We start from the raw sequence: 264,069 nt of genomic DNA, 5'->3' as shown, positions 1-264,069 counted from the left end.
TTCCCCCAGGGGTATGGGGTCCGATTATATCCCAAGCATGGCCCTCCTACTTTCCTGCTGTAGTTCCCTGTTTTCAGTTGAAGCATATCTCTTCTTCTAGGCTCTATTTTCTTTTCTCAATGGCTATTTAGCATTCAGTTGTGGTTTTGTTGTAGTCTTGAGGAGAGGCGAGCTTGTGGTCCTACTACTCTGCCATCTTGATAGGAAATTGCCATAATATGTTAATATATTTTAACACATTGTATAGGTATAATATGCATAACAAAAATGGGAAAAAAGAAGGAAGTGGGAATAGAACTCTATAGGAGTAACATTTGTATATCTCAAAAGAACTAAATTAGTATAAAGGTGAACTATATTCTATTGGCATATATAGTCAGTGCTAGACGAACCACTAAGAAAATAAGTTTTAAAAAGAAAAAATTTTAAAATTAAAAAGATCAAACAAATGAAAAAAAAAAGTTTAAGTTCCACTAGGAACTATTTATTTAATGTAAAAAAGAAAAAAGCAAAATAGGAAGAATATGATAAAAAAGACATGAGACATATAGAAAACAAAATTAAAATTATGTACATAAATCCAATGACATCAATAATAACATTACATGTAAATGGATAAGTTTCACTTCTGACATGGCAGCATGAAAAGCTTTGTAGACCAGCTCCCCAGTTAAACTAGTAAAAATGATAAAATATGAACAGTCATTTAAAGTCTCTGGAAATGGTCCTAATGGCATAAAACAAATTCAAAAATTCAAGAAAATCTATCAAAACTTTAAAAACAGTGAAAGTCTATGGTATTTGAACCAAGACCCACACCCTTCCTCCCCTTACCCAAGCTTATCAAGACAGAAACTCTACTGCAGAGTAGAACAGCCAAGAATACAGGGCTCCCTCTCCCCCTACTTATCTGTTGAAGGGTTATATTCTTGGGTGGGACAGGACATAAATGTTTCTCATACTTCCCCCCACTATCTTTTGCTTAGGCTAATCTCTGAGCAGCCATGAGGTGGGGGCTTCCTTCTTTCACCCAGCCCCCACTCATGGGTCAAGACTAGATCTGGGACATGGTGGCACTGAGAATACTGGGGCCTTGATCACCCTAGCAACCAGACTGAAGCACAGGAGATACATGTTAAGAGAGACAAGACAAAGAGTCCTAGCCCTGCTACCTCCTCCTACACTGAGCACTCATCTCCAAAAGCAGAGATGTCGGAAGTGTGCCACTATCCTGGCCCTCAGTACCAGAGCTGTAGCTTAGAAATTTTGCCCTAGGTGAGAAGCAGGGTTTAGGAGAGAGCGAGCTCTGAATCTTCCCCAAGAGGAACTGACTTTATGTGCAACAGAATGTAGATAAATTCAAGACTAAGGGCACTGTAAAAAACAGTGAAGGTGTGATAAAAGGAAATTGGAAGTAAATTGGTAGATTTATTGGAATTATAGGCTAAACTGTAGGCTGGTTGATTTACGGAAGAGAATCAAATGAAATAGACAACAGATAAGAGCTCTCCTGAGATCAGAGCAAATCTCAAGCACTGGCTTAAGGAAATATCTCTTCAAGGAGCCCAAATTTGACTGGATCAGACTATAAAGCATTAATATCTCAGGGAATTGTTAAAAACAGTAGAACAAACAGCAGGCAATTTAAGAACTGGGAGTGGTCAAGGAAAGAGACAAAGAGAGCCCTGCCAAAATAAGTGTCATCCCAGGGTAATTGTGTGCATGCTCAAGGCTGAAACCTCCTCTGAGGGGCAACATTTGGAGCTTCACACAGTGAAGTAAACAAGCACATAACAATAACAAGACCTAGAGGTGGGGGAGAAACCTGTAGCCAGGGTTGCTACAATATATTCTCTCAAATGTCCAGTTTCCAACAAAAAAATAGGAGATGGGCAAAGAAATAGGAAAGTATGAACCATACGCTAGAAAAAAAGTGGGCAACAGAAACTGCTTGTGAAAATGACCAGATGTTAGATTTAATAGACAAAGCCTTCAAAGTAACCGTTATAAAGATGTTCAAAGAACTAAAGAAAACTGTGATTAAAGAAGTAAAGGAAAGTATGGCATCAATGTCACATCAAATAGAAATAAATTATGTTTAAAAAAGAACAAAATGGAGATTTTGGGGTTCAAAAGAAGCATAGCTAAAATTTAAAAGTCATTAGAGGGAATAAGAGTAGATTTAAACTGGCAGAATAAAAAATTAACAAAGTAAAAATAAACAAATATGACTACGTTAAACTAAAAAGCCTCTGCACAGCAAAGGAAACCATCGACAAAATGAAAAGTCAACATACTAAATGGGAGAAAATATTTGCAAATCATATATCTGATAAGGGGTTAATATCCAAAATATATAAAGAACTCATATAATTCAAAAACAACAACAACAACAAAAACCCAAACAATTTGATTTGAAACTGTGCAGAGAATCTGAATAGACATTTTTCCAAAAAAGACACACAGATTGCTAACTGGTACCTGAAAATGTGCTCAACATTACTAATCATCAGGGAACTGCAAATCAAAATCAGAATGAGATATCACTTCACACCTGTTAGAATGGCTATTATCAAAAAGATAAGAAATAAGTGTTGGCAAGGATGTAGAGCAGAGGGAGCCCTTGTGCATTTTTGGTGGGAATGTGAGTTGGTGCAGATACTTTGGAAAATAATATGGGGGTTCCTAAAAAAGTTGAAAATAGAACTACTATATGACGCAGAAATTCCACTTCTGGGTAGTTATCTGAAGAAAATAAAAACACTAATCTGAGAAGAAATATGTACCTCCATGTTCATTGCAGCATTATATACAATAGCTGACACATGGAAACAACCTAAGTCTCCACAGACAGATGAATGGATAAAGAAAATTTGGTGTGTGTATATATATATATATATATATATATATATATATATGTAAAATGGGATATTTAGCCGTAGAGAAGAATTAAATCTTGCCATTTGTGACCACATGTCTGAACTTTGAGGTCATTATGCTAAGTAAAATGAGACAGAGAAAAGTAAATGCTGTATGATCTCACATGTGGAATCAATAAAAAAAAACCTCATAGATACAGAGAACAGATTGGTGGGATTGCCACAGGCGGGGTGAGTGAAGAGGTAGGTGAAATGGGTTTATGGGGTCAAAAGGTACAAATTTCCAGTTACACAATAAATAAATAAGCACAGGAATGTAATATACAGCATGATGACTATATTTAATAATACTGTATTGCATATTCGAAAATTGCTAAGAGAGTAGATCTTAAACATTCTCATGGCAGGAAAAAAATGTGTAACTATGTATGATGACAGATGTTAACGAGACTTACTGTGGTGTTCATTTCACAATATATACAAATATCAAATAACTACATTGTATACCTGAAACTAATATAATGTTGTATGTCAATTATACCTCAATCAAAATTGAACAAATGATGAAAAATTGATAGAAATTATAAACTCTGAAGAATAGAGAGAAAAAGAATGAAGAAAATCAAGAAATCTTTAAAGATATATGGGTCAATATTAAAGGTACTAACATGTGGAATGGGAGTATTAGAAAGAAGAGTGAGAAAGAGAGTAGAAAAAATATTAGAAGAAATGATGGCTGAAACCTTTCCAAATTTATTAAAACACATTAAACATGCAGGAATCTCAGTGAAGTGCAAGTATGAAAAAAATTCAAAGAGATCCAAGTCATATTACAGTAAAAATTCTGAAGGATAGTTTTTTCCCCTTTTTTTTCTGTGTGTATATATATATGTAATTGAAGTATAGTCAGTTTACAATGTTGTGTCAAATTCTGGTGTACAGCATAATACTTCAGTCATACATGAACATGCATATATTTGTTTTCATATTTTTTTCACCATAAGTTATTACAAGATACTGAATATAGTTCCCCACGCTATAGGCATGAACTTGTTGCTTATCTATTTGAAAGACAAAGTCTTGAAAGCAGCAAAAGAAAAATAATTGCTACCTTACAAAGGAAGATTAAAAGCTGATTTATCATTAGGAACAATGGAAGCCAGAAAGCACTAGGACAAAATATTCAATGTGCTCAAAGGGAAAAAAAAATCAAAGGAGGATACTGTATCCAAGAAATCTCTTTTAAAATGAAGGTGAAATAAGGACATTTCCAGATAAACAAAAAGTGAGAGAATTTGTTGCTAGCAAACCCACATTACAAGAAATGTCAAAGAAAGTTATTCAGGTGGAAAGCAATTGGATCCAGACAAAAACTCAAATTATTCAAGTCCACATGAAAAACAAAATGCAATGGTAAAGATAACTATGTAATTATAAAAGACAGTAAAAATACATAGTTCTCCTATATTCTTAAATTATTTTTAATTATATAAAATAAAATAATGTGTATAAAATCTATTGTTTGGTGTACAACATATAGAAATATGATATATTTGCCAATAACTGCAAAAAGAAGATGAGTGGAAACAAAGCTGTATTGGGCCAAGGATATGATACCATATAGTAACTCAAATCTGTAGGAACAAATGCAGAGAAAGAAATGACAAATAGTCAGGTTAATATTGTAAAAGCTATAAATATATGCTAGTTCTTCTCTCTTCTCTTAGCTTATTTAAAATATATTAAATTATATAAAGTAATGATTATAACAATATATAGTTTAGATTGAAACATTTATAAATTTACTCTATTTAACATTAACACCACAAAGGGGGGAGGGCAGAGTGGAGTAGAGTTATATAGGAGTAACATTCTATATCTCAGCAGAATTAATTTAGTATAAATCTAAAGCTGATTCTGATGAGTTATGATGTACATAGTAAGCTCCAGAACAATCACTATGGAAATAACTTTTAAAATATAGTGAAAATATCGTTAAAGAAATGTAAATGCTGCATTAGAAAATATTCACTTTAATGCAAAAGCAGTAAAGAAGGAATAGAGGAACAAAAAGGGCAACATACATCTAGGAAACAAAAAGTAAAATGATACAACTGTTGGTGGGAATGTAAATTGTGCAATCATCATGGAAAACAGTATCGAGGTTCCTCAAAAAATTAAAAATTAGAACTACCATATGATCCAGCAATCCAACTTCTGGGTATATATCTGAAAGAAATGAAATATGCAGAATAGATAAACAAGATTATACTTTATAGCACAGGGAAATATATACAAGATCTTGTGGTAGCTCACAACGAAAAAAACGTGACAATGAATGTTCATGTATAACTGAAAAATTGTGCTCTACACTGGAATTTGACACAACATTGTAAAATGACTATAACTCAATAAAAAATGTTAAAAAAAAGAAATTACTATATTGTACAGATACCTGCACTCCCATTTTATAGCAGCATTATCCCCAATAGCCAAGACATGGAAACATCCTAAGAGTTCATCAACAGATGAATGGATAAAGAAAATGTTGTGTATATATATACACAATGGAATATTATTCGTCCATACAAAAGGAAATCCTGCCATTTGCAACCACATGGATGAAAGGAGGGCATTTTGCTAAATGAAATATGTAAGACAGAGAAACAAAAAATACTGTATAATCTCATTTATATGTGTGATCTAAAAAGCCAAACTCATAAAAACAGAGAGTAGAATGGTGGTTGCCAGGAGCAGGGGAGTGGGGGATATAAGAAGATATTGGTTAAAGGGTACAAACTTCTAGTTATAAGATAAAGAAGTGTTGGGAATTGAGTTGTTGTTACTTCCTTAATTTATCTTTTTTTAAGTTATCATTTTTAAGTAGAGCCCCAGAGTGTTGGATGGTGAGCCTCAGTTCAACAAAAGACCACAAGGAAATTGAAATAGAGAAGTTTATTACTCACAGATCCTGGAAGAGGTATGCAGCATGTCTCAAGGCAGGATTCAGGCTGAGAGACAACAACAAGACCTAATATACATGCATTTATTAAGGTCTGAGGGTGGAATACTTTGAAATTCCCAGGCTAGAGCCATATTAATCAATTCAAACCAGAAAGAATGGGTGTCTAGTAAACTTTGCAGGGGTTTATCTAAGGGGCACACAAAGGGAAGGCTCTGAGAGGTGGTTGGGACTTTATCACAAGGACCTTTTGGGGAGTCATATCAGGAACATATATTTATTTGTGAATTTGCAAGTTGTTTTCAGTGCACGTCTCAGGAGGAGCTAGCTTCAGTTCAAGGGCCCCACAGGCCACTTGGCCATACAAAATGAGTACCAAGGCAGCAATATGGTGGAGCAGTTTAGCTAAACTCTAAACACTAATGTACAACATGGTGATTGTAGTTAGCAATACTGTCTTATAGACTTGAAAGTTGCTGAGAGTAAATCTTAAATGTTCTTTCCAGTTATGAGTTTCTCATTTTTGTAGCATCCTGCTTCTTTTCTATTTAGAGTAGACCTGCCAATATTTCTTTTATCATGGGTTTAGTGTTGCTAAACTCTTTTAGTTTTGGCTTACCTGTGAAGTTCTTTAATCTCTCCTTCTTTTCTGAAGGATAGCCTTGCTGGATAGAGTATCCTAGGCTGCATATTTTTTTCGTGTATGACTTTGAATATATCTTGCCACTCCCTTCTGGCCTGTAAGTGTTTGTGTAGAGAAATCAGCTGAGAGCCTTATGGGGGTTCCCTTGTAACTCACTCTTTGTTTTTCTCTTGCTGCCTTTAGGATCATTTCTTTATCCTTGACTATGGCCATCTTGATTATGATATGTCTTGGTGTGTGTCTGTTTGGGTTCTTCCTGGTTGGGACCCTCTGAGCCTCCTGTACTTGGATATCTGATTCCTTCTTTAGGTTTGGGAAGTTTTCAGTCATGATGTCTTCAAATACCTTTTCAATCCCCTTTGTTCTTTCTTCCCCTTCTGGAACCCCTATTATGTGTAGATTGGCACGCTTTATATTATCCCATAGGTCCCTTATATTGTTTTCATTGTTTTTTATTTGTTTTTCTCTCAGCTGTTCTGCTTGGGTGCTTTTTGTTGTCCTGTCTTCTAGGTTGCTTATTTGTTCCTCTGCATTATCTAGCCTGCTTTGTACAGCCTTTAGGTCAGCTCTCATCTCAGCAAATGGATTTACTAATTCTACTTGGTTCTTCTTTATAGCTTCTATTTCATTTTTGACCTATTTTATATCTATAAACACTGTTTCCTTTAGTTCCTTCAGTACTTGGATCACTACTTTTTTGAAATCTTGATCTAGTAGGTCATCAATGTCTATTTCCTTTATCGTGCTTTCAGGGAATTTCTCTTGCTCTTTTAATTGGGAGTGGTTCCTCTGCTTCTTCATATTGCTCACATCTCTCTGGCACTGTGGCTTAAGGAGTATCAGTTATCTAATTCTTCCGGAGATGGTGTGCTCTTCATGATTTTATCGAGAGGTCTTTGTGTCTTTTCCCTGTTTCGTGAACTCAGCTTGCTGTTTCCAGAGGCCCTTGTTGTGCCCTCGTCTGTGCTGCTCCCAGTGGCTGTTGGCTAGCAGATCAGGCTCCCTCCTAACACTGCGTCAGGAGCTGAGCTCTTACCCGGTGAGCAGGCGGGTCACTCCCCCTCCCGATGCCGCAGTCAGATGCTGTACTGGGGGGAGGCAGGTGGGCGGATGGCGCCCCCTCCCAGCACCGTGGTCAGGTACTGCGTTCCTGCCAGGAATGGGGGTGGCCGCCCGCCCTCTCCTGGCTCCAGTCGCTCCACTGCTCTGTGCAGCTGCCCTCTCCACCTCGGGTCGAGGATCCAAAGGCGGGCTTGGGGAATACCGCGGAATGGCCCCACCCCTGCTCCATGCCAAATCTCAGCTCCTTATTTGTCTTGGCGGTGCAAGCTCTGTGAGGTGCCAGGGCAGAAAGATACTACCTGCCTCCAGCTGTTAACAAGTCTCAGCCCTGCCTAGGAAGTTTTGGAGCCCCCGGGTGCGGATTCAAGTCTCGGCCCTACCCCCGCCCGGGTGCTGCACACAGGAGGAGATGGCAGCTGTGGCTGTGCCCCACCTCTCTTCTTGTGAGAAGCGCCAGTAATGGTGGCACAGGTCTGAGGAGACAAAGGCTACATCGCCCCTCCACCCAGGGCACACCAGCCATGTTGCTTTGCTTTTTTCGCAATTTATGGGGGACCGAGGTTGTTCTGCTCCGTATCCCCTCCCAGCCACGGTGCGCAGCCCCCTGTAGTCCCCCAGGGCCGCCTCAGTGCAGCCGTCCCCATCCTCCACTCGGCTCGGGTGCCCTTTCCTGGCCCCAGCTGCCGGCTCACGTCTCAGGCTGGGTGTCGTGGGGACCCTTTGTGCCCCTTTAACTCAGTTCTGTTGGTCAAGGGGTTCTTGGGGCAGATCTGAGCCTCAGAGGCTCCCCCTCCGTGCTGCTGGCCTCTCTGTTGGAGAGAGGAGACCTAGCGAACGAGTGCCAGTCCTCCTATGCCGCTCCCTCCCTGTGGGACATGTGCCGCAATGTTTTGCTTTTTCTTCTTTCTTTTTTCCTTTTCTTCTGCCAGATTTTTGGCGTCTTTGTCTTTCGAAGAGGGCAATGTTCTGTCGGAGTTCGGCAGGTGCTCTGGTTAGCTGAGTGGGTCCGTAGATTTGAGTTTTGGTGTATCTGTGGGAGTGGGTGAGCTACAATTGTCCTTCTACTCTGCTATCTTGCTTCTCCCCACTGAACAGCACACTCTTGAATTGAAAAATGATTTTAGACGAATGACAATGAAGACAAAATGTATGAAATGTATCTAAAACAGTGCTTAGAGGGAAATTTAAAGTTATAAATGCCTCTATTAAAAAAGAAAAAAGATCCGAAATTAATAACCTAAACTTCCACCTTAATACACTGGAAAAAGAAAAGCAAATGAAATGCAAAACACACATAAGGAAAGAAATAATGATAATTAAAGAAAAAATAATGAAATAGAGAATGGAATGATGGTAGAAAAAAATCAGGGAAAACAAAAGTTGGTGATACGAAACAGTCAACAAAACTGACAAACTAGATGGGCTGACCAAGAAAAAAAATTAGGACTCACATTACTAAAATCAGAAATGAAAGATGAGATATTATTGCCACATTCACAGAAAGAAAAAGTAGTCAAAATACTTTCAACAAATAAAGCCCAGATCCAGGTAACTTCACTCATGTATTCTAGCAAACATTTAAAGAAGAATTAATGGCAATTTTTCACAGACTCCTCCAAAAAATAGAAAAGGAAACAATGCTTTTTTAACTCATTCTATGAGTATTACTCTGATAGCAAAAGCAAGTAAACACATCATAAGAAAACTGTAGGCAATATCTTTTATGAATATCATGACAGTTAATTTAATGTGTCAACTTGACTGTTACGTGTGTCCAGATTAAACACTATTTCTACCTTCAAAAGGCAGCCCTTCTGAAAATTTCTCCCAAGAAAGCACTTGCTGCTACGGGTGCAGCTGCAGCAGCTGACACAAAATTTCCAGTGAAAAAGACAACTGCTACAGGCAAGAAGGCTCCAGCCCAGAAGGTTTCTGCCCAGAAAGCTGCAGGTCAGAAGGCAGCACCTCATCCAAAATCTCAGAAGGGTCTGAAAGCTCCAGTCCAGAAAGCACCTCTCCAAAGGCATCTGGCAAGAAAGCATGAGACTATAAAATGCTAGTGTAAATGTAATTAAGGTTAAAAAAAAAAAACACTGTTTATAGATGTGTTTTATAGTGTTTCTGGATGAGATTAACATTTGAATTGATGGATTCAGTAAAGTAGATTGCTCTTCCCAATGTGAGTAGGCATCATCTAATCCATTCAGGGCCTGAAAAGAAAAAAGACAGAGGGAAGAGGAAATTGCCCATTGTTTTCCACTTTACTCCTTGATTTGTGGGGACATCTCATCTCATCTCATCTCTTGCTTTCAGACTGCAATTTACACCTTTGGCTCCCCTGGTTCTCAGGTCTTCAGACTTAGAGTGAATTACACCACTGTCTCCAAGCTGGACACAACAGATGATGAGGCTTATTGAGCCTTTGTAATCATGTGAGCCAATTCCTAGAGGAACAGAATTATATGGATGTCTGTTCTGAAGTGGTTCTGGAGTTTGGGGAATTAACTCTTTAATAGATTAGAGTTAAAGGTGCTAATGAACAAGAAGTTAGGTAACACTGTATAAGATACTTTCTACTATTTTTTGAAAATCAGTAAGTATAATGATGTTGGTTGATTGCTCCTAAAGTCTCTTGACAACATGGTGAAACAAAAGGATGAGTTCAGGGATTCAACAAGTTCACAAATTCAAGAGGCACAAAAATTACCTAAGAACATCTATGTGTGCCAGCAAGGAGTCCTTATCTCTTATAGCTGCAGAGCTGAAATTGCTGAAAGTGAAATGCAAAACCTCATCCTGTGACTGACTGAATTACAGTGCAAGTTGAACTCCCAGCCTTGCAGGGTATCTACTGTTAAAACGAGGGCATGGATTGTGAAAGAATGAAATCCTATAAACTGGGATGGTGATATGTGGAAAGACCTGATAAATCTGAGGACACTGGTCCCCTAAATTCTGATTAATCTTCTTTACCATCTGAAGAGATTCCCTCCACCACCAGTGGAAAGTGTCCTTCTCAACCCCAGCAGTACTGACTTTCCAACCCCCAGAAAAGCCACCTTTCACCTCCAGTGGCAGCAGCATCTCCACTCTGATGGGTATCAGCTTGTCCACTCACAGCTGTATCAGACTTTCCACCTCCACCTCAGGGGATTAACCATGCATTTCCCAAGAAAACTGTAAAGACCTCAATCCAAGGTAGTTACCATGCAAAACAGTGGTGATTGTCCTCAAGACCCACCCCCACCAGTGGTCTGCTTCTAAACCTATAACTAGACTCAAGTCCTTGCAGACCCCTAAAGAAGAGGTACAATGTGTGACCCATGAGGAGGTGTATGTATTCCATAGAACGACTTGAGTTTTCTAATTTATACAAACAAAAATCCTGGGAACATGAGTGGGAACGGATATGAAGAATGTGGATAATGGTGGAAGGAACATAACATGTCAGGTCAAACTTATTTATATGGGTTCACTAAACAGAAATCCTGTGTTAATGTTGCAGCTCAGAGAGTTAGAAAGGGCTCTGATTTGTTGTCTGGTAAGACTAAAACATAGCCATCATGAGCAAATTGGAAATGCTGGACAAGCCTTGGTTTAACATAAAGGAAAGTCTACAAAGGTTTAGGGCTCAGGGAGATTGGATTGGTGGAGTGGATTTGTCATTTAAGACCAACTCACCCAAACTGGGAGGGTCCAAAGACACTTTTCACCAATAGTGTAAAGCATAAATTTTGGGGGTTTTTTGTTTGTTTTTGTTTTGTTTGTTTGTTTGTTTGTTTGTTTAGGTTGAGGTAATTGGGTTTGTTGGTTTGTTTATTTTAATAGAGGTACTGGGGGTTGAACCCAGGAGCTCATGCATGCTAACCCAGGACTTCATGCATGATCTACCACTGAGCTATACCCTCCCCCGAGAAGCATAAATTTGTGATGAGAGCCACAGCATCCTTGAAGAGCTCTGTGATCACTCTGTAGGCCATACCTCACAGTGGGAACTATGGTCACTGAAACCTAAATGCAATGGGAATAATTGGATCCCCAGGTGACAGAAGCCAAGTGGCTGCACTCAACCATAAAGACAATGTGGGCATGGTTACTATAATGAACAGCAGAGTTAAAGCTGTAATTACAAAAGTATGACTTGCCCAGATCTATGGTATTGGCTAACTGATCATGGTGTTCTTAGAAGTGAAAGAGATAGGAAGCCTACTAAAACCTTATTTGATCTATATGAGCTGAAAAGTTCTAAGTAAACCAAAGTCTAACCTAAATCATAAAAACAGAGAATCACAAAAGAAAACAAAACATACAAAACAACAGAGAGTCACAGTCACTCAATCAATTCCCAAACTGGAGCCAGTTTACAGACCCTTAAGCTCTTGAATAAAGGGGAGGGCACATTCCTTCAAGGAAGGGCCTGGTACACTATTGAAAACTTTACTATTAATATTTCTTTCAGCCTTCCTCAAAGGGACCTGTGGCCTTTTACCAAGGTAACTGTATATTGAGGAAAAGGAAGTAATCAGAAATTTTGGGGATGGCTGAACTCTGGCTTTGAACTGGCATTGATTCCAAGAAATCCAAAATGTCACTCTGGCCCTCTAGTCAAGGTAGGGGCTTATGGAGGTCAGGTGATCAATGGAGTTTTAGCTCATATCCATCTCACAGAGGGTCCCCAAAGCCATCCTGTGGTTATTTCCCCAGTTACAGAATGCATAATTGGAATGGATATATTTAGCAGCTGTAAGAATCCCTACAGTGGTCCTCTGATCTGTGGAGTGAGGAATATTATGATGTGAAAGTCCAAATGGGAGCCATTATAACTGCTTCTACCTAGGAAAATAGTAAATCTAAAGCAGTACTGCATTCCTGGAAGTATGGCAGAGATTTGTGCTACCATCAAGGAATTGAAAGCTGTAGGGGTGGTAATTCTCACCATATCCCCATTCAGCTCTTCTATTTGGCTTATGCAGATGACAAATGGACTTTGGAGAATGGCAACGCATTATTGTAAGCTTAATTAGGTGGTGACTCTAATTCCAGCTGCTATACCAAATGCAGTTTTATTGCTTGAGTAAGTTAGAACATCCCCTGGTCCCTGATATGCAGCTATTGATCTGGCAAATGTCATTTTCTACATCTCATCCATAAAATCTACCAAAAGCAGTTTGCTTTTAGCCGACAAGGCCAGCAATACACTTTCACTGTCCTACCTCAGAGGTATATGGACTCTCTGGCCCTATGTCATAATTAACTTCTCAAAGATATCTCAAGATATCACACTATTCCATTACATTGGTGACATTATATTGATTAAGCCTAGTGAGTAAGAGGAAACAACTACTCTAGACTTGTTGGTAAGACATTTATGTGTCAGAGGATGGGCAAAAAAGTTCAAGTGATTCTACCTCAGTGAAATTTCTAGGGGTCCTGTGATGTGGGGCATATTAAGAAATCCTTTCTAAAGTGAAGGGCAAATTGTAGAATCTGGCCCCTCCTACAATCAAGAAAGAGATGCAGCACCTAGTGGGCCTCTTTGGATTATGGAGGCAATATATTCCTATTTGGGTGTGTTTCTCTGGCCCATTTACCAAGTAACCTAAAAAGCTGCTACTTTCAGTGGGGCCAAGATCAAGAGAAGACTCTGCAACAGGTCCTGGTTGCTGTCAAAACTGCTCCACCACTTGGACCATATGATCCTGCATTTTCTGTGGTACTTAAAGCAGGTAGGGATACTTTTTTCTTCTTATCCTTTATTCCTTTTTCTTTTTGTTTTTTTTTTCTTTGTTTGTTTTTTTAATTTTTCTTTTGTATTTAGGGATACCTTTTAAAGCCCTTTTGGAGGCCTGTCTAGGTGAATTGCAGCTTTAAGATTTGGGAATAAGACCCTGCCATCATCTGCAGATATCTACTCTCCTTTTGAGAAATAGTTCTTGGTCTGCTACTGGGCCTTAGCAGAGACTAAATGCTTCACCATGGGCCACCAAGTTATCATGTGCCCTGAGCTGGCCATCATGAACTGGGTGTTATCTGATCCACTAAGCCATAAAGTTAGGCATGCACAACAACACACCATTATCAAGACAAAGTGGTATGCATAAGATTGGGCCAAAGCAGTCTTTGAAGGCACACATAAGTGACATGAAGAAATGGCCAAAATGCCCATGGTCTCCACTCCTCTTACACTACCTTCTCTCCTCAAGCCTGGTGCTTATGGCCTCTTGGGGAGTTCTATAGGATCAGCTGGCAGAAAAAGAGAAGACTCCAACCTGGTTTACAGATGGTTCTGCACAACATAAAGGCACCACCCAAAGTGGACAAATGCAGCACTATAGGCCCTTTCTGAGATATCTGAAAGACAGGGAGTGAAACTCTCCCAGTGTGCAGAATTTTGAGCAGTACACCTGGTTATTCACTTGACTTGGAAGGAGTAATGGTCAAATGTGTTATTATGTACCAATTGATGAGCCAGTGATTTTTCTGGATGGTCTGAAACTTGAAAGGAACATGATTGGGAAATTGGTGATGAAGGCATTTAGGGAAGAAGGTATGTGGATAGATCTCTCTGAATGAGCAAAAAAACATGAAGATATTTGTGTCTCATGTGAATGCTCATTAAAGGGTAACCTCGGCACAGCGGGATTTTAGTAATCTAGTGGACAGGGTAGTGTATTCCCTGGGTACCAGTCAGCCCTTTCATTGCTCATGAACAAAATGGCCATGGCTGCAGGGATGGAAGGTAAACGTGTGTTCAGTAGCCTAGATTTCTACTCACCAAAGCCAATCTGACTATGGGCACCACTGAGTTGTCCAATCTGCCAGCAACAGAGCCCAACATTAAGCCCCTGATATGAAACTATTCCCACCCCTAGGGTGATCAGCCAGCTACTGGGTAGTAGGGCGATTACATTAAAACACTTCTATCATGGGAAGGAAAGCATTTTGTTCTTACTGGAATAGCTTACTCTGGATATGGACTTGCCACTCCTGCATGCAATGTTTCTGTCAATACTACCATCCCTAAACTTAAAGAAGGCTTTATCCACATCATAGTATACTGCACAGCATTGCTTCTGTTAAAGAAACTCACTTCACAGCAAAATAAGTGTGGCAGTAAGCCCATGTTCATGGAATTCACTGATCTTATTGTGTTCCCTGATATCCTGAAGCAGTTGGCTTGCTAGAACTGTGGAATGGCTTAAGACTCAGTTACCATGCCAGTTAGATGGCAATATCTTTCAGAGTTAGAGTAATATTCTCCAGAAGCCTGTATGTGATCTGAATCAACATCTAATATGTGGTGCTATTCCTCCCATAGGCAGGATTCATGGATCCAGGAATCAAGGGGTAAAAATGGGAGTGACACTACTCACTATTACCCCTAGTGATCCATTAGCAAGATTTTTTATTCTTGTTACCATGATATTTATGCTCTGTTGGCCTAGAGGTCTTAGTTCCAGATGGAAGAATGCTTCCACCAGTAAACACAATGATAGCATTGAACAGAAAGTTAAGACTGTCATTGAGCCACCTTGGACTCCTTTTGCCTCTAAATCAACAAGCAAAAAAGGGAATTGACTTGGGCATCTGATCCAGAATACCAAAGGGAAATTAGACTGCAACTCCACAATGCAGGTAAAAAGGAGTTTGTCTGGAACACAGGAAATCCCTTAGGGCCTCTCTGGTTTACCATGCTCTGTGACTGAGATCAATGGAAAACTACAACAGCTCATTCCAGGCAAGATTAGTTAATGGCCTAGACCTTTCAGGAATGAAGGTCTGACTCACCCTATCAGGTAAAGAACCATGATCAGCTGAGGTACTTACTAAAGACAAATGGAGTATAGAATGGATAGTAGCAGAAGGTAGTTATAAATATCAGCTATGACCACTGACCAGTGACAGGAACAAGGATTGTAATTGTCATGACTTTCTCCTTACTTTGCTATGAATGCGGGAGTGTGAGTGTGTGTGTGTGTGTGTGCGTGTGTATGTGTGCGTGTGTATGTGTGTGTGTGTGTGTATTGATTTTCTATCGCAGTATTTAAGTATTGTTAATTTTACATTATAGTATTTAAATTATGGGGTTATCAAGAAGAGTGAATCACTCAAGGATTTTACCTCTTCTTCAGGGAGAGGTCAGTGTGTTTTTGGTTACATGCAGCATAGTTTTGTCACACTATAAACTCATGACCTTGTTATTGTTTTTATTTGGTGAATAAATATGATTTAAAGAGGTGGGTATGAGTGCCAGATTGACAAGGGGTGGACTTCTGATAGTTAATTTTATGTGTCAACTTGAGTGGGTCAAAGGGAACCCAGATTAAACACTATATCTGAGTGTGTCTATGAGGATATTTCTGGATGAGTTTCACATTTGAGTGAACTCAGTAAAGTAGATTGCTCTCCCAGATATGAATGGGAATTATCTAATCCCTTGAGGGCCTAAATAGAACAAAAGACAGAGGAAAGAGGAATTTGTCCTTCTTAATCCAATCTTTTAGCATTTAAGCTGGGACATCTTATCTCTTCTTCTCCTGCCCTTGGACTGGAATTTACAGTATTGATAAGGATGTGGAGAAATCGGAACCCTCATACACTGCTGATGAGAATGTAAAATGTTGCATCTGTTTTGGAACTGATTTAACAGTTCCTCAATAATCTAAACATAGAGTTACCCAACAATTCCATTCCTAGATATGTACTCCAGAGAATTGAAAATGTATATCTACTCAAAAAATTGTATTTCAATGTTTATATCAGCATTAATCATAATAGCCTCAAAGTGGAAACAACCCAAATGTCCATCACCTGATGAATGGATAAAAATGTGGTATATTCACACAGTGAAATATTATTCCACAATTAAAAAGAGAAGTACAGATACTACAACATGGGTAAAACTTGAAAACACTATGCTAAGTGGAAGAATCCATTCACAAAATACTACATGTATGATTCCATTGATATGAGACAGAAAGTAGATTAGTGGTTGCCTAGGACTAGGGGACTTGAGAGAAACTAATGAGTGACCAATAATGAGTGCAGAGTTTTGGAGGAATTATGAAATGCTTTAAAATTGATTGTGGTTATGATTGCATAACTCTGTGAATATACTGAAAAACACTGACTTGTATATTTTAAATAGGTGAAATGTATGGTATTGAATTATATCTTAATAAAAATTAAAAATATATATTTGAATAAATATTTATATAAGGAATATATTTGCTGCAGTATATGAGGGAAAGTGGCTAATAAAGTAAATAGGCTATGACAAACCCTTGGAAAGGGAAAGATATTTTTACTAGCTTTAACATACAAAATAATGACTAACTTGGGAACTAATAATACCCTCTTTACAGAAATAGCAAAATTATGTTTAAAGAGATATTGATATCACCCTGTTATTCCCTGTTCTCTAGAGCCCATTTTCTTGTAATTCTTTTCTAGTTTGTTCCAACAGTACAAACATATTTGATCAGATCATTCATAATTGTAGATTATATAATGCAAGAAGGGAACTAGATGCAAGTGTTTTAAGTAAGGAGATAATAGCATTTAAAAATTGGTTAACTTGGATATTGCTTTTTGTATTGTAGCATCAATTATCTTAACCCTGTAAAATCATAAGCAAGTCTTAAATAAAGTAGCCACAGCAGTATTTTATAATCCCAATCTTGTACCAGGAGTTGCTCAAACGGTAAATTATTATAGTTATCTCCTCAAAAATTATTTGTGTGAAACAGTTACTGACACCTTTTATAGATAATCCAGCTGATCAATTGTAGGGAGAAAACTAAATCTCTAATTTAAAAGCAGAAGACTTTCACCTCCTTGGTCAGATTATTCCTAGGTATTTTATTGCTTTGGGTGCAATTTTAAAAAAGTTTGTTTTTTTTTACTTTCTTTTCCTATTGACTTATAGTTAGCATAAATAAATGCAACTGATTTTTGTACATTAATCTTGTATCCTGCTACCATGCCAAATTCTTTTATTAGCTCTAGTAGTTTTTGTATGGGGCTTTTAGGGTTTTCTACATATATTATCATGTTGTCTGCATATAGTGACAATTTTACTTCTTCTTTTCCAATTTGGATCCCTTTTATTTCTTTTTCTTGCCTTATTTCTGTGGCTAGGACTTTCAAGACTATGTTGAATAGAAGTGGTGAAAGTGGACAACCTTGTCTTGTCCCAGATTTTAGTGGGAAGGATTTCAGTTTTTCACTGTTGAATACTATGCTAGCTATAGGTTTGTTAGAAATACCTTTTATTATGTTCAGATATGTTCCCTCTATACCCACTTTGGTAAGGGTTTTTATCATAAATCGGTGTTGAATTTTATCAAATGTCTTTTCTGCATCTATTGAGATGATCATGTAGTTTTTTGGCCTGTAAATTTCTCTTTTAGTAACGTCTCTGTCTGGTTTTGGTATCAGGGTGATGGTGGATTCATAGAAGTACTCCCTCCTTTTAAATCTTTTGGAAGAGTTTGAGAGGAATGGTATGTGTTCTTCCTTGTACGTTTTGTAGAATTCCCCAGTGAAGCCATCTGGCCCTGGACTTTCGTTTGCAGGGAGGTGTTTTATTGTTAATTTGATTTCATTTCTAGTGATCGGTTTATTCAAGTGGTCAATTTCTTCTCGATTCAGTATTAGTGGACTGTATGTTTCTAGAAACTTGCCCATTTCTTCTAGGTTATCTGGTTTGTTTCCATATAGTTGTTCATAGTATTCTCGCATGATATTTTGTATTTCTGTGATATTGGTTATAATTTCTCCATTTTCCTTTCTTACTTTGTTTATTTGTTCTTTCTCCTTTCTCTTCTTGCTGAGCCTGGCCCGAGGGTTGTCAATTTTGTTTACTATTTCAAAAAACCAGCTCTTGGCTTGATGGATTTTTTAATTGTTTTTTAATCTCTATTTTATTTATTTCCTCCCTGATCTTTATTATTTCCTTCCTTCTGCTGACTTTTGATTTTTGTTTCTCCTTCTTTTTCTAATTCTTTTAGATGGTAGGTTAGATTGTTTGAGATTGTTCTTTTTTCAATAAGGCATATATCACTGTGAACTTCTCACTTAGGACTGCTTTTGCTGCATCCCATAGATTTTGTGTGGTTGTGTTTTCATTGTCATTTGTCTCAAAGTATTTTTTAATTTCTAAACAGCTCATGTGACTTAATAAGAAAAAAAACAAACAACCCAATCAAAAATGGGCAGAAGACCTAAACAAGCATTTCTCCAGTGAAGACATGAATCACCAATAGACACATGAAAATTGCTCAATAGGGCTAATTATCAGAGAAATGCAAATCAAACCTACAATGAGGTATCACCTCACATCAGTCAAAATGGCCATCATTCAAAAGTCCATGAATGATAAATGCTGGAGAGGCTGTGGAGAAAAGGGAACCCTCTTACACTGTTGGGAATGCAGTTTGGTGCAACCATTGTGAAAAATAGTATAGAGATTCCTCAAAAGACTAAAAATAGACTTACCATATGATCCAGCAATCCTATTCTTGGGCATATATCCAAAAGGAACCCTACTTCCAAAAGACACTTGCACCCCAATGTTCATAGCAACACTATTTACAATAGCCAAGACATGGAAACAACCTAAATGTCCATCAACAGATGCCTGGATAAAGAAGATGTGGTATATTTCTACCATGGAATACTATTCAGCCATAGAAATGACAACATGCCATTTGCAGCAACACAGATGGCCCTAGAGAATGCCAGAGTAAGCCAGAAAGAGAAAGAAAAATACCATATGATATCACTCATATGTCGAATCAAAAAAAAAAAAAGACATGAATTTATTTATAAAACAGAAACAGACTCACAGACATAGAAAACAAATTTAGGCTTACCAGTGGAGAAGGGGATGCAAAGGGATAAATTGGGAGTTCAAGATTTGCAGATACTGACTGGCATATATAAAATAGATAAACAAGTTTATACTGTATAGCACAGGGACCTATATTCAATATCTTGTAGTAGCTTAAGATGAAAAAGAATATGAAAATAAATGTGTATATTCACATATTACTGAAGCATTGTGCTCTACACCAGAAATTGACACAACATCATAAACTGACTATACTTCAATTAAAAAAAAAAGAAAAAAAAGAAAAAAGGAAAAAAATTTAAAAAAGGAAATATGACAAAAATTTAAAAAAATAAAAGCACAAGATTTATCAGTTTGTATGGTAATTGGTGTTTGTTCATGGGTGCTGGTTTCTCAACAAACCTATGAAGATTTGCCAAGAATTTCTGTGGACTTAGAATAAATTGAAGGGGATACAGTTAATTATATGAATTCAATGCAATAAAAACAAGAAAAAAGTAACTGACTGTTGGGTAGGGAATTATATAAAGAGAAATAATATAAATTAAATATATTATATTTGTTAGCTGATGTACTGAATAGATTAAATTCACCTAATATATACTGCCAGTAAATTTATTTTAATGGGCAAGCAGGAGGTATGTTTGTTGATCTTCAAAAATAGGTAAGCTATTGTACAGAGTCTAAAGACAAAATTATTCCCAAAGTCATAAACTAATCTTATTTTTATCATATGTTGAATGTTTCCAATTTTGATCTGTTTTACTGGTTGCATTTCAGGGTGTCTACAGCAGTCTCCAAATTCATGTACACAATAGAAAGCATGCAAGTTATATGGGAAAATTTTAAATTCCAGCTGTTTCTTATCAGTGCAGCACATAGTTAATGTAATGTTCTCTATCAACAACTTAAAAAAAAAAAAGCACATTTCACATTACATCTGATTGTCTGTAATTACTATAATTCATAATACAGCACAAATTAACTTCAAGGGAATCATTTCCAAAATAAATTGCCTTTTTAATAGCTTAATCTTTAAATCAGTTTACTTTTAATGGTATTTGGCTTTGCTTTTTCATTTACTTTCTTGTAAAAGGACAATTTTTTTAATACAAACTACATTTTGCAAACTTTATTAGTGACTGTATTCCATCTTTATACTTTTGCTCTAACATACAACCTTTGTTTATATCAGAAATTGGAAGAATTTTTAAAGATACTTTTTTGATATTTTTGTTTGCCATATTGTTTCTCTTCTTTTGATATGGTATATACATTCAATCTATGATGTACTCTGTTTCTACATAATTTTCCACAATGTAGAAGAGTAGTCAAACTAAACTAGTAGGCATGTAAAGGAAGAAGGTATTTAAATTCTCAGTTAATTGAATAGGTACTTCGGTTCAAAACCCTCTAGCTAATGTGGAGATAGGAACATCGCCCATTTATATTTCTAAAAAATAGAATATTAGTAAACTAGTGCCATAAACTATATTTTCTGGAACAAGTTGGAGAATGAATTTATAAATGAATAAATGTGTAATGCAAGTTTTAGAATTAGATGATATTAAAAGGTAATATTAAATTTACATTCAGTTTGAAAGTAGATTACTGATATTTCAGACTTGAATGATAGTGATTATAAAAATGCAAGTTTAAACATGGGAAGTAATTGTAAATTTTGTGATAAGAGGGCAATTTGTGAATCAATCTTAAAAGGAAGACCCAAATTTAGGAGTAAATTACTGTATATTAAGCCAGGCCTAGCTTAACGAAAATGCCCTTTAAAACTAACAAAGTGAAAAAACCTATTGTACTCTTTATGCTCCCATACATTGTCATTAATAGGTATCACTCAGAAGTCTAAAATACTAGGGAGAATCTAAGTTTCAAAATTGAATGTAATACAGAAATTATTTATTTTGGGTTTTGTGATTCAGTCATAGACAGTTAGCTAATGTATGTATATGCTCACAGCGACATATATTTTCTCTGTGACCTTTATTCTCTCTCACTTTTGCCCTGTCCTACTAATGTTGCTTTGTGCAGCAAATGTATAATGAAAGATATAAGGCAAGAAGAAAAACACAGTGTGGATAAGCAATGCAAAGTTAACCACAATTGGATTATTTTTAAAGATTAATGTACTGAATCTCCATGTTCAAGGAAAACAGACAAACTATTGCTAACTTGTGATTCATTAAGTCAAGGAAATATAAAGCTAGAAGTAACAGTAGAAATCATATAACTGAAACCTCTTACAGTTTTATAGAAAACTGGCTCCAAATTCTTAAGTGCTCCAAATCACACATATAATTATTAATAGTAACAGAACCTAGACAAAACAAGTCTTCTGGCTATGTAAATTTTTTCTTTTTTTTTTTTCTCTCTTTGAATTATAGTTAGTTCACAATGTTCTGTCAATTTCTGGTGTAAAGCACAATTTTTCAGTCATACATGAATATACATATATTCATCTTCATGTACTTTTTTTACCATGAGCTACTACAAGATCTTGAATATATTTTCCTGTGCTATACAGTGTAAACTTGTTTATCTATTCTATATATACCTATCAGTATCTATAAGTCTAAAACTCCCAGTCTGTCCCTATCCATCCCTGTCCCCCCTGGCAACCACAAGTTTGTGTTCTATGTTTGTGAGTCAGTTTCTGTTTTATATTTAAGTACATTTGTCTTCTTCTTTTTTATTTTTAAGATTCCATAAAAGAGTGATATCATATGGTATTTTTCTTTCTCTTTCTGGCTTCCTTCACTTAGAATGACATTTTCAGGGACATCCATGTGGCTACAAATGGCATTATGTTGTCATTTTTATGGCTGAATAATATTCCATGGTATAAATATACCATTCTTCTTTATCCAATCATCTGTTGATGGACATTTAAGATTTTTCCATGACTTGGCTATTGTAAACAATGCTGCTATGAACATTGGGGTGCAAGTGTCTTTTTGAAGTAGGGTTCCTTTTGGATATATGCCCAAGAGTGAGATTGCTGGGTCATATGGTAAGTCTATTTGAGGAATATCCATACCGTTTTCCACAGTGGCTGCACCAAACTGCATTCCCACCAGCAGTGTAGGAGGGTTCCCTTTTCTCCACAGCCTCTCCAGCATTTATCATTTGTGGACTTTGAATGATGGCCATTTTGACTGATGTGAGGTGATGCCTCATTGTAGTTTTGATTTACATTTCTCTGATAATTAGTAATATTGAGCATTTTTCATGTGCCTATTGGTGATTTGTATGTCTTCACTGGAGAATTGCTTGTTTAGGTCTTCTGCCCATTTTTGGATTGGGTTGTGTTGGTTTTTTTTTTTTTTTTGTATTAAGTCATATGAGCTGTTTATATATTCTGGAGATCAAGCTTCTGACAGTTTCATCTTTTGCAAATATTTTCTCCCATTCCGCAGGTTTTCATTTTGTTTGGCTTATGGTTCCCTTTGCTGTGAAAAAGCTTGCAAGTTTAACTAGGTCCTAATTTTTAATTTTTGCCTTTATTTCTATTTCTTGTGTAGACTGCCCTAGGAGAACATTGCTGAGGTATAAGTGAGAAAATGTTTTACCTATGTTTTCTTCTAGGAGTTTTATTGTGTCTTATCTTACGTTTAAGTCTTTGATCCATTTTGAGTTTATTTTTGTGTATGGTGTGAGGGAGTATTCTAGCTTCATTGATTTACAAGCTGCTGCCCAGTTTTCCCAACACCATTTGCTGAAGAGTGTGTCTTTTCTCCATTGTATGTTCTTGCCTCCTTTGGCAAAGATGGCTTCTCCAGTGCTTAGGTCCCACAGCTTCCCTTGATCCCTTCCCCCTTGGCTATTTTTCTAGCTGATACTGCCACATGATCAGCTTTCCTAGGTACTCTAGAGCTTGGGGGAGGGTCTCTGGTAAGCCTTGGAGGGAAAATTGCCAGCAAGCTCCACCATCATGACACCACATAACTTCTCTCTCATGGTAATTCTGACTCCAGAAAGGTCTGGATCTCAGCCTTTGGCAGGGGATTGGGTGGAGATGCTCTACTTTGTGTGGTCTATATCAGCCCTAAGAGTAGTAGTTATTCCTCATTTATGCCATTCTTTCATCCTTTAAAGTTCTTCTTACTAGCCAATCCCTTGTTTTCCCATCCAATGTTATAGTTAATTTTTTACCTTAAACTTTCCTTATTCAAATTACTGTGTGTTTTCTCTCTCCCCACTTGGCCCAGACTGATACAGATAATTCTATTTATTTGTATGTTAATTCACTCTATTTCTTTGCAATCAGGCTTCTATTCCTAGTGCTACTGAAAAATTGTAAAATCCAATCACCTTTCTCTATCCTGCCTTTTTGCTGCTTGTGGCAGAAACCTCTTGAAATTCCTACTTAGACTTCCATGGTATATTATTACAATTGTCTTTCCAAATTTCCAATTTTTCCTTCTGTGTTTTCTTTGTTAACTCTAATTTCTCCTCCCACTTCTTAACCGTCACTACCAAAATCTGACAATTTAGCCTTTGGTTACTTTCTGTTTATTTTTCTTCTTTAGATAACTCATATTATCATGGTTTCAGCTACCGTCTCTGATCTAATTACTTCCAATCTATGTTTGTAGTCCTCTTAATTCTCCTAACTTCAATTCTATATCATTCATTCTTTTATTCAACAAGTATTTACTACGTGCTTACTGTGTGCTAGACAGTGGTAGAACTGGACATACAAAAGTGAACAAGGCACATTTCTTGCATGCAACAGGTTTATTGACTGATGGTGAACACTAACAGTAAATAGAATATTACTATACAGTGTGATATGTGCTGCAGTTGAAGTACAGAGTACTATGGGAGCATAAAAGGACACCTAATCTAATATTGGAGGACATTAGAGAAGACTTCCCAGAGAAAAGATGTAATCAGAGACCTGAGGGATGAGTAGCAGTTAACCAAGTGAAGGAGCTTCAAAGGGAGTAAGAGGTTGGAAAGACGGTTCCAGGCACATCAAACAACATATGCAACAGTCTGTTATAGAGAGCGTAGTGTTTTGGAGGGTCTTCAATTAGTTCAGATCATAGAATTGCAGATTGAGGTGGGAAGCCCCATAAAAAGACCAGCAGGACCCCCAGGCAGGGCAACTTCTCTCCTGCCAGCACCATCCGTTTCCCTGGCCCAGAGGCTCTATCTCACTTTTTGCCTCTGAAATGGCTTACTTACCCCTAAAATTCTATTGGTTCTCTGAGCTCACTCCTGATTGGTTATTTCCCTCCCTCCTGATTGGTCCATTTCTACAAAGCTTGTTCCTAATTAGTCAACTTTTGTTATACCTTATTTACATATGATATTGCAAAGTGTAAACTGGCAGCCTATAAAAGCCTGTGTAAACCAACAGACGGGGTCCAGAGCTTGGAGTGTTAACTCCTCTGGGCCCGCTGGCATAATAAACCTGAGTTCTCCAACTCTCTGAGTGCTGCTTGTTCTCTCGCCTGGATCCAGGTTGCTGTCACAACTGAGCTGTAACACCGAGCTGTAACACTGAGCTATAACACTGAGCTGTAACACATTTTTCCTGCAACAAGATCAATTAGAGTTTAAGGGATGAGTGGCTAAAATTAAGCAGAAGTCAGATATTCAAATTGTCTACTTCTTAGTCTTCTGTGATATTTTGCCAACATCAAACTTGCTATGTACAGGGTGGAGGGTATAGCTCAAGTGGTAGAGTGCATGCTTAGCATGCATAAGGTCCTAGGTTCAATCCCTAACACCTCCTCTAAAAATAAATGAATAAATAAATAAACCTAATTACCTCCCCACTCCTAAAAAAAAAAAAAAGGGAACAAAAAACTTGCTATGTACAAGTGGTAAAAAAAAAAGCCACATTTCAACATCTTATTTTTCCTTAGAAGTTCATCTTCTTAACTTCTAACCTCTAATTTTTCTATTTTTCTACAGATATCATACACTTTATGCCGATTTTTCTACTATCATGATCATTACTATTCCTTTGCCTTTGACTATATTGCCTCCACTCTGAAACATTCACTTTCATCCTCTCTAGCAACTCAATTTTATCTTTATTTAATATCTATCTCTTTAAAGGAAATCCTCCTGATCTATTTTCAGTACTAAATTATACTGATATACTGATTTTTCCTTTCTCTCAGTCCTGTATCATTAATTATTTGTTCCATGTGACCATGAACTGTTGTGCCTTGTTCACTGATATATTTACATATTACCAAGTGCTGTGCTGGGCACAAGAGACCCAGGAGTAAACAAGATAGACAGGACTCTTGCCCCCATGGAGCTTATAATATAATGGAGCTTTCTGAATACATGTCTTACCTCTTTGGCTATACTGTCAGTTCCTTGAAGTCAGGGGTTATGATCTAAACTTTGTGATAAATGTGAGCACAGAATAATAGAAATTGAAAAAATAATCAAGATGAACAGAAGAAAAGCTTAAACCTAATAGCATTCTTAAAAATATCCATAGGTGGTGTGGACACATTTTCTAGAAAATGGGACATTTGTATAGGACATAATATATTCTGATTTTTTAATACTTTACAAAGGAACACTCATTTTTTTCAAGTGCTTCTCACAGCAAATACTTTAAACATTTATAATGTAAACACATATTCACCTATTAATTTCTGACAAACCATAATTTCATTACATTAATCCAGGGTTTCTACAAACAACCTTATTACTATTGACATTTTGCACCAGATAAAACTTTGTTTTGTGTATGATGTTGGGTGGGGACTGCCTGTGTGTTGTAGAATGTTTGACAGCATCTCTGGCCTCTTCCCACTAGATGTATGTACCGTCCTCCCTACTTCAGTTGTGACAATCAAAACTGTCTCCCAATATTGTCAAATGTCCCCTGGGGAGCAAAATCATCCTGGTTCAGAGACATTGCAACCTTATTCTGAGATTCATGGTAAACAATTGTATGATGACCTTTACTACAATATTCGAAATAAGACCCTTACATTTGTATTTTAAAAGAGGCCTAAGGATTTCCCACGCAAAAGTCAAAGTTGCTTTTTATACAGAGTATATTATGCTCAAGAAATCTTTATATTTTTATAAATAAAGGTGGAATTTACTCTTCCTTTGGCATTACTTATCTTTCATTTAAAAACTATTAGCTATGCATTGTGTAAGTGCTCTACATGCATTATCTCACTTTAATTCCTGTAACAACTCTGAGAAGTTGGTATTATATCTGCAGATGAGATAACTGAGGTTCAGGACACTGAAATAATTTGTCTACATTTATGCAGCTCATGGTGTAAATGGGTTTCAAATCCAGAACTCTGACAACAAAACCAGTTTACTTTCACACTGACTGTGACCTTTCTTTCATCTGAGTAATTCACCAGTAAGAAGGAATTATAGAGTAAATTTTACTATCAGCAGAGGGTGGTGGATCAAAATGTTCCCACTCTTACTTTGGGGAAGCAGTTATTAACTTTCTTAGTTTATGCCCCACCATCTCAGTTTTCATAATATTTAATGATATAACCTACCAAAACCTCATCAGTTTCTCATAACAAATAGGTTTCTAAACTAGAAGGGAAAGAGATTGATCTGCATTACATATAAATAAGTCAATGGTGTTAGAAGGATAAAGATATAGTCACTCTGTGTACACCAGAAACTAATACAATTTTGTAAATCAAATATACTTCAATAAAAAATAAAACAAGCAAAAACATAAAAAAAGATATAGTCACTCATGGTAAACAATTCAGTAGGACTACAGAGGTTTCAGTGGTTTTGTTGATCTTTTTTTGTCTACTTAAAAGTAGCATAGGTTTACTTATAATTTAAAGGATATTGTGCTAGAATGAGAAAGTACTATTCTGGGAATCAGTAGATTTCAGAGATTTTAGTCCTGGTCCTATTATTAATGTATTTAAGAACTTGTGTAAGTTATTTTTCTACTCTGGACCTCAAGTTCCTCACTTGTAAAAGGAGGGGGAGTAGTCCAAAGGGTTTCTAAGGTTCTTTTCCACTCTGACATTCTAAAAATACGTGTGTTGTAGAAAATTCCTCTGAAAGAAATAGAAATCATAAATATCATATATAACACTATTAAGGCTTCACTGTTTAAGTAAAAAGTAATTGGTATTTGGATGATAACAGAACTTCAAAATTATATACAATCCTAAAGTTGTCAGTTCCTTAGGGTTTTTTTTTTTTTTTTTTAATTGGATTGCTTTAGATTTGAATGTCATTGAACTCAATTCTTGATTAAGGACTTTTTTTCTCACGTTTCCTCTAGATGGTGCTCCATAGCCAAAAATCACTCTTTTTAGCTGAAGTTATTAAGAAATATTCTTAGTCAAGAAGACACTCCCCTTTGTCTCCAAATTCTCTGCTATATTTTTATCAATGTCACAATTTATAGGATACTAGCCCTATAAAGTATAAGTATATTTTTCTAAGTTTTACAAATGTATTTAATATAGCACAAAGCACCATCTGTATGGAATAATACCATCTGTTACACGGTGTACTGTTCTCATTTCTCATATCTGTGTCATAGCAGCCAGCCATTAATTGGTGTTAGATGTTCAGTATTCTGTTGATCTGCTAGGCAATATATATATCATTTGTAAAATGAACGTTTAAAAACAGGACACCTTGAGGTAAATTTTCCTTAAACATATTCTACAGATACATAAAAACATTTTAAAGACAATGTTTTACTTATATGTTATACATTTTCTTATTATAAAATTTATAATTTCACAAAACTATTAAAACTTTATACATAGGAAAGATCTGAGGCCAAACATTTATGGCTTGTATTTTTAAAAATGTCATAAAAGTCTTTAAATTTTTAAAAATTTACTGTCACATTTACTTTCTTTATTCCTAAGTATTCTACTGTTCTTTAGTTCACTAGTCTTTTTAAGGAACTAATTATCTCTGTAACTCTAATCCCTTACTATCACTTTGCTTCTCACTTTAACCCTGTCAGTGATGCCAGTTCCTTGGCATATTGAGAGTTCCAACTTGAAAGATGAGCTGTCTCTGAAAATTTTGTGTGTGATTTTTAGGAGATAGGATTTTTTATTACTTGCCATTTTAAAAGAATTACTCACTCAGTTTGAAAGTAACCAACATTTAATATTTTATTTTTTGTGTGTACTGATTGCTAGGACTGAGAATTTTAAATATTAATTACTTTCTTAAAAGTAAACCATATAATATCTATTTTAAAGCATTTTAATTTTTTAATTTTTATTTTTTAATTAAAGTATAGTAGATCAAGTGTACAACTTAGTAATTCAATATTTTTATATTTTATACAATACTCCATTTAAAGTTATTGCAAAATAATGGGTATATTTCCCTGTTCTGTACAATATATCCTTGTTATTTATATATTTTACACATAGTAGTTTGTATTTCTTAATCCCATACCTCTATCTTGCCACTGCACCCTTCCCTCTTTTTCTGGTAACCACTAGTTTGTTCTTATACCTGTAAGTCTGTTTCTGTTATGTTAGACAAATTTGTTTATTTTAATATTTAGATTCCACATATAACTGATAACAGAGTATTTGCATTTCTCTGTCTCACTTATTTCACTTAGCATAATACTTTTTAGATCTATCCATCTTGTTGGAAATGGCAGAATTTCATTATTTTTAATGGCTCAGTAATATTATGCTGTATATAGAAATATCACAACTTCTTTATCTATTCATCTGTTGATGGATACTTAGGTAGCTTACATATCTTAGCAATCGTAAGTAATGCTCCTATAAACATTGGGGTCCATGTATTTTTTAACATTTTTTATTGATTTATAATCATTTTACAATGTTGTGTCAAATTCCAGTGTAGAGCACAATTTTTCAGTTATACATGAACATATATATATTCATTGTCACATTTTTTTATCTGTGAGCTACCATAAGAACTTGTATATATTTCCCTGTGCTATAAAGTATAATCTTGTTTATCTATACTAAAATTTTGAAACCCCAGTCTATTACTTCCCACCCCCCGCCCCCTTGGCAACCACAAGATTGTATTCTATGTCTATGAGTTTATTTCTGTTTTGTATTTATGCTTTGTTTTTTGTTTTTTGTTTTTTTTACATTCCACATATGAGCGATCTCATATGGTATTTTACTTTCTCTTTCTGGCTTACTTCACTTAGAATGACATTCCTCAGGAACAACCATGTTGCTGCAAATGGTGTTATGTTTGGTTTTTATGCCTGAGTAGTATTCCATTGTATTAATATACCACCTCTTCTTTATCCAGTCATCTGTTGATAGATGTTTATGCTGTTTCCATGTCTTGCCTATTGTATATAATGCTGCTATGAAAATTGGGGTCCAGGTGTCATATTGAAGTAGGGTTACTTCTGGATATATGCCCAGGAGTGAGATTCCTGGGTCATATGGTAAGTCTATTCCTACTCTTTTGAGGAATATCCATACCATTTTCCACAGTGGCTTTACCAAACTGCATTCCCACCAGCAGTGAAGGAGGGTTCACTTTTTCCCACAGCCTCTCCAGCAATTGTCATTTGTGGATTTTTGAATGATGGCCATTCTGACTGGTGTGAGGTGATACCTCATTGTAGTTTTGAATTGCATTTCTCTGATAATTAGTGATATTGAGCATTTTTTCATGTGCCTAGTGATCATTTGTATGTCTTCCTTGGAGAATTGCTTGTTTAGGTTTTCTGCCCATTTTTGGATTGGGTTGTTTATTTTTTTCATATTAAGTCGTATGAGCTGCTTATATATTTTGGAGATCAAGATTTGTCGGTTTCATTTGCAAAAATTTTTTCCCATTCCATAGACTTTTTGTTTTACTTATTGTTTCCTTTGCTGTGCAGAAGCTTGTAAGTTTCATTAGGTCCCATTGGTTTATTCTTGCTTTTATTTCTATTGCTTGAGTAGAAAGTTCTAGGAGAACATTTTTGAGATACATGTCAGATAATGTTTTGCATACATTTTCTTCAAGGAGGTTTATTGTATCTTGTCTTATGTTTAAGTGTTTGAACCATTTTGAGTTGATATTTGTGTATGGTGTAAGGGAGTGTTCTAGCTTCATTGCTTTACATGCTGCTGTCCAGTTTTCCCAATCCCGTTTTCTGAAAGAGACTCTCTTTATTCCATTGTATATTCTTGCTTCCTTTGTCGAAGATTAGTTAACCAAAAGTTTGTGGGTTCATTTCTGGACTCTCTATTCTTTTCCCCTGGTCTATGTGTCTGTTTTTGTACCAATACCATGCTGTCTTGATGACTATAGCTCTATAGTATTGTCTGAAGTTTGGGAGAGTTATTCCTCCAGCCTCTTTCTTTCTCTTCAGTAATGCTTTGGCAATTCTAGGTCTTTGATGGTTCCATATAAATTTTATTATGAATTGTTCTAGTACACTGAAATATGTCCTAGGTAATTTGATAGGGATTGCATTAAATCTGTAGCTTGCTTTGGGCAGTATGATCATTTTAACAATATTGATTCTTCCAATCCAAGAGCATGGGATATCTTTCCATTTTTTAAAGTATTTTTTAATTTCCTTCATCAATGATTTATAGTTTTCTGTGTATAATTCTTTCACCTCCTTGGTTAGATTTATTCCAAGGTATTTTATTACTTTGGGTGCTATTTTAAAGGGGATTGTTTCTTTACTTTCTTTTTCTGTTGATTCATCATTAGTGTAAAAAAATGCAACTGATTTTTTGAACGTTAATCTTGTAACCTGCTACCTTGCTGAATTCTTCAATTAGATCTAGTAGTTTTTGTGAGGACCTTTTAGGGTCTTCTATGTATAGTATCATGTCGTTGGCATATAGTGACTCTTTAACCTCTTCTTTTCCAATTTGGATCCCTTTTATTTCTCTCTCTTGCCTGATTGCTGTGGCTAGAACTTCCAGGACTATGTTGAATAGAAGTGGTGATAGTGGGCATCCTTGTCTTGTCCCAGATTTTAGTGGGAAGATTTTGAGTTTTTCACCATTGAGTACCATGCTGGCTGTATGTTTATCATATATTGCTTAGATTATGTTGAGATATGTTCCCTCCATACCCACTCTGGCGAGAGTTTTTATCATAAATGGGTGTTGAATTTTATCAAATGCTTTTTCTGCATTGATTGAGATGATCATGTGGTTTTTGTCCTTTCTCTTGTTGATGTGATGTATTACATTGATTGATTTGCATATGTTGAACCACTCTTGTGTCCCTGGGATGAATCCCACTTGGTCATGATGTATAATCTTTTTTATGTGTTGTGGATTCTATTTGCTAATATTTTGCTGAGGATTTTGGCGTCAATGTTCATCAGTGATATTGGCCTATAATTCTCTTTTTTGGTAGCGTCTTTGCCTGGTTTTGGTATCAGGGTGATGGTGGCTTCATAGAATGAATTTGGGAGTACTCCCTCTTTCTCAAACTTCTGGAAGAGTTTTAGAAGGACTGGTATGAGTTCTTTGTACGTTTGGTAGAATTCCCCGGTGAAGCCCTCTGGTCCTGGACTTTTATTTGTAGGGAGGTTTTTTATTGCTATTTCGATTTCATTCCTAGTGATCAGTTTGTTCAAGTGGTCAGCTTCTTCTTGATTCAGTCTTGATGTACAGTATGTTTCCAGAAACTTGTCCATATCCTCTAGGTTATCAAGTCTGGTTCCATATAGTTTTTCATAATATTCTCGTATGATATTCTGTATTTCTGTGTTATTTGTTGTAATTTTTCCATTTTCCTTTCTTATTTTGCTAATGTGTGCTCTCTCCTTTTACTTCTTTGTGAGTTTGGCCAGCAGTTTGTCAACTTTATTTACTTTTTCAAAAAACCAACTTTTGGTTTGATTGAATTTTTCTATGGTTTCTTTAATCTGTATTTTATTTATTTCCTCCCAAATCTTTATAATTTCCTTCCTTCTGCTGCCTTTTGAGGTTTTTTGTTCTTCTTTTTCTAGTTCTCTCAGCTGGTGGGTTAAATTATCTATTTGAGTTTGTTCTTCTTTTTTGAGGAAGGCCTGTATCGCTATAAACTTCGCTCTTAGCACTGCCTCTGCTGTGTCCCATAAATTTTGTGTGGTTGTGTTTTCATTTTCATTTGTCTGAAGGTATTTTTTAATTTCAGCTTTGGTATCCTTAATGACCCATTGGTTTTTTAATAGCATATTATTTAATCTCCATACTTTCCTTATTTTTCTCCTTTGTTTCTCTGTTGTTGATTTCTAGTTTCATGGCATTGTGGTCAGTAGAGACGCTTGAGATAAATTCTATCTTCTTAAAATTGTTGAGGCTCCTTTTGTGCCCAAGTACATGATCAATCCCAGAAAATGTTCCATGTGCACTTGGAAAGAATGTATATCCCATTTTTGGGGGTGTAGCTTAGAAAAAAAAAAAAGAGAAAGAGAAAGAATTTTAAGAGAAGGGAGAAAAAAGATTTGAAAACAGTGTATAATGTATAATAGAAGAGCAAGTTGAAGCAGAATAGCAATCAGGTTGAGACGTCCTATAAAAGTCTTTAAAAGAGGAAAACATGTACTTGTAACCTTTGTATAATCAATAACAGGACAGCAAAAAAAAAGAGAAATAAAAATGAAACGGTATGGATTTTTAAAAATTATAATAATGAAAACATTTTTAAAAAATTTAAAAGGGATTAAAACTGGGGGTATATATAATTATTTAAGAAGTAAAAATTAAATGTGTAGTAGAAAATAGAACAGGTAAAATCAGATTAAAAAATGTGGGGTGTCGGTGTTCTTCTGGAGATTTTGCGCTTTTAATGCAAAGTCTTTCTGTCTTCATCCTGTTTTGGAAGCTCAGCTTGTTGTTTCCAGAGGCCCTCCACTGGAGCCCTCGTCTGTGCTGCTCCCATTGCCTCTTGGCAAGCAGATCGCTCCCCCTCCCAACACTGGTTCAGGTGCAGCTCTCCTTTGCTGTGAGGGGGCGGGTCACTGACCCTCCCGATGCCGCAGTCAGATGTTGCAGACTGGCCAGGTAGGAGGGCGGATCGTGCCCCCTCCCAGCACCTCGGTCAGGGGCTGTATTCCTTCCCGAAAGGCAGGGGGCCGCTCTCCCTCTACCTGCACTACCGGTAGCTCCGCTGCTCTGTGTGGCTGCGCGCTCTGCCCTGGTTGGCGCTCAGCCCTGGTCGGTGCTCCGCAGGTGGGCTTGGGGAAGACCCAGGGACAGCCTTGTGCCTGCTCTGAGCCAAAACCCAGCTCCTTGTTTGTCTTTGTGGAGCAAGTTTTCTGAGGGACCAGAATGGAAGGATCCTATCTGTCTTGGGCTGTAGGCAAGTCTCTGTCTGGCCTTTGAGGCTGCTAAGCCCTTAGGTATGGATTCAAGTTTTGCCCCCACCCCTGCCTGGGTGCTAAGCACAGGAGGATATGGCAGCTGTGCCTGAGCCCCGCATCTCTTCACCTGAAAACTTTCCGAGGGTTTTCAAAGATTAGGGTATGTACCCTTCCCCCCAGGGCACATCACCCATTTTGTTTTATGGAGGGCCCAAGTTGTTCTCCCCTGTGCACCCACAGCCATGGCACGCAGCCCCCTGCAGTCTCCTGGGGCTGCCTCAGTTCAGCCGTCCCCATCCTCTGCCTGGCTTGGGCAGCCTGGCCCAGGCCCCAGCTGCCAGCCTGCGTCTCGGGCTGTGTGTCGCAGGGACCTTCTGTGCCCATTTAACTTAGTTCTGTCTGTCAAGGGCTGCTCCGTAAATATCCAAGTCTCGGAGGCTCCCCCTTCGTCCCGCTGGCCTCTCAGTTGGAGAGGGGAGACCCAGAGAATGAGCCCTTGTCCTCCTTTGCCTCTCCCTCCCTGCAGGACCGGTCCCACACTGTTTTGCTTTTTCTTCTTTCTTTTTTCCTTTTCTCCTACCAGATTTTCTGCGTCTCTATCTTTTGAAGAGGATGATGTTCTTTCGAGTTCCGCAGGTGCTCTGGTTGGCTGAGTGGGTCTGTGGATGTGAGTCCTGGTGTATTTGTGGGAGAGGGTGAGCTACAAGCGTCCTTCTACTCTGCCATCTTGGACTCTTCCGGGCTACATGTATCTTTCTGGAATAGTGTTTTCATTTTCTTTGGATATATACCCAAAAGGTGGATTGAAGGATCGAATGGTAGGTCTATTTTTATATTTTTGAGGGACCTCCATATTGTTTTTCATACTGGCTGCACCAATTTACATTCCCACCAACAGTGCACAAGTCTTCCCTTTTCTCCACATCCTCACCAACATTGATTATTTGGTTTCTTTTTGATGCTAGCTATTCTGAAAAGTGTGATGTGATATTTCATTGATTTGCATTTCTCTGATGATTAGTGATGTTGAGCATTTATCTCATTTGCCTGGTGGTCTTCAGTATGTATTCTTTGGAAAAATGTCTATTCAGGTATTCTTCCCAATTTTTTAACCTAGTTTTTGTTGTTGTTGTTGTTTGTTTGCTTTGTTTCTTTTTTGTTTTTGGTTTTGAGTTGTATGGGTTGTTCATATTTTGAATATTAAACACTAATCCATCATATCATTTGCAAGTATTTTCTCCCATTCAGTAGGTTGTCCTTTCATTTTGTTGATGGTTTACTTTCCTATGCAAAAACTTTTAAGGTTAATTAAGACCCATTTGTTCACTTTCACTTTCATTTCCTTTGATTTTAGGAAACAGATCCAAAAAAATATTGCTATGATTTATGTCAAAGACTGTTCTGCTTTTGTTCTCTTTTAGGAATTGTATGGTTTCAGGTCTTATATTTAGGTCTTGAGTTCATTTTGAGTTTATTTTTCTGTGTGGTATGAGAAAATGTTCTAATCCCATTCTTTTACATGGAGCTGTTCAGTTTTCACAACATCACTTATTGAAGAGATTGTCTTTTCTCCATTGTATATTCTTGCATTCTTTGTCATAGATTAATTGACCATAAGTATGTCAGTTTATTTCTGGGCTCTGAATTTTATTCCATTGATCTATGTGTCCATTTTTGTGGCAGCACCATGCTGTTTTGATTACTATAGCTTTGTAGTATAGTTTAATGTCAGAGAGTGTGATACTTTCAGATTTTTTATTTTTTCTCAAGATTACTTTGTCATTTTGGGGTCTTTTGTGGTTCCATATACATTTTAGGATTGTTTTTTCTACTTCTGTGAAAAATGTAATGGCTATTTTGATAGGGATTGCACTAAAATTGTAGATTCTTTTGGATAGTATGGATATTTTAACAATATAAGTACTTCCAATCTGAGAACACAGGATATCTTTCCATTTCTTTGAACATTTTCAAATTCTTTCATCACTGTTTTATAGCTTTCAGGCTATAGAACTTTCACCTCTCTTGTTAAGTTTATTCCTAGGTATTTTATACTTTTTGATGTGATTTTATTCAGGACTGTACTCTTGCTTTCTCTTTCTGATATTTCATTATTAGAGTATAGAAAAGCAACAGATTTATGTATATCAATCTTGTATCCTGAAACATTATGGGTCTTATTAAATAAGAGTTTTTATTTGGCTGCCACTTAAGAATAATTACTCATTCAGCAAATGTTTAAATGTAAAGAACATTAGAAGAGCAAAAAAAAAGCATTGTATATCCTTACACCATACACAAAAATAAACTCAAAATGGATCAAAAACTTAAACATAAGACAAGATACAATAAAACTCCTAGAAGAAAATATAGGCAAAACATTATCTGACATGCATCTCAAAAATGTTCTCTTAGAACAGTCCACTCAATCAATAGAAATAAAAGCAAGAATAAACAAATAGGACCTAATGAAACTTACAAGCTTCTGCACAGCAAAAGAAACAATAAGTAAAACAAAACGACAACCTATGGAATGCGAAAAAAAATTTTGCAAATGAAACTGACAAAGGCTTGAGCTCCAGAATATATAAGCAGCACATATGACTTAATAAGAAAAAAACATACCCAATCCAAAATGGGCAGAAGACCTAAACACGCAATTCTCCAAGGAAGACATATAAATGATCACTAGGCACATGAAAAAATGCTCAATATCACTAATTATCAGAGAAATGCAGTTCAAAACTACAATGAGGTATCACCTCACACCAGTCAGAATGGCCATCATTCAAAAATCCACAAATGACAAATGCTGGAGAGGCTGTGGAAAAAAGGGATCTCTCCTACACTGTTGGTGGGAATGTAGTCTGGTACAGCCACTGTGGAAAACAGTATGAATATTCCTCAAAAGACTAGGAATAGGCTTACCATATGAACCAGGAATCCTGCTCCTGGGCATATATCCAGAAGGAACCCTACTTCAAAATGACACCTGCAATCTAATCTTTATAGCAGCACTATTTACAATAGTCAAGACATGGAAATAGCATAAATGTCCATCAATAGATGATTGGATAAAGAAGAGGTGATATATTTATACAATGGAATACTATTCAGCCATAAAAACCAACAACATAATGGCATTTGCAGCAACATGGATGTTCCTGGAGAATGTCATTCTAAGTGAAGTAAGCCAGAAAGAGAAAGAAAAATACCATATGAGATCGCTCATATGTGGAATCTAAAAAAAAAAAAAAAGAAAAGAAAACCAACAAAACATAAATACAAATCAGAAACAGACTCATAGATAAAGAATACAAATTTGTGGTTGCCAAGGGGGCAGCAGGTGGGAAACGACACACTGGGATTTCAAAATGTAGTATAGATAAACAAGATTGTACTGTATAGCACAGGGAAATATATACAAGATTTTATGGTAGCTCATGGAGAAGAAAATGTGACAATGAACATACAGATGTTCATGTATAATTGAAAAAGTGTGCTCTTCACTGGAATTTGACACAACATTGTAAAATGATTATAAATCAATAAAAAATATTTTAATAAAAGTCATCTTGTGTAATCACTCTTTATTTTACACTAGTTCTTCTGGACCTAAGGAGACTTCCCCTCACATTTTATAAATTGCATGTAAACACAAAAGAAAGCCTATGTATGTTTAGTTATCAGTGCAAAAAATACTATGTATGGGCTTCCTAAGATGTATAGTCATATCATAAATTAAAGCTAGAAGTTTAAAATATAAATGGCGTTATAGTTCATGAAACAAAAGGGTAAATATAGAAGTTGATGAGGAAAATGAAATAAACTTTGCACCCCAAGGAATCACATCAGTTACTGTATTCTTGACTTTAGTAGCTATATTATTATCTATAGCTTTGTAATAAACACCCTGAAATTTAGAGGCTTAAACAACAAACACTTGTCTCACAGTTTTTGTGGTTATGGATTCTGGGCACAGTTTAGCTGGGTACTTCTGGCTCAGGGATTTTTACAGAACTGCATTCAAAATCTTGGCTGTGGAGGCTGTTATCTTAAGACTCAGTTAGAGGAGGATTTGCTTCCAGTCTCACTCACATGATTCTTGGCAGGCCTCGGGTTCTCACTGGCTGTTGGCTAGAGATATCAGTTTTTTGTCATGTGAGTCTCTTCATAGGGCTGCTCACAATTTTGTGATACTTCTCTCAAGAGCAATTAAGCTAGATTGGAGAGAGAGTACACAAGATAGAAACCACAATTTCTTCTTAACCTAGTTTTGGAAGTGGTATCCCGTCACTTTTTCTGTATCCTGTTTGTTTGAAGCTAGTCATTAATTCCAGCCCACACCTAAGTGGAGGAGATTACACATAAAGCTATCCCTATCAGAAAATGGAGATCACTGAGGGTCTTTTTGAAGCCTACCTATCATAGTAGCTTTTTTAATTGTATCATTTTTAAAGGAGAAAGACATTTTGAAATGTTTTACTATAACTAATTCAATATAGTAAATTCCAGTATATCCTGAATGGTTGGATTGGAAGTAAGCATATCCTAATTAATTAACTGAATATCCATATGTTTGCTATTCTCATATAGTCCATATGACTATGGACATTAAGTCCAGTTCTAGCCAAGATGGCATAGATCAACTTCTAACAAGATCTCCTTTTTACAATAAAAATTAACTCTGGACATAACATAAAAAATATGTAAGGTGAAAGAGATCAGACTGGCTAGGGACCTTGGCACTTTGGGAAAAATAGATGTTGAATTAATTAGTTGGTACAAGGCAGTGCTAGTGGGTACCCTGTTCCCCTACCTCCTGTGTAACCAGGACTGTGTGAAGCTGAATTTCCAACTCCCACCCAACAGCTACAAGGTGGTACAAATCATTGCTCTGTTTTTGTCAGATAGGAATCAGCATAGCTAAATGGGAAACTGAATTTACACCCCCAGCTGGACCTGCACATCACATTCAGAGTGACTGCCTGCAAAACAGAAGATGAACAGAATCCAGAGTCTTACAACATAATCCCAAATGAACAGTCAGGACAACTATAACCTGAATAAGAAAAAAAATCAACAGACACCAATACCAAGGTCACACGTGGAATTATCTGACAAGAATTTTAAAGCTACTGAAAATTACTTCAATGGGAAATTACAAACACACTTGAAACAAATAAAAAATTGAAAGCCTCACCAAAGAAAAAGAAGATATAAATAAGAACCAAATGGAAAGTTTGAAATGAAAAATTCAATCAGTGAACTAAAAAACTGAATGGCTTCAATAACAGAAAAAATATGACAGAGGAAGGTATCACTCAACTTGTAGGTAGAGCAATATAATTTACCTAATCTGAACAACAGAGGGAAAATAGACAAAAAAAAATCAATGAACATAGCTTTAAGGACATGTGGGACAAACACACAAAATACATTAGTATCATTGGAGTCCCAAAAAGAGAAGCAAAGTGAATGCAATTGAAATATATGTATATGAATGACTGGGACATTGTGCTGTACACCAGAGATTGGCACAATGTAATTGATTGTACTTCAGTAAAAAACAAATAAATTAAAAAAAGGGAAAAAACAACTGCAAAGAAGAAAATTACTAGAGGAATTATAGAAACAAAAAACATATTAGTGGTTGTCAGTGATTCAGGGATTAGGGATGATGGGAAGAAGAAAGTGATGTTGGTGTGATTATAAAAGGACAGCAAGAAATATCTTAGTAGTGATAGAATAGTTCTGTATCTTGATTGTGGTGTTGGCTATACACATCTATACATGGTAAAATTCTACACGTACACACACACACAAATAAGTACATATAAAATTGGCTAAATCTAGATAAGATTTGTGGATTCCACCAATGTCAATGTCCTGGTTTTGAATGTAGTATAGTTACCCTGGGGGAAACTGGTTGAAAGGTGTATTGGATGTCTCTCTATTAATTTTGGAACTTCCTGTGAATCTAGAATTATTTAGAAGTTTAAAAGTTAAGAACAGTTCACTTCATATATGAGGACCAACTTGTGATTAGAACAGTAAAAAGATAAACCACAAAATTATAGAGAAATTTTTTGGGGGGGAGGAAACCCACACAAGACTTTATCACAACAAAATGTGTGAGCCTGAACAACTAATAATTTATGACTTTATTATAAACTTGGTTCTTAAATTCCTGTTTTGATTTTTCTTCATTCTTTAATTCTTTGTGTCCATGTATCATAGAGGATGTTTTTGCCACACACTATGTATATGACATTGGGCATGATGCTGAAACTCAACATCTCCACATCTTAGCATTTTTATAAAATGACAATGGTGCAATAGTATCTATTTAGTAGTTATTATGGGGATTATATAATATAATTCAATGTAATGCTTTCAGAGAACCACAATCAGGGAAAACAGTCAATAAAGTTAAGCAAAATTAAAAATAAATATTAAACCAGCAGTCTGTTTTTCCTTTTCCCTTGCTTTGGTTGCTAAAAATTTTGGAGTGAAATTTAATACAAATTTTCAAGAATTAAATACAATAAAACACACAGTGCTAAAACATTAATAAACATGACTGAAGCTATTCTATTGTTTTCGGATGAATATGTGAACATCAAAGCTCGTTATAGAGTATAGAAATTTAGAAGTTTTCTCTCCATGGACCCAAATGGCATTCCTTAGAAAATGAATTTTAGTTTGAAAAGTATAATTTTGATATGATATTAAATAATAGTTATCTTTCTCTTATGTAAATAGTAAATGAAGCATTTTCTATTTAATTCAGTCTATCAGTTATTTGATTTGAGTAAATAAGAATTTATTCTATCAGGGTAACATCTCTTTTATTCTTTCCCCTATACAGTAAACATTTAATTGGTGATATTGAAAAGCCAACTTATCATAATTTGAGACATGAAATTTCATGCTGTTTTGAGTCTCCATTACCCAACACAGGGAGATGCTATCTTCATAAATATTTTCTTTCAGATAAATGTTCTTTCAAGAATGAGTGGAAAATGGTATCTTATATACAAATTTTTAAAGGATACAGTCAATTCTTACTATTTTAGTAGGTGTATATATATTTACTGCTGTTGTTGCAAAAGGTTTTGTTTGGAACAAAAATGATGTCTGTGATTTATCAAAAATATATTTATCCATTGCCCTATGACTCATTTATAGATCCATAAGTTTATTGTGAAAGAATGTGTAGAATAATCCATGTGTAAAAATAGGCATACTAGCTGTTTTTGAATTAAAATTTTATTTAAAATTTGTCACTTTTTAAAACTACCATATATCAAGTGCTTATCATGCATCAAACACTAATAAGGTTTTAAATGCATTATCTCATTAGGTCTTCATGTTGCCTTATGAGTGTAGACCAATTTTGATCACCATTTACTGCTGAAGACATTGAAGTTAATAAAGAAGGCTGAGCCAGAATCCAAATCTAGGTCATCGTGATTCCAAAATGCCTGTTCTTAACCATCATATAATACTGATTTTCACATAATATAAATGACTTTCTATGTTGTAGAGTAGTCCAATTTGACTTGGGTTGTTTCTTTACTTTTTTTAAATTGAATTATAGTCAGTTTACAATGTTGCATCAATTTCCAGTGTAAGGCACATTTTTCAGTTACACATAAACTTACATATATTCATTGTCACATTTTTTTTCACTGTGAGCAACAAGATCTTGTATATATTTCCCTGTGCTATACAGCATAATATTGTTTATTATTCTACATAGGCTGTCAGCATCTATAAATATTTTACTCCCAGTCTGTCCCTTACCACCCCCTGTGCCCTTGAAAACCACAAGTTTATATTCCATGTCTGAGCCTGTTTCTGTTTTCTACCTTTTTTTTTTTTTTAGATTCCTCATATGAGTGATCCAATATGATATTTTTCTTTCTCTTTCTGGCTTACTTCACTTAGAATTACATTCTCCAGGAACAGCATGGTATTGGTACAAAAAACAGACATATAGACCAATGGAATAGAATAGAGTCCAGAAATGAACCCATGTTGCTGCAAATGGTGTTATGTTGTCATTTTATATGGCTGAATAGTATACCATTGTATACATATACCACCTCTTCTTTATCCAGTCACCTGTTGATGGACATTTAGGCTGTTTCCATGTCTTGGCTATTGTAAATAGTGCTGCTATGAACATTGGGGTGCAGGTGTCATTTTGAAGTAGGGTTCCTTCTGGATATATGCCCAGGAGTGGGATTCTTGGGATATATGGGAAGTCAATTCCTACTCTTTTGAGGAATATCCATGTTGTTTTCCACAGTGGCTGTACCAAACTGCATTCCCACCAGCAGCGTAGGAGGGTTTCCTTTTCTCCACAGCCTCTCCAGCATTTGTCATTTGTGGATTTTTGAATGATGGCCATTCTGACTGGTGTGAGGTGATACCTCATTGTAGTTTTGAATTGCATTTATCTGATAATTAGTGATATTGAGCATTTTTTCATGTGCCTAGTGATCATTTCTATTTCTTCCTTGGAGGATTGCTTGTTTAGCTCTTCTGCCCATTTTTGGATTGGGTTCTTTGTTTTTTTCTTATTAAGTTATATGAGCTGCTTCCATATTCCGGAGATCAAGCCTTTGTCGGTTTCATCTTCTGCAAAAATTTTCTCCCATTCCATAGGTTGTCGTTTTGTTTTGCTTATGGTTTCCTTTGCTGTGCAGAAGCTTGCAAGTTTCATTAGGTCCCATTTGTTTATTCTTGCTTTTATTTCTATTGCTTGTGTAGACTACCCTAGGAGAACATTTTTGTGATGTATGTCAGATAACGTTTTGCTTATATTTTCTTCTAGGAGTTTTATTGTATCTTGTCTTATGTTTAAGTGTTTGATCCATTTTGAGTATATTTTTGTGTATGGTGTAAGGAAGTGTTGTAGCTTCACTCATTTACATGCTGCTGTCCAGTTTTCCTAATGCCATTTGCTGAAGAGACTGTCTTTATTCCATTGTATATTCTTGGTGTCTTGATGACTGTAGCTCTATAGTATTGTCTGAAGTCTGGGAGAGTTATTCCTCCAGCCTCTTTCTTTCTCTTCAGTAATGCTTTGGCAATTCTAGGTCTTTCATGGTTCCATATAAATTGCATTATGATTTGTTCTAGTTCTGTGAAATATGTCCTGGATAATTTGATAGGGATTGCATTAAATCTGTAGATTGCCTTGGGCAGTGTGACCATTTTAACAATATTGATTCTTCCAATCAAGGACCAAGGAATATCTTTCCATTTTTTAAAGTCTTCTTTCATTTCCTTCATCAATGGTTTATAGTTTTCTGTGTATAATTCTTTCACCTCCTTGGTTAGATTTATTCTTAGATATTTTATTAATTTGGGTGCTATTTTAAAGGGGATTGTTTCTTTGCTTTCTTTATCTGTTGATTCATCATTACTGTAAGGAAATGCAACTGATTTTTGAATGTTAATCTTGTAACGTGCTACCTTACTGAATTCTTCGATCAGATCTAGTAGTTTATGTGTGGACCTTTTAGGGGTTTCTGTATATTGTAACATGTCATCAGAATTTAGTGACACTTTTACCTTTTTTTTTCCAATTTGGATCCCTTTTATTTCTCTCTCTTGCCTGATTGCTGTGGCTAGGACTTCAAAGACTATGTTGAATAGGAGTGGTGATAGTGGGGAGCTTTTTCTTGTCCCAGATTTTAGTGGGAAGCTTTTGAGTTATTCACCTTGAGTACTATGCTGGCTGTAGGTTTGTCATATATAGCTTTTATTATGTTGAGATATATTCCCTCCATACTCACTTTGATGAGAGTTTTGATCATAAATGGGTGTTGAATTTTATCAAATGCTTCTTCTGCATCTATTGAGATGATCATGTGGTTTTTGTCTTTTCTCTTGTTGATGTGATGTATCACATTGATTGATTCGTGTATGTTGAACCGCCCTTGTGTCCCTAGGATTAACCCCACTTGGTCATGATGTATAATCTATTTTATGTGCTGTTGGATTCTATTTACTAATATTTTGGTAAGGATTTTTGCATCTATGTTTATCAATGGTTTTGGACTATAAGTCTCTTTTTTTGGTATTGTCTTTGACTGGTTTTGGTATCAGGGTGATGGTGGCTTCATAGAATGAGTTTGGGAGTATTCCCTCCTTTTTAATCTTCTGGAAGAGTTGAGAAGGACTGGTATGAGTTCTTCTTTGTATGTTTGGTAGAATTTGTTGTTGAAGCCCTCCGGTCCTGGACTTTTATTTGGAGGGAAGTATTTTATTGCTAATTCAATTTCATTTCTAGTGATTGGTTTGTTGAAGTGGTCAGTTTCTTCCTGATTCAGTCTTGTTGGACTGTATGTTTCCAGAAACTTGGCCATCTCCTCCAGGTTATCCATTTTGGTTCCATAATTTTTTTTGTAATATTCTCAAATGATATTCTGTATTTCTATATTATTTGTTGTAATTTCTCCATTTTCCTTTTTTATTTTGCTTATTTGTGCTCTCTGCTTCTTTGTGAGTTTGGCCAGAGGTTTGTCGATTTTTTTTACTTTTTCAAAAAACCAGCTTTTGGTTTGATTGATATTTTTCTATGGTTTTTTAATCTGTATTTTATTTATTTCCTCCTTAATCTTTATTATTTCCTGCATTCTGCTGCCTTTTGGGGTTTCTTATTCTTCTTTTTCTAATTTTTTTAGCTGGTGTGGTAAATTGTTTATTTGAGATTGTTCTTCTGTTTTGAGGAAGGCGTTTATCGCTATAAACTTCCCTCTTAGCGCTGCCTCTGCTGTGTCCCATAAATTTTGTGTGGTTGTGTTTTCATTTTCATTTGTCTCAAGGTATTTTTTATTTTCAACTTTGTTTTCATCATTAACCCACTGGTTTTTAAAAGCATGTTGTTTAATCTCTTGCTTTCATTCATTATTCATTATTCATTATACACTGTTTTCAAACCATTTTTTCCTCCTTGTTTTAAAGTTTCTCTCTTCATTATATCTTTTTTATTTGTTCTATTTTCGATTACCTTTTTAATTTCTACTTTCTAAGCATTTGTATAATTTTAATTTTTATATTGATTTCAACATTGACCCATTGCTTTTTATAAAGTATGTGGTTTAATCTCCATGCTTTCCTATTTTTGTCCTTTGTTTCTCTGTACTCGGTTTCTAGTCATGGCATTGTGGTCAGTAAAGATGCTGGAGGTAATTTCTATCTTCTTAAATTTCTTGAGGCTTCTTTTGTGCCAAGGTATATGATCAATCATAGAAAATGTTCCATGTGCACTTGAAAAGAATGTATATGCTATTTGGGGGTTGTAATGCTCTGAAAATATCCACCAAATCTCATTTTTATATTGTATCATTTAATTTCTCTGTTGCCTTATTTATTTAATGTCTGGAAGATCTGTCTAGTGATGTAAATGCAGTGTTAAAATCCCCGACAATGATTGTATTCCCACAAACTTCCCCATTTATCTCTGTTAGTAATGTTTTATGTACTTAGGTGCTCCTATATTTTGTGCATATATATTAATGTGTGTAATATCTTCATATTGTATTACTCCTTAATCATTATAAAATTTCCTTTTTTGTCTTTCTTTATGGCCTTTGTTTTAAAGTCTATTTTGTCTGAAATCAGTACTGTAACACCTACTTTTTTGGCTTTTCCATTTGCATAGAATATTCTTTTGCATCATTTCAGTATCAACTTATATATGTCCTTCTCCCTAAAGTGGGTCTCTTGTAAGCAGCATATTGATGGTTCTTGTTTCATTATCTAGTCTGCCACTCTATGTCTTTTGATTGGAGCATTTAGTCCATTATCACTTACAGTAAATAATGATTGATGTGTATTTATTGCCATTTTGTAATTATTTTTGCAGTTGATTTGGTATTTCCTCTTTGTTCCTTTCTTCTTCCTTTTGTATTTTGGTAATTTTCCTTTGTATTATCATGGATTTTATTTAGTTTTTGTGAACCCCTTGTAAGTTTTTGGCTTGTGATTACCCTTTTTTGTAAGTCTTTTAACCCATTACTATAACTGTTTATATTAAACTGATAGCAATGTAACCTCAAACCCTTCCTGAGAACAAATATTAAAAAAAAAAAAAAAGAAAAAAGATACTCTATATTTTCTTGCTTCCCTCTCCCACGCTTAATGATTTAAATATTATCTTTTACAATATTGTGTTAATTTTATTTGTAATTCATGGTAGTTATCACCTTTCCAATTATGAGTTTCTTATATATGTATCATCTTGCTTCTTTTCTATTTAGAGTAGACCTCTCAATATTTCTTTTAGCATGGGTTTATTGTTGCTAAACTCTTCGTTTTTGCTTGCCTGTGAAATTCTTTATGTCTCCTTCTATCCTAAAGGATAACCTTGTTGTGTAAAGTACTCTAGTCTGCATCTTTTTTTCATCTAAGACTTTGAATATATCTTGCCCCTTCCTTCTGTTCTGTAGTGTTTGTGTAGAGAAATCAGCTGAGATCCTTATGGGCGTTCCCTTATAACTCACTCTTTGCTTTTCTCTTGCTGCCTTTAGGATCATTTCTTTATCCTTGACTCTGGCCATCTTGATTATGATATGTCTTGGTGTGGGTCTATTTGGGTTCTTCCTGTTTGGGAACCTCTGAGCTTCCTGTACTTAGATACCTGATTCCTTCTTTAAATTTGGGAAATTTTCAGTCATGATTTCTTCAAATACTTTTTCAATTCCCTTTGATCTTTCTTCCCCTTCTGGAACCTCTTTTATACATAAACTGGCATGCTTTATATTATTCCGTAGGTCCTTTATGTTGTTTTCATTGTTTTTTTGTTTGTTTTTCTCCCAGGTGTTCTGATTGGGTGCTTTCTGTTGTCCTGTCTTCGAGGTCACTTATTCTTTCCTCTGCATCATCTTGTCTGCTTTGTACAGTCTTTAGATCAGCTGTCATCTCAACAAATGAGTTTACCATTTCTACTTGGCTCTTCTTTAAAGCTTCAATTTCATTTTTGACATATTTTATATCTCTAAACACTATGTCTTTTTGTTCCTTCAGTACTTTGATCACTCCTTTTTTGAAATCTTGATCTAGTAGGCCATCAATGTCTGCTTCATTGATCTTTCTTTCAGGTGATTTCTCTTGCTTTTTTAATTGAGATTGGTTCCTCTGCTCCTTCATCTTGCTTATATCTCTCTGGCACTGTGGCTTATGGAGTATCAGTTATCTAATGTGGTCCTTAATGATTTTATGTATTTATCTATCTAAAGCTTATGCAGGAATCAAACCAAAAGAAAAAGAGAGTGAGAATTTTAAAAGAATAGAGAAAAAATTTTTGAAAGCAATATATAATCAATAATAGAAGAGCAAGTTGAAGCAGAATAGCAATTGGATTCAGATGTCTTTTAAAAACCTTAAAAAAGGAGAATCTAACAGAAAAAAAAAATTGAAACCTGTGCATAATGAATAACAGGAGATCAAAACCAAAAGAAAAAATAAAATTGAAATGAGGTGGGTTTTTATAAATATTAACAATCAAAATATTTTAAAAGAAAAATTTTAAAGGGATTAAAACTGGAACCATATACAATTGTTTAAAAATTAAAAAATAAAAGGTAATTTAAAAATAGAATAGATTAAAAAAAAAGTGGGGGATGTGTTCTCATGGAGACTGTGCTCTCTTAATGATTTTATCAAGTGGATCTGTCTTCACCATGTTTCGTGAACTCAGCTTGCTGCTTCCAGTGGACCTCCATTGGCTCCCCTTGTCTGTGCTGCTCCCAGTGCCTGTTGGCAAGCCAATCGCGCCCCCTCCCAACACTGCCGTCAGGTGCTGTGCTCTTACACGTTGTCAGGCAGGTCACTCCCCCTCTTGATGCCATGGTCAGTTGCTATGTTTGCACAATTTAGGTGGGCAGTGCTGCACTCCTGTCAGGAAGGAAGGTGGCCACCTGCCCTTTCCCAGTGCTGGTCGCTCCCCTGCTCTCTGCAGCTGTCTGCTCCACCTTGCGTCTGTGCTCCATAGGGGGGCTCGGACAAGACAGCGGAGCAGCCCTGCAACTTCTCTATGCTAAAACAGCTCCTTGTTTGTCTTGGCAGCCCCAGTTCTCTGAGGTACCAGGGCAGAGAGATTCTATCTGCCTTGGGCTGTAAACAAGTCTCCGTCTGGGCTTTGAGGCTGCTAAGCCCTTAGGTATGAATTCAGGTTTTGACCCTGCCCCCACCTGGTAGCTAAGCGCTGGAGTTTATGGCAGCTTTGACTGAGCCCCGCCTCTCTTCTCCCAAAAGCCTTCGGTGGGTTTTCAGAGATGGGTGTATGGCATCCTTCCCCCCAGGGTACATCAGCCGTGTTGTTTTATGGAGGACCCAGGTTGTTTTGCCCTATGTACCCACTCATCCACAGCATGCAGCACCCTGCAGTCTCCTGGGGTTGCCTCAGTGCAGCTACCCCAGTACTCTGCCCGGCTCTACCTGTCCCATCCCCTACCTGCCACTTTGCCTCCAGGGCTGGGAGTTGCAGAGACCGTCTGTGCCTCATTGAACTTAGTTCTGTCGGTTTAGGGCTTCTCTACAGATCTGAGCCTTGGAGGTTCCCCCTCCTTCCCACTGATCTCTGCTGGAGAAGGGGAGATTCAGTGAATGAGTACTATTCCTCCTTTGCTGCTCCCTCCCCACTGGACCGGTCTGCACTGTTTTGCTTTTTCAGCTTTCTTTTTTCCTTTTCTCCTAGCAGATTCGAGGTGTCTTTGTCTTTTGAAAAGGACAATATTCTGTCAGAATTCAGCAGTTGCTCTTGTTGGCTGGGTGGGTCCGAGGATGTGAGTTTTGGTGTATTTGTGGGAGAGGGTGAACTATGAGTGTCCTTCTACTCCACCATCTTGGCTACCTGTTTTTTTTTTTTTTATTCTCTAGTTTGTTGTATTTTTTAGATTCAACATATAAGTGATATTATACAGTGTTTCTCTTTTACTATTTGACTTGTTTCACTTAGCATAATCTCTAAATTTTCTTCATGATGTTACAAATGGCAAAATTTCATTCTTTTTTATGGCTGAGTAGCATTCTGTTGTATAGTTACCACAACATTTTTTTCTTGACCACATAAATCTTTAATGAAATATGATTATGTTAACAGTTGATGTAGCAACTTGCATAAGTATTTAATAAGTGAATTACTTTAAAATTTAGTCATTTATTATTCATGTTGTATTTTTGGTATGAATGATTTGTCTGTTCAGGATAAATTCTCATTGCACTTCATGATCTGCTGTCCAAGATAACTTGTTCTCTATAATTTAAGGAAATTTTGCTAATAGATGTCCTTTTCAAGATTATACTTATAAGTGATCACTAGCAGAAGACAGCATTCTACAGGATATTATCTTTCATTAAGATTTCAATATGCAAGCAAAGTCACTTGAGAAAAAAGAGATAAGTGATCTCCCAGTAGTTAACACGGAGCTAAGATCTTATATAGCTCATTTACAAAGGTTAGTGGATTCTCTTTCTGAATAAAATTAAGTTAGTGCAGCAGGAATTTAAATAGATCTAATAAGATTATTAGGGAAGAACAAAGAATATTTCAAACTATATATTTTTGGAGGGGGAGTGGTAATTAGGTTTATTTATGTATTTATTTAAACAGAGGTACTAGGTATTGAACCCTGGACCTCGTGCATGCTAAGCATGCACTCTAACACTTAGCTATACCCTCCCCCTTCAAACTATATTTTTAATAATATGCAAATTTAATTTTTAATTTAAAAATTCAGGGCCCAGTGTTTGAGTATCTGAGGGGTGCTTACTATTCGCATAATCCTAGCAAGAATAATTAATCCAGGCTTTAGTTATTTAGAAAAATGTGATGCTGAACATTTTGCTCAGTTGCCAATTTTGAAAAAGTATGTTCTCAGTCTTATGCAATTTTTTCTTTCAAGACTAGTTTTTATACCTTTAAACTAAAAACCTCAAAATAAGATATGGTACAAGGCTTTAAGAGATCTAATGTTAAATATATAAAATAAATGCATATCCAAGTTGAGCTGCACTTGTATTACATCATAATATACTATTTGCTAAATTCAATTTTTTAAATATATGACTGCTTTATTAGAATCTTGATAAACCTGTTTGTTGCCAGACAAATCATCATTACAAGTCTCAACCATCATTTTCATGTTCATAGTACTGAAGTCATTTAAACATGCTGTTTATAAAGCTGTCATTTTCATTTGTATACAGTTTGACTATGCCAAATAAAGAACAATTACTAAAACTTAATACATTTCTGAAAAAAATGAAGTTCCATTAACCAAAGTAATGTCTATTCTGAGCCCTGTAACACAGAAAACCTCAGGAATATTAATGAGTGTGATTGATGAGTATTTAGGTGATACATTGCTATTTTACTTTGTAGTAGTTTAACTCCCTTCAGGGGGTAAACATGATTTCAACATACAAAATTCCTGAAAGAAATGCTTTTTATTTATTTATTAATTTTTTGGTACGACTATTATTGAATAAATTCTAATTTTCCATCTGATAAGAATTTATATAGAAAGCAGCTACAAAAGATAAATATGAATGTATAAAATGATGCCATCTGAACTTCTTCAGTAGAAGATTGCACAAATTCATAATCTAAATTAATTAAGACATCAAAATATAAAAGAGGTAACACTAGTTTGAGGTAAATGCTAAAAGTTTAAAACTGTCTACTACTTGAAAAAAGTTTAGTTACTTGCTGTCACTGGTGTGTATATATATATATATATATATAAGAACTTTGTCTCTGTAAAAAAGCGATTTGTTGTAGTTAGATACAAAATGTGTAAACAAAATATGCACTGATTAATAAGTAAAAATAAAAACAATGAAGCTCATAAATGTTAAGTCAAACCTTTTTAAAAGATATATATATATATATATACACACACACACACACACAAATTATAAGAAGAAAGCCCCATTGTCTTTGGATCAACTAGGGATTTCATTAAAAGTGGGATCAGCTTCTTCATTGGAATGCTAGCTACACATATGAGTAATGGAGGCAAGAGTTTAGAACGTCCATCCCCAGTAACTTGCTGAGTATAAGACAAGATATAAGCTTGGGCCTTGCATACTTCATCCCCAGCGTACATGTTTAGCTTGGAATCATTGCATTATACCCAGAACCCTCCTTTAGAATTATAACAGCAAGCAGTGTAGTGTCCTGAGACAAATTCTTTCCCATGGTGCATTACTACTGCAGATAAGTCATAGATAAAACATTCTGGTCTGAGGAATTCTCAGGGACTCCCTGCAGCAATAGGGCTCCATGCTTAAGATTTCTTCAAAGCCAATATGAAAACTAATCTTCTCTCAGTTATTACATCCTGACCACCATAATTGTTTGAGATGTAGTCTGAGAACCTGAGGTAGGTAGCAAACGGTAAGCTGGTTGGGGGCTTCTGTGAGTACAACTGGTTTTCTGGAAAATGTTCTACATTTTGAATTATACTGGTTACATTCATAGATTTTTTTCCCTCCTAAGCTTCAGTTTCTGTGAATTTGGCCAACATTTCAGTAACCAGACATGGCTGGGAATCAGTATCTTTTCCACTGCATTGGTGTCTTTCTGGAAATTCTTAATTTTTTTTCTAGTTAAACAATGATTTTATTGCTTGAGTACATACAAATTTATACAACCAGGGCAGAAGCTGTGGATGATTCATATCTCTAAGTGGGAGGAGGGGGACTCATTTTCCACTGCATTTGTATCTTTCTGGAAATTCTAGTGGCAAGTCCCAGAAAGGTTCTATGGTATTTGATTTGTTGTCACATGCAAGACATGTAACTTGACTAAGAAGTTGTCCATAAAAATGTTATTCACAACATTCAGAACCTATTTGATAAGTTTCCTTTGAGAAGTGGGATAAGAGCTAGTAATCTGTTACCATTTGTCTCTAGTTCATGTTATATTTTATCCAAAAGTTCACAAAGAAATTTCTGAGCATCTTGTTGGGCATAACCACAAAAAGCAGGAATTAGTCTCCATACTGAGTGTAGCATAGCAAATGGTGAGACCAAGGTCCACTTTGCAGACCACATGACTTGGAACAAAGTATGCAGTTCATGACAGAGAAATGTACTGTGAACTTGGCTCCCTTGGCTAAATAAGTTCCATCTTTATACTCTTTGATGCTCCACCACTTCATACTGATGGTAAACTTGGATGTCTGGAGTGAACAGAGCCTGTTTCTTTTTCTTGGTATTCATTCATTTGATATACTGTATCTGTGACTGGAGGATGCTTATAAGTTGAGCTTGTTTTATCGTTAGCTATCACAGCCAGCCATTGGCTCAGATCATGTTTTTTAAAAAGTTGTCAAAAATAAGTAAATGACTCAACACTTGAAGAACAGAATTCATATAGTATTTCCCAAATTTCTCAATCCTGTTACACCGGAAGTTACTATTGGCCTTTGTTTAATGGAGAAGTCACTGGTTTTTTTTAAAATCTTACATATTCTGAGGTAGATACTACTTTATCTTTTGCTGATGGTGCTGAGATTTATACTGGTACTTGAATAGGAACTATTTCTATTGTGGTGGACTGAGCTACACCTTGCAAACGTAAACTCTTTCTAGGAGGCATATTTTTCAATTCTGCTTTAACTTAATGCTCTAATACTTGCCATTTTTTCTTCACTTCTCTTTTTGCTGCTTTTTTTTTCCTTCCTGAAATTGTTCTTCTTGCCCTTTTCTTCCAACAGGTGACTGTTCAAACCAAGTTCAAAAGATTTTTACCCATCAGTATCCTTCTCCTGTGACAGAGCAGTATACATTTGCCTCTTATTTTGGAACAGAGATAGAGTGCCATCATGTAAGAAATATGAATCATCACATGTACCCATAGACCATAAAACCCTTCAACTATGAGTGGTGCAGTGATAATTTTGACTTTTGATTACACTTACTGCAGATACATTATCATTAGAAAATAATCATCACAATGGTAACAAAAAACATACATCTCATTCACCTCCAATGCAACAGGATGAATATTCTTGAAAATGCTTCAGTGCTTGTTCATCAATATATCTTCCACATGAGAACAGCTAAGGCAAGCCCAAATTGATTCAGTTGTATTACAGTCCACACAATGCCATTTCTGAGGGTTGAAGATGGAACGGTCTGGAGCAAGCCTCAACTGCTCAATGTGTTTGCACTTATCCATTGTTAGTATTTATTTAGTCTAGCTGAGAAACACATAATCCAAACAAGTCTCTGTCCACAACACTTGAAACATCTGAAAACTACTGCATCCTCAAAATTAGTCCTTCCCTAAATCGGCCTTTTGACTGATAAGAAGTCAGTCTCCTTACATTCTCCCAAAATTCAGTCACATCTCACCTCTAAATCAGGACAGATGTTTATCCCTAAATAGAAAGCCTTCCAATTTTCACTCTTGCAAATCACTAAAATCCACAAATTCTTTATCCGTTCATCTATTGATGGACACTTACATTGCTTTCATATCTTGGCAATTGTAAAAAGTAATTGCTATGAACATTGGGGTGCATGTATCTTTTCAAATTAGTGTTTTTATTTTCTTCAGATATACCCAGGAGGGGAATTTCTGGGTCATATGGTAGTTCTATTTTGTTTTTTGAGAAACCCTCATACTGATTTCCACAGTGGCTGCACCAATTTACATTCCCATCCACAATATGCAAGAGTTCCATCCTCTTCAACATTTGTTATTTGTGTTGTTTTTGATGATACCCATTCTGACAGATATGAGGTGGTATCTCATTGTGGTTTTGACTTACATTCCCCTGATGATTAGTGATGATGAGCATCTTTTCATGTGCCTGTTGGCGATCTGCAAGCCTTCTATGGAAAAATGTCTATTCAAGTCTTCTTCCCATTTTTAAATATATTTGTTTATTTTTTTATGTCGAGTTGTATGAGCTGTTTATATATTTTGGATACTAACTCCTTACCAGTAATATCATTTGCAAATATTTTCTCCCACTCAGTAGGTTGTCTTTTCATCTTGTGAATGGTTTACTTTGTTGTGCAAAATCTGTTAACTTTAATTAGGCCCTGTTTGTTTACCTTTGCTTTTATTTCATTTTAGGAGACAGATCAAAAAATATTTCTATTATTTATATCATAGAATGTTCTGCCTATATTTTCCTCTAAGAATGAGTTTTATGGTTTCTGATTGTGTCTCAATTCTTAAGACTGTGATGTAATTTTTAAGTTAGATTGTAACCAAACTGTTTAAAGAAAGGTTATTTTTAAAAGAAGAGTAGTGGTCTGCACAGATTCTAGAAAAAATGGAGAACTTTATCTTGAAGTTAATTGTTTATCTTTGTAGAAAGAGGGTACCCTGAGCAGCTGACAAAGTGTGTCAAAAATAAACATAAGTGAATCAGGCTATTATAGGATTATAAAGCCATTTTAGGATCCTTTATCCCTTACAGACTCTGTGTTAGCAAGCAAACTTTTGAAGGTAATATAGTTTCTAATGAAGCCTTTTCAAAATGAAATTAAATTATCTAGGCCTTCTTGGAAGGTATTTTCTCATTATAAATGAAAAAGTTAGCTTCCTGATTTATAATGCAATCTCTTGTTAGTTAGTGTACATGACATGCTCTAACTCTTATCTACTGTGTGTCAATAGATCTAACCAAGTCTGAAACCACAAAATCTAGCTCTTTATGATCTTACCACAAGAATACATTTTAAACACCTTAGCATGTCATATAAAATTCTTTATAATTTGGTTCTAACCAATCTTTTTAGCTTCATTTCCTGCTATTACCTGGGACTGCTAACTCTACATAAGTGGAATTATTCATAATTCTTCAAATTACATGTATTACCACACTTACATATTGTTTAAGTTACCTCTTGTGTGCCACTTCAAATCCTCTCAAATTTCTTCCTTCAGCCTCTGCTGCAGTGATCATTTCCACTCAGGCTTCAACAAGCTTTTTTCAGGTGTATCCTGATAGTGCACACCTTGGCCCATACCATGTACTTCTCATTTGAAAGGCTTCTTTGACATAGTGCAAGATGGCTTTGGGAAACTGCTTGGTAATCATAGATGTGTAATCTAGAAATGAGGATGAGTTAACTTATAAAGTCACCCTTGACAAATGAGAGGCAGAACAATGGATAAATGCTTCTTACTTTTGAATCCAGAATGGAAATTTTTACAAGACTCATTTCATAAGGATCCTCAGATGTACTATGGGATCAAGCATTTGGTTACCAATAGTGATAGCCAGTAAATCCTTTATTAACTCTTCCTTCTTTTCTATGTCACATCCCCTGTCCCTCATTCTTACACCCTGAGATCATTTCCCAAATAAACTAACCAAATAAAAACTTCATACTCTGTTTGAGGTTGGGGGACACAGGTTAAGGCAAATGCTTTTTCATTTCTTTATCTCTTCTCTGGACTATCTTCCGTCTTCTCACTTCTCTGCCTGGAAAACACTCATTCATCATTTAGGAATTACACAAAATTTCTCTCCCCTCTAAGATTTTCCTAGAATTTCTAGACAGATTTAGTGGCTGTTTATTGTGCCATGAAGTTTTGTTCAAATATCTATTATGAGGCTTTTCACATTGCATTTTAATGATTAAATTATCTTTCTCCCCCACTAAATCATGACATCTTTAAAGACAAGGACCATGTAGTCTTCATCTCTGATCATTGACTCATTTATTTATTGCTTCCTCAATTTCAAGGGCAATATATATAACAGGCAAAGTGTTAAGCATTAGTGATATAATTTTTAAATTTTTTTTATTGATTTATAATCATTTTACAATGTTGCATCAAATTCCAGTGTAGAGCACAGTTTTTCAATTGTACATGAACATATATATATTCATTGTCACATTCCTTTCTCTGTGAGCTACCATAAGTACTTGGATATTATTCCCCATGCTATACAGTATAATCTTGTTTATCTATACTACAATTTTGAAATCCAAGTCTATCTCTTCCCACCCCCAGCCCCCTTGGTAACCACAAGTCTCTATTCTATGTCTATGAGTCAATTTCTGTTTTGTATTTATGCTTTTTTTATATATATATTCCACATATGAGTGATCTCATATGGTATTTTTCTTTCTCTTTCTGGCTTACTTCACTTAGAATGACATTCTCCAGGAGCATCCATGTTGCTGCAAATGGTGTTATGTTGTTGGTTTTTATGGCTGAGTAGTATTCCATTGTGTAAATATACCAGTTCTTCTTTATCCCGTCATCCATTCATGGATATTTAGGCTGTCTCCATGTCTTAGCTATTGTAAATAGTGCTACTATGAACATTGGGATGCAGGTGTCATCCTAAAGTAGGGTTCTTCTGGATATATGCCCAGAAGCGGGATTCCTGAGTCATAAGGTAAGTCTATTCCTAGTCATTTGAGGAATATCCATACTGTTTTCCACAGTGGCTGCACCAAACTGCATTCCCACCAGCAGTGTAGGAGGGTTCCCCTTTCTCCACAGCCTCTCCAGCATTTGTCATTTGTGGATTTTTGAATGATGGGCATTCTGGCTGGTGTGACGTGATACCTGATTGCAGTTTTGATTTGCATTTCTCTGATAATTAGTGATACTGAGCATTTTTTCATGTGTGCCTATTGATCATTTGTATTTCTTCCTTGGAGAATTGCTTGTTTAGGTCTTTTGCCCATTTTTGGGTTGGGTTGTTTGGTTGTTACTTATTAAGTCGTATGAGCTGCTTATATATTCTGGAGATCAAGCCTTTGTCGGTTTCATTTGCAAAAATTTTCTCCCATTCCATAGCTTTTCTTTTTGTTTTATTTATGGTTTCCTTTGCTGTGCAGAAGCTTGTAAGTTTCATTAGGTCCCATTTCTTTATTCTAGCTTTTATTTCTATTGCTTGAGCAGAGTGTTCTAGGAGAACATTTTTGAGATGTATGTAAGATAATGTTTTGCCTATATTTTCTTCTAGGAGATTTATTGTATCTTGTCTTATATTTAAGTCTTTGATCCATTTTGAGTTAATTTTTGTGTATAGTGTAAGGGAGTGTTCAAGCTTCACTAATTTACATGCTGCTGTCAGTTTTTCCAGCACCATTTTCTGAAGAGACTGTCTTTATTCCATTGTATATTCTTGCCTCCTTTATCGAAGATTAGTTGACCAAAAGTTTGTAGGTTCATTTCTGGGCTCTCTATTCTGTTCCATTGTTCTATATGTCTGTTTCTGTACCAATACCATGCTGTCTTGATGACTGTAGCTCTATATTATTGTCTGAAGTTTGGGAGAGTTATTTCTCCAGCCTTTTTCTTTCTTTTCAGAAATGCTTTGGCAATTCTAGGTCTTTGATGGTTCCATATAAATTTTATTATGATTTGTTCTAGTTCTGTGAAATATGTCCTGGGTAATTTGATAGGGATTGTATTAAATCTGTAGATTGCCTTGGGCAGAGTGACTGTTTTTAACAATCTTGATTCTTCCAATCCAAGAGCATGGGATATCTTTCCATTTTTTAAAGTCTTCTTTAATTTCCTTCATCAATGGTTTATAGTTTTCTGTGTATAATTTTTTCACCTCCTTGGTTAGATTTATTCCTAGGTATTTTATTACTTTGGGTGCTATTTTAAAGGGGATTGTTTCTTTACTTTCATTTTATGTTGATTCATCATTAGTGTAAGGAAATGCAACTGATTTTTGAACGTCAATCTTGTAACCTGCTACCTTGCTGAATTCTTCAATCAGCTCTAGTAGTTTTTGTGTGGACCTTTTAGGGTTTTCTACATATAGTATCATGTCATTGGCATATAGTGACACTTTCACCTCTTTTTTTCCAATTTGGATCCCTTTTATTTCTCTCTGTTGCCTGATTGCTGTGGCTAGGACTTCCAAGACTATGTTGAATAGGAGTGGTGACAGTGGGCAGCCTCGTCTTGTCCCAGATTTTAGTAAGAATCTTTTGAGTTTTTCACCATTGAGTACTATGCTGGCTCTAAGGTTGTCCTATATAGCTTTTATCATGTTGAGATATGTCACCTCTATTTGCACTTTGGTAAGTTTTTATCTTAAATGGGTGTTGAATTTTATCAAATGCTTTTTCTGCATCAATTGAGATGATCATGTGGTTTTTGTCCTTTCTCTTGTTGATGTGATATATTACATTGATTGATTTGCATATGTTGAACCACCCTTGTATCCCTGCAATGAACCCCACTTGATCATGATGTATAATCTTTTTTATGTGTTATTGGATTCTATTTGCTAATATTTTGGTGAGGATTTTGGCATCTATGTTCATCAGTGATATTGATCTGTAATTGTGTTTTTTGGTATTGTCTTTGACTGGTTTTGGTATCAGGGTGATGGTGGCTTCATAGATTGCGTTTGGGAGTATTCCCTCCTTTTCAATCTTCTGGAAGAGTTTGAGAAGGACTGGTATGAGTTCTTCTTTGTATGTTTGCTAGAATTGCCCCGTGGAGCCGTCTGGTCCTAGACTTTTATTTGTAGGGAGGTTTTTTATTGCTATTTCGATTTCATTTCTATTGATTGGTTTGTTCAAGTGGCCAGTTTCTTCTTGATTCAGTCTTGGTGGACAGTATGTTTCCAGAAACTTGTTCATATCCTCTAGGTTAACCAGTTTGTTTCCACATAGTTTTTCATAATATTCTTATATGATCTGTATTTCTATTTTATTTGTTGTAATTTCTCCATTTTCCTTTCTTATTTTGCTAATTTGTGCTCTCTCTTTTTACTTCTTTTTGAGTTTGGCCAGAGGTTTGTGGATTTTATTTACTTTTTCAAAATGCCAGCTTTTGGTTTGAGTTGAATTTTTCTATGGTCTTTTTAAATCTCTATTTTATTTATTTCCTCCCAAATCTTTATAATTTCCTTCCTTCTGCTGCCTTTTTTTGATTTCTTATGCTTCTTTTTCTAGTTCTTTTAGTTGGTGGGTTAAATTGTTTCTTTGAGATTGTTCTTCTTTTTTGAGGAAGGCGTGTATCACTCTAAACTTCCCTCTTAGCACTGCCTTTGCTGTGTCCCATAAATTTTGTGTGGTTGTGCTTTCATTTTCATTTGTCTCAAGGTACTTTTTAATTTCAGCTTTGATTTCCTCATTGAGCCATTTTTCTTAAATAGCATATTTTTTAATCTCCATGCTTTCCTTTTTTTCTCCTTTGTTTCTATGTTGTTGATTTCTAGTTTCATGGCATTGTGGTCAGTAAGACATTTGAGATAATTTCTATCTTCTTAAAATTATTGAGCTATCTTTTGTGCCCAAGTTCACGATCAAGCCTAGAAAATAATCAATGTGCAGTTGAAAAAAATGTATACCCTATTTTTGTGGTGTGTACTGCTCTGATAATATCCACCAAATCTAATTTTTCTATTGTATTATTGAATTTCTCTGTTGCTTTATTTATTTTCTGTCTGGAAGATCTGTCTAGTGATGTTAATGAGGTGTCAAAATCTCCAAGTATGATTATATTCCCATCAATATCCCCCTTTATCTGTGTTAGTAACTGTTTTATGTACTTCGATGCTCCTATATTGGGTGCATATGTATTAACGTGTGTAATATCCTCATCTTGTATCACTTCTTTAGTCATTATAAAATGTCCTTCTTTATCTTTCTCTATGGCCTTTGTTTTAAAGTCTATTTTGTCTGAAATCAGTACTGGAACACCTGCTATTTTGACTTTTCCATTTGCATTGAATATCCTTTTGTATCCTTTCACTCTCAATCTATGTGTCCTTCTCCCTAAAGTGGGTCTCTTGTATGCAGCATATTGAAGGTTCTTGGTTTATTATCTAGTCTGCCACTCTATGTCTTTTGACTGGTGCATTTAGTCCATTAACCATTACAGTAATTACCATTTTTTTACTTTTTTATACCTTAACCTATTCTGTCCCTTTTTTTCTCTCTTACTGCTTTCCTTTATTTATTTTTTTAATTTTCTTGTAGTTGTATGCTTTAATTTCCTTCTCATTTCCTTTTGTGTGTATTCTACAGGTATTTTCTTTGTGGTTACTATTGAGATTGAAGAAAATATCTTGTATCAACATTGTCTTTTAAACTGGTAATAACTTAAATCTCATAAGAATCTTTATTCCTTTATGGTTCTACCCCCAACATTTTGTTATTAATTCCCAAATTATATCTTTACATATTGAACACACATTAACAAAGATTTATAGTTTCTAAATGTTCTTTGTCATTTAAATTATGTCTACCAAAATTTTAATGGTAAAGGTTAGTATATTTGTTCATGTATTTACCTTTTCTGAAGAAACTTACATTTTGTATGCCTTTGAATTGCTGTGACTGTATTTTTGTTAACTTGAGGATGCCCTAAAACATTTCTTATAGAGTGAGTATAGTGGTAATGAACTCCTTTAGATTTTACTTGCCTGGTAAAGTCTTATTTCTTCATTTCTGAAGAACAGTTTTGCTGAATTCTCCATTGGCAGTTTTTTCTTTCATTATTTCAAATATATTATTTTATTACATTTTGTCCTGGAATTTTATGCATAGAAACATGCCAATTATCTTACAGAAGCATCTTTGTATATGATGAATAGTTTTTCTTTTGCTGCTTTCAAGATTCTATTTGTCTTTGAATTTTTATAACTTGTTTATCATTTGTATCAGTGCATTTCTTTTTGGATTTATTCTAGTTGGTGTTTTTTAAGCTTCTTGAAACTATATGTTTATTTATTTCCTCAGATTTCAGAAGCTTTCCACCATTATTCCTTCAAATAAATTCTCTTCCCCTGTATCCTTTCTTTTTCTGGGATACCAATAATGTATATATTGTTGTGTTTCATAATATACTTAATATCCATAGGGCTGCTTTGATTTTAACTATTATTTTCTTTCTCTTGGTTTTTGACTTTGTTTTTTTTTTGCTTCTCTGATTTGAAAATTTCACAGCTTGTATTCATGTTTGCTCAGTCTTCCTTCTGCCTGATCAAGTCTACTGTTGAGCAATTCTAATGTAATTTTAACCTCAGTTTTTGTATTTTTCAGCTCCAGAAATTCTGCTTCATTCTTTTTTTTTTATTTTTCAGTTTTATTAGGCAGGATTGTTATAATTTGATTGCACATATACAATATATTGCATGTAAATACATATATGTATATAATATAATGCACATTTTAACAAATTTACATATATATATGTAAATATATATATATATATACGGCTCATTGTTTCTAAGAACATTTAGAGCTTTAGCTTTTTAAACTTACATAGTTATCAAGGGAATAAAGTCAATCACAAAATAAGAGTTAATTTAAAAAGATACATACTATCTGCTATTAACAGCAACATTATTTATAATTGCCAAGTTATGGAAGTATCCTAAGTACACATCAATAGATGAATGGGTAAAGAAGATACAGTATATATGTGCAATAGAATACAACTCATCCATAAGAAAGAAGGATATTTTGCCATTTGTGGCTCTTCATGTACTTTTCTTTTTCACTTCAAAAATCAGAATTTTATAACTGGCATAAAAATTTCCATTGCATCAAAAACAACAAAATACCTAGAAATAAACTTAACAAAGCAAGTTACCTATACTCTGAAAACTAAAACATTGATGAAGGAAATTGAAGATGATACAAAGGATTGGAAAGATATCTTGTGCTACTGAATTGGAAGAATCCACATTATCAAAATGGCCATACTAGCCAAAGCAATCTATAGATCCAATGCAATCCCTGTCAAAATACAACATTTCTCACAGAACTAGAACAAACAATACCAAAATTTATGGAGCCATAAAAGACCCCAAACTGCCAAAGCAATCTTCTGTAGATCTTTTCTTGCTTTCTTTTTGTTCTCTTTTGTTATGGTTTGATGACTAGAGAAGGTCCTTTAACATTTGTCGTAAAGGTAGTTTGGTGGTGCTGAATTCTTTTAGCTTTTGTTTACCTATGAAGCTTTTGATTTCTCCATCAAATCTTAATGAGAGCCTTGCTCAATAGATTATTCTTGGATGTAAGTTTTTTCCTTTTTGTCACTTTAAATATATCATGCCTCTCCCTTCTGACCAGTAGAGTTTCTGCTTAAAAATCCGCTGATAACCTTATGGGAGTTCCCTTGTATGTTATTTGTTGCTTTTCTCTTGCTAATTTTAATATTTTCACCTTATCCTTAACTGTTGTCAATTTGATGACTATGTGCCTTGGTATGGTCCTCTTTGGGTTGATCCTGTGTGGAACTCTCTACACTTCCTGGACTTGGGTGATTGTTTCCTTTTCCAAGTTGGGGAAGTTTTTGGTTATTATCTCTCCAAAAATTTTCTCAGGTCCCTTCTCTCTCTTCCCTTTCTGGGACCTCTATAATGCAAATATTATTGTGCTTCATGTTGCCCCAGAGTTCTCTTATCCTCATTTCTTTCCATTCTTTTTTCTTTTTTCTCTTCTACAGTAGTGATTTCCACTAATCTGTCTTCTAGCTCACTAACCCATTCTTCTGCCTCATTTATTCTATTGCTGGTTCCTACTAGTGTGTTATTCATTTCACTGATTTTATTCTTCAACTCTGTTTGGGTATTCTTTATATTTCCCAACTCTTTGCTAAAAACTTTGCTTTGTGCATCTATACTCCACTTGAGGTCTCTGAACATCTTTGCCATAATTACTTTAAATTTTTTCTCAGATAAATTTCCTATGTCTTCATCACTTATTTCTTCTGGGATTTTTATCTCATTCCTTGGCCTGGGAGATATTCCTCTGCTGCCTTATATTGTCTATCTTTCTATTTGTATTTTTTGATAGGTTATTACTTTCTGGACCTTGGAGAAGCAGCCCTCTGTGGAAGATGTCCTATGCATCCCAGCAGTACACTCTTGTCATCCAAGGGCCAGGGTCCATCTGGTCCCAGTATAGAGTCTGGCCTATGTTTGTGGATTCCTTCCACAGGTTTTGGGATTGCTGTTTACTTATTTCTGGTATCTGCCCTCTGGTGGATGAGGCTGGACTAGAGGCTTATGCAGGTTTCCTGGCAGGAGGAGGTGGTGCCTGCCCACTGCTGGATGAAACTTGGTCCTGGGCCTCTCATGGGTAGGGCTGTGTCTAGAGGCCTTTGTGTCTTAGGAAGTCTGCTGATGTATGGGGCTGTGTTCCCACCCTGTATGTTGTTTAGCCTGAGGCTAATCAAGATCCAATGAAGATGCCAGCCACCAGGAAAGCTCATGTAGATGAGCACTTTTGGAATGTCTGGCACCAGCTATTATGTCCCCTGAGTAAGCTACTGTCATCCCCCACATCCCCAGGAGACTCTCCAAAACCAGGGGGCAGGTCTGGCCCAAGTTCCTAGGAAATCACTGCCTCTGCCCTTGGACCTAGAACACATGCGATTCTGTGTATACTTCCCAAGAAAGTGAAGTCTGTGTTTCCCCTAGTCCCATGGGGCTCCTGGAGCTAAGCCCTACTGGTTTTCAAAACCAGATGTCCTTGGGTCTCTTCCTTCTCCCAATGCCAGAACCTCAGGCTGAGGAGTTTGATATGGGGCTTAGAGCTCTCACTCCTATGGGAGGGCATCTGTGACTTAATTATTCTTCAGCTTGTGAGTCGCCCATCTGGGGAGTATGGGGCCCAATTATATTGTGAGCTTGCCCCTCCTATTTTTCGACTGTGGTTCTCTATGCTTCCAGCTGAAAATATTTTTTGCTATGTTCCAGTCTTTTTTTCAATGGTTGTTTAGCAGTCAGTTGTGGTTTTGTTGTAGTCATGAAGAGAGATGAGCTTGTGGTCCTACTACTCCACCATCTTGCCCAGAAATCCTCCTGTTTCACCTTTTTTATAGTTTTTTAAATTTATATTTTCATTTTATTTATGAGTCATTTCCCTAAATTAATTTAGTTGTCTAGCTGTGTTATCTTTTAGTTAATTTATCATTTTTGGGATAGTTATCTTAAATACTTTGCCAGGCAGCTAATAGATCTATATTTCTTCAGGCCAATTTCTGGAATTTTACATCATTCCTTTGGGCTGTGTTTCTGCATTTCTTTATATATCCTGTAATTTTTTTCACCCTGTAATAGTTTTGTAGGGATGTAGGTATTTGTAAAACAACCACTTCTCCTAGCCTTTGAGTACTGGCTTTGTTTGGGAAAAGATATTTGCCAATCAGGTTGGGTGGCACTTGTAGGACCTCTTAAACCTTTTCTAATGTCTTGCTTCTCCTGGCATCTGCCTATAGAAATGCAGTTCTAATGTGCTTGTTATTAATGGCTTCCAAACTCTGGCACTGTCCCTTCAGTACTCTGAATCAGATGAGACAGAAACCAAACCCTTAGACAACCTCCAGACAAGACTGAGTGTTGTACACATGGTCTACTCTTTTTTATTTCTTCTGAAGGAATGATCCCCAGTATGAGAGATTTCTTTGTTCTGTGCTCTATTGCATAGGTGGATGGAAACAATTGGGCATGTCACATGCTGTGAATTTTTCTACCTCTTTTGCTGGAATGCCTTCTTGGTTTTACAATGGTCTGGGTGGTGTAGTTTCTCAACTGGCCTCTGGAGTTTGCACAGAGATATTATGGTTTGTTAGATGTTAACTCAGTGTCTCTGTAGGGAAGGAGGGCCTGTAGCTTTCTGGTAGTTCTTCTTGCTGATGTCTCCCAATTATTTTTAAGTGTCACAAGCCAGCTTGCCAATACCTTAATCTGATTTTGGGTATATACTTCCAGGCTTAGTTACTTATTAAAATGTGGTGGTGGTTATATCCAGAATGACTCATTAAGATTTGATATCATTATCTGGCTCTTAAAGTTAGAAAAAGTTTGTGGGTCAGATTTAGGTGGACAGAAGAAAGTTTTGGATTAACACATCTTGCATTTAAGGATACCATCAAGATGTCTAGGAGTCAAGTAAAAATATGGCACAGGTGCTCATGGGTTAGATTGGGAGGATGATACATTTTTGAGCTTTATTAAGAATTTACTGAATACTATACTATACTATTGGCATACTATATTCCTTTGAAGTAGGCCCCAAAAGGTTATGCTCAAAGTCATAGCCAATAAGTGATAGAGTTGGTGATAAACCTTAGGTTATATTGATGCCCCAAACTCTGATTTTTTAAAAAGGTAACATACAGTAAATTACACATATGATAAATGCACATTTTGCTAATTTTCAATACGTGTATACATCCTTGAAGCCATCACCACAATTATGGTAATGAACATATCATTTACCCTCAGAGATTCCTTATACCCTTTGTAATTCTTTTTTTTTCTTGCCCTTCTCTGCCTCCCCATTCCTAGTCAACCAATGTTCTGTTTTGTTCTCCATAATTTAGTTTGTATTTTATAGAGTTTTATATAAAATAAATAATATGGAATTTTATAGCTTATTTAAACATAATTATTTTGAGACCCATCCTTGTGGTAGTGTATATCCATAGCTTATTTCTTTTTACTGCTAGATATACCACAATTTTTAAAATACATTCACATATTGGTGAACATTTGGATTGTTCCCAATGTCTACCTTTTACAATTAAAACTTTTAAAAACATTCTTGTACAAGTCTTTGTAGAAACGTATGCTTTCACAGCCCTTGAGTAAATACCTAGGAGTGGAAAGGTTGGATTATGTGGTAGAAATATATTTCACTTTTTAAGAAACTGTCAAACAATATTAAAACTGATTTTAATATTTTACATTCTCATCATCAGTGTGTGAAGGTTCCAGGTCCTCCACATCTTTGCCAACACTTGGTATGGCTAGTATTTTAAATTTTAGACATTTGAATTTATGTGTAGTGGTATCTTATTGTGATTTTAATTTATATTTTCCTAATGCCTAATAATGTTGAACATTTTTATATGCTTATTTGCCATTCATATAGTTTCACTTGTGAAGTATTTGTTTAAATATTATGCTGATTTTAAGTTGTTTCCTTATCAATCATTTTGGAGAATTCTGTATATGTTCTGGATACAATCTATCATCAAGTACATGATTTGCAAGGATTTTCTTCTGGTTTGTGACTAGTTATTTCATTATCTTAACTTTGTCTGCTGAAGATTAGAAGTTTTCAATATTGATGAAGTCTAGTTTATCATCTTGATTAATTATGTGTAGTATCTATGATGTCATGTTTAGGAAGTTTTTGCTTAAACAATGTGACAAAAATTTTCTCCTGTTTTCTTCTAAAAATTTGATAGATCTCAGTCTTACATTTAGGTTTATGATTCATTTTGAGTTTCTTTAATTGATTTAAAGGCTGGATTTTTTTTTTTATTTTGTATATGAATGGTTTGTTATTTCAACCCAATTTGTTGAAAAGCCTACCCTTTCTCCACTGCAGTACTTTTGCACCTTGTCAAAAAGCAGTTGTTCATATACTTGGAAATTCATTTCTAGGCTTTTATTCTGCTTCAACAATCTACTTATCTATCTTTTGTCAATATTACACTTGTTTGATCATCAAGTTTACATTCCCACCAAAAATGCACAAGGGTACTTACTTCTTTACAATCTCTCCAACACATTATTTTGTATATTTTTGATATTAATTCCTTATAGGATACACATTTTACAAATATCTTCTCATTCAGTAGATTGCCTTTTCACTTTAATTATAGTTTTCTTTGCTGTGTATAAGCTTTCCTGTATGACATAGTCCCATTTATTTATTTTTCCTTTTGGTCCCCATGCCTTAGAAGTCAGATTCACAAAAACATTTCTAATATCAATGTCAGGGATGTTCCTGTCTATGTTTTTGTCAAAGGTTTTTAGGGTTTCAGGTCTTACATTCAAGTCTTTAATCCATTTTGAATTAATTTTTGTGTGTGGTGTAAGATACTGGTATAGTTTCTTTCCTTTACATGTGGCTGTTCAGTTTTTCCAACGCTATTTATTGAAGAGATTGTTTATTCTCCATTGTATGGTCTTGGCTCCTGTGTCATAAATTAATTGTACATATGTGTGGTTTTATTTACGGATTCTCAATTCTGTTCCCTCAATCTGTGTTTCTGTTTTGTATACCAATACCATACTGTCTTGGTTACTACAATTTTGTCATATAGTTTGAAAATAGGGAATGTGATATCTCCAGCTTATTTGTGTCTTCTTCAATTTATTTATTCAGTGCCTTATAGTTGCAGTGTAGAGGGTTTTTTTTTATCTCTATGGTTAAATTTATTCTGAGATATTTAATTCTTTTTAATGCAATTGAAAATGGGATTATTTTCTTAACTACTCTTTCTGATAGTTCATTATTAGCGTATAGCAATGGCACAGAATGCTGTGTATTGAGATTGTGTCCTGTGAATTTCTCAATTTGTTTATAATTTCTAACATTTTTTTGTAGTTTTTAGGGTTTTCTATCTATAGTATTGTGTTATCTGCAAGTAATGACAGTTTTATATCTTTCTTTTTGATTTGGCTGCATTTTATTTCTCTTTCTTGCCTATTTGTTGTGAATAGTATTTATAATACTACATTGATGAAAGTAGTGAGAGTGGGCTTCCTTGTCTTATTACTGATCTTAAAGGAAAAGCTTTCAAATTTCACAATTTAGTATGATGTTAGCTGCCATTTTGCTTTATGTGGCCTTTAATATGTTAAAATATGTCGTATCTACACCCAATTTGTTGAGAGTTTTTATCTTAAGTAGATCTTGAGTTATGTCAAATGATTTCTCTTCAGGGAGTTCTGGTCAAGATGGTAGAGTGGCAGGACCACAAGCTTGCCTTTCCTTGCGACTACAAGAAAACCACAACTGAATGCTAAACAACCATCAAAAAAACGGCTGGAACCTAGCAAAAAAGATCTTCTGCAACTGGAAACATAAAGAGGGAACCACAGCAGGATGTTAGGAGGGCCGTGCTCATGATATAATTGGGCTCCATAAGCCTTGAGTGGGTGACCCACAAGCTGAAGATTTGTTAAGTTGCAGAGGTCCTCCCACAGAAGTGAGAGCTCTAAGCCCCATGTAGGTGTCACCAGCTCAGGTCCCAGCATTGGGAAGAGAAAGAGACCCCAGAACATCCGGTTTTGAAGGCCAGAGGGTCTTGGCTCTGGGAGCCTGATTGGAATAGGGGAATCGGAGGCTCCATTTGCTTCAGAAATGTACATGGAAACTCACGTGCACCACATCAAAGGACAGAGGAATTGACTTCATAGGAACCTGGGCCAGACCTGCCTTCTGGACTTGGAGGGTCTCATGGAGATGTGGAGGATGGCTGTGGCTCACCCAGGAGACATCAATGCCGGTGGTGGACATTCCAGGAATGTTCATCTACATGAGCTTTCCTGGAAGGTGACATCTTGATTGGATCACTAGCACCAAGACCTAACCCCACCCAAGACCCTGTAGGGAAACCTTGTCAAAACAACATACTGGGTGGGAACACAGCCACACCCATCAGCAGACTTCCTAAGCCACAAAAGTGTCTAGACACAGCCCTACCCACCAGAGGTCCAGGACTAAGCTTCACCCAAGCAGTGGGAAGGCACTGACTCCTCCTGCCAGGAAACCTGCATAAACCTCTAGTCCAGCCTCATCCACCAGGGGCACATACTAGAAATAATAATAATAATAAACAATAGTCCCAAAGCCTGTGGAAGGAATCCACAGTCACATAGAAAGACAGACGATATGAGATGAAAAAGGAATATCTCCCAGGCCAAGGCACAAGATAAAATCCCAGAAGAAGAAATAAATGATAAGGAGATGGTTAATTTATCTGAGAAAGAGTCTAAAGTAACGGTGACCAAGATGTTCAGAAAACTCAGGGGGAGTATAGATGCACAGAGTGAAGTTTTTTGCAGAGTTGGAATATATAAAGAATACCCAAACAGAGTAGAAGAATAAAATCACTGAAATGAACAATACACTAGAAGAAACCAGGAATAGACTAAATGAAGCAGAAGAATGGATTAGTGAGCTAGAAGACAGATTAGTGGAAATCACTACTGTAGAACAGAAAAAAGAAAAAAAAAAGAATAAAAAGGGGTGAGGATAGTTTAAGAGAACTCTGGGACAACATGAAGCACTCTAATATTCACATTATAGGGGTCTCAGAGAGAGGAGAGAGAGAGAAAGGACCAGAGAAAATTTTTGGAGAGATAATAACCAAAAACTTCCCCAACTTGGGAAGAGAAACAGTCACCCAAGTCCTGGAAGCACAGAGAGTACCACACAGAATCAACCCAAAGAGGAACACACCAAGGCATATACTCATCAAATTGACAACTATTAAGGATAAGTAGAAAATATTAGCAAGAGAAATTAGCAAGAGAAAAGCAATAAATAACATCCAAGGAAACTCCATAAACTTCTCAGCTGATTTTTCAGCAGAAACTCTCCAGGCCAGAAGGGATTGACATGATAAATTTAAAGTGATGCAAGGGGAAAACTTACAATCAAGAACACTCTATCCAGAAAGGCTCTCATTGAGACTTGTCAGAGAAATCAAAAGCTTCACAGATAAACAAAAGCTAAAAGATTTCAGCACCACCAAACCAGCTTTTCAAGAAACATTAAAGGACCTTCTCTAGTCATCACACAGTAAGAAAAGAGAACAAAAAGAAGAAAGAGAGAGAGAGAAAAAAAAAGAGACCTACAAAAAATTTCTTAGGTTGTTTGGGGTCTCTTGTGGTTCCTTATAAATTTTGGAATTGTTTATTCTAGTTGTGAGGAATGCCATGAGCATTTTGATGGGGGTTGTGTTGGATCTGTGGATTGCTTTGGGTAATGTGGTCATTTTGATAGTGTTGATTCTTCCAATACAAGAACACAAGAAATCTTTTCATTTCTTTGTGTCATTTCTGTTTTCAGAGTATAGGTAACCTCCTTGGTAAGTTTATTTCTAGGTATTTTGCTGGTTTTGATGTAATGGAAATGTCTCTGCCAATTATAATTTTCTGGTGCTTTAAGTGAAAAAAAAAAAGGGGGGGTTGATGGGCCACAAATGGCAAATAGCCTTCTTTTATATGGGTGAGTTGTATTACTATATATATATATATATATAGGAATACAACATTATATATATATAATGCATCTGCATTATCTATTCAACTATTCATGTGCACTTAGGATGCTTCCATATCTTGGCTATTATAAATAATGTTGCTGTTCATAGTGGGGTGTATGTATCTTTTTGAGTTAATTCTTATTTTGTGGCTGGCTTTATTCATTTGATAACTATATAAGTTTAAAAGGCTAAAGCTCTAAAAGTTCTTAGAAACAATGAACAATACATATATGTAAATTAGAAAATATATGTACAGTAAAAAATGATCTATGAAGCCATGAAAGAAATAGAAGAAACTTAAAAGACATATTACTAAATGAAAGATGCAAGTCTTGAAAAGGCTACAAACTATATGATTCCAAAGAAATGACATTCTGGAAAAGTCACAGCTACAGAAATGATAAAAAGATCGTGGTTTCCAGGGGATTGGGGAGAGGGAGGGAGGGAGGCATGAATAGATGGAGCACAAGGGATTTTTAAAGCAATGAAATTATTCTGTATGATACTATAATGGTGGTTATATGTCATTATGCATTTGTCAATACCTATACAATGTACAACATCAAGAGTGAACTCTAATGTAAACTATGGACTTTGGTTGATAATACTGTGCCTATGTTGGTTCATCGATTGTACCAAATATGGCACACTGATGAGGTATGTTGAGGGTAGGGAAGTATATATGTGTGGATGGGGAGGTCTATGTGGGAACTCTGTATTTTCTGCTCAATTCTGTTGTGAACCTGAAATTCCTCTAAAAGAATAAAGTCTATTTAAAAAAATTATTTTTCTTCATCCATTGTGATTATCATGATTTTTGTCTTTAATTTTATTAATATATTGTGTCTTGCCAATTGATTGCATACATTACACCATTCTTGCATTCCCAGAATAAATACCACTTGATCATGGTGTGTGATCCTTTTAATTTAGCTGAATTTGGTGTCATAATATTTTGTTAAAGATTTTTCCATATATGTTCATTAGGTACATTAGCCTGTAACTTTCTTTTTTTGTGATACCATTTTTGCTTTTTGTATCAGGGTAATTTTGGCCTCATAATGTGACTTTGAAAGTGTCCCCTCCTCTTCAATTTTTTGAAGTTTAGAATGATATAAGTCTTGAAATTTTTTGGTAGAACTCATCTGTGAAGCTGTCTGATTTTGGAGATTTTTTTTGGAGGGAGGTATTTAATTGCTCATTCAATCTCCTTACTAGTAACCAGTCTAAGCATATTTTCTATTTCTTCATTGTTCAGTCTTGGAAGATTATTTGTTTCTAGAAATTTACCCATCTTTTTCTAGTAGTACAATTTGTTGATGTACAATTTTTTTTGTACTAGTCTCTCATTATCTTTTGTATTTCTGTGAATCAGTTGCAATTTATCCTCTTTATTTCCTGGTTTTATTCATTTGAGCCTTTCCTCTTTTTTTCTTAGTTAATCTAGCTCAAGGTTTGATCTTTTCTATTGACTTTTTAGTCTCTATTTCATTTATTTCTTCTATGATCTTCATTATTGCCTTCTTTTTACTAACTTTGGGATTTGATTTTGCTTCTATTTTTAGAATTTAAGGTGTGAAGATAATATTTTTAGTTTAATTTTTCTTTTTGTTTCTTGAGGTAGTCTTGTATTTCTATGAACTTCCCTCTTAGAACTTCCTTTGCTGCATCCCATAGGCTTTGCATATTGTACTTCCATTTTCATTTCTCTCTAGGTATTTTAATTTATTTTTTTTGATTTCTTTGATGACTTGTTTAGTACAATGTTTTTTGATTTCCACATTACTGTGGTTTTCCCCATTTTTTTCTTGTGATCAATTTCTAGTATTATACCATTATGTTCAGAGAAGATGTTTGATACAATTTAAATCTTCTTGAGTTTATTAAGACTTGGTTTTTGGTCTAATATATGACCTATCCTGAAAAATGTTTCATGTGCAGTTGAGAAGAATGTGTAATTTGCTGTTTTGGATGAAATATTCTTTATGTATCTAACTAGGCCATCTCTTCTAATGTGTCATTTAAGTCTGCTGTTCCCTCATTAATTTTCTGTCTAGGTAATCTATCCCTTAATGTAAATGAGGTGTTAAAATCCCTCACTGTTATTGTACTGCTGTTAATTTCCATTACTATTTACTTTATATACTTTGGTTCTCTCCCCTGTTGGGTTTATATATATTTATAAATGTTAAATCTTCTTTCTCGGTTGATCCCTTAACCCTTATGTAATGCCCTTCTTTGTGTTTTGTTTCTGGGTTTTTGTTTGTTTGTTTTGTTTGTTTGGTACTGGGTAGGAAATTAGGTTTATTTATTTACTAATTTTTACAGGAGGCACTTGGAATTGAACCCAGGACCCTGTGCATTCTAATTATGTGCTCTACCACTTGAGCTATTCTCTCCCACCATGGTCTTTATTTTAAAGCCTTTTATTTGTTTTTTTTTCCTGACGTGAATTTCTTAGGATATATTTCTCCATCCCTTCACTTTCAGCCTGTGTGTGTCCTTCTGAAATGAGACTCTTCTGGATAGCATATATATCTTATTTTTTAATCCATTCACCCACTGTATTGATTTGATTGGATAATCTAATCCATTTACATTTAAAGTAATTATTGATAGGTATGTAATTACTGCCATTTTGTTAATTGCTTTTGCTTGTGTTTGTAGTTCTCTTTCTTCCTTTTTTCTCTTCCTTGTGGGTTGATGGCTTTCTTTAGTGTTACGATTAGGTTACTTTTTCATTTTCTTTTGTGTATTTACTATAAATTTTTGATTTGTGGTTCTGTGAGGTTCACATATAACTTCTTTTAATAAAATAATCTGTTTTTAATGTGGCAACAATTCAAATTTGAACACATTTCAGAACTTCACTTTTTTATTTTCCTCTTACTTTTATAGTTTTAATGTCCCACTTTATATCTTTATTTTATGCACCCCTAATTATTGTTGTTTTACTCAATTTTACCACTTTTATCTTTTAACCTTTGTAATTACTTTATTAGTGACCGATTCATTACCTTTTCTATGTATTTCCTTTTTTCATGGAAATTTTTACTGTAGTATGTTTTCTTGTTTTTAATTAGTCCCATCTATTTTCATTCTAAAGAAACCCCTTTAACATTTCTTTTGAGGCCACAATTTAGTGGTGATGAACTTCTTTAGCTGTTGCTTATCTAGAAAGCTCTTGATCTCTCTTTCAATTCTGAATGATAAGCTTCCCAAGTAGAGAATCTTAGTTGGAAGAGTTTTCCTTTCAGCCCTTTGAATATGTTATGCCACTCCTTTCTGACCTAGAAAGTTTCTGCTAAAAATCTGTTCATGGCCTTGTGGCATTTCCTTTGTATATAACAAGTTATTTTTCTCTGCTGCTTTTAAGATGTTTTAACTTTTATCATTTTAATTACAGTGTGTGTTGGTGTGAATCTCTTTGGGTTTGCTTATTCAGAACTCACTGGGCTTCCTGAACTCTTTGCATTTCTCTAATTGAGAACTACTTGGGCTTCCCAGATTGGGGAAGTTTACAGCCACTGTTAATTTAAATAAAATTTCTGACCCTTTCTGCCTCTCTTCCCCTCTAGGTCTCCTATAATGCAAACATTATTCTGTTTGCTGTCGACCCAAAAATCACTTAATTTGTTTTCACTTTTTTCTTTTTCCTGCTGTATCTGGGTGAGTATTATTGCTTTGTTTTCCAGCTCACTGATACATTCTACTTCAGCCAATGTGCTGTTTTATCCCTCTAGTGTATTTTTTAGTTCAGTTATTGTATTCTTCAGCAATAAAATTTCTGTTCTGTATGTTCTTATATTTTCTATCCCTTGGTTGAAGTTGTCTTTGTGTTCATCTGTTCTATGAAGTTCAGTGGCCATCTTTATGATCATTATTTGAACTTTTTATCAGTTTGATTGTATGTCTTCACTTCATTAAGGCTTTTTCTGAGGTTTTGTCCTGTTTTTTCATTTGGAATGTATTCCCTTGTTTCCTCAGTTTACCTGACTCTTTATTTCTATACATTGATCAAATTGGCGACCTCTTCCAGTCTTGAGAAAAATGGCCTTCTGTAAGAAATGTCCTGTGGGGTTCAGAAGCATTTAAAGCCAGTGATTCCTTATTGATTTTCTGTCTAAATGATCTGTCCATTGATGTAAGTGGGATATTAAAGTCCTTTACCATTACTGTATTACTGTCAATCTCTCCCTTTATGTATGTTAATATCTGCTCTACATATTTGAGTTTTCCTATATTGGGCGCATATATATACTTACAATTGTTATACCTTCTTCTTGGATTGATCACTTGATCATGATATAACATTCTCCCTTGTCTCTTGTAACTGTCAGTAAAGCCTATTTTGTCTGATATGAGTAGTGCTAGTCTTACTTTCATTGTATTTATGTGGAGGAGGTAATTAGGTTTATTTACTTATATATTTTTTAAATGAAAGTACTGGCAATCGAACCCAGGACCTCATGCATGCTAAGCACATACTCTACCACTGAGCTATACTCTCCCCTCTACTTTGAGTTTCTTTTGATTTCCATTCCCATGGAATACTTTTATTCCATTCCTTCACTTTCAGTATACATGTGTCTTTAGATCTGAAGTGAGTCTCTTGTAGGCAGCATATAAACAGGTCTTGTTTTTGTATCCATTCAACCACTCAGTGTCTTTTGAATGGACCATTTAGTCCTTTTACATTTATGGTAATTATTTATAGGTATGTTTTTGTTAATTTTTTTTAATTGTTTTGAGGTTGTTTTTGTATGTATTTTTTGTTCCTTTCTTCTTTTTTTATTTTTATTTTTTTAAACTTTTTTTTATTGTGTTACTTTCTTCTTTTGGTCTCTTCTCTTGTGACTTGATGATTGTCTTTAATGTTATGTTTAGATTCATTTTTCATTTTTGTCAGTATATCTATTATAGATTTTTAGTTTGTGGTTCCTATGAAGTTTTTATATAACAGTCTTTATATACATGTGATTGTTTTAAGCTGCTGATCTCTTAATTTCAAAAATAGATTTTAACAGCCCTCTGTTTATATTTTCCTTCCCTCACAATTACTGTTTTTGATATCATATTTTACATCTAATTGTTTTGTATATCACTTAACTACTCATTCTGTATATAGATGGCTTTACTACTTAAGACTTTTAGCCTTCCTACTAGGATTCTATTTGGATGATTTCCTAACTTTACTGTATGTTTGCCTTTACCAATGAGTTTTTCATTTTGTAATTTTTATGTTTCTAGTTGTGCCTTTTTCTTTTTCAGTTAGAGATGTTCCTTTTATATTTCTTGTAAAGCTGGTTCGGTGGTGCTCAATTCTTTTTTCCTTTTTGTTTATCTGTAAAGATTTTTATCTCTCCATCAAATTTGAATAAGAGCCTTGCTGACTGGAGTATTCCTGGTTGGAGGTATTTCCCTTTCATTATTTTAAATATATTATGCCATTCCCTTCTGGCCTACAGAGTTTCTTCTGAAGTCAGCTGATAACCTTATGGGAGTTCCCTTGTATATTATTTGTTGCTTTTTTCCTTACTGTTTTCTCAATTTTAATCTAAGTATTTAATATTTTATATTATTATAAATGCAAATTAAAATGTAAAATTTTATTCTTCAATTTTTATTGACAGTGTATATGATTAATATAAGATATACAAAAACAATTGACTTTGTATATTGATCTTTAATCCTGAAACCTTACTAATCTCACTTGTTAGTTCTAGTATCTTTTTTCTGGTAAATTTCATCAGATTATCTACATAGACAATCATGTCATTTGCAAAAAAGATAATTCTACTTTTACCTTTTCTTTTTTTGCAAAAAAACATAATTATATTGATACACAGATACATCAAAATGTTTTTTTTTTCCAGTTTGAGATAGAATAATACATCTTAGCACATTAAATAGCAAGATCTAGAAACTGTAGCTACCATAATTACATAGTTTTTTCTTTTTCAATCTGGCTGTCTTTTATTTCTCTTATTTCTTTTCCCTCTTCCTTCACTTATTTTTTTTTATTCTCCTTTTTTCCTCATTTCTTTTCCTTTCTTTCACCTATTTGCATGGACCATAGCCTTTAGTACAAAGTTGAATAGCAATAGTGAGAGAGAATATCATTGTCTCCTTTCTGATCTTAGGGAAAAAGCTTTCCGTGTTTCACCATTAAGTATGTTGTTAGGTATAGGTTAAAATCTTTATCATATTAAAGGAGTTATCCCATAACTCTTAGTTTATGATGAATTTTTGTCTGCTGAAGTGATATTGTACCTTTCCCTTTTCACTTCTTAATGTGGTAAATTATATTGCTTGATTTTCAAAATGTTAAACTCTGCATTTCTAGGATGAATTCAAACTGGCTGTAATGTATTATCCTCTTAATATGTTATTGGATTCAATTTTCTGACCTCATAGAATGAGTTGAGAAATATTACTTTCTTATTAAATCTGTGTAAGAATTTGTGTAGTATTAAAACTATTTTTTTCATAAAAGTTTGTTATAATTTACCTGTGAACATTAAGTTTTATATGTTGGAAGCTTTTAAAACTATAAATTAATTTTCTTTATAGATGTAGGGCTTGTTAGGATATGTACTTTTTAACATTTTTTATTGAGTTATAATCATTTTACAATGCTGTCAAGTTCCAGTGTAGAGCACAATTTTTGAATTACACATGAACATATATATATTCTTTTTAATTTTTTTAATTTTTAACATTTTTTATTTATTTATAATCATTTTACAATGTTGTGTCAAATTCCAGTGTAGAGCACAATTTTTCAGTTATACATGAACATATATATATTCATTGTCACATTTTTTTCTCTGCGAGCTACCATAAGATCTTGTGTATATTTCCCTGTGCTATACAGTATAATCTTGTTTATCTATTCTACAATTTTAAAATCCCATCTATCCCTTCCCACCCTCCACCCCTTGGCAACCAGAAGTTTGTATTCTATGTCTATGAGTCTATTTCTGTTTTGTATTTATGCCTTGTTTTTTTGGTTTTGTTTTTTAGATTCCACATATGAGCGATCTCATATGGTATTTTTCTTTCTCTTTCTGGCTTACTTCACTTACAATGACATTCTCCAGGAGCATTCATGTTGCTGCAAATGGCGTTATGTTCTCAGTATTTATGGCTGAATAGTTTTCCATTGTATAAATATACCACCTCTTTTTCATCCAGTCATCTGTTGATGGACATTTAGGCTGTTTCCATGTCTTGGCTATTGTAAATAGGGCTGCTATGAACATTGAGGTGTAGGTGTCTTTTTGAAGTAGGGTTTCTTCTGGATAAATGCCCAGGAGCGGGATTCCTGGGTCATATGGTAAGTCTATTCCTAGTCTTTTGAGGAGTGTCCATACTGTTTTCCACAGTGGCTGCACCAAACTGTATTCCCACCAGCAGTGTAGGAGGGTTTCCTTTTCTCTACAACCTCTCCAGCATTTGTCATTTGTGGATTTTTGAATGATGGTCATTCTGACTGGTGTGAGGTGATACCTCATTGTAGTTTTGATTTGCATTTCTCTGATAATTAGTGATAATGAGCATTTTTTCATATGCCTGTTGATCATTTGTATGCCTTCCTTGGATAATTGTTTGTTTAGGTCTTCTGCTCATTTTTCGATTGGGTTCTTTCTTTTATACTTATTAAGTCATATGAGTTGCTTATATATTCTGGAGATCAAGCCTTTGTCGGTTTCATTTGCAAAAAATTTTCTCCCATTCCATAGGTTGTCTTTTTGTTTTACTTATGGTTTCCTTTGCTGTGTAGAAGCTTGTAAGTTTCATTAGGTCCCATTTGTTTATTCTTGCTTTTAGTTCTGTTGCTTGGGTAGACTGTTCTAGGAGAACATTTGTAAGATGTATGTCAGATAATGTTTTGTGTCTATTTTCTCTAGGATGTTTATTATATTTTGTCTTATGTTTAAGTGTTTGATCCATTTTGAGTTTATTTTTGTGTATGGTGTAAGGGAGTGTTCTAGCTTCATTGATTTACATGCTGCTGTCCAGTTTTCTCAACACCATTTGCTGAAGAGACTGTCTTTATTCCATTGTATATTCTTGCCTCCTTTGTCGAAGATTAGTTGACCAAAAGTTTGTAGGTTCATTTCTGGGCTCTCTATTCTGTTCCATTGGTCTATATGTCTGTTTTTTTTTTTTTTTAACCAATACCATGCTGTCTTGATGACTGTAGCTCTATAGTATTGTCTGAAGCCTGGGAGAGTTATTCCTCCAGCCTCTTTCTTTCTCTTCAGTAATGCTTTGGCAATTCTAGGTCTTTTGTGGTTCCATATAGATTTTATTATGATTTGTTCTAGTTCTGTGAAATATGTCCTGGGTAATTTGATAAGGATTGCATTAAATCTGTAGATTGCCTTGGGCAGTGTGACCATTTTAACAATATTGATTCTTCCAATCCAAGAGTATGGGATATCTTTCCATTTTTTAAAGTCTTCTTAATTTTCCTCATCACTGGGATGAACCCCACTTGGTCATGATGTATAATCTTTTTATGTGCTGTTGGAATTTATTTGCTAATATTTTGGTGAGGATTTTTCCATCTATGTTCATTAGTGTTATGGACTGTAATTCTCTTTTATAGCAGTGTCTTTGCCTGGTTTTGGTTTCAGGGTGATGGTGGCTTCACAGAATGAGTATGGAATTATTCCCTCCTTTTCAATCTTCTGAAAGAGTTTGAGAAAGACTGGTTTGAGTTCTTCTTTGTATGTTTGGTAAAATTCCCTGGTGAAGCCGTCCAGTCCTGGACTTTTATTTGTAGGGAAGTTTTCTATTGCTAATTTGATTTCATTTCTAGTGATTGGTTTGTTCGAGTGGTCAGTTTCTTCTTGATTCATTCTTTGTGGACTGTTATTTCCAGAAACTTGGCCATCTCCTCTAGGTTATTCATTTTGGTTCCATATAGTTTTTCATAATATTCTCAAATGATAGTGTGTATTTCTATGTTATTTGTTGTAATTTCTCCATTTTCCTTTCTTATTTTGCTTATTTGTGCTGTCTCTTTTTTCTTCTTTGTGAGTTTGGCCAGAGGCTTGTCAATTTTATTTATTTATTCAAGAAGACACTTTTTGTTCGATTGATATTTTCTATTGTTTTTGTAATATCTATTTTATTTATTTTCTCCCTGATCTTTATTGTTTCCTTCCTTCTGCTTACTTTTGTTTTTGATTTTTTTTCTGTCTTCTTTTTCTATTTCTTTTGGCAAGTGGGTTAAGTTGTTTATTTGAGATTGTTCTTCTTTTTTGAGGAAAGCCCGTATTGCTATAAGTTCTCTTAGCACTACCTTTGCTATATCCCATAAATTTTATGTGGTTGTGATTTCATTATCATTTGTCTCAAGGTATTTTTTAATTTCAACTTTGATTTCATCATTGACCCATTGTTTTTTTTTTTTTTAATAACTTGTTGTTTAATCTCCATGCTTTCCTTTTTTCTCCTTTGTTTCTCTGTACTTGATTTCTAATTTCATGGCATTGTGGTCAGTAAAGATGCTTGAGATAACTTCTATGTTCTTAAATTTTTTGAGACTTATTTTGTGCCCAAGTACATGATCAGTCCTGGAAAATGTTCCATATGGACTTGAAAAGAAACTATATCCTATTTGGGGGGGGCAGTGTAATGCTCTGAAAATATCCACCAAATCTCCTATTTCTATTGTATTATTTAATTTCTCTTTTGCCTTGTTTATTTTCTGTCTGGAAGATCTGTCTAGTGATTTAATGTGGTGTTAAAATCTCCAACTATGATTGTATTCCCATCAATATCCCCCTTTATATGTTAGTAATTGTTTTATGTACTCAGGTGCTCCTGTATTGGGTACATATATACTAATGTGTATACTATCCTAATTTTGTATTACTCCTTTATTCATTATAAAATGTCCTTCTTTACCTTTCTTTATGGCCTTTGTTTTAAATTCTATTTTGTCTAAAATTAGTACTGCTACACTTGCTTTTTGGCTTTTTCATTTTCCATCCTTTCACTCTCAGTCTGTATGTGTCCTTCTCCCTAAAGTGGGTCTCTTGTATGCAGCATATTGAAGGTTCTTGCTTAATTATCCAGTCTGCCACTCTGTATCTTTTGATTGGAGCATTCAGTCCATTAACGTTTAAGTAATTAATGATAGATGTGTGTTTATTGCCATTTTGAACTTATTTTTGCAGTTGCTTTGATATTTCCTCTTTGTTCCTTTCTTCTTCCTTTTGTGGTTTTGTAATTTTCCTTTGCTTAATCATGGAGTTTATTTAGTTTTTGTGACTCCCTTGTAAGTTTTTGGCTTGTGGTTTCCCTTTATTATAAGTCTATTAGCCCATTAGTAGAACTTTTTATATTAAACTGTCCTATCAAGAACAAATATTTTAAAAAGAAAGAAAAAATACTTTCTATTTTCTTGCTTCCCTCTCCCACTCTTAATGACTTAGATGTCTTCTTTTACAATTTCGTGTTTTTTCTATTTGTAATTCATGAGTTAACACCTTTCCAGTTATGAGTTTCTCATTTCTGTAGCATTATGCTTCTTTTCTATTTAGAGTAGATCTTTCAATATTTCTTTTAGCATGGGTTTAGTGTTGCTAAACTCTTTTAGTTTTTGCTTGTCTGTGAAATTCTTTATGTCTCCTTCTATCCTAAACAATAGCTTTGCTGGAGAAAGTATCCTAGGCTGCATCTTTTTTTCATTCAGGACTTTGAGTGTATCTTGCCACTCCCTTCTGGCCTGTAGTGTTTGTGTAGAGAAATCAGCTGAAAGAGTTATAGGGATTCCCTTGTAACTCACTGCTTGCTTTTCTCACTGCCTTTAGGATCATTTCTTTATCCTTGCCTCTGGCCATCTTGATTATAGTATGTCTTGATGTGAACCTATTTTGGTTCTTCCTGTTTGGGACCCTCTGAACTTCCTGTACTTGGATATCTGATTCCTTCTTTAAGTTTGGGAAATTCTCAGTCATGATTTCTTCAAATACTTTTCAATCCCCTTTGATCTTTCTTCCCCTTCTGGAACCCCTATTATGTGTAGATTGGCATGATTTATATTATCGCATTTGTCCCTTATATTGTTTTCATTGTTTTTATTTGTTTTTCTCTCAGCTGTTCTGATTGGATGCTTTCTGTTGTCCTGTTTTTTAGGTCACTTATTTGTTCCTCTGCATCATCTAGTCTGCTTTGTGCAGCCTTTAGATCAGTTCCCATCTCAACAAATGTGTTTACCAATTCTACTTGATTTTTCTTTGTAGCTTCCATTTTGTTTTTGACATATTTTATATCTCTAAACACTATCTCTTTAGTTCCTTTAGTACTTTGATCAGTCCTTTTTTGAAATCTTGATCTAGTAGGCCATCAATGTCTATTTCATTGATTGTTCTTTCAGGGGATTTCTCTTGATCTTTTCATTGGGAATCGTTCCTCTGCTTTTTCATCTTGCTCATATCTCTCCGGCATTGTGGCTTATGGAATATCAGTTATCTATTGTGGTCCTTAAGGAGTTTATTTATTTATCTATCTAATGACTATGCAGGAATAATACTTAAAAAAAAGGGAGAGAAAGAGAATTTTAAAAGAAGGGAGGAAAACGATTTGAGAACAGTGTATAATCAATAATAGAAGACTAATTTGTATCACCCTAGCAATTGAGTTGGGACATATTTTTAAGAACACTTTAAAAAAGGATAAAAGATCAAATAACAGTGTTTGTAACCCATGTATAATCAATACCAGGAGATCAAGACCAAAAGAAATGAAAATGAAATCAGGTGGATTTTCAAAAATAATAATAATAAAAATATTTTAAAAGAAAAATTTTAAAGGGATTGAATCTAGAAGCATATACAATTGTTTAGAAAGTAAAAGTTAAAAAGGTAATAGAAAATAAAACAGATCAAAAAAGATAAAATAAAGAGAGAATTTTAAAAGAAAGGAGGAATAAAAGCTTTGAAAACTGTACAGTCAGTAATAGAAGAGCAAGTTGAAGCAGAATAGCAACCAGGTTTAGACGTCTTTTAAAATCCTTTGAAAAAGGAGAAAAGAAGAAAAAAATTTGAAATCTGTGTATAATCAATTACAGGAGATCAAAACCAAGATAAATAAAATGAAATGACATGGATTTTTAAAAATCATAATAATAAATATATTTTAGAAGAAAAATTTAAAAGGAATTAAAACTGGAAGCATATATAATTGTTTTAAAAGTAAAAATTAAAAAGATAATAGAAAATAGAACAGATAAAAAAAGATCAAAATAAAAAAGTAAAGGGGAGGTGTTATCCTGGAGACTGTGGGCTCTTACTGAGAAATCTTTCTTTCTTTGCCATGTTTCATGAACTCAGCTTGCTGTTTCCAGAGGCCTTCAGTTGGCGCCCTCCTCTGTGCTGCTCCCAGTGCCTGTCAGCAAGCAGATCAAACCCCCTTCCAACACTATGGTCAGGTGCTGCTCTCCCTCATGTTGGGTGGGCAGGTTACTTCCCCTCTCAATGCCGCAGTCAGATGTTCCAGTCTGCCTAGTTAAGTGGGCAGATCGTGCTCCATCCCAGAACCTTAGTCAGGTGCTGCATTCCTGCCAGGAAGGCTGGTGGCCACCTGCCCTCTCCCAGCGCCAGTCGCTCCCCTGCTCTGTGCAGCTGCCCGATCCGCCTCGGGTAGATGCTCTGTAGTGGGGCTTGGGGAAGACTGCGGACCAGCCCCACTCATGCTCCATGCCAAAACTCATCTCCTTGTTTGTCTTGGCCATGCGAGTTCTCTGAAGTACCAGGGAAGAAAGATCCTATCTGCCTTGGGTTGTAAACAAGTCTATGTCTTGTCTTTGAGGAGTCTAAGCCCTTAGGTAAGTATTCAGGTTTCAACTCCTCCCCAGTCTGGGTGCTGAGCACTGGAGAATGTGGCGGCTGTGGCTGAGCCCTGCCTCTCTTCTCCCAAAAACCGTTGCGGGTTTTTGGAGATGGCGTATGTAACCCTTCCCTCCAGGGTACATTAGTCATGTTGTTTTATGGGGGACCAAGGTTGTTTTGCCCTGTGTACCCACTTATCCATGGCATGCAGCCCCCTGTATTCCCCCAGGGCTGCCTCAGTGTAGCTGCCCCAGTCCTCCACTTGGCTCGGGGCAGTCCCATCCCCCAGCTGCCTGCTTGCGTCTCGGGCTGGGTGTCACAGGGACCCTCTGTGTCTGTTTAACTTAGTTCTGTTGGTTAAGGGGTGCTCCATACAGAACTGAGCCTCGGAGGCTCCCCCTCCAACCTGCTGACCTCTCTGTTGGAGTCGGGGAGACCCAGCAAACGAGCGCTATTCCTCCTTGGCCGCTCCCTCCCCGTGGGATGGGTCCTGCACTGTTTTGCCTTTTCTTATTTCTTTATTCCTTTTCTCCTACCAGATTTTTGGTGTGTTTGTCTTTTGAAGTGGGTGATGTTCTGTCGGAGTTCTGCAGGTGCTCTGGTTGGCTGAGTAGGTCCATGGATGTGAATTTTGGTGTATTTGTGAAAGAGGGTGAGCTTCTAGTGTCCTTGTACTCTGCCATCTTGGTCCCCCTTATGTACTTTTATCTTGAATGAGCTTTCATTATTTGTTTTTTCAAAAAAAATTCAGTTTTACATCAATTGTTAAATTTATTCATAATACACCCTTATTATCCTTTTAATCTCTGAAATGATGTCATTTCTCCTTTTTCTGATATTGACATTTTGTCATCTCTATTTCTCTCTTCATCCGTCTGACTATAATTGTGGATTTGCTAAATTCTTCTAGGTACGTTTAAAAATTATTTTATGGAGGTATAGTTGTTTTACAAAATTATATAAGCTTCAGGTGTACAACATAGTCATTCACAATTTTTAAAGGTTATACTCCATTTATAAAATACTGGCTATATTCTCTGGTGTGCAATATATACTTATAGCTTATTTATTTTATACACAGTAATTTGTACCTCTTAATCTCTACATCTAACTTGCTTCTACTCACTTCCTTCTCCCCATTGGTTACCACTAGTTTATTTTCTACATGTTTGTGTCTGTTTTGTTATATTAATTAATTTGGTTTATTTAGTTATTTTTTAGTTAAAAATTTTAAAATTCTTTTTGGGAGGGTGGTAATTAGGTTTATTTAATTAATTTATTTATTTAATGAAGATATTGGGGATTGAATCCAGGACCTCCTGCATGTTAGGTGTGCACTCTACCATTAGAGCTATACCCTACCTCCCCTGTTTGTTTTATTTTTATAGTTCACATATAAGTGATAACATACAGTATTTGTCTTTCTCTGTCAGACTTGTTTCACTAAACATAATACCCTCTAGTTCTATCCATTTTGTAAATGTCAAAATTTCATTTTTGTAAATGACTTAGTAGTACTCCATTATATATGATTTGTATCTGTCTATCTATCTATCTATCTATCTATCTATGCATACCACATCTTCTTTATCCACTTGTCTGTTGATGAATACTTAGGTTCCATTCATATCTTGGGTATTGTAAATAATGCTGCTATGTATATTAGAGTATATGTATTTTTTCACATTAATGTTTTATTTTTCTTCAGATATATACCCAGAGTGGAATTTATGGATTATATGGTTGTAATCTTATTTTTATGAGGAACCACCATATTGATTTTGATAATGGCTACACTAATTTACATTCCTACCAACAGTGTACAAGAGTTCTATTTTCTCCATATACTGGCCAACATTTGTTATTTGCAGTGTGTTGATAATAGTCATTATGACAGGTGTGAGGTGATATTTCATTTTCCTCTTGGCCATCAGTATGTCATCTTTGAAAAAATGCTTATTCAGATCTTCTGCTCATTTATTTAATCAAGTCTTTCTTTTATATTGATTTGTATGAGTTGTTTATATATTATCGATATTAGCCCCTTATCTGTCATATCATTTGCAAATATTTTCTCTCATTCAGTAGGTTGTCTCTTTTTTCAATGGTTTCCTTTGCTATGCAAAATCTTTTAAGTTTAATTAGCTCATGTTTGTTTATTTTTGCTTTTGTTTCCTTTGCCTTAGGAGATGTGTACTCAAGATTATTGTTGTGATTTATTTCAAAGGGTGTTCTGTTTGTGATTTTTTTTATTTTTCTTCTTTTGGGGGGAAGGTAATTAGGCTTATTTATTTATTTATTTATTTATTTATTTATAATAGAAGTACTGGAGATTGAACTCAGGACCTTGTGCATGCTAGGCATGTACTCTACCACTGAGCTATACCTTCCTTCCTCTGACTATGTTTTCTTCTAGGAGTTTTAAGATTTTCAGTCTTAAATTTAGATTTTTAATCCATTTTGAGTTTATTTTTGTGGATAGTGTGAGAAAACGTTCTAATTTCATTCTTATGTATGTAGTTGTCCAATTTTCCTAGTACTACTCACTGAAGAGACTATCTTCTCCCCATTGTATATTCCTGCCTGCTTTGTTGGAAATTAATTAACCAAAAGTGTGTGGGTTTATTTCTGGCCTCTCTATTCTGTTGCATTCATCTGTGTCTGTTTTTTATGCCAGTATTATACTGTTTTAATTTCTCAGGTTTTGTAGTTTAGTCTAAAGTCAAGGAGAGTGATTCCTCCAGCTCATCTCTTTCTCCAGATTGTTTTGGCTATTCAGGGTCTTTTGTTTTCCATGCAAATTTTAAAATTATGTGTTCTAGTTCTGTGAAAAATGCCATTGGTATTTTGATAGGGACTGTGTTGAATCTGTAGACAGGCACTATCAATTTTAATTTTTTGGTGCTGTATATTTTGTATTTCTAACAATATTTTTTACCTTTATTCTAGCATTCAGTTAACTTGGAGATAGTTTTATACTTTCAAATGTTTTTAAAAAATCACTTTTAGGCCAATCTGAAACCATTCCCAAGAATAATTATTTTCCACTGCTGAGGTAAGTCCTCCCTGAGTACTCTCCCCAGTGTCTTTTAATTAATAATTCTTGTTACTCTGGCTACAGGAGATATATTGTTACTATTTCTGGCTATTAGTGTAAGTTCTATTTCCTCTAATCCTTTTTTGGTGGTTCTTTCTGCAGCTTTAAGCAGTTTATCTGAAACACATGAGCTGATCAGGACTCTACTGAAAACTTAAAGAAGAATCTCTGCAGATCTCAGTGATTCTCTCTCTGTGTAATGCTCTCCTTTCCATTACTCTGTTCTTCAAACTCTAGCTCCCTTTGTTTCTCAGATTCTGAGTTCTATATTCTCAGCACAGGGAATCAGTCTGCCTGACTCCACTTTAATTTCTCCTTCTCACTAATTTGTCATGGAAACTCATAAGATAATAAGTGGGAACAATAGTAGGTCTCTTCTTTGTTACCTGTCTCTTAGTATCACTGTCCTTTGCCTCATGTCTAATGTCTTAAAAATTATTGTTTTACATAGTGTTTGACTTTTCGGTCATTTTAAACAATGGTGATTAAATCTAGCCTCTATATGTATATTATTATCAAAAGCATAAATCTCAAAGCCTAGATATTATCTCAACATCTGTATTATACTTCCACAGTGTTGAATAAGGTTACCCATCTGGAAAGAACTGAATGAGAAAAAAAAAGAGGAGCAGTAACAGAGTCCTCTGTAGGTCTAAACATTCTCAATATGAGCAGTGAAATAAATTAGCACTAAGGGTAATGAAAAGGAGATGTTGAAGAAAAAAAAACAGGAGGGCAACATTCCATTGAGATGAAGAGAATAAAGCATTACAAGCAAAAGTGGAAGGTAATGTTGAATACTATAGATATGTGATAGGAGAACACCATGAAAATGGATGAAATTTTCTAGGAAAATAATATAGGTTATTGGATTTGTTGATACATTGATGGTTTGAGGGAAGCTGGCTAAAAAGTTGCTTTTTCTGAGGATAGAATTTTTAAGAGTGAGTATTTTAAAATTAAGATATAATTGACATATTACATTATAGTAGTTTCCTGTATTCAATATAATGATTCAATATTTGTATATATTGCAAAATAATCACAACAAGACTAGTCATCCATTTCCATACATAGTTACACAATTTTTTTTCTTTTGATGAAAATGGAAAGTGTTTAAAGATTTCAGCATGGGGAAAGTAGCTGGTAGAGAAGAACAATGAAAATTATATAAATTTTTACTCTTCCTTACACTGCTGAACTTGTAGATCAATGACACAGAGTGTGCATATATTAGTACTATGCACTAAGTGAGATAAAAAATAGAAATTTACAAAATTGAATTATTTAAGGTAAGGCCTTGAAGACAGAGATGCCATTCAGACAAAATCAGTTAAACTTTTTTGGGATGTAGTACAGTACAGTACACATTACTATAAGAATAATTCATTTTTTTTCTATTTCTAACAAAGAAGATCTAACAGAAACAAGGAAGAATGTAATTTTATAGACATTTTATTAACATAACCTTATTTTTATTCAAATTTTATTTTAATTAAACCCACCTACCTCCACTTTTGATTAGAAAAATGCAGCAATTTGGCTTTTATTTGTAATATTAGATTTGAGTTACAGGGTTTGCAATAATGAGCTGACATGGATATTCAACTTTTCTCATTCCCTAATTCCACTGAAATAAGAGATGGAAAAAAAAGTCACAAAACTTTGGAAGCTAGAAAGTAGTCCTGAAGGTTGATAGAACTGAGAAAATTAAATCCCAAGACAGCAGTGGGGAGAGCTAAAACCAATCTGATTTATGCCATAGGGTCATGAAAAGGCATGGAAACTGATAGCACCAGTTACCTCAATACCTGGGGGTGGAACTGTGTAAACTAAGAAGGACTAGTTAAAAGATATTTAAGAATTTAGGCCCCAAGGTCCTCTACCCTACTCCACATTGACCCTTCCCTACTGCAACAAAAGTCTGAGTCCTGTTTTCTGGAAATGATAAAACAGATTGTTTGGGCTTGGAGGCATAAGGCTATTCAAGGCCAAAGATACTATACTGAAAACAAGGATTAAGGGACCAAATGTGAAACTGAATGCTAAATGAAGGGACATCCATTTTCTTCTCCCTGTGGATTCTTACAATACTGTTAACCAGATATTTACCTGAAGGCAGTCAATTGGAATACTCTTTCAGGGAAATCTACAAACCTCAAAGGAAATACCTTAATACTGACATAAGGAGGGGTCCCACCAAAAAAAATCTCACAGATCATCCTAAGTGAAGTTCAAAGTTAACAAGAGCAGCCCATAGCTTAGAACTTCCAGTGAGCTTTTTAGTCCCCCATTCCTAAAATAAGCACACAACCAAAGATTATAAGACATTTAAGGACATCCTATAATGGAAGACAGAGGGTAAAACAAACACACAGAAAAAACCATTCAAAGAAACAGACTATGCAGGGATGTGAAAAGTTAATAGAGGAACGATCATTAGTACAGGCATACCTCAGAGATATTGTGGGTTTAATTCCAGACTGCCACAATACAGCAAATATTTCAATAAAGCAAGTCATATAAATTTTTTTTTGGCTTCTTGGTGCATATAAAAGTTGTGTTTACATTACACTATAGCATATTAAGTGTGCAATAATATTATGTCTAAGAAAACAATGTACATACCTTAATTAAAAGATACTTTATTGCTCAGAGTGATGTCAGCATCTTGGCAGAGTGAGAAACTCTGTCTCTCCTCTTTAATCTTTAACCAGTAAAATATCCATAACAACAAAAGTGCCTCTGTCCAATACACCAGTATGCCAGAGAAGTCCACACATCTGCACATCTAAAGGTGAGTGGACCAGAATATGTAGAGGAGGCAGAACTGGGGGAATGGCAAAAATGGTGACTGTGATCCCTGACCTCCAGCTATAGTGGCTGAGCCTTCAGCCCTAGAGAATCTGATAGTATCAAGGGAAATAGCACATATGATTTCAGCCTCCTAGCTGCAGCAGCACTCATGGCCACAGGAATCTGGGCATCAGTTGGAGCGGGGCCTCCTGTAACCCCATCCTTCCAGTTGAGGAGGCATTCATGATTCCCCATTCCCCACTTCCAGAGAAGGTGCCTGCAAGCCTGGCAACCCTGGACATGGCAGTGGCACCTATGACCCTGTTTCCCACCAACATTCCACCTCCTTTATTGGCAGGAGATCCCAGAAGTGGCAGAAGCACCCACCATCCCAGAATCCCATGTAGTGACACCAGTGACACTGGAAGCAACAAGGTACTAAAGTCCCGAGCCACAAGCAATGACAGCCATGGCACAGGACAACACCTCTGAATGGGGTGGTAGAGGGTGGAAAGCGTGATTCTCAACTATAACCAGACTATGTTGCAGGTTAAATAAACCAAAAAATTGTGCTATCATGCCACCTACTGGAAAACAAATGAAAGGCTTCTAATTTTGAACCTATTGAATAATAATCATGTAAAGAAAAAAAAATTCTGTTAAAGAAAAGTGTTTGCTGTTTCAAATCTACTGACAGAAGAACAACTCCCAGGTTCCATAAAGAACTACATCAACACTGTATCACAAAAAAAAAAATGACAGTTCTCTAGACACCAAACTTAAAGTTATGGAATATTGTTATGTAACTGATAGGGAATTCAAAATATCTATCATGAAGAAACTCAATTAGCAAGAGGAAAACTCAGAAGGGGAATTCAATGAACTTAGGAATAAAATTAATGAACAGAAGGAATACTTTACCAAAAAGATTGAAACTCTAAAAAAAGAGCAAAACAGCTATTCTGTAGCTGAAGAAATCAATAAGTGAGATAAAGAATGCATTAGAAATCATTGGAAATAGAGAAGACTGTACAGAAGAGAGAATTATCAAGATCAAATATAAAAATCTAGCAATTATACAGGTGAGAGAGAATTAAGATCTAGAAACAATGAAGAAATTATATGAGAATTATCAAACTGTATTAGGAAGGGCAACATTAGGATAATGGGTATCTTAGAAGAAGAAGAGAAGGTGAAAAAATGAAAGAATTTTTTAAAAATAAATAATAGCTGAAAACTTCAGCTTGGGGAATGAATTGGATATACAAGTCCAGTAAGCTAAAAGAACACCTAAATACCTCAATGCAAAAAGACTTTCTCCTTGACATACTATATTAAAAGTGACAAAAGTCAATAACAAAAAAATTAGTTTTAAAGGCAGCCAAGGAATAAATGATGGCAACCTTCAAGGGAACCCCCGTTAGGTTATCGGTAGATTTCTCAGCAGAACTCTACAGGCCAAGAGAGAGTGGAATGACATACTCAAAGTAATAAAAGCTAAAAACTGTTAGCTAAAGTTACTCTAGTCAGCAAAGCTATTCTTCAGATTAGGAGAAATAAAAGCTTTCTCAAACAAAAGATGAAAGAGTTCAACACTAGATTTTCCTTACAAGAAATATTGAAATTAGCTCTTTTAACAGAAACAAAACACTGAATAGGGTGGCAGACAGACAGACTCAGACAATTACGACTCTGTATAAGAATAGATTTTTAAACACTTTATGATAGCATAAAGGTCAAAGGGAATAAAGCAGGAAATATCACTATAGCTACTTCATTTGGTAACAAACTCACAATATAAATAAGGATTACCTAAGATAAGAAAACCATAAAAGGGGAAGAGGAAAGGATGGAAATCACATAGGCAAATGAAGGTGAGATGATATCAGCAGAAAATGAAAAATTTTATATATGAGATGTCTTATACCAACAACAAAACATAAATCTAGAGGAAAGACACAAAACATTAAAAAAAAAAAAGGAAACTGAGAAAAACACCATAGAAATTTACCAAACTAAAATGTCAGACAGAAACACAAGGAAAAAGAAACAATGGAGATATAGAGCAATCAGAAAACAAAATATAAAACAGCAATACTAAGCCCTAATTTATCAATTATCACCCTAAATGTAAATGAATTGAATTCACCAATCAAAAGACACAAGACCCAACTATATTCTGCCACTAGGAGATTCACTTCAGCAATAAAGACAAACATTCTCAAAATGACAGGATAAAAGATGATAATCCAAGCAAATGGCAGCCAAATAAAGCAGGTGTAGGAATACTCATATCAGACAAAACAGACTTCAATCCAAAAAAAGGAAAAGAGGCAAAGATGGACATTATATAATGAGAAAGGAGACAACTCGTCAAGAAGATATAACAGTTATTTATATGCACCTAACATAGGAGCACCAAAATACACAAAGCAATTATTAACATATCAACATAAAATTAAAGGGAGAAATCAGCAACAATGTTTTATTAGGTTAATTTAACACCCCACTTATATCAGTGGATAGATTATCCAGATAGCAAGTTAACAAGCAGAGAAAAGGCAAGATGATGGAGTAGGAGGATATGGAACTCACCTCCTCCTGACAAACACATCAAAAATATATCTGCAAGAGGGACAATTTACACAGAAAACTAACTGTAAACTGGCAGAAGATCTAGACAACCAAATCCTCAAGAAAGATCTCCATGAAACCAGGTAGGACATAAAAAGGAAAAAGGTGTCAACATAGGCTCAGCATTCCTGGGAGGGATCTGTAAGGCAGAGGAGGTCCACTCAGATAGACATTTGCCCTGAGCAGCCTACTTGCCCACTGGGAAACCTTTAGACAGAAGGGCTGAAGAAGCCTAGACTCTACTTGTGAGGAGTGAGTACTTGCTGGTTTGATAACAATCATAGATGAGTGAGAATTGCATTAATGGTTGCTGCCTTGCCACACTTCACAATACAAAGGGGCAAATGCCCTGGCCTTCTCACTTCACATCCCAGCCTGGTGTGAGACGAGAAGAAATATTCAGTCTAGCTATGTAAAGACTGACTGGTGTACTTGGGGTGTGATCCAGATGGAACCAAGAAGACTATTGGCAGTACATGCACAAGGAGCACTGGGTGGGACCAGGCAGACATTGCCAGTGCTTGCACTGGGTGGTGCTGCAAGGATATGGAGCAACTAAGCACTGAATCTTAGGCAGATAGGCCCTGAGAAAGGACTTAATCTACTATGTAGAAATAGTCCAGAGGGCCTGGGGTGTGATTTGGGGGTGTGGGTGGTGGTGCCACAAACCCCACTGTCAGCATGTGCATGGTAATGGGGCGGCTCTAGCCACAGAGCCCATTGTGGGCATATACATGGCAGTGGTGGGTCCAGCCGTAGCAGTCATGGTCAACAAACACACTGGGTGACACTACAAGAACATGCAGTAGTTAAGTGCTAAATATTGGGCAAACAGGCCCTGGGCAGGAGTTGGCAGTGATTCCTTTCCCAGAAAGAGCACCCCAGATCTACCCACTCCACACCACAGATTAGCAACAGATCTGGGGCAGACAGGTCCTTGGAGACGTCTGCTTCAGCAATAGGCTAGATCTCAGGCAAAATTACAGCCACCTCAATTCCTGCAGCCACAACATCCTGACCTCCAGCCTCAGCCTATTCCACACAATAGCCTTGCACTAGATTTGGGACAAACACAACAGAGATAGGTATGCAACCTTGATCTGCTTCTGAACATAACCTCAGATGCCTACACAGGTGGTGCATAACTTTGCTCTGACTGTATGGGCTTCATTGGATTCAGCAATTTCCTCCTTTGGGGTGGGGCATACACCCAAGGGCAACAGAGCCTGATTGAACCTGACACTCAGGGCTTCTATATCTGCTCCAATAAATATGGAGCAGACCTCACTTTTGACAGGGTAATGACAGCCACTGAGCAGAGGGAAAGTGTTTCCTAACATCCTGCACAGACCTTATATCCCTTAGCACCAGTCACACCCCTTATCAAGGGAATAACAACCAACACTCTCTGAAGAAAGATGTGGCTAGCGTCCATACTGAAACCCCTGCATCAAAAATATTGGACACACACAGTCTACAGAGGGAGATTTGAACATGAAAACACCCCTTCACGAGCACAGTAGATAACTGTTTCACTTAAATTCAAAGACAGAGAAAATTAAGTAAAATGTTAAAAAACAGAGAAATTATTCCTAATTAAAAGAACAAGATAAATCTCTTGAAAGAACAAATAATAAAGATATTTCACCAGTCTCCCAGATTTCAAGTTCAAAAAGGAGGTAATGAAAATGCTAAAGGAATTAATAAAGATTGTCAATAGAAATGCAGCTCAGTGTTGCAGGGAACTAGAAACTATAAAGATGAACCAACCAAATTTACACAATTGCTTGCTAAGATAAAAACCAATCTGAAAGCAATGAATAGCAGACTAAATGACACAGAAGAGCAAATAAGTGATCTGAAAGATAGAATAAGGAAATCACCCAATCTGAATAGTGGACAGAAAAACAAATTTAAAAAAATGAAAGCACCATAGGAGATTTGTGGGTAAATATAAAACATGCCAATCTATGCAAAATAAGAGCTCGAGAAAGAAAAGAGAGAGAAAAAGGAATAGATAATATATTTGAAGAAATTATGGCTAAAACATTCTCAAACTTAAAAAAGAAAATAGATACCAGGTATAGGAAGCACAGAGGGTCCCAAGCAAGATAAGCCTAAAGAGACCCACACATATCATAATTAAAATGGCAAAAGTTAAAGATAAAAAGAAGATTTTAAAGTCATCAAAAGAAAAAGAATCATTTACAAGGGAAACACCAGAAGCTGATTTCTCTGCAGAATTTTGTAGGTCAGAAGGGAGTGCCATGATATATTCAAGTTCCTGAAATTAAGAACCTGCAACCTAGAATACTCTACCCAGCAAGATTATCATTTAGAATTGAAGGAGAGAAAATGAATTCCTTAGACAGGCAAAACTTAAAAGAATTCAGCAATGTTAAACGTACCCTAAAATAAATATTTAAAGGTCTTCTCTGAATAGAAAAAATGGAAGAATCTATAGGAAAGAAAAATCATAAGAAAGGCAAATATGTAATAAGAATTGAAGATCACTTAAATAGGCCAGTAAGCAGATTTAAAAACAATGAAACATTGTGAAAGCAATTAACTATAATAAAAAGTAAAAAGATAAGGATCAAGATGTAAAATAGGACATCAAAGCCACAAATTGTTGGGGAGGGGAGTACAAAAATGTAAATCTTTTAGAATATATCTGGACTTGAGTGACTATCAGTTTAAAGTAAGTAGATATAGACCACCATCTTGATTCTCTGAAGCTCTCATGTTTGTGACCTTGTGGCTGCAAGATGACTGTGCCCTTCTACATCTCTGTGTCCAAGCTGTCTATCTGGGCCCTCCTTGTAACTACAACAAAACCACAACTGACATCTGAACAGCCATCAATAAAAAAGACTGGAGTCTAGCAAAAAGGATCTGCTTCAACTGGAAACATTGAGAAAGAACCACAACAAGAAGGTAGAAGGGGTGCACTCAAGATATAGTCGGGCCCCATACCCTCTGGGTGGGCAACCCACAAGCTGAAGAACAATTAAGTCACAGAGACACTCCCACAGGAGAGAGTTCTGAGCCCCATGTCAAGTTCCCCAGACAAGGGTTCTGTCAGTGGGAGGAGAACCCAGGACACCTGGTTTTGAAGGCTGACTTAACTTCAGGAGCCTCACAGGACTGGGAGAGACAGAGACTTAACTCTCTTGAGAGGTGCACATGAGATCTTGAGTTTACCAGGTCCAGGGGCAGGGAGAGTGATTGCATAGGAACATAGGCCAGACCAGCCTACTGGTTTTTGAAGTTCTCCTGGGGAGTTAAGGGGCTGCTGCTGCTCACCCAGGGGAAAAATAACCTGGTGATTGACATTCTGGGTGTGTTCCTCTACATGAGCTTCTCTGGAAGCTGACATGTTGATTGGATTAATGACACCAAGACACAGTCCCATGCAACACCCTGTAGCCTTAAGAGCTGGTAACCCTCAGGCCAAAAAACATACTGGGTAAAAATACAGCCTTACCAATCAGCACACTTTTTGAGCCACAAATGCCTCTAGGCAGGGCCCTATCAACCAGAGGTGGAAGCTTCACCCATCAGTGGGCAGACACCACCCTCTCCTGCCAGGAAACTTACAAAAACCTGTAGCCCAGCCTCATCCACCAGGGGCAGATACCAGAAACAAGAAAACAACAGCCCCAAGCCTGTGGAAGGAATCCACCAACAAAGGCCAGACTCTACACTTGGACCAGCTTGACCCTGACACTTAAGTGACAAGAGAGGAGTGTACTGCTGGGGCTCATAGGACATCTCCCACAGAGGGCCACTTCTCCAAGGTCGAGAATCATAACTAGCCCATCTAAAAACACAAAGAGAAAGACAGACAAAATGAAGCAGTAGAATACTATGCTTCAGGACAAGACAGAGATAAAATCACAGAAGAAGAAATAAGTGATAAGAAATAAGCAATTTATTTGAGAAAGAGATTAAAATGATGATGGTGAAGATGTTCAGAGAACTCAAGAGAATTATAGATGCACAGAGTGAAGTTTTTTGCAAAGAGCTGGAAAATATGAAGAATACACAAACATAGTTGAACAAAATTATTGAAATGAATAACACATTAGAAGCAAACAAGTATAGGCTAAATGAGGCAGAAGAATGGATTAGTGAGCTAGAAGACAGAATAGTGGAAATCACACTTGTGGAACAGAAAAAAAAAAGAATGAAAACAAATGAGGATAATTTAAGAGAACTCTGGGACAATATGAAGTGCACCAATATTTGCATTATAGGGGTCCCAGAAAATGAAGAAAGGAAGAAAGGACCTGAGAAAATTTTTGAAGACTTACTAACTGAAAACTTCCCTAACTTGGGAAAGAAAACAGTCACCCAAGTCCAGGAAGCTCAGGCAGTCCCACACAGGATCAACCCAAAGGTGCATACTGATCATTTTCAGAAACCTTAAGGATAAAGACAGAATATTAAAATCAGCAAGACAAAAGCAACAAATAACTTACAAGGGAACTCACATAAAGATATCAGCTGGTTTTTCAGCAGAAACCTTTCAGGCCAGAATGGAGTGACACAACATATGTAAAGTGCTAAAAGGGGAAAACCTACAGCCATGAATACTTTATCCACCAAGGCTGTCATTCAGACTTGATGGAGAAATAAAAAGTTTCACATATAAACAAAACCTAAAATAACTCAGCACCTCCCAACCAGCTTTACAAGAAATATTAAAGGACTTTCTCTAGTCATCAAAGCACAAGAAAAGAGAACAAAAAGAAAAAAGAGAGAAAGAAAAAAAGACTTACCAAAAAAAACTCAAAACAATTAACAAAATGGCAGTAAGAACACACCTATCAATAATTAACTTAAATGTAAATGGATTAAATTCATAAATCTCCAACCAAAAGACATAGACTGGCTGAATGGATACAAAACAAGATCCATATATATGCCACCTAAAAGAGACCCACTTCAGAGCTAGAGACACAGGCAAGTTGAAAGTAAGGGGATGGAAAAAGATATTCCATGCAAATGGAAACCAGAAGAAAGCTGGAGTAGCAATAATTATATTAGACAAAATAGATTTTAAAATAAGGACTGTTACAAGAGACAAAGAAGGGCACTACATAATGCTTAAGGAATCATTCCAAGAAGAGGATACAACTGTAAATATATATGCACCCAAGGTAGGAGAACCTCAATATATATGGCAACATTTAACAGACATAAAGGGAGAAATTGACAATAACACAATAATAGTGGAAGACCTTAACACCCCACTTACACCAATGGTCAAATCATCCAGACAGAAAATCAATAAGGGAATACAAGCCCTAAAAAAACACATTAGACCAGATGGACCTAATTGATATCTATAGAGAATTCCACCCAAAACCAACAAAATAAACATTCTTCTAAGGTGTACATAGAACATACTCCAGAATCGACAACATGCTGGCCAACAAAGCTAGCCTCAGCAAATTTAAGAAAATTGAAATCATACCAAGCACCATTTCAGACCACGATGCTATTAGGTTAAAATCAACAACAAGGAAAAAACTGCAAAAACTGCAAACACATGGAGACTAAACAATATGCTACTATCCATTAAACAAGTGGATCATGGAAGAAACCAAAGAGGAAATCAAAAAATACTTTGAGACAAATGAAAACAAACACAACAATCCAAAACCTCTGAGATGCAGCAAAAGCAGTTCTCAGAGAGAAGTTTATAGCAACATAAGCATACCTCAGGAAGCAAGAAAAATCACAAGTAAACAACCTAACCTTACACCTTTAAGTACCTGGAGAAAGAAGAACAAAGACACCCCAAAGTTACTAGAAGAAAATAAATCATAAAGATTAGAGCAGAAATAAATGAAATAGAGATTAAAAAAATAGAAAATATCACTGGTTCTTTGAAAAGATAAACAAAATTGATAAGCCTTTAGTCAGATTCATCAAGAAAAATAGGAAGAGGGCACAAATTAACAAAATCAGAAATGAAAAAGGAGAAGGTACAGCTGACACCACAGAAATACAGTGGATCATAAGAATTATTATGAGCAACTATACACCAAAAAAAATGACAACATAGAAGAAATGGACAATTTCTTATAAAGGTACAATCTGCCAAGACTAAACCAGGAAGAAATAGACAATATGAATAGACCAATTACCAGTACTGAAATTGAATCAGTAAATAAAAACTTCCCAACAAACAAACGTCCAGGACCAAATATTTACAGAAGAGTTAACACCTATCCTTCTAAAACTATCCCAAAAACTTGCAGAAGAAGGAACACTCCCAAACTCATTCTATGAGGCCATAATCACCCTCATACCAAAACCAGGCAAGGATATCACAAAAAAAGAAAATTATAGGTCAATATCACTTATGAATATACATGCAAAAATCCTTAACAAAATACCAGCAAATTGACTCCAACAATGCATTAAAAGGATCATACACCATGCTCAAGTTGGATTTATCCCAGGGATACAGAGATTTTTCAATGTATGCAAATCAATCAACGTGATATACCACTTTAATAAACTGAAGAATAAAAACCATATGATACTCTAAATAGACATAGAAAAAGCTTGTGATAAAATTCAACTTCCATTTATGATCAAAACTCTCCAGAAAGTGGGCATAGATGGAACATATCTCAACATAATAAAGGCCATATATAACAAACCATGAGCTAACATCATACTTAAAGGGAAAAGCTGAGAGCATTCCCTCTAAGATAAGGAACAAGACAAGGATGCTACTCTCACCACTTCTATTCCATATGGTTTTGGAAGTCTTAGCCATAGCAATCAGAGAAGAAAGAGAAATAAAAGGAATCCAAATTGGAAATGAAGAAGTCAAACTGTCACTGTTTGCAGATGACATGATACTATACATAGAAAACCCTAAAGAAGCAACCAGAAAACTACTAGAACTCATAAATGAATATGGTTAATTTGCAGGATACAGAATTTATATTCAGAAAATGGTTGCATTTCTATACATTAACAATGAAATAGCAGAAAGGGAAATTAAGGAAATGATACCATTTACCATTATGCCAAAAAGAATAAAATACCCTGGAATAAACCTACCCAAGGAGGCAAAAGTTCTGTATGCCAAAAACTATGACACTGATGAAAGAAATTTAAGACCACATAAACAAATGGAAAGGTATACTGTGTTCTTGGATTGGAAGAATCAATATTGTTAAAATGGCCATACTGCTAAAGGCAATTTACAGATTCAGTGCAATCTCTATCAAGTTACCGGCAACATTCTTCACAGAGCTGGAACAAAATATTTCAAAATTTGTATGGAAACACAAAAGACCTTGAATAGCCAAAACAATCTTGAAAAAGAAGAATGGAGCTGCGGGATTCATGCTTCCTGAATTCAGACTATACTACAAAACTACAGTAATCAAAACAGTATGGTACTGTTACAAAAAGAGACACATACATCAATGGAACTGGATAGAAAGTCCAGAAATAAACCCACGCATTTATAGTCCATCTATGACAAAGGAGGCAAGAATATGCAATGGAGAAAAGACAGTCTCTTCAATAAGTGGTGCTGGGAAAACCAGACAGCTACCTGTAAAAGACTGAAATTAGAATATTCTCTAACACCATGTGCAAAAATAAACAAAAATAAACTCAAAATATATTAAAGACCTTAATGTAAGACCAGATAATATAAAACTCCTAGAGGGAAACATAGACAGAACACTCACAGACATATATTACAGCAATATATTTTTGAACCAGTTCCTGGAATATTGGAATTAAAAGCAAAAATAAACAAATGGGATCTAATTAAACTTAAAACCTCACAGCTAAAATAAATATGACAATGAATATATGTATGTTCATATACAACTGAAAAATTGTGCTCTACACTGGAATTTGACACAACATTGTAAAATGACAATAACTCAATAAAAAAAGTGAAAAAAGAAGGCTTCTGCACAGCTAATGATGCTATCAACAAAATGAAAAGACAACTTACTGAATGCGAGAAAATATTTGCTAATGATGTGACTGACAAGGGACTAATTTCCAAAATATACAAACAGCTCATACACCTTAATGTCAAAGAAACCAGCAACCCAATCCAAAAATGGGCAGAAGATCTAAACAAGCAATTCTCCAATTAAGACATCTAAAGGATTAATAGGCACATGAAAAAAGTGCTCAGCATCGCTAATAGTCAGAGAAATGCAGATCAAAAATAAAATGAGATATCTCTTCACACCAACCAGAATGGCCATCATTGAAAAGTCTACAAATGATAGATGCTGGAGAAGGTGTGGAGAAAAGGGAACTCTCCTTCACTGTTGGTGGGAATGTAGATTGGTGCAGCCACTATGGAGGACAGTGTGGAGATTCCTTAAAAAACTGAAAATAGACTTACTATATGATCCAGCAATCCCATTCCTGGGTATACATTCAGAAAAAAAATAAAATTCAAAAAGACACATGCACCTCAATATTCATATAAGCACTATTTACAATCGCCATGACATGGAAACAACCCAAATGTCCCTCAACAGATGACTGGATAAAGAAGATGTGGTACATATATACATTGGAACACTACTCAGACATAAAAAAGAATAAACTAATGCCACTTGCAGAAATATTGTTGGATCTGAAGACTGTCATTCAAAGTGAAATGGGATGGAAATATAAAGAAAAATGCCATATGATATCATTTATATGAGGAATCTAAAAAATAATAACAATAATAATATGGACACAAATGAACCAATTATTATTTTGATTTCTTGAATATATGTAAGCATATTTGACTGTCCTTTATGATCAGATTACCACATTCTGTTGTTTTTTATTTTGTAGTTGGCTTTATTCCTTTGATAACCATGTAAGTTTAAAAAGCTAAATATCTATTCTGCTTTTAGAAACAATAATTAGTACACATATGAAAACTAAAAAGATGTGCAGTATACAGTATATATGTATTTACAAGCAATAGAGTTTGTATGTGCAGTCAAACTTTAATAATTCTACATAATGAAATTGGAGAAAAAATTTTTTAAATAAAGTAAGTAGATATAATTATGGGTCAACATATTTGAATTCCATGCTAACCACAGATCAAAAACAAACAATAAATACACAAAAATAAGAAAGAAAATAACTGAAGCATACAACAAAAAATCATCAAACCGAAAAAAGGAAAAAAACTAAAAGGAAAAATGAGCAAAGTAGAAAAACAAAAACAACTGGAAAACAAGGTTTAACATGGAAATAAGTACATGTATACCTATCAATAATTACTTTAACTGTCAATAGACTAAATACTCTGATCAAAAGTCATACAGTGGCAGATTGGATTAAGACAAAAACAAGAATCTACAGTAAGCTTCCTAAAAGAGACTCACTTCAGGATAAAAGGCATGCACAAACTAACAGTGAGAGAATGAAAAATATATTTTATGCAAATGAAAGTGACAAGAAATTAATGGTAGCAATACTTACATCAGACAAAATGAACTTTCAGACAAAGGTTATAAATAAAGACAAAGAAAAGCATTATAAAATGATAAAGCAGTCATTACAAGAAAAGACTCTTATACTCATTAACATATATATGTCTAATAGAGCACTACCTAAATATATAAAGGTAATATTACAGACATAAAGAGAGAAATGGAAAATGACACAATAATAGTAGGATACTTTAAAACCCCACTGACATCAGTGGACAGAATATGAAGATACAAAATCAATAAAGCAACAGAGGTCCTAAATGACACAACAGATCAGGTGGACTTAATGGATATGTACATTTCACCACATCCAAAAAAACTAAAAAACAAAAAAACAGAACTCACATTATTTTCAAGTGTGCATGTTACATTCATTAATATAAACCACATACTAGGTCATAATACAAGCCTCAACCAATTTAAGGGGATAGAAATTATTTCAAGCATCTCATATGACTACAATGGTATGAAACTAGAAATCAACTACAGAGAGAGAAACTTGAAAAGAATAAACACATAGAGGTTAAAAATATATTACTGAAAACAGTATAAAAACAGCAGTAAGTGGGGATGGTATAGCTTAGTGGTAGAGTGTATACCTAGCATGCATGAGGTCCTGGGTTCGATCCCCAGTACCTCCATCAAAAATAAAGAAATAAGTAAATATAATTACCTCTCTCTGTAAAAACAAAAACAAAAAACAAACAAAAAATCAAAACAGCAGTAAAATTAGTTCTAAGAGGGAATTTTATAGTAATATAGGCCTTCCTCAAGAAACAAGAAAAATCTCAAATAAGCAACCTAGCCAATCACCTAAAAGAATTACAAGAAGAACAAGCAGAACCAAAAGTCAACAAAAGGAAGGAAATAAAGAAGATCAGGAGGAAATAAACAAAATAGAGATCAAATAACAAAATTCTCACCAGTGAAAAGTTGAAAACCTTCCTTCTAAATTCAGGAATAAGACAAGGATGTCCACTCTTATCACTTCTATTCAATATAATATTAGAAGTCCTAGTCACAGCAATCAGAGAAGGAAAAGAAATAAAATGTATCCAAATTGTAAGGGGAGAGGTAAAACTATCACTATTTGCAGATAACATAATTCTTGATATATAGAACTCTAAATTCCCCACATAAAAACTATTAGAACCAATAAATGAATTCAGCAAGATAGCAAGATATAAGATTAATATACAGAAATGTGTTGCATTTGTTTACAATAACAATTAAATGTCATTTTTAAAAATCCCTTTAAAATTACATTAAAAAATAAAATACCTAGGAATAAACTTAACCAAGGAGATGAAAGACCTATATACTGAAAACTATAAAACATTTATAAAGGTAATTGGAAAAATATTTGGTACTCTTGGACTGGAAGTATTGATATTGTTAAAATGTACATAAAACCCAAAGCAATCTACAGATTTGATCCAATTGCTATCAAAATACCAATGACATTTTTCACAGAAGTAAAACAAATAATCCTAGAGTTTATATAGAACCACAAAGGACCCAGAATTTCCAAAGCAATCCTGAGAACAAAGTACAAAGCTGGAGGCATAACCCTTTCAGATTTAAGATTACACTACTAAGCTACAGTAATCAAAGCAGCATGGTATTGGAACAAAAACAGATATATGGATCAGTGGAACAGAATAGAGAACCCAGAAATAAATTGAAACACCTATGGTCAGTTAATCTACAACATAGAAGGCAAGAATATTCAATGGAGAAAAGACAGTCTACAACAAGTGGTGTTGGGAAAGCTTGACAATTACATGTAAATCAATGAAGTCACTGAAATTCACCTCATATAAAAAAATAAACTCAAAATGGTTTAAAGACCTAAATGTAAGATATGACACCATAAAGCTCCTAGGAAGGAAAATAGGCAAAATATTCATAGACATAAATCGTAGAAATATTTCCTTAGATTACTCTCTAAACAAAAAACAAATTAAAGCAAAAATAAACAAATGAGACCTAATCAAATATAAAAACTTTTGCATAACAAAGGTGACCATCAACAAAATGAAAAGATAACCTATGGATTGAGAGAAAATATTCGCAAATGATATGACAGACAAGAGGTTAATATACAACATATACAAACTGATCATAGAACTCAATATAAAAAAATAAGGAACCCAATCAAAAAATGAGCAGAAAAATCTAAATATACATTTTTCCAAAGAAAACATACAGATGGTCAACAGGCACATGAAAGGATGCTGAGCTTTGGTTATTATTAGAGATATGCAGATCAAAACTTCAAAGAGGTACTACCTCACACAGGTCAGAATGACTATCATCAAATAGTCTACAAATAATAAATGTTGGAGAGGGTGTTGAGAAAAAGGAACCCTCCCACAGTGTTTCTGGGAATGTAAATTGGTGTAGCCACTATGGAAGTTTCCTTAAAAGGAATTCCCTTAAAAAAACAGAAATAGAGCTACAATATGATCCATCAGTCCCACTTCTGGGCATATATCCAAAAAAAAGCCCAAAACTCTTTAGAAGATACACGAACTCCCCAATGTTCAGAGCAGCACTATTTACAATAGCCAAGACATGGAAACAACTCAAGCACCCATCAATAGATGATTGGCTTGAGAAGATGTGGTATATATATATGCAACTGAATATTACTCAGTCATAAAAGAGAATGAAAAATATTGTCATTTGCAATATGGCTGAACCTAGAGAATATTATGCTTAATGAAATAAATCTGACAGTGAAAGACAAATAATGGATGATATCACTTATATATGGAATCTAAAAAATAATACAAATTACTATGCAAAGCAGAAACAGACTCAGTCATAGAAAACAAACTCATGGTTACTAAAGTGGAGAGGGAGGGGGAGGGACAAATTAGGAGTATGTGATTAATAGATACAAAATACTATACGTAAAATTGATAAGCAACAAAGATTTACTTTATAGCAAAGGGAATTATATTCAATGTCTTATAATAACCTATGATGTAATATAATCTGCAAAAACACACCCTGAATCACTATGCTGTACACCTGAAACTAATGCAGAATTGTATATCAACTATACTTCAATAAAAAAAAGAAAATATCAATCTCAATGAAGCAACATAAATCTGCCCCTCAAGGAACTAGTAAAAGAAGAACAAAGTCAGCCCAAATGTAGCAGAAAAAAGAAAATAATAAAGATTGGAGTGAAAATAAATAAAATACACATGAGAAAAACAATAAAAAGATCAACAAATCTAAGAGCTGGTTCTTTATAAAGGTAAAACAAATTGACAAACCTTTAGCTAGACTAACTAAGACAAAAACAGAGGAGATTCAAATAAATAAAATTAGAAATGAAAAAGGAGACATTACAACTCATAATATAGAAATACATAGAACCATAAGAAACTATATGAACCATTATATGACACAAATTATATAACCTGGAGGGCATGGATACATTTTGAGAAACACAGCATCTACTAAGACTGAATTAATAAGAAATAGATAATCTTGAATTTACCAAAAGCAAGTAAAGAGATGTAAATTGTAATCAATAATCTCCCAACACAGAAAACTTCAGGACCAAACAGATTTATTGGAGAATTCTCATAAATAGTTAAAGAAAAATTAACACTAATCCTCCTCAATCTCTTGCAATATACCAAGGAGAAGGAAACACTTCTAAATTCATTCTGAGAGAACGGAATTACTTTGAGAACCAGAAAAGGACATCACAAGAAAAAAATTATAGATCAATATTCCTGTTGAATATAGATGCAAAAATTATAAACAAAATAACAACAAATGAAATTCAAGAATACATTTAAAGGATTATACATATGACCAAGTGGGATTTTTCCTGGGATGCAAGGATGGTTTAACATATGCCAATTAATAAATACGATGGATAACATCAATAAAATGAAAGATAAAAATTACATGATGATCTTAATAAATGCAGAAAAAGCATCTGACAAAATACAACATCCTTTCATGATAAAAATGCTTAATACATTGGGTATAGAAGAAACATACCTCAACATAATAAAAGCCATATATGACAAATCCACAGCATTACAATCAATAGAGAAAAACTGAAATTGTTTCCTCTAAGATCAGGAACAAGACAAAAATACCTACTCTCACCATTCCTATTCAGTATACTGGCAGTCTTAGCTAGTGCAATTAGGCAAGACAAATAAATAAAATATACCCAAATCAGAAAGGAAGAAGGAAGCTTGTTGCTATTTGCTAAATATATGATCTTATATACAGGAAATCTCAATGAATCATTCAAAAAACTATTAGAATTAATAAACAATTTCAATAAACTGGCAAGATACAAAATCAACATGCAAAAATCAATTACAATCCTTTACACCAATGATAAAACATTTGAAAAGGAAACTTAAAAATCTATCTCATTCATAATAGCATCAAAAACAATAAAATACTTAGCAATATGTTTAATCAAGGAAGTGAAAGAACTGTACAATGAGAACAAAAAGACTTTGCTAAAAGAAACTGATGAAGACAGAAACAAATGGAAATATATTTCATGTTCATGAATTGGAAGAATTAATATTATTAAAGTGATCATACTAGCTAGAGACATCTACAGATTCAATGCATTTCCTATCAAAATAGCAAAGATAATCTTCACAGAAATAGAAGAAAATAGCCTAAGATTTGTATTAAACCACAAAAGACTCTGAGTAGTCAAAGCAATTCTAAAAAAAAAAAAAAGGCTGGAGGTATCATGCTTCCAGATTTCAAACTATACTACAAAGCCATATTAATAAAAATGATATCTTACTGGCAAAAGAGACACATCAAATCACAGCAATATATTTTTTGAACCAGTTCCTGAAGTAATGGAAATAAAAGCAAAAATAAACAAATGGGATCTAATTAAACTTAAAAGCTTTTGCACAGCTAAGGATACCATCAACAAAATGAAAAGGCAACCTACAGAATGAGAGAAAATATTTGCAAATGATGTGACTGACAAGGGACTAATTTCCAAAATATACATATAGCTCATACACCTTAATGTCAAAAAACAAGCAACCCAAACCAAAAATGGGCATAAGACCTAGACAAGCAATTCTCCAATGAAGACATAAAAATGTCCAAAAGGCACATGAGAAAGTGCTCAGCATCACTAATTGTCAGAGAAATGCAGATCAAATTTACAGTGAGCTATCACTTCACAACCAGACAGAATGGCCATTATTAAGAAGTCTACAAATAATAGATGCTGGAGAGGCTGTGGAGAAAAGGGAACCCACTTTCTCTATTGGTGGGAGTGTGGATTGGTGCAGTCACTATGGAGGACAGCATGGAGATTTCTTAAAAAATTAAAAATAGACTTACCATGTGAACCAGCAATCCCACTCCTGGACATATACCTGGAGAAAAATAAAATTCAAAAATACATATGTACCCCAGTGTTCATAGCAGCACTATTTACAATAGCCGAGGCATAGATACAACTCAAGTGTCCATCAACAGATAGCTGGATAAAGAAGATGTAGTACATACATACAATGGAACCCTTCTCAGCCATAAAAAAGAATAAAATAATGCCATTTGCAGCAACATGAATGGACCTGGAGATCATCATTCTAAGTGAAGTGGGCCGGAAGGAGAAGGAAAAATGCCATATGATATCACTTATATGTAGAATCTAAAAAAAAAAAAAAAAAACAAAAAAACAAAAAAAAGAGAGACACATCAAACAATGGAACAGAATAGAGAGCCCATAATTAAATTCTGGTATGTAAGATCAACTAATATTTGACAAGGGACTCAAGAATATTCTATGGGGAAATGATCATGTCTTTAATAAATTGTGTTATGAAAACTGGAGAAACACAGGCAGAATAATAAAATGAGATTAATATCTCACACCAATAATAAAATTAACTCAAAGAGGATCAAGTACTTAAATACATGACCTGATACTATAAAACTCTTAGGAGAAAAGGTAGAGAAGAAGCCCATTGATATTGGTCTTGACAATAATTTTTTGAACACGACAACAAAAGCATGAACAACAAAAGCAAAAACTTAATACATGAGACTACATCAAATTCAAAAGCATCATCATAGCAAAGGAAACAATTAGCAAAATTAAACAATTCTGTAGGTTTACAGAATTGGAGAAAAATTTTGCAAACCATAAATCAAGTAAAAGGTTAATATCCAAAATGCATAAAGAACTCAGTCAGTTGAGTTAAAAAAACCCAAACAATCCAATTAAAAATTAGCAATAGAAGTAAATATTTTTACAATGAAGACATTTAAATGGCCAACAGACATACAAAAAGATGTTCAAAATATCTAATTATTAGGGAATAACAAATCAAAACCATAATGAGATATCACTTCACACCTATTATACTGGCTATCATCAAGAAGGTAAGAGACACCAGGTTCTGGTGAGGATGTGGTAAAAAGGAACACTTATACATTGTTAGTGGCAATAAAAATCGGTTCAACCAATAGGGGGACAATATGGAGATACCCCCATCAATTAAAAAAATGATCTACTATATGATCCAGCAATTCCACTTCTGGGTATATACCCTCAAAAAAATGAAAAGAGGGTTTTGATGAGATATATGCACTCTCATGTTTATTGCAACATTATTTACAATATCCAAGTCATGGAAACAACTCAAATACCTGTCAAAGTATAAGTGGAAAAAAATGATATGGTACGTACACACAAGAGAATATTAATCTTCCACGTGAAAAGAGAATATTCTTTCTTTTCCAAAAACTTGAATGGATCTTGAGCCCATTATGCTAAGTGAGATAATTCAGACAGAGAAGCACAAGTACTGTATGATGTCACCTTTATGTGGAATCTAAAAAAATTAAGCCTGTTAAAAAACAGAGTAAAATGGTGGTTACCTGGAGATGAGGTAGAGGATAAGACTAATGGTGTGTATGGGTACAAATTTGTAACAAGTAGTAAATAAATCACAGGAATCTAATGCACAATATAATTAGTAGAGACAATAATGTTGTACTGTAACTATGTAATGTGATAAAGATTGTGCTACATTGGCAATTATAATATATAAAGGTATCAATGTAACATGCTGTACACCTTAAAATTACACAGTGTTACATGTCAAATTTATTTTCTTTTAAAGTTTCTGCCTGGTGTCTGGCTTACAATTGGCCTGAATCTAGGTGCTGACTGAGATCTTCCCTTTTGGGACATGACAGGTCTTGGCACATCCTCAACTAATAGGAATCATTGAGAATAAAGTAGGCCGCTTGTACAAGCACAAAGTTTTGAAAGACAACAAAGAGCTAGGGCAAGGTTGAACAATAAGTTTTACCTTCTACACAAGGCCACTTCTTCACAATTGGAAGAGATGAATGCTTATTAAATAAATAGAAAGCAATATAGAGAGTCAAGAAAATAAAGAAATAGAGGAATGTGCTCCAAACAAAAGAACAAGATACAACCTCAGTAAAAAGACCTTAATGAAATTGAGATAAGAGATTTACCTGGTAAAAAGTTCAAAATAATGACTATAAAGATGCTAAGCTCAGGAGAATAGATGAACAAAGTGAGAATTTCAAAAAAGAGCTACAAAATATAAGAAATTACCAAGTAGAAGTCACAAAACTGAAGAATGTATTATTAATTTGAAAAGTAATTCTCTTTTTTGGTAGTGTATTTGCCTGGTTTTGGTTTCAGGGTGATGATGGCTTCATAGAATGAGTTTGGGAGTATTCCCTCCTTTTCAATCTTCTGGAAGAGTTTGAGAAGGACTGGTATGAGTTCTTTGTATGTTTGGTAAAATTCCCCAGTGAAGCCATCCGGTCCTGGACTTTTATTTGTAGGGAAATTTTTTATTGCTAATTAGATTTCATTTCTAGTGATGGGTTTCTTCAAGTAGTCAATTTCTTCTTGAAAATATAGTAGAAAGATTCAACAGTAGACAGGTGAAGTGGAAGAAAACATCGGTGAACTGAAAGACAGAACAGAGGAACTCATTCAATAAGAGCAGCAGAAAGAAAAAAAGGAGCTTATGGGGCAAACATCAAGACAATTAGAATTGTAGGGGTCCCAGAATAAATGAGAAAAAAGGGAGAAACTATTAGAAGAAATAATGGCTAGTATCTCCTTTGGTTTGTGGAAGAAAGCAGACATCCATCCAGGAACTCAGAATATTACAAATAAGATGAACTCAAAGAAACCCAAACCAACATACATTATAATTAAAGTACCAAAATTTAGTTATGAAGAGAATTTTAAAAGTAGCAAAAGAAAACAACATGTTACATACAAGGAATGCCCCTACCCTCACATAAGACAATAAACATATTTCTCAGTAGAAATCTTGCAGGCCAGAAAAAGTTGCATGATATATTCAAAGTGCTGAAAGAAAAGCTGTCAACCCAGAATATTCTACCTGGCAAAGTTGTAATTCAGAACTGAAAGAGAGAGAAAGTTTTGCAGATAAGCAAACATAGAGTGATTCACCATCATGAAACTGGCCTTATAAGAAATACTAAAAGGACTTCTTGGCAGGAGGGAGGGTATAGCTCAATGGTAGACTTCATGCTTAAGATGCAGAAGGTCTTGTATTCAATCCCCAGTGTCTCCATTAAAATAAATAAATTAAATAAATAAATAAATAATAAATAAATAAAACTAATTACCTCCCCCCCAAACCCCAAAACAAACAGAGAACCCAAAAAGAAAAATAAAAAGAAATATTAAAGGGACTTCTTGAGGTGAAATAAAAGGATACTAATTAGTAACAAAACACATATGAAGGTATAAATCTCACTGGTAAAGCTAAATATGTAGCAAAATTCAGAATAATCTAATATTGTAAAGGCAGTGGTTTAAACACTTCTAAAGCTAGTATAAAGGTTAAAAAATCAGAAGTAGGAAAAATAAAATCACATTAATTTGTTAGTGGATACATAAGATAAAATGGTGTAAATTGTGACTTTAAAATATAAAATTTGGGGAGGGGAGTACAAATGTAAAGCTTTAGAATGCATTCAAACTTTAATTATTATCAACTTAAAATAGACTGCTATAAATATGTTGTTATATGTAAGCCTCGTGGTAATCATAAAACAAAAACCTATAGTAGATACATAAAGGCTAATGAGAAAATAATCTAAGCATTTCAATAAAGTCATCAAATCACAAAAAAAGAGTGCAAGAGGAGAAAAAAGAAACAGAGAGGAATTACAAAACAGCCAAAGCTATTAACAAAATGGAAATAAACACATACTTGTCAATAATTAATTTAAATTTAAATGGATTAAATTCCTCAATCAAAAGACACAAGGTGATTGAATTGATAAAACAATATGACCCATGTATATGTTGTCTAGAACAGATATAATGATATACACAGTCTGGAAGTGGAGGGATGGAAAAAAATACTCCATGCAAATGGAAACCAAAAGAAAGCTGGGGTAGCTATATTTATATCAAAAAAATAGACTTTAAGACAAGGACTGTTATAAGAAACTAGGAAGTTCATCATATATTGATAAAATTGCCAATTCTATGAAAGGTTATAACATATGTAGATATTTACGTACCCAACACAGGAAGATATATAGATATAGATATATATATAGATAGATATAGATATAGATATATAGATATATACATACACATATACATATATATATACACACACATACATATGCGTATGTATATATAAATAAATGTTAACAGACACAAAGGGAGAAACAAACAGTTATACAATAATAGTAAAGAAACTTAATACCCACTTTCATCAATGGATAAGTCATCCTGACAAAATCAATCAGAAAACATTGGCCTTAAATAACACTTTAGATCAGGTAGACTTAACAGTCATATACAGAACATTTCATCCAAAAGCAACATTCTTCTCAAGTGCACATGGATCATTCTCCAGGTTAGATCATATGTTAATCCACTAACCAAGTCTTAATAAATTTAAGAAGGTTAAAATCATATGAAACATCTTTTCTAACCTCAGTGGTTTGAAACAAGAAATCAATTACAAGAATAAAACTGGAAAAGTCACAAATATGTGGAGATTAACTAACATGTTACTGAGCAACCAATGGGCTATTGAAGATATCAAAAGAGAAATTAAAAAATATCTTGAGAGAAATGAAAATGGAAATGCAAAATAGCAAAACTTATAGAATGCAGCAAAATCAGTTCTATGAGCAAAGTTCACAGCAATAAATGCCCACATCAAGAAACAAGAAAGATCTCAAATAAAAAACTTAAATTTATACCCCAAGATACTAGAATAGGACAAATGAAGCCAAAAGTTAGTAGAAGGAAGGAAATATTAAAGGACATAAATGAAATAGAGACTGAAAGACAATAGGAAAAAAATCAATGAAACTAAGAGCTAGTTTTTTGAAAAGTTCAACAAAACTGACAAACTTTTTAATGAGATTCATCAAGAAAAAAGAGAGAGGATTTAAATAAAATTAGAAATGAAAGATCAGATGTTACAACTGATATCACAGAAATACAAAGGATCATAAGAAATTACTATAAAATTATATACTTACAAATGGGATAACCTACAAGAAATAGATAAATTTCTAGACACATACAACCAATCAAAACTGAATCATGGAGAGAGAGTATAGCTCACTGATAGAGTGCCAGCTTAGCATGCACGAGGTCCTGGGTTCAATCCCAGTACTGTCATTTATATAAATAAATAAATAAACCAAATTACCTCCCCCACCTGCAAAAATATTAAAAAATAAACTGAATCATAAAGAAATAGGAAATCTGAAGGGAACAGTTACTAGTAAAGAGATTGAAGCAGTAATCCAAAATCTCCTTGCAAACAAAAGTCTAGGATCATATGATTTCACTGGTAAATTCTACCAATCACTTAAAGAAGAATTAATATAAATCCTTCTCAAAATCTTCCAAAATAGAAGAGTAGGAAACACTTCCAAACTTATTTTGAAGCCAGCATTACCTTAATACCAAAACCAGAAAAAAAAAAAACAAAACAAAACAGCACAAGAAAACAAAATTACAGGCTAATGTCCCTGAGGAACCTAGATGCAAAAAGTTTCAAAAGGATATTAGCAAAGAAAATTAAACAATACATTGAAAGGATCATACACCATGATTGAATGGGATTTATTTTAGGGAAGCAAAGATGCTTTAATATCTGCAAATCAATCAGTGTGATACACCACCTTAAAAAGTGAAGAATAAAAATCATATGATCATACAAGTTGGTATAGAAAAAACACGACAAAATTCAACATCCGTTTATGATAAAATCTCTCAACAAATTGGGTATAGAGGGAATATACCTTAAAATAATAAAAGCCATATAGGAAAAATCCACAACTAACATACATTCAACAGTGAAAAGATGAAAATGTTTCCTATAAGATCAGGAACAAGACAAAAATACCCACTCTATTCAATTTTCTAGGCATAGTATTAGAACTCCTAGCCAGAATAATTAAACAAGACAAAGAAATAAAATGCATCAAACTTAGAGAATTAGAAGTAAAACTATCACTAGTTGTGGATGGCATGATATTTTATATAGAAAACACTAAAGATTTCAACAAAAACTGTTAGAAATAACAAACAAATTTGGTAAAGTTGCAGTATAGAAAATCAACATGCAAAAATATTTTGTTTTTATAGCCTAACAAAAACCATCGGAAAAAAGAAATTGAAAAAACATTACTACTTAAATTATATCAAAAAGAATAAAATACTTAGGAGTATATTTAACTGAGGTGAAAGACTTGTACACTGAAAACTAAGATGCTGATAAAAAAAATTAAACAAGACACAAATAAACAGAAAGATATTCCATACTCATAGATTGGAAGAATTAATATTGTTAAAATATTTATACTATCCAAAGGAATATAAAGATTCAGTGCAATATCTATCAAAATGCCAATGGAATTTTTCACAGAAATAGAACAAACAATCCTAAAATGTGTATGGAACCACAGAAGACTTCAAATAACCAAAGCAAACTTGAGAAAGAAGAACAAAGTTAGAGACATTACACTTCCTGACTTCAGACTATATTATAAAGTTATAGTAACCAAAATAGTATGGTATTGATATAAAAAACAGATATATAGATTAATGGAACAGACTAGAGAGACCATAAATAGCCACCCCCCCACACATATATATGGTCAAGGATATACAATGGAAAAGGACAGTCTTCATTAAATGGTGTTGAGAGAACTGGATTGTAACATGCAATAGAATGAAATTAAATTACTATCTTACACCATACACAAAAATTATCTCAAAGTAGACGAATGAGTTGAACATAAGATCTGAAACCATAACATTTCTAAAAGAAAACATAAGCAGTAAGTTCCTAGAAATCAGCCTTGGAAATGCTTTTTTTTTTTGGATTTGATTCCAAAAGAAAAGGCAACTAAAGCATAAATAAACAAGTTGGACTAAATCAAACTAAAAAGCTTCTGTACAACAAAAAACACCATCAACAAAATGAAAAGGCAACCTACTGAATGGTGAAAATATTTTCAAATCATATTTCTGATAGAAAAGTAAATATTCAAAATACATTAAGACCTCACACCACTCAATAGTAGAAAAAATAATCCAATTAAAAAATGTGCAGAGTAGAAAATTTTCCAAAGAAGACATTCAGATGGCCATCAGGTACATGAAGTGTACTCAACATCACTAATCCTTAGGGAAATGCAAATCAAAACCATAATGAGATATCACTTCACATCTCTTAGAAAGGCTATTATAAAAAAGACAAGAATTAACAAGTGTAGACAAGGATGTGGAGAAAAGGGAACACTTGAACAGTGTTGTGGGAGTATAAATTGGTATAGTCACTAATGAATACAATATAGAGGTTTCTCAAAAAAGTAAAAATAGAACTACCATAGGATCCATCAATTTCACTTCTGTATATTTATTCAAAGGAGATAAAAATTCTAACTCAAAAAGATAACACACCCTTATGTTCATTACAGCATTATTTATAACAGCCAAGATATGGAAGCAACCTAAGCGTCCATTAATGGATGAATGGATAAAGAAGTGTGTGTGTATATATGTATACATATATGTAATAGAATAGAATATTTTTTAGTCATAAAAAGGAATGAAATCTTGCCACTTGCAAGAACATGGATGGACCTCGAAGTCATTATGCTAGATGAAATAAGTCACATGAGAAAGACAAATACTCTATGTCACATATGTGGAATCTTAAAAAAACAAACAAACAAACAAACAAACAGAAAACAAAACTGAACTCCTAGATACAGAGAATAGATTGGTGATTGCAAGAAGCAGGATGAATCTGGTCAAAAGGTACAAACATCCAGGTACAGGATAAATAAGTAATGAGCATGTAATGTACAACATGATTACTATAGTTAATAATACTATATTCTGTATTTGAAAGTTGCTAAGAGAGTAAATCTTAAAAGTTCCCATCACAAGAAAAAAATTGTAAAGGAAAAAAGTTTGTGATACTGGTATCATACCTTATTGCTAATCTTTACTACACAATAAGATAATTTTTTCTAAGAAAGAAAAGCAAAGTTTTGGACCTGTTAGAGTATTTTTAAGGGGGTAAACATGTTACTTCCATAATTAAATATGAAAGGAACAGAGACAAAAGAATAATAATAAATTTTATTTTTATTATGCCATGAATTTTGCTTATTTAATATACTAGTCATTCCACTAATAAACTGAAACTAATTTACAATATGTATACAAAGGAACAAATCTAATAAAATTTGAATTTACAACATGAATGTGACTTATTTGCTATTTTGTTAAAATTAAATTGGATATTGAATTGATCACCTCAGCATAGGTTTGTTTGATTCCATTTGTTTATTCTGTTATATGCTTAAACATTCCAATTCTTTCACTACTTTTCTCTATTTAAACCACAGTAGAAACTGTTATCTGATGAAATCTGAGAAGAAATGAATCGATATTGGGTGAATTTGTTAAAAAATTGAGTTAGAATGGGAAATAATAAAAATAAAATGCCTTAAATATTTTATTTAAACTTTAAATATATAAATGCACATTGAGTCACCAATCTCTTGTTCTAGCACCAAGACCTTCCCTTGAGTGTAGGTATCTTGAAGGTGTTCCATGTTAACTTTCCCACATAAACTGGATCCTTTCCAGTTTCAATTTCCTTAAAGATAATCAAGAAATTAAAGATGTTTGCAAAGTAATCTGAGGTTAGGATCCTAGATTATAATGTTTCCTCCCCCAATCATTACATTTGTGTCAACCACACCTAATTTGTCAGAAAATTTATTTAATGTCATGAGATGAGTATTTCTTTTGACTTAGCTTTCATAAAACATTTCTTTTTTCACTGATTTCATTAGTTTACATAATATTTAAGTAAATTGTGTAATTATATATGTTATATATATATATATAACTGCCACAGATGTAACTGACACAAGCATGTTTAGAACAAGAATACTTGACTCTTGGTGAGCATTCAGCTCAACTGGTGAGAACAGAAGTACTCAAGCATTCTAGTGTTATTTTGTACAATACTGCAGTCATTAGCATTACATAACATTGTAAGTTTAAATTGATTTAAATAAAAAACTCAGCTCTTCAGTCAAACTAACCATAGTTCAAGTGTCCAAGAGCCACATGTGGCTAGTGGCTTCTGTACTGGACAGGACAGATACAGAACATTTTCATCACTGCAGAAAGTTCTACTGGATCTCCCTGCTCTGGTAACCCAGTAGCCATGTGCCTTCACTGTGCTCTGGACACCATTTTAATATATTATAGAGGGAATTAATCAGGCAACGTGGTTAAGTAAAAGTTATTTAAAACTTTTACTCTACTATGACTTTTCACTTGTCAAGAACTTAAATCTACTTTTGTCAGAAAGCATTGAAGCAGTACTACATGTGACAACTTGATAATCACAAATACAAATGTGGATGCTGAACTGTCTGAGTAGTGCTCAATCAAAAACACCTTTTAAGACTTTCATTTAAAAATTCTCAAAGAAAACTTGTAGAATCCATGAGACTGTCTGTAGAAATCCAGAAGCACACATTTAAAGAATTATCCAAGTGATGGAGAGCCATTGAAGAGTTTTTAATCTGGGGAATAACATGTTCATAGTTGCATCAGAAGGGATAAAGAAGCAAAGGAGGTGGGAAAGATAGGAAGCACTAAAAATGATACATGTAGGAATGAACAGAAGATACTTTTGAGAAATATTTTTCATGTGAAAGCAGCAGTTTCAGATGTAGAAAGTGACAAAGAGAAGAATTTCAAATGAGTTATAGGTTGGAAATTTGTGTGAGAGTGGATGATTTCTGAGAAATAATATAGAAGAAAGGAAACTACAACAGAATTGAAAAAGAATAGTTCACATAATAAATCATGGAGCCCAAGATTGCTTGGCAAAATACAGAAATCAGGATTGTGCTTATAATTGCAAAAATAATAGAGCAATTCAGAGATTCTTTGAGTTAAAAAAAGTTTTGAAGATAGTAAGTGCATGAGAGAACTGGTAGTATAGGCATTGTGCTCATAATGGAATATTAAAGCTTAACTTTTCTGAAATGGAGAAGTTATAAAATTCAGGATACAGTTATGTGAGTGGGATGTCTAAAATGCAATTGTAAAGGCCCAGTAATTAGAAGGCTAGGTTTTTAGGTAGGTTACCTGTATGGATATTTAAATAATAATAGTAACAACAATGATAATAAAATGGAAGCTGCCATGTATTGAGAATTTACCATGGGCCAGATACACTGTACATTGTCTTAATCTATTTTCCAGAAACCTTGTGAGATGCTATTACCCCATTTTACATATGAGAAAACAGAATCAGATTAATTCTCTTGCCAAAGGTCACAATGCTAAGTGTTTGAATCTGGATATAAACTCAGGTCTTTTAGGTCTAAAATTTATACTCTTTCCTGTATGTCACTGATGGGAAACAACTTATCAGACATATACAAACCTCTACCTTTCATTGTGTGACTGTGATGTTTTTCTACTTCCAGATGGTATTAATAAATTAGATTATGAAGTCTCAGAGCTTTGTTCTGGTTGGCTTATAGCGATAAATAGGCATTTATATAAATAGAATGCTCCTTAATTTACAGGAAATTAAAGAAATTGAATATTTAAGTAAAATAAAAACTATTCTTGAAGAAACCAACTCAGAAACATTATACAAATATAAGTTTATATAATTTATGTAAAACTTTGGCACATGTGTATAGTCTAATAATTTTGGCTTAATAAAAATTAGCCATGTCTTCTCTGATTTATCAGTTAAGTGTAATACAAGCATATGCTTTTATTCTACTATTATTCATACATGTTATTGGACTTTACAGGTTTTCTGATCAATTAAACTAGCATTACTTTTATTTGATGCTTAAGACTGTGAAAAAAATATATGTTTACATTGAATCAATTGGAATAATTATTCTAATTAACTTTATTTTGGTAGTATTTGTGGTTTGCCATATGTCAGCTTGAAGATAATTTTGGAGATCTTTAGGTAACTTAAAATCTTGGGCTGATAGTGAATTGAGTTAATTAACGGACTAATCATTTCTAAGTAAAATGAAACTGATTTCTAAGCATAAATTTATATTTATATGGTTTTTTCATATTTTAATATTCATAGTTACAACTTTGGATCATGGTAATATGTTCATTTTTGCCACTTTGAGAGATTGTATATGGAATTGTGTGGCTGTAAAAAGTTGTATTATGTGTCTTCATGAGCTCTGTTAGTATGCTAAATGCTGGTCTGTGATAGGCAATTCTCAATTACCCACCCCTCAGTTTTCTTTGTGAAATAGAAGTTACAGTGGTTAAAGTTATAATTAATATAAGTGGTTTGACTATATTTAAGAACACTATATTTGGAGAAATATAACTGTGTTCATGCTTTTGTTTTTCAAGGACAAGAGTGATTTTATCATGAAGAAGCAGTGGGTTTTCAGGGTGTTTTTGTTTCATTTTGTCTTATCTTTGTCTCCAAGCCTCTTTAAACACTTCAAATGTATTGAGGACTGACTCCAAAGAGCTTTTTTCAAAACAAAATTATTTATTTATTTTTAAAGTCTTTTTTAAACTTTTTTTTAACAGAGGTACTGGGGATTGAACCCAGGGCCTTGTACATGCTAAGCACACATCCTACCACTGAGCTATACCCACTCCAACCAAAGAGCTTTTGTTGGTTATATGTATCAATATTTATAATAATAGAAATTGAAACTGGGACTTTTTTAATGTTTCTTCATTGATTAATTTGAATATACCAATGATAAATGTACTGCATGTTAATAACATCTTAGTAATATTATGAAATTTGTCCTGAGCTCACAGAACTCCTGAGATAAAGTATCATCTTTTTCCACAATATAGACAAGCATAATGAAGGACAAAACTTGGAAATAAATTTTTTCCTTGATTTATAATACCAGAGTCTGAAAAGATATGAGATGTGTTAACATCTTAGCAAAGTTTACTTTGTTTTGATTAGCTTTTTTCCTTGGTTTACTGTTTATAGTCTTTGATCTATAATATGGAGGATTTCCCACTTCATCTCCTCTCCCTGCTCATGTACTCTCTCTAGATAGCAAAGCTTTTGTGTCTGGCTGGAAAAAATTTCTGATTTATTTTGACTCTGTGGCCTTGATTACTTAAGAAGACAAAGATTTCTCACTTAGCAATGAACTAAGGTTCTTTTTTTTTAATTGATTTATAATCATTTTACAATGTTGCATCAAATTCCAGTGTAGAGCACAATTTTTCAGTTATACATGAACATATATATATTCATTGTCACATTTTTTTCTCTGTGAGCTAAAATAAGATCTTGTGTATATTTCCCTGTGTTATACAGTATAATCTTGTTTATCTATTCTACAGTTTTGAAATCCCGTCTATCCCTTCCCACCCTCCACCACCTTGGCAACCACAAGTTTGTATTCTATGTCTGTGAGTCTGTTTCTGTTTGGTATTTATGCTTTGTTTGTTTGTTTTTTAGATTCCACATATGAGTGATCTCATATGGTATTTTTCTTTCTTTTTCTGGGTTACTTCACTTAGAATGACATTCTCTAAGAGCATCCACGTTGCTGCAAATGGCATTATGTTGTCAGTTTTTATGGCTGAGTAGTATTCCATTGTATAAATATACCACCACTTCTTTATCCAGTCACCTGTTGATGGACATTTAGGCTGTCTCCATGTCTTGGCTATTGTAAATAGTGCTGTTATGAACACTGGGGTACAGGTGTCATTTTGAAGTAGGGTTCCTTCTGGATATATGCCCAGGAGTGAGATTCCTGGGTCATATGGTAAGTCTATTCCTAGTCTTTTGAGGAATCTCCATACTGTTTTCCACAGTGGCTGCACCAAACTTAATTTCCACCAGTAGTGTAGGAGGGTTCCCCTTTCTCCACAGCCTCTCCAGCATTTGTCATTTGTGGATTTTTGAATGATGGCCATTCTGACTGGTGTGACATAATACCTCATTGTTATGTGACCTTCTATGCTTAGTTTAAAGTTTCTTATTGTCATTTTTAAATGGGGGAGACAAGTATCATTTCCTGGGCATTCATAACCCTATCTGAAATGTTCAACTTTCCTGACTTTTGATTTTTGTCTCTCAGAAATTGAGTCTTAAATGTAAAATAAATTAAAATGAAAATCTGATTTTTTTAAAAAATTCTACTATCCTAGCAAAATTCAATTATATAATACAGTGTCATCAACTATAGTCACCATGTTTTACATTAGATCCTCAGATCTTATTCATCTTATACTTGAAAGTTTATGCCCTTTTGCTAACCTCTCCCAATTTCCCAACCACCTAGCCCACAACTCACTTTCCCACTGTCTATTTCTATGGGTTTTTCTTTTTAGATTCCACATATAAGTGATACCATGCAGTATTTGTCTTTCTCTGTCTGGCTTATTTCTATTAGCATAATACCCTCAAGTCCCATCCATATTGTTGCAAATGGAAGGGTTTATTTATTTATTATGACTGAATAATATTTAATTGTATATATGTACCACATCTTCTTTATCCATTCATCTGTTGATGGACACAGTCTGTTTTCATATCTTGGTTATATGTTCAATGAACATGGGAGTAGAAATATCTCTTTAATACTCTGTTTTCATTTCCTTTATATAAATACCCAGAAGTGGGATTTCTGGAACATATGGTAGTTTTATTTTTAATTTTTAAAGGAAGTTGACTTCCACAGTGGCTGCACCAATTTATACAGTCTCACAACAGTGCAAAAGTATTTGCTTTTCTCCACATCCTCAACAAAACTTATTACCTCTTGTCTTTTTTTTAACAAAGTAAATCAAAATATTTCAACAGGTAACCCATACTAAAATATGAGTGATATCCTTTACATTATTATGATTTTTTAACATTTTTAATTGATTAATAATCATTTTACAATGTTGAGTTGCAAAACTAGAACAAATCATAATAAATTTATATGGAACCATCAAAGACCTAGAATTGCCAAAGCATTACTGAAGAAAAAGATAGAGGCTGGAGTAATAACTCTCCCAGACTTCAGACAATACTATAGAGCTACAGTCAAGACAGCATGGTATTGGTACAAAACCAGACATATAAACCAATTGAACAGAATAGAGAGCCCAGAAATGAACCCACAAACTTTTGGTCAACAAATCCTCGACAAAGGAGGCAAGAATATACAATGGAATAAAGACAGTCTCTTCAGCAAATGGTGTTGGGAAAACTGGACAGCAGCATGTAGATCAATGAAGCTAGAACACTCCCTTACACCATACAAAAAAATCAGCTCAAAATGGATCAAAGGGTTTAACATAAGACAAGATACAATAAACCTCCTAGAAGAAAATATAGGCAAAACGTTATCTGACAGACATCTCAAAAATATTCTAAAACAGTCTATCCAAGCAATAGAAATAGAAGCAAGAATAAACAACTGGGACCTTTTGAAACTTACAAGCTTCTGCACAGCAAAGGAAACCATAAGTAAAACAAAAAGACAACCTATGGAATGGGACAAAATTTTTGCAAATGAAACCGAAAAAAAGGCTTGATCTCCAGAATATATAAGCAGCTCATATGACTTAATAAGAATAAAAGAAAGAACCCAATCCAAAAATGGGCAGAAGACCTAAACAAGCAATTCTCCAAGGAAGACATAACAATAAACAGGCATACCCCTTGTCTTTTTATTGTTAGTCATTCCAACAGATGTGAGGTGAGATTGCACTGTGGTTTTGATTTGCATTTCCTTGAAGATTAGGATTTTGAACACCTTTTCATGTACCTGTTGGCTATTTGTATGTTTTCTTTGGAGAAATGTTTATTCAGTCCCTCTGTTCTTTTGTTTAAAATCAAATTGTTTTTTTCTATTGAGCTGTTTGGGTTCTTTACATATTTTGGATATTAATCCTTTATGATATATATGATTTATAAATATTTTCTCACATTCTGTGAGTTGCCTTTTCATTTTCTTGGTGGTTCCTTTTCTACAGAAGCTTTTGTAGTTTGATGTAGCCCCAGTTATTTATTTTGGATTTTGTTACCTTTGCTCTTTTTTTCCTCCCCATTGCCTCCTCCTCTCAACCCCTGGCAACTACCATTCTACTTTCTATGACTTTGACTAAGTTCCTCCCTGATCAGCTCTGTTCTTGCTTTCTTTCTCACTTTGCCTTTTCTAGGTCATCTCATCTATTCCTAAGGCTTTGTTTACTCTGCACTGCATGCATCTCAATATTTTTTCTTATCCCTTGACAATTTTATAATTATTGAAAGAGCTCTTTTAGCCTTAAAAATAGATTTTTTTTCAAAATCATGTACTGTTTTTGTGAATATAAACAAAATCAGTTGATCCAAGTTTTTCTAAAACTTCTTCACATTAGCATTGTGACTTTCCACTTAGAGTTGTCAGAAACAATAACAAAGAATATTAATCAGTTGATCTAAGAAAGAAATGGAAAATTTTATTCAAACCAAATTGAGAATTATAACTTGGGAAAAGCCTCTCAGAAAGCTCTGAGAACTGTTCCATCTGTTAGAGGTCAAACCACAGTTATATAAGTTGTTGAGAGAGGGCTGTACATTAGATGACATATTATTAACTAAGTTTACACAATCCAGATATATGCGTTCAAAGTGAGTAATGGATCATGGGTCATAGTGGCCTTTTACAAGCTTAAGAAGGAAGGTTATCTCCTAAGGAGTTGTGACCTTTGATGAGATTAAGAAGGAATGTTATCACCTGAGGAGGTCTAGTTAATGCAAATGCACAATACCCACTAAAAAGGAGGGAAGAGACCCAAACTGGAAAAGAACAAAATTAGGTTTAAATTTTCTTGTCTTGTCATACAATATGAATTTTATTTCATCAGAGTCAATGATGTCTGTACTTTCCACAGAAGATTGCCATAGATTCCAGCATTTCTTAGAAGAGTCCATAAAAGAACCAAAAGTCATTGACTTTGAGTTCTTAAGCTGCCCTTCAGCTCCTTGCTGCTCAAAAGCCAATACCCAAAAGCCAAGAGACAAGTTTTGGTTGGAAAAGAAAGATTGCTTCATTCATAAGATCAGCAACTTGGGGATAAGACATACCCGTATCCAAAAATCAACTCCCTGTTGTTTTTCTTTTGATGTCAAATCCAAAGAAAATATTGCCAAGATCAGTGTCAAAGAGCTTAATGCTGATGTTTTCTTCTACGAGTTTTATGGTTTCAGGTCTCATGTTCAAATATTTAATTCATTTTTAGTTGATTTTTGTGCATGGTGTAGGGCAGAGGTTCAAGATATGTTTTGTACCAAAAACTGTCTCAGATATTCTAAGTCAAACTCAGAAAAGATCTGTTTTGGTTTTTTTTTTTAATTTTATAAAAAGAGAAGGACTAGAAATAATTGTGGTTATTTGATATGTTACTGACAGAGATGTGCATGAGAATTGTCAAATCCAAAAATATGCTCAGCTTTCCCTAGATTAAGTTCCTATGGGTAAAACATTATTAACATTAGTATTTAAGGAATTATTTGTACCTAATGGAAAGTCCCTGGAGATTTGTCAGTGCCTTCCATTTCACTAATATGTTTTGCTACTTCACTAATACATTTTAATGCCTGGGAAAACACTGAAATCATATTTAAAATTATTTTGATTTTTCCTATATCTATCAGAGTCCTGAAAGTGATTTATTGTTGTTAGGCCATAATTAAAATGTTTACTTGTTCTCAATCTTATTTCTTCTTTTTTTTTTTTTTACAGTAACCATTTTTATTAGTCTGCTGTGAATCCTTTCAGTATGCATTTACACAGGTAAAAACAAATACAAATATATATTATTCCCTCCCTTTTTCACAAAAGATAGCATATATGTGTATATATATATATATATATATATAAAACTATGCACCAGTTTTTTTAACTAAATAAATATATCATAGAAATCCACCATATCAGTACATAATGAGCTTCCTCATTCTTTTCTACAACTGTATACTCATCCTCTGTATGTGATAGATTATTTAATCAATATCTCATATGGACATTTGGGTTCTTTTCAATGTTTTGCTCTTTCAAACAATGCTGCAATGTATAACCTTGCACTTATGTCATTCTGTGTGTCTGTAGATATATCTGCTGGATAAACACCCAGAAGTGGGATTGCTGGGTCAACGGTACCTGTGTCTGTTATTTTAAAAGATATTGCTCTCTATAGGACTTTTACCATATTGCATGCCCACCAGGAATACATAAAATGTACTATAGCTCCACTGTCTCACCAATGAGTGTCATTTGACTTTTGAATTTTGCCATTCTGATGGGAAGGAGAGAGTATCTGTGTTTTAATTAGCTTTTCTTATTATGAATGAAGTTGAACAACTTTTCATATACTTAAGAACTGTTTGTATCCCTTTTTTAGTGTGCTAGCTGTTCATGTCTTTCACCCAATTCTCTACTGGGCTATTTTTCTCTTTCTTTTTAATTTCTAGAAGCTCTTTATATTTGGGGAGATCAGCCCTTTCTTTACGATATGAGCTGCAAATAGATTTTCCCAGTTTGTCATTTGTCTTTTGACTTTTGTCATGCATATGTTTTCTATTGCAGCTGAATTTACCAATCTTTTCTTTTGTGACTTCTGGAATTGTTTTTTCTTCCTTTTAAAAAAATTTAAAAATTTATACAATTTCTAAAGTTTACTTTCCATTTAAAGTTATTACAAAATATTGGATATATTCCTCACGTTGTACAATACATCCTTGAGCCTGTCTTATACTCAATAGCTTGTACTACCAATTCCCCAACCCCTATATTGCCCCTCCCCCTTCTCACTACTGGTAACCACTGCTTTGTTATCTATATTTGTGAGTCTGCTTCTTTTTTATTATATTCACTAGTTTGTTGTATTTTTTAGAGTCCACATATAAATTCTATCATACAGTATTTGTCTTTATTTTTGCTTTTATTTCCTTTACTTTGGGAGAGGAATCCCCCAAAATGTTGCTGTGATTTATTTCCAAGAGTGTTGTGCCTACCTTTTCCTCTAGGAGTTTTATAGTGTCAGTCTTACATTTAGTTCTTTAATCCATTTTGGGTTTATTTTTGTATATTGTGTTAGAGACTGTTTTAATTTTATTCTTTTGCATGTAGCTGTCCAGCTTTCCCAGTACAACTAATAAGTTTTGCTGGGAAAGTTAAAGAGACTTTCTTTCTCTGTTGTATATTCTTGCCTCCTTTGTCGTAGATCAATTGACTATAAGTGCATGGGTTTATTTCTGGACTTTCTATCTTGTTGCTTTGATCTATGTGTCTGTTTTTGTGCCAGTACCATACTGTTTTTATGACTGTAGCTTTGTAGTGTAGTCTGAAGTCAGGGAGAGTGATTTCTCCAGCTCCGTTCTTCTTTCTGAAGATTGTTTTAGCTATATAGGGTTTTCTGTGTTTATATACAAATTGAAAAATATTTGTTCTAGTTCTGTGAAAAATACCATTGATATTTTGGTATGGTTATTTTAATAATATTGATTCTTCCAGTCCAAGAACATAGTATATGCTTCTATCTGTTTGTGTTGTCTTCATTCTCTTTCACCAGTGTCTTAGAATTTTCAGAGTACACGTTTTTTTGCCTCCTTAGGTAGGCTTATTCCTAGGTATTTTATTCTTTTTGATACAATGATAAATGGGATTATTTCCTTAATTTCTCTTTCTGATAGTTTATTGTTAGTGTATAGATATGCAGTAGATTTTTGATGTTGAGTTGTATGAGCTGTTTATATATGTTGGATATTAATCTCTTATTGGTCATATCATTTGCAAATATTTTATTTCATTCAGTAGGTTGTCTTTTAACTTTGTCAATGGTTTCCTTTGCTGTGCAAAAGTTGTTAAGTTTAATTAGGTTCCATTTGTTTATTTTTGACATGACACATAAACAACCAAATTTCCTTGTCAGTTTGATTATCCTTGTTATTAACTTTCATCAGGTCTTTCGCTTTTGAAAATTATGTGTAGTAAATTAGCCACAGCCATTTTAAGTCTCTGTCATCTACAGATATTTTTGTTTTACTCTGATGCATCAACTGTAGTCCAGAATTAATATCTTCAACTGAGGGAAAATGTCTCAGAGCTCTGTGGAAAAGAATTGTATTAGGTACTTCAAAGTGTTGATGTCTTAAAGAGAATGCTCACAGAGAAAAAAAATGTGACAATGAATATATATATGTTCATGTATAACTGAAAAATTGTGTTCTACACTGGAATTTGACAAAACATTGTAAAATGATTATAAATCAATAAAAATGTTAAAAAAAGAGAAAGGACTTATATATTTGTGATATCTCAGTTACTGGATTCTCATGACATCTCTTTTTTCCCCTCCCTTTTCAGTTTTATTAAGTAGAATAATTACAGTTCGACTGCACATACACACTGTATTGCTTGCAAATACATATAAACAGTATACTGTACATTTTTTAGTTTACATATTAAGTACTAATTATTGTTTCTAAGAATAGATTAGATCTTTAGCTTTTTAAACTTACATAGTTATCAAAGGAATAAAGCCAAACACAAAATAAGAATCAACAGAATGTTGTAATCCAATCACAAAGGACAGTCAAATGTGCTTACAGATATTCAAGAAATCAATCATCTTAGTTATAAATAATAAGTAGTTCATTTGTGTCCTTTTTATTATTGTTATTATTTTTTAGATTCCTCATATAAATAATATCATATGGCATTTTTCTTTATATTTCACTTTGAACGACAGTCTTCAGATCCAGCAATATTTCTGCAAGTGGCATTAGTTTATTCTTTTTTATGTCTGAGTAGTGTTCCAATGTATATATGTACCACATCTTCTTTATCCAGTCATCTGTTGGGGGACATTTGGGTTGTTTCCATATCTTGGCTGTTGTAAATAGTGCTGTTATGAACTTTGGGGAGCATGTGTCTTTTAGAATTTTATTTTTTTTCTGGATATATGCCCAGCAGTGGGACTGCTGGATCACATGGTAAGTCTATCTTCAATTTTTTAAGGGACCTCCTTACTGTCCTCCACAGTGGCTGCATCAATCTACATTCCCACCAACAGTGTAGGAGAGTTCCCTTTTCCCCACACCCTCTCCAGCATCTATCATTTGTAGACATTTCAATGATGGCCATTCTGGCTGGTGTGAGGTGATACCTCATTGCAGTTTTGATCTACATTTCTCTGATGATTAGCAATGCTGAGAACTTTTTCATGTGCCTTTTGGACATTTGTATGTCTTCATTGGAGAATAGCTTGTTTAGGTCTTCTGCCCACTTTTGGATTGGGTTGCTGGTTTCTTTGACATTAAGGTGTATGAGCTGTTTGTATATTTTGGAAATTAGTCCTTTGTCAGTCATTATTTGCAAATATTGTCTCCCATTCTGTAAGTTATCTTTTCATTTTGTTGATGGTATCCTTAGCTGTGCAAAAGCTTTTAAGTTTAATTAGATCCCATTTGTTTATTTTTGCTTTTATTTCCAATACTACAGGAGCTGGTTCAAAAAATATGTTGCTGTAATATATGTCTGTGAGTGCTCTGCCTATGTTTTCCTCTAGGAGTTTTATATTATCTGGTCTTACATTTAGGTCTTTAATTGATTTAGAGTTTATTTTTGTGCATGGTGTTAGAGAATGTTCTAATTTCAGTCTTTTACAGGTAGTTGTCCAGTTTTCCCAGCACCACTTACTGGAGAGACTGTCTTTTCCCCGTTGTAAATATAAAGGGATTGTTCCATTTTTTAAAATAATTTTTTTTAGGTGGGTAATTAAATTCATTTATTTATTTATTTTAATGAGGGTATTGGGGATTGAACCGAGGACCTTGTGCATGCTAAGCACACACTCTACCCCTGATTTATACCCTCCCCCAGGATTGTTCCATTTTAACTGTCATAAAAACACCTGGTGGTAGCACTAATTTTTCGAGTTTACCTAATTGATCTGTGTATCAGGCTGAGGAAGGAAGATAGTTGAATTGATCCTAGATTAGGTATTTTTTAATTTTAATTTTTTATGGAGGGATAATTAAGTTTTATTTATTTATTTATTTATTTATTTATTTATTTATTTATTTATTTATTTATTTATTTATTTATTTAATGGAGGTATTGCGGATTGAACCCAGGACCTTGCACATGCTAAACTTACATTCTACCACTGAGCTACGCCCCTCCACCCCCTATCCTAAATCAAGTTTTTATCATGGTAGCCTCAGGAAAAATATAAACAAGAAATGAAGTTGAAGGAGCTGATGAGAGTGGCTGACTTCATATACTGTGGGATCTAGTTTTATATATTCCCCATACCCACTTCTAATCATTTTGAAGCAAATCTCAGAATCATGTATCATCCATTATTTTTCTTTAAAAGATAAAAACTATATTTAACCTACCAAAATACCTTTATCACACATAAAATGAACAATTTCTTAATATGATGAAGTATCCAATGTCAAATTTCCAATTATTTCATAAATAATATAATGCTATTTTAGCAGCTGTTTATTTGAATCAGGATCCAAATAAGGTCCACATGTCGCAATTGCTTGATATATCTCTTGTCTCATTTAATTGGTAGAGTTCTGCCTTATTTCTTTTTTTTCCGCTTGCAATTTATTTATTGAAGAAACTAAGTCATTTGTCTCATAGAATTTCCCAAGGTCTGGATTTTAATGACTGCATCTCAGAGGTATCATTTAATATGCTCCTCTGCCCTCTGTGTTTTCAATAAATAAACAGCTGGATGTAAAGTCTTGAGCTGATTCAGGCTTAACTTTTTTCAGGAGGGGCAAGAAAACTTACTAGTTTCTTTTGCATTTTTCCATCAGGGTCATACATTATATGTCTGGCTGTCTCTTTTTGAGATGTTAGTAGCCATTGATGTTAAATGTCTAAATCCATTAATTAGAGTTGCAAAATAGTAGTATTCTAATTGTAACATTTTGTTTTTACTTTTTATCTGGAATACTTCTATAATGAGAAACGTCACTCCCACCTACTATTTGTTTACCCTTAGGCACACTTTATTTAAGAGAGGCAGGGAAAATATTGATTCTTTCTCTTTATTTACCAACTTTCAAAATGTCTGTTTACTAGCATCCTCCATCTGTGACCAATTCATTTTTTAAAAACTTTCAGTATGATCCAATTGATTAATGTATTTCATTCCATGACAGTTATCCTTATGGATGATCAAATTATCTCTCTTTGGCCTGTGGGAGTCTGTTCAAGTTGGCTCCTAAGTCCTTTTGACACAGTTCCCAGTAGTCTAATGATAGATTCTTCATTTCTGGTATGACAAGATGTTCCAGGGTCATCTTGTACACTTTTTTCCCCAAGCCTTGAATTTCTCCAGCTAATACTGCTGCATTTTAGAGAGAATTGTTTTTTCAAGACCACAATCTGCGCACTAGGAATGCTCCTTGTTCCTGGTTTTGTCATTATTTCTTGGTATTTTCAGTAGACAGAGCTAAGAATATATTTTAATGATCAAATACTTCATGAGTTCATGCTGATATTTAAAATGCAAATCCCAGACCACAGGTTTGAAATTAACCTCCTTGATCTTATAGTTGTATGTGTTTTCTCCAATATTGAGAATCCCAATTCTCAGTCACCAGAAATTATAAAATTAAGAATTGTTTGCATTTCTCTTTATGTGAACTGACTGTTCATTTCTCTAGTCCATTTTTAAAGAATGGTTGATCTCTTTCTTCTCTATTTTTAAAACATTTTATATATTAGAAATGTTAACCCTTTGTTGATGCTGTAAACTGAATTTCTTCTTTTTCCAGTTTTGCCATATGTCTTTTTTTCCTTTCCTTATGGAGTGTCATTTGTCATGCTAACTCTAAAAAAAAAAAAAACAAATAAATTCATATATCTTTTCCCTTATTGCTTCTGGATATCAAGTTATAGTTAAGAAAACTTTCCCCTACCCCAGATTAATATAATTTACCTATAAAATTCTTCTAGTACATGTATGACTTAGTTTTTTACACTTAAAATATCTGATCTTTATACAATTTGTCCTATTGTATTACCCTTACATCAAAAGTCCATCTTTTCTCTGCTGACTTGAGCTCTGCCTAAAGTAGAAGAAGTTGATGCCCTGTTGATATCCACTTGGCCTTATCACTTCAGTGCATACCAAGAGGATTTCCAATTATCATCAGCTACCTTTCTTTACCTGATGATTTGCTTTGGCCACCAGAACTATTTTTTGCCAACACACTGCAGGCTGGACGTACCTGGGAATTAACATCCCTTAGAGCAGCCTACAATCAATGACTAACCAAATTGCTGGCAAAATAATCTTCAAGGGGGATAACTATGAAGCACATCTTCTTTCCAGAGTTACTCAGCAGGAGTTAGTTGAAGATAGCCACAGAGGTAATTGCTCGATAACAAATGCTTTATTGGCTGCCTCCCTTTTCCTGTTTTATTTCCTCATCCCTTTCTGGTATTTCTTAGGATCACTTCACCAATAAATATTTGCCCTCTAATCTTTGTCTCAGGCTCTCCTTCTAGGGGAATCCAAGCTATTACACTTTCTTTATCACATGCTAAATTTGCATATTTTATTGGATTTTTCACTTTCATGAATCTAATTATTCATACTCAGACACTGTATTGTTTTAGTTATAGGGGCTTTACAGTTAGTGTTAAGATATGGCATGGACAGCTCCCCTTGCCCTTTTGTCTGAGTTGTCATAGTTATGCTTAAATGTTTAGTCTTCTATATGAGCTTTGTAACCATCTTGTCTACCTTTGGGGTGGAAAAAACCTATGGCATTTTTATTGAGATTGCATTAAATTACTGATTTAAAGTTAATTGAAATTATTTCCTTTTTCCTTATTCAGGAACATGCTCTGTTTTCCATTTACTCAAGTCTACTTTTGTGTTTTTAAAGAATATTTTATAGTTTTCTTCATAAAGGTTTTGGACATTTCTTGATAAGTTTATGCCTAATTATTTAATTTTCCTTTATCTTATCAAAAATAGGGTATTCTCTTCCATTATATCTTTTATAACTTTTGTATGTGTATATATATGTATATATATGAAATTATATATATATATGAAGTGTATATATATGAAATCTATTTTTTCCATATATGAATTCTATAACTTGTTAATTAAGTTCTCTCATCTTTCATAGTAGTTTTTTTACATTGGTTCTTTTGAGTTTTCCAGACATTAAAGTATACCTTCTATAAATATAAATCGTTTTACTTCTTTCCAATTCTTATGCACCTAAGGAATTTTTTTGTTTTATCATAATAAGGAAATAGCCATAGATTATTTTTTAAAAATTCTTCTTAGTATTTTTAGCATGATTGAGTGTTAGATTTTGTGAAAAGCCTTTTCTGCATATATGGATATTATCATATGACTTTTCTTTTTATTAATAATGTGAATAACATTCATGGACCTCCTAATATTGAACCACCCTTTCTTTCCTGAAATAAGCCTTACTCAGTTGTGATATATATCTTTATGTGGACTGTAGGATTCCTTTTCCCAATATTTTATTATATTTTAGTAAATATCTTTGCAGCAACATTCAGGAATGATACTGGTCTATGATTTTCACTTTTGGTATAATCTTTGTCAGATTTGGGGATCAATGTTACACTTTGTAAAATTAATTTGACAATTTTCTTTCTTTTTGGGTGCATTGTTTAACTTACATTGAGATAATCTTATCTTTAAAAGTTTACTAGGATTCTTAGAATTCCCCTGTAAAATATATGGGCTGGTTTGTTTTTTTGTTTGTTTGTTTTCAGAGGGTCTTTTTAACTATTTTATCTATTGTATAGTACTGGAACTGTTTAGACTTTCTCCACTAGTGTCAATTTTGGTAAGTTGCATTTTTTAAAATATAATTTTATCTCAGTTGTAATTATTCGCACAGAGTTATGCTAAGTAGTTTCATGATTTAAAAGGAATTCCTCTATGTTGGTAATTATTTTCCCTTCATCATTTTTAATTGTGTATACTTGAGTTTCTCCCTTTTTTCTTGATTAGGTTAATGATGGCTTGTATTAACATATTTTGTTATTTTTTTCAAAAAATTATATTTTAGACTTGTCTATTAATTCTTCTGTTTTTTATTCTAACTCATTGACTTCTTTTACCTTTTTGAATTCTTCCCTATTTCCTTTTATTTCACTTTGCTATTCTTTTCTAGGTTTCATGAAATATGTATTTAATTATTTTATTTTTATCTTTATTAATGTATGTGTTTGTTGATAGTATAAAATTGATCTAATGATTTAGCTGTATTTGATAAATTCTGATATTTTGTGTTTATCATTAAATTTAATAAATTATGTCATTTTATTTTCTGTTCCTCACTTAACTCAATAGTTGTATAATATCATATTTGTTTGTTTAATTTTGCAGGCTGAAGGACCTTTTTTGTGGGGTAGGGATGCTGTTAATTTATATTTTGTTGAATTATAGTCAGATAATGCAGTTTGCATAATTTCTTTTTTTTCCAGTTTTATTGAGATATATTTGATATATATGTATTATTTCTATTTGTTGAAATTTATTGAGATTTATTTGGAGATAAGATATGGGAAATTTTTGTGAATGTTCCATGGAAATTTGAAGAGAAACTGTATTCTCTATGAATGGGGTTCATAGTTCAATATCTACTTATTAGATATATGATATTAAGTTTTTAAATTCTATATTGTCACAATTTGTTTTCTCCACTAGATCTGTATTCAACAGAATGAGGTATGTTAATGCCTGCTATTATAAATGTGTTTATATATGTTACTCCTTGCATCACCAATACTTTCTGTTTTATTAGAATTGCTGCTCTTACTGGGTACACAAATATTGGTAATAACTATTATAACATTATTGCAACTTTTATGTTAGATATATTGAAATTATCCCACTTCTTCTCGATGCTCTATTCTTTCTAGTCTTTTTTTTTTCCCCTGTGCATTTCAGTTTTGTTATTTCTATAGCTGTATTTGGGAGTTTTGTTGTGTTTTCCCTCCCTGCATTACAGCTTGGAAACACTCTCAAGGCTGTACACTGGGGCAGTTGTAAGGATCACCTCATTTGTTCCCCTTCTTTCAAGGATTACTATTAATATATGCAAAATGCCTCACATATGATTCTCCTTCTCTCAGGGAATAGTATTACTATAGACATGATGGTCCAAATCTTGGAAACCATTTGTTCATATATTTTGATCAGTGTTTTAATTTTAGTTGTTTCATGCAGGAGGGTAAATCTAGTTTTTGAAACTTTATCTTAACCTAGAGGGGAAGTTCTCCATAAAAACTGTTTTATCAACTTATTGATGTCTACAATTCTAATTTTGATCAGGATTTTGATTAAATATAAGGATCAATTCCTCATAATTAATATCCTACCAATATTGAGCCTTCCAACTCAAAAACGTGGTCCACTCACCATTTATTTAGGTCTTCTTGGAGTTCTTTCAAGTATTTTGAAGTTTTCAGCATACACTTCCTGCACACATTTTAAAAAAGTTTATTCCCAAGTAGTTAATCTTTTTGGATAATTTTCTAACATATTGTGCTTAGTGAAAGAAGCTAGATTCAAAAGTCTAAATCCTTATGACCTTTTTTATTTGACAGTTTGGAAAGGGTACAACTATAGGGAGAGAACAGATCAGTAATTGGTAAGGGCGAAGGATGTGTGATGGAATTGTCCTGTATTTTGATTGTGGTAGTGGTTACATGACTCTCTACATTTGCCAAAACTAACAGAACTCTATACCAAAAATAATGAATTTTTTGGTAAGTAAAATAAAAAAAAATCCACCAGAGAACATTTATTTGTTTTACCAAGTGATCAACCCAGTTAGGGTCAGATTGTAATTTCTGTCTCACCTTCTGTGTCAGTAGATTTATAAAAGGCTCTGCTTTAGGTCTTTACCACAGTCATGTAGCTCAAGGATGACACCAGTTATTTGTGGGTTCATACACACTATTAGGGGATTCCCTTCTTTTAGTCTCTCCTTTATAAAAATTTCCCCCACTGTCTTCAGCCTATAGGGACTGCTTTTCCTGGTACTCTGGCCAGAAAGACAGTATTTCTCTCAGAGTTTTAGCTGCCTAAAGTATTCCTGGAATATTCTGCAAATGGGGTTCCCCTTTTGGGTCAAATTTACAAGAGAAAAGCAGAAAAAAATGGATAATTTCCCCTGCATGGATCACATCTCCAGGTTTTGACATACCCTAATCTACCTGCCTTTGTTTGCTTTTGAGAGTTTTCATGTAAATGCTTTTTGTTGTTGCCATTCAGAGGTTTTACTTATAATCAGTAGGAGAAATAAGCTGTATTGAGCTTACGCTTGAAAAATCTGACCATTTTATCTTTCACTTAAATGTAATTTAGTGTTTTTGCTTCTTATCCAAAGTTTTCTTCTTTTTCTTTAAAGCCTGTTAGGTTTACCAAAATATGGGTTAATGCTTATCTTTCTGGGACTTCTATCCCAAGTACATGGTGTGCCCTTAATGCATAGTATCTTTTTTTCAGGAAAATATTCTTAAAGTCTTTTTTTTCCATATAAAAACTTTATTGTGATATTGTTCACACACCATGAAGTCCACTAATTTAAATGGTACAGTTCAGTGGCTTTTAGTATGTTCACAATTGTCCAATCATTATTATTCCAGAACGCTTCCATCACTTAAAAAATAAACTCCATACCTGTTGGCAATCTCCCCTCCTGTAGCCCTTGGCAGCCACAAATTTAATTTCTGCATTTGCATATTTTGGGTATTTCATGTCAGTGGAATCATACAACATGTGGCCTTTTGTGTGTGGCTTCTTTCACTTCACATGACATTTTCAACTTCATCCTTCAAGGTTCACCCATGTCAAAGCAGTGTCAATACTTCATTCCTTTTCATGGTTGAGTAATATTTTATTGTATGGCTAGAACACATTTTGTTTATACATTTAGCAGGTAGTGGACATTCATGCTGTTTCCACTTGTTGGCTATTACCAGTAAGACTGCAAGGAACATTTGGTTACACGTTTTTGTGTGGGCATATGTTTTAAATCTCTTTGGTATCTACCTAGGAGTAGAATTGCTATTTACATGGTAACTGTATGTTTAACTTTTTGAGGAACTACCAAGTTGAAGAAATATATTCTTGATGTTTTAATCTTTGGATTTGGTTAGTCTCAGACACCAGAACTGCCTCAGTGCCAGGACTCATTTCATCAAATTTGCCCTTTTTTTTTTTTTTTTTTTTACTGAGTTATAGTCAGTCTACAATGTGTAAAATTCTGGTGTACAGCACAATTTTTCAGTCATACATGAGCAGACATATTTTCATTGTCATATTCTTTTTCACTGAGCTACTACAAGATCTTGTATATATTTCCCTGTGCTATACAGTATAAACTTGCTTATCTATTCAATATATAGATATCAGTTTCTACAAATCTTAAACTCACAGATTGTTCCTTCCCACTGCCACACCCAGGAAAGCACAAGTTTTTATTCTATGTCTGTGAGTCTGTTTCTGTTTTACGTTTAAGTTCTTTTGGTATATATATTTTTTTTAGATTCCATATATGAGTGGAATATTATTAAGTCATATGGGCTGCTTATATATTCTGGAGATCAAGCCTTTGTCAGTTTCATTTTTTGAAAAAAGTTTCTCCCATTCCATAGGTTGTCATTTTGTTATGTTTATGGTTTTCTTTGCTGTGCAGAAGCTTGTAAGTTTCATTATGTCCCATTTGTCTATTCTTGCTTTTATTTCTATTGCTTGGGAAGACTGCCCTAGGAGGACATTTTTGAGATGTATGTCAGATAATGCTTTGCCTATGTATTCTTCTAGGAAGTTTAATGTATCTTGTCTTAGGTTTAAGTGTTTGATCCATTTTGAGTTGATATTTGTGTATGGTGTAAGGGAGTGTTCTAGCTTCATTGATTTACATGTTGTGGTCAAGTTTTCTCAACACCATTTTCTGAGGAGACTGTCTTTATTTCATTGGATGTTCTTGCCTCCTTTGTAGAAGATTAGTTGACCAAAGGTTTGTGGGTTCATTTCTGAACTCTTGGTTCTGTTCCATTGGTCTATATGTCTGTTTTTGTACCAATACCATACTGTTTTGATTACTGTAGCTCTGTAGTATTGTCTGAAGTCTGGAAGGGTTATTCTTTTTCTTCAGGAATGCTTCGGCAATTCTAGGTCTTTTGTGACTCCATATAAATTTTATTAATATTTGTTCTATTTCTGTGAAATATGTCCTGGGTAATCTGATAGCAATTGCATTAAATCTGTAGATTGCTTTGGGCAGAAAGACCATTTTAACAATATTGATTCTTCCAATACAGGAGCATGGGTTATCTTTCCATTTTTCAAGTCTTCTTTAATTTCCTTAATCAATGTTTTATAGTTCTCCATGTAAAAGTCTTTCACCTCCTTGGTTAGAATTATTCCTAGATATTTTATTACTTTGGGTGCTATTTCAAAGGGGATTGTTGCCTTACTTTCTTTTCCTGTTGATTCATCATTATTGTAAAGAAATGCAACTGAATTTTGTACATTAATCTTGTAACATGCTACCTTGCTGAATTCTTTGATTAGTTCTAGTAGATTTTGTGTGGACCTTTTAGGGTTTTCTATTTATAGTATCATGCCATCTGCATATAGTTACACTTTTACCTCTTCTTTTCCAATTTGGATCCCTTTATTTCTCTCTCTTGCTTCATTGCTGTGGCTAGGACTTTGAAGATTATATTAATAGGAATGGTAAGAGTGGAGAGCCTTTTCTTATCCCAGATTTTAGTGGGAGGGTTTTGAGTTTTTCATCATTGAGTACTATGCTTGCTGTATGTTTGTCATATATAGCTTCTATTATGTTGAGATATGTTCCATCTATACCCAATTTGGTGAAAGTTTTTATCATAAATGGGTGCTGAATTTTATCAAATGATTTTTCTGCATCTATTGAGATGATCATGTGGTTTTGTCCTTTCTCTCGTTGATGTGATGTATTGCTTTGGTTGATTCTCATATGTTGGAAGATCCCTGTGTCCCTGGGATGAACCACACTTGTTTGTGGTGTTTAATATTTTTCATGTGTTGTTGGATTATATTTGCTAACAGTTTGGTAAGGATTTTTGCATCTATGTTCATCAGTGATGTTGGTTTGTAATTCTCTTTTTTGGTAGTGTCTTTGCCTGGTTTTGGTATCAGGGTGATGGTGGCTTCATAGAATGAGTTTGGGAGTAGTTCCTCCTTTTCAGTCTTCTAGAAGAGTTTGAGAAGGAGTTGTATGAGTACTTCTTGGTATGTTTGCTAGAATTACCAAGGGAAACTGTCTGGTCCTGGACTTTTATTTGTAAGTTTTTTATTCTTATGGCAAATTTGATTTCATTTCTAGTGATCAGTTTGTTCAAGTAGTCAGTTTCTTCTTGACTCAAGTTTGGTGAACTGTATGTTTCCAGAAACTTGTCCATCTCCTCTAGGTTATCCATTTTGTCTCCATACAGTTTTTCATAATATTCTCATATGATATTTTGTACTTTGATGTTATTTGTTGCAATTCACCATTTTCCTTTCTTATTTCACTTATTTGTACTCTCTTTTTTCTGTTCTTCATGAGCTTGGCAAGAGGTTTGTCAATTTTATTAACTCTTTCAAAAAACCAGCTCCTGGTTTGATTGACATTTTTCTTTTTTTTAAACTCTATTTTATTTATTTCCTCCCTGATCTTTATTACTTTTTTATTCTATTGATTTTTTTGTTTTTTTTGCTCATCAATTTCTAATTCTTTAACTGATGTGTAAGATTGTTTATTTGAGATTGATTTCTTTTTTGAGGAAGGCCTGTATTTCTATAAACTTCCCTCTTAACACTATCTTTGCTGTGTCCCATAAATTTTGTGTGGTTGTGTTTTCATTTTCATTTGTCTCAAGTTATTTTTTAAGTTCAACTTTTATTTCATCGTTGACCCATTGTTTTTCAGTAGCATGTTGTTTAATATCTGTGCTGTCATTTTATTCTCCTTTGCTTTTCTGTAGTTGATTTCTAGTTTCATGGCATTGTGTTCAGTAAAAATGTTTGAAATAATTCCTATCTTCTTAAAATTGTTGAGGCTTCTTTTGTGACCAAGTACATGATCAATCTTAGAAAATGTTCCATGTGCACTTAAAAAGAATGGATATTCTGTTTTGGGGGGTTGTAATGTTCTGAAAATATCCACCAAATCTAATTTTTCTATTGTATCATTTAATTTCTCTGTTGCCTTATTTATTTTCCATCTGGAAGATCTGTCTAGTGATGTAAATGTGGCGTTAAAGTCTCCAACTATGATTGTATTCCCATCAATTTCCCCCATTATCTGTGTTAGTATTTGCTTTATGTACTTAGGTGCTCCTATATTGTGTGCATATATATTAACGAGTGTAACATCCTCATCTTGTATCACTCCTTTAGTCATTATAAAATGTCCTTCTTTATCTTTCTTTATGGCCTTTGTTTTAAAGTCTATTTTGTCTGAAATCAGTACTGCTACTCCTGCTTTCTTGGCTTTTCCATTTACAATGAATATCCTTTTCCATCCTCTCACTCTAAATCTATATGTGTCCTTCTCCCTAAAGTGGGTCTCTTGTATGCAGGATATTGAAGGTTCTTGCTTTATTGTCCAGTTCGCCAATCTATGTCTTTTGATTGGAGCATTTAGTCCATTAACATTTACAGTAATCAATGATATATATGTGTTTATTGCCATTTTGAACTTATTTTTGCAGTTGATTTGATATTTCCTCTTTGTTCCTTTCTTCTTCCTTTTGTGATTTGGTCATTTTCCTTTGTATTATCTTAAATTTTATTTAGTTTTTATGACTCACTTGTAAGTTTTTGGCTAGTGGTTACCCTTTTTTGTAAGTCTATTAGCCCATTACTATTACTGTTTGTATGAAACAGATAGTAATATAAGCTCAAACCCATTCTACTAAGAAAAAAAATTTAAAAAAAAGAAAACTGTATTGTCTTGCTTCCCTCTCTTATTCTTAATGATTTAGATATCTTCTTTTACAATTTCATGTTTATTCTATTTGTAATTCATGGTAGTTATCACCTTTCCAGTTATAGTTTTCTCATTTATATAGCATCCTGCTTGTTTTGTACTTAGAGATACCTTTCAATATTTCTTTTAGCATGGGTTTAGTGTTGCTAAACTCTTCTAGTTTTTCTTGTCTGTGATTTTCTTTATCTCTCCTTCTATTCTGAAGGCTAACCTTGATGATTAAAGTATCCTAGGCTGCATCTTTTTTTCCTTCAGGACTTTGAATATATCTTGCCACTCCCTTCTGGCCTGTAGTGTTTGTGTAGAGAAATCAGCTGAGAGCCTTATGGGGGTTCCCATGCAACTCACTCTTTGTTTTTCTCTTGCTGCCTTTAGGATCATTTCTTTATCATTAACCCTGGCCATCCTGATTATAATATGTCTTGGTGTGAGTCTGTTTGGGTTTTTCCTGTTTGTGACCCTTTGTGCTTCCTGTACTGGGATATCTGATTCCTTCTTTAGGTTTGTGAAGTTTTCAGTCATCATTTCTTCAAATACCTTTTCAGTCCCCTCTGTTCTTTCTTCCAATTCTGGAACCCTTGTTATGCATAGTTTGGCACACTTTATGTTATCCCATAAGTCCCTTATATACTTTTCATTCATTTTTGTTTGTTTTTCTCTCAGCTATTCTGATTGGGTGCTTTCTGTTGTCCTGTCTTCTAGGTCAGTTTTTCATTCCTCTGCATTATATAGCCTGCTTTGTACAGTCTTTCAGTCAGCTCTCATCTCAGCCAATGAGTTTTCCAGTTTTATTGGTTCCTCTTTATAGCTTCAGTTTCATTTTTGATGTATCCTGTGTCTCTAAACACTATTTATTTTAATTCTTCCAATACTTTTATCACTCCTTTTTTGAACTCTTGATCTAGTAGGCTATCCATGTCTAATTGATCATTCTTTCAGGAGATTTCTTTTGTTCTTTTAATTGGTTGTGGTTCCTCTGCTTCTTCATCTTGCTCATATCTCTCTGGCACTGTGGCTTATGGAGTATTAGCTATCTATTGTGGTCCTTAAGGAGTTTATTTATCTATCTAAAGCGTATGCAGGAATAAAACTTAAGAAAAAAAGAATTTTAAAAGAAGGGTGGAAAAAAATTTGAAAACTGTGTAAAATCAATAACAGAAGAAAAAGTTGAAGCACAATAGCAATCAACTTGAGACGTTTTAAAACCCTAAAGAAAAGGAGAAAAGAACAATAAAAATTGAAACTCGTGTATAATCAATAACAGGAGATCAAAATCAAGAGAAATAAAAATGAAATGAGGTGGCTTTTTCATAATAATAATAAAATTTTAAAAGAAAAAATTTAAAGGGATTAAAACTCGAGACATATACAATTGTTTAATACATAAAAATTAAAAAGGTAATAGAAAATATAACAAATTAAAGAATATAAAAAGAAAAAAGAAAGTGATATGTTCATACAGACTGTTCGCTCTTAATGATTTTATAGAGAGTTCTTTCTGTCCTCACCCTGCTTCGTGATCTCAGCTCGCTGCTTCCAGAGTGCTTCCATTGGTGCCCCTGGTCTGTGCTGCTCCCAGTGCCTGTTGGCAAGCAGATCACACTCCCTCCCAACACTGAGGTCATGTGCTGTGCTCTTACATGGTGGGCTGGCAGGTCACTCCCCATCCCAATGCCATGGTCAGATGCTGTGCTCCAGCAAGGTATATGGGCAGGTTGCACCCCTTCCCAGCACTGTGGTCAGGTGCTCTTCTCCTGCCGGGAAGTCAGGTAGTCACCCACCGTCTCCCAGCACTGGTTTCTCCCTGGCTCTGTGCAGCTATCCACTCTGCCTCAGGTCTGTGCTCTGTTGCAGGCTCAGGGAAGATGGCAGAATGGCTCAGCCCCTGCTCCATGCCAAAACTCAGCTCCTTGTTTGTCTTTGAGGTGTGTGTTCTCAAGGGTACCAGGGCAGGATGATCCTATCTGCCTCATGCTGTAAACAAGTCTCCATCTTGCCTTTGAGACCGCTAAGCCCTTAGGGATAGATTCAGGTTTTGCCCCTGGCCCTGCCTGGGTGCTAAGCACCAGAGGATATGTTAGCTGTGGCTGACCCTGCCTCTCTTCTCCTGAAAACCTTTGGCGGGTTTGTGGAGATAGTGGGTATGGCACCCTTCCCCCCAGGGCACATCAGCCTTGTTTTATGGTTTTTGATTTTTCTTATTTTATGGTGGGCGCAGTTTGTTTTGCCGTGTGTACCCACTCATCCATGGCACACAGCACCCTGCAGTCCCCAAAGGTTGCCTCTGTGCAGCCTGCCCCAGTCCTCTGTTCATCTCGGGCAGCCTGTCCCATCCCTCACTTGATGCTTTGCCTCTAGGCCTGGGGGTTGTGGAGACCCTCTGTGCCCCTTTAACTTAATTCTGTCAGTCAAGGGGGGCTCCATATAGATCTGAGCCTTGGATGTTCCCCCTCCGTTCAGCTGACCTCTGCATTGGAGAAGGGGAGATGCAGTGAATGAGCACTATTCCTCCTTTGCCACTCCCTCCTCACAGGACTGGTCCCACACTGTTTTGCCTTTTCTTCTTTCTTTTTTCCTCTTCTCCAACCAGATTTTTGGCATATTTGTCTTTTGAAGAGGGTGATGCTCTGTTGGAGTTTGGCAGGTGCTCTGGTTGGCTGAGTGGGTCCTTGGATTGAGTTTTGGTGTATTTGTGGGAGAGGGTGAGCTATGAGCATCCTTCTACTCCACCATCTTGGCCAGTTCAATGTCTGTGAAGTTCTTTATCTCTCCTTCTATTCTTAAAGGATAGCCTTGCTGGATAAGTATACTAGGTTGCATCTTTTTTTTTCATTCAGGACTTGGAATATTTCTTGCCACTCTCTTCTAGACTGTAGTGTTTGTGTAGAAAAATCAGCTAAAAGCCTTATGGGGGTTCCCTTGTAGCTCACTTTACTTTTCTCTTGCTGCATTTAAGATCATTTCTTTATTCTTGACCCTGGCCATCTTGATTATAATATATCTTGGTGTGGGTCTGTTTGGGTTCTTCCTGCTTGGGACCCTCTGAGTTTCCTGTATTTGGGTACCTGATTCCTTCTTTAGGTTTAGGAAGTTTTCAGTCATGATTTCTTCAAATATCTTTTCAATCCCCTTTGTCCTTTCTTCTCCTTCAGGGACCCCTATTATGTGTTTGTTGGCATGCTTTATATTATCCCATAGGTCCCTTGTATTGTTTTTGTTGTTTTTTTATTTGTTTTCCTCTCAGCTCTTCTGATTGAGTTATTTCTGTTGTCCTGTCTTCTAAGTCAGTTATTCATTCCTCTGCATTATCTAGCCTACTTTTACAGCCTTTAGCTGAGCTCTCATCTCAGCAAATGAGTTTATCAATTTTAATTTTCTCTTCTTTATAGTTTCAATTTCCTTTTTGACATATTCTCTGTCTCTAAACCCAAACTCTTTTAGTTTTTTTCAGTACTTTGATCACTCCTTTTTTGAAATCATGATCTAGTAGACTATCAAAGTCTATTTCATTGATTGTTTTTTCTGGTGATTTCTGTTGTTCTTTTTATCAGGAGTGGCTCCTCTGTTTCTCCATTTTGCCTATATCTCTGGTACTGTGGCTTATGGAGTATCAGTTATCTATTATGCACCTTAAGGAGTTTATTTATTTATTTAAAGCAGAAGCAGAAATAAAAGTAAAAAAGAAATGAAAAGAATATAAAAAGGTTTGAAAATAGAGTATAATCAATAGCAGAACAAGTCAAAGAAAAATAAAAATTGAGTTGAGATGTATTTTAAAAACCTTAAAAGTAGAAAAAATTTGAAAACTGAGTATTGTCAATAACAGAAGAGCAAAACAAAGAGATATTAAAATCAAATTGAGGGAAATTTAAAAATAAAAGAAGAAAAAAGATTTGAAAACAGAGTATAATCAATACCAGAAGAACAAAATGAACAGAAATAACAATGAAATTGAGGCAAATTAAAAAATAATAATAATAAATTTGAAAAAAAAGTTTTAAAAGGGATTGCAAAATAGAAACATAAAAAAAATTTAAAGTTTAAAATTTAAAAAGTAAAAGATAATTGAACAGAAAAAGTTAGTGAATTTGTTCCCGTCAAGTCTGTGTGCCACTTCCTGATGCCGTGATCAGGCTCTGCGCTTGTACATGGCCAGTGGGCAGGTCATGCACCCTCCTGAAGCTGCATCTTGGTGCTGCACTCATGCAAGGTAGGTTGGAGGGTCACTCCCCTGTCTTTGCAGCTCCCTTCTCCACCTCAGTTCCATGCTCCATAGGCGAGCTCAGAGAAAACGGCTGACCAGCACTCACCCCTGCTCTGTGCCAGAACTCCACTCCTTGTTCATTTGTCTCAGAGGAGCAAGTTCAGAGAGGCACCGAGGCAGAATGATCCTATCTTCCTGGGGCTGTAAACAAGTCTCAGCCCCGTCTATGAGGTTGCTGAGCCCCTAGGTAGGGATTCAGGTTTCAACCCCACCTCTGTCTGGGTGCTGTGCTCCAGAGGATATGGTGGCTATTGTTGAGCCCTGCTTCTCTTCTCCCAAGAATGCACCAGTAATGATTCTGTGGATCTTTGGAGACAAAGGCTTCAGCACCCCTCCCCTCAGGGCACACCAGCAGTGTTGCTTTGCTGTTTTTTTCATAGTTTATGGGGGACCCAGGTTGTTCTGCTCTGTATACCCTCCCAGCCACAGTGCACTGCTTTTTTGAAACAGTGTGTAAAAAATTACATGAGTAATAAAACACTGGAAAGTATAAATAGAAATGTTGTTTAATAATTATGTTATTTGATATGAGTCACATTGTGTACTGACTAAACTTTTCTTAAAGTCACATTGTGTATCCAAACCATATAAATGCTTAGTAAATCATGATAGTATTGAAATAAATATTCAAGATTCTTCTTCCTACTCAAGAATAGATAGTGATTTACAATTTTCTTTGAAAACTCAAAAAAAAAAAAAACAAATAAAAAGGAAAATTTCTCATCTTTGCCATTTATTTCCCAATATCACTCTTGGTTTTCTCCTAGTTTTGTATTTATTTCTAAAATAGTTTTTTTCTTCATTTCTAACTATTTCTTGAGTTCTATAATCTCATTTTCTGAGTTCTGGTTCTTATTTATGTTGTTATTTTATATTTTCTTTTTTTTCTTTATTTTGGCTTATTTTGAAATAATAGATTACAATTTTCATCTGCTTTGTGGGCATGTCTTTCTGGCATACTTTTTTATTTAGGTTCTTATTCTGTTCTTTATGTCTCTCTCTCTCTGTCTCTCCCTCTGTCTCTCTCTCTCTCGCACATACTCACACAATGTTGTATGGATTCAACCACAATAATTTTCTTCTCGTCATTATAAAATGCTGTCACTTCTCTAAGCTTTTGGTATCAAGGGTGGGTTATTTAGCTTAATGTCTTTAGTGCTACTTATGTTGTTTTCAAAAAGTGATTAATAATATATGGCCATCTTTCTGGTATCTTCTGTTTCTGTTCTCCAATTTTTCCAACGCATTTTTATTTATAGTATTTTCTTTCTTGCTCTATTTGAGGATTTCTCTTCTCAGCAGGTTTTTACTCAGTGTCAGGTTTTGAATGGAAGGAAGTTTCAGATATTTAGTTTCAAGAATTCATAGGTCATAGACTGTTCACACCCCTTCAGTTTTTCTTTGGACCCCTTTACTTATCTGTAAACTGTAAACACTTCTAATCTCAGCTGCTATTCTCAAATTGGTTGGATGCTATTTCCAGTAACTGTAGGCTATTTTACGATTTTCCTGTTCTCATATCTGTTGGAAGTTCTATATTCTCCCTCTTCACAAATGTTGATATTTTATGCATCTAGCTACTGGTTGGTGGTTTGTTATCCCAAGTTGAATTTTGTAATTTGTGGGAGACACCTTGTTCTCTAGTTTTATTTGAGATATTGCCCATATTTCTTTTTCTTTTTTTAACCATCTTAGTTGTTCTGTTTTTATAAGTTATTTTGGCAAGTGATAAAAACCTGCTACTGCCATTGTTTTCCCAGAATTACCTCAACATTTTTATTTTTATATAAGATTTCATGATAAGGCAATTATATTTAGGTAAAAATTAGGTTTAAAAAATGGGGGGATGAAACAAACAACTGAAATCAGGATAAAGTTATCTTTGAAGAAAAAATGGTCTTAACAAATAAATAGTAATTTAATGAGTAGCACAGATTATGAGAATGTACACAACTTTGCCTAGTGTGTACAGCTCAACAAGTAATTCTTCCTTTAGGTGTTTAATCTTGTGTTCATTGCTCTTTATCTAAGACACATTCCATTGTGTTCTTAAAAGTATTATTTCAATTGATATATTAATTTTGTAGCCAATTTTGATTGTCTTGACAAGTATTTATTCTATATATGCACATTCTAAGTTTTAATGTAGTTATCTCAATTTTATAGCTATTATTTTCCAAGACATTGTCTCCATATTTTCAATGCACAATAATACAAATACAGATTAAAATATATGTTTATCATATAATTTTTAATAGAGAATTTTAATAAATATATTAAAGATATCTGTTCTTAGTCACTGTGTTGAAGTCTTGACTCTAGTCATGTAACTGTGTAATACAGATTTTTTTCATTCTGGGTACTATCCTTTAGGAGATTCTGGACTTTTAATCTAGCTGTCACGATTTTGTTATGTGAAAAATAGGAAAAATAGTATTTATTTTATCTAATCTTAAGAAAAAGCAATCAAAATTAACTTTCATTAGCATAAACACTATAGAGAGTTTGTGATAAAACTAAAGAGAAAAGGGATTTTTGGTCAAGATGGTGGCATGGTAGGACCACAAGCTTGCCTTGCCTCACGACTACAATGAAACCACAACTGAATGCTAAACAACCATTAAAAAAAAAAAAAAACAACACTGGAACCTAGCAAAAAAGATCTTCTGCACCTGGAAACATAAAGAGAGAACCACAGCAGGAAAGTAGGAGAGGTATGCTCACAATATAATTGGGTCCCATGCCCTCCTGGTGGGTGACCAACAAGCTGAAGATTTGTTAAGTCACAGAGGCCTTCCCACAGGAGTGAGAGCTCTATGCCCCATGTCAGGCTCCCCAGCTTGGGTCCTGGCATTGGGAAGAGAAGGAGACCCCAGGACATCTAGTTTTGAAAGTCAGGGGTGCTTGGCTCTGGAAGCCTCATGGGAGTGGGGAAATGGAGACTCCATTCACTTGAGAAGTGTACATGGAAACTCACATGCACCAGGTCCAAGGGCAGAGGCAGTGATTTTATAGGAACCTGGGCCAGACCTGCCTTCTGGATTTGGATGGTCTCATGGGGATGTTGGGGGTGGCTGTGGCTCACCCAGGAGACAAATGCTGGTGGTGGACATTCTAGGAATGTTCATCTACATGAGATGTCCTGGAGGCTGACATCTTGATTGTATCACTAGCACCAAGACCTAGCCCCACCCAATAGCCTGTATGGAAGCCTTAGGCAAAACAACATACAAGGTTGGGACATAGCCACAACCATCAGCAGACTTCCTAAACCACGAAGGCCTCTATACACAGCCCTATGCACCAGAGGTCCAGGACCAAGCTTTACCCAGCAGTGGGCAGGCATTGGCTCCTCCTGCCAGGAAAGCTGCATAAGCCTCTAGTTCAGCCTCATCCACCAGATTCAGATACTAGAAATAAGAAAACAATAATCCCAAAGCCTGTGGAAAAGAATTCACAAACACATAGAAAGGTAGATGATATGAGGCAGCAAAGGAATATCTCCCAGGCCAAGGCACAAGATAAAATCCCAGAAGAAATAAGTGATGAGGAGATAGGTCATTTAACTGAGGAATAGTTTAAAGTAATGACGGTGAAGATGTTCAGAGAACTCAAGAGGAATATAGAAGCTCATAGTGAAGTTTTAGCAGAGTTGGAAAATATAGAGAATACCCAGAGTTGAAGAATAAAATCAAAATCACTGAAATTAACAATACACTAGAAGGAACTAAGGGTAGACTAAATGAGGCAGATCAGTGAGCTAGAAGACAGATTAGTGGAAATCACTACTGCAGAACAGAAAAAAAAAAGAATAAAAAGAAATGAGGATAGTTTAAAAGAACTCTGGGACAACATGAAGCACTCTAATATTCAAATTATAGGAGTCCCAGAAAGAGACGAGAGAGAGTAAGGACCTGAGAACATTTTTGGAGAGAGAATAACCAAAAACTACCCCAACTTCAGAAAGGAAACAGTGACCCTATTCCTGGAAACACAGAGAGTACCACACAGAATCAGCCCAAAGAGGAACACACCAAGGCATATAGTCATCAAATTGACAACAATTAAGGATAAGGAGAAAATATTAAAATTAGCAAGAGAAAAGCAATGAATAACATACAAGGAAATTCCCATAAGGTTATCAGCTGATTTTTCAGCAGAAACTACAGTCCAGAAGAGAATGTCATGATATATTTAAAATGATGCAAGGAGGAAACTTACAACCAAGAATACTCTATCCAGCAGGGCTCTCGTTCAGACTTGATGGAGAAACCCAAAATTTCACAGATATAAAAAGCTAAAAGATTTCAGCACCACCAAACCAGCTTTACAACAAATGTTAAAGGATCTTCCCTAGTCATCAAACCATAAGAAAAGAAAATAAAAAGAAGAAAGAGAGGAAAAAAAAAAGATTGCTTTGACTGTTTGGGGTCTTTTATGGTTCCTTATAAATTTTGGAATGTTTGTTTTAGTTCGGTGTGGAATGTTGTGAGTATTTTCATGGGAGTTGCATTGCATCTGTGGATTGCTTTGGGTCGTGTGGCCATTTTGATAGTGTTGATTCTTCCAATCCAAGAGCACAAGAAATCCTTCAATTTCTTTGCATCATTTTGGTTTCAGAGTATAAGTAACCTTCTTGGTTAGGTTTATTTCTAGGTATTTTGTTGTTTTTGATGTATGGAAAAGTTTCTGCCAGTTATAAAATTCTGGTTTTTGAAGTGGAAAAAAAAAAGTGATTAAGGGCCACAAATGGCAAAATATCCTTCTTTTTATGGGTGAGTAGTATTCCATTATATATATTGCATCTCCATTATCTATTCAACTATTGATGTGCACTTAGGATGCTTCCATATCTTGGAAGTTATAAATAATTTTGTTCTTAATAGCAGGGTTTATGTATCTTTTTGAGTTAATTCTTATTTTGTGGTGGCTTTATTCCTTTGATAAATATGTAAATTTTAAAAGCTAAAGCTCTAAATGTTCTTAGAAACAATGAACAGTACATATATGTAAATTAAAAATATATGTGCAGTTAAAAAGAGGAAATGAACTATCAAACCATGGAAGAAACTTAAAAGACATATTACTAAATGAAAGAAACCAGTCTGAAAAGGCTACAAACTATGATTCCAACCAAATGACATTCTGGAAAAGGCATAGCTACAGAAACAATAAAAAGATCGTGGTTTCCAGGGGCTTGGGGAGAAGGAAGGAGGGAGGAATGAATAGATGGAGCACAAGGGATTTTTAGGACAATGAAATTATTCTGTATGATACCATAGTGGTGACTACATGTCATTTATGCATTTGTCAAAGTCCATAGAATGTACAACATCAAGAGTGAACCCTAACATAAACTATGGACTTTGGTTGATAATACTGCACCCATGTTGGTTCATTGATTGTACCAAGTATGCCACACTGATGAGGGATGTTGAGGGTAAGGGAGTATATATGTGTGGGTGGGGAGGAATATGTGGGAACTCTGTATTTTCTGCTCAATTCTGTTGTGAACCTGAAACTGCTGTAAAAGAATAAAGTCTATTAAAAATAGTTTAAAAAAAAAGTAAAGAGAAAAGACTGAGTGATAATTTAATCAATTAGAAGAGGTCCAGGCTACTTTTTACAAGATGTTTTACTTTGATTAGACTCACCACTTCTTCTTTTGAGCCAGGATTTCATGGCTAAAATTGCAAGCATTTTTATAACTCCTAGATTCTTTGCTATAATAATATAACTAGTTTGCATCTTTTTCACTAAAAATTTAGTTTTCAATAAGTTGCTTTGATTTTTCGTGGTTTGTTCAATTATGTGATTTGATTTTACTTCCCAAGGAGAAAATAATATTTACTGAGATTCCATTTATGCTTAGAACTTGTGCGTTTACAGAAGGAGATCTTCACCAAGCATCACAATCCTGGACACAGATCAATTTTTCAGAGACCCTGAGAAGTTCTTCCTTATGTTTTTTCATCCCTTCAACTCCTTTAAACCTCTCTCACCCCATATTGGCTGATTTCTAAAAGTCAGAATACAAATGGTCTTATAAAAGTGAGTTCATTAACTTAAATTCACATTCAGTATCATATCAATAGGCCTTCCTGATTGTGGCCTAATTAATTGCAAGTGCCATAGTATCAGCTTAGAAAGAATAGGATCTGGAATTAGATCTTACCACTAGGCAGTGGTAGGTATTTGGGATCAGATCCAGCCTTAAGTATTGGAGGGAATTCGTATCTGGCAGTTAATTACCATATCTGATTGGCATGGCAACAGGCGGTCATTTACACAATTAGTTAACATGAGAGAATCAAATGGTAAGAAACAGTATGCTCCCTGAAGTAGGTCAGAGTACAAATCCATTGAATCAAAGAGAAGATGTCATTCAGGACACAGCCAAGAGGACTTAATTTAGCATCAGGAAATAGATCACCTGATAACAAAACAGCTTGAGATTTGAGGAAGATTACCAAGATTACCTAGATTCAAGCACAGGGAACAAGTTAGGCATTCAGCTACCAAATCTGGAGCAAAGTGGAAATGGGTCTTGAGAATAATGCAGAAGCCCAAATGGAAGATGCATTATAGAGCACGTAAACTCAAATGTCTACATTGACTAGGCAAACAGTACAAGTATGTAAATCGGGCCAAATCTATGATGCTAGATTAAAGGGGCCTGTGATGAATTAGAAACTGAATGTTTCAAAAGAAGATATTTAAATTCAAAAAATTAAAACAATGTTTTCCCTACCAACAAATATGTCTGCTGGCCACATTCAGCTTGCTGGCCATCAGTTCATGGATACTGATTAATATCAGAGGTATTCCTTAAAGAATAGAAGGAATGAGATAGGAATAAAAAGAGAACACAGGAGTGAGCACTGGATAGTCAAAAGGGCAGAACAAGAAGCTGAAACCATAAGACAGGTTTCATCTACTTCACAAATTTTGCCTTAGTCCAATCTTAGTCTTAAGGGTCTTAGTCTAGGTAATGAAAAAAATATACACGGAAGAAATGACTGCTTTAAAAAGCAGCTTATCAGCAAGTATAGATTAATTAGTGCTACAGGGATGCTGAATATATTTCTGATCAGGTTCATATGAGGTTAATCTAGAAAAATATGAATGGGGAAAATTTGAGGCCAGTTTTGAAATAAATAATGAGAAGACTGAAAGAAATGTTGAGAAAGCATAGGTAGTAAAAGAAATCACTTATTCAAAGATACAGAAAAAGAAACATCATGTAGTGGGAAAAACCCTTAAACTGGGAGTCAGAAGGGCCTGGGCTCTAGTCTTGGTTTTGCTACCAAACACTCTATGTGGTCTTAGGTAAGTCAATGTCCCTCTCTGTCTCCATTCCCCATCTGGAGTTCAACCAAACCATGCATCATAAGTGCAAATTTCTACAAGGGCCAAGTAGCTAAATGAATGAGTTATCTAACTAAAACATGTATGCCTCATTTAAACAGACAGAAATAACAACTTCAACTGTTTGTGAATAAGTGAAAATGCAGATTCAACATTCTAATTTTTCTAGAGAATCTAACAGTTCTGATTTTGATGTGAAATCTTTCAATTTTTTATTGTTGACAAAGGATTTACAGTAAAACAACATGAAGGCCAAATAAAATATTTACATAGGCCATATTCTACCTGTGGGATACTAGTTTGCAATCTCTGGACTAGATGGACTCCAAGATTCTTTCCAGCTATTTTTGTTTGTGATTTTATGACACTAAAAATCAGATACAGTAAAATGGAAGAAGAAACTAAGTTCTTAGATTATACCTTATAGTAGAATGGCTAAAAGTATGAAAGTTAGACACAGTCTAGCTTTGCTTAAGAAGTGTGTGACCTTGAACAAATTACATAACTTTTTCTGCACTTCAGTTTTATCTTCTGTAAAATAAGAATAATATCAGTAATTACATCATATTGTTATAAGGATTAACCAAGATGTTACAAGTAAATCACCTGAAACAGTACCTGGCTCATAGTAAGTACTTAGTGGTTAGCTATTACTAGCATGAAAATGGTGTTTGTGATAAACTACTTTGCCAAGTGAATGTAGGATGAATTAAATTCAGGGAGTTGAACTAGGAGGATTACCAATGAGATAAGTATAAATAAGTAGCTATAAAAAGGGAAGGAAAATGCCAAATATGAGAGACCTTATGAGGACAATTGTTAGGAATTAATGATAGATTGAATATAGAGATGTTATATAATGTTTTGCATATAATTTTAAAATTCTAAACAGTTTCACTTTTCATAGCTGATGCCTTTCTTGTTATTTGATGGAATTTTTTCTTATGTTTTTTCCAGTTATATTATGTAGAATTATTACAGTTTGACTGCATATACACATTATATTGCGTGTAAATACATATAAACAGTATACTGCACATTTTTCAGTTTTTACATCTGTACTAATTATTGTTTCTAAGAACAGATTAGATATTTAACTTTTTAAATTTACATAGTTATAAAAGGAATAAAGCCAACTACAAAATAAGAAATAACAGAATGTGGTAATCCAACCATAAAGGACAGTCAAATGTGCTTACACATATTAAAGAAACCAAAATAATAATTAATTCATTTGTGTACTTATTATTATTATTATTATTATTATTATTATTATTTAGATTATTCATATAAATGATGTCATATGGAATTTTTCTTTCTCTTTCTGGCCTGCTTAACTTCTTATGACAGTCTTCAGGTCCATACATAGTGCTGAAAGTGGCATTTTATTCTTTTTTATGGCTGAGTAGGGTTCCACTGTATATACATACCACATCTTCTTTATCCAGTCATCTGTTGAGGGACATTTGGGTTGTTTCCACTTCTTGGCTGTTGTAAATAGTGCTGCTATGAACATTGGGGTGTATGTGTCTTTTTGAATTTTATTTTTCTCTGGATATATACCCAGGAGTGGGATTACTTGATCACTTGGTAAGTCTAGTTTCAGTTTTTTTTAAGGAAACTCCGTACTGTCCTCCACAGTGGCTGCACCAATCTACAGTCTCACCAACAGTGCAGGAGGGTTCCCCTTTCTCTACACTCTCTCCAGCATCTATCATTTGTAGACATTTCAATGATGATCATTCTGGCTGGTGTGAGGTGATACCTCATTGTAGTTTTGATCTGCATTTCTCTGATGATTAACGATGCTGAGAATTTTTTCATGTGCCTATTGGAATTTGTATGTCTTCATTGGAGAATTGCTTGTTTAGGTCTTCTGCCCATTTTTGGATTGGGTTGCTTGTTTCTTTGATATTAAGGTGTATGATCTGCTTGTATATTTTGGAAATTAGTCCCTTCTCAGTCACATTATTTGCAAATATTTTCTCCCATTCTGTAAGTTATCTTTTCATTTTGTTGATGGTATCCTCAGCTGTGCAAAAGCTTTTACATTTAATTAGATCCCATTTGTTTATTTTTGCTTTTAATTCCTATACTCCAGTAGCTGGTTCAAAAAATATATTGCTGTAATATATGTCTGTGAGTGCTCTGCCTATGATTTCCTCTAGGAGTTTTATATTACCTGGTATTACATTAAGGTCTATAACCCATTTTGAGTTTATTTTTGTACATGGTGTTAGAGAATGTTCTAATTTCAGTCTTTTACAGGTAGCTGTTCAGTTTTCACAGCATCACTTATTGAAGACACTGTCTTTCCTCCATTGTTTATTCTTACCTCCTTTGTCATAAATTAATTGACCATACGTGCGTGGGTTTATTTCTGGATTTTCTATTCAGTCCATTGATGTATGTGTCTGTTTTTGTGCTGGTACCATACTGTTTTGATTACTGTAGATTTGTAGTATGGCCTGAATTCAGGGAGCATGATTCCCCCAGCTTAATTCTTCCTTTTCAAGATTGTTTTGGCTATTTGGGGACTTTTGTGTTTCCATAAAAATTTTAACATTTTTTTGTTCCAGCTCTGTGAAGAATGTTGCTGGTAACTTGATAGAGATTGCATTGAATCTGTAAATTGCCTTGGGCAGTCTGGTCATTTTGACAACATTGATTCTTTCAATCCATGAACACGGTATATCTTTCCATTTGTTTATGTCATCTTCAATTTCCTTCCTTCAATTTCCTTATAGTTTTCAGCATATAGGTCTTTTGCCTCCTTGGGTAGGTTTATTCCAGGGTATTTTATTCTTTTTGGCATGATGGTAAATGGAATCATTTCCTTAATTTCCCTTTCTGCTATTTCATTGTTAAGTGTATAGAAGTGCAACTGATTTCTGTATATTAATTTTGTATCCTGCAACTTAACCATATTCATTGATGAGTTCTAGTAGTTTTCTGGTTGCTTCTTTAGAGTTTTCTATGTATAGTATCATGTGATCTTCAGACAGTGACAGTTTGAATTCTTCATTCCCAATTTGGATTCCTTTTATTTCTTTTTCTCCTCTGATTGCTATGGCTAAGACTTCCAAAACTATGTTGAATAAAAGTGGTGAGAGGGGCATCTTTGTCTTGTTCCTTATCTTAGAGGGAATGTTTTCAGCTTTTCCTCACTAAGTATGATGTTACCTCTAGGTTTGTCATATATGGCCTTTATTATGTTGAGATATGTTCTATCTATGCCCACTTTCTGGAGAGTTTTGATCATAAATTGATGTTGAATTTTATCAAAAGCTTTTTCTATGTCTGTTTAGAGTATCATATGGTTTTTATTCTTCAAGTTGTTTAAGTGGTGTATCACATTGATTGATTTGCATATATTAGAAAATCCCTGCATCCCTGGGATAAATCTGACTTGATCATGGTGTATGATCCTTTTAATGCATTGTTGGAGTCAATTTGCTAGTATTTTGTTGAGGATTTTTGCATGTATATTCATAAGGGATATTGACCTACAATTTTCTTTTTTGTGAAGTCCTTACCTGATTTTGGTATGAGGGTGATTATGGCCTCATAGAATGAGTTTGGAAGTGTTCCTTCCTCTGCTTTTATTTGGAATAGTTTCAGAACGATAGGTGTTAACTCTTCTCTAAATGTTTGGTAGAATTCACCATGAAGCCTTCTGGTCCTGGACTTTTGTTTTTTGGGAAGTTTTTAATTACTGATTCAATTTCAGTACTGATATTTGGTCTATTCATATTGTCTATTTCTTCCTGGTTTAGGCTTGGCAGATTGTTCCTTTCTAAGAAATTGTCCATTTCTTCTGTGTTGTCATTTTTGTTGGCGTATAGCTGCTCATAGTATCCTCTTATAATTCTTTGTATTTCTGTGATGATGTTTGTAACTTCTCCTTTTTCATTTCTAATTTTGTTAATTTGGGCCCTCTCCTTATTTTTCTTGATGAATCTGACTGAAGGCTTCTCAATTTTGTTTATCTTTTCAAAGAACAAGCTTTTTGTTTCATTGATCTTTTCTATTGATTTTTTACTCTCTGTTTCATTTATTTCTGCTCTAATCTTTATGATTTCTTTTCTTCTACTAACTTTGTGGTATGTTTGTTCTTCTTTCTCCAGCTGCTTGAGGTGTAAGTTTAGGTTGTTCACTTGTGATTTTTCTTGCTTCCTGAGGTATGCTTATGTCACTATAAATTCCGCTCTGTGAACTACTTTTTCTGCATCCTAGAGGTTTTGGATTGTTGTGTTTTTGTTTTCATTTGTCTCAAAGTATTTTTTTAATTTCCTCTTTGGCTTCTTCCATGATCCACTGGTTGTGTAGTAGCATATTGTTTAGCCTCCACGTGTTTGCAGTTTGGTATGATTTCAATTTTCTTAAATTTGCTGAGGCAAGCTTTATGGGCCAGCATGTGGTCTTTTCTGAAGAATGTGTATTCTATTGTTTTTGAGTGGAATGCTCTATAAATATCATAGGCCCATCTGGTCTAATGAGTTATTTAGGGCTTGTACTTCCTCATTGATTTTCTCTCTTAATGATTTGTCCATTGGTGTAAGTGGGTGTTAAGGTCCTCCACTATTATTGTGGTATTGTCAATTTCTCCTTTTATGTCTGTTAACAATTGCTGTATATATTGAGGTGCTTCTTCGTTGGGTGCATATATATTTATAATTGTTATATTCTCTTCTTGGATTGATTCCTTAAGCATTATGTAGTGCCCTTCTTTGTCTCTTGTAACAGTCTTTATTTTAAATTCTATTTTGTCTGATATAAGTATTGCTACTTCAGCTTTCTTCTGGTTTCCATTTGCATGGAATATCATTTTCCATCCCCTTACTTTCAACCTGCATGTGTCTCTAGCTCTGAATTGGGTCTCTTGTAGACAGCATATATATGGGTCTCATTTTTGTATCCATTCAGCCAGTTAATGTCTTTTGGTTGGAATGTTTAATCTATTTATATTTAAGGTAATTATTGACAGGGGTGTTCTTACTGCCACTTTGTTAATTGTTTTGAGTTTGTTTTTGTAGGTCTTTTTTCTCTCTCTCTCTCTTTCTTCTTTTTGTTCTCTTTTCTTGTGCTTTGACCACTAGATAAGGTCCTTTAACTTTTCTTATAAAGCTGGCTTGGAGGTGCTGAATTCTTTCAGCTTTTGTTTATCTGTGACACTTGATTTCTCCGTCACATCTAAGTGATAGCCTTGCTGGATAAAGTATTCTTGGATGTAGTTTTTTCACTATTAGCACTTTAAATATATTGTGCCACTCCCTTTTGGCCTGAAGGGTTTCTGCTGAAAAATCAGCTGATAACCTTATGGGAGTTCCCTTGTATGTTATTTGTTGCTTTTGTCTTGCTGATTTTAATATTCCCTGTTTATCCTTAATTTTTGTGAATTTGGTTAGTATGTGCCTTGATGTATTCCCCTTTGGGTTGATCCTGTGTGGGACTCTCTGAACTTCCTGGACTTGAGTGAGTGTCTCCTTTCCCAAGTTAGGGAAGTTTTCAGTTAGTATCTTTTCAAAAATTTTCTCAGGTCCTTTCTCCTTTTCTTTGTTTTCTGGGACCCCTATAATGAAAATATTAGTGTGCTTCATATTTCCCAGAGTTCTCTTAAATTATCCACATTTGTTTTCACTCTTTTTTTTTTTTCTGTTCCACAATGGTGGTTTCCACTATTTTGTCTTCTAGCTTACTATTTCATTCTCCTTCCTCACTTATCCTTTTCTTGGTTCCTTCTAGTATGTTATTCATTTCAATAATTTTGTTCTTCAACTCTGTTTGGGTATTCTTTATATCTTCCAGCTCTTTGCTAAAAACTTGACTCTGTGCATCTAGAATTTTCTTGAGTTCTCTGAACATCTTCACCATCATCATTTTAAACTCTTTCTCAGATAAATTGCCTATCTCCTCATCACTTATTTCTTCTTCTGTGATTTTACCTTCTGTCTTGTCCTGGAGGGTATTCCTTTGCCACCTCATTTTGTCTGTCTTTCTCTTTGTGTTTTTAGATGGGCTATGATTCTTGAATTTGGAGAAGTGGCCCTCTGTGGGAGATGTCCTATGCACCCCAGCAGTACACTCCTCTCTTGTCACCCAAGGGACAGGGTTGAGCTTGTCCCAGTGTAGAGTCTGGCCTGTGTTGGTGGATTCCTTCCACAGGCTTGGGGCTATTGTTTTCTTATTTCTGGTATCTGCCCCTTGGTGGATGAGGCTGGGCTACAGGTTTATGTTAGTTTTCTGGCAGGAGGGACTTGTGTCTGACCACTGCTGGGTGAAGCTTGGCTGCACCTCTGGTTAGTAGAGCCCTGACTAGATGTGTTTGCAGCTCAGAAAGTGTGCTGATGAGTGAGGCTGTGTTTTCACCCAGTATGTTGTTTGGCCTGAGGGTTCCCAGCCCTTAAGCCTACAGGCCTTTTGGTGGTCCTGAGTCTTGGCCTGATTAATCCAAGCAAGATGTCAGTCTTCAGGAAAGATGAACACTCTCAGAATGTCTGTCACCAGCTTCTATGTCCCCTGGGTGAGCAGCAGCAGTCCCCTAACTCCTCAGGAGAACTTCCTAAACCAGTAGACTGGTCTGGCCCAGGTTCCTATGCAATCACTGTCTCTGCCCCTGGAGCTGGTATACTCAAGATCTTGTCCGTGCCTCCCAAGAGAGTTAAGTCTCTGTCTCTCCCAGTCCTGTGAGGCTCCTGAAGTTAAGCCCCACTGGCTTTCAAAACCAGATGACCATTGGGTCTGCTCCTCCCACTGCCAGAACACTGGTCTGGAGAGCCTGACATGGGGCTCAGAACTTTCCCCTCATGGGAGCGCCTCTGTGCCTTAATTGTTCTTCATCTTGTGGGTTGCCCACCCAGAGGGTATGGGGCCTGACTATATCATGAGCACACCCCTCCTACCTTCCTGTTTTGGTTATGTCTCAATGTTTCCATTTGAAGCAGATCCTTTTTGCTAGACTTCAGTCTTTTTTCTCAATTGCTGTTCAGAAGTTGGTCGTGGTTTTGTTGTAGTTGTGAAGAGAGTCGAGTTCATGGTCCTATTGCTCCACCATTTGGAGTCAATCTCTGATGGAATTTAATTATCTTGAAATTCTAGTCTCTTTTTTGTGTCTGATACATCTTTGCCTAATGAAAAAGTGCTTCTGGTATACAATGTCTTGTTAAAAAGTCCATTTTTTGTGAAAATAAAAATAAAATAAAACACCAGGATTAGGTCTGGTTATCATATTCTTATTATAAATTAGTCTTCATTTGTGGTTGTTAAATTTCAGGTGATTTTTAATGAATTAAAATTGTTTTATTTAGAATACTAAACATAAATGCAAGATAAAAATGTTAAATTTCATAACTGATGTAATAGATGTTATACTATCTGCAAGATGTTTCTATGTCTTTTCAATATTCAATAGAACTTCACTACCCACAACCCTACTCCATCTTCTTATTGATATAGATATTCTCCCTGCCCTTGGACCTTTTCTCCATGGGGAATAGATCTTCTGTCTACTCAAATACATGTCCCTGGCCTTCTCTTCTTTGCCAATTGCTCTTGTGGATCAGTTCTCCTGATTTATCTCTCTTAATGTTCTTTCCTTCCTCAGCTCATTTTTTGCACCTAAGTCCCTTAACTGCTGCCATGTATCAACTTGAACCTGTAACCTATAGAAGACAATTTTTATTTAAACTCAAGCTGACTATTAACACAAAAGCCAATGTACAAGAATAAGTGAGAATATATGATTTTGGAAACAGAGGTATTATGAAAAGGCAAGGAAGGAGGAAGAGAGCAAGGAAGCTATATTTAGCAAAAAAGAAAGATACTGAAGACAGAAGAACCCAAAGATTGAGATTTGAGAAGGATAAATAGAATTAGAAGGAAAGGGGGGTTATTGCTGACAAGAGAGCAATAGTAATTTATTGTCTCTTTTATGTATCTTGCTATATAATTTGTAAAGATGTTAAATTGAATGTTCCCTGAGAGGAAGAACTCTGTATTAGTTATCTTTGTGTCCTTAGAGTTCTTAGCAGTTTATAATGCAAAAAAATAAATGTATAATGAACATTTGGCAAATAAACAAAAAATTTAATATTTCTGCTGTCACATTTCTCCCTGTTACAAAACACCCAGAAGATGGAGATTTAGCCCAATTCCCTTTTAGTTTATTTTATGATAATTATTAACCTTTATTGAGTGCTTATTAGGTATCAAGCATGGGGTAAACACTTCACAATTATTATCTCATTTAATCTTACAATAGTTCTATGAGTTAGGGAACATTATTATTCCTGAGTTTAGAGAGATTAATTGACTTGCCCAAGGTCACACAACTAAATAAGTGATGAAATTATCAACCCATTTTGATCTGACTCCATAGCATTTACTCTTTGGTTTTCACTTGTTAAACTCTGTCCCTGAATATTCCTATTAGACTTTAGACCAAAAAAAAAAAAGGCACAAATATTTCCATAAAACTTTCTTTTTTCATCATAGACCTAAATATTACTAGTGATTCTCTAAAAATATATTAAGATTTTCACAATAAAACATCCTTTGTTCATTGGTTTTAATATAAACTCTTTATAATCAGTTATTCAAAGCAAAATCAAATTAAGAAGACATCAGAATATCCTGTTTGGGATGTGCTGGAGACACAGAAAGGGCAAAAAAGGAGAAAAAAGATGACAATAAAATGAAAAAATGAAAAAAAAGTAGAAAAGTTTTCTGAAATAATGAGGGGATTAGGTAGTCAGGAAGGGGATTAGTAAGAGAATGGTGAAAGGACAGGTGACTGACAAGTAAGCTAAATTACCACCAGATGTTAATTTTTCATTTATCATACAAGTGTAAGTGGGATGTGTCACTTGGCTTCTTTTGGCTGTATCATCTTACACAATGTACACATAGTTCTTTCTGAAAAGTACTCAGTATCAATGTTTCTCAATCTTATTTAGGTCATAACCCCTTTGAAAGTCTGAAGAAAGCTGTAGACCCTCTGTTCAAATGCACATATACTCCAAATGTTGTGTACAATTTTCAAAGACTTCCCAGATCCTCTGAATCCCATCTGTAGATCTTAGGCTAAGAATCTGTAACTTTACTAGTGTTATGATTCCCACTCCAGATGGCTAACAAGATAAAGGGAGCTAATTGAAGGAGTATGAGAGAGAAAAGATAGTAGTTTCACAGCTCAAACCACAGAAATGCCATTATACATAACGTACTTCTTAAAATTATTCCCCAGGGTCTAAAATGCCTAGTGGCAAAGGACCTCTAAAGATAAAACTGTTGATTGTTGTCTACTGATGCAATCAGAATTAGGGATCTACTCATTAAAAGGATATTGTACAGTATTAGCAGCAGTTATATGTTGATAAATGTTTAACAACTAGCTCTCAGTGAGATAGGGATTGCAGAGTGAGACGGAAGCTCTAATTCATAGTATTTGCTGATTTCCATAGTATAAATAATCCAACCAAAGCCAATTTTAAGCTACCAGTGAGCAGTCAACCAAACACAGAAGCACATACTTATTTATTTCCAACATACAGATAGATATAAATGACCTAAAGACATAGTAAAATGTAGTAAAATAAAGAGGAAGTTATGAATTTTGAGTATTAATTCACTTTGCTTTTAATATTATTTAATTACAAGTTTATAATTTATTTTTAAATAATGGTTGTGTTTAACAACCCTGACACTCATATTTTTAAAACATTTTTTATTTTGAAATAATTTTGGATTTACCGAAAAGTTGCAAAGATAGTACAAAGAAGTCCCATTTCCCCTTTTATTAACAGTTTCCAGTAATGTAAAATGGAGTATTTGTCAAAACTAAGAAACCAACTTTGGTACATTACTATTAACTGTACTTCAGACTTCATTTGGACTTCCTCAGGTTTTCCAGTAATGTCTTTTTTTTTTTTCTTTTCCAGGATACAGTCCTATATATCACATTGCATTTAACAATTATGCGTTTTTAGTCTCCTTTGGCCTGTGAAAATTTCCCAGTCTTTCTTTGTTTCTTTTGACCTTAAGAGTTTTGAAGAGTACTGGTCAGATATTTTGTAAAATGTAGCTCAATTTGGGTTTGTCTGATATTTTCCTCAGGCCTAGACAGATGTTATGGGGTTTGGAGAAAAATACCACAGAGATGAAGTGCCTCTTCATATTATATCTTATAACAGGGATATATTAATACCAACATGTCATCGTTGGTGATGTTGATCTTGATCACTTGCTTAAGGTGTTATCTGAGGTTCCTCCACTGTACAGTTATTACCAACTCAGGCTGCTATAACAAAATACTATAGACTAAGTGGCTTAAACAACAGACATTTATTTATCAGAATTCTGGAGGTTGGAAATTCTAAGACCAGGGTGCTGGGAGTTTCAGTTCTTGATGAAGGCCCACTTCCTGACTTGTAGATGGCCATCTTCTTGCTGTGTGCTGACATAAACTCTTCTTTGTGTATACACTGAGAGTGGGATCTCTGTTTTATTCTTCTTATAGCAGCACTAATCCTATCATGAGGGTCTAACCCTTTGACCTAATAGTCTGAATCTATTACTTCTTAAAAACCCCACCTCCAAATACCATGACATTGATGGATAAGGCTTCAATATATAAAATTTGAGTCAGACACAAACATTCACCCCATAACCCATATTTATTCTGTTTTTGGAGAGAGTCACTAAGTTCAGCTTATACCCAAGGGTGGGAGTAAGCTCTATATCCTTGAGAAGGGAAGGTATCTATATATATCACTTGGAATTCTTCTGTAGGGAAGAAGTGTCTCTGCTTCTCCATTATATTTATTTATTTAACTATTTATTTATTACTAGTAACTCATGGATATTTATTTTATGCTTTGGGTTATAATCTAATGCTATAATATCTATTTTGTTGTCCAAATTGTTTCAGATTTGGCCATTCTGAGTCTTTCATACTGGCTCTTATGTTGTTTTGACATTCCTTATTTTGTTTCTTGAGCACTTCTTTACTTTCTGGCACTATAAGATGCTCTAGGCTCATTGTGATGGTTAATTTGTGTGTCAACTTGACAGTGCAACAGGGTGCCCAGATATTTGATCAAACATTATTCTGGGTGTGTCTGTTAGGGTGTTTTGGTATGAGATTATTATTTGTATCAATAGACTACAATTACTTATAAAATATATTGCCCTCCCATATGTGTGTGGCCATCATCCAATCAGTTGAAGCCCTTACTAAATAAGACAAAAAGGCTGAGTAAGAGGGAACTCCTCGTACCTGACTGTCTTGTGTTGGAACATTGGTCTATTCCTACCTTCAGACTCAAGCTAAAACATCAGCTCTTCTTGGGTCTCAAGCTGCTGGCTTTCAGACTGGAACTTACATCACCAACTATCCTGCTTTTCAGGCCTTCAGAGTGGAACTGGAACTACACCATCAGCACACCTGGGTCTCCAGCTTGATGACTGTAGGTCTTGGGACTTCTTAGCTTCCATGATTGCATGAATCACTTCCTTATAATAAACCTCTATCTCTCTCTCCTCTCTCTCCACACACACACACACACACACACACACACACACACACACACACACACACACACACACATACACACACACACACACACACATACACACACACATACACACTAACTGTTCTGTTTCTCTGGAGAATCCTTATGATATACTTATATTTTTCCTGCCACATCCCTAGGATCCACCATTTCTCTAAGAAATCCTGGTTCCTGTAATTGGAGAATGACATTTAGAAATAAAGATCCGGGTATTGCTCCACTATTTTATCTGTACAAAATGCATAGTTTAGTTAAGCATTCCAAAAATTTTTGACGTATAAATTACCTCATTTTTTTGCAGCTTTTCAGTGCTGAAAAATATATTGCTGTAAATTAGTTAATAAACCTGTAAATTAACCTGTAGTTTCCAAATTTTGTGTAAAGTTGTAATAATGATTATTTCAGTTTTAAAAAATAAAACTTCCTGAGATTTTTCTTTTGTGACCTAAAGTGTTTACCTATGACCTGTTCCCTGGAGGAATCAGAAATGATATCCTGAAAGTTTAAGCCTATGGAAACTTTGATCACTGTGTGGACTGACACCTTGAAAAGAAATAGAAACAATCTTAAAAAGGTAGTGAAAATAAAAGATGTTCTTATTTAATTTCCATAGATCATAATTGATCTTATGGTGATTTCAATACATATATTGCTTTGTTAAATTAGTTTATCAAAGTATGAAGCATGAGGTAGATAGTAATAAAGGTACATGCAATAGCATGAATCCCAAAGCATCTCTCCTATTATATGAAGAAACATATGGCCCTAAATTTTATAGTTTTCTATTTATAGCAGAAGAAAAAAGTAGTGTTATAGATTATAAGAGGTGAAACTTTGAAGAGCATATAGTCCAGCCTTTACATTTCTCTGATGGAGAAACTGGAGTCAGGAACGAGGAAGTGAAATTTTAAATGTCTGAAATAAGACTAATAATTTTCCACAATATTCTCCTTATTCCTTATTATCAATCTCAGTAAATGGAATCACAGTTCACCTAGTCTTTCACTCTAGATATCTTACAGTTATTCTCACAATATATCAAATAATGGCAGCTCAACCCAAATCTGGGCCCTCTCTATCTAAGCTTTAAATTGAAACTTCACCATATTTATCTAGAACTATTCAACAAATTCCAAATTAGTCTTCATAATGGACTCTGGTCCATTCTCTATTCAGTCTACATTTTTAAAATACACTCTCTATGCAGTTTAAAACAGCTTTATTTGTAAAATATTTTTATCACACCATTCCTTTTTAAAAATATTTTATTTCATGTATGTAGGGTTTTTTGTTTTTGGGGTGATACATAATTAGGTTTATTTATTTGTTAAGTTACTTTTTAACAGAGGTTCCGGGGATTGAACCCAAGAGCTCATGCATGCTAAGCATGTACTGTAACCACTAAGCTATATCCTCCCCTCCTTTATCACATTATTCTTTCTAACAAAAGACTTAATCAACTTCCTATTATATACAAGGTGGACTCCAAATTCTTTATAAAGACAAACAGTCCAGGTCAAACTACTCCTTTATCTTTAATTTTTGCCACACTGCACAGAGGGAGTTGACTTTTAATAGTATATTACAATTCTGCCAAATAACATATAAAGTATGGGAATTCACATAAGATCACTGATTAGAAATGAAGATGAGGGGCAAGATATTTTGAAGATTAACATGATTTACACTTTCTAGAGCAAATTTTAATTTTTCAAAAAAAGCCATTGTAATTTTTAATTGTCATGATCTTGTTTCTAAGGTGGTGATAATAGTGGTGATGGTGATGTCAGAGGTGAATTCTAGATCTAATCTGAGAGGTGCTAGTAAAGAATCTAGGTGAATCCAAAGTCAATTATTATAATTCTCTGTGCTGTCAGGACATCCCACAGATATATCTAAACTGCATATAAATTCTTTCTGAACCCAAGGGCAGTAGCTAAATCCATGTTATCTTGCTGATGGTCTACTTAGACTTTTGAATATTAGCCTCCTGAATCCCTTTTTTCTCTACTCAGCTGGCCTGTTGGGAATTACCATTATCTTACAGCAGATAATCTCATATTCACCATTCTCAGACTTTAGTATGCATAGCAATTACTTGGGTATGCATTAGAATTGCAGATTACTGTATTTTATGATCTGAGATTTTGATTCATTGTGTTTGGGGTAAAGCCAAGCACTTTTAATTTTTAACAAGCTCTCTTGTTGATTCTGATGCCAGTGGTCAGGAGACCATACTTTGAGAAACATTGTAACTTACAATTATGGTTTGCCACGGAAATGTGTACTATTGTCAATTGTTATATTATTTGAATGCTACTTCACTTCTGAATTGAACTTCACAGAAATCTAAAGGGCTGGATCTTTATTCCCTGCCTGTCATACCTGATGGCTTCTACTTGTGAGGTATGCTGAGTCCTCAATGACTAGTTTCTGCATGAAGTAGTAAACTAAAGATGTACAGGACCAGGCTCAGATCCTAAAAGAAGGATGGCTTGAAGTTGAAATCACACTTTCCAAGGGTGCATAATGAATGAACTTGATTTGAGTGTGATCTGATGGGTGGTGCAAGGTAGCAGTAGTTTCAGAGTAGAGATAACATTTGTGTTTGAGCATGAGATGGCAACCTTAGGATTTTTGATCAGCTGTGCAGATTGGAGGAGACTCCCAGGCAATAGCTGAGGGTATAAAGAAAAAGGTCTAGCTTTTGGAAAGAAAAAAATGTCAAGAACTGGTAGGTATTCAAGGCCAAGGGAAATGCTCAAATGACAATGGGGAAGCTGGAAAACATTCAGCATAATAGAGATTTGTTGGTTTTGGTTGTCCAGTATAAACTTCCTTTTCCTAGTTAGTATTTTAATTTCATTATGAGGAGTTACCTCTTCTCTACTGCATCTGTCTGTAATCAGGTCCCACTTCCTCCCCTAAACACGAGATGAACAAGTGATCTTAATGAGGCCAACTAAATACTATTTTCTTGGAATTTAAAACTTGAAGAGAGTTGCAAAAAGACTGAAACAAGTTTGAGCATATTCTATTCCAGCAGAGAGTCTAGTGCATACTCTTTTTCTACAAGAGCATTCTTATTTCTATAGTTACATCTTCTTAGCTCTCCAAGAGCTGCCTTGGTTCTTGCCAATTTCTAAACCTGGTTCTTCTCCCTTCCAGTCATTTCTATGAAGAAACAATATATTTTCAATTAACTTTACTTTGCTTAAGTTAGCCAGATTTACTTTTTGTTGCTTGTAAACAAAGAATGCCAACTAATATATTCAGGAAGATAAGACAAAAACCACATCAGAAGGACTGGAAAACTATGATATGAGCTTGGGAGAAGAGGATTCTCTGAAGGGAGAGCAGAATTTGGGGAGACTTATTGGGCCCAGAATCTGGCTCAGTTGTAGGACTGAGATTAAAAGAATCAGTTCCAGATCCTACCTGTCAGTGATAATGTGTTACTAATGTATTGAACAGGGTTGAGCCTGAAATTTGAAGTTATTTTGTACTTATAGAGAGAAGTATTTGGAAAAGGCAGAGACTTACAGCATCTGACATACCCCAAAGATAGCTCCAGAGCTAAATCTAGGCCTTCCCAATCATCTTGATCCACTTCTGTAAACCAAGCTATTCCTGACTGTGTACTAAGATATGACTCTAAGAACAAGCAGAAGATTGTGTTGGTCAAGATAAATACTGGTTCAGATCCTTTAATTTATCCCTTTCCACATGTATATCACATATAATAATTTGTATTGGTGGGGATGGAAGTAAGGGTAAAGAAGAGACAGATGGTGAAAAGTATGTTTATATATCTATCTTGAAAATAAAATTAACATTTCTTTACATGCCATCTTGTTATGGTAGGAAAAGAAGGCAGAGCCAGAGATTGATGAGTCTTAAGCTGTGATTTGATTGTAGGTGGATAATTCCCACCTGGACAGATAAGAAATGTTCAAGAAAATTGTTAACTGATTCAGCATAGGGAAGTATAAAAATATTCTATATGTGATTCTAAAATTCATATACCACTCTTCTTTCTACTAAGACTTTACTTATAATATACTTTCTCAGTTTTAAGCTATTTTATTTTACAGGTATTTTACAGTAAACATGTATATGTATTTCAAGTGTTAATGTGAGTTTTATCCCTCATTGAATTATAAAAATGAAAAAAAGATTGTCCAGAAAACTTTTCCCACCTATAAGCATTGTGTGGTATTAAAGGTCGAAGCATTACTTATATTATAAATACAGCCTCTGCTCTAAGGACATCCTATCCAAGTGCACAAAGCCAGAGAGTCTGAAGCACAGGAAACAGGATATAGTTCTTGGGCACTTCAGAATCTGAGGGGTTTGATGTATAAAGTGGCTTGAATGGTGCTTGCTGCTCAGTGATAAGAAGTCAAATTTGCCTTACTATCAGCTTAATTTCACTGCTTCTGATCTAGTCAAGCCTGGAGTCAGACATTGAAAAATATAATGTTTCAGAGTCTCACCCTTGTCTTTGTGATATCTGCACTTCTATAGCTTTGGTTCCTAAGGCCTCCAGAAATTCATTGGATATACATGGCAATAGCACTAGGTCTACATTTCTCTCTCTCTCCATCTCTCTCCCTTTCTTCCAAAGAGAAAATGATAACCTAAATTCCTTTGGAAAAATGTTCCTTTCTAGAACCTTTAATCAGGTAACTGTGATTAAAGGGAACCTTTTCTGAACAAAAATAAAATAAAAAGGAAGTGGAATCTGGTCTTATTTAACACACACACACACACTATCATACAACATAGGCAGCTGCACAGAATTTTTGTTCTAAGTGGACAATGTAATGAGTTTTCTCAATAAATGCTATGATGAATAAAAGTCTAGATCCTAAAATAATCCAGGCTTTGGATAAAACTCAAATTTTAGCTTCAAGCAAGTACAAAATTGAGCCAGATTTGAAGTTTTACCTTGCAAGGCATGTCTTATTTAAGAGAAGGTTAACATAGCTTAGTTGGAAATTACTGTCTTCAAATGTCTCTCTGTTTAGTCATGTTCACTCAATTAAAAAAATGCAATAATATTGTTGACTGAAATAAAATCACACAACATGAGTTGTGGGTTAAGTTTTATTTGGGGCAAAATGAGGACCAGGAGACAGCATCTCAGAAAACTCTGAGAATGTGTTCCAGAGGCAGGGGTAAAACTTAGTATTATATATGATTTCAGTGTAAGGGGGATGTTCAGTCAAGCACAGGTTTAGGCAGAGGCTTGCTTGTAGTCACGAGGAGCAGATATCACTGTTAATGATTTTAGTGCTTTTCTAGACATGAGGAGATGTCTCAGAAAAGAATTGGGCTCATAAAATCTTCTCCTGAAAATATCTATCTAAAGGCCTGTTCAGCCAGTTTTTCCAGAGCACAGAGTGCCTCATTCCTGATCTCCTTTCTGAACTCCTTTTAGGGTATGTTTGAGGTCAGTGGCTGCAGCAGCTTGTGATTTAATCCAAGCAGAGGTAGATGGCAAGTGCCAAAGTGATCCAATCCTTGTAGAGGCAGATGGCAAGTGGCAATTTTTAGTTAGCAATATCTAGTCCTCCAAATCTTACTCTGCAGTTTCCTCTTGCCTTCTGCCATTTTTATTTGGTTTGGTTTGACAGGAAATATTTTCCAAAAGTTTTGGTGGAGATTGTGCAGTTTCATTAGCTTTTGGAATTATCACACAAAGATATGGCAGAATAGGTCAATGACTTATAGTTATAGATAATTTGATTTGGGTGATAAAAATTAAGTGATTTTAATCAGGGATTATTTGATGTTTAAGGCAATGCAGACAGCTTGATGGTGATCAGAAGGTATATACGGTGACATATATATGTCATATATACATACATATATATATACACATATATATATTTTATTTGAGAAATTTGGTTATTTCTAAAAAGCTATATATGTGTCGTTATTTTTGTTCACAAAATAAGGATAATTTTCTTGTCTATATTTTTCCTCTAAGAAATATAGTATTGAGAGAAAGCAATCAGATTAGTATGTTTGCTTTATTTAGTTTGATCCATTAATTATTTCATCCACAATTTATTTAATCTCTTAAACTTTTAATTTACATATAATAAAAATAGAGTCTGACTCCTAAGATCAAAGACTGATAGTGAACTCTCCTGGCTCTGTGCCAGGTTTTTCTGCATTACGATTGCCTTTCTTTTACTAAAATGAAGACAATCAGGTTCGGAAAGCTGGAGCTGGTATTTGGGCCAATATATGGCTTTATCATGAGAATGTTTGCTGAAGGCTCATATCCCACAAGGATGTGTAAAATCAGTCAGCAAGGAAATGGTTCAGATTAGCTTCTTTTGTATCTTGGGCAGGTTAGCCAAAAATCCCTCCCCAAAACCCAAAAAGAAAATTTCAAATATGAATGTCCCCTGGCCTTAAGTAGGGTACCTGAGAAAGGAACTAACCCAGTTAATAAAACACTACATCATTTTAATTGCCACATAATTGCTAGAGCAAGTGAACTTTATAAAAAGTATGCTTCATAGTTATATCACATTTTATATATTTCACTATACTCTCACTAACATTCTGCTTGCACATCTTGCTAGGGGACTTCACACCTCGGGTTTCAAAGGCAAAGTTGTAGTGATAAGAATATGGGAAAAGGTTAAAGTATGAGTTAGTGGAAGTAAAGACTATGTCTTATTCATATTCATATCCATGACATCTATTACAAAGTTGTCATATAACAGGCATCAAGTAAAAAATATGTAAATGAATGAATAAACTATCAGTGTGATCTTCAATAAATGCCTTCTACTTTCTGTGCTTCAGTTTCCTCATCTGTAAAATGAGAGAATTGGCTGACCTACCTTTTAAGTCTAACAATGCATTCTAAGCAGATGTAATATAACCTCTTCTCCAATTTTTTCTTCAAGCTTTTCAAAAATTTTCTTCTACCTGGTCAGAGCTATTAAAAAATTATCATGATCTGTAGTGTAATACTAAACGATGGAACAGAGTTCTCTAGAAGGAAACAATCTAGAGTGAGAGACTTGGATACTTTGGGGATAAAATTACTTTATCAAATTAAACATGAAGTCTTAAAAATACTTAGATACTACAAGGAATGGGGAGCACTCATGAGGCTCAATATAGTGGCTATTTACCAATTAATACAAAAGTGTTTCAACATTTTAAGAACTAGTATGGGCTGTACCGGTGCATAACTGTTGAAAGGCAGCCCTGGTAGTTCAAGTTTCAGGTATCAGGGAAATTTTAGCCAAAAAAATGTGAACATCGCTTCCATTGGCCCTCTCACCATGTGTAAATAGTTCCACCATAACCAACTCTTTATCCTTTGAAAAAATAATGTTTGTATCCTTTACCAAATATAAAATTCTGCTATATTCTTTATATTATATGATCCTTACTTTATACTCTGGTCTATAGGTCTACATTGAATGGCTCCTGCTTCCTAACAATTAGTTCTCTACTCAGCAGCCAGCCAAAGCTTTTAAAACATTACTAAAATCCTACTACTTTCCTGATGAAAATTCTTCAATAGCTTCTTATCCCACTTAAAATGTGATTCAAACTTTGTATTATCATCTCTTAAGGAAACAACCATGCAGCGACTGACAAAACCCAGTACCTGTTTATGTCTAAAATTATTTTGCTCATCTTTCTGTTTATTAACTTGTCATTAATAAGTTCATGGAAGCAGGAATCTTACTTATCTTGTTCATTACTGCAAATGCTTGGAATGTAATCGTCCAGTAAATGCTTATGGAGTTGATGACACAAATATTTTCCTCATTTTATGGATGAAAAACTGATTTTATAAAGAAGTTATTAGCTACTGAAAACTAGCCCTTTTCAGATATTCTCCTTTAAAATGGAATCAAACCTAAATAATAATAAATAATGATTTTTAAGCATATACTCTATGCCAGGCATTGTTCTAAGTAAGTGCTTTACATGTATAGCCCTATTTGATCCTCACATGAAAGGAGGAACAAAGGAAGAAAAGATACTCTGTCTTCAGAACCTACATTCTTAACTACTAAATATTACTGCCTCTCATAGTAGATTTGATAATGTAGTATGATAAAAAGTTGACTCTACAACAAAACAGACCTAGATTGAAATTTTAGTTCCAGTACTTGTTAGTTGTGTGACCTCAGGCAATTTAAAAAATTTATGCCTAAGTTCCCTCATCTGTCAAAAGAGGATAATAACCTGTTTTTCATGGTTGTTGTGAAGATTAAAGATAATGTATGCAGAGTATCTGGATAATAATAGTTGTTCAACAAAATAATAACTATTATAATAAATTAATAAAAAAAACTTTTATTTTTGACTGAAGGGGACAACACTGGTTCTTGAGGGAGCATATAGAGAAAGGAGAGGTTTGTAACAATTTTATTATGATTCAGACATGTCTGTGAGACCAAAAAGTGGTTGAGACTTGTAATGGAATAGTGGTTGTGCTTTACCACTATTGTTTGCTTTACAAGTTTTCCTAGTATGGGTGCTAGGTCCATATGGCTTTATGCTTTTTTGTTTGTTTTGTTGTTTTTGTTATTATTGTTGCTTTGACAGCAAAGAAAGATTTGACTAAAATATTTGCCTAAAGGCAAAGCTTTTCTAAATATGACACCAAAAGTACAAGTAACAAAAGAAAAAATAAATTGAACATCTTTAGAGTTTAAGTTTTTGTGCTTCAAAGGCCACACATCAAGGTAATGAAAATTCATAGAAGAGGAGAAAATATTTTCAAGTCATATATCTGATAAGAGAGTTGTATCTATAATATCTGAATTACTCTTACATCTCAACAATACAAAGACACTGACACATTTTAAAAATGGACAAAGAATTTGAATAGAAATTATTTCATGGAAAATATACAAATGGCCAACAAGCTCATGAAAAGATACTCAACATCATTAAGTAGAAAGAGACTATTTTCTCTACAACTCTAGCAGAAAGTCAACAACACTAAGAATTTGGTCTAGCTGCCTGGAGTTTGACTAGGCTGTCAAGTGCAAAGGACACTAACAACAGATTTGCAAATTAGTTTGCAGCAATATGTTCCCTAATGCAATTATCCCTACCCTTCCTAGTGGAAAGTTATGTGTGTTCATCTAGTTGTCTGCTGGCTCTTTTCTTCTTTCACCAGACCTTGTCCTATACTCTATCAATGGAACCACTAAAAGTGTAAACAAAGCAGTAGCCAAATTTCCACATCATCCATTGTAAAAATGGGTCACCAAATCTGGAAGCAGCTCCTGAATAGGGTTTCTGAAATGCTTTGAGCAGTGAAAAAATAGTTTTAGTAGTATATCATATCCCAAGGCAAAAATTTTGAAGGAAATAACACTCGTTTAGATATAAACCTGATTTTTTAAAAAATTTCGTGTTACTTTTCAGTCACAGCATGTACATTTCTCTGTCATTGTCATCCTATGTTCTCTGACATAATGTGAACTTCATATATGAGGCATTGCTTGAGCTGTTAAATGTTTACTTTGATGAAGCTTAATCAAAGACCCATGCTGAATTGGTCCATAGTGCCTGTAGGTGATAGTTTGAAAGTATAATTGCATTTTTAAAAGTTATAATTGTTCTAAGCTATTCAGTTATTTCTTTAATACATAGTAAGTAGTTATTTATTAAATTATCTTGCCTTATATGGAATAATACCTTTTAATTTAAAAAATAAATTTCAAAGTAAAATTCATATGGTTTTTACTGCAATTTTTTAGTTTCATTACTTTAAATATAAATTTGCTTATTGGTGATATTTTCTATGAACAGCATGAAAATTACTATTGGACTATCAATTCTATATTGATTTAGTTTTGTTGTGTGTTCAGTTTGGATATGAAAGGGTTATTTGTTTCCAGAGATATTTAAAACTATTGTTCAGGTTTGATTTGGTTCAATGGGAATATTACTCACCTTTCTGCATTGTATTTAATGATGTAGGTGTATATGTCACAGCCATTTCTTGGTTATTCATGCTAACAGAGGGAAACAGTGTCTTAGATAATCCAAAAACAATGTCTATATACCTTTGGGATGTGATTTTGAATTTCCATTCAATTATGAAAAGTTTGTGCTCTGGGACTATTTTTAAAAATAATTAGATCACATCTTCATATTTCATCCTGTACTGGCATTTCTTTGCCAGTTCATATATCATTATTGATAGAGAAAAGCCTTTTTATTCTAGCTTCTGCTATCATAAAAATAATTGATTTGGTAGAGTGACCTTTTTTTTCATTTTCAAGCAATTGTTGAGCTCTTATTTTGTATTAGGCACTCTGCTATGTACAATAAGGGATACAGAGATTAAGAAGACAGTACCTGCTTTGAGAGAATCGTAGTCAAATAAGAAAGACAAGACATTATACACAAATCTATAATGATTAGAGAAGTATAAAGTGCAGAAGATTTATTTCTAATTTGGATGAGCATGAAAGGGAGCTGAGAAAGACATTTAAGTGGGATTGTGAAGGACAGTAATATCCAAGTGTCTGAGTATGGGAGAAAGTATCTTTCCTGACTAGGGATATTTTGAAGCATGTTGGGGATGTGATTGAGTCATCACAAAAAGGAGTAGTGACAAATAAGTTTGGAAAAATAATTGAAAAGCACTTTGATTGTGTTAGAATATGATAAAATTATAGTGGCTAGTAACACGTGTATGTGAATAAGAGTTGAATATTCTAATGTTCCAACATTTATTGAGATGATCTCATCAGTAACTATATTAAGCAGATGCATTAATATTTTATTTCTGATCTTTTATGTTACATTTGAAATATAACAAAAATTTCATTTGAAAATGGGCAATAGAAAACCTAAGGAGGTTTGCTAACTCATACATTAAATTTTGTACAGTTACAACAATCTAGACAAACTAATAAGGATATGGAGTGGGAACATTTTTGTAATTGCATTAATTAAAAAGAAAGTCATTATTTTGTAGTTATTTTATTTATTGAAAAATTATTTTTAGCAACATTGATTTTTGCAAATTTATAATAAATTTAATAAACTCATTATTGAAATCAGGTCACAAAGGGAAACCTGCTCTTGTGAATGAATGGCTGGTCAAAAAATGATTTCTGCCACTGATGCTCAAGGGGCTCATTTTTCCCTGAGAAAAATTATTGATTTATTTGGCTTTCAGCCCTCAAGTCTGAATCCAAGAATCAGCACAGTCCAGTAGAAAAAGGGCTGAATGAACAAAGATTTAAGGTAGTATTTGGCTTAAGTTTCACTTCTTGTAGAATGTATTTCTTTAATGATTGTGTTTACATAAGGAATGGATCAAATTGGGATGATAAACTTTAATACACAGTAACACAATATCAAGTATACCAAGTTAAAACAAATATTCCCATACTTCACAAAATGAAAGCTAAAACAAGACAGAAGGGAGGAGCTAATGCACAAATGTAGCTCAGCTTTTATAATGGTTGTGTCAGCTATTTAATTAATCACTAACAAGCTTTGTTCCCCTAAGGGAAAAAAGAAACATTGTGACATAAAACATACCTCACATCTGATTTCAGAAATCTTTGCATGTATAAGTAAGTTAAATTATGTCTGCATAAGAAATGATGGCTCTTTTGAAGTACACGCTGATTGTGACTTAGAAGTTTGAATATAGCAAAGAAATGAACATTTTTTCTTGCTTGAATTTCCCACTCCCCTGGTCAAGTGGCAGTATTTACCCTATATTATATACTTGTTAAGCAAAAGCTTTAGTGAGAAAGAACATATTTCTCATTTAGAGTAGAAATGTCAGGAGACATCCAATTTTTGGAATCAGGTATTTCTTTTTTTTTTAATTCTTAAATACATATTTTTATTGAAGTATACAGTTTACAATGTTGTGTCAATTTCTAGTGTACACCACAATGCTAAAGTCATACATGAACATACATATATTCATTTTTATATTCTTTTTTACCGTAAGTTACTACAAGATATTGAATATAGTTCCTTGTGCTATACAGTATGAACTAGTTGTATCTCTTTTATGTATAGTAGTATCTGCAAATATAAAACTTCCAATTTATCCCTTCCCACCCCTTCCCACACCCCTAGTAACCATAAGTTTTTTTCTATGTTCATGTGTCTGTTTCTGTTTTATAAATAAGTTTGTTTGTCTTTTTTTTAGATCCCAGATATAAGTGATATCACATGGCATTTTTCTGGTTTAATAATTTTCTTTTGTATTAGCTTGGTTTCTTTTTGTTTTTTTGTAACTCTGTTGTATGCTTTTGAATTGTGGTTACCTTGTTTGTCAAGTATGTTAACCCCTTACTATACCTGTTTGCTTTAGACTGGTAGTAATGTAGGCTGAAACACATCCTAAAAAGAATGAAGGAAAAAAAAAAGAAAAGAAAGAAAACAGAGAGAAAAAATCTATATTTTCTTGCTCCCCTCTCCCCTTCTCCCACCTTTTGTTTATAATTTTGAAGTTTTGGGGTTTTTTTGTTTGTTTGTTTTTTGGGTTTTTTTTTGCATCTTCTTGTTTATTCTCTTGCAACTCATCATATTTATTGCTTTTCCACTTACGGTTTTCTTGCTTCTGTAGCTTCCTGCTTCTTTTCTATTTAGAGTAGACCTTTCAATATTTCTTTTAGCATAGGTTTAATATTACTTAACTCTTTTAGTTTTCACTTGTCTGTGAAATTCTTTATCTCTCCTTCTATTCTAAAGGATAATCTTGCTGGATAGAGTATCCTAAGTTGCAGTTTTTTCTCATTCAGGGCTTTGAATGTATCTTGCCACTCCCTTCTGGCCTGCAGTGTTTGTGTAGAAAAATCAGCTGAAAGCCTTATGGGAGTTTCCCTTGTAACTAACTGTTTTTCTCTTGGTGCCTTTAGAATAATTTCTCTTTAACTTTGGCCATCTTAATTATATTATATCTTGGTATAGGTCTGTTAGGGTTCTTCTTCTTTTGGACCCTTTGTGCTTGCCATACTTGGATATGTTTCCTTCTTTAGTTTTGGAAAGTTTTCAGTCATGATTTCTTCAAATACATTTTCAGTCCCTTTTTCCCTTTCTTCTCCTTCTGAGACCCCTATTTTACATAGGTTGGCATGCTTTATATTATCTCATAGGTCCCTTATATTGTTTTCTTTGTTTTTTACTTGCTGTTCTGATTGGGTGACTTCTGTTATCCTGTCTTCTAGATCACTTATTTGTTCCTCTGCCTTACCTATTTTTGACTGCCTTTATCTCAGTTCTTATCTCCACCATTGAGTTTTCTATTTTTAATTGGTTCCTGTTTATAGTTTCTATTCCTTTTCATAGTGTTCTCTGTTTCTATTCATAGGCTCTCTTATTTCCTTCAGTGCTTTTATCACCCCTTTTCTGAAGTCATAATCTAGTAGATTGTCAAGATCTATCTCATTGTTTGTTCTTTTGGGGGATTTTTCTTGTTCTTTTAATTGGGAATGGTTCCTCTGCTTCTTCATTTTGCTATATTTCTCTGACTCTATGGATTTAGGAGTATCAGTTATCTACTGTGATCTTGAAGGGTTGTTTTTTGTTTGTTTGTTTGTTTGTTTTTATTTAAAGTGGGAGCATTCCTGTGTTGACTGTGTGTATCTAATAGTTTTGTCATGAGGGATGTTCTTAATGTGGATGGTTGCCATGTCTTTCTTCTGTGTGTGTTGGTTATTAACTCTTTGATTGTGGGTGTGGTTGGTGTTGTGGTGATCAGAGCCTGCCCTGATTGTTGTTGTTGAGTGGGGCCTTGTTTTTTGTTCTGTGGTTGTCACAGCCTTGACAGGGGCCAGATCTGCTCCCCTGTTGCTGGAATAGAGGCTTCTAGACCCATTTCTGAGCTGTGGTGTGTGGTAGGCAGGGTTGGAGTGCTTCAGCTGGGAAGAAGAGTCACTGAATGTACCTCCACAGAGGATGTCCCCTAGGAATTGCTCTCTGTAGTTTTGCCTGTCACTTGTTATTGGGCTTAGAAAGTGCTCTTTGTTGATGCTGCCTTTGTGCTTGCCTAGCTGTAGGAATACTAGCCACCCACTCTGGTGTTTCCCAGGTTCTGAACTCTAGGAACCATCAGGGAAGATCCACCAATGTCAGATGCTAGGGCCTGTCATAGTGAGCATGCAGTCATACACCTCAATCCATGGTGCACCACAAGGTCAGCACAGACCTCAGCCCTGCCTCCATGTAATGTACTGTATGGTTCCCTGGCCTGTTGTAAATACCTGTATTTGCCCACACTAAGCACCAGAACTCCTCTCATTGTCTGCCCATCCCAGAGGTGTGAGTACACAAAGGGTCCAGAGAGAGCAAATCCATCTACTCTGTTTTGGGCTGTAAACAAATCTCAGTCCAGCCTGTGAAGTTGCAGGGCCACTGGGTATGGATTCAGCTGTCAGCCCCACCTCCATACAGCAGCAATGGCTATGACCAAGCCCCACCTCTCTTCTTGAGATAACACACCCACAATGGAGCCAAGAGGAGATAGGTGCTATGGCAGAGATGCATTGCAACCCTCCCCACATGTGTACCAGCAGTGGTGCTTATTTATGAGGGTCCCATGCAGTTCTGTTCCACACACACCCCCAACCAGAGCTCACAGTGCCCTGTAGTCCCCTGAGGCTGCCTCTGTGTAGTGGACCCCAGCCCTCTGCCTAGGATCCTCATTCATCTCCAGCAGCCAGTCCTGGCTTGTCCCTGTCAGTTCACATCTAGGGCTGGGGATCACAGGCAACCTCCATACCAGTTTACCTTAGTTCTGTCTGCCAAGTGACTGCCACTTTTCCTTCCAAGCCTTGGAAGATCTGCTTCTGTCCCTGCTGACCTTCCATTTGGAGAGGGGGCATCCCAGTGTGAGGGTGCCTTTTTTCCTTTGCTGCTTCCTCCCTGCAGGACCAGTCCCACACCATTTTTTTCTTTTTCCTTTTCTTTTTCTATCTTACCAGATTTTGTGAGAATCCTCCTGTATTTCAAAGTGAGAGACACTGCCAGAGTTTGGCACATGTTCTGTGTGATCCAATGGGTTTGTGGATGTAATTCTTATTGTATTTGTGGGAGAGGGTGAGCTATGTGTCTCTCTACTCTGCCATCTTGGCAACAAATCAGGTATTTCTATAAATGAATTAATCATTAGGGCATAAAAAGCACATTTGTATAAAACAACAGTTCAGAGTATCTTCATATCAATTTTATTCTCTATTGTTAATTATTTTTAACATCTTTGTTAGGTAGGAATCATAGATAAAATTATTTACATATTACTGTTGAGGAAACTTTAGTTCAGAGAGTTTGACGTTGAGAGCTCAGACATCATCTCCTGACACTCAGATCAGAAGATTTTTTTTTTATTCTTTTAATTTTGAAATAATTTTAGACTCATATAGAACTTGCAAAAATAGTATGGATAAATCCTGTGCACCCTTCACCCAGTTTCCCCCAATAAGATCTTACATAACTATGGTACAATGTCAAACCAATAGTATGATATCCTACCCTCTATTTCTTCCTTGATTTATTTTTGGTGTACAGTTCTATAAAACTTTATCACATGTAGAAATTTGTGTAATCACCACTACAATCAAGATACAGAACTGTTCTATCATCCCAAAGGAATTTTCTTTAAAGTTAAATTCTTTCCAAATATAATCCTTGGCAATCACCAATTTATGTAGATACAAGTCCTTTACAAGATATGTGATTTGAGAACATTTTTCCCGTTCTGCAGTCTGTCTTTTCATTCTTTTCTCAGAGTCTTTCACAGGGCAAAAGTTTCTAATTGATCGACTTTACCATTTAAGAATTATTCTTTTGTTATCAAGTTGACAGACTTTTTGCCTAGCCCTAGAAGCTGTTGATTTTTTTCTCTTTTTTTTTAAAAAATTGAAGTACAGTTGATTCACAACATTGTGTTAGTTTCAGGTGTACAGCAAAGAGATTCAGACATGTGTATATATTTCACATTATTTTCCATTATAGGTTATTAAAGGATATTGAATATAAGTACTTGTTCTATATAGTAAATCCTTGTTGCTTACCTATTTTATGTATAGTGGTTTGTATCTGTTAATCCCATACTATGAATTTATCCCTACACACCTCCTTTCCCTTTGGTAACCATAAGTTTGTTTTCTATGTCTGTGAGTCTGTTTCAACTTTGGATATAGATTTTTTTTGTGTTACTTTTTAGATTCCACATGTAAGTGATAAATATGTCTTTGACTTACTTCATCAAGTATAATATTCTCTAGGTCCATCCATGTTGCTGCTGGCAATATTTCACTTTTTAATGGCTGAGTAGTATTCCATTATATATATGTACCATTTATTTTTAAGCCAGCTGTCAGTTGAGGGGCATTTGGATAGTCTCCATGTCTTGGATATTATGCATATTACTGCTGTGAACATTGAGTGCATGAATCTATTCTATTTAGAGTTTTCATTTTCTCGAGATATATACCTAGAAATGTGATTGCTGTATCATACAGTAGCTCTATTTATAGTTTTTTTAAGGAATCTCCATACTGTTTTCCATAGTCGCTACAACAATTTACATTCACACCAATACTGTAGGAGGGTTCCTTGTTCTCCACATCATTTCAGTATTAATTATTTTAAGATTTTTAATGCTAGCCGTTCTGACCTATGTGAGGTGATACCTCATTGTGGTTTTGATTTACCTTTCTCCGATAAGTACCAATATTCAGCATCTTTTTATGTGCCCATTGGCCATCTGCATATCTTATTTGGAAAAATATCTATTTAGGTTTTCTGACTGTCTTTAGATTTGATTCTTTGTATTTTTGATATTGAGTTATATGAGCAGATTATATATTTTGGATCTTGATTCCCTTTGTCAGTCACATCATTTGCAAATATTTTCTCCTGGTCCATTGATTATCTTTTCATTTTGTTGATGGTTTGCTTTGCTGTGCAAAAGCTTCTAAGTTTGACTCGTTCTGATTTATTTATTTTTGCTTTTATTTATTTTGCCTCAGGAGACTGACCTAAGACAATATTGCTATGATTCATGTCTGAGAATGTTTTGCCTAGATTCTCTTCTAAGAATTTTATGGTGTCATGTTTTATATGTAGCTCTTTAAACGACTTTGAGTTTATTTTTGCATATGGGGTGAGGGAGTGTTCTAATTTCATTATTTACATGTAGTTGTACAACTTTCCCAGCACCACTTGTTGGAGAGATTATCTTTTCTCCATTGTATATCCATGCTTCCTTTGCTGTAGATTAATTGATGGTAGATGTGTTGGTTTATTTCTGGGCTCTGTATTCTGCTCCATTGATCTATATATCTGGTTTTGTGCCAGTACCACACTGTTTTGATTGCTGTAGCTTTGTAGGATAGTTTGAATTCCGGAAGGGTTATGCCTCCAGCTTTGTTCTTTTTACGCAGTATTCTTTGGCAATTCTTGGTCTCTTGTGAGTCTATATAAATTTTAAGATGTTTGTTTTATTTCTGCAAAAATATTACAGGTATTTTGATAGGGATTGTTATAATTCAGCAGATTGCTTTGGATAGTATGGCCATTTTAATCATATTAATTCTTCCAATACAAGAGCATGAGATATCTTTACATTTCTTTGAATCATCTTCCATTCCTTTTATTGATGCTTTATAGTTTTCAGTGTATATGTCTTTAACCTTCTTGGATATGTTTATTCCTATGTATTTTTTTATGTGATTTTAAGCAGGATTATTTTTTAACTTCTCTTTCTTATATTTCATTGCTAAGTGAAAAGAAATGCTGTATATTAATCCTGTATCCTGTAACCTTGCTGAATTCATTTATCAGTTATAATAGTTTTTGTGTGGAGATTTTAGGGTTTCCTATATAGAGTATCGTGCCATCTGCAAGTAGTGAGTTTTTCCACTTCCCTTCCAATTTGAATACCTTTTTTCTCCCTTTCTATTGTCTGATTGCTATGGCTAGGACCTCCAGTACCATGTTGAATAGAAGTGGTGAGAGTGAGCATCCTTGTCTCATTCCTGACTTTAATGGGAAGACTCTCAGTTTTTCACTGTTGAGTATTCTGCTGACTGTGGGCTTGTCTAAAATGGCTTTTATTATGTTGCCATTAAAAAAATTGTGCTGATATTTTCCCCCATACCCACTTTTGTGAGCATTTTTATCATGGATATGTGTTGAGTTTTGACAAATAATTTTTCTGTACTTATTGAGATGATCATATGGATTTTGTCTTTCCTTTTGTTAATGTAACATATCACTTTGATTGACTTGCTTATGTTGAACAATCCTTGTGATCCTGGAATGAATAAAACTTTATTATGGTGCATGATCTTTTAATGTATTTTTGGATTCAGTTTGCTAATATTTTGTTGAGGATTCTGGCATCTATATTCATCAAAGATATTGGCCTGCAATATTCCTCTTTTGTAGTGTCTTTGGTTGTAGTATCACAATGGTAGTGGGTTCATAGAATGATATTGGTAGTGTTCCCTCTTCTTCAATTTTGTTTAAACAGTTTGTTATTTGTGTATTTGATAGAATTCCCCAGTGAAGCTGTTCGGTACTGGATTTTTGTTTGGAGGGACCTTTTTCTTTTATTACAGATTCTATTGCACTTCTAGTGATCATTCTGTTCAGGTTATCTGTTTCTTCTTGTATCAGTTTTGGTGGATTGTATGAGTCTAGAAACTTGTACATTTCTTCTAGGTTGTCCAATTTTTTAAAGTATAACTGTTTATAGTATTCTCATGATTTTTTATACTTCTGTGGTATCAATTTGTATTTGTCCTCTTTCATTTCTTATTTCTTTTGGGTCCTCTCTCTTTTCTTCTTGGCCAGCCTGGGTAGAGGTGTATTGATTTTCTTTATCTTTTCAGAAAAGCAGCTCATTGATCCTTCATGTTTGTTTGTTTTTTTTTTTTGACTCATTTTAATTTATTTCTTTGATGATCTTTTTTATTCCCTTCTTTCTGCTAACTTTGGGTTTTGTTTTTCTTTTTCTAATTCTTTAAGTGTTTTGTTAGATTGCTCCTTTGAGATTTTTCTTGTTTCTTGAGAAAAGTCTGTCTCTATGAACTTCCCTTTTAGAACTGCTTTTACTGCATCCAACAGATTATGTACAGTTATGTTTTCATCTTCATTTGTCTTGATATATCTTCTGATTTCTTCTTTGATCTCATCATTGACCTATTTTTTTAGTGACATGTTGTTTAATTTCCATACATTTGTTCTTTTCCCATTTTGTTTTCCCTGTGGTTGATTTCTAGTTTCATGCTACTGTGGTCAGAAAAGACACTTGAATTAGTTTCTATTCACTTAAATATGTTGAGGCTTATTTTATGACCTAGTATGTGGTCCAGGTTAGAGAATGTTCTATGCACACTTAAAAGGAATGTGTATCCTGGTGTTTGGATATAATGTCCTGTAGGTATCTGTTATGCCCAACTGTTTCATTGTGTCATTTAGGATCTCTGTTGCCTTATTGATTTTTCTGTCTAGATGATCTCTCCATTGATGTCAGTGGGATGTTAAAATCTCCCACTATTATTGTGTTATTTTTCATGTCTCCATTTATGTCTATTAGTATCTGTTTTATATATTTAGGTCCTCCTATATTGGGTGAATATATGTTGAGTATAATATCCTCTTCTTGTATTGAACCCTTTAATGTTATATAATGTCCTTCTTGTCTTTCTTTATGGACCTTTATTTAAGTCAAATTCATCTGATATGAGTATTGCTACCCATACTTTCTTGTCATATCCGTTTACATGAAGTATCTTTTCCATCTCTTCACTTTCAATCTCTATATGTCTTTTGCATTGAAATGAATCTCTTGTAGGCAGAATATTATAGGTTCTTGCCTTTTTAACAAATCAGATCTGCCATTATTATTCATTTAATTGGAACATTTAGTCCAGTGGCATTTACAGTAATTATTGATAGGAGAAGGCCAAGATGGTGGAGTGGTAGGACACTCGTAGCTCACCCTCTCCCACAAATACACCAAGACTCACATCCATAACCCACTCAGCCAACCAGAGCACTTGTGGAACTCCAACAGAACATTGTCCTCTTCAAAAGATAGAGATGCCAAAAATCCGGTAGGAGAAAAGGAAAAAAGAAAGAAGAAAAGGCAAAACAGTGCAGGCCAGGTCCAGTGGGGAGGAAGTGGCAAAGGAGGACTACCACTCCTTCACTGGGTCTACCCTTCTCCAAAAGAGAGGCCAGCAGGATGGAGGGGGAGCCTCCGAGGCTCAGATCTGTACAAAGCAGCCCTTGACAACAGAACTAAGTTAAACGGGCACAGAGGGTCCCCACAACACCCAGCCCAAGACACAAGCTGGCAGCTGGGGGCCAGGCTGGGCCGGGCTGCCCAAGCCAGGCGGAGGACTAGGGCAGCTTCAATGCAGGAGCCCGGAGGATTGCAGGGTTCTGCGCGCCGTGGATGATTGGGTGCACAGGGCAGAACAAACTGGGCCCTCCATAAAACAGCATGACTGATGTACCCTGGGGGGAAGGATGCATACCCCCATCTCTGAAAACCTGCGGAAGGTTTTTGTGTGAAGAGAAGTGGGGCTAAGGCACAGCCACCATATCCTCCAGCACTTACCACCCTGGCAGTGGCGGGGGTGAAACTGGAGTCCGCACCTGGAGGCTTGGCAGCCTCAAAGGCCAGAAGGGACTTGTTTGCAGCCTGAGGCAGATGGGTTTCTTCCGCCCTGGTGCCTCAGAGAGCTCACGCCTCTGGGACAGACAAGGGGCTGGATTTTCACATGCAGCAGGGCCAGGGCTGTTCCGAGGTCTTCTTGGAACTCTCCTGTGGAGCACGGCCCAGGGCAGAGTGGGTGGCTGTACAGAGAGAGGTGCCTGGAGAGGGCAGGTGGCCCCCGCCTTCCCGCAGGAGTGCAGCAACTGACCTCGGTGCTGGGAGGGGGCGTGTTCCGCCCACCTACTTGACCAGCCTGCAACATCTGATTGCGGCATCCGGAAGGGCAGTGACCCGCCCACCCAAAGCTAAGGAGAGTTGCGACTGACCTAGTGTTAGGAAGGGGCACAATCTACACGCTGACAGGCACTGGGAGCAGCACAGATGAGGGCGCCAAAGGAGGGCCTCTGGAAACAGCAAACTGAGTTTGCAAAACAGCGCGAAGACATAAAGATATCTCATTAAGAGCACATAGTCTCCAGGAGAACCCCCCTTTTTTTTACAGTCTGTTTTTACTTTTTCTATTTTCTATTAACTTTTTCTAAATTTTTTTAACATTTTTTATTGATTTATAATCATTTTACAATGTTGTGTCAAATTCCAGTGTTCAGCACAATTTTTCAGTCATTCATGGACATATACACACTCATTGTCACATTTGTTTCTCAGTGAGTTATAACATTTGGTGTATATTTCCCTGTGCTATGCAGTGTAATCTTGATTATCTATTCTACAATTTTGAAATCACAGTCTATCCCTTCCCACCCTCCACCCCCCTGGCAACCACAAGTCTGTATTCTCTGTCTATGAGTCTATTTCTGTCCTGTATTTATGCTTTGTTTTTGTTTGATTGTTTGTTTGTTTGTTTTTGTTTTTTTAGATTCCACATATGAGCGATCTCATATGGTATTTTTCTTTCTCTTTCTGGCTTACTTCACTTAGAATGACATTGTCCAGGGACATCCATGTTGCTGCAAATGGCATTATGTTGTCGGTTTTTATGGCTGAGTAGTATTCCACTGTATAAATATACCACTTCTTCTTTATCCAGTCACCTGTTGATGGACATTTAGGCTGTTTCCATGTTTTGGCTATTGTAAATAATGCTGTTATGAACATTGGGGTGCAGGTATCATCCTGAAGTAGGGTTCCTTCTGGATACAAGCCCAGGAGTGGGATTCCTGGGTCATATGGTAAGTCTATTCCTAGTCTTTTGGGGAATCTCCATACTGTTTTCCATAGTGGCTGCAACAATCTGCATTCCCACCAGCAGTGTAGGAGGGTTCCCCTTTCTCCACAGCCTCTCCAGCATTTGTCATTTGTGGATTTATGAATGACGGCCATTCTGACTGGTGTGAGGTGATACCTCAATGTAGTTTTGATTTGTATTTCTCTGATAATTAGTGATATAGAGCATTTTTTCATGTGCCTTTTGATCATTTGTATGTCTTTCTGGAGAATTGCTTGTTTAGCTCTTCTTCCCATTTTTGGATTGGGTTGTTTATTTTTTCTTATTGAGTCATATGAGCTGCTTATATATTCTGGAGATCAAGGCTTTGTCGGTTTCATTTGCAAAAACTTCCCCCATTCCGTAGGTTATCTTCTTGTTTTATTTCTGGTTATCTTTGCTGTGCAGAAGCTTGTAAGTTTCATTAGGTCTCATTTGTTTATTCTTGCTTTTATTTCTTCTAGGAGAAAATTTTTGAAATGTATGTCAGATAATGTTTTGCCTATATTTTCCTCTAGGAGGTTTATTGTATCTTGTCTTATGTTTAAGTCTTTGATCCACTTTGAGTTGATTTTTGTATATGGTGTAAGGGAGTGTTCTAGCTTCATTGTTTTACATGCTGCTGTCCAGTTTTCATAACACCATTTACTGAAGAGACTGTCTTTATTCCATTGTATATTCTTGCATCCTTTGTCGAAGATTAATTGACCAAAAGTCTGTGGGTTCATTTCTGGCTCTCTATTCTGTTCCATTGGTCTATATGTCTGTTTTTGTACCAATACCATGCTGTCTTGATGACTGTAGCTCTATAGTATTGTCTGAAGTCTCGGAGAGTTATTCCTCCAGCCTATTTCTTTCTCTTCAGTAATGCTTTGGCAATTCTAGGTCTTTTGTGATTCCATATAAATTTTATTATGATTTGTTCTAGTTCTGTGAAATATGTCCTGGGTCACTTGATAGGGATAGCATTAAATCTGTAGTTTGCCATGGGCAGTGTGACCATTTTAACAATATTGATTCTTCCAATCAAAGAGCATGGAATATCTTTCCATTTTTTAAAGTCTTCTTTAATTTCCTTCATCAGTGGTTTATAGTTTTCTGTGTATAATTCTTTCACCTCCTTGGTTAGTTTTATTCCCAGATATTTTATTACTTTGGGTACTATTTTAAAGGGGATTGTTTCTTTACTTTCTTTTTCTGTTGATTCATCATTAGTGTAAAGAAATACAACTGATTATTGAACGTTCATTTTATAACCTGCTAACTTTCTGAATTCTTCAATTTGCTCTAGTAGCTTTTGTGTGGACCTTTTAGGGTTTTCTATATATAGTAACATGTCATCAGCATTTAGTGAAAATTTTAATACTTCTTTTCCAATTTGGATTCCTTTTGTTTCTTTCTCTTGCTTGATTGCTGTGGCTAGGACTTCCAGGACTATGTTGAATAAGAGTGGTGATAGTAGGCAGCCTTGTTTTGTCCCAGATTTTAGTGGGAAGCTTTTGAGTTTTTCACCATTGAGTACTATGCTGGCTGTAGATTTGTCATGTATAGCTTTTATTATGTTGAGATATGTTCCCTCTATACCCACTTTGGCAAGAGTTTTTATGATAAATGGGTGTTGAATTTTATCAAATGCTTTTTCTGCATCGATTGTGATGATCATGTGGTTTTTATCCTTTCATTTGTTGATGTGATGCATTACATTGATTGATTTGCGTAACTTGAACCAGCCTTGTGTCCCTGGGATGAATCCCACTTGGTCATGATGTATAATCTTTTTTATGTGTTGTTGGATTCTATTTGCTAAAATTTTGGTGAGGATTTTGGCGTCTATGTTCATCAGTGATATTGGCCTATAATTCTCTTTTTTGGTAGTGTCTTTGCCTGATTTTGGTATCAGGGTGATGGTGGCTTCATAGAATGCGTTTGGGAGCACTCCCTCCTTTTCAATCATCTGGAAGAGTTTGAGAAGGACTGGTATGTGTTCTTCTTTGTATGTTTGGTAGAATTCCCCGGTGAAGCCATCCGGTCCTGGACTTTTATTTCTAGGGAGGTTTTTAATTGCTATTTCTATTTCCTTTCTAGTGATCAGATTGTTCAAGTGTTCAGATTCTTCTTGAATCAGTCTTGGTAGACAGTATGTTTCCAGAAACTTGTCCATCTCCTCTAGGTTATCCAGTTTGGTTCCATATAGTTTTTCATAATATTCTCATATGATAGTCTGTATTTCTATTTTATTTGTTGTATTTTCTCCATTTTCCTTTCTTATTTTGCTAATTTGTGCTCTCTCTTTTTTCTTCTTTGTGAGTTTGGCAGGAGGTTTGTCAATTTCATTTACTTTTTCAAAAAACCAGCTTTTGGTTTGGTTGATTTTTTCTATGGTCTTGTTAATCGCTATTGTATTTAATTCCTCTCTGACCTTTATTATTTCCTTCCTTCTGCTGCTTTTTGGGGCTTTTTGTTCTTCTTTTTCTAATTCATTCAGGTGGTGGGTTAACTTGTTTATTTGAGATTTTTCTTCTTTTTTGAGGAAGGCCTGTATCACTATAAACTTCCCTCTTAGCACTTCCTTTGCTGTGTCCCATAGGTTTTGAGTGGTTGTGCTTTCATTATCATTTGTCTCAAGGTATTTTTTAATTTCAGCTTTGATTTCCTCTTTAACCCATTGTTTTTTCAATAACATATTGTTTAATCTCCATGCTTTCCTTTTTTTCTCTACTGTTTCTCTGTTGTTGATTTCCAGTTTCATGGCATTGTGGTCAGTAAAGATGCTTGAGATAATTTCTATCTTCTTAAAATTGCTGAGGTTTCTTTTGTGCCCAAGTACATGATCGATCCTGGAAAATGTTCCACATGCACTTGAAAAGAATGTATATCCTATTTTTGGGGGGTGTAATGCTCTGAAAATATCCACCAAATCTAGTTTTTCTATTGTAGTATTTAATTTCTCTGTTGCCTTGTTTATTTTCTGTCTGGAAGATCTGTCTAGTGATGATAATGCAGTGTTAAAATCTCCAACTATGATTGTATTCCCATCAATATCCCCCTTTATCTCTGTTAGTAATTGTTTTATGTACTTAGGTGCTCCTATATTCGGTGCCTATATATTAACGGGTGTATTATCCTCATCTTGTATCACTGCTTTAATCATTATAAAACGTCCTTCTTTATCTTTCTTTATGGCCTTTGTTTTAAAGTCTATTTTGTCTGAAATCAGTACTGCAACACCTGCTTTTTTGGCTTTTCCATTTGCATGGAATATCCTTTTCCATCCCTTCACTCTCAATCTCTATGTGTCCTTCTCCTTAAAGTGGGTCTCTTGTATGCAGCATATTGAAGGTTCTTTCTTTATTATCCATTCTGCCGCTCTATGTCTTTTGACTGGAGCATTTAGTCCATTATCATTTACAGTAATTAATTATAGATGTGTGTTTATCATTTAGTCCATTATCTTTTACAGTAATTAATGATAGATGGCAGTTTTGAACTTATCTTTGCAGTTGAATTGGTATATCCTCTTTGTTCCTTTCTTCTTCCTTTTGTGGTTTGGTAATTTTCCTTTGTATTATCATGGATTTTATTTAATTTTTGTGACTCCCTTGTAAGTTTTTGTCTTCTGGTTACCCTTTTTTGTAAATCTATTAGCCCATTACTATAACTGTTATATTAAACTGATAGTAACATGATCTCAAACCCATCCTACTGTTAAAAAAAATTTTAAAAAGAAAGAAAAAAGTACATTCTATATTTCCCTGCCTCCCTCTCCCACTCTCAGTGATTTGTATGTCTTCTTTTATAATTTCGTGTTTAGTTTATTTATAATTCATGATTTATCACCTTTCCAGTTGTGAGTTTCTCATTTCTGTAGCATCCTGCTGCTTTTCTATTTAGAGTAGATTTCTCAATATTTCTTTTAGCATGGGTTTAGTGTTGCTAAACTCCTGCGGCTTTTTTTTTTTTTTTTTTTTTTTGGTCTGTGAAATTATTTATTTCTCCTTTCATCCTAAGGATAACCTTGCTGGATAAAGTAGCCTAGGCTGCATCTTTTTTTCATTCAGGGCTTTGAATATATCTTGCCACTCCATTCTGGCCTGTAGTGTTTGTGTAGAGAAATCAGCTGAAAGCCTTATGGGGGTTCCCTTGTATCTTACTCTTTGCTTTTCTCTTGCTGCCTTTAGAATCATTTCTTTATCCTTGACTCTGGCCATCTTGATTATGATATGCCTTGGTGTGGGTCTATTTGGGTTCTTCCTGTTTGGGACCCTCTGAGCTTCCTGTACTTGGATATCTGATTCCTTCTTTAAGTTTGGAAGTTTTCAGTCATGATTTCTTCAAAAACCTTTACAATGCCCTTTGATCTTTCTTCCCCTTTTGGAACCCCTATTATGTGAAGCCTGGGACACTTTATTTTATCCCATAGGTCCCTTATGCTATTTTCATTATATTATTTATTTGCTTATCTTGTAGCTATTCTGAATGGGTTCTTTCTTTTGCCCTGTCTTCTAGGTCACTCATTCGTTCCTCTGCATTATCTGGTATGTTTTGTACAGCCTTTAGATCAGCTTCATCTCAGCAAACGAGTTTACCAATTCTACTTGGCTCTTCTTTATAGCTTCAATTTCATTTTTGACATATTTTATATCTCTAAACACTATCTCTTTTAATTCCTTCAGCACTCTGATCACTCCTTTTTTGAAATCTTGATCTAGTAGGCTATCAGTATCTATTTCATTGATCTTTCTTTCAGGGGATTTCTCTTGTTCTTTTAATTATGAAACTTTTCTCTGCTTCTTCATCTTGTTCATACCTCTCTGGCGCTGTGTTTTTTGGAGTATCAGTTGTCCATTTTGGTCTTTAAGGAGTTTATCTTTCTAATGCCTATTTAGGAATAGAGCTTAGGAAAAAAAGAAAAAAAAAGAGAGAGAGAGAATTTTAAAAGAAGGGAGAAAGAAGTTTTGAAAACAGTGTATAATGAATAATAGAAGAGCGAGTTGAAGCAGAGTATTAATCGGGTTGAGACGTCCTTTTAAAACTTTAAAAAAAAAAAAAGGGGTGGAAGATGAATAGATGTATTTGAAACCTGTGTCTAATCAATAACAGGACATAAAATCCAGAAGTAGAAATGAATTAAGAAGTAAAAATTAAGAGGGTAATAGAAAATAGAACAGGTAAAAATAGATTTAAAAAAAAGGGGGGGTTGTCGTTGTTCTCCTGGAGCCTGTGTGCTTTTAATGTGAAGTCTTTCTGTCTTCGTCTGTTTTGGAAGCTCAGCTTGCTGTTTTCAGAGGCCCTCCGTTGGCGCCCTCTTCTGTGCTTCTCCCAGCACCTGTTGGCAAGCAGATCTCGCCTCCTCCCAGCATTGGGTCAGGTGCAGCTCTCCTCTGCTGTGGGCGGGCGGGTCACTGCCCCTCCCGATGCCACAGTGAGATGATGCAGACTGGCCAGGTAGGAGGGCGGGTTGTGCCCCCTCCCAGCACCTTGGTCAGGGGCTGTGTTCCTGCCCGAAAGGCAGGGGGCCATTCTCCCTCTCCCTGCGCCGGTAGCTCCACTGCTCTGTGAGGCTGTGCACTCCGCCCTGGTTGGCGCTCCACAGGTGGGCTCGGGGAAGACCGAGGGATAGCCTTGTCCCTGCTCCGGCCAAAGCACAGCTCCGTGTTTGTCTTTGTGGAGCAGGTTCTCTGAGGGACCAGGATGGAAGGATCCTATCTGCCTCGGGCTGTAGGCAAGTCTCAGTCTGGCCTTTGAGGCTGCTAAGCCCTTATGTGCGGATGCAGGTTTTGCCCCCACCCCTGCCTGGATGCTAAGCACCGAAGAATATGGCAGCTGTGCCTGACCCCCGGCACTCTTCCCCTGAAAACTCCGCGGGTTTTCAGAGATGGGGGTATGAACTCTTCCCCCCAGAGCACATCAACCTTGCTGTTTTATGGAAGGCCCAAATTGTTCTGCCCTGTACACCCACAGCCACGTTGCACAGCCCCTTGTAGTCCCCCTGGGCTGCTTCAGTGCAGCCGCCCCCGTCCTCTGCCCTGCTTGGGCAGCCTGGCCCTGCCCACCGCTGCTGGCCCGCGTCTCAGGGGGGAACTTCTGTGCCCGTTTAACTTAGTTCTGTTAGTCAAGGGCTGCTCTGTACAGATCCGAGCCTTGGAGGCTCCCCCTCAGTCTCGCTGACCTCTCAGTTGGAGAGGGGAGACACAGCGAACGAGCACCAGTCCTCCTTTGCCATTCCCTCCCCTTGGGGCCCGTCCCGCTCTTCTTTGCCTTTTGTTCTTTCTTTTTTCCTTTTCTCCTACCAGATTTTTGGCATCTTTATCTTTTGAAGAGGGCGATCTTCTGTTGGAGTTCCGCAGGTGCTGAGTGGGTCTGTGGATGTGGGTCTTAGTGCATTTGTGGGAGAGGGTGAGCTGTGAGCGCCCTTCTACTCCGCCATCTTCTCCGAGTCTCTCTATTACCTTTTTAACTTTTACTTTTTAAACAATTATATAATACTCCCAGTTTTAATCCCTTTTAAATTTTCCTTTTAAAATATTTTTATTATTATTATTAAAAAAATCCACTTCATTTCATTTTTATTTCCCTTGGTTTTGAGCTCCTGTTATTGATTATACACAGGTTTCAAATATATTTTTCCCTCTTTTCCCCTTTTATAAAGGTTTTTAAAAGATGTCTCAACCCGATTGCTATTCTGCTTCAACTTGCTCTTCTATTATACATTATACACTGTTTTCAAAACTTTTCTCACCCTTCTTTTAAAATTATCTTTATTTTATCTTTTTTATCTATTCTATGTTCTATTACCTTTTTAATTACTACTTTCTAAACAATTGTATATGCTTCTAGTTTTAATTCTTTTTAAATTTTTTTATTTAAAGTAGTTATATTATTATTTTAAAAAATCCACCTGATTTAATTTTCATTTCTTTTGATTTTGATCTCCTGTTATTGATTATATGGAGTTTTCAAATTTTGTAAATATTTTTCCATTTTTTATAAGGGTTTTTTAAAAAGGTTTTCTAAAAAACTCTAAATTTGATTGCTAGTCTGTTGCAAGTTGCTCTTCTATAATTGATTGTACACTGTTTTCAAAACTTTTTTTCTCCTTTCTTTTAAAATTCTCTCTTTATTGTATTTTTTATCTTTTCTATTTTCTATTACCTTTTTAATTTCTACTTTCTAAACAATTGTATGTGCTCATAATTTTAATTCTTTTAAAATTTTATTTAAAGTATTTATATTATTCTTAATTTCAAAATCCACCTAATTTCATTTTCATTTCTTTTGGTTTTGATCTCCTCTTATTGATTTTACAGAGTTTTTAAATATTGTTTTTTGATATTTTTCCCCTTTTTAAGGGTTTTTTAAAAATACGTCTCAACTCTATTGCTAGTCTGATTCAAATTGCTCCTCTACAATTAATTATACACTGTTTTCAAACCTTTTTCCCCCTTTCTTTTAAAATTCTCTTTCTCTCTCTAACTCTCTCTCTCTCTTTTTTTTTTTTTTTTAGTTTTATTCCTACACAGGCATTAGATAGATAAATCAATAAACTCCTTTAAGGACCAAAATAGATAACTGATACTCCATAAGCCACAGTGCCAGAGAGATATGAGCAAGATGAAGAAGCACAGAAACCATTTCAACCTAAAAGAACAAGAGAGATACCTGAAAGAATGATCAATGAAATAGACATTGATGGCCTACAAGATCAAGATTTCAAAAAAGGAGTGATCAAAATACTGTAGGAAATAAAATAGATATTGTTTAGAGATATAAAATATGTCAAAAATGAAATTGAAGCTATAAAGAAGAACCAAGTAGAATAGGAAACTCATTGGTTTTAATGAGAAGAGATCTAAAGGCTGTGCATAGCAGACTAGATAATGTAGAGGAACGAATTAGTGACCTAGAAGACAGGACAACAGAAGCACCCAATCAGAGCAGTTGTGAGATAAAAAAATAAAAACAAATGAAAACAACATAAGGAAACTATGGGATAATATAAACAGTGCCAATCTTCGCATATTATGGGTCCCAGAAGGGGAAGAAAGATCAAAGGGGGTTGAAAAGGTATTTGAAGAAATCATGACTGAAAACTTCCCAAACTTAAAGATGGAATCAGGTATCCAAGTACAGGAAGCTCAGAGGGTCCCAAACAGGAAGAACCCAAATAGACCCACACCAAGACATATCATAATCAAAATGGCCAGAGTCAAGGATAAAGAAATGATCCTAAAGGCAGCAAGATAAAGCAAATTGTGAGTTACAAAGGAATGCCCATATGGCTGTCAGATGATTTCTCTAACCAAACGTTACAGGCCAGAAAGTAGTGGCAAGAAATATTCAAAGCCCTGAATGAAAAAAAAAAAAAAGATGCAGCCTCAGATACTTTATCCAGCAAGGCTATCCCTTAGGATAGAATGAGAGATAAAGAATTTCACAGACTAGTTAAATCTAAAGGAGTTCAGCAACACTAAACCAATACTAAAAGAAATATTGACATGTCTACTCTAAAAAGAAAAGAAGGAGGATGTTACAGACATGAGAAACTCACAACTGGAAAGGTGACAATTCATGAATTACAAATAAAATAACCACAACAATGTAAAATAAGTCATCTAAATCATTAAGATTGGTAGAGGGAAGCAAGAAAATATGGAGTATTTTTTTTCTTTCTTTTTCACATTTTTTTTATCTTGGCAGGATGGGTTTGAGATCATGTTACTATCAGTTTTATAAAAACAGTTATAGCAATGGGCTAATAGACTATACAGAAAAAGAGTAACCACAAGCAAAAAACTTAAATGTGAGTCACAAAAACTAAATAAAATCCATGATAATACAAAGGAAAATTACCAAACTACAAAAGGAAGAAGAAAGGAACTAAGAGGAAATACCAAATCAACTACAAATATAAGTTCATAATGGCAATAAGCACACACCTATCATTAATTATTGTAAATGTTAATGGACTAAATGCTCCAGTCAAAAGGCATAGAGTGACAGATTGGATAATAAAACAAGAACCTTCAAAATACTGCATACAAGAGACCCACTTTAGGGAGAAGGACACATAGAGATTGAGAGTGAAAGGGTGGAAAAGGATATTCCATGCAAACGGAAAAGCCAAAAAGCAGGTGTAGCAGTACTTATTTCAGACAAAATAGACTAAAACAAAAGCCAAAAAGAAAGATAAAAAAGGAGATATTATAATGATTAAAGGAGTAATAAAGATAAGCACATTATACTGGTTAAAATATATTGACCCAATATAGGAGCACCTAAATACATAAAAAAAATTACAAAAAGAGATAAAGGGGGATATTGATGGAAATACAAACAGTGTTGGAGATTTCAACACCACATTAACATCACTAGACAAATGTTCCACACGGAAAATAAATAAGGCAATACGGAAATTAAATGATACGATAGAAAAATTAGATTTGGTGAATATTTTCAGAGCATTTCACCCCCCCAAAATAGGATACACATCCTTTCCAAGTGCACATGGAACATTTTCTAGGATTGATTATGTACTTGGGCACAAAAGAAGCCTCAGAAATTTTAAGAGATACAAATTATCTCAAGCATCTTTACTGACCACAGTGCCATGAAACTAGAAATCAACTACAGAGAAAAAAAGGAGAATAAGGGGAAAGCATGGAGATTAAACAACATGCTAATAAAAAAACAATGGGTCAATGATGAAATCAAAGTTGAAATTAAAAAATACCTTGAGACAAATAAAAATGATAACAACCACACAAAATTTATTGGAAACAGCAAAGACAGTGCTAAGAGGGAAGTTTATAGCGATACAGGCCTTCTTCAAAAAAGAAGAACAATCTCAAATAAACAATCTAACCCGCCAGCTAAAAGAATTAGAAAAAGAAGAGCAAAAATCCCCAAAAGGCAATGGAAGGAAGGAAATAATAAAGATGAAGGAGGAAATAAAATAGAGATTTAAAAAAAAACATAAAAATAAACCAATCAAACCAAAAGCTGTTTTTTTAAAAAAGTAATTAAAATCAACAGACCTCTGGCCAAAATCACAAAGAAGAAATAAGACAGAACACAAATAAGCAAAATAAGAAAGGAAAATGGAGAAATTACAGCAAATAAAATACAAATACAGAATATCATATGAGAATATTGTGAAAAAATATATGGAACCAAAATGTATAACCTAGAAGAGATGGACACATTTCTGGAAACATACAGTCCACCAAGACTGAGCCAAGGAGAAACTGACCACTTGAACAAACCGATCACTAGAAATGAAATCGAATTAGCAATAAAAAACCTCCCTACAAATAAAAGTCCAGGACTGGACGGCGTCACCGGGGAGTTCTACCAAACATACAAAGAACTCATACCAGGCTTTCTCATACTCTTTCAGAAGATTGAAAAGGAGGGAATACTCCCAAACTCATTCTATGACGCCACCATCACCCTGATACCAAAACCAGGCAAAGACACTATCAAAAAAGAGAATTATAGGCCAGTATCACTCATGAACATAGATGCCAAAATCCTCACCAAAATATTAGCAAATAGAATCCAACAGCATATGAAAAAGATTATACATCATGACCAAGTGGGGTTCATCCCATGGACACAAGGGTCATTCAACATACGCAAATCAATCAATGTAGTACATCACATCAACAAATGAAAGGACAAAAACCACATGATCATCTCAATAGATGCAGAAAAAGCATTTGATAAAATTCAACACCCATTTATGATAAAAACTCTCAACAAAGTGAGTATAGAGGGAACATATCTCAGCATAATAGAAGCTATACATGACAAACCTACAGCCAGCATAGTACTCAATGAAGAAAAACTCAAAAGCTTCCCACTAAAATCTGGGAAAAACAAGGCTGCCCACTGTCACCACTCCTATTCAACATAGTCTTGGAAGTCCTAGCTATAGCAATCAGGCAAGAGAGAGAAATGAAAGGGATCCAAATTGGAAAAGAAGAGGTAAAAGTCTCACTATATTCTGATGACATGGTATTATACATAGAAAGCACTACAAGTTCCACACAAAAACTACTAGAGCTGATCGAAGAATTCAGCAAGGTAGCAGGTTACAAGATTAATTTGATTATAAATGATTATAAATCAATAAAAATGTTTTTAAAATAGTAATTTTTTTTACTTTTTTTAATTGAGTAATATTCATTTTACAATGTTGTGTCAAACTCTACTGTAGAACACAATTTTTCAGTTACATATGAACATATATATATTCTTCGTCACATTTTTTTTTGCTATGAGCTACCACAACATCTTGTATATATTCCCTGTGATATACAGTATAATCTTGTTTATACACTCTGCATTGTAAAATCCCAGTCTGTCCCTTCCCACCCCCTGTGCCCTTGGCAACCACAAGTTTGTATTCTATGTCTGAATCTGTTTCTGTTTTGAATTTATTTATTTATTTATTTATTTATTTATTTATTTATTTATTTATTTATTTATTTATTTATTTATTTATTAGATTACACATATGAGTGATCACATATGGTATTTTTTCTTTCTCTTTCTGGCTTACTTCACTTAGAGTCATATTCTTCAGGAACATCCATGTTGCTGCAAATGGCGTTATGTTGTCAGTTTTTGTGGCTGAATAGTTTTCCATTGTATAAATATACCACAGCGTCTTTATCCAGTCATCTGTTGATGGACATTTAGGCTGTTTCCATGTCTTAGCTTTTGTAAATAGTGTTGCTATGAACATTGGGGTTCAGGTGTCATTTTGAAGTAGGGTTCCTTCTGGATATATGCCCAGTAGTGGGATTCCTGGGTCACATGGTAAGTCTATTCATATTCTTTTGAGGAATCTCCATACTGTTTTCCACAATGGCTTTCCTTGATTCCCTCTCTGACTCTTAATGATTTAGATGTCTTCTTTTACAATTTTGGGTTTATTCTTTTTGTAATTCATGGCAGTTATCTCCTTTACAGTTATGAGTTTCTCATTTTTGTAGCATCCTGCTTCTTTTCTATTTAGAATAGATCTTCCATTATTTCTTTTAGCATGTGTTTAGTGTTGCTAAACTCTTTTAGTTTTTGCTTGTCTGTGAAGTTCTTTATCTCTCCTTCTATTCTAAAGGATAGCGTTGCTGGATAGAGTATCCTAGTCTGCATCTTTTTTTCATTCAGAACTTTGAATATATCTTGCCACTCCCTCCTGGCCTGTAGTGTTTGTGTAGACAAAGCAGCTGAAAGCCTTATGGGGGTTCCCTTGTAGCACACTCTTTGTTTTTCTCTTGCTGCCTTTAGAATCATTTCTTTATCCTTGACTCTGGCCATCTTGATTATGATATGTCTTGGTGTGGGTCTGTCTGGGTTCTTCCTGTTTGGGACCCTCTGAGCCTCCTGTACTTGCATATCTGATTCCTTCTTTAGGTTTGGGAAGTTTTCAGTCATGATTTCTTCAAGTACCTTTTCCATCCCCTTTGTTTTTTCTTCCCCCTCTTCAACCCCTATTATGCGAAGATTGGCACAATTTATATTATCTCACAGGTCCGTTATATTGTTTTCATTGTTTTTTATTTGTTTTTCTCTCAGCTGTTCTGATTGGGTGCTTTCTGTTGTCCTCTCTCCTAGGTCTCTTATTCGTCCCTCTGCATTATCTAGCCTGCTTTACACAGCCTGTAGGTCAGCTCTCATCTCAGCAAATGAGTTTCCTAGTTCTACTTGGTTCTTTTTATAGCTTCTATTTCATTTTTGATATATTTTATGTCTCTAAACAATATCTCTTTTATTTCCTTCAGTACTTTGATCACTCCTTTTTTGAAATCTTGATCTAATAGGCTATCGATGTCTATTTCCTTTATCATGCTTTCAGGGGTTTTCTCTTGATCTTTTAATTGGGAGTTGTTCCTCTGCTTCTTCATATTGCTCATACCTCTTTGGCACTGTGGCTTAAGAAGTATCAGTTATCTAGTTCTCCTGGAGATGGTGTGCTCTTAATTATTTTATCAAGAGGTCTTTGTGTCTTCGCCCTAGTCTGCAAACTCAGCTTGCTGTTTCCAAGGCCCTCTTTTGGGACCCTCTTCTCTCCTGCTCCCAGTGGCTTTTGGTTAGTGATCTGTTAGCAGATCACCCCCCTCCCAACACTGGTTCAGGTGCTGAGCTCTCATCTGGTGCACGGGCGGGTCACCCCCCCTCAGGATGACACAGTTAGATGCTGAGCCCGGAGGAGGCATATGGGTGGATCACACCCCCTCCCAGCACCATGGTCAGGTGCTGTGTTCCTGCCAGGAAGGTGGTTGGCTGCCCGCCCTCTCCCAGAGCTTGTTGCTCCACTGCTCTGTGCAGCTGCCTGCTCCGCCTCGGGTTGGCGCTTCAAAGGTGGGCTCGGTGAAGACAGCAGAACGGCCCTGCCCCTGCTCTGTGCCAAATCTGAGCTCCTTTTTTATCTTGGTGGAGCGAGTTCTCTGTGGTGCCAGTGCAGAAAGATCCTATCTGCCTTGGGGTATAAACAAGTCTCAGTCCTGCCTAGGAGGTTGTGGAACTCCCATGTCGAATTCAGGTCTCAGCCCCGCCCCCACCTGGGTGCTGAGCACAGGAGGCAATGGTGGCTACAGCTGCACCCCACCTCTCTTCTCACAAGAAGCACCAGTAATGGCGGCTCAGTTTTAAGTAGACAAAGGCAATGTGCCCCTCATCCCAGGGCACACCAAGCGTGTTGCTTTGATTTTTTCACATTTTATGGGGGACAGAGGTTGTTCTGCTCTGAATCCCCTCCCAGCCATGGCATGCAACACTCTGCAGTCCCCCAGGGCTGCCTTAGTGCAACCGCCCCAGTCCTACACCCAGCTTGGGCAGCCTGTCCTGGCCCCAGCTGCCAGCTCGTGTCTCGGGCTGGGTGTCGCAGGAACCCTTTGTGCCCATTTAACTCAGTTCTGTTGGTCAAGTGGTACTCTGGGGAAGATCTGAGACTTGGAGTCTCCCCCTCCGTCCTACTGGCCTCTCCATTGAAGAGAGGAGACCCAGCAAATGAGCGCGACTCCTCCATTGTCATTCCCTCCCCATGGGATCGGTCGTGCACTGTTTCACATTTTCTTCTTTCGTTTTTCCTTTTCTCCTACCAGATTTTTGGCGTCACTGCTTTTTGAAGAGGGCGATGTTCTGTCGGAGTTCAGCAGGTGGTCTGGTTGGCTAAGTAGTTCTGTAGATGTGAGCTTTGGTGTATTTGTGGGAGAGTGTGAGCTACAAGCATCCTTCTACTTTGCCATCTTGCTTCTCTCTCAATTAAAGTAATTATTGATAGGTAAGTACTTCTTGTCATTTTAAACTTTGTTTTCAAGTCGCTTTTCTTCTCTTCATGTTAGAAATGACCTTTTCTTAATTAAAAACTATTTTTATTATAGTATAGTCAGTTTACAATGCTATGTCAATTTCTGGTGTACAGCATAATGCTTCGCCATAAATATAACTACATATATTTGGTTTCATATACTTCTTCATTATAGGCTCCTGAAAGATACTGAATATAGTTCCCTGTGGTATACGGAATTATCTTGTTGTATATCTATCTATTTTACATATAGTAGTCATTATGTGCAAATCTCAAACTCCCAATTGTTCCCTTCTCCCTCCAGACCCCCTGGTATCCATAACTTTGATATCTAGTCTATGAGTCTGCTTCTGTTTTGTGAATAAGTTCATATGTGTCTTTTTATTTTTAGATTCCACATATGAGTGATAACATATGGTTTTATTTCTTTCTTTTTATAGTTTACATCACTTAGAATGATAATCTCCAGATCCATTTATGTTGCTGAAAAAGGAATTATTTAATTATTTTTTATGGCTGAGTACTAGTAAAATGTACAAATATACTGCAACCTCTTTACCAGTCATCTATCAATGGACATTTATGTTGCATCCATATCTTGACTGTTGTAAGTAGTGCTGCTGTGAACATTGGGGTGCATGTGTCTTTTGATTTATACTTTTCTCTGGCTGTATGGCCAGGAATGAGGTTGATAGATTGTATGGTAAGACTAATTTTAGTATTTTTTATTAACATTTTTTATTGAGTTAGTCATTTTACAATGTTGTGTCAAATTCCAGTGTAGAGCAAAATTTTTCAGTTATATATGAACATACATATATTCATTGTCACATTTTTTTCTGGCTGTGAGCTACCACAAGACCTTGTATATATTTCCCTGTGCTATATAGTATAATCTTTTTATCTATTCTATATATGCCTGTCAGTATCTACAAATTTCTAACTTCCAGTCTGTCCCTTCCCACCCCGTCTCCCTTCACAAACAGAAGTTTGTTTTCTATGTCTATGTGTCTGTTCCTATTTTGTATTTATGTTCTTTTTTTTTTTTTTAGATTCCACATATGAGCAATCTCATATGGTATTTTTCTTTCTATTTCTGACTGACTTCACTTATATTGACATTCTATAGGGAAATCCATGTTGCTGCAAATGGCATTATGTTGGCATTTTTATGGCTGAATAGTATTCCATTGTATAAATATACTACATCTTCTTTCTCCATTCATCTGTTGATGGTCAGTTAGGCTGTTTCCATGCCTTGGCTATTGTAAATAATGCTGCTATGAATATTGGAGTGCAGGTGTCATTTTGAAGTAGGGATCCTTCTGGATATATGCCAAGCAGCAGAATGACTGGGTCATATGGTAAGTCTATTCCTAGTCTTTTGGGGAATCTCCATACTGTTTTCCACAGTGGTTGTACCAAACTACATTCTCACCAGCAGTGTAAGAGGGCTCCCTTTTCTCCACAGCTTCTCCAGTATTTATCATTTGTGGATTTTTGCATAATGGCCATTCTGACTGGTGTGAGGTGATACCTCATTGTAGTTTTGAGTTCCATTTCTCTGATAATCAGTGATCGAGTGTTTTTTCATCTGCCTATTGATCATTGTATTTCTTCCTTTGAGAAATACTTGTTTAGGTCGTCTGCCTATTTTTCGATTGGGTTCCTTATTTTTTTTCTTATTAAGTCTTATGAGCTGCTTATATATTCTGGAGATCAAACTTTTGTCAGTTTCATCATTTGCAAAAATGTTCTCCCATTCCATAGGTTGTTGTTTTAATTTACTTATGGTTTCCTTTGCTGTGCAGAAGCTTGTAGGTTTCATTAGGTACCAGTTGTGTATTCTTGCTTTTATATCTATTGCTTGGGTAGACTGTCCTGGGAGAACATTTTTGAGATGTATATGAGATAATGTTTTGCCTATGTTCTCTTCTAGGAGGTTTATTGTATCTTGTCTTAGGTTTAAGTCTTTGATCCATTTTGAGTTAATTTTTGTGTATGGTGTAAGGGAGTGTTCTAGTCTCATTGCTTTACATGCTGCTGTCCAGTTTTCCAACACCATTTGCTGAAGAGACTGTCTATTCCATTGTATATTCTTGCCTCCTTTGTTGAAGATGAGTTGACCAAAAGTTTGTGGGTTGATTTCTTGGCTATTTTGTTTCATTGGTCCATATGTCAATTTTTGTACCAATACCATGCTGTCTTGATGACTGTAGCTCTATAATATTGTCTGACATTTGGGAGAGTTATTCCTTCGGCCTCTTTCATTTTCTTCAGTGATGCTTTGACAATTCTAGGTCTTTGATGGTTCCATATAAATTTTATTATGATTTGTTCTAGTTCTGTGAAATGTGTACTTGGTAGTTTGATAGGGATTGTATTATATTTGTAGATTGCCTTGGGCAGTGTGACCATTTTAACAATATTCATTCTTCTAATCCAGGATCATGGGATATCTTTCCATTTTTTTGAGACTTCTTTAATTTCCTTCATCAATGATTTATACTTTTCTGTGTGTAAGTTTTTCACCTACATGGTTTGATTTATTCCTAGGTATTTTTTTTTCAGTGCTATTTTAAAGGGGATTGTTTCTTTACTTTCTTTTCCTGTTGATTTATCATTAGTGTAAAGAAATACAGCTGATTTTTCTACATTAATCTTGTAACCTGATAACTTGCTGAAGTTTTCAATTTTTTCTACTAGTTTTTGTGTGCATCATTTAGGGTTTTCTATGTATAGTATCATGTCATCTGCATATACTGCGACTTTTACTTCTTCTTTTCCATTTTGGATCCCTTTTACTTCTCTCTTTTGTCTGATTGCTGTGGCTAGGACTTCCAAGATCATGTTGAATAGGAATGGTGATAGTAGGCAGCCTTGTTTTGTCCCAGATTTTAGTGGAAAGCTTTTGAGTTTTTCACTGTTGAGTACTATGATGGCTGTAGGTTTGTCATATATAGCTTTTATTATGTTGAGATATGTTCCCTCTGTACCCACTTTGTTGAGAGTTTTTATCATAAATGGGTGTTGAATTTTATCAAATGTTTTTTCTGCATCTATTGAGATGATCATGTGGTTTTTGTCCTTTCTCTTGTTGATGTGATGTATTACATTGGTTGATTTGCATATCTTGAACAACTCTTTTGTCCCTGGGATGAACCCTACTTGGTCATGATGTATAGTCTTTTTTATGTGCTGTTGGATTCTATTTGCAATATTTTTGTAATGAGTTTTGCATCTATGTTCATCAATGATATTGGTCCGTAATTCTCTTTTTTGGTAGTCTCTTTGCCTGGTTTTGGTGTCAGGGTGATGGTGGCTTCATAGAATGAGTTTGGGAGTATTCCCTCCTTTTCAATCTTCTGGAAGAGTTTGAGAAGGACTGGTATGAAATCTTCTTTGTATGTTTGGTAGAATTCCCTGGTGAAGCCATCCGGTCCTGGACTTTGATTTGTAGGGATTTTTTTTTTTATTACTATTTCAATTTCATTTCTACTGATCGATTTGTTCAAGTGGTCAGTTTCTACTTGATTCAGTCTTGGTGGACTGTATGTTTCCAGAAACTTGTGTGTCTCCTCTAGGTTATCCAGTTTGGTTCCATATATTTTTTTTATATTATTCTCTTATGATATACTTTATTTCTATTTTACTTCTTGTAATTTATCCATTTTCCTTTCTTATTTTGTTCCTTTGTGCTCTCTTATTTTTCTTCTTTGTGAGTTTGGCCTGGTTTATCTACTTTATTTAGTCATTCAAAAAACCAGCTTATGGTTTGATTGATTTTTTTCTATTTTTTAATCTCTATTTTATTTATTACCTCTCTAATCTTTATTGTTTCCTTCCTTCTGCTGCCTTTTGGGGATTTTTGCTCTTCTTTTTCTAATTCTTTTAGCTGGTAAGTTAGATTGTTTATTTGAGATTGTTCTTCTTTTTTGAGGAAGGTTTTATCGCTATAAACTTCCCTCTTAGCACTGCCTTTGCTGAGTCCCATAAATTTTGTGCAATTGTGTTTTCATTTTAATTTGTCTCAAGGTATTTTTTAATTTCAGCTTTGATTTCATCGTTGACCCAGTGGTTTTTAATAGCATGTTGTTTAATCTCCATGCTTTCCTTTTTTTTCTCCTTTGTTCCTCTGTAGTTGATTTCTAGTTTCATGGCATTGTGGTCAGTAAAGATGCTTGAGATAATTTCTATCATCTTAACACTCTTGTGGCTTCTTTTGTGCCCAAGTACATGATCAATCCTAGAAAATGTTCCTCGTGCACTTGAAAAGAATGTATATCCTATTTTGGGGGGGGGGTGTAATGCTCTGAAAATATTCACCAAATCTAATTTTTCTATTGTATTATTTAATTTCGTTGGTGCTTTATTTATTTTCTGTCTGGAAGATCTGTCTAGTGATGTAAATGTGGTGTTAAAATCTCCAACTAAGAATGTATTCCCATGAATATCCCCCTTTATCTCTGTTAGTAATTGTTTTATGTATTTAGGTTCTCCTATATTGGGTGCATATATATTAACTAGTGTAATATCCTCATCTTGTATCTCTCCTTTAATCATTATAAAATGTCCTTCTTTATCTTTCTTTATGGTCTTTGTTTTAAAGTATATTTTGTCTGAAATCTGTACTGCAACACCTGCTTTTTTGGCTTTTCCATTTGCATGGAGTATCCTTTTCCATCCTTTCACTCTCAATCTATATGTGTCCTTCTCCTTAAAGTGGGTCTCTTGTATGCAGCATATTGAAAGTTCTTCATTTATTATCCAGTCTGCCACTGTATGTCTTTTGACTGGAGCTTTTAGTCCATTATCACTTACGGTAATTAGTGAGAGATATGTGTTTATTGCTATTTTGAACTTATTTTTGCATTTGATTTGGTATTTCCTCTTTATTCCTTTCTTCTTCCTTTTGTGGTTTGCTAATTTTCTTTTCTATTATCTTGGATTTTATTTAGTTTTTGTGACTGACTTGTAAGTTTTTGGTTTGTGGTTACCCAATATTTTTAGTCTATTAACCCATTACTATACTGTTTGTATTAAACAGATAGTAATATAATCTCAAAAGAAGCCTACTGAGAACAAAATTTTTAAAAAGAAAAAAACCCTCTATATTTTCTTGCTTCCCTTTCCCATTCTTAATGATTTAGATGTCTTCTTTCACAATTTCATGTTTATTCTCTTTGTAGTTCATGGTAATTCATGTAATTCATATCTCCTTTCCAGTTATGAAATTTTCATTTCTGTAGCATCCTGCTTCTTTTCTATTTAGAATCGACCTTCCATTATTTCTTTTAGCATGGGTTCAGTATTGCAAAACTCTTCTGTTTTGGCTTGTTTGTAAAATTGTTTATCTTTCCTTCTATACTAAAACATTGCCTTAATGGATAAAGTTTCCTAGGCTGCATCTGTTTTTCATTTAAGAGTTTGAATATATTTTGCCGCTCCCTCTGGCCTGCAGTGTTTGTGGAGAGAAATCAGCTGAGAGCCTTATGTGGGTTACCTTGTAACTCTCTGTTTCTTTTCCTTTTGTGCCTTTAGGATCATTTCTTTACCCTTGACTCTGGCCATCTTGATTATGATATGTCTTGGTGTGGGTTTGTTGGGTTCTTTCTGTTTAGGACCCTCTGAACTTCCTGTACTTGGATATCTGATTCGTTCTTTAGATTCAGAAGTTTTCAGTCATGATTTCTTCAAATACCTTTTTGAACCCCTTTGTTCTTTATTCCCCTTCTGGAACCCCTATTATGCATAGATTGACATGCTTTATATTATCTGATAGGTCCCTTATATTGTTTTCATTAGTTTTTATTTGTTTTTCTCTCAGCTGTTCTGTCTGGGTGGTTTACATTTTCCTGTGTTCTAGGTTACTCATTCGTTCCTCTGCATTATCTGGTATGTTTTGTACAGCCTTTAGATCAGCTTCATCTCAGCAAATGAGTTTACCAATTCTACTTGGCTCTTCTTTATAGCTTCAATTTCATTTTTGACATAATTTATATCTCTAAAGACTATCTATTTTAGTTCCTTCCAGACTTTGATCACTCCTTTTTCTGAAATCCTGATCTAGTAGGCAGTCAATGTCTATTGCATTGATCATTCTTTCAGGGGATTTCTCTTGCTCTTTTCATTGGGAATGGTTCCTCTGCTTCTTCATCTTGCTCATATCTCTCTGGCACTGTGCCTTTCAGAGTATCAGTTATCTATTGTGGTTCTTAAGGAGTTTATTTATTTATCTATCTAATGTCTAAGCAGGAATAAAACTTAAGGAAAAAAGAGAGAAAGAGGTTTAGTAGAAGGGAAAAAATTTTGAATACAGTGCATAATCAATAGTAGAAGAGCAATTTGAATCAGAATAGCAATTGAGTTGAGATGTCTTTATTAAAACCCCTTAAAAATAGTAAAGAACAAAAAACAATATTTGAAACCTCTGTATAATAAATAACAGGTGATCAAAACCAAGAGAAATGAAAATGAAATCAGATGTATTTTTAAAAATAATAATGATGAAATATTTTAAAGGAAAATTTAAAAGGGATTAAAACTGGAGACATATACAATTGTTTAAAAAGTAAAAATTAAAAAGGTCATAGAAAATAGAACAGATATAAAAGATAAAACAAAAAGAGGGAATTTTAAAAGAAGGGGAAATAAAAAGTTTGAAAACTGTATAATCAATTATAGAAGAGCAAGTTGAAGTGGAATAACAGTCAGTTTGAGACATATTTTAAAAACATTAAAAAAAAAAGGAGAGAAAAGCAAAAAAATTTTTTGAAACCTGTGTATAATCAATAACAGGAGATCAGAACCAAGAAAAATAAAAATGAAATGAGATGTATTTTTAAAAATAATAATAATAAAATTATTTTAAAAGAAAAATTTTAAAGGGATTAAAACATAGCATATACAATTTTTTTTAAATGTAAAAATTAAAAAGGTAATTGAAAATTGAACAGATTAATAAAACATAAGAAAGGAGGGGTGGAATGTATTCTTGTGAAGCCTATGCATTCTTAATGATTTCATCGAGAATTCTTTAAGTCTTCACCCTGTTTCAAAAACTCAGCTTGCTGCTTCCAGCATCTTTGTGTTGGCACCTCTGGTCTGTGCTGCTCTCACTTCCTGTGGCAAGTAGGTTGCATCCCCTCCCAACAGTGCAGTCAGGTGCTATGCTGTTCCAGGTGGTCGGGTGGGTCACTCCACCTCCCTGTGCCACAGTCAGATACTGTGCTCGGGAGATAGGCCGGTGGATTGTGCCCCCTCCCAGCACTGTGGTCAGGTGCTGCGCTCTTGCCAGGAAGGCGGGTGGCTGTCAGCCCTCTTCTGGCGCTGGTCACTCCCCTGGTCTGTGCAGCTGCCTGCTCCAGCCTGTGTCCATGTTTGAGCTCTGTAGGCGGGCTCCAAGGAGACAGAAGTACAGCCCCGCCCCTTCTCCTATCTACCTCGGGATGTAAACAAGTCTCCATCTGGCCCTTGAGGCTGCTAAGCCCATAGGTATGGATTCAGGGTTCAACCCTGCCCTTCCTGGGTGCTAAGCACAGGAGGATATGATGGCTGTGGCTGAGCCTGCCTCACTTCTCCTGAAAATCTTAGGCTGGTTTTCAGAGATAGGGTTATGGCATCCTTACCCCCAAGGCACATGAGCTGTGTTGTTTTATGGAGGGCAGAGGTTGTTTTGCTCTGTGTACCCACTCATACATGGCATGCAGCAGCCTGCAGTCCCCCAGGGGTGCCTCTATGCAGCCTGCCCCAGTCCTCCGCCTTGCTCAGGCAGCCTGTCCCATCCCCCACCTGCCACTTTGCCTCTATGGCTGGGGGTTGCAGAGACCCTCTGTGTCCTTTTAACTTAATTTTGTTGGCCAAGGGGTGCTCCATACAGATCTGAGTCTTGGAGCTCCCTGTCCATCCCGCTGACCTCTCCTTTGTAGAAGGTGAGACCCAACGAACTACTGCTATTCCCCCTTTGCTGCTCCCTCCCCACAGGACCAGCCCCGTACTGTTTTGCTTTTTCTTCTTTCTTTTTTCCTTTTCTCCTACCAGATTTTTGGCGTGTTTGTCTTTTGAAGGTGACGATGTTCTGTCGGAGTTCAGCAGGTGCTCTGGTTGGCTGGATAGGTCTGTGGATGTTAGTTTTGGTGTATTTGTTGGAGAGGGTGAGCCTCAAGCATCCATCTACTCCACCATCTTGGCCAAAGTACTTATTAATTAGTATGTACTTACTGCCATTTTGTTAATTGTTTTGATAGTGTTTTGTTGTTGTTTTTGTTTCTTTTTTACTTTTTCTGGTCTCTTCATTTGTGACTTGATGACTCTTTTTAGTGTTACATTTGGATTCATTTCTCTTTTTCATGTGTGTATGTACTTGAGATTTTTGGTTTGTGGTTACCACGAGATTTATTTTAGGAATCTATATCTATTCACATGATTTTTTTTTCAGATCTCTCAAGTTCAAATACATTTAACAATATGCAGTGTTTCTCCTCTACCTCCATGTTTATTATTTTTAACATCATTCTTTACTTCTTTTTGTGTATTCCATGATTACTTATTGCAGATATAAATTAATTTATTTTTTGTCTTTAAACCTTCCTACTAGCTTTATACACTGTTGATTTACTATTGTACTGTAATTTGCCTTCCCTATGAGATGTTAATTTTTGTAATTTTCATATTTCTAGTTGCAGCCTTTTCTTTTTCACTTAGACAGGTCCTTTAACAATTCTTGTAAAGCTGGTTTTTTGGTGCTGAACTCTTAGCTTTTGCTCTATGTAAAACTTTTGATCTCTCCACAAATCTGAATGACTGCTGTGTTGGGTAGAGTGCTCTTGATTGTAGGCGTTTCCTTTTCATCACTTTAAATATATCATGCCACTCCCTTCTGGCATGCAGAGTTTCTGCTTAAAAGTCAGCTAATAGCTTTTGGGGAGTTTCTTTGTACATAACTTGTTGATTTCTCTTGCTGCTTTTAACATTCATTTTATCTTTAAATTTAGCCAGTTTAATTACAGTGTTTCTTGTTGTTGTCCTCTTTCAGTTGACAGTGTTTGAGACTCTGTGCTTCCTGGATCTTGACGTCTGTTTTTTCCCCCATGTTAAGGAAGTTTTCAGCTATTATATCTTCAAATATATCTCTGACCCACCTCTTTTTCTCTTTTTTCCCTCTAATATAATTCCTTTCTCCTATGATGTGAATGTTAGTAGGCTTGATATTGTCCCAGAGGTCTCTTGAACTGTTCTCATTTCTTTTTATTCTTTTGTCTTTTTTTCTGTTCAGCTTCAGTGATTTCCTCTACTCTGTCTTCCATCTCACTGATTCATTACTTTGTATCTGTTAATCTGCTGTTTATTCCTTCTGGTGTATTTTTTATTTTCCATTATTGTATTCTTCATATGTTTTGTTCTTTTTATATTTACTAACTGTTGTTAAAATTTCTAACTTAACTCTGTTCATCTATTATTTTCCTAGTTCTTCAAACATCTTTACAATCATTACTTTGAACTATTTATTGGGTTGAATGCTTATTTTCACTTCATTTATTTCTTCATCAGGTTTTTCTTTTCTCTTTTTTAACTTTCTTCATGTATTTATTTTACAATATCATATTTTTAATTGAAGTATAGTTGATGTACAATATTATATGTTATAGGTATACAAACTATGATTCACAATTTTTAAAGTTTATACTCCGTTTACAGTTATTATAAAATTTTGGCTATATCCCCCATGTTGTACAATACATCCTTATAGCTTATTTTATACCTGATAGTTTGTACCTCTTAATCCTCCACCTTCATCTTGCCTCTCCCCCTTCCCTCACCCCCCTGGTAGCCACTAGTTCCTTCTCTACATCTGTGACTCTGTTTCTTTTCTGTTATATTCTTTAGTTTGTTGTATTTTTGAGTCCACATATAAGTGCTATCATACAGTGTTTGTCTTTCTCTGTGTAACTTATTTCACTAATCATAATGCCCTCCAAGTCCATCCATGCTATATATCAAAAACTAATACAACATTTTAAAACAACTGTACTTCAATTAAAAAGTAAACAAACAACTCATTTAAAGTATGGACAGAACTGAATAGACATTTTTTCAAAAAAGAAATGCAGATGGCCAACAGGAACATGAAAAGCTGCTCAACAACACCAACATCAGGGAAATGCAAATCAAAACCACAATGAGACATCATCTTACATCTGTCACAATGGCCATCATCAAAAAGAACACAAGTAACAAATGTTGGCAAGGATGTGGAGAAAAGGGAAACTTTGTACACTGTTGGTGGTAATGTAAACTGGTGCAGCCACTATGGAAAACAATATGGAGGCCTCTCAAAAACCCAAAAAGAAAACCACCACGTGGCCCAGCGACTTCACTCCTGGGCATAAACCTGAGAAAAACAAAAATATCAATTCAAAAAGATACATGCACCCCGCTATTAACAGCAGCACCATGTATAATCACCACACCAAGACAAGGACGCATCCTAAGTGCACATCAATGGATGGATGAATAAAGAAGATGTAGCACATATATGCAACGGAATACAACTCACCCATAGAAAGAAGGATATTTTGCCATTTATGGCCCTTCATTCACTTCTTTTTTGTATTTCAAAAACCATAATTTTATAACTGTTATAAACATTTCCAATACATCAAAAACAACAAAATGCATAGAAATAAACCTAACCAAAGAGGCTAACTTACTCTGAAAGTTGAAAATCACTGATGAAGGAAATTGAAAATGATACAAAGAAATGGAAAAGTATCTTGTACTCTTGGATTGGAAGAATCAACTTTATCAAAATGGCCATACTACCCCAAGTAATGTATAGATCCAATGTAATCCCTGTCAAAATTTTTCACAAAAAAACAAACAATTCCAAAATTTATATGGAACCATAAAGGACTCTGAATTGCCAAATCAATCCTTTGTAGGTCTTTTATTCCCTTCTTTTTTTTTTTTTTTCTTGTGGTTTGGTGACAAGAGAAGTTCCTTTAACACTTATTGTAAAGCTGGTTTAGTGGTGCTATATTCTTTTAACTTTTGTTTATCTGTGAAGCTTTTGATTTCTCCATCAAATCTGAATTAGAACCTTGCTGGATAGAGTATTCTTGGTTGTAAGTTTTTTTTTTTTTTTTTCTTTTCATCACTAAATATATCATGCCACTCCCTTCTGGCCTGTAGAGTTTCAGCTGAAAAATCAGCTCATAACTTTATGGGAATTCCCTTGTGTGTTACTTGTTGCTTTTCTCTTGCTGATTTTAATATTTTATCCTCATATTTAAGTTTTGTCAATTTGATTACTATGTGCCTTGATGTGTTCCTCTTTCAGCTGATCCTCTGTGGAACTCTTTGAGATTCTTGAACTTGGGTGACTGCTTCCTTTCCCAAGTTGGGGAAGTTTTCAATTATTATCTCTTCAAAAATTTACAGGGATTTTCTCTCTCTCTTCTCTTTCTGGGACCTCTATAATGCAAATATTAGTATGTTTCTTGTTGTCCCAGAGGTCTCTTAAACTATCCTAATTTCTTTTCATCCTTTTTTTCTTCTTTTTTCTGTTCAGCAGTATTGATTTCCACTACTCTGTCTTCTAATACACTGACCCATTCTTCTGCCTCATTTAGTCTATTCCTGGTTCCTTCTAGTGTGTTACTCATTTCAGTGATTTTATTCTTCATCTCTGTTTGGGTATTCTTTATATTTTCCATCTCTGCTACAAACTTCACTCTGTGCATCTATATTCCTCTTGAGTTATCTGAGCATCTTCACCATCATCACTCTAAACTCTATCTCAGATAAATTGCTTATCTCCTCATCACTGATTCCTTCTGGGATTTTGTCTTTTGCCTTGGCCTGGAAGACATTCCTATACCACCTCATATTGTCTATCTTTCTATTTGTATTTTTAGGTAGGTTAGTTATGCTTCTTGACCTTGGAGAAGTGGCCCACTGTGGGAGACCTATGTGTCCCAGCAGTACACTCCTCTCTTGTCACCCAAGGCTCAGCCAGTCCCTGTGTAGAATCTGGCCTGTGTTTGTAGATTCCTTCCACAGGCTTTTGGAATTATTGTTTTCTTATTTCTGGTATTTGCCCCATGGTGTATGAGGCTAGACAAGATATTTAAGCAGGTTTACTGACAGGAGGAGTTGGTGCCTGCCCATTTCTGGGTAAGCTTGGTGCTGAAACTCTGGTGGGTAGAGCCATGTCCTAGAGGCATTTGTGACTCAGGAAGTCTGCTGATGGGTGGGGCTGTGTTCCTACCCAGTATGTTGTTTGCCCTGAGGCTTCACAGCCTTTAAATTTACAGGCTTTTGGGTGTGGCTAGGTCTTGGTGCTAAAGATCCAATCGAGATAGCCTCCAGGAAAGCTCATGTAGATGAACACTCTTGGAATGTCTGTCACCAACTTTTATGTCCCCTAGGTGAGCCTTAACTGTCTCCTACTTTCCCAGAAGAGCTTCCAAAACCAGCAGGCAGGTCTGGTCCAAGTTCCTATGAGGTCGCTGCCTCTGCCTTTGGATCTGGGACACATGAGATTCTGTGTATGCTTCCGAAGAGAATGACGTGTATGTTTCCCCCAGTCCCATGGGGCTCCTGGAGTTAAGCCCTGCTGGCCTTCGAAACCAGATGTCCTAGGGTCTCCTCCTTCCAATGCCAGAACTCTTGGCTGGGGAGCCTAACGTAGGGCTCAGAACTCTCACACCTATGGGAGGGTGTCTGCAACTTAATTCTTCTGCAGCTTGTGGTTCACCTAGCTAGAGGATAATGGGGCCTGTTTATATTGTGAGCACACCCGTCCTACAATCCTGCTGTGGTTTCCTCTTTATGCTTCCAGTTGAAGATCTTTTTTGCTAGGTTCTAGTCTTTTTAAATTGTTGTTTAGCAATCAGTTGTGGTTTTGTTGTAGTCACAAGAAGAGGTGAGCTAGTAGTCTTACTACTCCACCATCTTAACCTGAAATCACTTGGGTTTCTATCTTGTTCCTTCTTTGGGCACATAGACTTCTGTCCTTTTTTTTTGCCTAATTTATTTTTATTTCTATGTATTTAGTAGATTGGTTATGTTTCCCAACTTTCAAGAAGCAGCCTTTTGTAAGAGTAATCTTGTGCATTCCAGCAGCACACTCCCCTCTGGTCACCAGGTTGTATGTTCTTGGAGTGTCTGCTATGTAGACTTTGTAGGTTTTTCTGTTGTGATGTGCTTACTATGGGTGGTCTGGTAGGCATGACTTTTACCAGGTCTTGTTGGTTGCCAGGCCTTACCTTGTGCAGAGGCTGCTGGCCCCTGGTGGTACTGGTCACAATGTAGTTGGCTATGGATACCCAAGGGGTCCTAGGGCTAGTGTTGGCTTACTGGTGGGCAGAGCTATTCTCTGGGTTGGGTGGTTGTGGGGCTAAGGGTATTGGATCTACTGTTGGTCTGCTCATGGATGTTTCTAGGTCCTAACATGACCATCTGTGATGTCCAGAATGTCCCAAAGCTGATGTCTACCTGCTGGTGTGTGGGACCAGATCCAGGGTCTCCTGGATGAGGTCTCAAAGTGTCCCAGAACCAGTGTTGGCTTCCTAATGGGCAGGGCTGGGGCCCATGTTGTCATGGGTGCTGTCTCACTGGTATGTGTATCCAGATCCTGGGTTCTCTGGCTCCAGAACACTGGGGATCCCCCAGGGGATGTTTCCATATGGTAGTGGGTGGTGCCAAGGCCAAGAGGTCCAGTGGATGATGTCTGTCCACTGGTGGGTGAGACTGGTCCCAGGGCTAGTATTGGGGTATTGCCATGCAGAGACAAGTCTTAGGTGCTCTGGTGGGCAATTCTGAGTCCTGGAGTGGCTACAGACTCAGAAGGTCTTAAGGCAGCTGGCCTGCTTATGGGTAGGTAGGGCTGTGTCCCCACTCAGCTTGTAATTGGCCTGAGGCATCTCAGAACTGGTGCCAAAAGTTTGATGGATGGAGCCATGTACCTGTGCTAATAAACTAGAGGGAGGGTGATGGGGCTTGAAATCACCAGTATTTGTGTGGTAGAATGAGCTCCCATAAATGGCTGCTGCCAATGTCTATGTCACCAGGGTGAGTTCCAGTTGCCTCCCACCTCTTCAGAGGGCTCTCCAAGATAAGTAGGTTTGTCTGAACGAGGAGTCTTTCAAATTACTTCTTTTGTAATGGGTACTGGAGTATGTGAGATTTTGTGTGTGCCCTTTAAGTATGGCATGTCAATTTCCCACAGCCATTTGTCTCTGCTGAAAGTAAACCCTAATGGCTTTCAAAACCAAATATTCTGGGATCTCATCTTCCTCATGCAGGACCCCAGGGCTAGGGATCCTGATGCAAGGCCTGGATCCCTCACTCCTTGGTAAAAACCCCTGCAATTATAATCATCCTCCCCTTTGTGGGTTACCAACCCATGGGTATGAGTCTTGACTCTACCCCTCCTACCTGTCTCATTGTGATTTTTTCTTTATATCTTTAGTTGTAGAAGATCTTTTCTGCTAGCCTTACATTTTTATCATCAATAGTTTCTCTGTAAATAGTTGTAATTTTGGTGCATCCTGAGAGGAAGTGACCTTAGGGCCTTCCGACTCTGCCATCTTGGCCACTTTTTTTTTTCTTCTTGCTTGATATGGGCATTTATCTTAAAACTCCTTTTGCTGTGTCCCATAAGTTTTGCTGTGTTGTATTTCCATTTTCATTTTTCTCAAAGTATATTTAGATTTATTCTGTGAAGTCTTTGTTGATCCATTGGTTGTTTAGTAGCATGTTGCTTAATTACCCATATTTGTAAATTTCTCAGTTTTCTTCTTATAATTGATTTCTAGTTTCATACCACTGTGGTCAAAAATGATTAATATAATTTCAATCTTCTTAAATTTATTAAGACTTGCTCAGTAGCCTAACATATGTTCTATCCTGTGCATTAGAGAAAAATATGCATTCTGTTGCTTTTGAATAGAATGTTCCACATTTGTTGGTTAAGTCTATCTGGTCTAAAGTGTCATTTAAAGCCAAGATTTCTTTATTGATTTTTTGCCTGGATGATTTATCCATTGATGAAAATCGGGTATTAAATTATCCTACTCTTATTTTATTGCTGCCTATTTCTCCTTTTAGGTCTGATATTACTTATTTTATATATTTAGGTCCTCCTATGTTGAGTGCATAAATATTTTAATATGTTATATCTTCTCCTAGCATTAACTCCTTTATCATTATATAATGGCCTTTTTCTCATAATACAATCTTTGTCTTAAATCTGTTTTGTTTGATATAATTTTAGTTACCCCAGATTTCTTTTGATATTTAACCTGCATGGAATAAATTTTTTCATTCCTTCTCTTTTGGTCTGTGTATGTCCTTACATCTGAAGTGAGATTTTGCAGGCAGATTCTTATTTTTTTAAAATCCATTTAGTCACTCTTTGTCTTTTGTTTGAAGATTTAGTACTTTCTTTTTGTAATTATTGGTATGTATAGACTGATTGCCATTTTATTAATTGTTTTCTGGCTATTTTGTTGTTGTTGTTGTTGTTCCTTTCTATTTCCCTTGCTTTATTTGTGATGAGATGACTTATGGTACTGTTATTTATATTCCTTTCTCATTATCTTTTCTGTATCTACTATAGCTTTTTGCTTTGTGATTAGCATTAGGCTTACATAGTTATCACATTTACATTTATCACAGTTTATTTTAAGTTGATAACAACTTAAGCTTGAATATATTCTTAAAGTTCTACATGTTTACCCACCCTCCACATTTTGTATTTTTTATGTCACAATTTACATATATTGATCTTGTATATCCATTAACAAATTAATGTAGTTATTGTTATATTTACTTCTTGTGTCTTTTAACCTTTATACTAGTTTAATAAGTGATTAACTCACCAACTTTACAACAGCAGATTATTCTTAACTTTATTACATATTTGCCTTTACCAGTGTGATTTGTATTTTAATATGCTTTTCTATTACTAATTAGTGCCTTCACATGTCAGCTGAAAGTAACTCCTTTCACATTTACTGTATGACCTCTCTAGAGTTGATGAACTCCTTTATCTTTTGCTAGTCTGAAAAACCCTTAATCTTTTCTTCTCTGCTAAGAAACAACATTGCCAGGTAAAGTATTCTGAGTTGGCAGTTTTTTCTTTCACACTTTGACTATATTGTGCAACTCCTTTCTGGTCGCCAAAGTTTCCAATGAAAATTCTGTTTATGATCTTGTGGAGTTTCCCTTGTATGTAACAAATTGTTTTTGTCTTCCTGCTTTTAAGATTCTTTCCTTGATTTTACATTTTGTCACTTTAATTTTAATGTGTTTTGGTACGGCTCTCTTTAGGTTCATGTTATTTGGAATTCTCTGGGATTCCTGGATCTAGATTCCTGTTTCTTTTCCCTTGTTAGGGGAGTTTTCAGCCTTTATTTATACAAAGAATTTGTCTGCCTCTTTCTCTTTCTCTCTTTGCCTTCTGAGAATCCTAATATACAAATATTGGTCCACTTAGTATTTGCCCATAAGTCCTTTGAGTTATCATTACTCTTTTTCTTTCTTTTTGATTTTGTTGCTCTAATTAGATGATTTCCTGCCTTGTCTTTGAGTTCAGTGATCTTTCTTTTTTTCATTTAATCTGCTCCCAAACTCCTCTATTGTATTTTTCAGTTCAATTATTGTGTTCCTCAGCTCTGTGATTTTTACTTGGTACTTTCTTTTACTTTCTCTTTGTTAAAATTCTCACTTTGTTCATGCATTGTTCTCTTGATCTTGGTGAACACCTTTATGACCATTATTCTGAGCTTTTTATAAGGTAAATCCCTTATCTCCATTTCTTTAAGGTCTTTGTCTGAGATTTTACCTTGTTTTCTTTTGTTTGGAACATATCCCTTTGTTTCTTCATTTAGTTTCTATACATTAGATAAACAGCAATGTCTCCTAGTCTTGAAGGAGTGGCCTGTGTAGAAAGTAAAACTTATTGTTCAACCCTACCAGAATCCTTGGTTGTCTTGCAAACCTTTGTGATTTTCTCAGCAGTCTAATTTGTTCTTAGTGGCTCCCAGTAGCTGAGGGTGTGCCAAGACCTGTCAGTGTCCCAAAGGCACAGATCTCAGTCAGCAACTAGATTCAAGATGATTGAAAGCCAGACCCTTAAAGCAGTAGATTTTAAGTATGAAAATATACTTTGTTCTGGGGAAGACTAGTAGATGGGTATTTCTGTCCATTCCCTTTCCTTTAAACCCTGGGAGTAATAGTTAAGAATTATGTCTTTTGTTTCTTTATTTGCTTCCATTTTGTGAAACTGTAAACTTGTCACCAGAGCCAGGTTATCAAGGGATGTTTCTTCTGAGTGACAGTCACAAATGCCAGAGTGCTAGACATGTGCACAAGCTCCTTTTTAAAAATCAACAGCCTGGCTTGTGGCAGATACAGAGTACAGAGTGGCACCTGCCAGGCTCCCTTGTCTCTGGAGAAGATTGCAGTCAGCTCCTAAATATGTATTTAATTAGAAGTGTGCCCCTCAATCCACAGCTATAAAGATAAGCTAATAGGCCTCTTTCTTGGAAAGGCTGGGCTTTTCTGTTTACTGCCTATGGGCTGTACCCTGGAGGGAGGCTGGTTAAGAATTCTTTCCCTGTTATAGTTAATTGGAACCTGAGAACATAGTTCCCACTGGCCACCAGAGCCATGTTATCAAGGAATGTCCCCTGAGCAGCAGCCACAAAAAAACAGGGGTCCAGATATGTGAACAAGTTCATTACCAAGAGGTAATAGTGACCTAGAGCAAGACAGAGGGAAATTGTGAAAATGGTGCCTGCCTTCTTAGGTCCCTAGAGAGGCTTACAATCAGTTCTTGGGTGTGTGTTTAATTAGAAGTCTGCCCCTTAGATTGCAGCTATGAAGATAAACTTATAGGGCTTTTTTTATGGGAAAACCAGGCATTTCTGTCTGCTGCCTCTGTGCTGTGCCCTGAAGAGATAGCTGATTAAAAACTCATTCTTCATTTATTATGCCTCTATGGGACCCATGAACATAAGACCCTTTAGCCACTAGAGCCAAGTAATCAACAGGCATCTCCCAGGAACCTGCCACAAAACCTGGGCCCCCAGATATGTACACAAACTTCTTTCTGAGAAATATTTGTGACCTGGAGCAAGACAGAGGGAGAACACTAAGATGGCCCCTGCTTGCTTCTGTAGTCTTTGGAGAGTATCTCCCTAGATATGTGTTAAATAGCTACCCCTTAGGCTTAGGTTTTTAAGATAAGTTATAAGCCTCTTTTATAGAAAGAATGCTTTTCAGTTGGCTGCCTCTGTGTTGTGCCTTGCAAGGTAGCCAAGATGAGTCCATGCAAGCCTTTTAAGAACTATTTCTCAATTTACTATAAACTTATGGGTCCCATGGATGCAAGCCATATTGGCTTTCAAAATTATATGTTTTGGGGTCCTGTCTCTCAGATGCATGTCTTAAAAACTGGGGTGACTGATGTGGGATTCAAAGCCTTTGTTCCTCTGAGAGAAGCTTGGAGATGAACTTCTCCCCATTGGTGGTTCACCATGCCAGGGGTAGGTTTTATGATAAGACTGTTTCAGTTTCTATTCATTTCAATGTGTGTTTCTTTTTATTCACCTGATATGTAAGAGTCACTTTGCTAGTTTTGGGGTTTCTTTCAGAGGGAATATTTCCATATGTAGCTGTAGATTTGATGCATGTGTAGGAGGAAGTCAGATCAAGATCTTCTTATAACACCATCTTGAACTGGAACTCTTTCAGGCTGTCACTTCTGCCTGCAGTCCTTCCCTATTGTTTGATAATTGTTCTTGTGTCTTTTGTACCTTTTCCTTCTTTTCTGGAAATTTTTATTTTATGATTTCATTATCTCCTTTGTTGGCTAATTAGCTAGAGCTATTTGATTGCTTTAGAGTTTACTAATCACATCTTTAAATTATCACAGTGTATCTTTGAGTGTTGTACTACTTAATGATAGTATAGGAATGTCACAACTGTATAATTCAATTTATTTTCTCCCCAAAACTTGCTCTGGGTACTGTGGACAAAGAATATCACTTGCCATTTTAGTAAGCAAAATATGTTGTGGTCATCAAGCCATCAGCCACTGCAGTTACCCCTGATAGTGCTCGCTGAGGGGAATTCAAGATGGAGCAATAGAGGATACTGGCTTTAAATAATTAAGATGTATATCAAAGGAATAATTTCAATGAGCTCAAACTCTTGTATCTTCTCATAAAAAGAAAAAAAAAACTAAAACCCTTAACTTGAAATGTCTTTTTTATGATTAGTAGTCATCTTTTGATGTTCTACAACATTTTTTTTATCCAGAAAAAACTCCTTTATATTCTGACTTCTCCCTTACTTCTTTGGAACAGTTCCTCAGAGCTATCTGAGAAGCTGCATCCTGGGCTATAGTCTTCAGTAATGCCTCTAATAAAACACAATTCTTTTTTTATATAGACTTTATTTAAAAAAAATTTTATTGAAATATAGTCAGTTTATAATGTGTCAATTTCTGGTGTACAGAATAATGTTTCAGTCATACATATGCATATATATTTTAATTTTCATATTCTTTTTCATTACAGGTTACTACAAGATATCCAGCATAGTTGCTTGTGCTATATAGAAGAAACTTGTTAATATATATTTTATATATACTGGCTAATATTTGCAAATCTTGAACTCCCAATTTATCCCTTCTCACCCTCTTTCTCACCAGGTACCATAGATTGTTTATTACGTTTGTGAGTCTGTTTCTATTTTGTAGATAAGTTCATCAGTGTCTTTTTTCCTTTTTTCTTAAGATTCCGCATATAAGTGATATCATATGGGAATTTTCTTTCTTTCTGGCTTACTTCACTTATTATGACAATCTCTGGGTCCATTCATGTTGCTGCAAATGGTATTATTTTATTGTTTTTTATGACTGAGCAGTATTACATTGTATAAATATACCATTACTTCTTTACCCAGTCATCTGTCAGTGGGCATGTAGGTTGCTTCTATGTCTTGGCTATTGTACATAGTGCTGCTATGAACATTAAAGTGAGTGTATATTTTCAAATTTGAGTTCCCTCCAGTTATTTGCCCAGGAGTGGGATTGCTGGATCATACAGTAAGTCTATCTTTAGTTTTTTGAGGAATCTCCATACTGTTTTCCACAGTGGCTGCACCAAACTGCATTCCCACCAGCAGTGTAAGAAGGTTGCCTTTTCTCCACAGCCTCTCCAGCATTTGTCATTTGTGGACTTTTGAATGATGGCCATTCTGACTGGTGTGAGGTGATACCTCATTGTAGTTTTGATTTGCATTTCTCTGATAATTAGTGATATTGAGCATTTTTTCATGCACCTATTGATCATTTGTATGTCTTCCTTGGAGAATTGCTTGTTTAGGTCTTCTGCCCATTTTTGGATTGGGTTGTTTGGTTTTTTCTTATTATGTCATATGAGCTGCTTGACCACCCTTACAACTCTTATTTAAAATAGGTCTGGAAGTACTAACCAGAGCAATCAGGCAAGAAAAAGGAATAAAAGATATCTGAATTAGAGAGGAAGAAGTAAAATTGTTTCTGTTTGCAGATGACATGGTATTACATATAAAAAAGCTTAAAGACTCCCCTGAAAAAGACTAGAAACTAATAAATGAATTAAGTTGAGTTTCAGGATTCAAACAACATACAACAAAAGGGTTGCATTTCTATATACTAACAATGAATTATTTGAAAAAGAAATATGTATTCAATTGCTATAATGTCAGAAAAAATACTTAGGAATAAATTTATCCATGGAGATGAAGATCTATACACTGAAAACTATAAGATATTGATGAAAAATTCAAAGACAAAAATAAATGGAAAGCTATTCTGTGTTATTGTATTGGAAGAATAAATATTATTACACTGTCTATACTACCTAAAGTCATCTATAGATTTAATGAAATCCCTATCAAGATCTCAATGAAATATTTTGCAGAAATAGAAGTAACAATTCTAAAATTTCTTTGAAACCATGGAAGACCTAAATAACCAAAGCAATCCTGAGAAAGAATAAGGTTGTAGGCATCAGACTTCCTGATTTCAAACCATATTACACAGCCATAGTAACTGAAACAGTATGGTATTGACATAAAAACAGACACATAGGTCAATGAAACAGAATAGAAAGCCCAGAAATAAACCCATGCATATATGGTCAACTAATCATTTACAGTATTACTAAGAACATATCAGAAGAAAAGGATAGTCTCTTCTACAAATAGTGTTGGGAAAATTAGACATCTGTATGCAAAACAAGGGTATTAAATCCTCAACTTATGTAACCCCCCAAAATTTACTCAAAATTGATTAAAGACTTAAATGTAATATCTGAAACCACAAACACCTAGAAGAAAACAAGATAAAACTCTTTGACATTGATCTTGGCACTGATTTTTTTTGATATAACACTTAAAGCATAAGAAAAAATAAGCAAGACCTCATCAAACCAAAAAGCTTTTGCACAGCAAAAAAAAAAAATTATCAAGAAAATTAAAAGGCAATGTACAAAATGAGAGAAAATATTTACAGATTATATATCCAATAAGGGGTAATATCCAAAATAAGTAAGACACTCATGCAACTTAATAGGAAAGAAAACAAATGTTACAATTATAAATGAACAATCTCTAGAATACATATTTTTCCAAAGAAGATATTCAAATGAGTAACAGATACAAGAATAGGAGGTCAATATTCCTAATCATCAGGGAAATGTAAATCAAAACCATAATGTAATATCACCTCACATCTATTAGTATGACTATTATCAAAAAGACAAGTGATAAGTTCTGGTGAGGATGTGGAGAAAAGAGAACACTTATGTACTCTTGGTGGGAATGTAAATTGGTGCAGCCAGTATGTAAAATTGTATGGAGGTCCCTCTAAATATTAATAATAGAACTACCATATGATCTAGCAAATCCCACTTCTGGGTATGTATCTGAAGGAAATAAAATCACTATCTCTAAGATATCTGCATCCTCATGTCCACTGCAGCATTATTTACAGTGGTCAAGACATGAAAATAATCTAAGTGTCCACTGATGAATAAATAGATTAAGAAAAATGTAGTATATATGGAATATTACTCAGCCATAAAATATGAAAGGAAATTTGTCATTTGCAACAATATGGATAGATCTTGAGGATATTATGCTATAAGTGAAATAATTCAAACAAGGGAAGACTGCATGATCTCATTTATACATGGAATCTAAAAAAAAAAAAACTCATAGAAACAGAGAGTAGATTGATGGCTACCAGATGAGGGAGGTGGGAGATAGGGAAATGGTTGAAGGTGGTCAGAAGTTACAAACTTCCAGTTATAAGATAAATAATTTCCTGAGATGTAATGTACAGCATGTTGCCTATATTTAAAAATACAGTATTATATATTTGGCAGTTCCTAAGACAGTAAATGTTTTTATTTATTAGTATTATTATTTTTATGGGAATAGAAAGGGGTTTATTGAGTACACTGTCATAGACAACAGCAGGCCACACAGACCAGAGATTCCTGTGTGAGCACCAAGGGCAGGTTGTTGGGGTGTTTTATAAGGTCATGTCACATGCCTCATTGGCTTGTACACAAGTCTCTGATTGGCTGTAGGTGAGGTAAGAGTTTTGGAGTCTGTCAAGGGTGGTGGGATTTATGACTCTGATAAGGTGGGTTGAAACAAGCCAGCCTGATCTATTATCATAAGATCAGGCTTTACCTAGGGCTATTGGTTTGTTAGGGCAAACATGCCCAATAAAGAATGTACTTTATCTGCTGAGGGATAACAGGCAGACATCTGGGGCCCATAAATGGGAGTCATTGGACTTTGAAGGACATCAGTTGGCTCAACATTCCCCCCTGACAGATTGGCAGTGAGAAATTTTTGGAGCAGGAGCAAAGATCTCATATTCCATATCTACTTCCTGCTGAACTGTGGGTGTTGCACTGTCCCTGCCTATTGTGACAATCTGTCCAGGGTTATGGGGCACTGACATCCTTGCAGCCTTAAAGGTGGGAACAGAAGGAGATCCCAGAGATGTCCAAAGGCTGCATCACCAGGATGTTGGCTTGGTTCATGGAGGCAATCTTGGTAGGAGGAGTATATTTTTTCCTAAGTTCAAAAATCTTGGACCTCAAAGAGAGACAATCGTCTTTGTAAGAGACTAATACAACATAAAACAGGCAGATACTGAGATAAACAGCTAAACCCAGTAAAAACAAAAGATGTTTGAGAATTTCTGAAAAGAAAGAAGTTATCCCTTCAGGTATCTAGGAAAAAACATTGGAGAACCAGTCAGAGACCCGTTTAGTGACAAATTTGCTGTAAGCATTGACATACCCGACAGCACTCAGTATGTATTACTGCTAATGTGCCCACTTTGGAGGATATTAAGAATCATGTGGTTTTGTAAGACAGCTCTCCTTAATGGCTAAAGTAGATGTGACCATTTATGAACTTAATGCTTTTCTAAATATGAGGCAATGCAATAATTTGGGTTCATAAAATCTGTTCCTGAAAATATCTATCTGAAGGCCTATTTGCCAGTTTTACCAGAGCACAGAGTCCCTCATTCTTGATTTCCACCCTGATTGGCGGTAGATTGGTGGTTGCCAGATGAGGTGGGTAGGGGATAGGGAAATGCCTGAAGGTGGTCAGAAGTTACAAACTTCCAGTTATAAGATAAATAAGTTCCTGAGATGTAATGTACAGCCTGTTGCCTATATTTAAAAATACAGTATTGTATATTTGAGAGTTGCTAAGAGAGTAAAATTTTTAATTTTTAATTTTTAATTAAAACCTTCCTTTTGGTATGATTCTTATACAGTAAACTACACATATTTCAGATGTATGATTTGATGAATTTTGATAGATGTATACACCAATGAAACCACCACCACAATCAAGATAGCTAACATTTCCATCACTTCCCAAGAGGTACAAATTTCAAATTCCCAATTTATTTCTTCCCATCCCCTTTACCCTTTGGTAACCATAAGTTTGTTCTTTGTCTGTGAGTCTGTTTCTGTTTTGTAGATAAGGTCATTCGTGTCATTTTTTTTTAGATTCCACATATACATGATATCATATGGTATTTTTTCTTTTCCTTTCTGACTTACTTCACTTAGAATGACAATCTCCACGTCCATCCATGTTACTGCAAATGACATTATTTTATTATTTTCTTTATCACTGAGTAGTACTCCAGTGTATATATATACCACATCTTCTTTATCCAGTCATCTGTTGGTGGACATTTGGGTTGTTTCCATGTCTTGGCTATTGTAAATAGTGCTGCTGTGAATATTAGGGTGCTTGTTTTTTCAAATTCTATTTTCCTCTGGATTTATGCCCAGGAATTGGGTTGTTGGATCATATGGTAAGTCTATTTTTAGTTTTTTGAGGAATCTCCATACTGCTTTCCATAATGGCCACACCAAACTGCATTCCTACCAACAGTGTAGGAAAGTTCCCTTTTCTGTTGGGAGTTTTAAAATTACTGTTTTGATTTCAGAACTGGTAAGTGGTCTATTCATATTTTCTATTTATTCCTGGTTCAGTCTTGTCAAATAGTATGTTTCTAAGAAATTGTTCATTTCTTCTAGGTTGTCCTTTTTGTTGGCATATAGTTTTTCATGGTAGCTTCAGTTCTGACTTCTTTTTCATTTCTTATTTTATTAATTTGGCCCCTCTCCCTTTTTTTCTTGATGAGTCTGACTTAAGATTTATCAATTTTTTTATCTTTTCAAAGCACTAGCTTTTAGTCTCATTGATCTTTTCTTTTCTTTTCTTTTTTAGTCTCTATTTCATTTATTTCTTCTCTGATCTTTATGAATTCTTTTCTTCTACTATGGATTTTGTTTGTTCTTCTTTCTCTAGCTCCTTTAGGTGTAGGGTTAGGTTGTTCATTTGGGATTTTTCTTGTTTCCTGAGGTAGGCTTGTATCACTTTAAACTTCCCTCTTAAAATTCTTTTGCTGTGTCCCAGAAGTTTTGGATCATTGTGTTTTCATTTGCATTTGTCTCAATTTTGTTTATTTCCTATTTGATTTCTTCAGTGATCCATTGATTGTGTAGTAGCATATTGTTTAGCCTCCATGTGTTTGCATTTTTTGCATTTTTTTCTTGTAGTTGATTTCTAACTTCATATCATTGTGGTCAGAAAAGATGCTTGGTATAATTTTAATTTTCTTAAATTTACTGAAGCTTGCTTTGTGGGCCAACTTGTGATTGATTCTGGAGAATGTTCCATGTGCACTTGAGAAGAATGTGTATTCTGTAGTTTTTGGGTGGAATGATCTATGGAAATAAATTTAGTCCATCTGGTCTAATGTGTCATTTAAGGCTGTCATTTCCTTATTGATTGTCTGGATGATCTGTCTACTGGTATAAGTGGGGTTTTAAGGTCCTCAACTATTATTGTGTTATTGTTAATTTCTCCTTTTATGTCTGTTAAAAATTGCCTTATATATTGAGCTGCTCCTATGTTGGGTGCAAATATGTTTACAATTGTTATATTGTCTTCTTGGTTTGATTCCTTTAGCGTTATGTAGTGTCCTTCTTTGTATCTTGTAATCATCTTTATTTTAAAGTCTATTTTGTCTGATACAAGTATTGCTACTCCATCTTTCTTTTGGTTTCCATTTGCATGGAATAATTTTTCCATCCCCTCACTTTCAGCCTGCATGTATCTCTTGCTCTGAACTGGGTATCTTGTAGACAGCATATGTATGGGTCTTGTTTTTGTATCCATTCAGGCAGTCTATATCTTTAGGTTGGAGTATTTAATCCATTTACATTTAAAGTAATTATCAATATGCATGTTCTTATTGCCATTTTGTTAATTGTTTTGGGTTTGTTTTGTAAGTTTTTTTCTCCCATCCTTTTGTTTGCTAACAGAGTAAATCTTGAGTCCTCATCAAAAGAAGAAATTATAACAATGTGAGTTGATTAACATTAACTAAGTTTATCATGGTTATTAATTTGCAATATATACATGTATAGAATCATTATGTTGTACATCTTCAACCTATATGATGTTATATTACTATTATATCTAATGAAACTGAAAAAAGTAAAATATAAAATAATTGCAGCTGGCCAAACTTTTCCCAATGTGGTTGTATCATTTTATATTTCTACCAAGAATGTCAGTTTCTTTATACCCTTTACTATAATTTTTTTCTGTCAGTCTCTTTAGTATTAGCTATTTTAGTGAGTATGTAGTAGCATTATATTATGGTTTTATTTTTCATTTCTCTGATGACTAATGAAGTAGAGAATTTTTCATATGTTTATTAACCATTAATATATGTTTTTTGAGATGTATCTGCTTAAATATTTTCCCCATTTTAATCGTCTTTTTATGATTTTTAAGCATTTTTATTGATTTATAATCATTTTACAATGTTGTGTCAAATTCCAGTGTAGAGCGCAATTTTTCAGTTATAAATGAACATATATATGTTCATTGTCAAATTTTTTTCTCTGTGAGCTACCATAAGATTTTGTGTATATTTCCCAGTGCTATACAGTATAATCTTGTTTATCTATTCTGCAATTTTGAAATCCCATCTATCCCTTCCCAGCCTCCACCCCCTTGACAACCACAAGTTTGTATTTTATGTCTATGAGTCTATTTCTGTTTTGTATTTACACTTCGTTTTTTTGTTTCTGTTTTTGTTTTTTAGATTCCACATATGAGCAATCTCATATGGTATTTTTCTTTCTCTTTCTGGCTTACTTCACTTAGAATGACATTCTCCAGGAGCATCCATGTTGCTGCAAATGGTGTTATGTTGTCAGTTTTTATGGCTGAGTAGTATTCCATTGTATATATATACCACCTCTTCTTTATCCAGTCACCTGTTGATGGACATTTAGGCTGTTTCCATATTTTGGCTATTGTAAATAGTGCTTCTATGAACACTGGGGTGCAGGTGTCATCCTGAAGTAGGGTTCCTTCTGGCTATAAGCCCAAGAGTGGGATTCCTGGGTCATATGGTAAGTCTATTCCTAGTCTTTTGAGGAATCTCCACACTGTTTTCCATAGTGGCTGCACCAAACTGCATTTCGACCAGCAGTGTAGGAGGGTTCCCCTTTCTCCACAGCCTCTCCAGCATTTGTCATTTGTGGATTTTTGAATGACGGCCATTCTGACTGGTGTGAGGTGATACCTCACTGTAGTTTTGATTTGCATTTCTCTGATAATTAGTGATATTGAGCTTTTTTTTCATGTGCTTGAGTGGAGGTTATTTTTGGTATATATTCTGGATTCCAGTCCTTTTTTTGGGTATATGTTTTGCAAATATTTCTCCTAATCTGAAGTTTGATTATTTTCTTAATGATGTCTTTTAATGAGCAGTTTTAAAGTTAGAGAAAGTCTAATTTTTTTTCCAAAACAATGCCACTATAGGTTAAGAGGAAAGGACTAGGCATCAACCAGGAAGCAAAATGTTACCAACAAGGACAGGAAGCACCAAAAGTTATGAGACCATTTTGTTCCACTTTGAGGAATAGTATTGTTAAAATTACAAGTTTAAATATTCAGTCATAATTCTAGAAATAGAAGAACACAGAGTGTAGAGAAGAGAGTGTCATAGAGGCTCAAGTTCTTTAATGATCATATGGAAAAACTGGAAAAAAATTACATAATTATCTCCTTACAACTTAAGTTTTATCTAATGTAAATTATCCCTATACCATATAGAGATTCTCTACTTTTGCTTAGTAACTTTTCAGAGGTAGGCAGCCAACTTTAAGTACTAATTTTTGTCACATGTCAGCATGACAAACAGATTAAGGTAAGCCTTACTAGTAACTTGATGATAGCTAATGAGTTATGTTTTTCTGCTTGTTGAATGAAAAGCCAGTTGAGGTACACTTAATTTTACTTATTATAAACTGATGTCATAAAACAGAAGCAATGTATTAAGTCCATGAATACAGTAATAATACCCTATTACTCTGTTGTGTATTTATGTACACTGTGCTCAAAATACTGTATGGACATAAACTTGAAAAAGAAATTGTTTCCTCAGTTGTAGAAAGAACTTTAAGAATCCTGAAACACTTCCAAGTGAGCTGTGAATCAAATCTTTTTCTTAATCATTATCCAAAACTACTTGTCATTTCTATTCCCATTATCAATTTACACTGGTGTTTCCTAATTCCTAAAGGTTACAAAATGCATGTCACAACAGATTGCCTGCAAAAGCATATTGAGAATTCAACTATCATTTATTAAGCTAAATATAAAGGAAATTTGCATTATGTAAAATAATGCTACTTACCTCACTAATCTTTTTTTTTTCATTTTGTAGTTTGTCATTATTTTTCCTAAAAATGTAACTCATATTATATTACCATATGATGAATATATTATTGTTATTTTTAATGTATTAATGTATAATTTAAAAAATTCTCATCAGTTTTAAACAGAAACTTTTTAAGCTTCTCAATAATTTTTTAATGTAATGAGGTCATGAGACCAAAATTTGAGAACTGCTGGACTATATTATCTTATACATCTTTTTAAGGTAAAATACTCCTTGATGACAAATTGAAGAGAGCCCTGCATTAGGTCTATAAACATAATAATATTCCAATGATGGCTTTTGCTCCTTTGCCCACTAATTTTCAGAGTTCAGAAATGCTGTATGGAGAAGTTCTTGGTTTCTTCATTTGTAGGAAACTGACTACATTAATGCCTTTTAAAATCTCTTGTATTTACTCTATGTTTCCAATTCCTCCCAGCTAAAGTTTCTTTCTCCCTCTTCTTCTACCCTTTATATTTGGTTGATCCTTGTTTGATATTTAAGGGCTGCAAATCAAATCAATTAAAATGTAATGTCCTATAGGAAAATTCTCCCTAAAAAAGGCTGAGTCTGGAAAAAAGTCCCCTTCTGGACTTTGGTCATCTTTAAAACTGGTCAGAACTTTCAGATTTGTATTTGAATTAGCAGGTCTATATTCTCCAAGGAGAAAGTCACAATCTGGAAGAAATAGATTAAAGGAACACATTTCATTTCCTTTACAGTAAGTAAATAAAATAATTATGTATTATCTGTTAGTTTATGTGTATTAAGCATATAATATTGATTTTGGTTATTTATCTTACTTCAACAATTGAGAAATGTCCTGAGATGTGTCTCTAAATGCACAGTGATTTGAAACAGTGTCAAGTAAATATGCATGTATGCAAATTCTCAGAGACAGTTCTGGTTTCTTTAAACATGGTGGTTCTTCTCAAGGTTTATGTTATCCTACAATGCTGCCCTTTTGGCTAAAATTGTAACCTAATCAAAATAATAATTATTTGGGAATACAAACACACCACATATATGTTGAAGTTTTAGTTCCAGACCACCACAATAAAGCAAATATTGCAACAAAGTGAGGCACACAAAGTGTTTGATTTCCCAGGGCATATAATTTATATTTACACTATGCTGTAGTCTATTAAGTGTGCAACAGCATTATGTAAAAAAAAGTTCATACCTTAATTAAAACTTACTTCATTGTTAAAAACACTAACCATCATCTGAGCTTTTAGAAAATCAATCTTTTTGCTGGTGGAAAATCTTGCCTCAATGTTGTTGGCTGTTGACAGATCAGGATGGTGGCTGTTGAAGGCTGGGGTGGCTGTGGCAATTTCTTAAAATAAAATATAAACAAATAAGGTCTTACTGTGTAGTACAAGGAACTATATTCAATATCTTGTAATAATCTATAATGAAAAAGAATATATGTATAACCGAATTATTATGCTATATAGAAGAAGCTAATATAACCAATTATACTTCAATTAAAATTTTTAATGAAAAAAGAAAGTTTGATGCATTGAAGGACTCTTTCTTTCATTAACAATTTTTCTGTAGCACACAATGCTGTTTGATAGCATTTTACTCACAGAAAAACTTCATTCAAAATTTGAGTCAATCCTCTCAAACTCTGCCTCTGTTTTATCAACTAAATTTATGTTATATTCTAAATCCTTTGTCATCATTTCAACAATCTTCACAGCATCTTCACCAGGAGTAGATTCCATCTCAAGAAATCACTTTTTGTTTTTGTTCATGAAGCATCTCTTCATCCACTAAAGTTTTATTATGAGATTGCAGAAATTCAGTCACATTTCAGTCTACACTTTTAATTCTAGTTCTCTTGCGATTTCTACACATCAGCAGTTACTTCCTCCACTGAAGTCCTGAATTCCTCAAAGTCATGTGTGAGGGCTGACATCAGCTTCTTCCAAACTCCTGTTGGTGTTGATATTTTGACCTCTTCTCATGAATTACAAATGTTCTTAATGACATCTAGAATAATAAATCCTTACCAGAATATTTTCAATTTACTTTGCCCAGATCCATCAAAAGAATCATTGTCTATGGCAGCTGTAGCCTTACAAAGTGCATTTCTTAAATAAGACTTTAACATTGAAAGTACTGCTTGATCCATGGACTGAAGAATGGATATTTTGTTAACAGGTATAAAAACCTTAGTCTTGTATATCTCCATCAGAGCTCTTGGGTGACCAGGTGCATTGTCAATGAGCAATAATATTCTGAAAGGTTTTTTTTTTTTTTTTCCTGAGTAGTAGGTTTCAACAGTGGATTTTAAGAATTCAGTCAACCATGTTGTAAACAGATGTGCTGTCATCTAGGCTTTCTTGTTCCATTTATAGAGCACAGTCAGAGTAAGTTAGCATAATTCTTAAAGACCCTAGAATTTTTAGAATGGTCAATGAGCATTGGCTTCAGGTTAAAGTCACCACCTGCATTAGCCTTTAACAAGAGAGTCAGCCTTTGAAGATTTGAAACCAGACATTGACTTCTCTCTAGCTATGAAATTTCTATATGGTATCATCTTCCAAAATAAGGCTGTTTTTTCTACATTTAAAATCTATTATTTTGTGTAGCCAACTTTATTAATTATCTTATGTGGATCTTCTGGATAACTTGCTACCTCTTTTACACCAGTACTTGCTGCTTCACCTTCCATTTTTGTTTTAGAGATGGCTTATTTCCTTAAACTTCATGACCAAACTCTGCTATCTTCAAACTTTACTTCTGCAGCTTTCCCAACTCTGTCAACATTTCAAAACTTGTAAAGAATCATGGTCTTGCTCTGGATTAGGCTTCTGCTTAAGGGAATGTTGTAGCTGGTTTGACTTCCTATCCAGACTGCTAAAAGTTTCTGCATATCAATAATAAGTTTGTTTTGCTTTATTATCATTCAAATGTTTGCTGGAGTATCACTTTTAATTTCCTTCAAACACTTTTCCTTTGCATCCACAACTTGCATGTTTGGCACAAGGGGCCTAGTTTTGGCCTATCTTGACTTTTGACATGCCTTCCTCACTAAACTTAAATCATTGCTAAATTTTTTCTTACAGTGAGAGATGTGTAACTCTTCCTTTCACTTGAACCTCTAGAGGACATTGTAGGGTTCCTAATTGTCTAATTTCAATATTGTCGTGTCTCAGGGAATACAGAGGCTTGAGGAGAGGAAGATAAATTGGTGAACAACTGGTCAGTGGAGCAGTCAGAACACACAAAACATTTATTGATTGTTTGCTGTCTTATATGGGTGTGGTTTGAGGTGCCCTAAAGCAATTACAGTAGTAACATCACAGGTCACTGATCACAAATCACTATAACAAATATAGTAATAATGAAGCAGCTTGAAATATTATAAGAATTACCAAAATGTGACCGAGAGACACAAAGTGAACGAACATTGCTGGAAAAGAGATGAGGATAGACTTGCTGGATGGGGGGTTGCCAGGAACCTTCAATTTATAAAAAATGCAATATCTGTGAAACAAAAAGCAAAGCACAAGGCAGGAGGGTATAGCTCAGTCATAGAATGTGTGCTTAGCATGCACAAGGTCCTGGGTTCAATCCCCTGTACCTCCATATAAGTAAATAAACAAACAAATAAATAAACCTAATTACCTCCTTCCCCCACAAAATTTAAAAACATAGCAGAAAGCATTATCATGTATCAATGCTACTGTATACTGGCCCTGAATCTTAAGATACAAAAGAGCTAAGCAAAATTCCAAAGTTATACAAAAAGCAAAGCACAATGAAATGAGGTATGCCTATAATCAGACATGACCATCACCTAGAGGCAGCACATTAAACTATTAAATTTAGTTTTAAAAATGAATAAAATAATTTAAGATTTCTTTGGCTGTCTCTAGACCCAGAGATATAAAAAGAGTTTCAAATAACAGATGAAAGGTATTTTGTGACCTTTATGAAGTGCTATCATTCTATAATATATTATCAGAGAGACCAAATTTTAGAAAACCTCTAGTCTGATACTTAAATTAGTATGTGAATCCCTTTTACAATATCTACTTTCAACACTTACTACTAACTAAACATTATTAATTATATTTATTTATCTGTAGTCCTTTTACATCCAATAATATTCCATCTTATCTCTATTACCATGTGGCAGTTATCAAGAAAAAAACGTCCTGCTCTGTGGCAACTGAGTGCCAAAAGCACAAAGAACATTGGGAACAAAATTTTTGGTATGAATCATGTACATTCACATCAAATGACAATAATGATAGAAAAAAATGATCTATTGAGAGGAGTTTAATATTACCTTGGTGAAAAATCATTTCATCAGGTTTTGGCACATTCATCACCTATGCCTAGGTTTAAGAAACTGTCATTTAGTACATTTTTGCTAACATCCAGTTTGCAAAATTGTGCCCAGCACATCCTAGATACTCTTTATATGTTACCTAATTAAATTCTAACAACAATCCTAAGGGTCTGGTATTAGTGTCCCTATTTTATAGTTGATAGAACTATGATTCAGAGAGATTAAATGGCTTCTTCAGGGCCACTCAGCTAGTAAGTGATGGAACTAAGATTCAAACCCATTTTGCTTGACTAATAGGAGACAATAGTCTTCATGTCATTTATATTTAGATTTTGAACACATTATTATTTATACCAATGGGTCCCAATACCTTGCAAATCTCTGGCACACAGTAGAGGATTTGTTTCTTTTAGGAACTATAAAAATGGTTTCTATTATATAAGCACAATGGGGAATGGTGGCCTAAAATATAGAGATCTTCTTCAAATTATGATGGGGTTACATCCCAATAAACCCATCCTAAGTTGAAAATATGTCAAAAATGCATTTAATACAACTAACTTACTGAAAATCAGAGTTTAGCCTAGCCTATCTTAAATGTGCTCAAAATGCTTACATTAGCATACAGTTGGGAAAATAATTTAACACAAAACCTATTTTATAATAAAGTGTGAAATACCTCAGTTAATTAATTGAATATTACAATGTAAAGTGAAAACAGAATAATTGTAAGGGTACAGAATGGTTGTAAGGGATTAGTATCCTTATGATCCAATGGCCGACTGGGAGCTGCAGCTTGCTGTTGCTACCCAGCATCATGAGAGAGTATCCTACCATGTATCACTAGCTTAGGAAAATATCAAAATTTAAAATTTGAAGTATGGTTTTTACTGAATGCATATTGCTTTTGTACCACTGTAAAATAAAAAATATTATGAGCTGAAACTTCATAAATTGGGGATCATCTGCATTGGGGAAAGATTAATCCCGCTCAACATTTTGGGACAGGATTGATGTTCAATTTCACTTGCTCAGTGAAGCTAGGAATTGAGAGAATTAGCTTCCAATTCCATTTGCACCAATTTGGTATACGTTTTTATTTGTCTAATTGTAATGCAATTCGGAGCTTGAATGTGAACATAGCCACAGTAATCATACTTTACTTCTAATTGGCTGTAAACCAATAATAGCATGCTTTTATTGAATGATTCCCATAGAGCACACTTAGCATTCCAAAGCATTCCACTCCTCTTATCACAGTAACACCTGCAGCTCCCTTCCTACTCTTATCAGTGAAGTCAATGTTATTCTCATGTGCTTGACTTGCAGTTTCACTTTTAGATGCACCTGCTTCCATATCATATCCCTAAGACACTGTGTGAATTATATTATTTCCTTTCCCACCTGGATTACCAGACATGAAATTGTTAAGTGCATTCTTTTATTTTTCTCTTACCCAAGGATTTTTTTTCCTAAATGCTGTGTATTAAGTCAAATGGGGATAATTGAAATGTCTGTATATGCTTTATTAAAACTCCATCCATAGCTGGCTGAGTGAATATTAAGAAGTGTTAAGAGGACTCAGTAGTAGTCCAAAAGTACTAGACTTGGCATTGGAAATTCTGAATTCTAGTCCAGACTGAAGTCTATCAATTCTTTTAACTTGTACAAATCTAACCTCTCTGAGCCTTAGGTTACTTATTTAAAAAAAAAAAAAAAAAGAGTCTAAGAGACTACACATCCTTCACAGGACCTGTTGCCAATGCATATGTATAAATACATATATATTTATTTATTTAATAGCTGTTGATTTCCTCCTCTGCCCACTCCCCACATAAGACAGAACTTGTAACAAGTAGATTTGTAAGGAATTCACATATAGTTTGAGACAGAATTAAAGTAACAGTATCTAGGAAACCAACAAGAAACCTAAAATAAAAGTGAGATGTACCCTTGCATTTTCACTAATATCAGAGGTTGTGAAACAGTACTAGAATGCTACTAATCACATATTTTCTAGGAATGTGAGAAAAATTAATAAGGCAGTGCCCCTTAGGCATTTTGAATACCTGGTAACATGATCCTTGGAGATAAAGATGGTGCTTATTTTCATCAAGCTTTCTTTCTGATTTTTAGAAATTTGTAAGTTTGTAAAAATGTAATTTCCTTCTTTGGAAAATTATCTAAATCAATAAAAATGCACAGTATGTAGATAACAAGATGCTGTTTCAAATGCAAGAATCAGTCCTCTGTTATTTCAAATATAAAAGTTTTTCTATTTAAATCCGTTTTGTAATAGATTTTTTTCATAATGAAGCTCATTTTCTCATCTTCACAAAGCATTGTGTCACATTGGCTACTCAGCCTGATAAATAATTTAAAAATACTAAGTGAGAAACTCTAGGAAATGTCTTTATTAATGATATTGAATCTATATGACAAATTTCAAACTCAGGACTTAGGTAGATGGTATCTCATCTCCTTTGCTGACTGGAGAAAACCTATCATGTTATTATTGGAACAGATACTAGTCATCAGAGTCCAGACTTACATAAGTGACTGAAAGTGGGGAATTATAGCAACTGACCATTTAGGGCTGGAAGAAATGCTTGCCTTAATTATCTGGCTATTTCAGATAAAGATTTTCCCTCTGAATGGAGAGAAAATTACTTCATTTCTCCAATTCACTCTGAAGGAAGAAAATTACTCTGTCTGAAATTTCAATTTAGTTCAAATACTTGGTATATGATCGATTAAAATCTAATTTATTTATTTTATGAAAATACTAGATTGGAGGATAATCACTCTAGTGTCCTTGACCAGCTATTAAATCAAATGAATTGCATGATACATCCAATTTTGTGAGACATAATTGTTTAGGTGAAACAGCCCAAGATTTGACTGAACAATGTTAAATCATTTATTCATCACAATAGTCATTCATTGAGAGAACAAGGTACTGGGAATCAAGAAGTCTGGGTTCAAGTCCCTAGTGCTGCCATTTAAGAGCTTGGACAATCTACTGTCCAAGAATCTTGGACAATCTACTGAATTTCTGTGTACCTCAGTTACCTCATCTATAAAATAATATATTCAGCTAAATGCCTTCAGTCTTAGTCAGTCCAAGCTACTATAACAAAAATGCCACAGACTGGGAAACTTAACAACAGATTTTTTTTCTCAAAATTTTGGAGGCTGGGAAATCCAAAATCAAGGTGATAAAATCATGATTGCATTCTGGTAAGAGTCCTCTTCCTGGTTTATAGCCAACGTCTTCTTTCTGTGTTCTCACATGGTGGAAGATACAAAGGATCTCTCTGAAGCTTCTTTTATACAGGCTCTAATCCCATTCATGAGGACTGCCCTTATAATCTAATCACCTTACAAAGGCCCCCACCTCCTAATAACATCACATTGGGTATTATGATCGCAACATAATTAATTTTAGGGAGATGCAAGCATTCAGATCATAGCAGTCCATCCATAGCCCCCCAAAATTCATGTCCTTCTCATGTGTCATAAACTCAATAGTATAAGTCCAAAATTTCATCTAAATATGATCTGAATCAAATATGGGTGACATAATTCTTCTGAGGAAATTTGCTTTCCAGCTATAAACCTGTGAAATCAAACATGTTGTGTTCTTCTAAAATACAGTGATGTGATTGGTATAGGATGAACTCTCCTATTCTAAAAGAGAGAAATAGTATCCTCACCACAGAAAAGAAATGAAAATTATAAGATGTGATAGAGGTGCTAGCTAATTCTACAATGCCATTCATATTACAACATATAAATGTATAAAATCAACATGTTGTATACCTGAAACTTAGACAATGTTATATGTAAAATATATTTCAATAAATAAGAGAATGATTTTAAAAACACAAAAGAGAGAAATAGTAAAGTGTAAATGGGTTAATGGGTCCTAAGCAAGTACAAAACCTTAAGGCCCACTGGGGTTGTGGTCCTGTAAGCAGATAAGGTAGGGGGTCCCTGGAGGAAAAGAACTAGACATACCTTTCTTAACATAAGAGAAGAGAACACAACTTTCATAACTTAAGAGGCCTAAGCCATTTTTGTGTTCCAAGCCTGGTGACAGTGCTTGCCCTTAAAGAAGAAAAGGTCTCAGTAGTTAATAATTTTAGGGGAAAAAAGAAGGTAAAAACAAATAGCTATTATCAGGCCAGGGAGATAATTTGACCATATCAGAGACAATATATCAGTAGTAAAGACTCCCAGTTCTGTTTCAAAGGTAAAGATTAGCCTGAAGCACATTTTTTTTTGAAGTTGATACTCTATTTTTTTTTAATTGGAAGTACAGTCAGTTAAAATGTGTCAGTATCTGGTGTACAGCACAATGTCCCAGTCATGCATATACGTACATATATTGGGTTTTATATTCTATTTCATTGAAGATTATTACAAGATATTGAACATAGTTCCCTGTGCTATACAGAAGAACCTTTTAAAATCCACATTCTTGAGTTGTTTTACAGAATTCAAACCCCCTCAAGCACTCAACCACCAGATTAACTGGAACCTAAGGAATGATGATGTTGACCTCTTCTGACCCTCATGAGTTCAATCAACAAGAGCCTGAACTCGTCAACATTTGCTCCAATTCTTTGCTGAATTCTCTTTTGCTCAAGCCCATTCATGAATATTCATACACTTTCCAAGTCCCTTAATGAATATGCATGCACTCTTAACTTAAATTTTCCCCTATTTTGTGGTCCAAGGAGACAACTGCTTTGGAAAATATCCTCGGTGTTCTCTTTACTTGCTACAAGTAATAAATCCTTCTTTCTTCCACTCTGTGGCTTAGTTGGGTCTTTTAGCTCAACACCCACCAAGAGGCAAACCCAGTTTTTGGGTAACAGCCCCAACTACCAGATACACAGAAGTGGTGGTTGGGCCCCCAAGTTTTGTTGGGTTCACATGCCAGTCATGGGTTGTAGTTCTGTGCCTGTGGCTCTCCCAGGCTTCAATCACTCAGGTGACTTTACCATCTTGGTGTATCAGTGGTGGGCCTGCCTACTTAGCTCTGGATCATCTGGGCATTGTCCTAGTAGGAGTTCTCTACAGTAACCCTGTCCTCATAGTGGCCCTCTGCCAGGTTTGTATGACTGGAGCCCTCTATGCCTCCATCCTTTGAAATTTAGGTTGAGATGGCTACAACCATGGGCTTTGCTGGGCACAGTGAAAGCTGCACCTAGGATTATTTAGGAGCATGGAACTGGAATTTAGGGAGCAGAGGTCACAATGTGAGTTGAGGTGGCACCTGACAGAGACAGCTCATTCTTTGAAATCATTCTGACCTGAAGGCCCTTGCACTCTGGTCCTGTCTGTAGTAGAAAGGGTACCCCCAAAGATCTCAAATGCCCTGAGAGTCATTTTTCCATTGTCTTAGACAATAGGTCTTGGTTCTGTTTGGAAAGTCAATCAATTTCTGTATTGTTTTGATGAATATCTTCTAATTTCCATTGAAATAATCAATAATCAGTCCATACAATCTCCTCATCAAATTTGGCACACCATTTGTGGTCTCTCTGAACAACTTTCTTATTTCTTTCAGTATGAATAGCCTTAGAATTTTCCAAATTTTTAAAGTCTACTTCCTTTTTGATTAACAATTCCACCTTCAAAGCATTTCTCTCTTCTCAAATTATAAGCATTCAAGAGAAACCATATGCCATCTTCAACACTTTGCTTAGAAATTTCTTCAAATATTCAATTTTATTGATGACAATTTCTCCCTTCCACAAAACACTAGGACATGAACATGATTTAGCCAAACTCTTTGTCACTTTATAACAAGGATTACCTTTCCTCCAGTTTCCAACAACATATTGTTTATTTCTACCTAACACTTCATCAGAGTGGACTTTACTGTCCAGATTTCTACCAACATTTTTTCACCACCATTTAGATATTCTCTAAGATGATTGGAGATTTCTCTACATCTATCTTCCCCTCCATTTTAGCTCTCATGAGAATTGTCTTTAAAAATCCATTCAAGGCAATGCAGGCTTTTTCTAGCAAGTATCATCAACCCTCTGTATCTGCAGTTCATCATTTGCATATTCAGCCAACATAGTGTCAAAAATATTCCCCCAAATTCCAGAAATTTCCAAAAAGCAAAACTTGAATTTGCCATATACCAGAAACTATTTACATTTTATTAGGTATTATAAATAATATAGGGATGATTTAAATTATATAAGAGGATGTGCATAGGTTATATGCAAATATTATGCCATTTATGTATGGACTTGAGCATCTTTCAATTTTGGTATCTGCAAGGGTCCTATAACTAATCCCTGATATATATTAAGGAAAAATTGTATCTCAAAATTCTTCCAGCATCAGCCCATGACTTAGTTCCAAATCCTCTTCCACATCTTTAGGTATTTATTACAACAGCACCCCCACTCTGGGTACCAATTTGCTATCTGAGTCTTTTCAGGATGCTATAACAAGTACCACATGCTGAGTAGTTTACAAAAAACAAAAATTTATTTCTTACAGTTCTGGAGGCTAGGAAGTCCAAGATCAAGATATTAGCATAGTTGCATTCTGGTGAGAGCCATAAAAAAAATATTGACACCATTCCAATTTTACAAAGATCAAGTCAATTGTCATTACAGTTGCCCACTGAGTGTCCTGAGGGGAATTCAGGATGGAAAAAACAGGATAAAGCATTGTGTTCTTTTAGATATATGGAACACAAAATTGTTAAGATGCATATCTAGGGAAGAATTTCAATGACCCCAGATTCTTGCATCTTCCCATAAATATAAAAGCACTAAAATCATTAACTGATATCTGACCCTCATGACTAGCAGTAATACTTTACCAAGAAACATGCTTGACTATATATATTTCCCAGCCAAAAAAAAAAACTTTATATATATATACATATATATACATATATACATACATACACGTATATATATATACACTAGCTCCTTCCCTACTTCTTTGGAACAGTTCCTCAAAACTATCTGAGAGGCTTTCTCCTGCGCTATAGTTCTCAGTGAGTACCCAAGTAAAACTGAAACTTACAGCTCTCATGTTGTCCTTTTTTTTTTTCTTTAGTCAACAGTTTTGGAGACCACGAAGGGACCCAGAGCTGACTTTTCTTCTTCACATGAGCTCTACAAGGACTCAGAGTCTTGGTACCAGCAAAGACTCCTTGTACCTGTCCACCTTCTCAGTGAGTCTGGACGAATTTGGGTAAATTTCTCCTGTCTCAGATCTCCTGATTATTGGTTAATTATACTGAGTTTTATTTGGTGGTAGATAAAAAGGTACTGACTCCTCAGTTGAGAAACTAAGATTTACTCAGTCAAAAGACATTGAGTGGTTTTAGGCTGGGTGATTAGGTAGGAATCTTCCCTAGTGACTTTCTTCAATTCAACTACCTTAACAGAATTTGTTGGAATATAAATGAAGATACCATATGGGAGCTTACAGCTCTGAAGAAAAGAGATGCAAGTTCCCTGGCTGGTTAAAGAGTTCTCAGGCAACTGAGAAATTAATGGAAGTGGTGGAGATGAGTCCTCATACTGTACAGCAGTCCCATAGGGAAACCTACTCATTAATTTAAAATTTGCTCATCCAGAGATTCACAGTATAAAAGTAGGCCAATCAATGCTTCAAGCACTCATGGCAACTTCAGACTGCCAGAGAGAGTAGCCAAGATACTTAAAGAGCTGAAATGACTCTAGGATGACACCTAGAGGAGTTAAACTCACAAATAATACACCAGTCCTCATAATTTTATTAGCAATTTTATTCCAACAAGCCAACATCAAAATGGGGGAATAGAGTTTCTTAAACAGAGAAATGAGGGGTACTAGGTAACCTCTGACTAATACCCCTGTTAGGTTTATGTATGTACAGAATTTATACTTGCAAGTACTTACTTAATTGGGAATTAAAGGAAATCCTGCCCTCTCTTGTCATAATCTATATGGAAAAGAATCTGAAAAAGAATGTATATATTACATGCATAATATATATATATGTGTGTGTATACATATATATATGAATCACTTTGCTATACAACTGAAACATTGTAAACCAACCATACTTCAATTTAAAGAAACTGTTAAAAATAAAAAAATCAGCTCAAAAAAAAAATGAAATCTTGCCTGAAATGGCCAAGATGGGGCTCTTTTGACATTCCAAAACTGGTTCTTGTGTATGCAATTAGAGAAAGCCGGCAGGAGGGTAAGAATTCTTACCATGTCAATCAGTCTCCTGGATCTCCACCTGCAGGGTCTGTTGGAAACAAGAGTGGTAAGAGTTTTCCCTCCTTTCTAAAGTTAGATTAGTGGAAGAAAATGTTTTTAGGGCTAACTCCTTGAACTCAGTAACTGTTAGTTTGAAATTTGGTAGAGTACTCTGTTTGTTGATCTTCTTTTTCTCCAAGAAATGCTCACTGTTTTTCTTTGTATTTATCTTTTGTGTCCTTTGTTATAAGAAGGAAATTTATTCTAGAAAAAAGAAGTTACAGTTCTGGCCAGGCCACTATTGATATTACTAGGTGGGACCCCTTCACCTGGCAAGACAATCATGCTTTCTCTGACCATGGCCATAAATATAAATTTTCCTTAATGATTACTCAAGTTTAGTCAGAACAATGAGCTAAGGTTAAGTCAAAAAAAAAAAAAAAAGAACAAATACAAAATAGAAACAGACTCATAGAATATAATTTCTTGATTATTAGGTGGGATTCTCCCTCAGTTAAGGGATCTATTTATATGGCTAACACCAGGCTATGGTCATTTAAGTTTATGCCCCATCCCCCATTTATAGTGTTGTGTTAGTTTCAGGATTACAGCAAAGTGATTATATATATAAAAATCTTCTTAAACCAATCATCTGTTGATGAGCACTTGGGTGGTTTGCATGTCTTGGCTATTGTAAACAGTACTGCTATGAACACTGGGATGCATGTCTCTTTTTGAATTAGAGTTTTTGTCTTTTCTGGATATGTGTTCAGGAGTGGGATTTCTGGATCATATGGTACCACTATTTTTAGTTTTTAAGATACATCAATACTGTTTTTCATAGTAGCTGCACCAACTTACATTCCCACCAACAGTGTAGCGATCAACAGTCACTTTTCTCCACACTGGACACCCTCTCCAACATTTATTATTTGTAGACTTTTTGATGATAGCCATTCTGACCAGTGTGAAGTGACACCTCGTAGTTTTGATTTGCATTTCTCTGATAATTAGCAATGTTGAGCATTTTTTCATGTGTCTGTTGGCCACCTGTTTTTCTTCTTTGTAGAAATGTCTATTTAGTTCTTCTGCCCATTTTCTGATTGAGTTATTTGTTTTATTGATATTGAACTGTGCAAGATGTTTGTATATTCTGGCAATTAGTCCCTTGTTGGTCACATTGTTTGCAAATGTTTTCTCTTATTCCATAGGTTGCCTTTTCATTTTGTTTCTGGTCTCCTTTGCTGTTGAGTTTTATTAGGTCCCATTTTGTTTATTTTTTTTTTCTTTTTCCTTGGGAGACTGATCTAAGAAAATATTGGTATGATTTATGTCTGAGAATGTTTTTCCCATGTTCTCTTCTAGGAGTTTTATGGTGTCATGTCTTTAAACCATTTTGAGTTTATTTTTGTATATGGTGTGAAGGAGTGTTCTAATTTCATTGATTTACATATAGCTGTCCAGCTTTCCCAACACCACCTATTGAAGAGACTGCTTTTTCTTCTTTGTATATCATTACCTTTAAAGATAGGGCTTGGTATAGAACAGATTGGGTCAGATGACTGGGGATATACTGAGCCCCACTTAATGGAAGTTCTTGGCTTAAATATTTTCTTATGATCTTATTAGTGCTACTAGTTATATTACTAATATCCTGTTTATTTTATAAGATTGTTTCTTTTTATGTTACCCAATGTGTATAGGTTTCTGATAAAACTAATGATGGCTAAACATGTTGAGGCAATTGATCACACATGTAGTTCCACATAAAATTAATTGCAATAGTACAATTTTAGATGTGGAGGAAACAACAAGGGAATATATTTTCTGGATCATAATAGATTAGTAAGAGAGAAAATTCAGGGATTTTTTAAAGTTATTAATAGGGCTTAATCCAGAAATAGCACATTGAGTGATCTATCAAATGACTCCTAGCCTGACCTAGGAATGAGCTTTCCTAATGCCATGGGACAAACTGGTCATGAAATGCCTCCCAAACTTTTATCAAATTTATGACAAATGGGGGGCACTGTAAACAAAAATATTACTTGCCATTCCAGTTCTATAAAGGTCATGTCATTAGTCACTGCAGTCACCCACTGACAGTGTGTCCTAAGGGGAATTCAGGATGGAAAAAAACAGGATTAAGCATTCTGTGCTTTGCATATACAGATCCCTATATATTTAGGATGAACATCTAGGGAGCAATTCTGTGACCCTAGACTTTTGCATCTTCCTATGGAAAAGCACTAAAATCATTAACTGAGCTATCCAATCCTCATGACTAGCAGTAATATTTTACTAAGACGTATACTTGATCATATGTATTTCCCAGCCAAAAAATACTTCACATAACCTAATTACCTCTTCCACACCCCCCAAAAAACCAAAAAGAAAACAAAAAATACTTCATATATATATACTGGTTCCTCCCCTCCCTAGTTCCTCAGAGCTGCCTGAGAAGCTTTCTCCCAGGTTATAGTCTTCAATATTTCTCCAAATAAAACTGAGTGTGTATATGTCCATGAATGACTGAAAAATTGTGCTGAACACTGGAATTTGACACAACATTGTAAAATGATTATAAATCAATAAAAAATGTTAAAAAAAAAACTGAATCTTACAGCTCTCATGCTTTTTTTTTTTTTTTTTTTGTCAATAGTACTCTCTTTCTGGTTCTTAACCAGGGGCACACTTGCTATGTCCTCACATGGCGGAAGCGGAAGAGATCTTTCTGAAGCTTATTTTATAAAGACACTAATCTCCTTCATAAGGGCTCCTTATGACCTAATCACCTCCAAAGGCCCCATTGCCTAATATCATCACATTGGACATTAAGATTTCAACATAGGAAGTTTGGAAGAATGCAAATTTTTTTTTCTTTATAGCTCTAAAAATCTATCTCTAACTACTACAAAAATGAAATCAAATAAATGTTTTCCTGAATTCATGAAGCTTTAAACACCTTGTGTTGTGTATTTTCATACTTATTTTACTCTCAATGCTCTTTAAAATAGGCTGCCATATTCACTGAATTCAAAATTAACATGTAGAATAAATATGTAAGTACACAGAATTTAGCGACTATTTTGATGTTTCATACATCATAAAGGGTTTTTTTTCTTTTTGTTTGGATTCGTCAAAACCAATTGTTTCTATAAGCTATTATTTTTCCCAAGTTTTATTGAGAAATAATTTGCACACATTACTGTATAAGTATACCATGTATTAATTTTGAACTTACCAGTGAAAACTGACAAACCTATCCATAACTGCCTTGTCAAACAAATGATTGAAAAATTTTAATAATTGAATGCCAAACACCAGCAGAACATTAATTTTCTTTATGTACACTTAAGCAAATGTGTTGTATGTAACAGTTGCAAAGAGGTAAGAGTATTTGAAAATATTTAATCTTGTTAGCACGTATCTCAGGGAAAATCTGTGGACTTTAAGAATACTATTATACTATTAGTAAGTGTAATTTTTATCTTCATTTCTTTTCCATTTGTCTCCTTTGTAACAATTATGAAGTATCTAAGCAAATGATGTAAAAAGGCAAAATGACACTGTTGAAGTTTCATGGATGCACCCTCAGATGAATAAATTCTTGTGTTTATGTACATTATAATAAAGAGATATCACATGAATTTTTCAATGCACATGCTATATACTAGCATCAAACGTGGAAACTATAAAAAACAGAGTACCATTTACATTCACTCCAAAAAGTTACAAGTAGTTATTAATCTAATAAAACATGTACAAGATCTAGATGCTGAAAATTACAGAATGCTGATGAAAGAAATCAAAGAAGATACATGGAGAGGTATATTGTGTTCATAGACTAGATGGCTCAACATAGTAAAGATGTCAATTCTCCCCAGAGAATTGGGGTTTAATCTGTAGGTTTAACAGAAAGCCTATTGAAATCCCAGCAAATTTTTGTAGATGTTAAGAAGCTTATTCTAAAACTCATGCAGAAAAGCAAAGGAATTAGAATAGCTAAAATAATTTTGGAAAGTAGAGTAATTTGGACATAATCACTTTAATCATGTTAAGAACTATTATATTGCTATAGTAATCAATAGAGTGTGATATTGGTGGAGAGGTAGACACATTGATCAATGGAACAAAATAGAGAACCAAGGACCAGAACTAAAAAGATATTCCCAGTTGCTGTTTTCACAAAGTTGCAAAGCAATTTAATGTAGAAAGGATAGTCTTTTCAACAAATGATGCTGGAATAACTGGACATCCACAGGCAAAAAAAAAAAAACCCTCGACTTAAACGTCACATCTTATACAAAAATTAACCTAAATGGATGACATTTAATTATAAAACATAAAACTATAAAAACTTTTAGAAAAAATTGGACACATTTTTCAGGATCTAGGGCTATGAGGGGTTCTTAGACTTGACACCAGATGGATCATCTATAAAACAGTAAAATTGATAAGTTGGATTTCATCAAACTTTATAACTTGCTCTATGAAAATCTCTGTTAAGAGGATAAAATAAAAACTAAACATGAAAAAAAAGACAATGTATTTCCAACATTAAAAAAAGGCTAAAAGATAAGCTATAGACTGGGAGAAAATATTTGCAAATCATATATTCATAAAAGTCCTTGTATCTAGACCATATAAAGAACTCTATAAAGATTCATAGGTTAAAAAAATCTAATTAGAAATGGGCAAGAAATGAAGAAACATCTCATAGGAAGACATACACAGATGGCAAATGAGCACATGAAGAGAAGTTCAACATCATTAGCTAGAAGAGAATTGCAAATTAAAACTATAATGAAATCTCACTGAACACATATCAGTGTGTCTTAAAAAATAGTAAGCCACAACATTGTTGGAAATATGTGGAGAAAATGAATAACCCATTATTTGCTAGTGGGAATGTAAAATCGTATAGCCACTCTGAAAAACAGTTTGCAGTTTCTTAAAAAATTAAACATATAATCATTATACAACCCAACAATCACACCCTTGGATATTTGTCCTAGATAAATGAAAGCCTATGTTCACACAAAAATATGTATATGAATATCAATAGCAGCTTAATTTATAATATACAAAAGGTAGAAAAAAGTAAATGTCTTATTTTAAAATTTTTTATTCAATTTATTTCAACTAAATTTTTTAAAAGTTCATCCCTTTCTCTCATCTCCACCCTCCACCTCTTAAAACCACCAATCTGTTCTCTATATCTATGAGTTTTCTTTTTTCTTGGTTTGGGTTTTTATTTTTTTTAATTTCACATATAAGAGAGATTGTTTACTATTGTTTTTCTCTGACTTACTTCACTTAGTATAATGTCCTCCTGGTTTATCATGTTGTTACAAATGGCAGGATTTCCTTTTTTTCTATGGTTAAATAAAATTTCACTATATGTATGTGTGCATGTGTATATATAATTATATATATAATAATATTAGATGTATATGTCTCACATCTTTATCCATTCATCCATTGATGTACACTTTGTTTCCATATCTTGGCTATTATAAATAATGCTGCAGTAAACATGTAGGTGCATATATTTTTTTGATTTAGTGCTTTTGTTTTTTGTTTTGTTTTGTTTTGTTTTTTTGATAAATGTCCAGAAGTGGAATTGCTGGACCATATGGTGATTTTAATTTTTGGTGGAAGTTTCATACTGTTTTTCATAGTGATTGCACCAACTTATATTCCCACCAGGGTGTACTAGCATTTCCTTTTATCCATATCCTTCAAATACTTTTTTTTTTTTTTTTTGTCCTTTTGAAAGTAGTCATTCTGGCAAGTATGAGGTGTTATCACACGGTTTTCAAAAATTTTGTTATTGAAGTAGAGTCAATTTACAATGTTGTGTTGATTTCTGATGTACAGCATAGTGATTCAGTTATACATATATATATTCACTTTCATATTATTTTTCATTATAGGCTATTACAAGATATTGAAAATAGTTTCCTGTTCTATACAGTGGGACCTTGTTGTTTATTTATTTTACATATAGTAGTTAGTATCTGTAAATTCCAAACTCCCAATCTAACCCTCTATCCCCCTTCCCCTAACCCCTGATAACCACAAGTTTTTTTCAGTCTGGGAACTGTTCCTGTTTTGTAAATAAATACATTTATTTCATTTTTTTAGAGTCCACATGTAAGTGATATCATATGGTATTTTTCATTCTCTTTCTGGCTTTCTTCACTTAGTATGACAATCTCAGGTCCATACATGTTGCTGCAAATGGCATTATTAACTCTTCTTTATGACTGAGTACAATTCCATTATATATATATACACACACACATACACATAGATATACACACACCACAATACCACAACTTCTTCACCCAGTCATCTGTTGATGGACAATTAGGTTGTTTTTATGTCTTGGCTATTGTAAATAGTTCTATGAACATTGGGGTGCATGTATCTTTTTGACTTAGCATTTCCTCTAGATACATGTCTGAGATTGGGATTGCTGGATCATATGATAAGTCTATTTTTAGTTTTTTAAGGAATATCCATAGTGTTTTCCATAATGGCTGCACCAAACTACATTGCCACCAACAGTGTAGGAGGGTTCACTTTATTACACAGCCTCTCCAGCATTGATTGTAGACTTTTGAATGATAACCATTCTAACTGGTATGAGGTGATACTTCATTGCAGTGTTGATTTACATTTCTCTGATAATTAGCAATATTGAGCATTTTTTTCGTGTGCCTATTGGCCATCTGTATGTCTCCACTGGAGAAGTGTTTGTTTGTCTTCTGCCCATTTTTTGATTTTTGGAAATTAAGCCCTTGTCAGTTGCATCATTTGTAAACAGTTTCTCCCATTCTGTGGATTGACTTTTTGTTTTGTTTATAGTTTTCTTTGCTGTGCAAAAGTGTATAAGCTAATTAGGTCCCATTTGTTTATTTTTGGTTTCATTTCTATTGCCTGGGTAGACTGCCCTAGAAGAACATTTGTCATGTGCTAAGATTTGTCAGATAATGTTTTGCCTATGTTTTCTTCTAGGAGGTTTATAGTGTCTTGTTTCATGTTTAAGTCTTTCAGCCATTTTGAGTTTATTTTTGTATATGGTGTGAGGGAGTATTCTATCTTCATTGATTTACATGCTGTCCCATTTTCCCAACACTACTTGCTGAAGAGACTATCTTTTTTCCATTGTATATTCTTGCCTCCTTTGTCAAAGATTAATTGACCGTAAGTTTGTGAGTATATTTCTGGGCTCTCTATTCTGATCCATTAATCATTGTCTGTTTTTGTGTCAATACAACATTGTTTTCATTATTGTAGCTCTGTAGTATTGCCTGAAGTCTGGTAGGGTTATTCCTCCATATTTGTTCTTTTCCTTTGATGTTACTTTGGTGATTCTGGGTCTTTTGTGAGTCCATATAAATTTTAGAATTATTTGTCCCAGTTCCGTAGAAAATATCCTAGGTAATTTGATAGGGGTCACATTAAATCTGTAGGTTGCTTTGTGTAGAATAGTCATTTAAACAATATTGATTATTGCAATCCAAGAGCATAGGATATCTTTCCATTTCTTAAAGTCATCTTTAATTTTCTTAATCAATGTTTTATATTTCTCCATGTATAAGTCTTTCACATTCTTGGTCAGGTTTATTCCTAAGTACTTTATCTTTTTATGTGATTTTAAAAGTTTTTTTTTAAACTTTCATTTTCTGTTATTTTCTTCTTAGTGTAAAGAAATGAATCAGATTTCTGTATGTTAATATTGTATGCTGCTATCTTGCTGAATTCATTTATTAGATCTAGTAATTTTTGTGTGGAGTTTTTTGGGTTTTCGATACATAATATCATGTCATCTGCATACAGTGAAAATTTTACCTATTCTCTTCCAATTTGGATCCCTTTTATTTCTTTTTCTTATCTAATTGCTATGGCTAGGGCATCCAATACTATGTTGAATAGAAATGGTAAGAATGGGCATCCTTGTTCCAGATTTTAGCAGGAAGCCTTTAAAATTTTTACAGTTGAGTATTATGTTGGCTGTGAGTTTGTCACAAATGGCTTTTATTATGTTGGCTATCTCATGGTTCTGATTGCATTTCCCTGATGATTAAAAATGTTGAGAATTTTTTAATGTGTCTTTTGGCCATCTGTATGTCTTCTTTGGGAAAATGTCTATTCAGAGCTTGCATTCATATTTGAATTAGATTTTTTTCATATTGAGTTGAATGAATTCTTTATATATTTTATATATTAACCTCTTATTTGATATATTTTTTTGCAAATGTCTTTGCCCACTCAGTCGGTTGCTATTTTTTGTTTATAATTAATTTCCATTGATTTGCAAAAGCTTTTTAGTTTGATGTAATGCATTTATTTATTTTTGCTATTGTTACCCTTGTCAGAGTAGACAGATTAAAAAAATGTATTAAGACTGATGGTGAAGAGTGGACTACCTGTGTTTTGTTTCAAAAGTTTTATGGTTTTAGGCCTTACATTTCAGTCTTTATATTTAAGGATTATGATTATTAAAAATCATTTATGAGTTCTTTTGTGGTTCTATAAAAATTTTAGAATTACTTGTTCCTGATCTCTGAAATATGCAACTGGTATATTGATAGGGATTGCATTGAATCTGTATGTTGCTTTAGATAAAATGAATATTTTAGCAATACTAATTCTTCCAATCCATGAACACGGTATATATTTCCACTTATTTGTGTAGTCTTCAATTACTTTCATCAATATCTAATGGTTTTTTGAGTACAGGACTTTTATTTCCTTGGTTAGATGTACTATGAAATATTTTATTCTTTTTCATGCAATTGTAAGTGGGATTATTTTCTTAGTTTCTCTTATAGGTCACTGATAATGTATGAGAAAAAATAGATTTTTTTAAACTATTTTTGTATTGAGATCGTCATTTTACAATGTTGTATCAATTTCCAGTGTAGAGCAAAATTTTTCAGTTAAACATGAACGTACTTATATTAATTGTCACATTTTTTTCATTGTGAGCTACCACAAGATCTTGAATATATTCCCCTGTGCTATACAGAATAATTTTGCTTATCTATTCTATATAAGCCTATCAATATCTGTAAATTTTGAACTCCCAGGCTGCTCCTCCCCACACCCCTCCCCCTTGGCAACAACAAGTTTGTATTCTATGCCTATGAGTCTGTTTCTGTTTTGTATTTATTTATTTATTTATTTTTGATTCCACATGTGAGCAATCTCATATGGTATTTTTCTTTCTCTTTCTGGCTTACATCACTTAGAATGACATTCTCCAGGGACATCCATGTTGCTGTAAATGGCTTTATGTTGTCATTTTAATGGCTGAATAGTATTCCATTGTATAAATATACCACTTCTTCTTTATCCACTCATCTGTGATGTACATTTAGGCTGTTTCCATCTCTTGGCCATTGTAAATAGTGCTGCTATGAACATTGGGGTGCAGGTGTCTTTTTGAAGAAGGATTCTTTCTGGATATATACCCAGGTGTGAGATTCCTGGGTCATATGGTAAGTTTATTCCTAGTCTTTTGAGGCATCTCCATACTGTTTTCCACAGTGGCTGAACCAACCTCTTTTCCAACAAGTAGTGTAGGAGGGTTCCCCTTTCTCCACAGCCTACCCAGCATTTGTCATCTGTGGACTTTTGAATGATGGCCATTCTGACTGGTGTGCGGTGATACCTCATTGTAGTTTTGATTTGCATTTCTCTGATAATTAGTGATATTGAGTATTTTTTTCATGTATTTATTGATCATTTGTACGTCTTCCTTGGAGAATTGCTTGTTTAGGTATTCTGCCCATTTTTGGATTGGGTTGTTTATTTTTTTCTTATTGAGTCATATGAGCTGCTTATATATTCTGGAGATCAGGCCTTTGTCGGTTTCATTTACAAAAATTTTCTCCCATTCCTTAGGTTGTCTTTTTGTTTTGCTTCTGGTTTCCTTTGCTGTGCAGACGCTTGCAAGTTAAATTAGGTCCCATTGTTTATTCTTGCTTTTATTACTATTGCTTGGGTAGACTGCCCTAGAAGAATATTTTTGAGATGTATGTCAGATGTTTTGCCTGTATTTTCTTCTAGGAGGTTTATTGTATCTTGTTGTATGTTTAAGTCTTTGATCTATTTTGAGTTTATTTGTGAATGGTGTAAGGGAGTGTTCTAGCTTCATTGCTTTACATGCTGTTGTCCAGTTTTCCCAATACCATTTGCTGAAGAGACTGTCTTTATTCCACTGTATATTCTTGCCTCCTTTGTCAAAGATTAGTTGACCAAAAGTTTGTGGGTTCATTTAGGATTTCTCTATTCTATTCCATTGGTCCATATGTCTGTATTTGCACCAATACCATTCTGTCTTGATTACTGTAGCTCTATAGTATTGACTGAAGTCTGGGAGAGTTATTCCTCCTGCCTCTTTCTTCAGTATTGCTTTGGCAATACTAGGTCTCCGTGGTTCCATATAAATTTTATTATGATTTGTTCTAGTTCTGTGAAATATGTCCTGGGTAATTGGATAGGGATTGAATTAAATCTGTAGATTGCCTTGGGTAATGTGACCATTTTAACAATATTGATTCTTCCAATCAAGGAGCATGGGACAACTTTCCATTTTTTAAAGTCTTCTTTAATTTCCTTCATCAATGATTTATAGTTTTCTGTGTATAATTCTTTCACATCTTGGTTAGATTTATTCCTAGGTATTTTATTACTTTGGGTGCTATTTTAAAGGGGATTGTTTCTTTACTTTCTTTTCCTGTTGATTCATCATTAGTGTAAAGAAATGCAACTGATTTTTATGCAATAATCTTGTAACCTGCTACCTTGCTGAATTCTTCGATCAGCTCTAGTAGTTTTTGTGTGGACCTTGTAGCATTTTCTATATATAGTGTCATGTCATCTGTATATAGTGACACTTTTACCTCTTCTTTTCCAATTTGGATCCCTTTTATTTTTCTCCCTGCCTGATTGCTATGGCTAAGACTTCCAAGACTATGTTGAATAGCAGTGGTTATAGTGTGCATCTTTGTCTTGTCCCAGATTTTAGTGGGAAGCTTTTGAGTTTTTCACCATTGAGTACTATGCTGGCTGTATGTTTGTCATATATAGCTTATATTATGTTGAGATATGTTCCCTCTATACCCACTCTGGAGAGAGGTTTTATTATAAATGGGTGTTGAATTTTATCAAATGCTTTTTCTGCAACTGTTGAGATGATCATGTGGTTTATGTCCTTTCTCTTGTTGATGTGATATATTACATTGATTGATTTGCATATGTTGAACCACCATTGTGTCCCTGGGATGAATCCCACTTGGTCATGATGTGTAATCTTTTTAATGTGCTAAATATTTTGGTAAGGATTTTGGCTACTATGTTCATCAGTGATATTGGCCTATAATTCTCTTTTCTGGTAGAGTCTTTGCCTGGTTTTGGTATCAGGGTGATGGTGGCTTCATATGAGTTTGGGAGTGTTCCCTCCTTTTCAATCTTCTGGAAGATTGGGTTATTCTTTGTATGTTTGGTAGAATTCCGTGGTGAAGCCATCCGGTCCTGGACTTTTATTTGTAAGGATGTTTTTTATTGCTAATTCAATTTCACTTCTTGTGATAGGTTTGTTCAAGTGGTCAGTTTCTTCTTGATTCAGTCTTGGTGGACTGTATGTTTTCAGAAACTTGTCCATCTCCTCTAGGTTATCCATTTTGGTTTCATTTAGTTTTTCATAATTTTCTATGCTATTCTGTATTTCTATTTTATTTCTTGTAAATTCACCATTTTCCTTTATTATTTTGCTTATTTGTGCTCTCTCTTTTTTCTTCTTTCTGAGTTTGGCCAGAGATTTGTCGATTGTATTTACTTTTTGAAAAACATAAGCTTTTGGTTTGATAGATTTTTTTCTACTTTTTTTTAAATCTCCAGTTTAATTATTTCCTCCCTGATCTTTATTATTTCCTTCCTTCTCTTGACTTTGGGTGAGGGGTTTGCTCTTTTGTCTTGTAATTCTTTTAGCTGGTGCGTTAGATTGTTTATTCGAGGTTGTTCTTCCTTTTTGAGGAAGGCCTTTATCTCTATAACCTTCCCTCTTAGCACTGCTTTTTCTGCATCATATAATTTTTGTGTGGTTGTGCTTTCCTTTTAATTTGTCTCAAGGTATTTTTTAATTTCAACTTTCATTTCATCATTGACCTATTGGTTTTTAATAGCATGTTGTTTAATCTCCATGGTTTCCTTTTTTTCTTCTCTGTTTCTCTGTTGTTGTTTCTAGTTTCATGGCATTATGGTCAGTAAAGATGCTTGAGATAATTTCTATCTTCTTAAAATTGTTGAGGTTTCTTTTGTGCCCAAGTACATGATCGATCCTGGAAAATGTTCCATGTGCACTTGAAAAGAATGTATATCCTATTTTTGGGGGGTGTAATGCTCTGAAAATATCCACCAAATCTAGTTTTTCTATTGTATTATTTAATTTCTCTGTTGCCTTGTTTATTTTCTGTCTGGAAGATCTGTCTAGTGATGTTAATGCAGTCTTAAAATCTCCAACTATGATTTTATTCCCATCAATATCCCCCTTTATCTCTGTTAGTAATTCTTCTATGTACTTAGGTGCTCCAATATTGGGTGCATATATATTAACGAGTGTAATATCCTCATCTTGTATCACTGCTTTAATCATTATAAAATGTCCTTCTTTATCTTTCTTTATGGCCTTTGTTTTAAAGTCTATTTTGTCTGAAATCAGTACTGCAACACCTGCTTTTTTGGCTTTTCCATTTGTATGGAATATCCCTTTCCATCCTTTCACTCTCAACCTATATGTGTCCTTCTCCCTAAAGTGGATCTCTTGTATGCAGCATATTGAAGGTTCTTGCTTTATTATCCAGTCTGCCACTCTGTGTCTTTTGATTGGAGCATTTAGTCCATTATCATTTACAGTAATGAATGATAGATATGTGTTTATTGCCATTTTGAACTTATTTTTGCATTTGATTTGATATTTCCTCTTTGTTCCTTTCTTTTTCCTTTTGTGGTTTGGTCATTTTCCTTTATATTATCTTGGAATTAATTTAGTTTTTGCGACTCACTTGTAAGTTTTTGGCTTGTGGTTATCCTTTTTTGTAAGTCTATAAACCCACTACTATAACTATTTGTATTAAACAGATAGTAATGTAAGCTCAAAACCATCCTACTGAGAACAAAACATTTAAAAAAGAAAAAAAAATACTATATTTTCTTGCTTCCCTCTCCCACTCTTAATGATTTAGATGTCTTTTTTTATGATCTCATGTTTATTCTATTTGTAATTCATGGTAGTTACCACCTTTCCCATTATGAGTTTCTCATTTCTGTAGCATCCTGCTTCTTTTCTATTTTTAGTAGATCTTTCAATATTTCTTTTATCATGGGTTTAGTGTTGCTAAACTCTTCTAGTTTTTGCTTGTCTGTGAAGTTATTTATCTCTCCTTCTATTCTGAATGATATCATTGTAGGATAATGTATCCTAGGCTGCATGTTTTTTTCATTCAGAACTTTGAATATATCTTGCCACTCCCTTCTGACCTGTAGTGTTTGTATAGAAAAATCAGCTTAGAGTCTTATGGGGGTTCCCTTATAATTCACTCTTTGCTTTTCTTTTGCTGCCTTTAGGATCATTTCTTTATGCTTGACTCTGGTCATCTTGATTATGATGTGTCTTGGTGTGGATCTGTTTGGGTTCTTCCTCTTTGGGAACCTCTGAGCTTTCTGTACTTGGATATCTGATTCCTTCTTTAAGTTTGGGAAGGTTTCAGTCATGATTTCTTGAAATACCTTTTCAATCCCCTTTGTTCTTTCTTCCCCTTCTGGAAACAGTATTATGTTTAGATTGGCACACTTTATATTATCCCATAAGTCCCATATATTGTTTTCATTAGCTTTTATTCATTTTCTCTTATCTGTTTTGATTGGGTGCTTTTTGTTGTCCTGTCTTCTAGGTCACTTATTTGTTCCTCTGCAGTATCTAGCCTACTTTGTACAGCCTTTAGATCGGCTCTCATTTCAGCAAATGAGTTTACCAATTCTACTTGGCTCTTCTTTATAGCTTCAATTTCATTTTTGATATATTTTATATCTCTGAACACTATCTCTTAGTTCTTTCAGCACTTTGGTTACTCCTTTTTTGAAATCTTAATCTAGTAGGCCATCAATGTCTGCTTCATTGATCATTCTTTCAGGGGATTTCTCTTGCTCTTTTAATTGGGAGTGGTTCCTCTGTTTCTTTGTGTTGCTCATATCTCTCTGGCACTGTGACTTATGGAGTATCTGTTGTCTATTGTGGTCCTTAAGGAATTTATTTATTTATCTATCTAAAGCCTTTGCAGGAATAAAATTTTTTTAAAAAGAATTTTAACAGAAGGGAGGAAGAAAGTTTTGAAAATGATGTATAATCAATAATAGAATAGCATGTTGAAGCAGAATAATAATCGGGTTGAGACATCTTTTAAAAAACCTTAAAAATAGGAGAAAAGAACAAAAATATTTGAAACCTGTGTATAATCAATAAGAGATCAAAACTAATAGAAATAAAAATGAAATGAGTTGAATTTTTAAAAATAATAATAATACAATATTTTAAAAGAATAATTTAAAATGGATTAATACTAGAGACATATACAATTGTTTAAAAAGTAAAAATTAAAAAGGTGATAGAAAATAGAAAGGTACAAAAAAGATAAAAAGAAAACAAAAAGGGATGTGTTCTGGTGGAGACTGTGCATTCTTAATAATTTTATCAAGAGGTCTTTCTGTCTTCGCCCTGTTTCACGCACTCAGCTTGCTGCTTTCAGAGGCCCTCCATTAGTGCCTGCCCCTGGTCTGTGCTGATCCCAGTGCATGTTGGCAAGCAGATCCTGCCCCTTCCCAACACTGAGGTCAGGTTCTGAGCTCTTACATGGTGTGCAGGTGTGTTAACCCCTCTCCCTACACCGGTCAGATGCTGTGCTCCCGCAATGTAGGCGAGCAGGTCATGATCCCTCCCAACACCACGGTCAGATGCTGCACTCCTGCCAGGAAGTTGTGTGGCTGCCCGTCCTCTCCTGGCACCATCACTCCCCTGTTCTGTGCAGCTTCCTGCTCCACCCTGGCTTTGTGCTCCACAGGCAGGCTCGGGGAAGATGGTGGAGCAGCCCCTCCCCTGCTCCATGCCAAAACTCAGCTCTTTGTTTTTCTTGGCAGTGCGAGTTCTTAGAGGTGCCAGGGCAGAAGGATCCTATTCGCCTCAGGCTATAAACAAGTCTCTGACTTTTGAGGTTGCCCTTAGGTACAGATTCACGTTTTGACCCCGCCTCTGCCTGGGAGCTAAGCATTGGACGATATGGCAGCTGTGGCTGAGCCCCGCCTCTCTTCTCCCAAAAATCTTCAGCAGCTTTTCAGAGATGGGGTATGGCACCCTTCCCCTCAGGGCACATCAGCCATTTGCTTTTCTTTTTTCCATATTTTATGGAGGGTCCAGGTTGTTTTGCCCTGTGTACCCACTCATCCATGGCACTCAGCAGCCTGCAGTCCCTCCGGGGTGCCTCTGTGCAGCCTGCTCCAGTCCGCCACCCAGCTTGGGCAGCCTGTCCCATCCCCTACCTGCTGCTTTGCCTCTAAGGCTGGGAGTTACGGAGAACCCCTGTACCCATTTAACTTAGTTCTGTCAGTCATGGAATGCTCTGTACAGATCTGAACCTCGGTGGCTTCCCCTCCTTCCCACTGACCTCTCCATTGGAAAAGGGGAGACCCAGCGAATGAGTGCTATTCCTCCTTTGCTGCTCCCTCCCCACGGGACCAGTCCTACACTGTTTTGCTTTTTCTTCTTTCTTTTTTCCTTTTCTCCTACCAGATTCGTGGTGTCTTTGTCTTTTGAAGAGGGTGATGTTCTGTTGGAGTTTAGCAGGTGCTCTGGTTGGCTGGGTTTCCCCGTGGATGTGAGTTTTGGTGTGTTTGTGGGAGAGGGTGAGCTGTGAGCATCCTTCTACTTCAGCGCCTTGGACCTCAACCCAACAGATTTCTTAATATTAATTTTATATCCTTTGACTTTACTGAATTCATTAGTTAGTTCTAAAAGAGTTTTTGATGGAGTCTTTGGGATTTTCTATACCTAGTATCATGTCATTAGCTAAAAATGAGAGTTTGGCTTCTTTCTGTCCAATGTGGATGCATTTTATCTCTTTCTTTTGTCTGATTGCTGAGGCTACAACTCCCAATACTATGTTGCATACAAGTGGCATAAATGGGCATCTTTCTCTTGTTCCTAATCTTAAAGGAAATGTTTTTGGCTTTTAACCTTTGAGTATTATGTTAGCTGTAAGTTTGTCATATACGGCTTTTATTGTATTGTTTTACGTTCCCTCCCTATACATTTTGCTGAGTTATTTTAATCTTAAATTGTTGTTGAATTTTATCAAATGCTCTTCTACTTCAATCAAGAAAATTGCATTATTTGTATCTTTTGTTTTGTTAATGTGGTGTATTATGTTTGATTTGTGGATATTAATCCATTTTTGCATATCTGGAATGAATTCCACTTGAACATTGTGTATCATTCTTTTAATATATCATTGTATTTAATGTGCTAATATTTTGTTGAGGATATGTGCATCTATGTCGATCAGTGATGTTGGCCTGTAATTTTCTTTTTCTGTGATGTCTTTGTCTGGTTTTGCTATTAGGGTGATTCTGGCCTCATAGAATGAAATTAGAAGAGTTTCAATTTTTTGGAGTAGTTTAAGAAGGATAGATGTTAACAATATTTAAATATTTGGGAGAATTCACCAGTGAAGATATCTGGTTTTGCACTTCTGTTTGTTGGATTTTTTTTTAAAGTACTCATTCAATTTCATTACTGGTAATTTGTCTGTTCATATTTTCTCTTCCTGATTCAATCTTGGGAGATTTTACATTTCTAGGAATTCATCTATTTCTTCTAGGCTGTTTATTTTATTGGTGTATAATTTTTTGTAACAATCTTCTATGATCATTTGTATTTCTGTTGTGTCAGTTGTAACTTCTCTTTCATTTCTGATTTTATTAATTTGGGCCTGCTCTCTTTTTTTCTTAATCAGTCTGACTAAAGTGTTATCTCAACTTTGTTTATCTTTTGAAAGAACCAGCTCTTAGTTTTATTGATCTATTCCATTGCTTTTTAGTCTCTATTTCAATTATTTATGCTCTGATCTTTGTAATTTCTTTCCATTTATTAACTTTGGGTTTTTTGTGTTCTTTTTCTAGTTCCTTTAGGTATAAATTCAGATTGTTTATTTAGCTTTTTCTTATTTCCTGAGGTAGGCTTGTATCACTATAAACTTCCCTCTTTGAACTACTTTAACTGCATCTCATAGATTTTATATTAATATGTTTTTAGTTTCATTTGTCTCCAGGTATCTTTTGATTTCCTACTTGAGTTTTTCAGTAACCCATTGAGTTTTTAGTAGCATATTAATTAGCCTCAACATACTTGTTAATTTTCTAGCTTTTTTCTTGTAGTTGATTTCTAGTCTCATACCATTCTGTTTGGAAAAGTTGCTTGATATGATTTCAGTCTTCTTAAATTTATTGAGAATTGTTTGGTCACCTAGCATGTAATCTATCCTGGAGAATGTTCCATGTGTTCTTCAAATGACTATATTCTACTATTTTTGGATAGAAAGTTCTGTATAAATCTGTTAAGTCTATCTGGCTTAATGTGTTCTTTAAGGCTAGTATTTCCTTATTGATTTTCTGTCTGGATGATCTGATCTGTCCATTGATGTAAACGTTTATTAAAGTCCCCTACTGTTATTGTGCTACTGTCAAATTTTCTCTTTATATTTGTTAATATTTGCTTTATATATTTACGTGCACTTATATTGAATGTATTTACAATTGTTATATCTTCTTGTTGGAATGAACCTTTTATCATGTCTTTCTTTGTCTCTTATTACAGTCTTTGTTTTAAAGTCTATTTTGTCTGATATAAGTATTGCTTTCCCAGCTTTCTTTTTTTTCCATTTGCATGGAGTATATTTTTCCATCCCTTCAGTTTCAGTCTCTGTGTGTCTTCAGATCTGAAGTTTCTTGTAAGCAGCTTATATATGGGTCTTGGGTTTTTATCCAGCAAGCTACTCTATGTCTTTTGTTTGGAGCATTAATTTCATTTACATTTCAAGTACTTATTGACAGGTATGTTCTTATTGTAATTCTGTTAATTATTTTCTACTTTTTTATGTAGTTCTCTGTTCCTCTCTTATCTTGTTCTCTACTTTTGTGATTTGATGACTTTCTTTAGTGGTATGTTTGTATCCCTTTCTCTTTACATTTTTTTTGTGCATTTGTTATAGGATTTTGGTTTGTGGATACCATGACATTCATATATAACAAAATATATATACAGAAGTCTATTTTAAGTTGGTGGTCGCTTAAGTTTGACTGTATTCTAAAAGCACTACATGTTTACCTCCAGAATGTTTTATGTTTTGGCTTTATATTTTACATTTTTTTTTAATTTTGTATATTGCTTAACTGATTACTTTAGATATAGATGATTTTTGCTTTTTAATCTTTATACTAGCTTTCTAGGTGTTGGTCCATGTTGATCCATTACCTTTACTATTTGTTTGCTTACTGGTGATTTTTTTTCTTTTATAATTTTCTTATTTTTAGTTATGGCATTTTCTTGTCCATTTAAAAAGTGTCTTTAGCTTTTTTTGTAAACCAGTTTAGTGGTGATAAACTCTTTAAGCTTTTGCTTTTCTGGGAATCTATTTTCTTTCCTTCAATTCTGAATAATAACCTTGCCAGGTAGAGTATCATTGGTTGTATATTTTTTTCCCTTTCATTACTTTTAATACATTGTGTCAGTCCCTTGTGTTTGTTTCTGTGTTTTAGGAATATAAGCTACATCTCCCAGTCTTGAAAGAGTGGCCTTACATAGAAGATGTCCTGTGGAGCCCTGTGGTGGAATCCCCCCTTGTCACCAGAGTCAGGTGCTTCCTGGATATACTCGGTGGTGGCTACATGTGCTCTCCTGTGTGGGAGCTACAATTACTTTTGGTGTGGTGATTGGCAGGGTTGGCCCCAGACCAGCTGGGTATAAGGCCCAGCTGTCACTACTGCAGGTGCACTGGTGGGCATGGCTGGTCCCCAAGCTGGCTGGCTATGTGGCCTGGTAACAACTGCTGCAGGCACAGTGGTGGGTGAAGCTGGCCTCCAGCCTGGCTGACTGAGAGGTCTGGCTGTGACTGCTCCAAGCATACTTATGTACAGGGCTGGCCTTCAGCATGATGTCTGTAAAGCCTGGCTGTGGCTATTGTGGAAGTGCTGGTGAGCTGAGCTGGAACTTTGGAGAGGCACCAGGGGCACATGGGACCACCCACTGGGTGGTTTAATGCTGGATCCTGGAGTGGGAGTTGCTTTGGAGGTTGACGGAGAGTGATGGAAATGTCCCCTGCCAGCAGTGGCTCAGCTAGGTGGAAGTAGAGTTAAAAAAAAAAAAAAGACTCCTGTCAGCGCATCCATCCCAAAGAAAGTTCCATCAGATCCCTGCCCCTGTGGAGTATGTCCTAAAATTTGTCAATGAATTTTCTCATAGGACCTAGGAACTTTTCAAGATGCTGCCTCTCTGTTGGATCTGGAAGCAACTGAGTTTTGTGTGAACACTTCAAAAACTGAGTCTTGGTTTCCCACAACCCTATAGCTCTCACAGATAAAATCCCCATTGGTTTTCAGAAATATTATGAAGGCTCATCTTGCTGATGTAGGTACCCCAAGTTGGAGAGCTTGATGTTCAGCTTGGACCCCTCACTCCTCAGTGGGAACCTCTGAGGTGGTGATATACTTCTCAGCATGGGTCACTCCAGCAGGGGTGTGCATTCTGACTGGACTGCAACTCTGGACCTCCCACACATCTCTATGTGGCCTTTTGTTTATATCCTTAGATGTAGAAAACCTGCTCTGCTATTCTTCAGCTTGCTCTCAGAGACAGTTGTTCTGTATGTAGTTGTATTCTTGGTGTGTCCATGGGAGGAGATGAGCTCAGGATTTTCTACTCTGACATCTTGATTCAAAACAATGCTGCCCTAAATTGTGTCTCTTGTAGGTACCATATAGACGAATGTTGTCTTTTTAATCTATTCAGTCACTCTATGTCTTTTGATTGGGGAACTTAGTCCATTTACAAAAAGTTATCGTTGAAAAGAATGTACTTATGGACATTTTGTTAATTGTTATTTACTGTATTTTTAGTTCCTTTTTTTCTTCTCTTGCTCTCTTTGTGGCTCGGTGACTTCTTTTAGTGGTACATTTATATTCCTTTGTCTTTATCTTTTGTGTATTTATTATAGGTTTTGGCTTTGTGGTTACCATGAGGTTTACATATAACATTTCATATCCATAGCAGTTTATTCTAAGTTGGTAACAACATAAGTTTGATCACATTCTAAAGCTCAACATTTTTACTCCCCACCCCACATTTTATGTTTCTGGTGTCACATTCTACATCTTTTTATCTTATGTATCCTTTATCTAATTTTGTCTCTTAATCTTCATATTAGCTTTATAAGTAAGTAATTCACTGCCTTTGCTATATATGTACTTCTCTACTGAGATTTTTCTTTCATGTGTTCTTTTTTTACTAATTAACACCTTTTTCACCTATGAAGTCCCTTTTATATTTCTTATAAATCTGTTTTTTTGGAGGGGTTTCTTTGTTTTTTATCTTTTAATGGAAAAATTTAAATTGTCAATTTACAATGCTGTGTTAATTTCTGGTGGACAGCATAGTGATTCAGTTATACATATATATTTCTCATATTCTTTTTCAATATAGGTTATTACAAGATTTTGAATACAGTTCCTTATGCTATACAACATGACTTTGTTGTTTATCTATTGTATATATTGTAGTTAGTATCTGCAAATCTCAAACTCTCAACTTATCCCTCCCCACCCCCATTCCCCCTGGTAATGAACTCTTTTAGCTTTTGCTTGTCTAGAAAATTCTTTATCTCTCCCTCAATTCTGAATAACTTTGCCAAGTACAGCTTTCTTGGTTGGAAGTTTTTTCTTTCAGCACTTTGAATATACCATGACACTCCCTTCTGGCCTCCAAAGTTTCTGCTGAAATATCTACTCTTTGTCTTATGGTGATTCCTTTGTGTATTTTTTATTTTCTATTACTATTTTTAATATACTCTCCTGTCTTTAACTTTTGACATTTTAAGTATAATATGTCTTGTTGCATGTCTCTTTGTGTTCATTTTGTGTGAAATTCTCTGGGCTTCCTGGATTTGGATGTCTGTTTCTTTCTCCAAGTTAGGGAGGTTTACATCCTTAATCTCTTCAAATGATATTTATTCCTTTTTCTTTCTCCCTTCTTCTGGAAGCCCTATAATGAAAATGTTAGTCTATTTGCTACTCCTCCATAAGTCCCTTAAGTTATATGTGCTTTCTTCTTCTTTTTCTTTTTCTTTTTCTATTTTTTTTTCTTTTTCTTTTTCTATTTCTTTTTCTTTTTCTTTTTCTTTTTCTTTTTCTTTTTCTTTTTCTTTTTCTTTTTCTTTTTCTTTTTCTATTTTGGTTCTTGACTGGGTGAGTTCCACTGCCTTGTCTTTAATCTGACTTATCATTTCTTCTGATTTATCTAGTCTGCTTTTAAACTCTTCACTGTATTTTTCAGATCAGTTATATTCTTCAGCTTTGTGACTTCTATTTGGTACTTTCTTATATTTTCCATCTCTTTGTTGATGTTATCACTGTCATTTTCCCCAGTTTGGTGAGCATCTTTATGACCATTAATTTGAATTCTTTAGCAGGTAAATTACTTATCTTTATTTCATTAGTTTTTTTTTTTTAGGTTTGATCTTGTTCTATAATTTGGCACATATTCATCTGTTTCCTTATTTTGCTTGACTCTGTTGGTTTTTATACAGTAGAGGAAAAAAACTACTTCTTCTAGCCTTGAAGGAGTGTTTTAATGTAAACGATAAAGCTTTTCATTCACCCCTGCCCAAGCTCTTGGTTGTCTCTCAAACCTCTGTGCTTGTTTAATCAGCCTATTATATTTATAATAGCTCCTAATAGTTGAGGTGGTGCCAAGATCTGTCAGTTTCCCAGAGGGGAGGATCTCAGAACCTAGATTCAAGCTGACTAGAAACCAAACCCTCAGGAAGCAGCTTTGAAAAGTATGCAGACACATGCTGTCTAGAGGGCTGCAAGTATAAATCCCACTGGCCACCAGAGCCAGGCAATGTTGAGCTGTCCCTGTGGGGGCAACTGCAGATGATGTCATAGTTGCTTTCTGGTAGATACTAGTGAGCTGAAGCAAGGCAGAAGGAGGGCACCAAGATGGTGTCTACAGTCTGTGTTCCTTAAGAGCAGCTCCATAGGTCACTTTTGTGTTCCAAACCTGAAGGCCCTCAGTTCAAAGTTCCAGGACAAGTAAAGTTGCATCTTTCACAGAAAGAATGGAAGATGTGCCTTAGTCTGTCTTCTGTACAGTACCCTGGATGTGGTAACCTACCAAGAACTGTCCATATGATTGCCACAGTCCTGTGGGACCTAAGAATGCATGCCCCTCCAACCACCAGAGCCAGGCAATCAAAGGACATTCCCTTGGCATAAAGTACAAAACCTAGGCACCATACATGTGTAAAGCTCCCCTTCAGGGGACACTTGCACTCTTGAGCAAGGCAGAGAGTGAGCACAAAGACAATGCCTGCCCTCCAATGTCTCTGGAAAAGACAACAGTCAGCCCCTAGATGTGTATTTAATTAGAATCCTCCCCCTCAGGCCACAGTCATCATGACTAGCTTATAGCCAGTCCTTCTTCACAGAAAGATTGAGTTGCTAAGTATGTTGCCTCTTGCTGTGCCCTGGTGATGGTAGGTGCTTAAGAATGTTTTCTCCATTGACTGTGAGACCCATGTTGTAAGTCCCACTGGCCTCCAGAGCCAGGTGATGTAGATATCTTCCCTGGCAGCAGTCACAAAAATCAGAGTGCTAGACAAAGGTATGAGCTCCTTCCTGGGTGACACCAGTTATTATAATACTATGTGACCAGGAGCAAAAACTCTCTTGGCCTTTAGAGTCAGGCAATCAGGAGGCATCCTGTGGTTGACAGCTGCAAAAATTGGGGCACCAGACATGTGTAAAGACTTCCCTCTTGGAGATACTCATACTCTGTTGTATAGCAAAGGGAGAGCACAAAGAAAGCACCCACCTCTCCACCTCCAGAGAGTGTTCCAGCAGGATTTTAGACATCTGTGTTAAATTAAATGCCTGCCCTTCAGCCCAAGGTTTTAGTGTAAGCAAGTGAACCTCTTTCACTTTAACCCTGGGCACAACCAGCTGCCTCTGAGGTGGACTCTGATGTGTGTGAGTCCAATAGTGAGCTCTTTAAGAGGCATCTCTCAATTGCTAGCATTCTGTGGTTCTCAGGACACAAGCCCAGTTGGTTTTCAAAATTAGATGTTTTGGAGGCTTGTCCCTCAAGTGCACATCTTAAAAGTTAGGGTGTCCAATGTAGGTATTGAACCCTTTGTTCATTAGGAAGAAGCTCCAGGTTTTGAGTTCCCTTCTGGTTGTGGGTTGTTGTGCCAGAAGTAGGGTTTATGGAGAGATTTGGGTCCCAGATTCTCCTGCGCACTTTGGTATGGTTTACTTCTTGTTTGCCCAATGTGTAGTCATCACTCAATCAGACTTTGGATTTTACAAGAGGAAATTGTTCCATTTGTAGCTGTAGACTCACTGTGTCTATGAGAAGAGGTGAGTTTCAGATCTTCCTATGTCACCATCTTGAACCAGAACCCTCTAAATTTCTTATGTTTATAGCTCTTATAAAACCAAATCAAGTTTAAAACTAAACTAAAAAGAAGAAAACCAGTGAAATTCAAATTAAAAAATAGTTTATTATGATGGATAATGCTGTTTGGTTAAAACTAAATTTCTGATAGTGAACTTAATAAGAAAAATATGTATTTGTGTGTTTTGTTATTTACCTGTCACCTTCACTCTTCTAATTTTGTTCATTGATTTTGAGACACTGATATTATGGTGTATATTTGTTGTTTTCTTTGCTCACCACCCCCCTTTTTTTGTTACTGCATACTGCTTTTAATTTGAGGAATGTCCCTTCACCTTTCTGTGTGATGTAAATGGGACTGTCAAACATAGTGTGTCAGAACTGCTGATCATGGGATTGGTACAAGATATGTTAGGTTAATGACTCTTATTTTTCTGAGAATTTGACTCTCAACTAGGGGGGCATAGGATTAAGTTGACTGGATTTGAGTCTACATTATTACACTGTTCATGCCAAAGTGTCATAGAAATTTTACTGAATTTCTTTTATCTAAATATCTTGAGAACTTTCCTCATACCTGTTCTCTCTGAGGTTTGGTTGTTTAGCTTTTATTTGATCCTGTGAGCTACCCATGATCCTTCTAGTAAATTCTTCTTTTGATCAGATTAGCCAGAGTTACTTCTATTATTTGTAACCAAAGAGCACAAGCTGATATATAAAATAGTCCTAAAGAGTGGCATGTAGACAACAGAGTCTTTATTTGGAGTTAGTTATCTAGCTAAGGTAGGGAATAAAGTTGTGAAACATTCTTCCACTATTCAGCATACAGTATGCAGGGATAAAATAGCTAATTAATTTGTTGCATGTGAGAGCCTAAGACCAAAGACCCACTGAGGGCAGGCATCTGGAGTCTTTGCCATGGAATTATGTAAAGAAAATGAGAAACATTGAAATCCCCAAATATTATGGCTATTTCTGATGGCATGGATAATTTAAAGCAAGAGAACTAAAAACTGAAGTCCTGAAATTCTCAAGTATCAGAATGAAACGGAATTTTTATGACTGGTGAAACTGTAGGAATGAGCTAGCTGACAATTGAACTCCAACAAGAATTGTGTCACTTAAATTAAAATGCAGGTTGAATTCTTAGCCTTGCCTGATTTCTTATATAGAAGTTAGAGAACTACTTGGAAAAGACTGTTATCCTGACAAAAGGAATGGCAATATACACACTTGACTTTAGGGGACTTGGAGAATTGCTAACTTCCCAAATCTCCTGATACCTGATACCTATGTCTGCCATGTCTGAGAAAGTGGTACGTCATTTGAACTAGCACTGGGCTACTGAAAACACCATCTTGTCCACCGGATTGTGATAACTTTCAGATAAGCTTTTATATTGGACTTGAACATGGTGTGATTTGGAAAACTATTCTAATCAATTGTACTCTTTTCAAGTCCCTGACTTTCTGATCAGATCATTAGTCACTGCTTCTGAATCAGTGTATACTCTGACCTCAGGCTATCCTTCCTTCTAGGCAAAGTAGACAGGAAGATATCCTGCTTAAAGCTCTGCCCTCTGTGGATTTTTCTTTTCTCTGTTGGTCTTCATTTCTCCTGAGTGAGATTATGAAGCCATC

At 35.1% G+C, this 264,069-nt stretch overlaps 1 pseudogene; it reads right to left on the bottom strand.

The window, feature by feature from the left end:
• Positions 1-50,818: 50,818 nt before the first annotated feature.
• LOC105102006 (ubiquitin carboxyl-terminal hydrolase 44-like) lies at positions 50,819-182,462 on the bottom strand (annotated as a pseudogene).
• Between the last annotated feature and the right edge of the window lie 81,607 nt (positions 182,463-264,069).

The sequence above is a fragment of the Camelus dromedarius genome, chromosome X, assembly GCF_036321535.1.
Source record: "Camelus dromedarius isolate mCamDro1 chromosome X, mCamDro1.pat, whole genome shotgun sequence".
NCBI classification, from domain to species: domain Eukaryota; kingdom Metazoa; phylum Chordata; class Mammalia; order Artiodactyla; family Camelidae; genus Camelus; species Camelus dromedarius.
The sequence above is the reverse complement of the archived record's forward strand: the minus strand, read 5'-3'. Positions and strand labels throughout refer to the sequence as shown.